Below are 288,358 nucleotides of genomic sequence, written 5' to 3'. Positions count from 1 at the left end.
GATCGTAATACGGCAAAGTATGGTTGTGTCAAAATATCAAATAATACTTCCGACAAAGTGGATACTTTCAAATATGTAGGTTCAGTATTACCATACCAAAATCATACCTACGAAGAAATTAATTGTCGACTAAAATAAGGAAATTCGTGTTATTATTCAGTTCAAAATACTTTGTCGTCCCGAATTCTTTCGAGAAATTTAAAGCTTAAAACATAAAACGATAATCGTACCTGTTGTTCTGTATTGTTGCGAAACATAGCCGCTTACGCTGAGGGAAGAACACAGACTGAAAGTATTTGAGAATAAAATTCTGAGACTAATATTTGGACCGAAGAGGAACGGGAATGGGGAATGGTGGAAACTTTATAACGAAGAAGTAAGTAATTTATATGGCTTACCAAACATCGTTAGGGTCAACAAGTGTAGGAGGCTCAGTTGGGCAAGTCATGTAGCCAGAATGGAAGACAGTAGGAACGCTTTCAAAGTTTTAACTGGAAATCCTATCGAAAAACGTCCATTAATAAGACCCAGGTGCAAATGGGAGGACAATATTAAGATGAATCTCGCAGAAATAGGAATACAGAGTAGAAATTCGGTTGAAATGGGTAAGGACAGAAGTCAATGGAGAGCTTTTGTGAACGCGGCAAATCTTCGGATTCCATAGGCCGTAGAGAGATAATACATTTAATTAAGCATAACTGTGCAGCAAACATGATTCAGTGGTTAGCTTTTACGCTTCTATCAGGAAGTCCGGGATACAACCCCGCATCCGACCATTTTGACAGAAGTTTATCTTAATTCCATCTGTGAATGTAGAGATAGTGCATATACTGTGAGTCCTGGCCGACTTCGTTTCTTACCGTTTTTAAATCGTTCTTATTACTAATTACCAGCAGTGTCGGATTTGCGAAGGGGGTTAAGGTGGATATGTCTTTCGGATTGAAGCCTGTACCCCGAAATTACGGAATTTCTAAAACAAATAAAATATTAGTTATACCTTTGCTCATAAACTTCAAGCTCCCCTCAAATAAAAATTAGGAAATTTTAGAAAAAAAAAAAAAAAAAAAAACTAAACAATAAGAAAAATACCCTCCCAAAATACTTTTCTAAATCCGCCACTAAAAATGGTCTTCAGGGTTGTATCCGAAAGATTATTGCTGAATATACAAACGAAACGAAATATTAGTTATGCCTGTACTCATAAACTTCAAACTCCTCCCAAATAAAAATTAGAGAGTTTTAGAAAAAAAAAGACATTAATCAGAGAACCCCCCCCCCCCCAAAATACTTTCCTAAATCTGCTACTGATTATTTCTATAAAATGGTATTCAAGGTTGTATTCGGAAGATTATTGCTAAATCATTGCACAACTACAGTATAACAGAAATGTGGGAGTACACTCTGACGGATATATTGACAAACGTTCGCTCTAATGGATATATTGAAAAACATAAGCTTAATTATGTGCTAGAAGAGTACTCTGCTCTAAGAAATGAAACACGGATGACTAGAGATGAAATGATCTAGAGAAGAAAAAAATGTCGAAAACTCAGAAGTTTAAATAAAGTTAAATAGCCTCTAAAGTTGCCCTCAAATACTACGTACTTTATGTTTAATTCATAAAACATGTGCTCCATCCATCATGATAGTGAATTCCAGAGCGAAATATGGCATTTAGGTCATGATATCTTATTTAACTATACTGTAAGTATACTGTATACTGTAAGAAAGCTATTTAGATAGAAAAATCGTGAAAATGAAAAAAGCCAAAATTTCCAAAATTACCGTTTTTTCCCCAAAAAAGCCGGCTTTTTATGTGCAAGAAACCATTGATTCAAAAAAGCCGGCGTTTTTGCATCTCTATCGAGAGGACAACAATACGATGTTGTAACATGGAAGAATGTAATGAAAACATGATTGATTTTTGGTACTAAGGAATAAATGTATGATGCAGTTTATTACAGTATTAGCTGAAATACTCGTCCTATCCATGGGGATATAAGTTTTATCCAATATATAATATATGAAGGTAAAGAAATGAGTTAAATACCGAACAGCAATGCCTGTCAGTTGTCGGACAAGTTGCCATGTTCCTTCTGGGCTCAAATGTCATCTCTGGACTGTCATCAGTCAGCTTAGCGATCCCGAAAACTATGGATTCGACACTAATATACGGCGTCCTGGGCATAATCTCCTTTTATGCATACATTTTGACCTCTCGTAATCCCTCCCCCGCCCGCGAGCTGAAATTCGAGAAAAGGGCTTCCTAGGGGATAAGATCTGGTGAAAATATGTATACAAAATGTCGTGGCTCTACGTGAAAAACTGATGATGGACAGACACACTTACACATCATTTTATTATTATTAAGTTTATAGTTTATCTATTGGGCAACTAAATTTTTCTCCAGCGACATTTAGCCACGATTTAGCGCCATTTTTAGGTCCCGTGAAAGTTTCTATACTATTATTTTTGGAACCCCTGCTCAGCGACAGTAACTCAGCTAGAGCATTGGCTTCAAATTCGAATGGGTATGGATTTGAATTCGTCGGCAGGACTTTCTAACATTTTTTTCAGTTTTCTTTTTCTTGGTTCCACCGGCTAAGTACCCGAAATCTAGGATAATACTTTCACATGAGTTCATGCCAGACTTGTTTGTGCACTCCTGATACCCTTCTATTTTTGACGTGAACGAAATAAATACCGATTGATAAAAATCAGACAAGGATAATAACGTAAACTCAATCTAAATTTGGAAGTTTACGCATTACAGGTCATTCTCTTAAATTCTACTTCCGTGTTATATTTTTATCAGTTTACGATTCGTATTATAAAAAAAATACGACTGATTTAAGTAAAAAAAAAAAATAAATAAATAAATTAAAATAAAATAAAAAAGAATTTACAAAAGATAATTTTTTTCCAACTTCACGAAATACCAACTGAGTTAATTTTAGCTGGAGGCGAAAAATTGAGGAACAAGATATACCATATCATTCTCCTTATCTGGAACAAGAAAGAATTTCCACAAGAGTGGAAAGAATCAATAATTGTTACATTTTACAAGAAAGGCGACAAAACTAACTATAATAATATCGAGGTATTTCTCTTCCGTGAACATTCTATAAAATCTTTTCAAACATTCTCTTAGCAAGATTTGACCTCATACGCAGATGAAATTATTGGAGATTATCAGTGCGGATTTAGACGAAATCGATCAACTATCGACCAAATATTTACCGTTCGACAATTACTCGAAAAAAAAGTGAGAATACAATACCTCGGTACATCAACTATTTATTGATTTTAAAAAGGCTCACAATTCGGTTAGAAGAGAAACATTGTACAATATTCTTAAAGGACTTGAAATACTGAAAAAAGTAGTTAGATTAATTAGCGTATGTTTGAATGAATCCCAAAATAAGGTCCGGGTAGGAAAATTTTTGTCCAGGAGCTTCCACGAGGAATGGAATTTTTGTCGAGAATGGTCTGAAACAAGGAGATGCGTTGTCGCCATTATTATTCAACTTTGTCCTGGAGTACGCTATAAGGAAAATAAAAGATAACCAGGGTCTAGAGCTGAATGTTTTTTACCAGGTATGGCGATGCTGATGATGTGAATTTAATAGACGATGATAGGAGAACAATAGAAAGAAATGCAGAGGTTTTATTAAACGCTTGCAGGGACATAGGTGTAGAACTAAATGCAGAGAAAACTAAATATATGGAAGTTCGTCGTTATCGTAGTACGTCAAATTATGGATGCGTTAAAATATCAAATAATATTTTTGATAAAGTAGATACTTTCAAATATATAGGATCAATACTAACAGACAAAAACCATATTCACGAAGAAATTAAATGTCGACTAAAAGCAAGAATTCGTGTTATTCAGTTCAAAATCTCTTGTTGTCGCGAATTCTGTCAAGAAATTTTTGAAGCTTAAAATATATAAAACTATAATCATGCCTGTTGTTCTGTATGGTTGCGAAACATGGTCGCTTACTATGAGGAAAGAATGTAGACTGAAAGTGTTTGAGAACAAGATCCTGAGACGAATATTTGGACCCAAGAGGAATGATAATGGGGAATGGCGGAAACTCAAAACGAGGAACTACTTAATTTATATCGTTTACCAAACATTGTTAGGGTCATCAAGTCTAGGAGGCTCAGGTGGGCAGGTCATGTAGCCGAATGGAAGAAAGTAGGTAATGCTTTCAATGTCTTAACTGGAAGACCAATCGGGAAACGACCATTAGAAAGACCTATGCGCAGATGGGAGGACAATATTAAGATGGATCTCGCAGAAATAGGAACACAAGGTAGAAACTGGATCCAGTTGGCTAAGGATAGAAGTCAGTGGAGAGCTTTTGTGAGTGCGGCATTGAACCTCCGGGTTCCATAGGTCATAGAATTAGTTTAGTTAGTTAGTTAGACATAGTGTAATAAATGGAAATCATTATAAACCCCCTTCCCACACTCACACTACACTTATCCATGTTTCCTAGAATCAAAAAGTACTATTAACAATAAATTACGGATAACCTATTTTGTATCTTTTTTTTTTTTTGTAGCCTGATTAAAAATACTAAATCTAATGTATTATACATATTAATCATATAGCAAAAGCCACTGACTATTTGGAATGCATGAGTGAATTATTATTATTATTATTAGTATTGTACACTTTTTGCATTACAGTCTTTTTGTTTTAACGTTTTTTTTTTTTTTTTTTTTTAATGTTACATGAATTTCCCTAAGTTTATTGAAAATTTACGTTGCACAATTGTCGCATACTTGAATTCTTCAAACCAAAACACACAGGTAGCACGCTCGAGATCAGTAAAGGCGGTCGTCTTTGCTGCAACTGCCGCTAGCTTGTTTGTAAACTAGTGAACTACGTGAGTCAAAACTTGATGTACTTTGCTACAAAATGACACCAAAACCATGTCTGTAAGATAAATGAATAAATCAGTATGAGCTTTCAAAATATTGTAAAGTCTTTTTTGATACACCCTGTATAACCAACACTAGGATTTTTTCTGAATATACGTGGATACTTTCTGATTTTTCTTTCCATATGATGTTTACTGATAAAAATTTTCACCGAGATTGATTGCTGAATAAGGAAGATGCAATTTATTTTCTATAAAAGAAAGAAAAACAAATTGCGTTTCCTTCGCCTGACCAACAAGAACTTCGAAATTCCAAAAATTTTAACAGATTGTAAAATATAAACTGCTTGAGGAAGAGCATACAAAATTATATGCTTATTTGAAAATTTATATGCATGAAAGGAACAAACATACTAAGTTTAATCAGAATCTCAGATCATGGGTGTCATAGTATGGTGAATTGACGTGAAATGACCCTATAATGTGGCCAGGTTCCATGTTACGCATGCTGACTTACTGAAAATCGTTCCAATTTTTTATTAATTGGTACGAGGACTTGAGTCTTCCTGTGTCCGGCGCAATCTGATTATCCACGCTACTTTTAAAATCATAAGGCGTAAAGTACCACCATAGTAGTAAAAACCAAGGGTCGTCATCTCAAAAGCCACCTTGAAATCCGGAGTCCACATCTTATAGTTTCCGTACTGAAAAGAGATTCTAAAATAGGAAACAACACACGGTGAACATAGTTTTACGTTACACAAGAAATAAAAATTGAAATGTATAATATTTGAAGAAAGAAGAAGAAAAAAAGTTAATTAACCATTGTTGACAAACAATGTTTACATTATTTTGTCCAATATTTGTATACTATTTTGTCATTTAAATATATAATACTATACACGTAACCAATGAAAGTTCTATAACTATTTGTGGAGGTCTGTGTTCAAGTGGACCTCACACGTGAGTTGAATGCCAGTGGAGATAAGGCGAAGGTCAGTTGTTGGTGTTCGTATATCCAATATACTACCTGGTTGTGGTAGTTCAGTTACACCGTGAAATTGAGTAAGGACAGAGTGAACATGCAATCTCCACAGAGTGTCATAAGGGCGTGTATGCTGTAGGAGTTCCAACTGGAGTCAAACGCCGCTGCAGCGGGGCGGAAGGCCTTTGGTAAGGGTATCGTGACTACGCGGACAGTGCAGCTATGGTTTAACAAGTTTAAATACGGTGACGAAGCATTCGAAGACGTAACTTGTGCGGGAAGACCAACACATGCACAAAATTAAGATCTTCAGGCAGCAATTCAGGCGAACAGTGGCTAGACATGTGAGGGACTAGGACTACAATTCAGTATGAGTGGACAAACCATTCGGCAGCACCTCCATCAATTGTGGAAACATTAAAAGTTTGGTCGACGGTTCCCACATGATTTGACTCCAGGCCAGAAGACAACGCAAGCAGACACCTGTGATTCTTTACTTGAGTTGATTTTAGTTTAGCGTCCCGTTCAGCAGCGAGGCTATATGAGACGTGGACCTACTGATTAACGTGGAATCCGAACCACATGAGCTCCCGCCGGGAATCGAACCCGGGTCTCCCACGCCAAAGGCGCGTACGCTAACCGCTTAGCCACAGAGGAGCTCTGTGATTCTTTACTGTCTCGTCAGAAGAAGGAGGCATTTCTGGACAGGATGTTGACATGTGATGAGAAGTGAGTCCTGTACGAAGCTCCACAGCGCTATCATCATCGATTAGCATCCCATGAACCGGTTCCAAAACAGCCGAAACCAGCACTGCGCCAGAAGAAGGTCCTCCTGAGTGTTTGGTGAACTGCCCGCGGCATCATGTATCGGGAACTGCTACCAGCTGGTCAAAGCATCAATGTAACTGTGTACTGTCAGCAGTTGAACCGTGTTCAAGAAAAACTCAAAACTCTGGAGCCATCACTTCTGAATCACAAAAGGGTCCTCCTATTATAGGACAACGCTAAACTTCACGTGGCTAAGATGACCCGGGACGCCATTCTACGCTTTGGATGGGAAACACAAAATGTTATTGCATCCGCCATAATCCCCGCACATTGCACTGTCCGAATATTACCTGTTCCATTCCTTGGACAATCACCTAAGAGGACGCCAGTTCAGATTCCTAGTATAAGTGCAAAATGCACTTGATGATACCTTCTTCGCTTCACGGCCCACCAAGTTCTACCATGATGCAATCCGTGGCCTTCCAAAACGTTGGCAGAAGGTCGTCGATATTGATGGGGATTATTTTTGATCTTCCAAGTACGTCTTAGGTGACATATCAATGTTCGAAGGTGGTGGGTGAAAAAGCGACAGAACTTTGTTGGTTACCTTTTAGCAAATATAGCCCATTCTTCTTTCGGGGAGAATACATTTTATTTTGTACATAAAGTACTAATAGGGGCTGAGTTTGGATTTAAAGGGCATCGGAAATGTCACTGATCGTCTCATTGACCCCATAAACTATATAATCGACACTAATATCGGTAGTTTTCGATCAATTTTATATATCTCACCCCTACTCCAAGTTGTGGGGCTGAATTTGGGTTTGAACGGCATCGGAAGTATTACTATTCATCTCAGCGAATCCGAAAACTGTGGATTCGGCACAAATATCAGTCATTTTCGATCCTTTTTATACATATCTCCCCCTCCCGAAGTTGCGGGGCTGAATATGGATTTACATAGCATCGGAAGTGTCACTGTTCATCTTAGCGACCCTAAAAACTATTGATTTGATACTAATATCGGTAATTTTCGATCGTTTTTAAATATCTCCCCTTTCCCTGTCTCAACGAAACGATAGAAACCATCACAGACCCGAACTTAATCTATGTTGAAAATTTGATCGAGATCGGTCGGGTGATTCAAGAGTTAAAAGGTTACAACCATAGTCACTTTCAGTTTATATATTTGATAAAGTTTTATTTTATTTGTTTTCTGTTACTAGTACGCTATTACGTTTGCTTACATTAAGTAAGATGTAAAGTAACGTTAATTGTCATGTTCTTTTATGTATTAAGAACTTAACGTTTGCTACTTCTATTCTAACAAATTTGTATTTTTTGTAAAGCACAAATCGAAGAAATAAAATGGCCAAAAGGAAGAGAAATAAAGAGGAGAACAGAACCAGTGAACCAGGGAGACAGACGAAGAAGCGGAGGACGCTGATCTCAAGCAGTTCTAATGATAAACAGGAAAAAGCTTCGTCTTCTATGCAAGACGATGTGTTACAGGTAGCTAAGAAACGTATAAATGTAATATTTATAGTTCTCATAGGAATACAATGGTTTAATAAGCGAATAATGTAATAAATTCAATGGAATTTTATAGAGATGTTCTCGGAATATCAGCCAGGTGAAATCCGGCGATAGAGCCGACGTTTCAAGAATTGACATCGTTCTCGTCTTCAGGCCGATCATACTGAGACCAGTTCGTGTGTACTATATATAGGAGAGATAAGGGGATGGGGGGTTAAGAATCGGTCTCTCTGATTGGATGGTCTATAGCTTGACGCTGATTGGTCGTATTCATATATGCTTTCTTTATGACTGGTGTCCATGTCTGGCTGAGTTGAAATCCTGTATACCTGTTGATATTGTTGGGTTCTTGTCGTATGGCATGAGATTCTTTAATTATCCTATCCCAGTCGTTTGAGCTCTTTAAAATAATTGTAGTGTCTGAAAATAAAATTCTATGTCCTTCCATTATACTGTGTTCCGCCAGGGCGGATTTCTCCGGATAAAACAGCTTGATGTATCTCTCGCGCTCCTTTCATCGATGTTCTATTGTTCGTCCTGTTTGTCCTATGTAAGTTTTTCCGTATTCGCAGGGAATGCAGTATACTCCTGGTATTTTAAAACCCAAATCGTCTTTAACTGGACGGAATAGGTTAGGTTAGACGATCTGTGTATGATTTAGATGATGTGTCTCTTCATGATTCTTGCAATTTTTCCAGATAGTTTCCCAGTGTAGGGCGGGACTGCATTGTTGACTGGATCTTCAGATTCTGTGGGGCGGGGGGGGCAAAAAGTGGACAAATATATATTTTCACTATAAGGCATGGAAAGGAGTTTTAGCAAACTAAAGACCATTAAAAAAATACCTTAGAAACTTTACAGGACAACAATGACCCACCAATCTTAGGATCACATCCATAGAGCATAAGTTAGCTTCAAAGCTATCTTTTGAGGACATTGAAGAAAACCTTTGCAGCCAAAAAAGGTCACAAAGTTTAATTTTAGTTCCAGCTTTTTGTGTTTTCATTTAACTTACATCGATTTAAGAGATTTGCAAAATGTCCGAGTATAATACTCGAGACAACAGCTTGACTGTTTGTCATAATTAAATATTCTATTCTAAAGCAACACATCTTTGATTCATTCTACACATATACATAGGCCTACACATCCCGATATAATTCAAAAAATCTGCACTTATTTTGATAAGATTGTACGAATAGGTCAAACATGCTACTCTCAGATTATTTGGCAATCAAATACTAATTAGTTTGGTGTTTTATCTTGTACAAAAAATTAAATTATGTACTGTACTTTTTAAATCAAGCTTCACCACTTGAAGAAAAAATGGAATAGGAGAATTACTGTGTGATGCCAATATCAAGTGTAGTTGGGGAGCGTTTTGGTTTGGTTGGTCAAGGAGGGGGGCGCTAAGGCTAAGGCCCCAGGCGACAACTAGCCTCATTGTGTCGCTGGGTGCAATGCGAAGTAAATATCGTGGATGTTATAAGACTTCAAGTTAGCAGAGACACGAGCTTTTTATGTTGAAACACAATGTCCTTCCTCTTTGTCCTACTGCAGTTTTTCTGCTAACCAGTAAGAATTCGAATTGTTCGTTTGATAGTATAGGGATAGCTCATACGTAGGAATGACTGAAATCTGTTCACATTAAAGTTTGGTTTCACTGTTTTAAGTGGTTTGGGAGCCTAGCCCAATTTTAAAAAACTTACAACGATAATATGCATATGTTACTATGGACAATGGTCCGTAACGTATGACATCACTTTCTTTTATGGCCAGATCTGTATATTTATATTATTTAGTTTGGGCCAGACATAAATATCTGTGCTTTATACAGTCGTTTAAAAAGAATATATTTTGTAAAAATTAAGAAGGTAAGTGATATAAAGTACGCATGTAATTTTGTACAGTTAACTAGTGAATTACATTAAAGTGATTCTTTAGTACATCAAAAACGAACTTAGGGTATATATATAATGAAGTGTGAATGGAAGTGAAAGTTATATCCTCAGTCAAAATTTATTTTCTTTTTGGCGCGTTTCAGTAGCATACTGCAGGCGAATTTTATCCGTGCAATTCTTCGTCAGTTTGTTTTCCTAAGAACATTTATTTATGTTATGATTTACGCTAAACATCAGTTAATATTCGGTAATAGGGAACTTTGAAAAACTTCGAAGTTTCTGATAGATAAGCAACTGGTATTAACTGCATATTCGCTCTTGTTCGTACAATAATGTCAAGTCAGAAGGAAAAAAGTGTAATACAATAAGATTTCAGGAGGAAAAGAATGGAGATTCAGAGATATCTTCTACATTTGTTTCATATATCTGCTTTTCCGTTAAGAACTTGAGTCTACAAGCGTCTGTAGAGTTCACAGTAATCACCATCTTGACTCCAAATGGCGAAATGGGGTCAACAGTGGTGAATCAGTTCTTGCCAAGTGTACCGATTGTTCAATTTATTTTTTATCCTTTCATTCTGTTTTATAGAATTCTCTTTCAAATTTCATATGTGACTTGTAACGGTCAGTGTCTCATCTATTATATGTTGTTCCTTCAGATGGTATAAGTTTTCTTACTTCCTTATATAAGATTCACAGTCAGAACAGGTGATCTTCTAAGTTATGAAACATTCAAGTATTGTAGAAAACTTTTCTAACCACTTAAATAATTCTTTGCAGAGTATTTCAAAACAGCACTGACAACGTTTGGGAGGTGATTCCTGAGACCAAAATAAGACAAAAAAGTATAGACCAACCTGGGTGCACAAATACTTCCTTTTGGAGTTATAGGCTGCCGGAAACGTGAAAAAATGAACTTTAAAGGTTCATAGCTTCGAAACTATGGGACCTACCGTAGTCCAGTCAAGACTTCACGTAGGAACTAATATGTGCGCTATCCAAAAGTACGTTTCAAGATTCTTAGGTACTCACGCAACAATGTTTATAGAGGAAGTTTGCTTAAAGTAATCTCCAACCACCTCTATAAAAAGTGTTGCGGAAGTACCACAGGATTCTGAAACTTGTATTTTTGGATAGCGCACATATTAGTTACTACCGTCAAATGGGGTGAATAGAAACACATTTTTGGCTATATGAGAATATAAGTCTGGTAATGTTAAAGATTTCGCGTATCAGATTATTCCAAAACAAAGGTCTTAATATGCTAATGAATTTCAGTAAACGTCATATTAATTTATCAACTCCACTTTTCTTCACCTTGATTTTTCTTAATGTTTCTATTCACCCCTACCCATGGGGTGAATAGAAACAATTACTTTATTTTCATTGTTGTTTCTTTTATACTATTGGAAAGGTAAAAAAGAAACAGCGTATTTGTTGAAACGAACTATTTATTTGATACCTGCAAGATATTAGTTCAATAGGACCAGTATTACATAAGTTACAAACTTATAAAACAATACAATGCACAATATAGGTATAAACGACCATATAGTTTTGATGATATTTGAATAAGATTTAAACCACTCAAATCATCAGGGAAACTTATCATGAGTTGAGTTGATTTTGAGGTTTACGTCCCGTTCAGCAGCGAGGCCATATGAGACGTGGACCTACTGATTAACGTAGAATCAGAACTATATGAGCTCCCGCCGGGAATCGAACCCGGGTCTCCCACGCCAAAGGCGCGTACGCTAACCGCTTAGCCACGAAGGGGCCCGAAAGTTATCATATACATAAAGCGTGCTGACGAACTCCTAATAAAATCCAACAGTTTCGTTCTGAAAATTTCATTGTTTATGTGCTCTCTTATAAAACACTCCCACATATGCATCATGTTCCCATTTTCGCACTTGGGTGCTGAAGTCTCATCGAGTTTTAGCTTCTCATTTTACCACAGCAAAATCACCAGCTTTAGAAAACCATCATCTAGTTCGTGATTCGTCTGGAATGTTGTCTTCTGGAGTGTTGTCTTTCTCCTCTTCCGACAATACAAATGTAGGTTGAGTTTCGTTGTGATTTGATGAAAATGTATCATTTTCAGAAAACAAACCAAAACTCTTACCAGAAACATCTATTCGTACTCTCTTCTTCCCTTATTTAATTTTTTCATCTTCTCTCATGCTCCTGAGAAGATCCATAAGGGAACGGTTTACAGTCTGAGATGACTTTTGCTATTCTGTTTCTTCTCGTTCATTGTCTTTTTTTGGCAACATCCTCAGTATTTGGTCTCGACAAAGGGGAAAAATTCGACACTTTTCAAATCCAGCCCTGATATTTTCCTCCTTCAGTTTCACACTTTTTTTTCAGAAGACTTGGAAATTTGTTCTTATAGATGGTTGATACATTCCTATCAGGTCCTTTTTTCTGCTCCTCAAGAATTTTCCACTCCTTGAGGAATTTCAAGAATTTCCCAAGAAGTGTTTCTATTCACCCCACTAATTAAAAATCATAACAATAACCCAGTAAAGTTAAATTTTGATTAAAAATAATTTACAAAAGGAAAACTTTTACTATGAACGTCAGTAAATGAAACAACAAACTACAAAATAGGCATATGTTCAAATGCAACAAATATGAAAATGTCATACTTACCAAGAAAGTTTAAGGAGCGCTAAAATACCGTGTAAGATTTCAGTAACACATTAATGCTACTGCCGTCTACCTCAGTGTTCCCAACTCAGTAAAACATTTTGTCTCTACTCTGGACACTTTAGCCGTATAAGACTATGTTAAGATATTTCAGTTTTCTTGATTAATTTATCGTCCAGATAAATCCAAAACTAATCTGGGAGTTTTGTTTCTATTCACCCCCATGTTTCTATTCACCCCATTTGACGGTAAGTGAAGTCTTGACCCAACTACGGTAGGTCCCATAGTTTAGGAGCTGTGGACCTTTAAATTTCATGTTTTAGGCAGCCTATAACTCCGAAAGGAAGCATTTGTGCACCCAGGTTGGTTTATGCTTTTTGTCTTATTTTGGTCTCAGGAACCACCTCCTAAACGTTGTCAGTGTTGTTTTGAAACACCCTGCTTGTTTTCTGTAGATAGATAACAAACGGTTGGTTTAAGCATCTGCAGTAGCTTGTTGGTAATTGGAACGGTGATAGGCTTGCCGATCCATTTGCCTTCTTTGTTTTTTTCTGAAAATTATATTATTATTAATGAAGAAGTGATCTGATGTGGTCAGTTCTTGTAACCTGTATCCGTTCATTTTACCTATGGATAATAAAATGCTATTTCTTATTCCTATTTCTTGTTGTTGTACTCTACGAAAGAAATTCCTCCAAGTTAGGGCGGCCTCAATAATCCTTCTGGCGCTCCCCAGTGCGTCGTGGGGTCACTAAGGAAAAGGTGGGGCAGGTCTGTTATGGAAACTTTTTGTTCCAGTGCTTTCTACTGTGTATACTAGCAATGAATAACTAACACGTCATGAACCTAAGATCAGACTGCCCTCTACAGACGCATATTCTATGGTGCGAGTTTCATTCGACTGATATTATCTGTTCTTAAATGCGTTTTTATCAATGGATTAAACTTTGTCATTTGTGTACAGCCTTTCTCCTGTTAAGCAAAAATAACCATTTAACTAACTAAACTAACTAACTCTATGGCCTATGGAACCCGGAGTTTCAATGCCGCGTTCACAAAAGCCCTCCACTGACTTCTATCCTTAGCTAACTGCATCCAGTTTCTACTTTGTATTCCAATCTCTGCGAGATCCATCTTAATATTGTCCTCCCATCTGCGCCTAGGTCTTCCTAATGGTCGTTTTCCGATTGGTCTTCCAGTCAAGACTTTGAAAGCGTTTCTACTTTCTTCCATTCTAGCTACATCACCCGCCCACCTAAGCCTCCTAGACTTGACGACCCTAACAATGTTGGGTAAACCATATAAATTATTTAGTTCCTCGTTATGGAAGTTTCCGCCATTCCCCATTCCCGTTCCTCTTGGGTCCGAATATTCTTCTCAGGATGTTGTTCTCAAATACTTTCAGTCTATGTTCTTCTCTCAGAGTAAGTGACCATGTTTCGCAGCCATACAGAACAACAGGCATGATTATCGTTTTGTATATTTTAAGCTTCAAATTCCTCGACAGAATTCGCGACGACAAGAGATTTTGAAAAATAACCATCACATGCTATAAATGCTAATTCTGATTATTCATATTGAATACTTTATAAGAAAATCTATCTTTTGAACTCATTCACACTTTTCTTAAGAGATGTTAATTGAATGCCATATTTAAAGGGATGTCAGGTCATGTCTTGAAGCACAACACCGTAGAACTATTGTAAAGTCTCAACTTAAAGAACAACAGAATAACTTAGAATAAACAGATTGTTCAATGAAAATCAATGCAATTGATGTACTCTCCCAAAATCATCATAATTTTTTCTAGTCGCAAAATTAAGTCTTACTTTAGACAGAAAACTTTTCCATAAGAAGAAAAGAGATGGTCAACGGTGTGTTTTAGTCTTCTTTTTTATTTCTAACAATTGGACAAACACTTAAAAGAATTATAATTTTGTTATTCCATGTAGCAACTAAAATTATTTTAGTTGTCAAGTTAGGTATTAAAAGATGTAGGTCTACGTTTGTAAATTATTGTCAATTTCTCCGTAAATGATCTTACACTGAATGAGTGAGTATCTTAATAAATTGTTAATAATGTTATTATCATGGGCGGCGATTAGGGGGGGCAAAGGGGGGCAGTTGCCCCCCCCACTTTTTTAAGTAACCCATCAATGTATATAGTTTCACTTAGAAATGTAAATTTTTTGTACGTTTACTGGTTCATAGAAAAAATGGGGCCATATATTTGCCGTTCCGTCAGTAGGTATTGATTGTCTTCCCGTGGAGTAAAGAAAACTACAGGAATTGCGTTTTAATTGCCACAGAAAATAACCCCAAAATTAACCTATTGGAGCACAACAATTTCAGCATACTTTCACTTCTTACAAGGGCTCAATATATTAGTCATCCGCTTTGAAACGAATTCAGAGAGCATTTCGCAAAAGAAAAAAGTCTTTCACAAGTTATTTTTTAATTGCACAAAAATTGACAGCTCCTAAAATGTCTTTTCTTTCTAAAGTAAGGGGGAAAAAGCGTAATAGGAAACAACTACTACCTTTTCCATTGTTTTGTAGTGTAATGTATGAATGAAGTGGTGTGTTAGAGGTGTAAGAGTGTATATACAATAAAATTTAGTAAATTCAACATAATTCTAGGTTTTAGTGTTATTTTGTATAACTGGAGTATGGAGTGATTCTGAGTATTGTGTTTTGATGTGCTCCAAGAAAGTTAAAACTGCACCCAATGGCGAAGAACATGTTTCGGGAAGTTCCAAAAGCAAATATTTCTTTAAATGTCGTAGCATATACTTGTAGTATTTACTGTCTTTCATTTTCTAAGAGTAATAGCATATGTGGAATTAAAAATTAAGTTGTACATTAATCCCTGTTTCAATATTACTTTTGCAAAACAAACATCATTATTAGAGGCACGAGTTGTTCGCATTGCGCGACAAAATGAAATGCGTCAGAATTAAGTAATTTTCAGTTGCTTGGCGTTTTGTGATACGCTATGTGTATTTTCATTGTTTTCTGTTGCGCGATAAAACGCGAAATTTCTAACAATTCGCGATATAATGCGAAATTTTAAACATACGTTTTCATTAATTTGGAAACGCCACTTTTCCGCTGTCGGAACGATAGAACGTGGCATGAACGGTGCATTTTGGGTAATTCGGATAGAGAACATGTTGCAGGGCCTCTTTGGTGGAAAAACTAAAGCACACTTACGTTTGTTACGAAGTGAAAAGGGGCTAGTGTTGTATGTGACTTTTAAAAAATGTGCATAAAGATCATCCTTGAAGCTTTCTTCGCAAAGAGAAGACTCCCAAACTACAGAAATATTTGATGCTTTGGGAAAGCTATTTGATCCTTCTGTAATTGCATGTGGTAGTGAACCAAACGTTGTTGCGTTAAGGAAGTTTTTTTAAAGCTTGGCCTTCATTTAAAAAAAATGAAAGCATCTGTTTATGAAGTATTGAAGTTTTCCATTTGGAGTTTTACAAAGTACCCTATGAACTCTTGACAAGTGATTCGTCTGAAAAGTACAGTGTAATGAATATTTTGCATGGACGAAAGTTCCGAAGTGATGATTGAAGTTTGTTGTAAACGCACTTACATATGTACGTGTGGCTTCCAACAGGCAATGTCAATTGTGAGAGTTTTCTTTCCCCAAGTATGGACTGGTGATAAGTGGCAAACGTACAACAATGAAGGAAAATGTGGAAATGTGTAACATGCTTATGTTTAATGCTTAAATGTAATTTGTCCTTATGTGTTTCATAAAACAGCAAAACTTTCCTACTCATAGTAAGTTTAGTTACTTATTTCCTTTCATTTGATTTTAAAAAAATATAATTTTCTATAAGTGAAATTTACAATGTCAAGTGCAATATTCAGTGTATTTTGTTTTTAGGTTATTAATGGTTTATTTCTGTAGTAATCTATGAATAGAAGGAACAATTATAAAAATGTCGGGGAATATCTTTTTCACAAGAGCTAAAAAATGCAGAAGTTATTTGGAAAATGCGACAAAACGCGAAATATGAAAAACGAAACGCGAAATTTTCAAATTCTTAGTGCGAAAAACTAGTACCCCTAATCATTATTTATTACTATGATTAATATTATCCTTTCCATTTATTTGTTTTGCAAATTTGTTATTCAATAATCTGATCACACAATTTTCCAGACAGAATTTTAAGATGTTCATGAGCAAGGAATCAAATCTCTTCTTACACTTTCGTTGTTTAAGAGTACAAAAAGATACTACCTACTGGCGTTGCTCTTGTCAATTTACTTAATAAAATATGAAATATTATATACGGTATTTTAACTGAAAAAGATAGTATCCTATTAGTTATACAACCTTTCGTCAAACAAAATATTAGAAACAAGCAGGAAAACTAACATTTATATGCAAATATTCAGATCATGTCTTGCCCCCCCACTTTTAACGTCCAACCGCCGCCACTGGTTATTATACTCATCACTCGAGGCTTCAACAATCGAAGTAGTAGCCGCAAATATCGTGAAACACACAAACAAAGAAAATACGCATCTCGCACATAACAAAGGCATCAACAGAAATGACATGTTCAGGAAGGCACTTGACCCAAATGTTTACATGATTGTCTTTCGCATCGTGACTGCCTATCCTGCGGGTGGTCAGTGTGTATACCAGTTCTCCAAGTGACACAAGCTTGCAGTGGTGTATTAGCTAATGGGACTTGGAAGCCAACACGCGGATAATTGATTGTATCAAAAAACAAGTGCTTCGGATTGTACACTCCTCTTGGCGGAGGGGCCGCGGTGGCTCACTGGTAGAGCGTTCACCTCTGGTGCATGGGGTTCCGGGTTCGATCCCAGCCCCCGCCAAGTGAATTTTGTGGTGGACAAATACCGTGTGCGTGGGTTTCCTCGGGGTTCTCCCATTTCCTCCCACTTTCTTCATTCCACCATTTCATTCATCTCATTATCACCGTCTCCTTTAGCCTAGCCGGCATAACCGTGGGGCGTAAAACTCAATAATTTCATTTCATTTTTCCTTTTGGCGGAGAGAGGGGAAGGTCTGCTACACCCAAGACTAAGAAGAGAAACAAGAATCAGTTTACACTTTAGTTCAAAAGATTTCAAAATTTTGCAAAAAGAAGATTATTGTTTCCATAATTTTAAATTGTAAGGACTGCTTACAGAGCTTATATGAACGCCTCGCCTCTGGTAAGACCTTAGTTTATGGTGACGGCTCGTTTCAAATCATTGGAATTGATACACAGTTGATATTATACTTTTCTGGCCAGAGTGTATACTTATTTATTAAAATTAATATTTTAAATATACTCTGGTAAGAAAAATATGAATTATTTATGTACTAGCTCCAGAGTTGAGATCGATAAAGATAAGATGAAATTGTAGTTCAGTTATATTGCTTTGTTATTTTCATTACTTTCTCACCATGTTTGTGTGGGATGTTGTAACGAATTTGATCATAAAATACCGTACACTGTTAATGATAGAAGGTTATCGCAATATCAGTAGCCGTTGCTTAATCAATGTGCTTATGATTTTCACAGGTGGCAAGCTCTATATTTGGAACGTCCTCAAACAAAACTGAGCTACGACTCCCGAAAACTCTGAGAAACGATATTGACCAAGAGATTTGGACATGGTATTGTGCATGCAAGAAACAAGGAAGAAAAATATCGAAAAACTTGATTCAAGCAAGAGCAAAGTGGATGTTTCAGAAAGCAGGAATTAAGGATTTTAAGGTATCTGTGTGTTCATTAGTATAGCGTTTGTTTTTCTTCACTCTTTTCAGTGTAGGATAAACATATATTCTCTCAAATTTGACCATATCAGCTGAAGAAGACCTTATATACTGTCACGTACGTTATATTATTAAGATGAATGTTACGTTGTGTCTTTCAATACATGTGTAGGTGTCGTATGAGAAATAGTAATAATAACAATAACGCAATAAGCGATAGTATTTGCTAAGGAAATCTAAAATACCCAATTTTCTTTGGAATTAGTCGTGAAAGAATATTTCAAACTCTTGCTTTCCAAAAGATGTACATGTACGCAAGGAATTGTTAGGAATTACCCAAATATGTACTCCTAATTATTTGTTTTCGGAACTTATATTACTATCATTTAATCATAATGTTTAGTGTTAATGTTTTTAGAAAATGAAATAATAATAATAATAAAAAAATGATATTTCTTTATTATAAGCGAACAACGCAAATTATATCAAGAATACTGATTATTGAGTGACAAGTGGAACGTAGTCGTCAAAAATCCATAAAATTTCTTAAAAATTATAGTTAGTAGTTAGCGAAATATCACATAATTTGTAACCAATCCATGGTTTCATGCCTTTTTTAGAGTGTATAATGCATTTTAACCAGCATTTATTTCCTTCGCATCATTTCTCATTTTCTATGAGAAACGCAAAAGCTAATATATATATATTTCTTTTTGGTAACGAACAATGTACTTTCTTATTGAAGAGACCAGCCATATGCTTTTCCAAACTATTCATCGCCAAACACCTTTTGACAAAAGCGCGTGAGAACAAGACTGTTGTGTGGATCTCAAAGCGTAACTGAGCAGAAAGCCAAACAAACGATAACATTTACAATTTCTAATTTATTTTCTGTATATCGTTAACTTAAAACATTTATCAGCTTCTTTCAATTTCCATTGAAGTTAGCTGGAAATATTTATAGGAGACTATGAAGCGTGACAAATCCTTGTTGATTTTTTTTTTTTTCAAGGAGGTAAAGTCGCTTAGTGATGTTCAGTGTTACTCGAATTGAGCACATCAGCCTAAGAGCAACGATTATACTTCGTATATGGATTTACATACGTCAGCTAGTAACATCATAAGAGCCTACCTTACTAAAGTAATACAAAATTTACGATTTTTCATTTGGTTGTTTTTCATAAGTGAAAGGAGACAATGAAATGCTACTTACCACAGTCATAGATAATGTTATTCCATATAGAAAATATGAACCTAAAGAATTTTCAGTGTTGCCATCAATAGAAATTACAGTGTTGCCAGAATAACAACTTCCCAAAATCTAAGTTAAGGCAGCAACTAGAGGAACGAACTCAACTGCATTTGGTTAAGTATCATATTTTTTTGGTATCCTGTGAACTTCTTTTTAAATAACATTATCTATGATTGTGGTAAGTTGTATTTCATTACCTCCTTTCACTTATGAATAAACAAGCAAAAGAAAAATAGTAAATGTTGTATTATTTTTAGTAAGGCAGGCCCTTAAGGAGGCTACTACCAACACCGGGATTCTCCAATTTTACTGATAATGCCCAAATCCAATACTGAGAAATTTTGTATTTCTCAGGAACAGTGCATCAGTGCACTTATAATAGTTTTTGTAGTGGCAAGAGAAATTATCGCGATAAGTAATCCCGAGGATCGAACCTGGTATCCACTCAACACCCATGAACAGACAGCTCCGCCAAAATTCAACCTTATAACAAGCAAGAACTATCCATACATAAATGTTGTTTCCCTGCGAGTTACGATGTTATTGAAACAAAACGAAGTTTTGTTCCAATCACACCGAAACAACTACAACAACTACTATATCAAAGATTATATTAAGATGGACATTGATGAAACTGACTGACGAACTACGCACAAATTATGAAATTTAAGGATACGTATGAAGAAAATGCACACTGATCCGATTTTCTGTATTTCCTCTTAAATGTTGTCTTTTTCTTACAATTTCATACTTACGATCAATTAGGTACAAATTAGGATAAAAATTACAGTAACAACTTATAATTGTTCAATTTTGTTTCACCGCAATACAAGTACAGTTAATGAGCAGGCCATTGCTAGCACAATGAATGTCAGTTCTCCCGCTCTTACTGCTCACATCACTCAGCTCCGCCCATAGATTTCGTACGCAAGCAAAAGTTCGTCTGCTATAGCACGTCTCATTGGCTGTGACGTTCTCATGACGTAGCAGCAGTTTAGATGAGAACGTGTTACAAAGGTGGTTCTCACGGTAAAGCTTGAGAAAGAACAATGAGTCATTGTAACAGAAAAGGAAGATAAATGAAAATTGATAACTAAAATGCACTTATAAGCTTCACTGCTATAACAGAGCTGCAGAAAATAAAAATGAATGCTTCCAGATTTTGTTGGAAATAAAAATCATTATAAATGGCTCCCAACAGGTTGAATGACAAAGTTCAGTCTTGATTCGTTTTCATTCAGAACCCTGGATCACTAAAATGCATGAAAAAAAAAAAAAAAAAAAAAACTATACACTATAAACACACCATTAAAATTTCACTCAATCACCTTGAACATTCGAGGGTTAACAGAATAGTCACTGCTAAAGATTAACTGAAATATTAATACACACGCATCAACAACACACACATATATATATGGTTATAGTCTATATGTATATAAAAATATCACTATATATATATTCAAAATTTGTAAAACTTTCGTAATAAATGTTTACTCAGTCATAACACTGTTCGTTCAATCCTGCATCACTTCCGAAGTCGAGTCACTAATGTTCCAAATAATGAGTCCTCGAACTTCATCCATCCGTAAGTTTCAGTATCTTCTGCTCCCATTCTCTTCCCATACGAATGGAGCTAGGATTCCCTCGGTGGATGGTCGGTTTTGCCCTCTTCCCTTACTGACAAAACGCTTCCAACGGTGGATGTTCTTGATGTTCTCGGTGAAGTATAAGTAACAAATGGAGGCAAAATGACTTATCTCCATTTCCTTATATTCTGGATATGTGGCTTCCAGAATAGGATAGTTTAACAAAAATATGCGTGGCCTGCTTCATACGTATAGTAGTGATAACTTAATATTGAATTGTTAGTTTCAAAGATATACATAATAATATTGTCCTTGTGGAAATTCTTCTGCATAATAAGTATAATTATATGCGAAATTATACAACGATGAGGAAAATTAAAGTTCTTTCTTATAGAAACAAATAAAATGTTCTTCTATAACTTTCTTTGAGTTCTTCGTTTAAAAATAGATATATAGATGTATATGTGATTATAGGGTAAAATAACTCGAGGATTTGTATGAAAGGATAAGCTTAAGGATGGTTAACAAAGCATGAAATTGTTTTACATCTTACACAAATACAAGAAATCAGACCAATGTAACATCATCATCAACAAACTCCCTTTTCATGGTAACAAATATGCGTAGTTCTGAATGAAAATATATGAAGAATATTGGAATATATAAGATATTAGATTGCTGATTTTAAGCATATTACGAAGACATGAGTATACATAATAACAATATAACGATGGTTTGCAAATAAAGGATATACACTATGAATAAAATTGACAGAAGAATGGGAAAGTATCGATATGAAACCGAATGATGGGATGACATATCGAAGCGTCCAAATATCCTACGGTCCGCCAAGCCGTATCCACATAGAAGTGTGGTTTGGAAGATAAACTAACCTCCCCATATATATATATATATATATATATCAACTTGAAAAACCTCCCTGAAGAAATCAACGACCACGTAAGACACATTAGTTGTGAAGAAAGAAAACAAAATAATGAATACGAAATCCCCTCAGACGATGTAGTATCGAAGACAAAAAAAACAAATGCACACAGTATACCGTGGCAGGAAGACGTGGTCGGAACAAGTATATAATGCTCTAATGGTTCCTTTTTTTTCAAGGAAAGAATACCTTAAATAATTATGGTTTTGGAAATGACTAGCAGTCAGCAGTCCTACACATACCAACTCCAACAAGGACTACCTCTTTCACTCGCTGGACCAAAAGCCAGCCCCTTTCCTTCCTTCCTCCAAAAACCATACATTTTAATAGTAAAATTTCTCTAAAAGTGTAAACAACTTCTCTTCACTAATATATCCATTACGCAAATACCATATTATGCTATCATCTACAAAACTAGAGTTAACCTTCACTTCACTATAGTCAGCGTCACAAAGCTGATTTTCTGCTTCTTCTTCTTCCATGGCTTCAGAGCTACCCTTAGCCTCCCTTTCAGCTCGTTCGATAATGTCACTGAAACGTTGTTCATCAACATACTTTTTTAGCAATTCTAGCCACTTCTTGCGAGTTGCTGGGGTAGGTCTCCAGAGTTTCATTCGTGATACATTTTGGAATCCAAGGTATTTCCCATTCGATGGATCAATTACTTCGAAAACATTATCACTTATCTTTCTCCAGCAAACATAAGGCCCACGAAATACATTACACAACTTCGCTATTCGTTTATCCAACAGACTACTTAAATTGTATTGGCGAAGAAAAATAAGATCACCTTCAACTAACACTCTTCTTGTACCTTGATTTGCATTTAATTTAGCATTATGCTTTTCAATGATCTTCTTTCGTCTTAAATTGGACATAATCAGTTTACCATTCCAATCGATACCTTCTTGTTCGTCTACTTCTTCGTTCTTCGGCGTAATACCAAAATGAGATAACGTAAATTCTTCGGGTTTAACATTCAAATGTAATTCTGCTGGAGCAACTCCTAAACTAGCACTAATGGTGTAGTTTAATAACAAACAAGCTTGAACTACATACTCTGGCCACAATGAATGAGATTCACGACACAACACGCGTAAGATACGTTCTAGATCTCTATGGAAACGTTCAATAACATTGCTGGAAGCATGGTAAGGTGTAGTGTAATGGATTTTAACATTATATGATTCCATTGCTTGCACAAACTGTTTTCCAACAAACTGTGGTCCATTATCAACTAGGATATTTAAACATAATCCCATATGCATAAAGTATAACTCAGTAATGCATCGAGCCACTGTAGCACTAGTTGCTTTCCGTAAAGGATAAGCCACTAAGTATCGAGAATACACATCGCATACCGTAAGAAGATACGTTTCGCCATGTTTACCACGAGGTAATGGTCCTATGAGATCCACTGAAATCAGATATCTCACGTTCTTAGCTGGTACACTTTGCATTAAACACTGCACAGGTTGGTTGTTTGCTTTTGTACGCATACACACTTCACAGTCGTTAATGTACGATTTGATATCACTTCTCATGTTCTTCCAATAAAACATTCTAGATATGATGTTAAACACCTTTAGAAATCCGAAATGGCCATAATGATCATGAAAACCAATTAAAATGTGGTTTACCAAACTCGGTGGAACACATAACTTTAGTTTGTCCGGAAAATGAAAATCTCGAACCATCAACAGTCCATTCTCTAACGTATAGTTATTCTTCCAATTTCTTGAACTACTTCGAACTGACAAATTTTCCACATCACTTTCACCACGTAAATGTTTAATTATGGGTCGATAAACATCACACTCCCATTGTAATTTTGCGACAACAGCGGGATCTAAATCATACACTTCAGACTGTATTGCTTGTATAGGGTTAGCGTTCACTATAACTTCCTCTTCTGTTGGAAACATTCGTGATAAACAATCACTCAATACATTAGATTTTCCACTGATATATATTACTTCATAGTCATATTGTTGTAATTCTAGGGCCCAACGCATTAAACGTGCATTCCAATTACGCATACGTTTCAAATGCGTCAAACCTTTGTGATCACTATGAATGTAAACTTTCGCTCCTTTGAACCAAACGTGAAACTTCCGCATACCCCATACTAAACATAAACACTCAAGTTCTACTGTAGCATAATTCTTCTCACACTTGGTTAAGGTTCGGCTAGCATATTCTAAAACGCACTTTTCACCGTTCATATACTGATAAACTATAAAAGCAAGCCCACGGGCTGAAGCATCGCATTCTACGTAAAATGGTTGATCAAATTGAGGATGGTGTAACATTACTTCCTTCATAATTTCCTGTTTTAACAATTCAAATGCACTCTGATGGATTTGTTCCCATTTCCACCTTTTTTCTTTCTTTAAAAGTTCGTAAAGAGGCTGAGCAATTATTGCGTGGTTTTTAATAGTGCGAGAATGCCACTGTACCGCACCTAAAAATGAACGAAGCATTTTTAAATTCCTTGGCACTGGTAGGTTAGCAATAGCCTCTACGGATTTTGGATCTCGCCGAATACCCTTGGATGACACATAATAACCTAAGTAATTAATTTCATTAACGCCAAAAATACACTTAGTCAGATTAAGCGTCATATTCGCATCATTTAACAATGCTAACACTCGATCGAGTATAGGCAAAAATTCAGGAACTGTTTCTGCACCAATTGCCACATCATCCACATATCGAATTAAACGTTCCTGCAAGTCGAACGGAAACACCTTATTTAGACATAATTGTAGAACGGATGATCCATTTTTCACCCCGAAAACCATTCTTGTATACTCATACAAGGTTCCCTCGAATAAAAACGCTAGATATTGCATTGAATTTTCTGTGATTCCACACTGGTTATACGATGAGGTAAAATCGAGAGTTCCTAGCACTGTTTTACTGTTAAATTTAGCGAACAAATCAGGCAACTTCTCTGAACGCAACGCTGGATTTTTCACATGAACATTTAAAGCACGACAGTCGACCACAATTCGCAACTGTCCAGATTTCTTCAGAACTACATGAATAGGTAGCAGATGACATGACGAACTGGGCCTAATGATACCCCACTTTAGTAATTTGCGTATTTCTTGCCGCACACCTTCCTTGTATTTTTGAGGTATATCATATGGTTTAGCAATGATTGGTTCACTGGTATCAACTTCCAAATGATACTGAAAATAACGACACTTTCCTGGAAAATGCGCAAATACTTTACGATGTTTCATTAATAACTCGTACAATTGAGCTTTTTCACTATCGTTGAACAACGTAGCACGAGCGACAGCATCTTTGATTTCTTCTTCTGTAAAATACAAATCTGAAGGGAATTCTTCACAATTCACCGTTAACTCATCACCTTCATAATTGCGTGAGTCACAACTACTTCTGAAAACCTTTACTGTTTTCTCATAAAATTCACTAAGATCCTTTATATCGGACATAATAGGCACGAAGTTACATTTTACTTCCTGTGCGTTCACAGTAACATCACTTTCACTATTTCGTTGTATAAAAGGGACCACACTATATGCACCGTCATATTCAACTCGTAGTTTATTATTGCGAAAATCTATAATACTATTCAACCTTTCTAGAAGATTAGCACCTAAAATAACATCTTCATGAAGCTCATTCAAAACCAGAAATTCTACCAACACTTCTACATTGTTAATCTGTACCGGTAATATTGCCTTCCCTTTAACAGCACGTTTTCGTTTTCCTAAAAAGTCGCACAACACAATGTTTTCACCCTTTTGCAGCCGTACATTAGAAATACACTGGGTAACATCTCGAAAAACATCATTACGAACTAAGCATAAATCACATCCCGTATCTACTAAACAAATTTTCGGCTTTTCATTCAACAAAATTTTAACACGCATAGTGTTTTGACCTAATTCACACGTAATGATTTCTTCATTGTCTTCTAATATCATTATGTCATCTTCACTTTTAATGTTTTCACTATTACACAAATCCGGGAAAACAACACGGTTCGAAAAACAAATAACTTCCTCTCCCCTTGACGTAAAGAGAGAGGGCCCTTCTAGTTTAAAGGCACAGTTCGTTGTTGTGAGGGACCTCGTTGTACAAACGATTGTTGCATATTCGAAAACACTGGTCGGCTATTCATATCAATAGTTGAGACGTTATTTACACTCTGTCCACGCTTGGCATTGGCATTCGGAAAATTACTCTCACCATTCTGATTAACCGGTTGTCCACTATTGAAATTTTCAGATCTATCTGTATTACTATGGTCACTATTATCTTGATCTTGGTATTGACGCTGATTATTATTATTTGGGCCTTGGTTGAAATTTCGATTACCGTTATTATACCTGCGTAAATTTCCACTACGTTTCCTTTTGTAAAATCGTTTCCCATTATTATTATTATTGTTCCAAAACTGAGCTTCCACCGGTTTATTTTCCCAATTGCCGTCATTTGCGCCTTGCACTACCTTCGTATGATTCACATTTACGTTGGCACCACTAATTTGCCTTGGTTTACGAGAGTTATCGTAAATTCCTGTTAAGTTTGATAATCCCTCGATCGATTGAACACTGGCGATAAATTGATGGATATTATTGGGAATACCTCCCATCATGGCAAGTTGGTATCTTTTAGGCAACAAACTAACAATATGTGATAATGTTATGGTTGGATCCTCGAACTCTTCCAACGATTGTATTTGATGGTAACGTTCATTTACAAACTCAACAACACTAGAATATTTCTTGGGATCAAACGGAATAGATCTTAAATTACGTAAGCGCGTTGCTTTAATGATAGGAGATTCAAATGCTTGGCAAAATGCTATTACGAACTGCTGAAATGACGTAAACCCCTTTCCATTTAATGCAAACCACTTTTTCGCACTTCCCTTTAATATCATTGGTAATACCTTTAAATAATCACTCTGGGGAATATCCGCGAATTCCATTTGCTTATTAAAATCTTCAAGAAACTGGCTTGCACTTTCAGTCATTAAATTACCGGAAAAGGTAGTGAGTTGATTTATATCTGATAGCTTCAATTTCCCCTTATAACTACGTTCATCACTGTAACTGTTAACTCTGGGACGCTTATGCGGAGTACTTACCCTTGTATTATCCTTGCACCCTGAATTAATTTCATCACTGTCGGACGCACTACTGCAAAATTCGTCACTAGATATCTTTTCCCTTTTTACGTTAACTAGAACATCGTTATTACCGTTTCTATTGTAATTACCACTCACCGCCATGTCACTGAAATGCGTTTGCCTTTCTTCCCTTTTAAGCGATTGAACTTCCCTTGCTAAACTATCATAACGCTCACTATTTTGCGCACACAATTTTAAACACTGTTGCGTACGTTCACTTTGTAAACAATCATTTCTTTGCAACTCCTGCAACGTACTATCGTAGGTGTTCACAACTTGCACTAACTTATTCTCATTTGCACTCGACACTTCCCTTATTTGTTCCACTTCACGTCTTACATTATTAATCATGCGTTCGGCACAGGTAGCTGATAACCTTGTACTTTGGAAACTTTCAGTTAATTTATCAATGTTTTGCTGTATATCACTATTCATACGCATGCACCTTAAATCGCTTGCATTGGTTTTCTCAATCAATTCCGCGCGCACTGTTATAATAGAACTATCCAAGAGTGAAACTTCACTTTCTAATTTCGTTGTAACTTCATCGCGCACCTTATTAATTTCTGCTTTTACACTAGCTATTTCTCGCGTCACCAATTCCTTACAATCCATTATATTGTTACGACATTCATTCTTTTGTGCTTGAACTTCACTGCGCAAATCACTTAAATCGTTGCAAATGGCATCTACTCTTGAACTAAATTGACTCAGCTGTTCATTCACTTTTGCTGATTCATTTTTAACATCTGCACGCACCTCGTTCACCTTTTCACTCAAAGTATTCTCCACTATGGCAACACTATTCTTCACTTCTGCCAATGACTGCACTAATTCATTCGAAAATGACTGCTTCATTTCGGATAATTCCTTTCTTGTGTTTTCATTAGATTGCACTATTTCTTGTTTCAACTCGCGTTGTATTGATAATAGTAATGTTCTAATATCTCCGTCATCACTAGCCATGTTTCACAGATATGAAAACACACACACGTATACAACTCTATATCACCTTCACAGAGGAAAAAAAAAATCACAAGGCTCTAAACAAAAAAAAATGCACAAAAAAAAATATTTCATAAAATGAAAGAATCAGTACGTCAAGGCATATATATAAGAAAAATTCAATAACTACGAAACATGCTCTAATTGAGATGGGCCTAAGTATTTTATAGGTACATAGGAAAACTTGGACACCACAAAGTATACTTGTGCCTGTACAATATATAGAAATTCAAAAGATTTGAAGAAGTTGAAATTCTCGAAATAAAGGTCTTGGTTCTATCTCACTCATCCCGCACCATTTTATAATAGTTTTTGTAGTGGCAAGAGAAATTATCGCGATAAGTAATCCCGAGGATCGAACCTGGTATCCACTCAACACCCATGAACAGACAGCTCCGCCAAAATTCAACCTTATAACAAGCAAGAACTATCCATACATAAATGTTGTTTCCCTGCGAGTTACGATGTTATTGAAACAAAACGAAGTTTTGTTCCAATCACACCGAAACAACTACAACAACTACTATATCAAAGATTATATTAAGATGGACATTGATGAAACTGACTGACGAACTACGCACAAATTATGAAATTTAAGGATACGTATGAAGAAAATGCACACTGATCCGATTTTCTGTATTTCCTCTTAAATGTTGTCTTTTTCTTACAATTTCATACTTACGATCAATTAGGTACAAATTAGGATAAAAATTACAGTAACAACTTATAATTGTTCAATTTTGTTTCACCGCAATACAAGTACAGTTAATGAGCAGGCCATTGCTAGCACAATGAATGTCAGTTCTCCCGCTCTTACTGCTCACATCACTCAGCTCCGCCCATAGATTTCGTACGCAAGCAAAAGTTCGTCTGCTATAGCACGTCTCATTGGCTGTGACGTTCTCATGACGTAGCAGCAGTTTAGATGAGAACGTGTTACAAAGGTGGTTCTCACGGTAAAGCTTGAGAAAGAACAATGAGTCATTGTAACAGAAAAGGAAGATAAATGAAAATTGATAACTAAAATGCACTTATAAGCTTCACTGCTATAACAGAGCTGCAGAAAATAAAAATGAATGCTTCCAGATTTTGTTGGAAATAAAAATCATTATACACTCCAGTATATGAGCCTTGCTGGGACGCTCTTCAGATATTGAATATAACACAGTGGTCCTCGACGTTTTATAGTTCAAACAGATAATAGAGTGAAAACGTACTAAAACGGGAGTTAATGGTTTTCCATTATGGAAGGAAGTTGAATGGTTTCCTGCGTTGTTCGCCGGCTGAGACATTGCTGTCGAGCTGTTAAGACAATTGTGGCAGTCCAGCAACTTGTAGGTTAGTATAATCATCATGGCAAGGGGTTGAATTCCTCGCAGTTTTTGATAATCACCAATTCTCTCTACGCCAGTAACCCCCTAAGTTATGCTACTTTCCACTTGTGAAGAAGTGTTGCGATCGTTCATAATATCGCACGTAATGCGTGCAAGTATTCATGTGTTATATTTTCATATATCGTTTTCTGGAAATATATAATACATATTCAGTATTTAGGGCTGCGGTGGCTCAATGGTAGATCGTTCCCCTCTGGTGCATGGGGTCCTTGATTCGATCCCAGCTCGCGCCAAGTGAGCTTCGTGGTGGGAAAACACAGTGAGCGTAGGTTTTCTCGAGGTTCTTTCGTTTCCTCCCACTTTCTTTATTCCACCATTTCATTCACTTCTCATCATCACCGCCTCCTTTAGCCTAGCCGACATAACCATAGGACGTAAAACTTAAAGATTTCATTTTAACATTATTTCAGTAAAATCTTCTTTGGTATGTAAGTTATAACATCGTCAACAGTTTAGACCCGAAGCTCGTAAAAGAACAACTATCCATTTTTCTAATTTCTTTTTATTTTTTATGTGTGCACTACTTTGACGAAAGTCGTATAAATGAGGGAAAGAAGAATTAAAATCCAGTTTTACTTAAACGACATTTTAAGTTTAACGTATTTATTGACTTTTTTATTTTTTAAATTTGTTTTATTTTAGTAAATATTTTTAACTTACTGAAGTTTGAAATACAAATTTGAATCAGCAATGATTTCAGTCGCTCTATGATTACTTTAGTCACATTCCTGAACCGTGAACAATCTTCTTCACACAACTCTAGAAACTGTCCTTTATATATATATATATATATATATATATATATATATATATATATATATATATATATATATACTATAATTACTTTCTGATCTCATTATATACCTATTCTCTTTCGATGTGGTCATACAATGTCTTTGTTAAAAGTAGATAGCAAATTGTAAACAACCCTATGGACATGATTTTCCTTTTACGAAAATGAAACCTGGCCATCCAAGTAGAGAAATCCTGTATTCTGATTCATAAATGAAGTTAAATCAAACGAAGTCTTATTCAGCTAATTTAAATCTTTCTTCAAACCAAGCATCATAATTTCCTACGAATATGATATCTAAAAGAAAAGTGTGTGCTTTGGGTTTTTTTTTATTAATAAGAAGTTTGTACATAATGATAGGATTAGTTTAGAAGTGAAATAAATGGAGGATTTCAATTTCCTTCAGATATTGTATTCGTATAATTAAAAGGAGCCGCAGTGGCTCAGTGGTAGAGCGTTCACCTCTGGTGCATGGGGTCCTTGGTTCGATCCCAGCTCGCGCCAAGTGAACTTTATGGTGCACAAACACCATACGCGTTGGTTATCTCCGGATTCTCTCGTTTCCTCCCACTTTATTCATTCCACCATTTCATTCACTTCTCATCATCACCGTCTCCTTTAGCCTAGCCAGCATAATCGTGGGACGTAAAACTCACGCAATTAACGTTTTTATTGGCTCACTACTGACGTACGTAATTATGAACTGAATAATTTTATGAATGAATACGTTAGGTATAGTTAAATACATTGGTAAATTCGTCTAAACTCAGGAATACGTCTAAATATTTAATAATGCCAAAATTTGCAATGGAAACTCATATATTCGTTAGCGACATATTGATTTACATAATCCCACACTGCTGAATCAGTTTCCATTATGTAATGAATTTTAGGTACAATAAAGCTTACCTCGGACATTTTGAAAACAAAATACATAGACCATACTGTGGTGAATAGTTAGTAACAAACAAAAATCTTGAAATACTAATGTTTATGTTACACATACTATTAGTTCGAAATAACAGGCGTGACTTACTTCAGATTTTTCTATCTAGAAGATCACTTGACCATTTGTCCTCTTGAAACTAATAATCCATTATATATGTTGAATTTGCTTGGATCGTTTTTGTTTATATGTCTGTTTGAGTTTAACATTCCACAGTCATGCTCTAAGGCTAAGGGAGACCGTGATGATAATGGTGGAATGAGGAAAATGGGAGGAAATGGGACCGAGAAAACCCACTCAAACGGTGTTTGTCCACTACAAAACTCACTTGGCACGGACTGGGATCAAATCAGGGACCCTACGCACCAGAGGTGAATATTCTACCAGTGAGATAGTCCTTTTTTTAATCCATTTAAATATGTAAGCAAACTGCTTTCTCTTTAATGGAACTGTAAGAAACAACCCGAGCTTCGTAGAACCCTTTAAATATTCCTCTGTTTGTGTTGATACTAATATGCTACTTAAGAAACCAGTGCCTTTTTATAACCTTTTTCGTTAATATTGTTTTCCAAGTGGTTGTTACTAATGGTGTCTCATCTTTTGTCCAAATTTTCTTTGTCTAGATTTAAATATTTTTTTAAATCCTTATGAAATACAATTAATATACATTTCTTTCGATATAAAATTTAGTTTGGTAAAGTGATTGGGTTCCTTAATTAGATATTTTGAAGCATTAAAATGTTTTGACCATTTTTATGTAGTTTGGTGTTTTTCCTTAACTTCCCTTGAGTGTTCTTTGACTCTACAAATTCCAAAAAATCTGCTTTGAATGTCTTTGTCGAATCAAGAAGATCGAAAAAAATGTTATAAGGTTGCAAGAATTATTTCTTACGTCGACTAATACTATCAGCTGTTTATCAAGTTGATTGTAGTTCTAGTCAATCTTACATTGATATGACCAAAATGAACGTAGTTATTAGAATAAAAGAACGTCCAAGAGAAATTACGGAAGACGACCCAACCACATCAAGGCTATTAGGGTCAGTCTTAATGCTTCAAAACAATAATTGAGGAAATCAAAGTATTTCACCAAACAAAGTCTTATATCGAAAGAAGTGTATTTGAATCGTATTTCGTGAAGGTAAAAAATCCAATTTTAAATCTAGACAAAGGGATAGGATATTTGAGCAGGAGATACTATTGTTGATAGCCACCTGAAAGAATAAAATAGAGTCAACAGAATTAACAAAAAAGATTACCTAAATTCTGATTTCTTAATTAGCGCATTGGTATCAATAAGAGCAGATGAATTCTTAATGATTTCTATGAAGTTTGGTCTTGTTTCTTACAGCTTTATTAACCCTTTCGAGACCTAATGGCCGAAGTGATACGTGCGGGGTTGTCACTTACTTAATCCTCCACTGTGTGAACGCTAATTAAGATATCGGAATGTTTTTCTCTATCGGAGTGTTTCCAGACATAGAAAATTTTAATTCCCTATTTTAGAGGGAAAATTCGTAAAATATCCCATTTTTCCTTCTTGGCTACATTGGAACAAACGTACCAGTATCTGAAAGCTTCTTCTTTGCCCTACACAACGCACCGTAGAAAGGTTCTCTTTGATAAATTAGGGGAAGTACAATTGAGGTTTACAGTAGACCTTGTTCTCTAAGTGGAAAGATATTTTTTTTAGGTAGAGTGAGATATTTTTTTTTAATTACATGCTTAGTTTATTATATATGGTCATGATACTTATACGATATATTAGTGGGGCTCCAAAGTTTATTTTAAGATAATTTACATCTGTCTGGTAACAGAGTTTCCAGCCACGGAAAATTTTAATTCCCGATTTTAGGTGAAAAATTCGGTAAATTTCATACTTTTCCCTCTATAATTTCCCTCTTGTTGGCTACATTAGAACAAACGTAGCAGTATCTGAAAGCCTCATCTTTGGCTTACATAATGCTTCATAGAAAATTCCAATAGAGTAATTAGGGAAGCTGCAGCACTTTGCATAATAGTTGATTTTTTGCTTCTGAAGCGGAAAAAATGTCAAAATTTTGTGTGTACGATGAGAGAATTTTGTCCTCTCTTTATATAGCAGCTAACGACTTCACATTTTCACTGTAAGTTCTCGACAAAATCAAAGAATTTTTTGAGGTGGCTTGGATCCATGTGGCGACAGTGGTGACAGCTCCAGCGATCTTAAAATTCGGTTAGGAATTTTTTGGTGAATTTTCACCCCTATGTTTCCTCCATAATTTCCGTCCCGTTGGCAACACTGCAATCAAACTTACCCCATAAAATTGCCACATCCTGCTTCTAAAAAAGAAAGTCATAACCATATCAATCAGGTAATTAGTCTCTGAGTTATAATTCATTAACTGAAAATCGACGAAAACGCCAAAAATGACTAGGTCCCGAAGAGGTTAAGGTGAATGCAGTGCCTGCTAAATTTAAATGGATAAAACTGACTTGCAACATATGCAATGAATCATCGCTCTAACACTGCAAATGGCTCAAGTGATCTTCGGTGATATAAATATTTAAAATAAGACATACATGTTATTTGGAACTATCAGTAAAAGTGGTACATTAGTTGTGTAACAGAAAAATTATTGCAGCTGAAGTTATTTTGTTTAACAACTATTAATCATAGCATGATCTATTTTTTTTTGGTGTGTGTGTTCAGAATGTTAGAGATAAGTTTGGTCATACCTAGAATGATTTTTTTTCATTATATAATTGAAACCATGAGTCATAATTCAATAAGCAGTTTATGTAAATAAATAAGCCATTGACGAAGAGCGGAGTTCCCATCGAAAATTTGGCATTACTAGATACTAGCAGAATACCCGCTCTTCGCACAGGGAGAATATGTTTCATTTTGGACATAAAGGGTTCAATTTGGATTTAAACGGAATCGGCAGTGTCACTGTTCATCTCAGTGACTCCGAAAATTTTGGATTCGATCTAATGTCGGTCATTTTCGATCATTTTTAAGTATCTCCTTAAGTTGCATCATCAAAGTGAAATGATAAAAACCATTCCAGGCCCGAACCTTATTTTATGTTGAAAATTTAATCGGGATGAGTCGGGTGATTCAAGAAAGTCCAAAACATAGTGACTTTCATTTTTATGTATATAAATTAGACGCAATTCTGAGTTTAATTTATCAGTTGTTATCGTGCGGCAGTTTAGTTCCTTCTGATGTTAGATATATTACTTTTTTTTTCGCTTATTTTCCAGAGATATTTGGGAACAGTAATTATTTTTCAAGGTAAAGTTGGTTCAGAAGTGAGGAGTCGAATCAGTTTTCAACTTGGTAATTGTCTTTATTAGTGTTTTTAAATACATCGTAGTTGATTGTAAATATATGAGTAATTGCCAGATCATTATGATATATAGCAGCATATTTCGTTGTAGTCATTGAAAATGCTAGTTGCTTTTGAGTATTCTCAGCTTACTGCATATATAATGGATATGTTAATGTGCTGTATTTTGCTTGGAGAATATTCTGGGTTATTCCGTTTTTTCATATATGTGTAGCTATATATAATAGAAATTACAGTGAATAGTTATGACGTTTGTAAAATAAATTTTCGTTTGGAGATGTCTTTGTTTATTTGTTTTGTTTTAATAACGCTGAACGAGACTGTAGTCATTATGGAGACAATTAGCAGTGAGAAAGATATCTTGAATATGAGATGGCATATTTTACATTATAATTTAATAGTAACTTCGAAACATCAGCTCCACAGTAAAGAAAGGGCAATGTCCTAGTGATGTCATTTGTAATTCTTTCTTCTACATTGTGCCAACACCGAAAAATCATATCACTGGACGGATAGGATCTATACTTCGATCATTTACTGGTCGGGCGATTTGTCTCCTATAGTTGCCACTAAATAGATAGTAGGGGCTTGTTAATATAGATATCAAAGACACAGGAAACTAGATGTGTTACTGGTAATTCAATTGATAGACCATTAACTTAGAAAGCGGAAGATGGGATTCGAGTCTCCGGTATTCCAGCGTTTTTTTTTTTTTTTTTTTTTTTTTGAGATATCCGAGTATACTTGTATGTCTAATGGCAGTAGCGTATTTAGGATTTGTTTCGGGGAGGATATGAACAACACGGGGAGGCAGGGGGAGAGGAGAACAATTGGCCACCTGAGTTTGAGAGTTAAATATATATTTTAATTTATGCATAAATTGAAGTTTTAATGTCAAGAATTGCAGACTGGTGAATCTTATGTGATATGATACACACAAAAATTTAGCAGTGAATATAATCTTTTATTCTATTCATAGAAGAAAAAGGAAACATCATCTTGGCCTAGCTAGTTTCTCGAGCTACTGCCCCCCTCTCTTCTTGATTTTCTTTAATTCAACCTTTCTTTATAACTAAACGATGTGAATATTCTTTTGCTATAATAACTGAAGTCCCGTTATGTTGATATCTTGCAAGTTGGTGTGGAACACCAGTTTTGCTTATCAGCTCCTCTTAGTTTTGGTGTTACTGACGACAACCGACTAATCACAATTAACAACGGTGGAAAGTATGATAGGAGAAACGAGAGAAAGTAATAACTAAAAAAAAGAAACAAGAGAATGGACGAAAGAAAAAAGAACGCAGTTTTTACATGGAATTTAACAAAGAGCATAAGAAAACGAAAAGTCAATGAAATTCTTAGAAATGGTAAGAAAGATTATTATTGTACGCGGAATGACAAAAACTAACACATTTATTTCGGGGGGTTGAGGGGTTGAGCCTGATACCCCCTAAATACGCCACTGTCTAATGGTATAAAACTTATGTAGCTTATTATGTATCCAATTTATGTGTAAAGCAGAGAGAATAGAAACCATGATACATGATTCTTCACAAGAAAATACTAAACACGCTATATAAAAAAAAAAATAAGTACCTTTTTCTGTTGTCCTAATTGTAATCAGGGGGCCGCGGTGGCTCAGTGGTAGAGCGTTCACCTCTGGTGCTTGGGGTCCCGGGTTCGATCCCAGCTCCCGCCAAGTGAACTTTGTGGTGGACAAACCGTGTGCGTGGGTTTTCTCGGGGTTCTCCCGTTTCCTCCCACTTTCTTCATTCCGCCATTTTTCATTCATTACTCATAATCACCGCCTCCTTTAGCCTAACCGGAATAACCGTGGGACGTAAAACTCAAAGATTTCATTTCATTTCTAATTGTAATCAGACTAAAAGCTTTTCAAGGCAAGATTTATGTTCCACCTAATACGACTTACTTTCTCTGGGAAATAAATTAACATGTGCCAAAATTGTTACTGAAACAGTACCTAATATATAAAGGTCTTTCTAACGGAAAACTAGTTCCCGCCCAACAATACTGTAATTGGATGGAACATTCCATTGTTTCTGACCAATTTTTACCTTTGAGTTCCGAAACCTGATACCCATTATAAGAGTATTTCCTTATTTGACCAAGCTTTCGAACACAACATTGTTAAATTTTTTCATGCTGCTCCCGAATAATTATTTCTTTATCCTTTGTGAACGTGAAATAAACGCAAGGATAGGAATGGCGAAAGAAGTCTTCTGAAGGAAGAAAATACTGTTTTGTGGGACCTTGGATAAAGAGTTGAGAAAATGACTCATAAAGTGCTTCGTGTGGAGTATTGTGCTGTATGGGTCAGAAACATGGACATTACGCAAAAAATGATGAGAAACGACTGGAAGCCTTCGAAATGTGGATGTGGAGAAGAATGGAGAGAATTGGTTGGGTCGAGAGGAAGACGAATGACAGGGTGTTAGAAATGATGGGGGAGAAAAGAACACTTTTAGATATTGTTAAAAAGAGGAAGATAAACTGAGTGGGACATTGGGTAAGGAGAAACTGTATCATGAGGGACGTGCTAGAGGGGTATAGTGGCAGGAAAAAGAGTGAGGGGCGAAGGAGAGTACTATTAATGGACGATATAAAATCAGAAAGATCATACGTAAAGACGAAGAGGTTGGTGGAAGACCGAGGAACATGAAAGCTTCTCAGTCGCGGGAAAAGACCAGCCAATAATGGCAGAATACTTATGATGATGATATATTTTGTGAGTTCCCTCATTTCTAAGTTAGCATACGGGCCTTTGGTATGGGAGACTCGGCTTCGTTTCCCGGCGGGAACTCATGTGGTTCGGATTCCATATTACGTTGTAGGTTCACGTCTCATGTAGCCTTGCTGCTGAAATGGACGTTAAACTCAAAATCAAATCAACCGTGCTCGTGGGTTTTCTCGGGGTTCTCCCGTTTCCTCCCACTTTCTTCATTTTACCATTTCACTCATTTCTCATTATCACCGTCTCCTTTAGCCTAACCGGCATAACCATGGGACGTTAAACTTAAAGATTTCATTTTCAAAATCAAATCAAATCAATCTTTATCATTTGATATGCAGTTGGGAAACAGTGATAGAAGCCATCATTGTCAAAACGATTTCTTTTACTAAAGAGAAATCAAAGGAGGACAGGAATCTTCAGAAATCAATGTTCAAAGGAGAGAGAAGGAAACTTCCTTAATTGAAACATTAGGAAGCCCCGAAATCCAAATACTGATTCAAAATTTTGTTTTCGAAAGCATTTGAAAACATAGATCTGGCAAATAAATATATTTTTCAAGGTTGTTAAAGTTTTTCGTTGTAGGAACTGCGAAACTAAATTATTAAATAACCTAATTGTTGATACTGTATTATTATTATTATTATTATTATTATTATTATTATTATTATTATTATTATTATTATTATTATTATTATTATTATTATTATTATTATTATTAATAATAATAATAATAATAATAAACATAGGCCAAGTGGAATGAATACTTCAGGGTAGTAATTGTTACAGAAGTTAAGTATCTTGAATGCTGCTGCATTTTTCTTTTTATTTGTTCATCATTCGTGTATTTAATTTTATCTTAAGCGTTTCTCATTTAAGTCTGTTATGAAAGTTAGTAGCTCTTTTGTTTTTAATGTACAATTGAAGAAACCTCTCTTGCCCTTATCTATGTGTGGAACACGGTCCCAATTTATCTTTCTGCTTCAGGTGTTTCGGGTATCTTTCTTACATTCCTTGCATCTGGTTTGATTTATACGTCTTCTTTCCTTGAACGTTTCCAAGTGTATACAGCTTTTTTCATCTCTTTTTTCGAATATATTAAATGATTACGTGTTTGTTTTCTTGATTTCAATCAGTGGCGTAGCAGCTGCCCCCGCAACCCCCGCAGTGCGGGGGGCCCCGAGGGACAGGGGCCCCCCGGAGTCTTGCGATGAATAAAGATTTAAAGAAGTAGAACTTCAACCTTACTTCTGTCGGCTTTACAACTAGGGCTCCTTCTCTATACTTTGCGGGGGGCCCCGCAAAAGTGTGCTACGCCACTGATTTCAATAATTGGGAATACTTTCATCTGGGCTCCAACACGAGGAATATGGTTAATTTATAGTGCAAGTGAAAGTCTGTAACTGTTTAGTTGTGCTTCTTTCCTGAAAAGGAGGCCGCGATGGCATAGTGGTAGAGCGTTCATCTCTGGTGCATGAGGTCCTTCGTTCGATCCCAGTTCGCACCAAGTGAGCTTTGTGGTGGACAAACACCGTGTGCATGGGTTTTCTTCGGGTTCTCCCGTTTCCTCCCATTTTCTTCATTCCACCATTTCATTAATTTCTCATCATCACCATATCCTTTAGCCTAACCGGCATAACCGTGGGACGTAAAACTTAAAGATTTCAAGATTTCTTTAAATGCTGCGGTTGGTTGGTTGCGTCTGTTTCAGCACCGAGGCTATATGAAGTATGGAATCCAAACCACCCAAAATGCGTTCAAATTTCGAGACTTTCTACCGGAAGTTGAACCCGGGTCCGTGTGCACCAAAGGCGCACAGGGTAGCTGTACACCAGAGAGAAGACCTTAGAAGTTGCGAGATGAACTGATTAAGTAGAGTTTTCTTTAGCAGAAAAAGAACATTGTCTTTAGTTTAGAGAAATCTATACTCAAATAGTTATATTCCTTTCAAAGTTGCCAATATCTTAATACCGTGATATATTATCAAGTTTATGTCTTGTCATAATTCGTAGTTGCCCATTTTAACTTGTCCTATCTCTCCCGAGTCTACACATCAAACAAATATACGTAAAAATGATTATCTGTATATTAAAATGTTATGTTTAATAAAAGTTTATATGTTTGTGGCCAATCCTTTCGACAGTAAATTCTCGGGAACCAGAGGCTCTAGAAAGATGCAGTTTTCACTGATCGATTGCAAATTTTGTGTAGATTGTTCAGTTCTAATTGAATATTTTTTTTTAAAAAAACGTGGCTGTTATTTCTTTATTTCATTTTTTAGGAGTACACTGGAAGTATTGAAATTTTAAAAAAAGTAAAGCATCATATCCTATGAGCTGTACATTCTAACACAACTTTGTTGTGTACAGGGTTGTATATATCTGAGGCGTTTGTTTCATGGGTAAATGATAATGAAAAACGAAGGATAACCATTTCTACAGTCTAAAATGAATCTTTATTGTCTGGAGTGTTTTGCCCAATGAACATCATATATAACTGAATTATAATTAGTTGTGTGTGTAATGTATTTGAGTAGTACATATTGCATGCTAGAAGAAAGAAAATACTAAGCATGCATGAAATGGAAATTTCAACCTGAAGTAGTCTCAAATCTTGCAAACGGTACGAGATATTGAAGAAATAATCGAAAATCTCCCCTTTATAGTACCCCTTGCCGATTTTTATCGAGACGTCTTTCACTTGTGTCTCTAAAGGGACCAGGAGCGTCATTTCAGATTTTGCTTGGGGAGGGGGCGGCAAAATTCCTCGATATAAGTAAAATTTCGCGTTTTTTCACTCATTTACTACTACTCTATTGATAACATCTATATAAATCTCAAACTCAGGGGGGGGCAAATGCCCCTCCCTGCCTCCCCTAAATGACGCCGCTGAAAGGGACATGTACAAATGTTGTGAAGAATGACAAGGAGATTCATGCTGATATTGAATGATGCGCTGTGTAGAGAGCGCAGGTTCAGCTAGTTATTATTTCTTGCTGGGTAATAGGACGCTTTATCTTCGTCTAGCTGTTTTAAACTCCTCGTTGTGATGTACTTTTGCAGTATGTGACGTGAGTACTTTAGGATTCTGAAACAGGTATTTTTGGATAGCACATATTAGTTCGTGAGTGAAGTCTTGACCCGACTACGGTAGATTCAATAGTTTTGGAGCTATAGACCTTTAAAGTTCATTGTTTCATGTTTTCGGTAGGCTATAACTCCTTTGTGCACCCAGGTTGGTCTATACTTTTTGTCTTATCTTGGTGTCAGGAATCACCTCCCAAACGTTATCGGTGTTGTTTTGAAACACCCTGTATATAAAAAAAAAAAAACATACTATGGAGATATAAGTTTTAGAATAAGTTTTCATTCGACGGAAATAGAAGAATTTATTGTGTGACATATTTTCTGTAATTATTTATTTATGTAATAAATTGTATATCTTGTAGGCTAGTCATGGATGGTACAGAAGATGGATAAGTAGGTGGAGGAAGTTCGGTCCAGCAGTGGGTATAATGGAAACGGGTCCACTAACTAAACGGGAAGTTACAATATTAAACCAGAAACTGGAAATTCAAAGCGAGGTAAGAAGTTTCTCAGTAAATTAGTTTTCCATGAAATTGGTATTCAATATTTAAACTGGAAAAAGTAATGAGTCTGGCGAATGATGTGCCGTTTGTGTCCCAAATCTCACAAGTAAACGTTACGTTTGGGTGAATTGAGTTGCTGCCCGAGACACATGTGTTAGAATAGTGCAAAATACGCTCAATATGTCAGGAAAGTTTTAGGTGCACAAGCTCAAAGGTTTTAGGAGATACAGCCACTAGAAGGTGTGACGACATCAAATGTTTCTATTCGGACATCATGTGGAAAAGCATTCCAAGTTATAGGAAGAGTCCTCCTGTTACTTGATTCGTGGTCTGCAAACAAAGACGACAGTCTTTCGTCAGTGTGTGTGGCAGATGGCTTTGAATTGATCAAACGTCTCATACCTGGTGGAGGTACTGGCATAATTCAGCCTCTGGATGTTCATTGTTCCGTCCATACAAAGCCTGTGTTCGTTTCATCACTGATGCAGCAATAACAGGGAGTGACGTGAATATTTGGCATCGTGACAGGTTCATACAACTTCAGTCGTTCTCAATTCACTAGTTCAGTGCTCCTCGTTCTTCTAACATTATTCGATTCGCTTTCCGATTCGCTTAATACTTGAATGAGGAGCCTGGAAGTTGGCTCGCTCCTTACGATTAGTGCTTTGACAGAATTGTGAACTACATATGTTTGAAGTGCGATTCGATTGCGTTTGTCTGGTGTGCTCACTGTGAGCAGAGTATTTGTGCGAGGCATGCACTCTTTTCTGAACTGCATATTGATTGTACTAATTGGCAACTTATGTGTGCAATAACAAAATCACTTCGGATTTCTAAAACAAACAACTTTCTCTTGCTGGAAACACGAACATAATCTAATTTAAAGAAAATAATAGGTATAAAACTTCTGTCTTATGTATTGAAGTACGTATTACAACTAAAGCATATACCTCGATGCGATCTTCTAGTGGCTGTATCTCCTAAACGCTTTGAGCTTTGCACCTAAAATTTCCCTGACATATTGAGACATTTAGTATTACTCTGTCACATGTGTCTCGGGCAGCAGCTCGATTCACCCAAACGTAACATTTACTCGTCACGGTGTGTAAGTCGCAGTGTGTCAGATCGAGCGTCATTTAACAGCTGACAGTTGAAGCTAATAGATGAGCGAAAAGTGTTGGAATTCTTAGAATCAGATATAAGGTGTTGCGTCGTGAAAATGAGTGAACTTTCCGCATAACTGTGCTACATTTTACAATTTCATTTCGATACAGACACAAATACTGCGGAGGCCCGTCAAGAAAGTTATGCTGTATGCAGACAAGATATATTATTAAAAACAACAGCCAAAATTGGTTAAGTCGCAATCATTGTGGAAATTTCGATACTCAAGACGCTCCTCTCAGTGGGCAACCAACCACAGCAAAAGTGGATGAGATTCTGGTACAAAGTCGAGGAAGACCAGGATGTAAGCAGTTATTATATCCGCAAACAAACACCAACCAGTGTTTGACTATTTGGGGAAGGCTGGATACAAAAGGAAGCTCGATATTTGGTTACCACATGATTTGACTCAGACACTTAGTCGATCGAATTTTCAGGGTCGCGGTGGCTGAGTGGTAGAGCGTTCATCTCTGGTGCATGGGGTCCCTGGGTCGATCCCAGCTCGCGCCAAATGAACTTTGTGGTGCACAAACACCGTGTGCGTAGGTTTTCTCGGGGTTCTCGCGATTCCTCTCACTTTCTTCATTTCACTCATTTCTCATCATCACCGTCTCATTTAGCCTAGCCGGCTTAAACGTGGAACGTAAAACTGAAAAATTTCATTTCATTTCATTTTTTCGATCGAATTGTCTATCTGTGAATGTCTACTGGAACGTGACAAACTGGAGCCAGTTCTGAAGCAGTTGATCACGAATGCTAAAAAGTGGGTAAACTACGACAACAATGTGTGAAAGAGATCGTGGTCAAGCAAGGAGAAATTTTACAATCTGTGTCAAAGCCCACATTGACATGCAGGAAGGCTATGTTGTGAGTTTGGTGGGGTTGGAAGTGCATCGTACATCATGTGCTGCCCTTTGGTAGAGTGATAGCCCCCTACCTGTACTGTGGACAATTGTGCACCTACGTCCATAACTGGTCAACGGAAAAAGAATGTTGTATATAATGCTGACAACGCCACGCCGCATACGTCTCTAACAACCCCTCAGAAATTAAGAAAACTTGGCTGGGAGGCTTTAATGCATCCACAATGAAATGCGGACCTGTCATCATCAGATTATCATTTGTTTCGGCTTCTGTGCAACTTTCGGAATGGTGTTAAGTTAGTTTCAAAAGAGGTCTGTGAAAACCACTTGTTACAAGTTTTTGACCTGAAACACAAGTTCTCACCTCTGGTGCGTGGGGTCCCTGGATCGATCCCAGCTCGCGCAAAGTGGTAGACAAACACCGTGTTCATGAGTTTTCTCGGAGTTCTCCCGTTTCCTCCTACTTTATTCATTCCACCACTGCATTCCTTTCCCATCATCGCCGTCTCCTTTAGCCTAACCGGCATAATCGTGGGATGTAAAACGGAGATTTTTAGCACAGAAGTTGTAACGATGGGATTACGGTGTTGTCGGAAAAATAGCAGAAGGTTATCGAACAAAATGGTGTAGATGTGGTTCCATAATATCTTTTTTAAGTAACAATAAATGTATTCTAAGTTTTGATCTGCAAAGATTCAGTACTAGATCTAAGACAACCTAAAGTTACTAATTGGTGTAGATACGTGATCAGTATACATTATAGGTGTCCAACAATGTATTGAACTGTTAACATAATAATTTAATGTGGAGTAGATAAAGTCATTTACATATGCAACATCGATATACTAAAATGTCGTCACCATCTTTTCGAATATAGTATGAATGTAGCCATATCACGATTCTACAGGATTTTCTCGCAATTTTGGTTTTTACTAAAAACTTTTTTCTTTCTTTCTTTTATATTCGGTACAAAAATAAATCATTGTTTCTGGGTTGAAATTATTTATTATAAAATTTCATTGCTTCTCTAAATTGAATTTATCTAATTTAATAAAAAATTGGCTGCTTACCAATGAATCCTCTCTTGCGAAGCCTAATGTCCTCTTTACGTTTCGGAACGACAAGCTATTTCCGTCTTTGAGTGGCAAGGTAACAATGATAAAAAGGGATAGGAGATAAAAGATGTAAAACAAGGGATACATACCATTATATAAATGTAACGTAAAGAATGGATCCTGAAATGTCACGAGCAGAGCAAAGCGCAAAAAGAGTGAACTGAATTGAAGAAAGCGCGGTATCTATGTTACGTCACTATTGCCAGATTCAAAAATATACATCAAACGTAGGTAAGCAGTTTCTATCAATGTTGCCAATATCCAGATTTAAAGCTAGTTTATATTTATGAGCAAAGAATAGTCCCAAGAAAAGGGCACGTCGGGATTGTTGCTTCATTCAAAACAACATACACATAATATAAAACAAGTCAATGCAATAGGTTCAGCAACAAGAAAGAAACAACGGGAGATTAAAGAATTATTCTTTATTCATAAATACAAATACACATACATACATTTATTTTGTGTAGGGTAACCTGTTTTGAGTTTTATAACTGCTAGGGCGTATTTTTTAGGGTAGGACTTATTATTGGATTAAGACTTATATTACGAGCACTCTGAAAAAGTATATTACGAGGTCTTATATCCTGGTTAGCATTCTTGCAAATGCGAAAACAACAAAACAATCTTATTTCATCAAATAATTTATATATGTAGTCTTACAGTTCAATTTTAAAGTGTTTATTGACCGAGGATTTTCAGTCGAAATGTCGAACAAATTACATTTACTTATATATTTTTTTTCTTTCATTCTTTTAGCTTAGGACGGAGTCTGCAGCAGAGAATGAACCTATACAAGAATCAGTGGATTTGAATAAAGAAAACCCAAGGAACGTTTCAGATATAGAAAGTAATGTTAAGCCTAATTGCGAGAGAAGCGAAAAAAATATAGAATCAAGTGCATTAGATAAGTTACAGATCTTGCATGACGTGGCAGCTAAGCATTTGGGAACAGAAATCCCTGAGCAACCGAAAGAACAGGAAAAAATGAAATCTCTGATTGATTCTGTGATGAGTGAACCCAGTGAGAATTCCTCACAATCAAGCGACTGTGATAGACAACAAGTGAAAAGTGATAGTGACGTAGTGGATAGTGATCGTGTTTTGTCGGCGAATGATGAAGACTTGACCAATAATTCGACTTCTGCTACTGCAGTACCTGAAAGTTTAACTGAAAAAGAAACGTCTGTTGATGAAGTTCAACACGTGCTAATTACAAATACATATTACCCTTCATTACTTATTGAAGACCCACCATCTCCTTCTAATATTCCTTTAGAACAAACAGACGTAATTTTACAACCCATTCATTTGAATGATTCTACACAAATAATGGAAACGGATAAACTTATACTGGGAATGGACCCTTTGCCAGACGAAACAAAAGACTCGGAGCTACTGCCTTCAAGTCAATACGTAAATTCTGTGTTGCAAGACTTAAATTTAGGAATTGGAAGGGATACTACTTTAGCCGTGACTCTCCCCACTCAGGATAATTTTGAAAAGGAAGACTGTGTTAGTGGCAAAGTAGTGGTACCAATTAATAAGGTGATAGAATCGATTGTATTTCTGGAGCACCCAAATAATTTGCTTGAATCAACTGCAGTGTCCGATGAAACATCACAAAATGGTGCTAACACTAGCGAGAGTTTTCAGTTAACTTCTCAACTGAATACGTTATCACCTGAATATGTACAGATCTTTCAGACGATAACAAGTTTGAACAAAACCAATGAAAATACAGAGGTAAGTTCATTCTGTATCTTTCTCATTTCCCCCTCTCCCTCTGTTAGTAGTCACAGCTTAAGACAGGTAATAGGTGCCGAGTGCAGCTGACTGATATATTCCCAACTTAGTATTGTACAGATCTCGTTGTCTTATTTATCGATTTCTGTCACTGTATTTCATACTTTCTGGTACTATGCCATTCTTCTCAATAAGAAAGGAATCAAAATTAAAGTCTGTCATGAGAACTCTGGACAAAAGTTGAAATAACATGTTTGACATCTTCACCTTCGTCACCAACCATCAAAAAGGTTCACTAGAACTGTTGGTAAACACAGTTTAAGTTTTAAGTTAATACGTTACAAAAAATAGAGCTTACTTGCATATTAATTTCCACTTATCCTATTCCAACTAAATTCCTCCCCCCCCCCCTTTTTTTTTTTTTAAATTGTATCTTAACCAGTGAAACGAACAAAAATTCCATGATTCATTATGGTTCCATACATGTGTAATAACTAGGAAGAATGTTTTAAAATTTATTTAAGGTAGGCGTAATTTATACTAAGGAGAATTGGGTTTCAAGTTTAGAGTTGTCGAGAAATCTGGAGACTTATAAGAAATCCAGGGAAAAAAAAGATAAAGGAGGCAGAGAAATTGATCACAAGTAAGGACTAATGATGGGAAATTTTGAAGGAAGGGTATTCATTCACTCAGACCACATGGTTTGTATCACAACTCCCATTGTGCTTCGACAATCCAGTGTCCATATTCACAACACTTCTGACTGTTGTAGTATATATTATATTGATAACTGGGGGAAACAACCGAATTTTAACACACCAGTCCTTCCATAGGCGCGCGAATTCAATGCACAACGAGTGAAAAAAAAAAAAAATTACGTGTTTTACTGTTTATTACTAAGACAGGTTCGGTTTTAATCCAACGCTCAGTAGTAGAGGGCACTTACTATCTCTGGTTCGATCTCCGGCGAAGTATGTATGTGGTGGACAACATCGTGTCCGTGGGTTTTCTCGGTATACTTCCGTTTCCTCCCACTTTATCATTCCACCAATTATTCCATAATCACTCATTTGCTTCAATCATTGTCTCCCTTACTCTACAGGGCACAATCGTGGGACGTTAAACTGAAAGGTTTCATTTTTTCATTTCATTTCGATTTTAACCTATAGTGTACAGCGGAAGCAGTAATTAGTGTTTAAAATTGAAGAATGAGAACGTTACAGATAAATCCCCAAATTACAGGACAATTCTGCATCCGGAAGAATATTGTAGGTCGCTGAGACACACGGTCAGATAATTAAGGACAATGCCGAATAATATCGACGTACAGTATATGAACCCTATCTTAAGTACACTAATTCGAATGTTCCGAGTTCAGCAGTGGATGCGATCTTGCAGTTTAGGAATTTATGTCGGTTTTCCTTATTTTCTGTTTTGACATGGGCCTTGTTATGGCGAAGGATTATCACTTGAAATTACAGTAGCCCTGCGTAGCTAACGCTCTCGTCTTTGGTGTGAGCGGTCCCGCGTTCGATTCCCGGTGGGGGTACTTGGTTGAAAAAGTGTAAAAAGTTTGTTCAGGTCAGCCGTCCTGAATGAGGTTTTCCTCATTCACACCAGGCAGGTGCAAGGCTAACTTATAGGTCCCAATCCGCTTCTTTCCTTTCCGTGGATAGTGTGCTCGGCGAAGGTCGTCCCTTATACGTGACGAGCTAAATGACCATAGATGCCGAAAGCCCAGAAATCTAAATCCTAAATCTCGCGTGAAATTAGCAAGTCTAATGTTCCTTAGGTAACTTCTTATGTTAATTAGCACTTTTAGTTTGCCTTGTATTATTAAGATACGATTAAAATATATCTTTATTAGAAAAAATTCCTTATGTATAACCAAGGAATATTTTTGTGGGACTACGGAGCTCCGTAAAAATCAAAGCATAAAATCATGAGGAGAAAAGCATTGTAATGTGTATTATGTATAAAATTCTTAACTTTAGTAAATAAAGGGTAACGTAAGTCTGGAGAAAGAGAGCTTAGTTTACGTCTGAGGTACAGTATTCAGATTTCACGTACACCGTGTGCGTGGGTTTTCTCGGGGTTCTCCCGTTTCCTCCCACTTTCTTCATTCCACCATTTCATTCATTACTCATCATCACCGTCTCCTTTAGCCTACCCGGCATAACCGTGGGACGTAAAACTGAAAGATTTCATTTTCAGATTTCACGTAAAGTCATTTTAGGCTTATATGAAACAATCAAGCTATGCATAGTGATTAAAAGTTCAGTTTTATATATATCTATCTCAAAGAGCCGAATCGATAAAATGTTCGTCTAAATAGTATTTTTAAAATCTCCCATCCTTACAGTAATGCTCGATCTTATTTTTCTAGAAACTACAGCCGACTGTGCATCGTACAGAGAACGCTGGTGTTTGTGGTGAGTCTTTATCTAAAAAGAAGCAGAAGCAATCGTTTTCTAGCTCTAGTGCTCTACATAGGCGGAAAGGAGAGCGATATTTACCGCAATTCAAAGAGAAGGTGATCTCGTATGCAGCTAGTCACACGTTTAAGGAAACGTCTAAAAAATTCAGCGTTCATCACGCGACAGTTTCAGAATGGATACGAGAGAAAGAGAGGCAAGACATAGCAGAACAAGTGGAGACTGGTCGTCAAATGGAAAGTAAGTTTCCAGAGATGGCTGATCAAACTTTTCTGTTGTGGGTTCAGAAGTGCCGATTGAGTGGCCAAACTCTGACTTCAAATAATGTGAGGGACAAAGCAACTGAAATAATCACCAAGTTTGGAAAAGACAACGTCGAGAAGAGTAGTAAATGGTTTCTCGCTTGGTGGCAAAGGTATGGAATTTTGGGTTCTCTCTCTCTCTCTCTCTCTGTGTGTGTGTGTGTGTGTGTGTTTTCTTTTGAAATATACAGGGTGTCTCAAAAGTCCCCTAACAGGGTAACTCTTTTACTATCAGAGTTACAACAAAATGTAAGAGGGGAAACATTTATGATATTCTCCAAATATGATGTTTTTATTCTAAAGTGATTTTTTACGAGCCGTTTGAGCTGTACACTCCCTATGCGCCCAATGTTAAATGAAAATGCAACGTTGCCATTTACCTGGACCCACAACGTAAGTGAATGAAGTTATTGTCTTTTACACTAACATGTCGATTGCCAACCCCATTTGAAGCAGTAACTTCATTCTCTTACGTTTCATTCATTTATGTTTTGGGTCCAGGTAAATGGCAACGTTGCATTTTCATTTAACATTGGGTACATAAAGAGTGTACAGCCCAAACCGCTCGTCCGATTTAAAAAATTCCTTTACTTTAGATTGAAGACATCATATTTGGAAACGGTTTTCTTCTTGCATTTTGTTGTAACTCTGATAGTAACAGAGTTACCCTATGTCAGGGTACTTTTGAGACACTCTGTATATATATATATATATATATATATATATATATATATATATATATACAGGGTGGTAGGTAAGTCCACCGAAAAACTTTCGGACGTGATTCCTTATTTAAAAAAAGTTCTAATAAACAGGAGTCGAGAAACGTCTCCTTTCAGAGTTATGAACCGCCGAAAATTCGAAAAATGACATTTCGAAACGCTCTGCTTTAGAAACTATAGGACCTATTCCAAGCGGTTTAACACTTTCACTGCGTTACGAGTCACCGGTGGCTCGTGCGATACTTCTGTGAATTTGAAATAGCATGTCGTCATATGTGGAGAGTAGCTCAAAGTAAGATCTGTGCACGAGTCACTGCTGACTCGTGACGTACCGACGGACAAACTTTCAACGAGATACACGGTGACTCGTATAGCACTGAGATAAAAAAAAAAAAAAAGAGTTTTATACTGCCGCAGTGAACGTGTTAAGAAATTACACAGGAACTAGTATGCGCTCTATTTAAATATCCATGTTTTACCATGCTCCGTTATCGGCGAAACGAACTGTAAAAAGGAAGTTGAGGTATGAGGATAGGGTTCATAACTCTGAAAGGAGACGTTTCTCGACCCAAGTTTATTGGAACTTTCTCTTTTATTTCATACTACCTAAATATACCCATTCTTCGCATGCGGTCTGTATTTGGAAGTCAACACCTATGGGAGTTTCACCATTAATTTCAGGGACCGCGAAAACTGTGGATTTGACACTAATATTGGTCATATTGGGCTATTTTTACATGTATCGGTATCCCCCCCCTCCCCGCTGACCCCCGGTTCGCATACAATGGTAGCTGAATTTACAAGTCATCGCTAATGGAAGTGTCACCATTGATCTCAGCGACCGCGAAAACTATGAATTTGACACTAATATCGGTCATTTTGGATTACTTTTACATCTCGGTATTCTATCTATCTCTCTCTCCTCCTCCCCTCCCCCCGGTGACTCCGGTCTGCAGCCGAATAGGATGAATTTGGAAGTTAATGCGATCGGAGTTTCACCATTGATCTTAGCGACCGCGAAAACTATGAATTCGACATTAATATCGGCCATTTTCTACTACTTTTACATGTCCCGGTAAACGCCCACCTGAGACCCCCTTGTTCGAATTTTGAAGAAAACGCTTCACCTTGGTCTGGGGCCTGGACCAAGGTATCCGTGACCAAAATTTGGTAACTCTCGATCAATTTGTCTGGTCCCCAGGCCGGTCCCGGTAAACGCCCTCCTGAGACCCCGCTGGTTCGAAATTTTAAAAAATCGCTTCGTCTTGATCTGGGGCCTGGACCAAGATACTCGTGATCAAGTTTTGGTAACTCTCGGTCCACTCATCTGGTCCCCAGGCTGCACAGAGACAAATAGACAAACACACAAACAAACTCTTTATTTTATTTATATTAGGTAGGTAAGGAATCACCTCCCAAAGTTTTTCGTTGGAGTCACCTTCCATCTTGTATATATAATTCCACATCATATCCATTAAAATTTTTGATTTACTACTAAGGTTAGTTAATAAAGAATGAGAATGAATATATTATTCACCAAAGACTTCAGCTAGATTAGATTAGATTTTAAGTTTAGCGTCCCTTTCAGCAGCGAAGCTATATGAGATGCGAACCTACAGCTTAACCTTTGATCCGATTCACATGAGTTTCCACCGAGAATCGAACCCGCGCTTCCCACGTCAAAGGTGCGTGCACTAGCCGTTTAGCCACGAAAAAGTTCTTCCAAAGACTTTAGTCATAACCTAAGTTGATATGGATCCTTTTGAAGTAATATTTACCGAATTAAGTGTACTGAGATAAGATTAATTTACTCTTAATATTTTTTCTCAACCGGACGTACTATTTAAAGTGAGATCCAAGGCAAGTATCTCCATCAGATGTTTTCTTTGCATATTTGTTGACGTTTAGCGTCCTTTTTCAGTGGCGAGACTAGATGAGGCGTGAATCTACAGTTTAAGGTGGAATCCGAATCACCGTAATGCGTTCAAAATTTAGTGGTCTTTCAGCATAAATCGACTCGGGACCATGTGCTCCAGAAGTTCATGAGGTAGCCAATACACCAGCAGGGAAGGCGTGTCCTTGCCTGAAATCGAATCCGGAACCACAGGCACAGATAGCTTGTGCGTTAGCCACTCAGGCGAGTAAGAGATGGAGACACGAACGAAATCATTCCCAAGTCCCGTTGTTTTCGACAGATACGATGAGCTAGGCTTTCTAATACTGTTAGTAATTATTACCGCTGTACTTACTGCTTGTAGACTAGCCTATCGTCAAACAATGAAATAGGTTTCCTTTGTCGAAATAACATTTCTGACTTCGTAGGGAAACGGTACTGGCCTCTTTGCCTTCTGGATCGTCCTTTATTGATTGGAGTCTAACATCTCATTTTATCACCGATACTACAGTATATGAAATTATAAAATCTCGCAAATAAAACTCAGAGTTAAATGGTGGTCATTTCGTAAACAGCGCCCCACATGAAAAGAAAAAGAAAAAATCACAAAAGTTGTTTTCTTCTTTATTCTTTCAATGATGTATCAAATTACGTACCTTACTATTTAAAAATCTTCGGGTGGCCTCTGGCCTTATAATAGAAGGTTCTCTGGGGCAGGAAGAGCGATTCTTCTGAGATTTACCTATGTTATTCTTCTTCGTTTCATCCTTTTATCTTCAGCTACTAGTAATTTATAAATATTGGACGCTTTATATGACTTTGAGAAGTTACAATTGAAAGCAGCCATCGCCAAGAACGGTATCATTCTTCACGAGCACTTGAACATGGGATCTCTCTGTGACTAAGCGGGATCCGAAATACTAATCGGATGTGCATTCGAGGCTTATTACCTCCACTGCCAATGGAAGACAAAACCACGTGCGTTAGCCACTTACCCACGAATGAGCACAGCAGGTGGTAATGCTGCAGCCAACTTGCATGATTAGTATGAGGTGTACTGTGTCACCATATTCCAAACTTTTTCCACACACGTCCACTTGCGCTTAGTCACAGAGAGATCCCATATTCAAGTGCTCGTGAAGAATGATGAAGACTTTGGAATAGAAGATGTGTAATATGTCTTTAAGGTAGTCAATAGAAACTCGTCGATCTTTACAGATAATGGTGACGGCTGTGTTCATCCCTATCGCGTTCACAACTTCAGTTGCAGCGCTCGGTCCGCTAATATTGATAGTCCATATAGTGCTTCCTTAAATTCGTTGAACCAGTGAAATGCTTTTAGTTGTGGTGGAATATCGACTTCATAAGTGTGCTGCAACAACTTTTATTTTTGAGGGGGATTTTTCTAAAGGAACATAAACTTTTAGTGCATTGATATCTTTGTGTTTAGAAGCACCGCGACTTAGGAATGATACTAGATGAATTGTCTACTTTTGCTAGGAGCTTCCGCTAAGTGTTAGGCTGATTTATATTCAGATCTATCGTAAATCAGATCCTTTTCTTAAATAATAATGATTAAACCATAACAAGTAATAAATTCATTGTTATTCTTTGTTGATTACTAGTAATATATTACCAGAACAAATCCTCAGCCCACTAAAATTCCGAAGCATTTCAAGCAAGTTTTTGGCAACTTATTAAGTCCCCATATCTCATGATCTGTTAAGAGTTCCGCCGGCAATAGTTTCACCACATGGAGGAGCTATATAAACTTGTAGGAAGTTACGGCCGAGAGGTTTGGAAATTGTCCAAAAGTGACTGAAAAGTCGTTCCGTTCCCAATCTTTCAGTGACTACTCAACCGGAATCTTACGTGAGCTTCTGTAAGTAACCTGAAAAATAAATACATCTGATTATTTTTAGTAAGTACCACGCAGACATACAATTGTTGTGCTGTTACATACAATCAAATTAAGACTGTAGAAGTCTAGTGGGAAAATATTGTAGGATCATATATTGGACTTTTTTGTTTTTTATTCTACGATACTTTTAATTTTTGTAGGGGTCGCGGTGGTTCAATGGTAGAGCATTCACCTTTGGTGGTTGGGGTCCCGGGTTCGATCCCAGCCCCCGCCAAGTGAACTTTGTGGTGGACAAACACCGTGTGCGTGGTTTTCTCGGGGTTCTCCCGTTTCCTCCTACTTTCTTCATTCCACCATTTCATTCATTCTCATCATCACCGTCTCCTTTAGCCTAACTGGCATAACCGTGGGACGTAAAACTCAAAGATTTCATTTCATTTCATTTTAATTTTTGTATTCATTAACCATTTTTTTCTTGTGCGAAAATTACATAGATTATATACCGATTGTTTCAGATAAAACATCTAGTGTTTATAAATTACAAATTGTTGGATATAATAGAATGAAACAAAAGTGAGACTAAAATGTCAGAGGGTTCATCACATAAAGCACTTTGTTTGCCCCCATAGAACCCCCTGTCGGGACGCTGGGATGTTATCCTAAAATTTTGAATACATAGTGTAAAAGGAAACAACTTTTGTAGGAAAAAGTTTTTAATTTGGACACCGTTCTTGACGATGGCTGCTTTCAGTTGTAACTTCTCAAAGTCATATGAAGCGTCCAATATTTATAAATTACTAGTAGCTGAAGATAAAAGGATGAAACGAAGAAGAATAACATAGGTAAATCTCAGAAGAATCGCTCTTCCTGCCCCAGAGAACCTTCTATTATAAGGCCGGAGGCCACCCGAAGATTTTTAAATAGTAAGGTACGTAATTTGATACATCACTGAAAGAATAAAGAAGAAAACAACTTTTGTGATTTTTTTCTTTTTCTTTCCGTGTGGGGCGCTGTTTACGAAATGACCACCATTTAACTCTGAGTTTTATTTGCGAGATTTCACAATGGAATTGTGGCATTTTGTGCTCTACAAGAAAAAAAAATCCTAAAAAAGTTTATTGCTTTTTAATGAATCTTTTCAACAATAAAAAAATACATACCTTCAGTGGCGTATTTTAGGAGGGTTATCGGGCTGAAGCTCCCCCGAAATCAATTTGTTATTTGCACAACTTTATTAAAATTTGTCGACACACAAAAGGAAAAATGTAACTGCTTATTCGCTTGTTGTGCATACCTCCACTCCCCGAAACAAAATCCTAAATACGGCTTCATAACTTAGGCCTACTAATTGAATTTTCAGATGACCGCCAGGGTACCATGATAACGGGCCCTATGGAATACCGAGCACTTCATTTGATGCGTCCTTCTACATTGTCTTATTTCATTTTTGTTTAATCCCTTTTTATCCAACTGTTTGTGATAGGCAGTGATCGTTTTATCTGAAACACCCGGTAGAAAGACAGAGAGGAACATCCGATAGCAGAGTAAGTGTTTTGTATACTAACTAACTCTATAGCCTATGGAACCTGGAAATTCAATGTCGCGTTCACAAAAGCTCTCCATTGACTTCTATCCTTAGCCAACTGCATCCAGTTTCTACTTTGTATTCCTATTTCTACATATATAGATATAACCCTATATATAAACTAACTAACTCTATAGCCTATGGAACCTGGAAGTTCAATGTCGCATTCACAAAAGCTCTCCATTGACTTCTATCCTTAGCCAACTAGATTCAGTTTCTACTTTGTATTCCTATTTCTATTTCTATATATATAGATATAACCCTATATATAAACTAACTAACTCAATGGCCTATGGAACCTGGAAGTTCAATGTCGCATTCACAAAAGCTCTCCATTGACTTCTATCCTTAGCCAACTGGATCTAGTTTCTACTTTGTATTCCTATTTCTACATATATAGATATAACCCTATATATAAACTAACTAACTCTATAGCCTATGGAACCTGGAAGTTCAATGTCGCATTCACAAAAGCTCTCCATTGACTTCTATCCTTAGCCAACTGGATCTAGTTTCTACTTTGTATTCCTATTTCTACATATATAGATATAGCCCTATATATAAACTAACTAACTCTATAGCCTATGGAACCTGGAAGTTCAATGTCGCATTCACAAAAGCTCTCCATTGACTTCTATCCTTAGCCAACTGGATCTAGTTTCTACTTTGTATTCCTATTTCTACATATATAGATATAACCCTATATATAAACTAACTAACTCTATAGCCTATGGAACCTGGAAGTTCAATGTCGCATTCACAAAAGCTCTCCATTGACTTCTATCCTTACCCAACTGGGTCCAGTTTCTACTTTGTATTCCTATTTCTACATATATAGATATAGCCCTATATATAAACTAACTAACTCTATAGCCTATGGAACCTGGAAGTTCAATGTCGCATTCACAAAAGCTCTCCATTGACTTCTATCCTTAGCCAACTGGATCTAGTTTCTACTTTGTATTCCTATTTCTACATATATAGATATAGCCCTATATATAAACTAACTAACTCTATAGCCTATGGAACCTGGAAGTTCAATGTCGCATTCACAAAAGCTCTCCATTGACTTCTATCCTTAGCCAACTGGATCTAGTTTCTACTTTGTATTCCTATTTCTACATATATAGATATAGCCCTATATATAAACTAACTAACTCTATAGCCTATGGAACCTGGAAGTTCAATGTCGCATTCACAAAAGCTCTCCATTGACTTCTATCCTTAGCCAACTGGATCTAGTTTCTACTTTGTATTCCTATTTCTACATATATAGATATAGCCCTATATATAAACTAACTAACTCTATAGCCTATGGAACCTGGAAGTTCAATGTCGCATTCACAAAAGCTCTCCATTGACTTCTATCCTTACCCAACTGGATCTAGTTTCTACTTTGTATTCCTATTTCTACATATATAGATATAGCCCTATATATAAACTAACTAACTCTATAGCCTATGGAACCTGGAAGTTCAATGTCGCATTCACAAAAGCTCTCCATTGACTTCTATCCTTACCCAACTGGATCCAGTTTCTACTTTGTATTCCTATCTCTGCGAGATCCATCTTAATATTGTCCTCCCATCTGCGCCTAGGTCTTCCTAATGGCCGTTTTCCGAATGGATTTCCAGTTAAAACTTTGAAAGGGTTTCTATTTTCTTCCATTCTGGCTACATAACCTGCTCAGCTGAATCTCCTAGATTTGATGACCCTAACAAAGTTAGATAAACGGTATAAATTATGTAGTTCCTCGTTATGAAGTCTCCGCCATTCCCCATTCCCGTTTCTCTTGGGTCCGAATATTCGTCTCAGGATCTTGTCCTCAAATACTTTCAATCTACGTTCTTCCCTCAGAGTAGTCGCATGTTTCGCAACCGTGGGGGCGCGGTGGCTCAGTGGTAGATCGTTCACCTCCGGTGCTTGGGATCCCTGGTTCGATTCCAGCTTGCGCCGTGTGGACTTTGTGGTGGACAAACATCCTTCCTCCCACTTTCTTCATTCCACCATTTCATTCATTTCTTATAATCACAGTCTCCTTTAGCCTAACCGGCATAACCGTGGGACGTAAAACCTAAAGATTTCATTTTTTTTTTTTCATGTTTCGCAACTATACAGAACAACAGGTATAATTATCGTTTTATATATTAAGCTTCAAATTTCGATAGGATTCGCGACGATAAAAGATTTTGAACTGAATAATAACACGAATTCCCTGCTTTTAGTCGACATTTAATTTCTTCGTGAATATGGTTTTGGTCTGTTAATATTGATCCTAGATATTTGAAAGTGTCCACTTTATCGAGAGTATTATTTGACATTTTAACGCATCCATAAATGTTTTGTATAAGGCTGAAAAATTAAATATTTTCATTATTTTTAATTTTTGAAGTAGATTCCATTATTCCGTAGCATGTTCTGAACATCAAATGAAACACATTAATTCCCCCCCGTATTTGATTTTAATAAATGCACATTTGGTTTCTCAATTAGACTGAAGTTCACGCTTTTTATATACGCTTAATTTTGAAAAAGAGATGATACAACTTCAAGAAAAGAAACTTCTGAATGCTAAACTGCTATGTAGCACTCTATTTACTTTCGTTTTTATCTTTGTAGATTTGAAGAGAAGGTGTATGTAGAGGGAATGGAAGACCGAGACAATCCAAAAGAACTTCATATCCATTATCCTCCAGCGTTCAAGTTAGAAGTGGTGGAGTTTGCCCAGCTCTATAGTCAAAATGCTGCCTCTCGTCTATTTAATGTATCCAGGAAACGTATTTTCGAGTGGTTAAAAATCAGAGATAAAATAAAGGAACAGGTAATGAAAGGAAGCACTAAATTAAAAAGCGCTGGTCGCAGTGTGACTAATGTGGACGTAGACAACATGATATTTGAGTGGTATAGTGATCTAAAGAGGAAAGGTCGGAAGCCGAAAGGGGAAGAAGTCAGGTTGAAAGGATTGGAATTATATAAAGCTCATGGACATGACAGCATTAAGTGTTCGTATGGTTGGTTTAAACGGTGGTGTCAACGCTTTGGTATTCAGTTAAGATATGAAAAAGACGACGAAATAATTGAGTGGGTTCTAACTCAGTTTGACCACAATAGGACTGTCACTCATCATGAGCTTCAAATGCATGGCCTTAGTGTAATCACACAGGAGGACCCAGATTTTAAAGCTTCTCCTGGTTGGGGGATACGGTTCTGTAAACGATACCCGAAACTTTTGCAGCACCCTGTACCTCTTGATGTAAAGTTACCTGAAACTCTAGTGCAACAAGTCAGCAAGTTTCGGACTCTAGTTCAAGAATTAATTAAAGAAAAAGGTTTTGACTTAGGCTCAGTGGGAAATATGGATGAATTGCCTTTGAATTTTTCTGCACAGATAGCAGGTAATATCAGTTAAGAATTATTCCACAAACTATTTACTTATTTTGTTTTCAAAAGAGCAAACAAAACCAAAAACAAAATTGTTATACAGATCTTAACGTTCTCTTCTTGAGAAAGGTAATTTTATTATTTCTTTATTGTTTGTCAGATATGTAAATAACTAATTGATGATATTTAGAACATTTTCAGCTAGAAGCATGACAAAATACCCTACCATCCTGATTCATAACCTCACATTCTTAGATGTTACATTCTTGAAATCTGAATTTTATTTTGCAGTTACTTTTATTTATTTATTTATTTTTTTAATGAAGAAGTCAACTGTCATTTCTGCGTCTGTCTGTCTTTCTACTATAACTCGTAAAATTTATCCGATTTTAATGGATTTCTCTTGTGTCATCCTTCAACATTAGGAAATAAGTATATTTTGGGTTGAAATTCATGAAGAACAGGAGGATAAAATCAATCCCATGTTTCAACTTTGAACGTATATGTAATGCAATAACAAAACAATTTTCCCGTATAACTTAAGTGAAAGTGGTCCCGCGTAGCGTAGTCGCTAACGCTTTCGTCTTCAGTGCGAGCGGTCCCGGATTTGATTCCTGATGGGGGTACGCGGTCGAAAAGATGTAATATACTTTTACAGGCCAGCTGTCGCGAATGAGGTTTTCCTGGTCAAATGCCGAAGTGGTGCCAAAATATACGTCCCAGGCCGCTTCCTTCCTTCCCTTTTCCCAGAGAGACTTCATCCTTGATATGACCATAGATGCCGAAAGCCCAGAACTCTAAATCCTAAACTTCAGTGAAAGTTTTTCGTTTTGACGCAATATAATGCATATTTTCTTCAGTGCCTGCCAATCATTCCCACTGTTTTGGATTGAAATCAACCAAGGATAAGCGGGAAATCCGGTTCCTGTTGTAAAAATATCATCCATGCTAACTTTCGTTTTAAATACAGTCAAGTCTCGTTCCCTGCACTTTAAGAATAATATGTTCTTCCATAAAATTCATAAAGAAATTTTCGATTTTTATGGACATAGTTGTTTTGTTTGAGATTAGAGATTACTGCTACTGCATGTCGGAGAAAAGAGGATGAATGTATTGTTATGTTATGAATAACAACTAAAATCTACCGAATCTTCTTAACGACGACGACATCATCATCATCATCATCATCAATAATAATAATAATAATAATAATAATAATAATAATAATAATAATAATAATAATAATAATAATAATAATAATAATAATAATAATAATAAGTATTATTATTATTATTATTATTATTATTATTATTATTATTATTATTATTATTATTATTATTATTATTATTATTACTACCACAACTCTTTTTCTTCTTCTTCCTACTCGCGTGACTGTGCACGATGCCTAAATTAATTTATTAGCTCTTGTTTTCGAGATACTGGCAATATGGAGCTAAGTCCAGTAAGCCCTCTTGTCCGACAGTGTTGAGTTCTTTCACCACAGCTCTTGGGATGTTCGAAATTGAGTCAAAATGTTTGCCTTTCAACGTGGAAGGGTGATTTATCACCAGTTATGATTTTCTTAAACTATTCTGGATCATTATTGGCCACATGGACCCACTTCTAACACGGCGATACTCGATCTTATTTTTGCTCTGCTGTCAGACTGTGGGGTAGAAATCTAGAACAAATCTTCCTCTTCAGTAGATCTTGTTGCGCGATCTTCCGAACAGTATTCTTGCCAATGTGCAAGTCCTCCGCAATCATCCCGAGGGACTGACAACAATTTTGAGCCAGCTTTTCCAGCACTTTTTCAACATTTTTGTTAGTTTGAACGGCTACCTGACGGCCAGGTCTAAGATCGTCCGTGATCACGTACCGGCCCTCACGAAAATGACGATGCCAGACAAAAATGTTCGCTCGAGAAAGAGCATATTGTTGTAAGCTGTTTGAATCATGTCCACGGTCTCCGTGGCTGTTTTACCAAGTGTTACACAAAACTTGATAGCTACTCTTTGCTCCACTTTACTATCCATGACGAACAAAGAAAACACAGTTCACTGCAATCACTGTTACCCACAAAATTTGGAACATAAATTCGTGAATTCTTCACAGAATGCACAACACACTTGGTACTAAAAACTACATATAATAACCGTTTGGTGGCTTATTTAATGATCGATCCAGTATTACTTTGTTGTTGACAAATTTCCTCCGCTGCAACTTTTTCAGTTAGTCCTTTTTTCCGTAAAAGTCGTAGCACAGCTCGAATTGTAATTTGCTCCTCGCTCATGTTGCCCCTTTTGACTTTACGGAACACTTGCTACACACGCAGTTCTTGCCTTCACTTGATCCCACGAACCTGTCCTCTGTGCCTGATAACAGTTTGCCTTGGTGGCGCCACCAATCCCCCCAAAGTTTTACCTCATGTAGGTCAGTGTGCTGATGGTGCAGGACTTCTGGGACAATTTACTTCCTTGGAAATTGTATTGAAGACAAAATCATTTTCTTCTTTCAATCCGACCCAAGAGAATAGTTACAATCTAAGGTGGGTCTGTTTGTTAGTCTGATTTTACGAGCTGGGTCCACAGTGGTTCAGTGAAGGAGAGTTTATTACTTGTGCGTGGAGTCTCTGGTTCGATCCCAGACTAGGCGAGTTTATGGTGGAAATTGTGTTTATATGTTTTTTGTTTTCACCATTCTTATTAATATTAATTAACTTTCATTAATTATTATCCACCTCCTTCAGCACGAATTGCCATAATCGTAGAATGATATACTGTAGATATTAACATATTGAGTATAAACATTTCATTTTCTTTACTACCTTCGTGTAGGTTAATATAAATATTTTGTCGACAATGAAATTCATGTTTGAAAGCTCCGAATAAAACATAATTCAAATCATTTTGAAAATACCGGAGATCTTATGAACCAGGGTTGGCTGGTTTAAACCAGCTGGTTAAAAAAAAAATAAATAAAAATAATAAAAAAACTGGTTTAAACCAAAAAAAAGAACAAAAAATGCTTTAAACCGTATGAACTTCATGGTGACGTCTCTACATGTCAGACATCAGCATTATGTTTATCTACTTTTCACCTTTTAATCAAGGGGTCCCGTATTCAATTCTCGGTCGAACCACAACCCATCTTTCAAATGTAAACCAAGTAACGATTCGAGGTGTCCCTCTAAGCGAAAGTCTTCTCCGTGATAACCTTGGTATTTCATAAGGATGTTAAGCCTAAACATACGAAACGAAACCAAATTATATATTTCTACTTGCCTGAATGCCTGTTGTTTTATAAAGAAGCCAAGGTTGCTTAAATATATTGATAGAAATTGACAAGATTTATCAACTGCCTACGTAGCTTCTAACATCAGCTTGGATTCGACTTTGTTTTAAAATTATTAAATGATATCTACATACCAAATTTGTAATTTAATACCTCAGTTTTAGCGTAATGATGATACGTTGACCTTAAAATTTTACATACAAATACATTTAAAGTAATAACAGGATTTTCCCAATGGCTAAGGCGGGAGTTTCCCGATTTATATGTAATTCTATATAATGTTTTTACTTGTGTAACTGTTTATCTTTTTGTCCTTCTGAAATGACTCTTGACAATTATATGGAGCCGCGGTGGCTCAGGGGTAGAGCGTTCACCTCTGGTGCTTGGGGTCCCGGGTTCGATCCTAGCCCCCGCCAAGTGAACTTTGTGGTGGACAAACATCGTGTACGTGGGTTTCCTCGGGGTTCTCCCGTTTCCTCCCACTTTCTTCATTCCACCATTTCATTCATTATTCATAATCACCGTCTCCTTTATCCTAACCGGCATAATCGTGGGACGCAAAACTTAAAGATATTTTTTGACAATTATATTAACAACTAGGCCTATGTAAAAATCAGTACAACGTATTTTTATCAGGAGTCCTTCGTTGAGTGAGTTGGCAATCGCATTTGTGACCAATTGTCGAAATGGCCGGTTTCATGTCGAAATGGACAATTTCTCTTGGATGTAAGCCGAGAAGCGGTTTGGATTCCGCTTTAAGCTTGTGTGACCCTTTCCAGCATAACCTTGTTGTTGCATAATAACACCAAGGTGAAACAAACTAATTTCTGTCCATATCTAATATAAATACACAGAGTAAACTATTTAAACAAAAAAACCTGGTTTTTTGGTTTTTTCAATAAAAACCATGGTTTTGCCAACCCTGTTATGAACTTAATTTCGGTAAATTCTCATATGACCGAAGTGCCACGAAATAAACAGCATATTAGATACAACTTATACGTGCATGTTTCCAGTGTACTAAGTCTAACGAAATGGCATATGATCAGATGGCATTTTGGCTTACTTCTCATATTCATATTCCTCATGAAACTATAATTAATTACGAAAATATGTGACAATGCTGTTAAACATTTCCTTTAATGTTTAAGTAAATGACTTGTACAGGGTGGCCACAAAGTCCCGTTACCTCTAAAAATAAGTAACATAAACTACTAAACGTACGTAAATAACTACACGGAAAGAACTGAATGACATGAACAATAACGCTTTTGAGAAGTTCTATTGAGATAGAAAACATTAAGTATCCAAAGGATTAGTCTGTCGACCGTCATTCTCATAACAAAGGATAATACGCCACCAGGTTCTATGCGATATTTTGCGGGGCATTGAAGGTGTAACTCGAGTGAAAGCTTCTTTCCCAGCTTCTGTCAGTTCGTCATTTGTATTGTAACAGTTTTATGCTACGAAGCCCTTTATGAACCCCCATAGCGCATTATCACAGGTGGTGAGATCTGGGCTTCGTGGTGGCCAGGCACGTGGTGCGAGCAGATCCGAACTATCACGACCAATCCAATGCCCAGGAAAGCCTTCGGTAAGATATTCGCGTAGGCGAGGACGTAATGGGCAGGTGCCCTATTATTCTGAAATCATGTCTCTCTGATTTCGTGCTCCTTCAAGAGAGGAACAAGCCAGTTCTGCAACATGTCCAGATATCGTTGGTGATTCACAACACCATCGAAAAAGAACGGCCCAAACACGCGTCTGGTGCCCATGCTTGCCCATATCATCACATGCGGGGGATTCAGTTCCAACTCTTCATAAAAGTGTGGACTGTCCATAGACCAAAAGACCACATTGCGTGCGTACAGAAATGTGCATTCTCCTGTAAATTGCACACTCATCCATAGAGATCACTTTGCCGCATTTTGGTATTGTGTAGAACGTCTGAAAAAGTGCTGCGATAATACGTTCTTTAATACTGTAATTGGAACAATGGAAAACTTTACATTAGCAGTTATAAAGGGGTAACGGTAAATCTTACATTAGCATTTATCAAGGAGTAATGGGACTTTGTGGCCACCTTGTATCTGACAACCATCATATTTGTATGTTCGTGAGAGTGTGTGTTTATAGAAAAGTTATTTGTACCGAAAGCGTTATTAACACTTTAAGACGATGTAACAAATTGTAATAAACGTTTCTATTAATTATGTTTAATGTTAGCCCACTTTTCTTATGCTATCACTTTCATTAATAATAATAAAATCTTGGTCTCCTGAGTCTATAGTAAGTGTGAAAGCTGATGTCTTTGCAATGTTTATTTCGCATCGCTAGTTGTTTAACTTCTTGGTATGTATATCTTCCTTTAGTGATATTCACAAATGTTTCACTCCTTGGTAACTGAATTGTTATTATTTTGTATTTTCTTAGCAGTTATACTTATTTGTAGGTTCAAATTCCGACTCGAAACGTCATCTGCTGCTTCGAAGATCAGGAATGGAGAACTGCCATGCCACTATCGTTCTGGCTTGTTTAGCGAATGGAGGACTTTTACCACCTGTAATCATCTTCAAGGTAATTTTCTCTAATGCTACAGTATGTAATTTTGTTTTGAGAACTGCCATGCCACTATCGTTCTGGCTTGTTTAGCGAATGGAGGACTGTTGCCACCTGTAATCATCTTCAAGGTAATTTTCTCTAATGCTACAGTATGTAATTTTGTTTTGAGAACTGCCATGCCACTATCGTTCTGGCTTGTTTAGCGAATGGAGGACTGTTGCCACCTGTAATCATCTTCAAGGTAATTTTCTCTAATGCTACAGTATGTAATTTTGTTTTGAGAACTGTCATGCCACTATCGTTCTGGCTTGTTTAGCGAATGGAGGACTGTTGCCACCTGTAATCATCTTCAAGGTAATTTTCTCTAATGCTACAGTATGTAATTTTGTTTTGAGAACTGCCATGCCACTATCGTTCTGGCTTGTTTAGCGAATGGAGGACTGTTGCCACCTGTAATCATCTTCAAGGTAATTTTCTCTAATGCTACAGTATGTAATTTTGTTTTGAGAACTGTCATGCCACTATCGTTCTGGCTTGTTTAGCGAATGGAGGACTGTTGCCACCTGTAATCATCTTCAAGGTAATTTTCTCTAATGCTACAGTATGTAATTTTGTTTTGAGAACTGCCATGCCACTATCGTTCTGGCTTGTTTAGCGAATGGAGGACTGTTGCCACCTGTAATCATCTTCAAGGTAATTTTCTCTAATGCTACAGTATGTAATTTTGTTTTGAGAACTGTCATGCCACTATCGTTCTGGCTTGTTTAGCGAATGGAGGACTGTTGCCACCTGTAATCATCTTCAAGGTAATTTTCTCTAATGCTACAGTATGTAATTTTGTTTTGAGAACTGTCATGCCACTATCGTTCTGGCTTGTTTAGCGAATGGAGGACTGTTGCCACCTGTAATCATCTTCAAGGTAATTTTCTCTAATGCTACAGTATGTAATTTTGTTTTGAGAACTGTCATGCCACTATCGTTCTGGCTTGTTTAGCGAATGGAGGACTGTTGCCACCTGTAATCATCTTCAAGGTAATTTTCTCTAATGCTACAGTATGTAATTTTGTTTTGAGAACTGTCATGCCACTATCGTTCTGGCTTGTTTAGCGAATGGAGGACTGTTGCCACCTGTAATCATCTTCAAGGTAATTTTCTCTAATGCTACAGTATGTAATTTTGTTTTGAGAACTGTCATGCCACTATCGTTCTGGCTTGTTTAGCGAATGGAGGACTGTTGCCACCTGTAATCATCTTCAAGGTAATTTTCTCTAATGCTACAGTATGTAATTTTGTTTTGAGAACTGTCATGCCACTATCGTTCTGGCTTGTTTAGCGAATGGAGGACTGTTGCCACCTGTAATCATCTTCAAGGTAATTTTCTCTAATGCTACAGTATGTAATTTTGTTTTGAGAACTGTCATGCCACTATCGTTCTGGCTTGTTTAGCGAATGGAGGACTGTTGCCACCTGTAATCATCTTCAAGGTAATTTTCTCTAATGCTACAGTATGTAATTTTGTTTTGAGAACTGTCATGCCACTATCGTTCTGGCTTGTTTAGCGAATGGAGGACTGTTGCCACCTGTAATCATCTTCAAGGTAATTTTCTCTAATGCTACAGTATGTAATTTTGTTTTGAGAACTGTCATGCCACTATCGTTCTGGCTTGTTTAGCGAATGGAGGACTGTTGCCACCTGTAATCATCTTCAAGGTAATTTTCTCTAATGCTACAGTATGTAATTTTGTTTTGAGAACTGTCATGCCACTATCGTTCTGGCTTGTTTAGCGAATGGAGGACTGTTGCCACCTGTAATCATCTTCAAGGTAATTTTCTCTAATGCTACAGTATGTAATTTTGTTTTGAGAACTGTCATGCCACTATCGTTCTGGCTTGTTTAGCGAATGGAGGACTGTTGCCACCTGTAATCATCTTCAAGGTAATTTTCTCTAATGCTACAGTATGTAATTTTGTTTTGAGAACTGTCATGCCACTATCGTTCTGGCTTGTTTAGCGAATGGAGGACTGTTGCCACCTGTAATCATCTTCAAGGTAATTTTCTCTAATGCTACAGTATGTAATTTTGTTTTGAGAACTGTCATGCCACTATCGTTCTGGCTTGTTTAGCGAATGGAGGACTGTTGCCACCTGTAATCATCTTCAAGGTAATTTTCTCTAATGCTACAGTATGTAATTTTGTTTTGAGAACTGTCATGCCACTATCGTTCTGGCTTGTTTAGCGAATGGAGGACTGTTGCCACCTGTAATCATCTTCAAGGTAATTTTCTCTAATGCTACAGTATGTAATTTTGTTTTGAGAACTGTCATGCCACTATCGTTCTGGCTTGTTTAGCGAATGGAGGACTGTTGCCACCTGTAATCATCTTCAAGGTAATTTTCTCTAATGCTACAGTATGTAATTTTGTTTTGAGAACTGTCATGCCACTATCGTTCTGGCTTGTTTAGCGAATGGAGGACTGTTGCCACCTGTAATCATCTTCAAGGTAATTTTCTCTAATGCTACAGTATGTAATTTTGTTTTGAGAACTGTCATGCCACTATCGTTCTGGCTTGTTTAGCGAATGGAGGACTGTTGCCACCTGTAATCATCTTCAAGGTAATTTTCTCTAATGCTACAGTATGTAATTTTGTTTTGAGAACTGCCATGCCACTATCGTTCTGGCTTGTTTAGCGAATGGAGGACTGTTGCCACCTGTAATCATCTTCAAGGTAATTTTCTCTAATGCTACAGTATGTAATTTTGTTTTGAGAACTGTCATGCCACTATCGTTCTGGCTTGTTTAGCGAATGGAGGACTGTTGCCACCTGTAATCATCTTCAAGGTAATTTTCTCTAATGCTACAGTATGTAATTTTGTTTTGAGAACTGTCATGCCACTATCGTTCTGGCTTGTTTAGCGAATGGAGGACTGTTGCCACCTGTAATCATCTTCAAGGTAATTTTCTCTAATGCTACAGTATGTAATTTTGTTTTGAGAACTGTCATGCCACTATCGTTCTGGCTTGTTTAGCGAATGGAGGACTGTTGCCACCTGTAATCATCTTCAAGGTAATTTTCTCTAATGCTACAGTATGTAATTTTGTTTTGAGAACTGTCATGCCACTATCGTTCTGGCTTGTTTAGCGAATGGAGGACTGTTGCCACCTGTAATCATCTTCAAGGTAATTTTCTCTAATGCTACAGTATGTAATTTTGTTTTGAGAACTGTCATGCCACTATCGTTCTGGCTTGTTTAGCGAATGGAGGACTGTTGCCACCTGTAATCATCTTCAAGGTAATTTTCTCTAATGCTACAGTATGTAATTTTGTTTTGAGAACTGCCATGCCACTATCGTTCTGGCTTGTTTAGCGAATGGAGGACTGTTGCCACCTGTAATCATCTTCAAGGTAATTTTCTCTAATGCTACAGTATGTAATTTTGTTTTGAGAACTGTCATGCCACTATCGTTCTGGCTTGTTTAGCGAATGGAGGACTGTTGCCACCTGTAATCATCTTCAAGGTAATTTTCTCTAATGCTACAGTAATTTCGTTTTACGAATTCAGGATCAGGTGTGTTTTAAACTTTGATATAATAATAATAATAATAATAATAATAATAATAATAATAATAATAATTTTATTGCATAATTGGAAATTACAGACTAATAGTCCATTTACAATTCCAAATAAAGTACATAAACAAAAAAGCAATCATACATACAACAATATTAAATGAAAAAATAAAGATTACATATAATAGCAGCAGACAAACATATCACATAAAACACATCTAAAAATTACAATAAATAATTATAATAAAAAAACAAAGCTAAAGCATGCACAGACAGTGATAAAATTGTCATTATGATAAGTGATAAGTCGTAAACTTTCTTTGGGTAGAAGGAAAATCAGGTATAAAAAATCAATGACATGCAAATAGTTGTTTGCATTTAACAGACATTTATATATAGCCGCATCACTAAACTTCGGATTATACTTGAAAATTTTAAAGTTTCTTCTAGCCATGTTAGGAACACCAAGGCTAACGGCCTCAATCAGTGGTAACTTACCAAATAAAATATTATGAAGCAGTTTAATGTCAAATAAAGTTCTTCTTTGAGGTAATTTTAATAGGCCAAGATGATACCTAATTTCATCATGAGTTTTTCCTGATAGAAATTTAAATTTCCATTTTAGCCATGAAAGAAACAAGTCTTGTACTACTTCTATATCCCTTTGAAAATACTGGGTTCCTTTGTTCCAAATACTGGTGCAGTATTCAAGTTGACTTCTAACATTTGCATAATAAAATTAAACAAGTTTTTAAAGAGGAGAAGTCTCTAGAGATCCATTTTGTGATTCCCAGATTCCTTCTTGCTCTGGAAACTATATTTTCCAAATGTTTATTGAATAACAATTTGGTATCAAGTGTAATACCTAGATCTTCTATAGAAACAAGCTTTTTAACCAAGACATTTTCGAGCACATAGTTATAATAAACAGGATTTGTTTTTTAGGTAAAAGATACCAAGCATGTTTTGTTGAAATTCAAAAGTAAAGCGTTAGTCTTTGACTAATTAATAATGATATTAATATTGCCAACCTGGGTTGCTCTTGATAAAAATTTAGTAAAACTTGAATATGTAGAGCACTCTTAGCTCCCCAGATTGATCTAATTTGCATGAAGCAATTCTATATTTACTTGCATTTATATGAGAGGTAATTTTGGGGATACTCCACCACTGGTTGCATTGATTGAGGGCCAACCAGAGCCCTATTAAAATGATAACAACAATGTCTACTTAAACATGTGTATTTTAACAGAACTAGTAATCATTTATGTGTGAAGTGTTGTTTGTGTAATGAAGACTTAAGAAAGTGTAGCTTAATGTGTGAACCATGTATAACGAATTGGATTAGCACAGAATTTGGTTGTGACACATACCTGTTGTTGATGATTAGTCGAACCAAGCACTGAATGATCGTATACCAGTAACAGCAGTCGGTTGTATTTCAACGTTGAACTTCTTAGACTGTTCTCTTAGTATTTAAAGTTAATAATGTTTTAACTTTGACGAATTGTAGAACTTTAAATGCTACTTCTCTAATATTGATCCTCTGACAGTGATCCTCTGATAATGATACCATTGAATAAAATAACAAGGTTTTTATACAACTCAAACTGCTGACGATCCAGTAATACGGTTTCAGCACTCGGGCCGATTTTCATTCACGTGCGTCCCAGATCTAAAAAGATCTTATTCAACCAAATTCTCATAACCTCAATTCAATCATGATGACACGAAACAATGTCACTTTCTTGATGTCCTCATTGTCCGAAGAAAAGTGTGGATGTTAACAAATTTATTACATAACATTACAAGCTCTTGTTGATAGACTAGAATTCATACAATTTGAAGTATACACATACTGTATTCTTTGCACATATCTCTTTAGAGATAAACAAGAGTAAATCAGGTCTCCTGAAACTCAAGACCATACTACAATTAAACTAAACAAATTAAACCAATAATTAATAATTATCTACGGTCTTGACAATATTATCTTGTAATTTAGTACAATCACTAGCATCATTTATAGCACTAGCATAAATCTTCAAGTGCTATAAATTTTCAAGGGCATACATGAGAAATTGACAATTGATATTTTCTTTAAGGTCATTGACAAACAAAAGAAACAAAAGTGGACCTAAATTAGATTCCTACGGAACACCAGAAAAAAATGTGTATATCAGAAATATGGCCTTTATATTTTACAACAAATCTTATATAAGTTAAGTACGAGATAAATCATCTAATAAAGATTGATGATAGGTCATATGAATTAAGTTTCTTGATTAATATATCATGAGGAAGTTTGTCGAAGACCTTAGAAAAATCAAAATATATTACATCTACTTGTCCTTGAGTTTTTACAGGAGGAATACTATCATACATAAAGTATGTTAGATTGGACAAAGTAGATCTATTTTTCATAAAGCTATGCTGTTGATGCATAATTTCTGAGAAACATGATTATAGAGATAATTGTACACAAGCTTATCAAAAAATTTAGGTAATATTCCCATAATAGAAATTGGTCTATAATCCGTATAATCTTTCCCAATAACCTTAGGGATAGGAGAAACAAGAACAATTTTCCAGCTCTCAGGATAAGTAGAGGTTTGTATACTCCAATTAAATAATGGCGCAAGAATAGGGGCTATAATATACACAATTCCTTTAATTATAAAAGTTGGTATACATCAATTCCACAAGAGGATTTGACTTTCAGTCCTTTAATAACATTAATAACCTGATCAACTGTAAAACTAGGAAAAAATTTACTATTTCCAGAATTACATAATAATTCAGTTTCATCATAAGACGAACGTCTTTGATATATAGATTCAAATAGTTTAGCCCATGCATTGACAAGTTTATTAGAGTCATCTACATATTTATTATCAATCATAATACCTGAGGAAAAGTTAGAGCGATTATCATACTTACTCACAAAACCCCAGAATTTTTGAAGGTTTTTCGTTAAAGAATATTCAATGTCCGAAATATACATGTTCCTATCCATACGAAGTTTGAATTTAACTTGCCTTCTATAATTTGCAAAAATAATATAATCATCATCAGATTTATTTTTTTTAATATTTTTTGTACGCTTTTTGTTTCGCCTTAATTAAAAAAGATAAGATCTTTAGAATACCATAAAGGAAAACTCCTACTTTTGGGTAGTATAAACTTAGGAATATTATTATTCATACTGGTTTTAATTACATTCTCCACAGCATCAACAGCAAGGTTAATATTCTCAGCTAACAAGATATTAGTACAGTCTGCCTCCGCTAATTCCTGGTATAAGGCTAAATAATCACCTTTATGAAAAGAATATCTTGGCGAATAACTAATATCCAAACAACATATCTTATTACATATAGTAACCTGGATAGGATAATGATATGAATCAGGAATAACAATAGGCAGAACATCTTTAGTTGCAACAACATTAAAATTTGATTCATTAGAGGCAACATTTAAATTATAATCATCCAGGAATGAAAATAATATTCTGGCCTTGCATTTGGCATAATAGTGTATGCCAGGAAGGAAATCCCTATTAGCCCAGTCAAGCTTTGGGATATTATAATCACCAATTATGAGAATATCATAATTCAGTGGATTAATCTTAATCAAAATGTTATTAAACAAATTCTCATAAAGAGTAGGAGACAAATTGGGATGAAAATAAACACATAGTAATAATAAGTTCTTGCCAGTTCTATTAACAATTTCAAGTAAAATATATTCTTCAATGATCTCAAACTCAGTTCTTCGAATAACTTTGATATTTCTATTAACAGCACATAACACTTCTCCTCCTCTTTCACAGACATTAGGTTCATATATTATGTCGGCTCTAAAATAATTATAAACATCCGGAAAATAATCCTCATTGTTATATAAATCACTTAACCACGTCTCAGTAATAACAATTATATCATAAGTACAATCTGCTACAGAAAAAAAAAAAATATATTCATGTCTGGTCCTAAGACCACGTACATTCTGGTACCTAAGTTTATATTTATTCTTGGATTGTTTCTCCATTTGAACCAGAAGTGTTTTGACCATTACAATCGTTAAATACGTTTAATTTACCGTAAAAGGGGCCAATAAGGTTACCTCTAGGCCAAATTTCTGGAACATTAATATTATAATCACAACTGTTGACTTCTATATGAAAACATGCATACGAATCATATTTAGTAGACTTAAAGTTATTCAAATGTTCTTCTACTATGTCTTCAACATCAGCAACGGAGGCAGTTGGACTAAATCTAGAGACAAATAGAGCTTTTTTCTTCATACTAGACACCAAGTCAGTTTTATTGTTGTTACACCCAATATTCAATTTACGCACAATCTTTTTTACATCTCTTCCCAAATTTTGATTGACAACTATAGTTTTTTTATCATTAAATTTTATTTTTATTACTTGATACAACTTCTGTCCATAATCCCTCACTTACTTCTTCAATATCTTTATTATTATCTAAATCTAGTTCATGTGAACCATTATCAACCTTTGACTGAGATACATGATTAATCTTATCATAAGACACATTTAAATCTTTCTCTAATACCAATCCTGAATTCTTTACATCAGCTATGTTAAACTGCTTGTCACTAAAGAGAGCTCTAAGTTCCTTATTCTCTTCTCTTAGACTGGCTATTTCAGATTTCAAGGCTTTGATTTCATTAAGGAAAATATGCTTCATATTAACAAAGGACAATTCAATTTGTTTTTGAATAGCTACCAAGGATATCGTTTCATCTTTTTGAGGTTTATTTTGGTTATCAAGTTGAGGTACCACTGAATTTTGGCTATCAATAGTCTGAGTACTATTGTCTTGATTATTGAGACTATATCTATTTAAGTTCAAAGTTTCCTGATTTTCATATTTTTTACATTTAAAATTCATATATAGTTTTTCTTCGCCTAAATTCTGCAAACATTCCAAATGAGATTTGCCAGAACAAACATTGCATTTAACAGCTCTTTGCCTTCCATAAATTGGGGCATTATAAATAGGACAATTACCTGATGCCGGCATGCTTTAATAAAACCAAAGTAATTAAAATACAAGCAACAAACTAAGGGAAAGAAAACACAAAAACACTTCCTTTCCACATCCTCTCCACTCTAGTTCAAGTAGAGAAGGAAAAACAACAAAAATAAAAAGAAAAAGGAATCGCTGCTCGACACTGCCAGAGGATCATTACAATAATGAAGTCCACACGACCCTTCCTAAACCACCAGAGCCTGGACAAGATGGAAAGTGTCCTTGATTAGCCACCACGAACCCTTCAGCTCAGCAACACACAATCACTGTTATAATAACAGCAACCGGTTGACTAACGCTCGCAGTGTTACTAGCCCCACCATCTAAGAGGAAGGGAAAGCTGCTCACAGATGTAAGGAGCCAGATAGAAATATTGAAAAAATTCAAAGATAGTGTGAGCTGCCCGGGGCCAAAGGCCGAGAAGCGATAAGATTATATAATAATAATAATAATAAAGAAGCAAAAACACAGTCAGTGAACCAAACTTAGAAGCTTCCGACTTTCAAATTTGGTTCCTGATCTTTTAGTGATCTCTATTCCTTGGAGAATGGGCTACTTGTCCACCAAGTTTCGTTCAGATCCAGCCAGTAATTATTGAGAAATAAAGTACTATATGCACTGAGACACACACATACATGGACAGGTTGTGTAAAATGTATTGACCCCCGTCTCCGTTAGCCTTACTGGCAAAACCGTGGGACGTAAAACTCAAAGATTTCATTTCATTTCATGTATTGACCCTTTGCAGATCAAAAATGACAATACATTTATTGTGATTTCAAACTAAGATTATAAAACCACTATGCATCATTCTGCTCGAAGCCCTGCTATTTTTCCAGCAAATTCCATAATCTGTTTGCCATAGAATTTCCGTTGTTTCTGGTCAAAAATCTTTGATATGGTTCTTACAGCTTCCTTTTGAAACTAACTTAACACCATCCGAAGACTTTTGCAGAGACCGAAAGAAATGATAGTTGAACGGTGCCAGTTCTAGGCTATGCCGTGGATGCATTAATATCTCTCAGTCAAGTTCTCACAATTTTTGACGGGTCGTTAAAGCTGTTCGCGGACTGAAGTTATCATCGTGGTATACGACATCCATCCTGTTGATCAGTTCCGGCTGTTTCTTTTGAATTGCTAGATGCACTTGCGCTACTTGTCAAAAGTACAGATCTGAGTCTATTGTTCTACCCTGCGGCAGCAGCTCGTATGCACAATGTCCTTCCAATCCTATGTTCCTAGACGCCAATGTAAGCTTTCCCGCAATTTGGAGCTTCTCCTAGCTTCGACCACGAGGTTATCTACTTTTCATTACTCGTGCTCAAACACTTCAAAAATGGTTCGAGTTCGTTATGTTTCAGTAGAGATTCACAGATAGAAATACAATCAAATAAGTGTTTTCGAGTTAGATTATGACTGCTGCTTTTTTTCCCAAATGATTTAACGTCGTTTGGTGGTGGATGTTGAGATCATTGGCAGTGTTATAACTGCTTACGTGCTGGTCTTGCCCGATTTTTGGCAGGATCTTATCCACGTTTTCTGTGATTGGTCAGATACTCCGAGGAGCATTTTTGACATCGAAATTTCTAAAATGAAAGTGACTGAACCATCTTTTCACTGTTGCCTTTTGATAACATATCTTGTCCATGAAGAGCACAAAGTTGTTTATGGGTCTCAGCATTTGTGCCTTTATAGAAATAAAATTTTAAAGTGTAGCGCAGTTTTGCGGATAGTTCACTCATTTTCTTTTGCGGATAGCTCACTCTTTTTTGTGGATAGTTCACTCGTCTTCGTTTGCGGATAGTTCATTCATCTTTTGCGGATGATTCACTCATCATCTTTTGCGGATAGTGCACTCGTCTTCATTTGCGGATAGTTTACTGATCTTCTTTTGCGGATGATTCACTCATCTTCTTTTGCTGATAATTCATTCATCTTCACGGCGCAATACCTTACTTCTGAGTATACGAATTCCACCATTCTTTGCAAATCTAAAGGTCAGGGAAACTCAGGAGTAAAGACTAGAAATCGGAAATTTTATAAAATATATTTTTTTGACTGATTGTAACATTTAACATTAATACCAAATTCAGCTTAGCCAACCATTAATGATCACAGTATAAGTGGAATGTACGTAGGAGCAATTGAGTATTATTTGTCTCTATAGAATAAAAGTTCTCTCATATAAATATTCACCTTTATTTATTCGTTATTTATATATCAATGTCATCCGACACCTGTCGTGAAATTCAAGGAATTTCCTGTGAAAGGTCAGGGAAAGTCAGGAAAATAGATTTCTCCAGATGAGTAGGAACCCTGTATTAGTTTCAATTGTCAGCTGTCAAGTGACGTTAGGCCTGACCCGCTGAAACCTGAGCAACATTTTTTCTTTTTTTAAATCGATTCATCGTCTTAAGAAAACGTACTATACCAACCCGTAACACACCGTTTAAAGTTTCTAGAACTTTCGGGATCAACTTACAACGGAAACGGTAATATACAGCGAAAAACAGCTTTTTGAAATCGATTCAGCGTGTCAAGGAAATATACCATTGCCACCCGTATTACTCTGCTAAAATTAGAAGTGACAGAAATGTACAAGTACCTCCGCTTTCAACGTTGATCGCTATAAAACAATAAAGGTAACAGATAGCGGCAACATGCTTTTTGGAAACTATTCAGCATCTCAAGAAAATATACCATTTCTACCCGTAACAGTCTTCTAAAGCCATAAATGATTGAAATTTATTAGTACTTCCGGTTTCAATATTGTATTACAAAGAGGAAATACAGTAAGAGATGTCGAGAATCGTTTGTTTGGAATCGATTCAGCGTTCCTAAGTTCCATCTTTTGTGTTAATCCTTGAATCAAACTGGCAATAGTAGAAATTATCCGTTTCCAGTTTCAAGTTTAATAACCATTGAACGAAAACTATAGTAACAGAAAATCAGTTTTCTTGAATCGATTCAATGTCTCAGAAGAGGATAGTTATTCTACTAATATCGAGAAAGTAAAATTTACTTGTATTTCCGATCTCAATGTTGACGCCTTAGAGAAAAAAAAAAAAAAAGTAATAGATAACGACAACTTTTTTTTTCTTTTTTTTAATTGATCCAGCCTGTTAAGAAATGATACCATCTCCAGCTTAACATTCTATTAAAATTGGAAGTGGTAGAAACGTACTAGTACTTTCAATTTCAATATTGATCTTCATGGAAGAAAATGATAGCTGATATTGAGAAGCGGTTTTGGAATCGATTGAGCGTTCTACGAAAAGATATTATTTCCACCTGTATTACTGTAGTAAACCCGGAAGTGGTAAAAATTTACTAGTACTTCCGGTTTCAACATTGATGGCCATACAGCAAAGCGGGTAATAGTGACAAAAGGTTTCTTGGAATCGATCCAGTGTCTCAAGAAAGATCCCATCTCTACACATAACATTTTACTAAAGCCGTAAGTGATAGAAATTGTACTGGTAGCTACGGGTCATGGGTTCGATTTCCAATGCTAGATAATTTAATATGTTACGGTGGTTCGGATTGTACCATGTTTCATATAGCGACAATGCTGGAATAGGACGCGTAACCTCAACAAATAAACGATAATTTCTCACGGTGCAAAGTCTTTCTGCATTAGCTGAAATCGTCCCAGATTAGTTTGAACAGAAACAAATGGAAAAGTCTTATAATCTGCTAATGCTGTGTTATGAAAGATTGACTACCATTTCTTCTAAACATGATACATCATAACCATTTCGCTTCGAAACTCCTACACCACGACCACTGTTACCATTCATAGTTTGATCATTCTACCTCAAGCAGTTGTAGAAGGCGGCTTAGGAAGTAGTGCAAAGACATGTAAAAGCCTTGTTACGTTCAGTTCAACAATTGTTACAAGATAAAGAGAGGTAAATATTTTCTTTGCGCTGCGTATTGTGTTTGTAATATTTTCGTCTTACTATTCCTGTTAATTGTTTAATTTACTGCTTTGATTCTGTTTCCGTGTCCGATGCTCTCCCTAATAAAGGTGCTAAAATCACCAAAGAATTTCTTCATTAAACGGAATTGTAGATTCTTCATTTTACATTGAATATGTTTTCTGGTCACATTCTTAGATATTTTGTTCCATTTAACTGCACACTTGACGTCTTTAAACTTTCTTTTCAATAAATTTTTGTTTCAGGGTCATGAAAAGGATCAAGTTCTATACGTACCAAAATCCAACTGCATGGTACTGTACCAGGAGGAGGCAAGAATGGATGTTTCATGTATGCGTAAATGGCTAGAACTTATTTGGTTCAAGTAAGTTTTCGTAACTTTTAATTGTCTATGCTTGTATTACCATTTATCGTATGTTTTATAATGATTTTGAATATTTCGTTGCGGATGAAGAAAAAAATAATTCCAAGAGAATACTTCCTTACCGGTAACAGCAAAATTTCTGATGTTATTTTTATGAATATAATGAAGGAAAATGAAATGAAATATTTTAAGTGTAATGTCCCACGATTATGCCCGTTAGGCCAAGGGAGACTATGATTAAACCAAGTGAATGATAACGGAAGAAGTAATGGAATGAGGAAATGGAAGAAAACGAGCCTACCCTGAGAAAATCGATGAGCACGATGTCCACCACGAGCGTACTTGGCTGAGGAATCGAACCAGGGACCCGACGCATCAGAGGTAAGCGCTATATCACTGACCCACCGTGCCACCGAATATAATGAGGGGTATGAAGACCAATAGTGTAATGTTTTAAAATAACAGAATATTTGGCGTGGTAGAAGGGATACAATAACTAAACATTATCATACACTAATTGAAGAACTTGACGTCGGAGACTCAGGTTCAATTCCCGGCGAAAGCTCTTATGCTTCGAATCCCACGTTAAACTTTAGGTCCACCTCTCATATAGTTTCGCTGCTGAACGGGACGTGAAACTCGGCAAATCAAATCTAATCAACTATTTTGAATTTGTTTTTGCTGGAACATGTTTTGTTTATTGCATTTAACTCAATGCGTGTTAGAAAATAAAGAATTGCCCGATATAATTGCAGGTATAAGATCTAGGATGTATCTTTCTGGACCACGAACTCCGCTCCTTTTAATATTCAACTTACATTATATTTCAATCATCTATGTGAGTACAATGGCACGTACATAGAATGCGATGTGAGTAGAAGCTACCATTTTAATTTCATTGAAAAACTATATTCCTTGTCCTTAAAAAAAATCTTGTCAGTTAATTCAGCACTTGAAATTAAATCCAATCACTTTCTTAAACTAAATTCCTTTCCATATGTTGCCCGAAATAATATTTCAATATCACTTATCCTACAAATCCACTTTAAACAAACTAATTAGTTTTTATGTTAGTTATTTCTTTGTGTGTTATAAGTCTTGTACGAATCTATATAACATTCAACTCTTACATCCACTCTACTTTATGACCTGTTCCTTGTAAATACCTCGGGATTTCATCACTTCTTGCATTTCATATATGTTCTCCACATACATATAAATTTTTCACGCGCTACCCTAACCAACTGTTTCTACGTTGGTCACAAGGAAGCGAGTGAGGTTAGATTTACATCGAAGTTATATCACCCGAGCGTGACGTAATGTCACGTGGTATTATCATGGGGGAAATGGTGAAATAAAACGAGCCCTGCAGGGCTTCTAACCCCCTTCGCTCGCTGACGCTTGCTCAGCTATGTTTCGTAACGTAAGTAAATCACTTTTTCTATCAATAAAAAGTTGTGTGCCCCCCTCTGTAACTCCCCACAAACACCAAGAACCCCTCACTTCGCGAGGGCCTTACTTCTTATTATCTTGTTGGTTTATAACGTTATTGTTTATAAGGGCTATCAGAAATCTCTTGGTAGATGGTGGAAAAAGCACAATTTATGCATTATATATTACGTGCAAGGGCAAATAAGTATTATTTTCATCTTATTTAAATAATAAAAGTGTTAGAAAAATTTTAAAAAAATTAAGAAAACGCAACGCCGGTGTGCACAGACTTTTTCAAATCCTTAGTTGAGAAGACGTGTTCTGAAATGATTAGTAAAAGCTTAATATATAAGTGATTTAAAAAAAAAAAATGTTTTTGAAGTGAATGATGCTATATTGATAATATTTAACGATTTTTAAACATTGGTTCGTTTGTAGAGTTGAATGTGCAGAAGTGTATAGATTCGTAGAAAAGTTGTGACACGGGGCGGGAACTCATGTAGTTCGGATTCCACGTTAATCATTAGGTCCCATCTCATATAGTCTCGCTGCTGAAAGGGATGTTAAACTCAAAATCAACCTAAGTTGTAACACGCAAAGAAATAACCGTTATAAAAACTACGTAGTTTGGTTAAAATGGATTTGTAGGGTAAGTGATATTGAAATAATCTTTCGACAGCATCTCACGGAAAGGAGTTTAGTTCAAGAAAGAAATTGGCTTGAGTTCAAAGTTGAGTTAATTGACAAGAATGTTTCTGTACGTAGATTTTTTTTTTTTTCGTAACACAAAACTACAATTAGATAAATTCGGTTTCAGTGTATCTATCGAAAGTTATGAAAAAGTCACGAAATTTAGCTTTTGGTCACGATTTTTATCCGTATAAATATAAGGAGAGACTGGAAAATTTTGTTCTATAAAACGTCAGAATTCACCGCCAAAAGTGTCTATGGTCGGATTTACACGCTACCAAATCGCAAGCAAAACACGCTTCTATCGCAAACATGAAAAATTCAATGAGGAACAAGAAAGACAAAACAAAATCAAAGTGGTAGCAAAATACCTTAAAGAGTTGAAGAAGAAGAAAAGGAGATTGTTATTACAACAGACCGAAGAGGAAGTTGAAGCACTTCAGAAGATCGAAAAAGTTCAAAAAGGATAAAACAATATTAGCAACTTAAAAGAGAGATAGAATCCATCAGCACAACTGCTTACAATCAGTGTGACATTTTTAAAGGATTGCTAAGGATTTATTAATATATGTACATGTTGCGTATTTTTAGATATATAATTTTAAGATTATTGTATTTGTGAGTGTGGCCCCGCGTAGCGTAGTCGCGAACGCTTTCGCCTTCGGTACAAGCGGTCCCGGGTTCGTTTCCCGGTGGGTCACTCGGTCGAAAAAGTGTGATAATAAGTCAGGCCAGCCATTTCGAACGAGGTTTTCCTGGCTTTTCCTCATTCACACCAAGCAAATGCTGGGGTGTTATCTAACTTATAGGTCCCAGGCTGCTTCCTTCCTTCTCGCAGAGGGATGTCATCCGTCGTAATGGCCACGGGCGTAATGGCCATGGATGCCGGAGGCCCATAAATCTAAATACTAAATCCTATTGGATTTGTGAGTGTTTTCTGCTGGTTAGTTACCGAACAAAAAAGACTATGTAAAGTGAATATACTGAAAGTGATGTGAGAAGACACCAAGTTTTTATCTCTCCAGGAAACAGCCTTTGGAAGTAGAGACAAAATAAAGATAAGCGCTAAAAAATATAGGTACTGTTATTAGTTTTTGAATGTTACGAAATGTTATGGTTTGGTAACGAGAAGGTTACGAAAGTCACGAAATTTCATTTTGGAATTTTAGTAGACACCCTTGGTTTGCTCGAACAGAATTGAAGAGTATTATTTATGTTTAAATGCATTTACATTATCTGAAACGTACACCAAAATCGCACTCCCCACTGGCTTAGTGACTAGCCCACGCGGCTTTGATGTACGCGGTCATGCATTCGATTCATGGGGGCGATAATGTACTGAAGGAAGAAAAAGAAACTTGCCCCTTCGTATCTTGTTTCGTTCTTTCTATTATTCATTCTGAATATAAGTAATAACCAATAGTACAAGCATGTTCCAAGCCGTAATAATCGGAGGCACCAGTGGAGCCCCGAGAGAAGGGGTCTAGGCCTGTTTGTGGCTCATATTACATATTACTTAAAACTAGAAATCAAATCACTGAACATATTGACTTCATCAAACAATGTGAAAACAAGAGGAAGTTCCATCTAAATATAACAGGATCCCAGAAACTGGTTCTGAACGCTGATTGGCTGGTCAGAACAGACTCAACCAATCATAACAAAAGTTCACAAAAATGGAACTAAACACCATAATTCCCTTTCCCTTCTCTGGTCCTGTAGAAACTAAGCTACAAATTAAACCTTTCCAATAATTTGCCTCATTGTTCGTCAATTTTAAGTCTTGCATTCCAATTCATAACAGAGCTCTGCTCTCTTCCAATAAATCTGGCCTTCTTCCACTTTCTTATCAATGTCTTTTGTTTCCGTCCTAACGCTTCAATCTAGCACCAATTAATATCATGCCCCGTGTCCCTCACATGCTTAAAAATGGCTTTTCTTTCTCTTTCTAATCCTTCTTGTATTGTTTAAACAGTTCTTTTAGTTTTTTTCCTGTTTCACCAATAAAACAACTGTTACATTCACCATATCTTATCTTGTAAACCTCTCCTTTTCCCATCAGCTCCTCTCGTCTTTCCTCCTTTTCTTCTTCCTTATGCGTAACACATCCAATAGTCTCTTACTCCATTTCCTGTATACTGAAAGGCTATTTTCTTTAGTACTTTTTTAGTACTTCCATGTTTTCCCCTTTACTTTAAATTCCCCAGCATAGCTTGTTTTCTTCCGCTCCATCTTCTTTCCTATCTTCCTTTTTTTTCGTACTGTTCTGGTCCTTCAAGCTCCTTCGTGGCTAAGCGGTTAGCGTACGCGCCTTTGGCGTGGGAGACCCGGGTTCGATTCCCGGCGGGAGCTTTAGTGGTTCGTATTCCACGTTAATCAGTAGGCTCCGTCTCATATAGCCTCGCTGCTGAAAGGAACACTAAACTCTAAATCAATTCAACTTCTTCTTAGTGTTCTGGTTGTTTCTTCTTAGATGGATACAGGCAGACAGAACAATATGGACACACTGCAGATATGCCATGCAACTATTGAAGACTTCACATAAAAAATGGTTTATTTATTTATTTATTAATAAATGTTTCAGGTACAGATCTAACAAGGAGAAAGCAGACTTTGGTAAATGAACTTCGGGGCCATTTTTTGCAAGGTAATAGTGCACATTTAAAGTGTTCATATTACAAACTGGAAGAGCGCAATGGCCTAATATAGCAGAGAAAAAGCGTCTTAAAGTTTTCGAATCGCCGCATATGTCGTAAGTTACGCTAATTTATCAAGTGACGGCGTGGCAGAATCAGTAACATCCGTGATTCACGAGCCAAGGGTCACGGATTCGATTCCCGTTGGAGTCTTTTTTTTTTTTTTTTGCTTCAACCAATAAAGTTGCCACTTGTAGCTACAAGTAAAATGTTAATTCACCATATGTTTATAATGAATTAAAACAATAGAAATATCCAAATCAGTTGTAAAATCTTTCAATGTTCCGTGTTAACTAGAAACGAAATGTAATCTATTTCGTAAATATATTAATATCACGAGTTGTATTATGGTTACCACAGTCGTTGTGTAAAAAATGTTCTTGACGCTTGAACGTACCCCCCCCCCTCTCTCTCTCTCTCTCTCTCTCTCTCTCTCTCTCTCTATATATATATATATATATATATATATATATATATATATATATATATATATATATGTATCAGGCCGGTAGCCAGCCCAAAAATGTAGGGGGACCCGATCCAACCATAGTATAGATCATCACCATATTATAGTTAATTTGCAAACCTACCGTGAAAATTTTAGGGGCCAGTAAAAATTTAGCCCCCCCCCCCCCCTAGATACGGCCCTGGTCTGTATCTCAGAGATATAGTAGACGGATAGGTAAATAGATACTTATAATTCTCTTGTGACATGTAGCGACCTACACAGCATACAAATGGTGTGACGAAATTATGTTGCACTTCGAATATCTTGGAAACGAATTATCCAAGATAGGTGGTTGTCAAAAGGTATTTCAAAGACCTTTATCCAGCAATGGATCGACAATTGTTAATAATGGTTGCCAGGTTTAAACACATACTTTGTTTGGCTTCTTTCTTGGTGATGTGAGTGTGTGTGTGTGTGTAGGTTATCTCGGTATGCCAAACGGTTCTGGGAACTCGAAATATTTTATCAACCGGTTCGCTCGAACTGGTGCGAACCGACTGAATAGCACCACTGCTTTTCTCCACTGTAGTGGTGTCCAATGTACATATTTCTTTGCGAAAGCAAGACGTTGTTTCTTCATGCGGTCGGTGAGAAGAGGCTTCTTAGCAGCAGTACTACACGGCAAATCCAGGTCTTTTTTGCAAACGGTGCTGAATTGTGCGAACACTAACGTTTTCTAATAGACTCGGGTGCATTTCTTTAAGTTCTGCCGCTGTCAGTCAAGGATTCTTCTATATTTCTCTCATTAGGAGAGTGTCTGTAGATTTCGCTCTTTTTCTTGGCCTCCCACTACCGAATTTGTTCTTTGGAATCAGAGTCAGAGCCATTCTTTTGGTGGTTGCCAGAACCTTCATTATGGTTGATTTTGCACGACCTGTACGTTTGCATATCGTCTTTATGGGGACGTTTTTCACTTCGCAATGCAATGATACTGGCTTTTTCCGCACTGCTAGAGTACTTTCCTGGCATATCACAAATGCCCAACACAAATACAGTACTGAATTATCAAACACAAAGTGTTCCACACGAAAACAAATCAATTTATAACACACACTATAGCAAAAGGTCACCCCTTCATGTGTCAACCGACAATACACAATGAAATGAACTCGCTTATAAGCAGTAATACACTATTGCGAAATACATTCATACAGATGTAATCTGTGTTCGAAACAAAACGTACTAAATATAAGATTACAAAGTTGTAGATCTCTTACTACGGCAGTTTTCGTATGAAGTTTTTTTGGTATATATGTAAAGGCCACATTTACAGAGACTTTAGTTTGTTTCTAAAATGATTTTCCAAGTCAAAAATATCAATATCTGAAGATAGTTTATTATACAATGATGCCAGTCTTAAGTATAAAGAACGTTGTATAATTGATAGTCTGGGTGTTACACATGTTAGTAACATATGATTGCGAGTAAGGCAAGCAGGTACACGAAAATAATTCAGAACAGAAACCAATAATTGGGAGTCAACTTTTCCATTGATAATTTTATGGAGAAGCAGCAAATTTGCCACCATGCGTCGAGTATGTGGAGTCTGTATATTAAGTTTGTTTAAAAGCTGCGTTTTATTAAGACTACGCACTGAAGGAACTCTTTGTTTGACAATGACAAGGAAAAAGTTAAGAACAGAATGAAAAAAAGGATAAGTTTGACAAATTGCCTGTTATAAAAATTGCCAGTTTAACAAGCTATCACTTTGTGTCAAAACGCCAAAGTTTATACCTTAAACAGCTTAGACAATCTTGCTGATAATGAAGTGATCACATTGATGGATTTTGTTGAGAACTACTCATTTGTTGTGCAAGATGCTGTCCAAGGATTCCATTAGAACAATAGTCATGCCACACTTCATCCCTGTCATCTATGTTGGTAGAAACGAACTTCAGAATTCACTCATATGTGATCAGTGACTGCCTCTCTCATCATACCACCACTGTTCGTGCTTTTCTAATGCAATTCATTGAAAATCTGAATAGAAATATAGGAACAATCAAGCATTTGTTACTTTAGTAATGGATCGGCTGGTCAGTATAAGAATTTCATGTTGAAGAGGAATATGGCATCACAGCTGAATGGAATTTCTTCGGAACAAGCCACGGAAAATCTCCTTGTCATGGCACTGGAGGAACAGCATAAAAGCTAACAGCTCGTGCTAGTTTAAGAGAGGTCGTTAGATCACCAAATATTGATTCCACATGATTTTTTTTCAAATTTTGCTATAATGTTCCAAGCACATTTTTTTTTTTTTCATTGCAGATTCAAGGTGATCAAGAAAAGAGATTTGCCAGTAGGCACACTGCTGGAAGAAGAGAAAATACCTAATTTAGGCACATTAGTTTCAATACAATCAGAGTAACCAGAGTATCCAATCATTGTGCAGCATTCATAATTAATACCCTTAAAGCAAATAACGAAATTCCTACCTTTCAATTGCAAGTTTGCAACCTGGGCAGTATGTTGCATATATCGCCCCCAGAAAGCAGAAAGGTGCTAAGCGCTACTTTCCTTGATTTCCAACTAAGTGCATATCCTGAATACCCATTTTATGCTTAATGTTGTGCTTAATGTTGTGCAGAAGACAGGTGGCAGGAGACAATATGAAAGGTCGGCAGTGAAAACTGAATTCTAGAAGAAAGGAAGAATCGGAATTAATTACTGTTTCATTCGTTTTTATTCGCGCTCCTGAGAAATTTGCATTTTTGGCACTTAGCACCTTTCTGCTTTCTGGGGGTGATATAAGAGGGGACATGTGTTTGAATTTTCAGGTGAACAAGATTCCTTTATCAACCTCATACACAACCATGTTTCTGCTAGTTCATGTGATGATGTTTACAAACAGGAGCATATGACAATGTTTGTACACAGAAGCTCGTGGTACATTACAATATATTTAGCCTTCAAAACATAAATTCGAATAGTATTTATAAATTGATTGGTAATTATTTGCATATATGGCTCGTTCAAAGTATAATATATGCATGGTTTAATATATGCATATGTATAGCGAGAGAGAATTTTGACGTGGGTACAATCGTTGTATTCTTCGGGTTTGCTATGACTTCTCTCTGCTTGTGAGAGTCATTTGTTGAAAATATCTAATATGTGATCCAAGTAAAATAATAATTTCGTGTAAGATTAATTTCTGGGAGAGAAATAATCTTTAAGTGTTTTCTGTTCTTCACTTTCTATAAAGCAGGATCTTTTCGTACTTCGAATAAGTTCCGTTCGCATTTTTATTTAATCAACTCAGTTATTGTGATATTAATAATTCAATTATCTAATTAAATTTATTATGTTTGTCTTCCAATATTTATTATTTCGAAATTATGGTTCAACATATATATGTGTATGCTGCAAGTGAATCGTTCAACCATATTTGAAATAATCAGGCTGCAGAATAGCCGGCCATCACAAGAAGATCATGATAAAGGAGATCTTTATTGTTATGTTTACAGGCATGTTCCGTCTCCAAGCCTTCTTATCATGGACTGTTTCGAACCTCACACGTCAGAGGAGGTGCTTAAGGATTTCAGTGACAAAGGAAGCTACGCTGCAATAATACCTGGTGGGTGCACAGCCAAACTTCAACCGTTGGAAATGAATATCAAGCGAGTTTTCCAGGTGAGACATCTTAATGTCATTCCTTTTTCAGTTTTAGAACTTGTTGGATGAAGTTTCTTAGTGTACATGAGCATCTTGCTTTCGCATGCAGTTTTACTGCTGGAAACAAATTGATGCTCATTCTCTGCCGTGCAAATTTTCTAAACCAGGCTTACGAATTCTTACTCAATATGGCGTCGTAGAGTGGAGTAAAGAGGGTGCTTTATGTATGTGTAGTCTCGGGTTCGATTCTGGATCAGCCTTCGATGCGAGCGGTCCCGGGTTCGATTCCCGGTGGGGGCACTCGGTCGAAAAAGTTTAAAGAGCTTTTTCAGGCCAGCCATCCTGAATGGGGTTTTCCAGGGTTTTCCTCATTCACACCAGGCAAACCGGGGTGGTACCTAACTTATAGGTCTCAGGCCGCTTTCTTCCTTCCCTTTCCCTTAATAGGTGCTCGCCGAGGGACATCATACTTCAAACATAACGGGCTAAATGGCCTTAGATGCTGAAATCTAAAATCGTAATCCAAAATCCTGATCGATTCTGGATACAAACACGATTAGTGGTTAAGATTTCACTGTAAACACTTGGTCCCGACTCATAGTCTCAGTGCTGGAAAAGGAACGTTCCAGGATAAAAAGATGATAACAACGTTTAAAGGTTCAAATTTTGGTTTCTTCTTGAACTTTTACCTATCTGGCCCTTGCTTAAGAAAGAAAAAAAAATCCTCTTAGGGAGAAAAGGTAAAAAATGGCAGTTATAAAACACTATTGAGTCCGATTATTCTTCAGATATTTATTACCTGTGGCGTAAATTCCCGAAATAAATGTGTTGGTTTTTCGCATTCCATGTACAACAATAATCCTTCTTACCATCTGTAAGAATTTCATTGACCTTCCATTTTCATATGCTCTTTGTTCAGATATAATACTGTATTTGTTACATTTCATTCCATGTAATAACTGCGTCCATTCTACTGTTTCGTTTTCTTAGTTGTTATTTCTTTCGTTTGGCGTTGTCAGTAACAATTAAACTAAGAGGAGCTGATAAGCGAAACTGGTGTTCCACACCAACTTGCACGGATATCAACATAACGGGACTTTAGTTATCAGGGCCGGCCTTAGGTGGTGCGGGGCCCGATTGGGAACATTTTGCGGGGCCCTAGGTTTACAACTAACTTGCAGCAAGATGTGTAGAACCAATATATATATATATATATATATATATATATATAGCGCTCTCCCTGCTGGTCTAGTGGTTATACCCATTCCATTTGCAAAATGTTCTGGTGAAAATGCTCACTCTGTTCATTGCTTATAGCGGGTTATATATATATATATATATATATATATATATATATATATATATATATATAGAGAGAGAGAGAGAGAGAGAGAGAGAGAGAGAGAGAGAGAGAGAAATAACTCAAATGGAAACACAGACACTGAATGAATTTTAAAATACATAAATTTCACTCTTGTTCCTGGCAATTTTTCAAGAAGGTTCTGTGCCAATATTTCGTATTTTTCTTTTCTTATAAGTAAACCTATCGATGTTGAAATCTAGTTTCTTGACCAATCTTGGCAGAGAAGTGTGGAATATCAAGAAACGAGCAACATTTAAAGTGCTTCCGTCCATAAAGACGGCCGCAGTGGCCAAAAATCTGATTGATCGGAATAAGCCCTCACGAAAGGCCTGAGATATCTTCAAGTTTGTTTCAAGTTTGAAAATTTCATTTTATTTGTAAAATGGGTAAAAGGGATGAAAAACAAAAACACATTAACCGGCACCGGGATGAACTAGACATCTATTTGAGGCCGCCATCTTGAAGTCGGTCATCTTGTATTTCGCTCGATTTTTTTAAATAGGAAGGGGCATGGACGCGCGAAGAAAATTGTCTAGGGGGGTTCATCCAGTGGCGGATCCAGGGGGCGATCGATCCCCCCAGAAGAGGAAACTTTCTTATTTTATATATATAAATAAAAGCCAATAAGAACCAATATAATAATATATAAATAAAGGTATAATCAGCTTGAAATCGTTATCGACTGCAGACCAAACGAAATAATGATGAGACTATAACAACCTTAAGGAATTAATGGAAGATAGATGACATATTTTCCATTTGATTATTTGGGTTAGAAGACAAACCTTCAAAAGCAGCCACCTATTCAGTACACACTAGTATACATTCCGTTTTCCTAACTTGATATATATATATATATATATATATATATATATATATATATATATATATATATATTTTTTTTTTTTTCAAAAAAGAACAAAAATATCCACGGTATTTTTTCGCAGGAGAGGGCAAAGTTCGTCCTCTGGTTTTGTATTTTTAATATAGCTATAATAAGAGAAAGGATACACTGAGAAAAATCTGTTATCCGGACAGCGGTATATTGTACAAATATACAGAATTCTCTTGCTTACTACCGAAATCAGTACCGAGCATACGTTATCCGTATGCTACATAGGCACTGCCCTTATATGTTACATCATGCCGTTGCAGGTTGTCGGACATCTAATAGTTTTCCGTATACCACATGCATATACTTATGTTCCATCCCTCAGCTATGTGTTATATACGTCCATTTGTATGTGAGATCCCGACCGCCTATATTGTTTCATACGGAAAGTACGTAATGATGGAACACTTATACGGAAAGTATTATAAAACACGCGTTTTCAGTTATACGTCTGTTGTACGTTAAGTCCAAAAACTACAGGAATTACGCATGAAACCTACCTTTTTAAGTACGCCACCTACATTTTTTTCTCAGTGTATGCAAAGAAGTTGCACTGAGGCTGATTTATTTGATACCACTTCAGTATTCACGGTAGTATCACATGACATACAGGGTTTGTCCGGAAAGTAATAGGACTGAGTCGATTTAAAAAAAAAAATATTGAGCCAATCGTTACAATTCTTAAAAAACTTTCAAAATAGGATCCTTCTGCGTCGATGCAGCGGTGCCAGCGCGATTTCCAAGCATTGAAGGCGTCACGGAAGTCATTTTCCGGAATAGCCTTGAGAGCCGCGGTGCAAGCTGTTTGGAGCCCCTCTGTCGTCTCAAAATGCTTGCCTTTCATCGGGCGTTTCAGACGAGGAAACAAAAAGATGTCCGGGGGGGGGCACATCTGGGCTGTAGGGCGGCTGTGGAAGCGTTGGGATGCCGGCCTTGGTCAGGTAGCTGTTCACAAGAAAGGCGGTGTGAGCCGGGGCGTTGTCGTGGTGCACCTTCCAGTCGGCTCCGATGTCTGGTCGGACCCGATTGACCCTTCGTTCGAGTCTCTTGAGCACTTCCACGTAAAACTTGGCGTTGGCGGTTTGTCCAGGAGGAACAAATTCATGGTGGACGATGCCTTTGATGTCAAAAAAGACAATGAGCATCGTTTTCACTTTGGATTTGCTCATTCTTCCCTTTTTTGGGCGAGGAGACGCCGGCGTGTGCCACTCGGAAGATTGCCTCTTTGTCTCGGGATCATACTCAAAGATCCATGATTCGTCACCTGTGATTACGTTATTCAAAAATTGGGGGTCATTTTCACACATGTTCAAATTTTCTTGGCACAATTCCACTCGCCGCAATTTCTGGTCGTCAGTGAGCACTTTTGGGACAATCTTCGCGCACACCTTGCGCATGTTCAAATGCTCCGTCACAATTTCATGAACCACAGTTTTTGGTAAATTTAACATCTGGGCAATTAAACGAATATTTAGTCGACGATCTGAGGTCAAAACTTCGCGCACACGAGTCACATTGTCGGTGTTTGTCAAAGTCGAAGGTCTTCCAGCACGGTCTTCATCGGCGACCTCTTCCCGGCCCTCCGAAAAGGCCTTGTGCCACCGAAACACACCACTTCTTGCTAAAGCATCATCTGGGTAAGCCTGGTTGTTCATATCAAACGTCTCTGTCGCAGATTTACCGAGTTTAACACAGAATTTAATCGCGTACCTCTGCTCTAACGAACGCTGCATTTTCGGCTTGCACCACGCACAGAAACACGTCGCGCGAAAAAGCCTGTCCTGACTCTCCGTGTGCTCGGAGACAACTGACCAGCCGCTCATTCGTTAACTAGGAACGCCCTCTACCGGATCCAGTCGGTGCGCGCACGCTCCGAAGTACAGTCATGACGGAATAAAATCAGTCCTATTACTTCCCGGACAAACCCTGTAATCAATAAGAACCTGTACTTGAACTTGTACTTAGTAGGATGTTCAAAATAAAACAGGGTATGCACCCAGAATAATGATATACATTTTCACACAAAGCCAAAGAAAATAATATTTTTACGCACAGGGGTATGTGTAAGGAAATTTGGAGAAGTGTTAGGGGTGTGCAGAATACTCCGTGGACATAATAACTATTTTTACAATGGAAGTTGTAAACGTAAAAAAATAAAGAAACTACTGCAGCATTAAATTCAGAAAATATCTACTTCTGCCCAGAAACTTAACACAAACTTTTCATTTACTTGTTAGGGAGAGGCAATACCCTCCCTTGTGGAGTCCATGGATGTACCTCTATTGCAATATGTTGTTGTGCCTACTTGACAATCGAGAGTACCAGAGCCATCTTAACGGTCCCATAACCATTTGGTTAGGGCCCCACAATGCATTAGGAGCAAAATTTAGTCGTAGGGACCACAACACACTTGTTTGCTCTGGGGCCTAATATGCAGTTAAAACGGCACTCAAGTGTAGATTAGACTGGAGACTGGACAGTAGAGTAGACGGTACTAGCGCGGGGCTCGATTAGGAATAGTCGGTCCAATCGGCTTAAGGCCGGCCCTGTTAGTTATTATAGCAAAGGAATATTAAATCATTTAGTTACAAAGAAAGGTAAATGTTTGAATTAAAGGAAATCAAGAAGGAGAAATAAGTAGCCCGGGAAATTAGGTGGGCCAAGAGAATGCTTTTTTTTTTTTTTTTTTTTTTTTTGAATAGAATAAAAGATTAGATTCACTACTAAATTTTTGTATCATATCGCATAAGATTCAAGAGTCGGGAATTCTTGCCATTAAAACTGCAATCATTATATTTCAGCTTCAACTTGTCTTAACATTTTCTTTCAGGTAAAAGCGTACACAGTTAGAACTGAATATTTCCTTTTTTTCTGAAATGAAATCATTCAAGTTGAAGTAAGGTTACAAATATTCAACCTGTGTTTGCAAGAGCGTCATTTCAGAGGGAGGGGGGATGCAAGATTCTCCAGGAACATACGAATTTTACGTTTTTTCCTAGTATTAGTAGACAATCGATTAAAATACATTTAATTCTCAAACTCAAGTGGGCAATTGCCCTCCTTGCTTCCCCGTGTTGTGCATAGCATCCCCCGAAACAAAATCCTAAATACGTCACTGGATATCACTATGTTTAAATTCACGAGGGTACGGTATATGTTCAAACATAATAGTAACTTTTTTTTTTAAGCTTAATCAATGCAATGAAAGGAAAATGTCTCAGAATCTAGTTTAAAACGTAATATCTAATTATGGATTAATTATTCTGCACAGTTTCAATTAACCGTGAAAGTAACTGTATTATATCTATTGTTCTCATTTTTGTGCCAATTCGAGGGAAATTGTATCACTTACATATCTATTTTGTGCAATAATGTTTACTTATTTATTCGTTTGTTTAGCTATATAAAATGAATAATGAACTTGAATTGTGATTTCAACAAATAAGTGAAGTATTCGACTGTTGAAAACAAATTTACCTTCATCGGGTTCATGCTATAGATAGACAGCTACTAAAAATTTCCCGTCACCCTCCGAGCAACCTGGAGTTTAAAGATTAGGATGGAAACTAACTTCGAGCTGAAGAGGGGGCCATTGTAGTTAAGTGACCCAATTCTGAATACTAAGAAATATAGTAATTTCTCTAACGTTAGATATTCCTCTCTACTAAGCAAATGGGAATAGGTGAAACAGATTTCGCTCCATGTTCTCTATGTATTATATACCTCTGTTTGGATATTCATTTCTGACATGTTTTTCTCAATAATGAGAAGCTTTTCTCTTCATATACCTGAGGAAAACTCCTTGGTGTATATTTGTTTGGATATGAACCTTTAGTATGGAGTTGATTTCTGTAAAAATGCCATTCACATTATTCCAAATTCTACATGATACTTGACGTGTTGCGGAGAGAGAAAAGGACGGTGGAGACTATATTCTTTCTTGTCTCTCATACGACCTGGAGTGCAAGAACAAGAGATAGCTCGGAGTTGATGACTGAGGGTGAATTTGGAGTTGGAGGGTCAGATTGCAACTGGAGGTTGCGAGTAAGGTAGGTCAAAGCAAAACACTCACCCGGCAAAACCTAACCGTTGAAGTAACAAAAATGGAAATCTTGTTTCCCACTTGCCGATCAGATGCTTTCTACAGAGCCATCAGCCACGTTGAAGCTTTCATCGGTATGATTTTGAAGCACAATCATTTTCTATACGTCAGTTCGCAGAACAAGTAACATGTGCATACAGAGTATCCATCCGTGGCAGTGACAATGATTGTATCAGTGTATTCCTAAAATTAAGCAAGCGTTTGAAGAATTTTAAAAAAAAATGTTCATTGTTTCTTTTGGAGACATAAAAACTTCTACCCTTCTCCTCTTTGTTCGTTTTTTTTTTTTTTTCATTATTCTCTACAAAGGAATTTTCTTATCCCTCAGCTGCTCAGTAACTGTCCAATGTATGTAATAAGGGATAGTTACTTACTTTCAACGAAAGTCATTATCGTAAGATTTTTATGAGTGGATTTGGATATGCCTTGAATAAAAATTCCCAGTTTTCGATATAAAAAATATTTGATTTATAAAATATGGAGAGAGATTATGTTTTCTGCAGAAATCATTAGCGTAAAATTTGTACGAATGAACATTTGAATGGAAAGCCGTTAGTTTTGAGATATGCAAATGAAGGGAAATCTGGAGCAAGTAGCATACATGGAGTAAAATTTTAACTCTTCAATGTTTGACATATGTACCTGAACGTTTGACATAATGTAAGTATTAGTAGTGACTCTTAAACAGTGGTTTTATTCTAATTTTTTAACAACCGGTTATATATATATATATGTAGATATAGATATAGATATAGATATAAAGAGAGAGAGCAAACAAACCATACAAGATAGACAAAAGCAATTTTTTTACTGAATACTACAAGGCATAGATAGAGACCTACACAACATCCTAATATAAGGTAATGTGACAAAATTAGGTAGCACTGCGAATATCTTGAAAACGAATTATCCAAGATAGATGGTTGTCAAAAAGTATTGAAAAGACCTTAATTATTGATAATGGTATTTATGAGTTTCAAATGCAAATAACTCCCACCACTACACTCATGTGATCCCAGTTCTTATTCTTAATCTCTGAGCATTTAAGAAATAGACGCTTGTGCTGTTTCGTAACTTTAAAATAGAGAGATTTGTTGCTAATTGAATCAATGATTATAGGATATTTCTTATTGTTTATTTTTGGTAGAAAGAAAATACTACTTCAAATGCATCTTGATTATTATTGAACAAGTTGCATAGAGAAGGTTACAAAATAATAAATATAGAAATTATAAATTTTAACAATTTACGCCTCCATGCACGAACTTCTTATGTATTGCTTCTTAGCAATTAATGAAGTACTTACACGAAAGTTTGATGGTATAGGCTGAGGTCCATTACTGACAAGGATCCAAGCTGAAGATCGACTCATGACACCCGTTCTGACTGATCAAATAACTCTCCCCTTGTTTACCATCTCTTTAGTTTATATATCCTGTTTTTGGCTTTTCACCTGTATCAGTTCCTTATTTTTTGTTTTTGTATTTTGACATTTTCACTTTCAGTTTTAAATTTCACTTCCTGGAAAGTGCGTTTACGGAACCTCAGCCTGTTTGTTTCTTTTATTTTTAATTTTTAAAAGTTTTAAATATACATTGATGAGTTGAGTTGAATTTACATTACAATACTTACAATACCTTGTTCTGACAGACCCTGTGTTAACCCTGTAGGTGTAACAATTTCTAAAAACAAAGTTAAACTAAAGTTTACTGCTCCTGGGTAAAATGTATTATTATATTTGGATATAACAAACTGTTCTGCGAACTTGAAATATTTTAACAACGGTTCTAGCGAACCGGCTGAATAGCACCACTGCTCTTGAGTATCTAATTTTAAATTTAAAAAATTAAAAACACATGCTTGTAGCATATTGAGCAGGACAATATTATATCTGGTACTGGCAACCCATCTATGCCATATGATGTGCATCAACCCAAGCCTAATTTCTGTAATCTTGGAAAGCAACTTTCGTATATCTCATATCTCGCAAAATGCAAAATAATATTATATTGGTATATAAAAGTGAAATATTTCTCGATTTAAAAGTTCTTGTAATCCGCTTAAGTGACTATTAAGAGGAATGTATATATTAGTTGAGTTTATATATTAATATATTAGTTGATCAGTGTAACTGGAAATATGTTTTGAATTCTTTCCTACTTCTTGATCCAGAATATATATCATTTTTTGTAGTTTTGAGTTTATTTTTGTTTTCTGAACTAGGATAATTATACGTGATTCTTTTTTCTTTATTTTAGAACACAGTAGAAGAACAGTGGGCCAAATATAACGCATCCCCGTTGTGGAGAGCTTTGGTAAATTTTGGTCATACGAAATTTTATAATCCTACGTTGGAAGATATACTTCATTGGGTTATGGAAGCTCATAATAAAGTACTCAAGAGAAAGGTAATTTTCTGAGAAAGGTCTTTTTACTGAAAATGTGTCATTACTAATATGGTAATTTTAGTGCCCCGGGTAAGATTAGTTATGATACGGGTAATCAATAAATGCAGTAGTTGGAAAGGTTAAGTTTACAAAGGAACGGATTAAAGTTAAGTGAAGGTAAAGAAAACAAACTGGTTACAGTTTGAAATTGTTGGAAGATCTTCTTCTTCTTCTTCTTCTTCTTCTTCTTCTACTACTACTACTACTACTACTACTACTACTATTATTATTATTATTATTATTATTATTATTATTATTATTATTATTATTATTATTATTATTATTATTATTATTATTATTATTAATAATAATAATAATAATAATAATAATAATAATAATAATAAATCAATATGGAATATGACCAACAGTATGAATAAAAAGCGTACTAATTTAGATGTTGGGGTTACTGTGGCTCTTAGAATGCCCACATATCTCCCACTATAGTCAACATCTTTAAATCCAGTTCAATCGGAGGTATCCTAATCTCCCAGATCTTCACAGCAGCTGCATCACATTTCTGAATTTCCCTTATGACAAAGTTCGTGGATAGGGAATAGGTTGTCATGGTTCTTTTCGTCAGGCTACTGTCTGCCAATTGAATGTGTCATCCAATCAATGGCGCTTTCGATTTCAGTCATTATATCCACTGTAGAGATTTCATTCTACACTGCTACGAGTACAGTTACCTTAATCTCCAAATCCTGATATATATATATATATATATATATATATATACTTTTAATTTTGTTCAGCAGGGAGGCTATATAGGACGTGAACCTACAGCTTAACGTGTGATCTGAGCCACATGAGCTTCCACCGGGAATCGAATTCCGGTCTCCTACGCCAGCATACTGTTAATAATACGACACATTTTTTTTTTTCTATTTTGATTCTGTGTTAAGGCTGTGCAGAATGCTTGTACTCTACAATCACGACACAAAATAACTTTTAGTGCTTTGACTGTAGTAGCTGTTTCGCTTAAGAAAAATCGCCTTAAGGGAACTTTTGAATTTTTTTTTTCTCGGGATAAGCACTGTGAGAAAAGTTTTGAGGGGATTCAGAAATGAAGCATTGTTCGTGTATACAGTAGACTTCCGAGTTTTGGCCTAATGTGGCGGAAGGGAAGGCCGGATATGGCGGAGTTCTATGAACTCATTTCTTTGCTCCATCGATACCAGAAGACAAAGTTTTCATATCAAAACTCACAGTTATAATACAGTACGTATTTTCTCACTTCTTATTTGGCTCTGTGCTGGTAGTTTATGAATGTTTATGTACTGCACTGCACGTTTCAAGAATTTATTAGAGAAAAAGTAAGTTAAATAATACATACAGTATATGTAAACTGTTCACATTTTAGCATAAATTCTGTAATGCCTAACTTAAATGCAGGAAACATAAGCATAAATCGTAGGCATAATTCTTAAGAAAATTGACTCAAACTGATTTTACAGTACACAGATATGAAAAGGTAGCCCTAAGATAAGAGTCAAAACTTACAGTTTTTAGTTTTTGAAAAAGTCCTTAATAGATGACTGCTTCTGCAATTTAGCTCTCTTCCGCGACGCAATGTCCCTCCACTTACGCAAAGAGATGATATCAGCTGGCGTCGCTTCCTCCTCCTGATTGATATACTGCAACGGTGCCTCAATCAACAAGGAGCAGAACGCTGCTCTTTTCCTTTCACAACTTGCATTTTGTACACGTAGGAAGATCGTTGCAGACATTTGCTTGCAATGCTTTGACAATGTTGCCAATGCAACGCCTTGTATTCCTAATTAAATCACGATAAAAGAAAAGTAGGCCGGATACTCGGGAGTCTACTGTATTTCAAAAACAGAAAACAAAAAGTGCTGTCAAATGGTCATCTTCAATGTACGGAAACATGAAAAAGGCAACAGTGTATCCTGTCCAATCTAGCAATATTTTGATATTAATAGTACCACTTTAAAATGTATTGATTACTATATATTGTATTTTCTAGGAAATAATTCGCTGGAGTTTTTTAGTAACAGGGTTGACAGTTGCCGAAGACCACAGTGAAGATAACTTAATCGAAGACATATCGTTTATGCCGCAAGTTGACGATGATACTACCTTCGAGAGAACTACGAATGAAAAGTCAGCACACGCTGAAACCGACAGTGAAACAGCTGTCAACGGAGCTATTTCGTTACAACCAACCACAAGTGAGGCAACTAAGAAATTTGTATACATTATAAGTTAATAAACTGCAGTGTACATTTCACTTTTTTTTATTTCTGTTGTCCCCTTTTCCTACTCCGAGGAACAATGGGGTAGTGGTAGAACACTTACCTGCGATGCGAAGGGTGTCTAGTTCGATCCCAGGCGCTGTAAATTTGTGGAGGAGAACTCGTGTTCGAGGGTTTTCCTCCTCGTTTTACAAGCTCTTTCATAATCAGCCATTTTGATTTCAGCCTAGACGGCATAACTGTGTATCATTTAAGTTCTCATTTTCCTAATTTTAAAACCAGCAAAGAGAGCTTCCCACTTCTGATGAAACGTAGCGACGTGAAGTAATAAAAATATGAAACCAATCACACTAAAGAAGGTAAACGATAGACGTTTCATAAGATAGAAGGGAGGAGGAGGAGGAAGAAAAGAAAGATCAGAAAAGTAGCTGTGAAGCATCCAGTTGGTTGTTATTTTAGGATGCAGAATTAATGAGACAATGGCACAATCAAGATTTTATTTCGGGAGAGGCCAACACTACCTAGTACAATACTGCATCATTTGATATGGACAAAATTTAAAGTTTGAATTCTCCCCGCTACAAAAAAATTAGTTACCCCCCTTATTAACATACTAAAAGACCTTAAAATAAAAATTCAAATTCATAAATTCCCTATTATTAACGGTTACAGTTTTTAAAACTTGTACTCTAATTATTATATTGTACATCTTTATTTTTGTATTGTACATCTTTATTACGCGCTCTTTATTAACATTTATTACTGTAAGAAATTATTTAGGGTTTTTACTAGGTTTTTCCTTTTATACACATTGATCTATTTTAGGTTTAGCAATGCATTACAAATTTTGCAATACTACTGAATAATATGTAAAAAAAAAAAAAAAAAAAAAAAAAAAACTACAATTTATAACGACAGATTTTGGGAACTTCTGCTCGCAAACGAATAACTTGTAATACAGCATTAAAATTTTCACAGTCTTATAACGATACCAATAAGACAAAGTGGGTACAACCAGTGACAAAAGTTCTTTCCGTTTCATGAGATCAGTTTCGTACATGACTTCAGAATGGAAAGACAATTTGAGTACAGTTTTCAGTAAATTAAAAAGAATAGAATTTTCTATACGTTCCAGCTATACCACCATCGTTCCCGAAGTAATTTTACCAAACAGAAAGAACTTTTGTCGCTGACTGCTTACCGCTTGCGGAGGCATGGATTATAGCACAAAACAAGTAGCAACTCAGAAAAATATTCAAAAAGTGTGAAGCATCTAAACATTGCCTTCATTTTCCCGTCATTTTACCAAAAAAGAAAAAAAAAAAAAAAACATGACGACCGCTCACTACACGTCTTCACTCGTTGGCCGACTCCCAGCGACTGACACTTTGTACGGGCGGGAAAAAATTACTACTACGCATGAACGTCCTCTCTACATTTACATCGACGAAAGTCTCCCGCGCTTCATTGGTTTACGCGGGAAAAAATAAGGTTCGATGCTTTTTGAAGACACCTCGTATACTTCTATAAATTTAATTAGTCCTGCTTGACTCCTTTTATGGGTAAATACATTGTCAAAAACAACACTTTATATTTGACAGGAATTTTGAATATGGTGGGAATTTTATATGTTGTGCTCAATGTCCACTAAGATGATGCTTTATTACAACATATGCCTATATGCATGAATACAGGGTCCCATTTCCTTTAATTGGACGTGAGTACCTTGAGACACTCTTTTTAAATGTTAGGATGGGTACTTTGGCCTACTCTTCAATTTTGGAATTTTCCAAATTTAAAAAAATGGTAATTGTTCTCTTGGATTCTGGTGTATATACTTTTAGTAAATTTGAATGATTTAACTTGTACCTCTTAATGGAATAAATTTTCTGTTATATGATGAGCATATACTCAAAGTTTTATCTTGATTGATTCAATAACAAAGGAATAAGAAAATACCAGGGGAAGTAAAAAATAAAGGGACTTTTGCAATTTCTCGCAATAAGGTTTAGTAACACTGCTAGTATTCAGCGCTGAATTAGTGTCGCCTACAACGCTTCTATACAGCGTGTTACTCTTATTCCCGCGTTGGTCATCGTTAAATATGGCAGCTCCATTGTCGATTTACGCCAAGGAGGAAACTATTCGTTGAATGCAAGCGCAGTATGGTGACAGCTGTTTATCGCGAAGCAAGATCTACGAAGGAGTAGAGCGTTTCAAACAGGGAAGAACTTTATGTGACGAGGATAGATAGGGCAGGCCATTGACGTCAACGACTGAGGACGATTTGAAAGCCGTTGAGGGTATGGTGATGGTAAAGAGACGAAATCGCTAATACTTTACATATCATTCATGGTTCAGTGTATTCCATCTTACACGACAGGTTAAATTTTCGGAAAGTGTGTGCAAGCAGGTCCCAAAAGAATTGCCAGCACAGCATAAGGCACAAAGGTTGGACATCTCTCGTAAACATTTAGTCCGTTATCGTCGCGAGGGAGATGGATTTTTACAGCAAATCGTTATTGTAGATGAAACTTGGATACATCATCACGAATCGGAAAGTAAGTGGTGCAAAATTGGTTACAGGTGCAACCGAAAAACCTTTTATCCGACGGACGAGAGTATACGGCGTATACCCACCTAAAATCTTTACAGTCCAGCGTATACTCACCTTAAATTTACGAAAGAATGAGTGTATATTGGGGTGCGTATACGCCAAGTAGTCTTGCGTATACCCACCAAAAATTCTAGCATTACAACACTGGATCCGGGTTCGATTACCAGTGGGAGCTCATGTGGTTTGGATCTCACGTTAAGCTGTAGGTTCACGTCTCATATAGTTTCGCTGCTGAGTGGAATTCTAAACTCAAAACCAAACCAAAGTGCGTGGTCTGTTACAAAAGTATCCGACCTCAATTTTTTTTTCGAAAACCTAATGGAGTTGAAGCAAGCACACTTGCGTGAGCCGACTTTCAATTTTCGTGCGCATGCATGAATTTTTTCCCGCCTGTCGATAGCGTTAGTTGCTGGCAAGCAGCATTTCAGTGAGTTAGTGTGTAGTGCTCTCGTCGCATTTTCAGGCGAAACAACTGGAGCAGCGCTACTGTATCAAATTTTGCCAAAAGCTGGGCGACAGCCAAGTGGAAACCATACGAAATATTCAGACGGCTTATAGGGACGATGCTATGGACGTCACACACATCAAGGAGTGGTACAACCGGTTTAAAGACGCCTGAGCATCGGTGGAGAGCGAGTCACGCTCCGGTCGCCCATCAACATGCTGAAATGACTAGGTCGTTGCCAAGATGAACGATATGGCGATGCGGGATCGTCGTGTGTATATCCGAGAAATAGTGAAAGAAATGGGCATAAGCACTTTTTCGGCACATTCCATTTTGAACCAAGATTTGGTAATGAAGAGAGTGGCGGCGAAATTCTTGCCGAAGCTGCTAACGGTGGAGCAAAAGCAACTTCGTGTTGAGGTCGCACAGGTCATGCTGGACTCCGCAACACCATCATTACTGGTGACGAGTCCTTTGTGTACGGGTACGACCAGGAAACAAAATCCCAGTCGTCACAGTGGAAGGATTACTCATCACCAAGAACAAAGAAGGCCCGCCAAGTATGCAGCAATGTCAAAGGGATGCTGACTGTTTTCTTTGACATCTGCGGTGTGGTACAACGCGAGTACGCACCACAGGGTCAAACAGTCACCATAGAGCACTACAGGGATGTCCTCAATTGTCTACGTGACATTACAACGCAAGAGACCAGACTTCTGGTCAACAGGTGTTTGGCGCCTCCATCACGACAATGCTCCAACATATTCCTCGCACTTCATCCAGACTTTTTTTTTTTTTGGCGAAACCAGATTCTTGTGCTTCGATATGCTCCTTACTCTCCTGATATGGCCCCCTACGACTTCTGACTGTTTCCCAAACTCAAGAGGCCATAGAAAAAAAGGAGATTTCAGACCAGACATGATATTATGGCAGCAACGACAGCCGAGCTCAACTCCATTCCGATAGAAGGCTTTTCCGCATGCTTCCAACAATGGCCGCACCACTGGGAGAAATGTGTGGAATCCCAAGGGACCTACTTTGAGAGTGAGTAGGTGTCCAACGCTCCAGGTAAGCCCTTTTTTCCGGCCAAAGTTCGGATACTTTTCTAACAGACCACGTACATAGTGTAGAGGCTAAGAGAATGATGTTTGAAATTTCACATCTAACACTAGACCAGCAATTACAGTGTGAGATAAACTAAAGTGAAAAAATTCTATACATTAGGTCTAAATTGTATGATTCTTAGCGTAGTAAAAATCACCGAGTACAAAATGCCCACACCATTATTATCAGTAGATTATATGTTCAAGATGCTATGGGACAATTATGTGATTGTTATATTTTCTTCTTCATATGAAAAATAAAATGCCGAAAGATTATTTTAGCAGATGTTTCAAATTTTCCCTTTCTTTCCCTCCCGTAGGTACTATTGACAAGCTTGTTACATCGCCTAAAAGCTTATGTAACTGCAAGTCAAACGAGATATTATTTGTATCTTTGCAACAGTTACAGCATGAGCTGGACCGGTTTTTTGTGTGACAAAAATATTTCCTTAAAATCCAAAGATTGCTAGCGCGATTAAAATCATAAAGTGCAAAATACGAGAAGAAGTGAAAAAGTAAAGGAACTTTTGAGAAAAGGTACATTTATTCTAATGAGAGAAAACTGAAACACACTGTTTTTCTACATAATTTCGCTGCAGAAGAATCTTTTACTTTCCAAGCAAAAATATTAACTTTTGCATATTCTGACAGATGCAAGAAGAGACAAATTCAGAAAGTCTCAAATATTCTGTGATTACTGCAGGCTTAAAATTTTCTGTTTGTTCTGCGTAATCATTCTCTGATGGGTTCAGTGGCTGTTTTCTGTCCAGCACAGTTATCTATATGTAAGACAGGCCTACCTACCTGAACACTTTCTAAAAGCTTTACCGAAATCGGCGTCGATAAAAGCGCCCCACCTCATTCACTTCTGTTCTAGGGTAAGCACGGCAATCAACAACATTGCGACTAACATTAATCCCAGTGAATTCACATCAGCTGTCACAAACCTGGGTTTAAACAACCATTTAAGACATTAGGACGAACTTATATATATAAACATCATAAAGTAGCCTATAACCTTGATAGCTAGGTTTCGACTCTGTAGTTTAAAATAAGAATGGGAAGCAGTGAGGTGGTGACAGGAAGCATATGGAAGAAAATATATTTTGGGGAACGATTTATTTGAACTCTGCCCGGCTAAACAGTGTTCCTTGCCGTTGTTGGCTGTAATACCGCAGAGCAGCGAACATAAATATAAAAGATAAAACAAAGGGAGTCTTGTGATATCCATAATGACAGAACGAGAAAAAGTGATATAAAATAAAAAGAAAAAGGTAAATTTAAAAAATAAAATAAAAATTTAATATTAAAGTGGATTTTGCAGCGTGGTGTATTGCCTAGCGCAGGCTAGTACCACGGTTGGCCGCTAGGGCAACTTCGATGCTAATTGTACTTTACTTCCTGCCACGTGTCGGTATCTGCCCACGCGCTCCTTGAAAGGTGCTAGATTGACCTTGTCTATCTGCCCATGCGCTCCTTCAAGGTGAGATAGAGGTCGTAAAGACAGTAGAAAGAAGCTAGATTGATCTTAACTGTCTGCCCACGTGTGGTGAAATATGATGATATAGAAGTTGTCGCGCGAGTATAAAAGAGGTGAGTCTGACCTTGCCTACATCCTGTCTCCAGTCGAAGGTCGTCGATCATCGGTTGAGGTACCGGTAGCAGCTTCTTGGGTAGAGCAGCCGTGCTACTACTTAAGACCTAGGTATCAGGGTGTCTATCGGTCACGAAAATCATGAAAAAGTCACGAAATCAGAAAACGGTCATGAAAGTCAAGAAAAAGTCACGAAATTTAGCTTTTGGGTCACGACTTTTTTTTTATCTGTACAAATATAAGTACAGATTGGAAAATTTTGTACTATAAAACGTCAAAATTCAACACCAAAAATGTCTATGATCGGCTTTAGACGCTACCAAATCGCAAGAAAAGCATGCTTCTATCGCATGCATGGAAACTTGACCTAATTCGCACCCAAATTTGCACTTGAAAATGTTACGAAATTTTATGGTTTGGTAAAGAAAAAGTCGCGAAATTTCATTTCGAAATTTTAGTAGACACTCTGGGTACGTTGATGGACTTAGAAAATATTTCTGAGTTCGTCGCCAACATGTTTTAACTTAAAGTATTTCAGAGAGCGATAACATGCCTAGCACGCTAAGAGTTGAGCAAGCATTAAGACCTCACTTGCTGGTCGAGTCTAAGTACTTCTTGAATTTTCCCTTCTTCACTTTTCTTTTAAAAACATTTTTACACAGTAGAGGAATTTTGCTAGTAACTTCGCTAACCTAGGAGCAGTCTATAGGCTAGAAACATATAACGTAAGATGACGCAGTCTCACTCGAACATTGAGCAATATTCTGACTAACCTAGTTACGTTTTATGTAGGTCTATTGCATTTCCTTTTTAATTCTTTTTTATAGTAAATTTCTTTTTATGGAATTATGTATTTATTGGACTCACCTAATAAAATAGATACAAGCTAAAATCTTTATATTTGTACTGGGCGATCCTGGTAATAATCATAAAACCAAGCCTCTGATTCGACTTCTATGGTTCTTCTCTTCCAGTAAGGTACCAGGTACTTTGATTTCAAACTAGCAGCCGAACAGAGCGCTCAGCTCGAGGTTAATCGCGGATTAGTATATAATCCGTCGGCTAGGAGGAAGAATACAAGGGAGAGAGAAGTTGTAATATAAATCACTCATATAAGTGAGAGTTCTTTGAAATCTTTCTTAAAATCAGAAAGTATAGGTTCTTTGTCCCATGCGTACATTGCGTAGGTGGTGAAGCCCCCAAACTATACTTTCACACCAACAACACTCAACCTCAACTACAAAATCGTAACAGTTTTTGGTGGAGACGCCGTGGGTACAATATTTTTGGTTTGTAGACCCTCATATTTACCTTGGCTTGTTTGGTTGTTACCGCACGAACATGTAGTTTATTTTCGTTTAAGTTAGTGCTAAAATTATAAGTTGTGAGTGGCAATCGATAGAAATAGATGGTGTTTTTTGCGCTTGTTTTTGTATAAAAAATAACGAAAGAAGTTTTCTTGCTAACAGTAAACGTACATAGCAGTATGTAATTCCGTGCTTAGTGGGGTACGTTCCGTGACAGTGTTCAGCCTACTAGCCTACTAGTGAGTTGATGTCTGAGTAAATTGAGATATTTTTGAGAAATATAAACTTCTATTCAGTTTTATGAATTAAATAAATCAAATATAATTGAATCCTTTCTTGCCTGTGTGAATCATGATATATGCTTGCTACCATTTATTGAATTATCAGCTACCATTAGCTACTGCTGTTTTCATTCGCTCATGTTCTTTACTTCCTCACCTTGTACCTTTCCTTGGGCGATGACCTATCCCAGTCCTGGACAGCAGGGCACTAGCCCGATGGCTGACCGCCGATAAAGGGGATTCGCTCTGGTTCATGGTATTATTTCAAGCTTAAAAAAAAAGTTTTCTTTTTTATTCCTGCAACACCTAAGGACATGAACGAATGATTACTCAAGCAGACAGCTACATTTTTGTTTCAATACGAAAATTAATGTGTTACATTAACACAAAGAAATGAATGGTATAGCATATTCATGAACACTTATGTACCTGTTCGAGATGTAACAAAAGTAAGAAAGAAAAGGATAAAAATAAAATAAAATAAAATAAAACAGAGAATTGAATTAAAAAGAACAGGAATATTAATATAATACGTAAATCCTACATTCCGTTTTTAGGAAATAAAAATATAAAGGAAGCAGGAAGTATGTCTATACTGCTAAACTAAATCTAGAATTAAATTCTTTAGTCCTTTATGATCAAAGGAAGTAACGCAAAGACCCACAACATTTTTTGTCTTCTTCCTTTCATTGCTAATATACAGATGGTGATCAGAAAAATGGAAACAACTGAACGAAATTGCAACATACCAGATTAATATGGTGTCTGGCTACCTTTCGCCTTCAGAACAGCCTTGATGCGACGTGGGATGGAGGCATAGAGGTCGTGAATGGTAGCAAGTGGAATTTTACACCATTCCTCGTGCAGGGCATCGGCCAGTTCTGTGAGAGAGGATGCAGGTGGAAATCGTCGCCGGAGTCATGTTTCCAAGACGAACCACAGATGTTCAATTATGTTGAGATCTGGGGTTGGGCTTGCCAAGGGAGGTGTTGAACTTCATCCCTATGTTCCTCAAACCACGCTGCAACAACGCCAGCTGTGTGAATGGGTGCGTTATCATCCTGGAAGATGGCGTCATTGTCCGGGAACAACATCCGGACCATACAATGCAAGTGATCTCCAAAAATTGCGACATAATCGTTGTCAGTGATTCGTCCGCTAAGTGTGACCACAGGACCCAATGAAAACCATGATCTGGCGGCCCACAGCATCATCAAGCCGCCGCCATGTTTCACAGTTGAGCGGAGACACTGCTGATCATAAGCTTCTTTGGGCGTTCTCCACACATAAACACGGCCCGTGGATGGGAATAGGGTGAAAGATGACTCATCCGACCATATCACACGTTTCCAGTCCTCAACGGCCCAAGTTGCATGGTCGCGGCACCATTTGCGGTTTGCGAAAGCGTTATGGTCCCTGATGAGCGGTTTGGCCCGTGCAACAGGACCCCTAAGTTCATGTCATGTAATTCGCGGCGGACTGTGATTGTCGAAACAGGGTGGGGGAGATGCTGATTGAGTTCCTCTGTCACTTGCTCCGCAGTGGCACGACGGTTCTGCGTGACAATGCGCTTTAATACCCGACGTGACCTGTCACTCATGATTTTCTTCCGCCAACTGTTCCGCTTCCCCCATGTGGTTTTCCCGTGTGTTGTGTAGGCCGTCATCACCTTTGACACTGTCCCACGCGACACACCTAACACAGTAGCCACTGCCGTCACACTCACTCCACATAACCGCGCACCAACAATTTGCCCTCTTTGAAAATCTTAGAGGTCTGCAATTTTACGCTACCTCCATCTGCTGCAGCCACTGGACACTGCTGTTCCACTGCGCCTGACGTAGTATGGAGACCAACCTAATACACCATCACCAGCGGTCCGGCGCTGCGGGCGCCACGACACCACTGCCAACCCATACATCTGACGTGTTGCCAACTACAGGTGTTTCCATTTTTCTGATCACCACCTGTAAGAAGTTGGTTAACAAGGGCATTGTCACGGACGAGTGCTCGCTGAACTTAACATTGTAAACAGCCATGAGTTTTTCACAGAAAAAAAAAAATGGCTGGACATAAGCAAACCACATTGTCCTAATTGACCAGCTCATGATGGAAGCATAATTGTATTATTGATAAATGGTTAAATGTCTTTTGCACAGGTTGCCACAAAATGAAATCGCCAGTATATAGTCCTTCTCAATATCCTCTCGATTTAATCCGGGGAACTAAATACTTCAGGGGATCTGAATGTTAGTGCAGATGAAACGATATACCTTGACTCTCCTAGTATTAAGATAGAGGAACCGCCAGCTTGTGGCTGCGTAATGATGCCATTGGCAACATGCAATCCGGCAGTGACTGAACTAATCACTGCGGCAGCGAACGCAGGAACATGTGAAAAACCGCAACCTTATCCTAGAACTTCATTTACTGAGATAAATGAATGAGAGACCACCGGGAGTTGATCCGAAGACTAGCGAACGAATTAAATTTAGCAGAAGAGTTAAAAAGAGCAGAATTAATTGTTGCAGGTCAAGTAGACCCTCGCGGAACTATTGAATTAGGATCTACTCTAAATGTCATTCGCAATACAGGATCGAACCTAGTTCCGAGGAGTGAAACAAATAGAATTTTTAGAAAATAAGTCAAACGAAACAGTCGAGTACTAATACTATAAAAGAATAAATTTCTTCACACGAATCTGAAGGCATAGAAGCAATTTTCCAATTAAATATGAACCATCCGAGATTCCTGACCAGTCTCTTCCTGGACAGTCTGGACTGGAACCCGTTTATGCTAATATTAGTAGTGCACCTGTAGACGCTAATATGAACGAAGAACCTATTTATGCGCATATTGACGTTGAAAATCAAAACGAGAGTAAAGTGAATGATTTGCTTTCCTTGAGTCAGAGTAGAGATGATGAAAGTGTAGACCAAATTAAAAAGTCGTTAGAGACAGGATTTTCACCATTGGTAGGGACCTTAATTCGACCTTAGGTTAAGCAAATGAGAAATAAGAAAATGCAAGTTATAGTATTGCGTCGTCCAGACGTGGGTGACGAGACAATAAGTCTTGTTTTTCAAAGCGATCCTTCAACTGTTATAGAGGGCCTGCGCCCTACAAAATTGGTGCTAGGAAAATTTGATGTAGACATACAAACGGAAGCCTTGACAAAAAGAGATGTTAGTGTGCAGACAGACTATAGGTTTCCTAAAATGATACGCATCGAAACGAACCCAGACCTTAAGGTCCTACGTTCCGCTGCTTCCCTATTATGTTTGACAAGAACATCCCGTTGGAACAAAAATTAAAGCATCTAGGGGAAATTGATAATTTACTTAGCTCCGTTAAGAGCGTAAGATGGTCAAATAGCGACATTAGTAATGAAGATTCAGACGATGACCAGTCTTTTCAAGACGAGTGGTTGGGCTACGAATTACAGCAATTAGAAAGAGAAAACTCTCTTTCCGAAGAGGAAACGGAAAATCTACCTTCAAGTATCTAATCTTGGCACAGATATTACCTCACAACGATGAGAAACCATTCTCTTTAGGGAGCCCTGACGGAGATATCTCCTATCATCATTGGGATCCAGCGATCGCCTCAACACCTCAACGAACGATGCAGTACCTTTTACCTAACGACAAGAAAGATATCGATGGCTTTTCCACTTCTGCGAAGAGCATTCCTTCCCAAGAGATTAGAGAAGATAGTACTGTAACACTACCCCTACTCACCCTGGTAGTAGTAGTAGTCAGATGGGCAGCGTAAATGAAGAAAAAGAAGAAAATAGTGATTCGTGGTCCGAAAGCCGATTGTTTGACAACGTACAAAGAATATTCGATTATGTCAAGTATGGTGAGTCGGTCGTTTGTTTAGGAGAAAATGAGGAAGAAAAATCTTCCGGACTCCCCCTCATCGCCAGAGTATAGCTAATAATAGAAGATCATAATACTACAGGTAGAAATTTAGCCTCTTTAGGGAATAATTTATCATCTACAAGTAATACTAGTTCTAAACGTAATGATAAGGAATCTCCAGCAACTAAATAAATAAAAAAAAAAAAAAAATAACGAGACAGAGGGACAGATTCCTTTCCAAATAGTGTTCATTTCTCCAGTTAGTAGAGTCGGCCGTCTCACTGAAATTGAAACTAATAAGGTTCAAAACTTTGCATCTAGTTCACACTACGGTACAGATTTATAAGTTAAACACTTAAGTGGTTTAGAAACTTCTTTAAGTTCAGATTACGTCGAGCCTTGGTCTTCTCTAAAACACCCCGTAGAAATGAAAAATGAAATCCCCTCACATACAGATAAAAGTTACAGTGATCAGAAATTGGTCATACCTTCTCCAGAAGTTAGTTCTAAAGAGAAGAATAATTTTAGTGTAAAATCCGAGAAAGAATTTAAAACTAGCCCAGCCAGGAGGCCGCCCTGTCCACCAAGCTTAGAAAAACCTGTTTCAAATTTACTGTTGTCAGGTCACATTCGTTCTCCACATGAGGGCGATGATAAAACTCTTAGTACCACGAAACATAATAAAAGAGAATTTCTTATCTATTCAAATGTTAAGATACCGCGTCTTTTAGCCGGTAGATATGTGTCCGTAGAAATTTTCTTACAATTCTACGAAAGGGTAGCTAACATATACAATTGGACTAACACACAAATGAAAAATTACCTGTCTGACTGCCTTACAGGCAGTAGCGTCTCCTGGCGTGGATGTTAGGGTGTTGGCAAGAAAAGAAAAATATATTAACCCTCACAACCATAGGCGATACTAGTGGGGGAACACCCCTCTTCCCAGGAGCAAAGATGGGCCCACCCACATTTTTTTACTGATCAAAAATATTGTGATAAAGTTATCTCAATTTACGCATAACTATTTTAGTGGCATTCGCATTCAGCATACGAGTATTTAATAGTGACTATACTTTGCCCACCCATCGATTTCCTGAATATAGTCTGTACCTGGAAGTTATCGCAATTTTCGAAAGTAAGAAACCATGATCGTCACTGCATAATGTCCTATTTACGTCAACCTATAAATAACAATTTAATCGTAACAATTTAGTCTGGAAATTATAAAAAGCAATCAAGGAGGATGTTATTACGTAAGGAATATATTTAATTATAATAATTATATTATAAGTAAATATGCCCTCAAAATATGAAACTGAAAATCAAAAAACAAGCAATTATTTACTTACAATTACGTGAATTTCAGCTCAAGTCGTCTTTCTTTGCGTAGAAACCTCTGGATTACTACTTTAGAAACAGTAATAGGGGCCCGAAACCGTAAGTCTTGAAGATGACTCACTAACGACAAAGTAAATGAAAATTAGGGAAATAAAAAGGCCGAATGGAAAACCGTTCTGTAGCTTAACGTCCAGACTTTTTTTTTTTTTTGCATTAACTGACACTTCCAACACAACTTGGATCGAGAAAAAAAATTATGTTTCTTTTTACCGTACTCGTTACACGTATTTTAGGAGTCGATTGCACCATTAACTTTTGAATTGAATGATATGTTTAGCAATAAAAAAGTGGATAGATCATACCCCCTCTCACCCCAAAAAATGTCCGTATTGCTATAAAATATCTGTACATCCACAAATAAATCTACAGACTTGGCAATGCCTGAGAAACAGACTCAAGACGTTGATTTCCTGCCCAACGCCTTGGATCACACAAGCACGAGGTGAGGAACATGAAGCGCATGCACAATAGGAGTCTTCTAAAGCAGTGAAAATTTAGCCAAAGCGTTCCCAACGACTTACTCGCAGTTGTCTCCTCAAAACATTACGGAAACCGCACAGCACTTCTCTGTTCTTTTGCACTTCAACAGTTGATTCTGTTTCGTTGAAAATAAAAAAATCCACTTCTGACGATCCGTTTAATTAAATTAAAATACTCTTTTCTTCGTTTTTCGTTGGGCGTTAACACACGACTTTCACACTCAGAGAAGACGTTACTGCTTACAGGTAATGCGTACGAGTGGACCCTAGTGGAGAAAAGATCTGAACCTGAAATGAGTTACCTTGTAATGAAGGATAAGCTAAAATCTCCTTCCCCGGATATTGCATATCGCGCTAACTTAGAATATAGTATAGCAAGTAGACAACAGAAACCAGGATAAAATAGTGTAGCATTCTTGTACACGTTAATGAAGGACCTTAGGCAGTACGTACGTGGACATCTAGATCGATTGGAATTGTTGAACAAACTCTGGGCGTCTGTTACCAGATGTACTAAATGTCGAGGATTGCTTACGAAAATACGAATCAGCCAAAAGATACGTAGTGGTGAAGATGTGCTATGGCCATTGGGTTTGGCAGTAATGTAAGGAAAATATGCGGCCCGATCGTGCTCTAATTTGTTCTTATTCTTTAGACTACATTTTCACAAAAAAGGACAGGAAATGCTATCAGAATACCCAAGAACACCCATGTTAATGACTACGGAATAGAGATGGGTCATGATCAGCTTAGTAATGATAGAATCAAGATAGGAGGCCGTTGGACGTCAGCTCTCATAGACAGTAGAGCTCAAATAACGTGCGTATCTAAAATAATACATAAAATAAATATATTTCTCATAAATTCCCTATTGCTGACAGATTGAATGGCTATGTAAAGATAAAAGGAATAGACTCTGCGCCATCGGATTACCTGCCTCAACTGATGTACAACAAATGTTACATTATATATTATCCGTAACTCGTGATATGCTGCAACACATTAAAGCCTCAAAATAGTTGGGGAAGCGAATATTCCAGAAGTTATGTAGCCCTATTGCGTACATGGAAACGAAAATGAAAATGAAATCTTTGAGTTTTACGTCCCACGGTTATGCCGGTTAGGCTAAAGGAGACGGTGATGATGAGTAATGAGTGAAATGAATAAAGTGGGAGGAAACGGGAGAACCCCGAGAAAACCCACGCACACTTCATGGAAACGAAAACACAATAATTATAACTATGCTAAATTACTATAGACTGCCAGTTGCTCATTCAGGGAATTTATGAAGTTAACTTTATCGCAATAATTTTATACAAACTAGATAATCAATAATAATAATAATAATAATAATAATAATAATAATAATAATAATAATAATAATAATAATAATAATAATAATAATAATAATAATTATTATTATTATTATTATTATTATTATTATTATTATTATTATTATTATTATTATTATATTTCAAGTACAATCAAATATCACGACATTAATTATTAGTTTTAATTACCTGAATTGAGCTGAAAATTAAATCTTGATCTCGAAAGATTAACTATTAAGTTTATGCGTCCTGTACCTTTTTAAAGTAATAAATGCTGGAATTGGTTTCATGGCTATTTCTGACTGAATACCTTCTTCAAAATAATATTAAAAATCATAGAAATTTTTTTGAGACATTCGAGTCGAGTCGAGATTTTTACGTGCAGTCTCGACTCGACTCGAATTTTACAAAGTGTATCTGGACTCGTGCGCATCTCTAAAAACGGGAAATTAAAATATATAAGAAGGGGGAACGAGTGTAAGAAAATTTAGTAAACTGGAGAAATAACATATTATTCTGTCCAAGAAAGAAGGGCTTAAGGTAAGAATTGTCTAAGACTGCAAATATGTCTTCAGTATTGGAGGGGACGGGTAAGACCGTTCCCACAATTTTTTATTCATTTATCTTTTTAAAGCAATGTTCAAAATATATATGAAGTTGAAAAACAATGCTACGAAGGATCAGGGCAGCAGAATTGTCTTCAGTATTGGGAGGCGGGTAGATTTGAGGCTTATTCTCGGGAGGTGAGATGATACTCATATTACGGTAGATGAATCTGATTTCTGAGGTGAACCTGTTGGAGGCCTATATTACACAGCCAGGGACATCAATTTCATCTCACCTTCTTTTGTGGAAGTCAGATACAGATCATCACATTTCTTCCCCCAAAATTCAAATCTGATTATTGGGGGGAAGAACAGTCCCTCACTTCCAATATTGGGGGACATCTCATCCTCATCCCCCCGGGGTTTGCGGCAGTGGCTGTAATATTTCAAAACCCGGAGCCGTTTAAGATGAATTGGTTTTGAACCAATCAAACACAGATCTAACAATTCCCTTATTTCAATTTACACTAATTGAACATCCTGTAATTGCCTGTGAGGTCAGAGTTAAAGCTGTTTAGTCTCGAATAGGTGTCGTGATTCCCTTCTCGAAAAGAGTATATTTCTAGTGCTTCGTCTTGTCGAAATTGTCTGCCTCGTCTTGTTTCGTGGACAACCCTTAACCCTAATCTTTTCTTATGCCTGCACTGCACTTAGGAGTAGTAATTCGCCTAAGTCCAGACTGAAATGAAGACAGACTATCGAACTGGATCTCCCGGGGCCCTGACTGGAAAAGCAGTTTAAGAGCCCCGCGGTAGGACTCATATACTAGTACATCCAGTATGCAAAATGTGTAATTGTGGGGTTGCCAAATTTCGTAAACGAAAAACCGGGAGACCAATCTCAGGCTATATATAAGGTTAGGGTTCGTACTTACTTGGTCAAAATAACTAAATTACCTGTATTTTCCCAGTTACTACTCACAATTTACCAGTTCATTCTATACACAGTTAACACAAATCAAGCCCCATATGGGTATATAAAGAGTGCGAAAAGGTATTGCGTGAAAAGCGAAGAATTCCTTATTCTGAATCCTGATTTGTTGTGTTTAATAGGTTCTAAATATTGAGTCATAATTACAACACACCCTAACATTTATGATTGAAGAGACACTTTTCTTTGTTGCGTCATCACCTGAGCCAGAAACACTACCCTAAAAGTATAATTTAGCATTTAGCAAGAAACAATACATTTAGGCTAATTCAGAACGATAAATAAAAACTAAATCTCTTGAATTACTTAAAAAGTTTAGCTGAAAACAAAATCCACTATCAAAATTAAATAAGCCTTTATGTGTTTAACTGCCACTTCTTGTGTTAGAGTAAGTTGTTACGGAATTTCAGCCTGAAAGTTGCTGAAAATTTTGTCAGATAAAGGAAAACATATATAAATCCTAAATTATTGAATACTTGCACAGCATCTTTAGAAATATTTATCCATATATGGGAAAATATGTTAAAGACAACTCAGCTCTCAGAAGAAATTGTGCCTAAGAAGACGGCAAACATTCAGCAACTGAGAGCAGTACCGCCATTGTTGATGAAAGTTCCAACAATGAAGTAGTTTCGCTCTGCCAATTCGACAGTTTAATGTAATAGGAACCTTTCTACAAAAAATTAGTTTTTCCTTGTTTTTCGTATTTGATTTTAGTTTTTGATAGGGTCTAATCCAAAATGCATTTTATTTTGTCAAACATTTTTTACAAGGAAATTTGACTTATAATCATTTCACAGAAAGAAACATTCGACCCAGGGGCTGCTAAATATGCCATTCGAACTGGCATTGGTCGCTGGAAGTGTGACGTCACGCGGAAGAGAGGAAATCGCGTCTTCTGCTTTTAGCATATACTTTTTGTATACTCCGAGCATATTCTAATTTAATTTGATTGTTGAAACTACATAAAGACAAAAACATTACTAATTCTAACACTACAAATACGCAGGGTAAATTGCTATATTATAATAAATTTATATTAATGTTATCATCCACTCATTGTTGTTGTTTTATGAATATTGATAGGAAATGTTAGTGATAATTCTAATTGCAGCCCTCAGAAGTCACAGAACCCGGAACGCATTGATTGTTTTCCTTGCACTGTGTTTCTTCATTGTTTGGACTTTTATTTTATTTTATTTTATTTTATTTTTTTAGGTTGAGATTGCTCAAATAAATGTTCTTGTTTTTACGTGTTTCTACTATATTTTGGGTTTAGTTCGCGGAAAATGTGCCCGAACAAAATTCGTAAGCGCGAGTGCCAGGAGGCTAATTACTGCAAGTCTCATTCAAGGATCTGAGCCAGAACCTAACTAAGCACAAGCCTGGATGAAGGGTGTGAGCCCAAGCAAAAATGAGTACAAGCCCTACTAACGCCAGTGAGTTCGAGTCCCACTGAGTGTTGAAGTCTGAGCCCAAGTAAGCGCTTGCCCGAAAGAGATCAGAGAGCACGAGCTCCAAGGAACATAGTTAGTGCAAGCCTCATTGAAAGATATGAGCCCGGGGCTAAATAAGCACGAGCTTCAACGAGAATAATGAGCACGAGCACACTAAAGGTAATGAACCCGAGCCCACATTAGTGAAAACCGCGCTGGTATCAGAGAGCTCGAGTTATATTGATGGTACTGAGATCGAGCCCAGCTGACGGAAGTGAACCAACACAAGTGAGCACGAGTCCAATCCAGATTAGTGTGCCCGAATCCAAGCAAGTGCGTGACCGAAGGAGACTAGAGAGCGCGAGTTCCAAGGAGCCTAGTGAGTTCGAACCTCATTAAAGAATGTGAGTTCTAGACCAAGAAAGCTCAAACCTCAACGAGAATAAATAGCGTGAGCCCCAATGAAAATATGGAAACCGAGCCCGCATTAATACTCACTTCTGTCAGTGAGTTTGAGCCCCATTGATGAGTGAGCTCGAGCCCAGTTGACGGAAGATAGCACGCGCGAGTGAGCAAGAGTCTAATTAAGGTTAGTGACCCCAAACCTAACTAATCGTGTGCTCGCTCGAAATAGATTAGGATGCGCGATCTCCAAGGAGTCTAGTGAGAGTGAGCCTCACTCGAAGATGTGAGACCGAGACCGAGTAAACGAGAGCCTCATTGAAGGATATGAGCCCGAGCTTGAGTAAGAGCGAGCCTTAACGAGAATAGTGAACGCTTTCCCCACTGAAAGTAATAAACTAATTGCAAGCCCCACTGACGTCATTGAGCACGAGGTCATTAATGGTAGTGACCCTTACTCTAGTTCAGATTAGTAAGCCCGAACTTTATTGAGTGTAGTGAGCCCAAACCCAATAAACGTGTACCCCAATGAAATGAAATGAAATCTTTAAGTTTTACGTCCCACAGTTATGCTGGTTAGACTAAAGGGGACGGTAATTATGAGAAATGAATGAAATGGTGGAATAAAGAAAGTGGGAATAATTGGGAGAACCCCGAGAAACCCACGAGCACGGTGTTTGTCCACCACAAAGTCCATACGGCGCGAGCTGGGATTGAACCAGGGACCGCAAGCACCGGAGGTGAACGCGCCTCCACCCCGAATGAAATTAGTGAGCACGAGCTCCCAGCAGTCTAGTGAGTGTGATCAGGGCCGGATTTAGGGGCTGCACCTGTGACACGTGCACCCCTTCGTTGTAAATATACACTATCTAAAATGAGAAGCTAGCAGTGAAAATAGCAACTCTTTCCGTAACTTTCTGCCATTATTTTTCGGTTTGGGGCTTAAGAGAAAGCAGAGCTTTGCAAAAGCAATACATTAAGTCGATTTTCTGAAGGTTGAAGGAAAAGGATTCACCAAATAAAAACAATATAACATTTGTCAAGTAGGACAAAAATCATGCGACCTTCCTTAAAATACTCCCCCCTCCCCCCGTTCTATCAGCATTGTCAAGGGTAAAGAATATTGTCACATGTCACTTTGAAGAGTTTCAGTGTGATTGGTTAGTTTGGTAATTATTGGTGCATCCCCGCTCAGAAAATCCTGGATCCCACGCTGAGTGTGATCCTTATTGTAGGATGAGTCCTAGCCCAAGTGAGCACGAGCCTCAACGGAAATAAGAATGCGAGCCCCATTGAAGGTAACGAACACGAATCCATAAACTTCATATGTAACCATTTTAAACGTTAAAGTGAATATTTAAATAAGAAAACACGCAATGAACACTACATGTTGGCATACGGAAAACCTAGTGTTGATGGAGCATTACTGGCGGAAAAGAGAGTAGCCAATCAGGTTTGTCTCGATTATGTTTTTGGCTTCACCGAGTTATGGGGAAAATGGGCAAATCCTCTCTTCTAACGTTTTTACTCGTCCTACAGGATCTGCATCCATGACTCTAGTTATTTAAATTTCTACAAGTTCTTCATATATGTTTGAAAAATAAATAATTTTCTCTTAACCTTTTAGTTCTGTTCGTTCTTAACAATTCCATGCCAATTCGATATATGCAGAGAAGAAATTGCATGAGGGCGGAACTTTTTTTTCTTACAGGTAGCTTATGAAGTTCGTGTTGTAAGTCTGCCTCATAAACTTTCGGTAAGAAATAAATAGAATAAATATTAGCATTGTTATATCGATTCTATCTGCGCGTTACACCGAGAAACTCACTGTCGTTGTACCAACAACATTTTAGGAAAGGGGTGCTATGTTATACATGGAGTCTTCCTTTCTCAATTCGGACATTGAGCAACAACAAAGTTATTTTTATTCATTTTTGTCTCAATAATTACCCTTTCTTTATAAATTTCACGCATCGACACCGCTCACTGTATTCCCTACAATATGTTTGTTTCGTGCTCTCTTCCACGTGACGTCACGTCGCGCAAGAATTCTGGGTAATTTTTTCTCTCGATAGCAGAAAATGTGCTACCTGTAATACTCTATATACATTGCATTCGACCTCTGATGTCAGAAATGTTCGTATCTAAAAGAGAGAGAGAGAGAGAGAGAGAGAGAGAGAGAGAGAGAGAGAGAAATAGATGTTCCTTTGACACTAAGTCGTCGAATTGAAGTATAAAATAACTAGTAGTTAAAGCCCGTCAAAAGGAAAAATACGTTCTTTGCTATTGATAGTAATATGCCTCCTCTTGAATATTTTTAAAAAATCCTTTTTTCTCCTCTCGAAGCTGAACAACCCACAGGGCGAAAGAATGGGTGTGATTTTCCAACTCCCTGTCGCTTTTTAAAAATTAAAATTAACTGGCTACACAAATCATCCGAAAACATTCCGTTTTTAAATAATTCATACTAGTTCTTGCAGGTCGATTTTTATTTCAATCTGAAGAATGAAAACCGGGACAAACAGGCGTCTCGAAACCCTTCTTCGGGATAGTTAATTACTTCATTGAAAAAGGGGACGTCTGGCAACCCTATGTAATTATCCTAGCCCTACTGATAACATTAATTCAATTACTGTAATTTAGAAAAGAGGACCTATTCTGCTTGCTCTATTGTATATTCAAGATATAGTGATCATCAGAATTGAACGAGACAGATGTGTCATGTTTTCTAAATGCTATTTCTGTGAAACATCGCAGTAACCAAGGATCTTATAAAATGGAGGATCTGCCCATACAACAAAATCGAGAAGCCATACGTCACTGCTTCGCCACACCTACACTGCCCACTCCATGCCACTAAGATCGCAATGTTTCGAGCCAACAATCATGGCGGAAACGATAGTAGCCAATCAGACGTTCCGGTTCAGATGATGCTCAGTTGTTTCTTGGCGTCATTGAGTTCATATGATGAAGATACGTATGGGCAGATCCTCTATTTTATAACATCCTTAGCAGTAACCTAAGGGAAGGAGCCCGTAAGGTTGTGACAGTAGCGTACGCAGGAATTTATTTCGGGGGTTCAAACTCAATATGAGGGTATTTTATATTAAAAGCCCTAAAATTGCCCCTAAAATTAGGCTAAATATACACGAAAGTCGAAATTTCGGGGGTCCAGACTCCCAGAACCCACCCCCTGCGTACGTCCCTGGGTAGTCCTTCAGGACATAGAAAGATCTACAGTTATCTTTCTTATGTCTGTGGGCATACTCAGTGACGTGCATCTGATGTTCACCCGAATTTCGTGGATCTTTTCGTTACTTACAAAAAAAAATAATAAAAATAAAATAAAATAAATAAAATAATAAAAAAAAATATATAAAAAAAGCTGGGGACCTGTCGGTGACTACGGCCCTGGATAGACAGAGACTGAAGACACATGGTGACCCATTCTCTAATCCTTGGAAAAAGAACGGAGTGTAGTACAATGCAAAAATTAGAAAAATCAATTACCGATTTACTGCAAACTAAATATACCGATTTATTGCAAACTAAAATGCAAGGTTTGACTGCAACCTTGCTGTTGTATTGGCTTAGCGCAAGCCGGTATGGAATGTGGCCATGATATAATCCTGAGGGGAAGTTATTGTATGAAATCGGGATAATCCCGTTTTTTGAGCGGTGAAAAACGTTTGCATTTGCATTTTAGACATTTGGATTTCTTGTGCAATGTGCAGTGATAACGCTTGACATTGAGTGACTTTTAATCTAGTCTGTGGGATTGGTTGCAGAGAGAAAGTAAGAAGCAGAAAGCTGAGCAAAGATAATTTATTTATCAGAGTTTGAAATCAAATCAAGAAAGTCGACCTTTAGCCTAATCGTTGGCGTTTGTGCATACATATGCTGAATTAATTGTGCAAAATAGCTCATGTTGGTAGACATTTATCTGGCACGGAGCTTATGGTTTTACTACAACCTATTTACGGTATGAATAGTTTTTGTAGGCACTAAGGTAAGTGAAATGTGAAGGTATACAGTTGTCTAGAAAATCGTGAACAGTTGTTCAAATTAAGAATATGAGTGCAACGAAATACTATCTTTTTTTAAAAGGAACATTTTTTGCGAATAGCTCAAGTTTAGGCACTCCATTCGAAATAGTTGTTGAAAAATTGTAATTCTTTCATTAATTTACTTTTTATTGTCTGCTGAAAGATTTGCACTGGGCGATATGAAAATACCTCACTTGGTATAGGTAAAATTCAAAGGGGCCACCAGAAATAATTGTTGAAAAATTACAATTCTTGATGCAGTTTTACTATACGGATCCACAGATTATATAAAATGTACGAAAAAATGTGGGGAAGTCTGCCCATTATATGTTGAGAACCGAGAACAGAACCCAACGAACCCTTTCGGGGCTTCTAACCCGTTCCTACTCATACTGCTACCCTTACTCCTATTCCTATTACTACTTATACTATGGATCCGTATAGTAATACTGCACGCAATTCTTTTTCGATTTGTATATAAGTGCAGTTTCTGGATGTACGGCATGAGAACTACAGTGTAAAAGAGCAAACCAACCACGAATGCTATCTAACCGAGTCAGAATAGGGCGAAGCTCGTGCGTCCGAAGGGAGCTGGCGGGTCAGCGATGGTGGATATACGCGTAAGCGAAGACAGTGAAAAAGAAATGGATTTTGGCAGATACGCGCGTTTCAGTAGCAATTGTCATGGCTTTGCACTAGTAACGTTCCGCATTAAACATAGAATACAGCTTCAAAACATAAGCATAAAGTACACTATGGAGAAATACACCGCCGGCGGAAAATGACATCTAACAGGTTCATCTTTCATATGCACTCACTCACTTTATCCACCGTAAAGCACTTGTAATTTACACTAGTAACCCTACACTTGTAAACCTGTGAAATACAGCTGTATTGTATAAAATTTTGTCGCCTGCACAAATATGTTCTTTATCAATGTATCTTTTCATACAAAGTATTCAATTTCGCCTTTAAATCATACAAAATATTGTGCGCCAAAACTTCACCAGAAGGAAAAATTATTTTTGTTTGCTTAATTCCTCGTGCAGTTTTACTATAGAAATCCATTGTATAAGTAGTAGTAGTAGGAACGGGTTACAAGCCCCGCAGGGGTAGTTGGGTTCTGTTCTCAAGATGAAATGGGCAAATTAAAAGACGCCCATATTTTTCTTTACAGTTTACAATCTGTTTATCCGTAAATATTAAAACTGCACCAATTTCCTTTTTATTGTCTCCGAAAGATTTGTGCTGGGCGACACAACAATACTTAGGATATATGAAATTTAAGGTCACCGTAAGTAGTTGTTCAAAAATTACAATTATTGGCATTACTCGAACAGACGGTTCTACCAAATTTTGACACATTTCTTACATTTTCAGGTTAGGTTAGACCGTATTTCGTTTAGCAGAGCATGCACTAAATCACGAACTCCATTACTACTTGCATATTGACTTCAGGAAACCTCAGTATAAGTACGGTGTGGACGTATGGCACACAACCTACAGTACATAAAACACGAACCCACTTGCGCTAGGTGGCCGCTAAAAAGCACGAGCGTGTCAGGGCAGGATAGGAGCAGGTTGCTTGAGTGATAGGGAGGGGTTGCGTCTGAAGGGAGCAGGCGCTTTAGCGACTTGGGTGTATACAAAAACGAGTATAGTGGAAGAGCACACTTACACGTACATTACTGTTAATATCACTCAAAATTCATTTCAATATTATGTATACTGACAGTAATTACATATATTCACACTCCCATTTCTTCATGAAAAATGTTTACATCGTATTTATCTATAAATTTTCTATTTGTTAGAACCGTCTCCTCGAATGAACCCTTAACTTGTGCTAGGTGGTCAATAAAGTCAGGAATGAATTCGAATTACTTGGGACCGGATTTTTTTTTCCAAAGAATTCAATTATTTCATAACTATAGCTTAATTTTGGTTTGGTTCGTTAGGTTAGGTACATTACGTTCTACTTATTTTCATGGTTTGTATAGATTAAAAATAGTTATCATGATATTTTCTTGTTTCACTACTTTTTATTCATTGCATACCTGTATTTCTATTCCATTTACTTCACATATTAAACGGCGTGACAAACATCTTGGCATTTGAATGCGGCGCTCCAAGTTCTCTTTAAATGTTGCTAGCAAATGAGAGGCCAGCGGTATTGCCACCTTTATTTTGCACACATCCACGTCTATCTCCTGTCACCTGATCGCGCTGTAGTTTGTCTGCTTACCCATAGCCACACCCCTTTACCACTTGGCAACGTCACGCCAGAACTTGCGTTTTATTCGTTTAGCTGAAATGTCAAAATGTTTGTCACAGGCCTTAGTTAGGCTTCACTACCAACAACTAATTTCTTCTATAAAATTTCTTTTATTATTATTATTATTATTATTATTATTATTATTATTATTATTATTATTATTATTATTATTATTATTATTATTATTGTTCCCCCGCAATAAGAATTAATCCAAAACCAGAAATATGGTAATTAATCGAGTGATAGCAGGGCGAAGCTGGTGAATGTGCGCGTGAGCAAAACTTGCGACAACACTTGGATTTTCGCAGTGATACTAGTCTTATAGCTCCAATTCTGCTGTCTGCAGGGATGTATTCCTTATAAGCATGCCTCTACGTGCAGAACGTTGATTTTACCTCTAAATTTTTCCAAATGTGGTGTGCCTAATTTTGACCAGCATCGCATTATTTTGTTTTGTGATATACTACAGGTTTTTTTCTTTTGGTGCATTTAGAATTTTATAACCTTGTGCATACCACGCCAGAAGTTGTTAATTGAATAAGACTTTTAAACGTTACGAGTTTATTTTATGCAAAAGACGTATTTACAATTTTAGTATTCCTGTTGTTAACGTACACGGAAGACCTGTGTTATATGTAAGTACAAAGACATGTTTATGGCAAAAGTTAGGTAAATAGGTATTGGCAGTGTTGTTAAGTTTGGTATGGAGTGGTGTATTTTTGAAGGCCTAAAAGATAAAACCATAATGTTACTCCAGTTTTTGAAGTATGACTATTTCGATGTATTTTCCAAGTGGCGTCGGTGTATCGTTGTAGAGAGATTGTGCACAATACAGTTGTCAAGAAATACACCAATCTGTGTTATGTAGTCATTAGAAGCTACTATTGTAACCTATACGCGTGAAGGTAAGCGAAGCGGGAGGACCTATGTCGAAGTGCATTTCTAATTAACAGGACGTTAGCGAAAATGGATAGACCCTTAAAGAGACCGTCAATGTCCTATTTTATGGATGCTTAGATTTGGTAACTAGCGGAAGAAATTTAGTGTGTTATTTTGCCAGAGAAGGAACTCGATAAAAATTACATGTTAGAGTTCATCTCTGACATACGTGGCTTGGTGGGTTTTGTTCCGCAGATGTAAGCTGTAACTACGCTACCCTGACAAGCTAACGTAACCCGCATTACCCTAAGGTGACTTAAAAGCGTGTAGGGTATAACTTGCAGGAAAGAAATGGTTATTTTTTTTCGTGAGATTTACGCTAACTAAACAAGTTTAATGTGGAATTCTGCAATGTGAAAGGCTGTATTGGAGCGAGACTTCTATGAAAGAAAGCTCAGAAAAAGGAAACAAAGAAAAATACTTCGGAAATAATAAATAAGATTATACCTCATCGAAGATAATCAAGAAAAGAAGAGAAAGGGAGATGTCTTTATTTCCCCAATCTTCTCTTCTTACTCCTGCTGCTCTTTTTCTCTTTCTTTTTTAAGGACAAAATAAGAGAAAGAAACAGAAAAGTCTGTCTGTTCCCTTCTGTTTAGAGGGAGAGACCAAGAAAATAAAACAGAAAAAGATAAAAACAAAGGAAAGAGAGCGACATCCTTCTTGTTTCCTATCTTTTTTTTTCTTTACATAGAGACATAGAAATCTTTGAGTTTTACGCCCCATGGCTATGTCGTCTAGGCTAAAGGAGACTGTAGTGATGAGAAATGAATGAATGAATGGTATGGTGGAATGAAGAAAGTGGGAGGAAACGGGAGAGCCACAAGGAAACCCACGCACGCGGTGTTTGTTTACCACAAAGTTCACTTGACGCGAGCTGGGATCGAACCGAGGACCCCATGCACCATAGGTGAACGCTCTACCGCAGCCCCGTAGAGACATAGAGAAAGAAAGAGAAAAGAAAAAGAGAAAGATTCTTTTCTTTCGTCTATTCTTTCTTTCTTTCTTTTTTTTTTTTTCAATTTCGGAAGAAATCTGTCAGTCACAAGTCCCGTTGAAAATTAAAGCGGGTTGTCTCTCAGAGCCGTGGTGCGACTGCTGTGCAAGTGATGAAGGAACTCACGCAGTCCATCATGAGTTACGTAATATAGACATTCGGTGTTGAGTTGCAGGGACGAAACTGCTGATACGAACTTCAGCACGGCCCAATGATATAGACGCGATCCTGCAACATGGACCGCTGATGACTGGAAACGTGTGATACGGTCGAATGACTCATCGGTTACCTTGTGACGAGCGCCCAAGAGAGGTATGATACGCACTGCCTGTGCACAACCATGAAACATGCAGCAGCTTTGTGATGCTGTTAATTTCAGTGGGTTCTGTGCCAAGCTTACCGGTCGCGTTACTTGTAATTATATTACTGTTTAGGTGGCCATGTTTGTACGAGAGACGTTCCGAAACTTCCATCATTTTTTTCACACGGAAACTTTATTGCTAAAACAAATACACCATGACAACATGAACCTTGCACTGTTATTGGACAAAGTCGCCCTCGACATTGAGACATCTGTCGTAGCGTGCAATGAGTTTAAAGAAACCACTCTGGTAAAACTCGGCGCTCTACGATGCAAGGCGTTATTACACAGCATGCTGCACCTCAGCATTGGTTTGGAAATGACGTTACAAGAGTGCAGCTTTCAGTGCACAGGACAAGTGAAAGTCCTAGGAGCAAGATCGGAGCCATAGGCAGGGTGATCCGATCTTTTCCATCCGAAGTGATAAATCTGATCTTATGTGAGCCTTGCTGTGTGTGGTTTAGTGTTGTCATCCAAGAGCACAACACCTTCACTCAAGAGGCCTGGTCTCTTTCGTCGAATAACGGACCTGAGTTTGGTGAGAGTGTTGCATTGATGGTCCCTTTATGGAAGAAATCACACCTTTCACGTCTTAAAACACTGTGGCCGTAACCTTTCGTGCGGAGGGTAACGCTTTGATTTTTTCCTCACTGATGAACTGGGATGCTTCCAAGTCATCGAGGCGGCCATGATTTCTAGGATGAAATGGTACACCCATGTCTCTCGCGGTACGTAACGTTTGGGCCCCGCCGTTTGGACACTGGACGTTTGGGCGCGATTTAAATTAAAAAGTCATTATATTAGGCGCTGAGTACTAAGTTCGAATCAAGATATCACAAGGTGTCTACTGTAGTGAAAGTCCTTGAATTATACTGGATTTTGTTTTACATACTAGAAATACTGGAATTTCAAAATTCTAATAACTGAATTAACAATTAAATTTTGTGAATTTAAGTTTCAACCAAAGTTAAGTATGCTTTTTATTTGATAACTTTTCCAGCCAAAGGTAAGTAGACCAGACTAGATATGATTGACTGCATTACGTGCATAGTGAGCCTATTCCATTAAAAAATTTAAAGCAGGACTTCTACTGTAGTTATGCAATAAATGTGAATGTCAAACACATTTCTAGTGGCTAAATGACCAATATACGTATACTTAACTATTATTTTTCACTTTGAAATCATTCTTTTTTTCCTTTCGCCACTTTCTTTATTGCAGATTAAATGCTTACAATGGGACGAAAAAAAAAAAGTGTGTTAAGTTTTGATTTTTATATTGGAATGTTAATTAAAAAAAGTGTTACCAGAAATACAGCATACTACAGTTCCTAAACTCAATGTCTTAGATACCCTGTATTAACAGCTTTCCCTCAACTCGATTAGGATTTTTAGATTTCTGGGCTCTCGGCATGTAAGGCCATTTAGCCCGTCACGTTTGAGGGGGCACACTATCCGGGAAAAGGAAAGGAAGAAAGGATTGGGGAAGGAAGGAAGCGGCCTGGACCTATAAATTAGGTACCACCCCGGCATTTGCCTGGTGTGAATGAGGAAAACCGGCCTGAAAGAGCGTGTTACACTTTTTCGGCCGAGTGCACCTACCGGGAATCGAACCCGGGACCGCTCGCACGGAAGGCGAGAGCGTTAGCGACTACGCTACGCGGGGCCACTTCTCCCAACTCGAGTGCGCGGAAATCTTTTATTGGTAGTTCTTTATTGGACTTAAGGAAGAGAAGAGTTTGGCAAACGTAATACGAAAGAAAGCAAATTTTAATATTCATAAGTATGTAATTATTAACTTTTTTAAAAAATACAAAAATTAAATCAATATGTTTTAATTAACATTAAGAATATTATTAACAGTTCGCCTGACTCCTTCATTTCCTAGCTTTCTTATATAATACAAAAATTAGATCAACATTAGATCAGAAGTACAAGAATCGTGAACAAGCGAAAAATCAATCCATGACGAGGTTAGGCAACAAATGCCACAAACGCATTAAACTATTTAATTTAGATGAATGAATAAGATAGAAAACAGATAAATGAGGTGAGATTAAAGATAGAAGTGTAGGAAATGTATATGTATATCTTCATTCGCGCTTAGTTTTCAGTGCCTAGCTTACTTTATATTTCGTAAATTGTGATTTTTTTTATGTACCTCACCAAACGGCAGCGCCGAAACGTTCGCGCCCAAACGTCCTGTCCCGTGTCTCTCGCCTGTGATAGTTCTGTACAGGTTTCCCCTCTCGCGCGTATCGCATCAAGTGATCGAGGCTGATTCCCATTCTTGTACTCTTGTGATCCAGGGTCAGCTTTCTCGACACCCATATTGCAGACATTTTTCAGTAACCCAACACATCATGGAGCGTGTGATGGCCTGAGCATGACTAATTCGTATGTAGACGCCACGTCTGACATCGTTATGCGCCTGTCCGCTAACACCATGTCTTGTACTCTAGCAATGTTGTTTTCATTCGTGGATGTGGAGGGATGCATACTTGGATCTTCTTTCTCCACACTCTGCCTTCCTTCACTGAACATACACCACCAGGGACCAACCATTTGACGAGACATGACCTTTTACATACACAGTCTGAAGGCGTTCATGGATGACGGACACACTAGTCCCACGTTCCCGTTCATACCAGATAATAGCATGTACTTCCATTAGCGACCACGTTGCCAGCACACGTCTGTCTGCCATCGTGATGTGTAGTGTACTCAAATAACATCGGGCATGCCGGTCTGCTACTATAGCTGCTAATTCTCTTTAGCATTTCGACAAATAGTTAATGGTGAATTTTCTTCTTTTGTTCTTCCAAACGCAACACCTGACGAACTCAAAGACAGCCAGACAGGATTGCTGTAGTTCCCGCTAGGAACACACATGTTGATGACACGAGGGCGACTTTGTCTAAAAATAGTGTAAGGTTTATGTTGTCATGGTGTATTTCTGTTTAGCAATAAAATTTCCGTGTGAAAAAATTATGAAACTTACTTTCGGAACCTCCAATAAAGGCACAGAATTTGTCAGTCTGAACACACATTTTACACACAACTGGGTACATCTGTATAAACAAGCGGAGTCAAAAAGCTTACGGATGACCCCTTATAAAGGTTCTTGATGCGTCAAAAGTAGAAAACGATTCGAGCAACCAGAGGAAATAGCACAGTGATCGATCTACAAGAATTGGGCTTCATATATATATATATATATATATATATATATATATATATATATATATATATATATAGGAGGGTAGGATGGTAAGAATCTGTTTGAACAAACTTCGGGAGCTGATTCCCGACACCCTAAACTAGCAAAGAAGTCCTCTGGAACTTTGGTCAGTGAGGGATAGTTTCGGCGACATAAGGGGCCGAAAACGTGGGAAAAAGAACTACTTCAGAGGACTGTAATTCAATAACAATGCATCGTAGAGAGTGCTGTTTAGAACATGACACTCGAAGTCATACTTGCTCGATTAAAGAACGCATGCTTCAAACCAGGGTTGGCTGGTTTAAACCAAAAAACGAAAAATCTTTATAAAAGTGTGTTCGTAAAATCTTGATGAACACACATTTGTGGGTCATCACGTTTCACTCCCGTATATTATTTGTATTATATTCAGATCTAAATTCCTCATTCATTACTCAAAGCGATTATACTACGAAACAAATGGACTAGTCAGTAAATCGGTCTTACTGTCTACTTCATTTGTTTTCTAAGCTTATATGAACCGTCTGTCCTCTCAGTGTGATCAAGTCAACACGGCGAAAGCACTTTTTCAATATTTGATAAGTGTATTTGTATATTTGGTATATATATATATATATATATATATATATATATATATATATATATATATATATATATATATAATGAATACTAAATGACAGTGTAAGGCACTCATCGTTTCTTAGTTTTCTTTGGATAATTCTATGTTCTTTGTTAAGTAGTCCACATTTTCCACACCGATAAAAGAAAAATGTCATGAGGAAACAGGGAATTGTTGTTCTAGTCTACACAGAATGTCCTCTGCCAACACCTTTTGTACGTCAGGATTAGTGGACCAGGAGAAATTCTTGTCGATCCGCGTCATAAAATTGACTGTCAGTACATTGCCTTCAGACTCTTCGAGAATCCCTGAAAAGAAAACAATTAGCTGATTACATGGTAAGATTTAATAACTGCTTACAGTCAAAAAGTTTTGGTCAAATAATAGTAGATGCGAGAAATTTTACTGTTTTTAAAAGTTAAAATAATAATAATAGTTTTTTTACCTGGGTACCACTCACGAGAGTAATAACTGCAATCCAGTTTCCAGTTTTTGGTGGATTGTCATCTGTTAAACCAACTTCACTAGAAACGTTTATATCTGAAAAAATTGTTGCCATTCATGGTGGAGAATAGTAGTTGCCCGAGATGGAACTGAATGCAGGTATCTCGTGCTGGTCATTTAAACCACGAAAGACAGCTGAAATTAATTACTTGTGGCATTGTGCTGCACCATGTTACTTGATGTACTTTTGCTGTTCCTACAAAACGTTTTGTTGTAAGAGGAAGCTGCTATTCGACAGATGAAATTTCTTCCTTTGAAACAGTGTATATCTTCACATCTCTGCAATGTTTTCTCATTTGGTCAATTAATGTTGCGTAGTTGTCTACATCATATCCTTGAGCAATAAGGCAGTCTGCAGTTGTTTTTAAGAGTAGCCCCGACTCCATCGGGAGCACTTTTTCCATGTCCAGTTTCGGAATAGTTCCATGTAATATTCTTGCATTTTATAATTGACGTTGACAAGTGAGTAGCAATCAAGTAGAACATGTTCTTATTCCTATATTGAGTTGAAGATCCGTCCGAGACAAAGTGCAATGTTGTAAGATTTGGAAAATGATTCTTCACTTCCATCAGAATTGGTCGCAGATAAGCAATTATGGCAGCTGGTTCATGATGGAGAGATTCAGATACTGATCCATGTAGTACATTACACCTGTATGCAACGTTATTTGTTGGCGCGAACCTCCAAAGTGAACAGGCTGTGCTTCTTCAGCATATTTACAGACAAAATTCTCTGAGAAGTCCACATGAATGATAACGTCTTTTGTGGTCAGCTTACATTTTAAATCTTTTATTGCTATGTACTGATGAGCAATATTCATTTGATGTTTTATTAACATGTGAATCAAGTCGTATAGAGATCCAGCTAACTCTTTCTGCGTGCGTGGGCCGCGGTGGCTCAGTGGTAGAGCGTTCACCTCTGGTGCTAGGGGTCCCGGGTTCGATCCCAGCCCCCGCCAAGTGAACTTTGTGATGGACAAACACCGTGTGCGTGGGTTTTCTCGGGGTTCTCCCGTTTCCTCTCACTTTCTTCATTCCACCATTTCATTCATTACTCATCATCACCGTCTCCTTTAGCCTAACCGGCATAACCGTGGGACGTAAAACTCAAAGATTTCATTTCATTTTTCTTTCTGCGTGCATTTAATCTCAGGGTCATTCCATATGAAATCACCAAATTTGAAACTAAAATGTGGCTCATATGTTCTAAATTTTCTTCAAATTTTCTATATGTGTTGTGGTATCCTAACATAGCACATCTGTCAAATTTTACAGCTCTACCTCAAAGGGGACTGCTCTAGGAGCCATTCGAAATTTGGGGGTTTTGTGCAAAAAGCACTTTTTGCACAAAACCCCCCAAATTTCCAATGACTGTTTCCAGTTTTCCCTGTTAAAAATGTTTATAATTCTCAAGACTGAGATAATTGATTAAATGAATTGTGCAAGAAATTTGATACTTCAAGTACCATTGGTGAAGGGACTCACATTCTTTCATTAGTTTCAAAATCATGGACGACTATGAAAACTGATGAAACATCTCAAACAACCGGGTATCTCGTTCGTAAAGCTCAGAAGATCAGTAAGGAGCATGTTATTTTAGCCAAACCTAGTTCTAAAAAAGGACATAATATTCCTGCAAACACCTTTAGTCACAGTGATAGTGCCCTGAGATGCTGGATTCAGTGTCAGTAAGCATATAAATTTCATCATCAAAGAGAAAACAGAAGAAAAAATAATGTCATTTTTTTTTAAATTATTTCTGAAAAAGGCCCACCTAACATCAACCTCAAATTTTCAAAATAAGTAGCACTGGTATTCTTGTTTAGCACATTAAAAAATTAGGAGGGTGTTTTTTGATATGTTGAAGGAAAAAAATTCAAGTCTCATATTATTTAATTTTCTAGTGATACGACTTACATGGCTAAGTATGTTCCTTTACAATAGTTGATGGCTTTTATGAAATAATAATAATAATAATAATAAAAAAAAGTAGAAACCTTTCCTTAAATGTAATTTATAAAGTTATTTGAAAACAATATGTGCCTATTACGCAGCCTATATAGTGCTGTGTGATTTAACAAAAGAAACACTGAACAATAGTGAGCTGTAGTTATATAACACACAAATACAGTAGGGCCTCGAAAATCCAAACTAATTGGGATCACAGGTAGTTCGTATTTTCAAATTGTTCGGATTTTCGAAAATGCCATTTAGGCTTAAATATACTGTACGGTATGCTCTTTTATCGATACAGTGGTTATACAGTACATGCAGTAATGACAATACCGTACGTAAGACTATTTATATTTAATGTTTCTGAAGAACGTGCTCGTACACTAAATTACACTGTTCTCGTAACTCACACTTAAAACTTAACCTTTATAGGCCTAAGGGAAAATAAAAATATGTATGACAAATAATTACATATGAATGAGCTTTTGTAAAAACATTGAGTTCACACAAAGAAAACTCAATTAGTGTACTGTCACTAGCTTCTAGGGACCGCGTTGGGATTTTTAACGTCCGGATTATCGACGTTACAGTAGGACGTCTCTAAGGTGATAGGTCAAAAAGCGACAGAACTTCCTTCGTTACTTTTATACATACTATATAAAACTACTGTATAAGTTCTAGTATCTCGAGTGCGGGAAGTCGGAATGTGAAAATTCCTTCAGATTATTGCTCATTTTGGTCTATTTTACAAAATATATAAAAATTAAATGGGGTCCTTTTTGCTTCCGTGGTGACTTTATGTTCGAATATCTGGAGTTCCGAAATTCGGAATGTCAAAATCCCTTCAGATTCGTGTTCCTCGAGGTCTACTTTTCAAAATATATAAAAATGAGGTGGGGTCAAGTTTGCTTCCATGGTCGCTTTATGTTCGAATATCTCGAGTTCCGACATTCGAAATGTCAAAATTCCTTCAGATTCGTGTTCCTCGTAGTCTAATTTACAAAATGTGTGAAAATCAGGCGGGGTCCAGTTTGCTTCCCTGAAGCCGAAAAGTACATTAGAAGTGAAAAAAAAAAAAAAAAAAAAAAAAAAGAAGAAGGTGCGAAGGATCCTAGGTCAGTATTGGTAACACACAAGTTCACATCAGTACTTACGGGTTAGAACCCCCCTCTTTTCTGATTTTAAAATATGGCAACCCTAATTTAGCTGTGACTTGTACAACCATCGAACTATCCGTTTCGTAAAGTGCTTCAGATATTACCATAATAGTCTTGGAGCAAATAAAAAAGGTAAAAACACATAAATCAATACAATTGTCTCGATTGATAGATGCTTTCACAATTGTTAAAAGGTGTAATTAAAAACAGCAAACATTGTTCCTGCTTTGAAAAGGACAAACACGGTTTCGGGTGGCTTTCGCTTTCGAAAAGAGCTTTTGCGGTTTCGATTTTGAAAACCGCATTTTCGGTTTTCGTAAAATCGGTTTTCTCAAAAACCGAAGACCGCAAATGTCACAAAAATTCGACAGCACTAGTTTGAAGTACTTCACCAAATACAAAGAGTCTTCTTCATATCTTTTAGTATGTTCTTGCCTCTCAAAAATTTTCTAATTTTACTTCGGAGAATATTTTCACGATTGTTCTTTTCTTTCAATAAACGATGAAAACGCTGTTTGTATTTTGAAGCGAATTTTGTCATTGTATGCAGTTCTTGTTGAAGCTTTCTTATTTTTCTGTACGCCTTCGAGCGATCTTTTCTCACTTTCTTGCGACCTATTTGCTTCTGACTGGTACAACAGTTTGTGGAACTTGTGTTAGGCGTAGCTGCTCCGAATTGGCTATGTTCTGAAACATGAGAAATCAATGACACATTGTGTGATAAAAGTGGATTTGCGGGTGGTGAATTATCTTCAACAAATTTGTCAGCATCTTGTGCGGATTTTTTTCCCTTTCGTAATGTTCTCCTGATGATTGTCGCCGCTTTTTTCTCTTTATTCTTTGCTCCCTTTCGGATAATGACGATATGCCTTTTACTTTTCCTTCCTCTTTCTCCACCTTTCTCGTTCTCTTTCACTGAAATCTTCATACTTAATAGGATCATTCTTGATTGCCAATCAGCGTTTGTTTTCTGCTTCTCTTTCTTTCTAGCTTTTCCTTTTCACGTAATCGTTTTCTCGGCATTTTAATCTGAAACGATATGAAACAAAAAGTTTTATAACAAATGTTTCTTCTCACACACTATTACAAAAGAAACATTTAGAAATATAAGACATTCATTGATATTGAAAGATTTTGAGTAACAGTTTTTTTTTTCGTTAACCACCTATGTACCAAATTGTACTTTCCGAATTAACTTGTTTCGGAATTTTTAATAAACTTCTATTGAGACTGTCATACGTGATAAATACTGCATTGAAAAAAGTTTCAAATTAGTTAAGGTGAAATAATCCAATATCAATCAATGAAGAGAGAGAGTTTTAAAAGCTTTTTGTTGGTGTGCATAATACTTACAGATTGAAACGACAATAGGTTAAAAACAGACACTATCCATCTTGACTGAAGTTCTACTTCTGGCTACCTGACGGCCGCGAAACAGTTCTTAAATAGGCTATAGCAGGGACAAGAGATGGTCTCTAAAGTTTCTTACCACACGCGGAGGGAAAATGCAGCCCCTACTTTGGTGGTTCTGTTACCAACCATGATCATTTTGTTTCACACCATTAATTAAACTGCCATTGTAGATGCATCGGAAAAGCTTTGACACGTGAGTAGTAGCAACGTCGCTGCGAGTTGTTGTCAGAGACCTTCTCGTATTGGCTCCTCTATAGGAAATACCAGCTAGCCTTTGAGTGTGAATGATACGTGATTAAGGAGTCGGCTCCTACGGCCGTTGTGCTGATCTGCGCCACCAGGTTTCACTACATCTCTACACAAGTAGTTTTTCAGTTGCTTTACTGTGCGAGAAAAACGGCATCAATTTTGAGTTTCCACCAGGAAACAAACTCATTACCACGCACGAAAAGCGAGCGTGCTAGACATTAGGCCATGAACGAGCTTTATTTCTGTCCATATGTTGAAAGAATAATTATCTAGGACAACATAAGCATAACAAACACTATAGGATTATCAACTCCATGAACTTGTCTCAACACCGTGGATTTCTTAGTTTTCAGATAGACACAGAGTTGAGCATCATGTAGTTGAGAAAATTGAATATAATTTAGCTTTACGGGGACACCTTTTAACGATTACATGTGAGTAATTGTGTACGAATTTCCTACGTTAAGACGTAGGTTTCTCAAGGAAAATTAGGTATATACTATACAAATAAATTCAATAATAAATACCATGGTGTTGAGTAACAATTAATATACGCACCTGCTTTCCACACAAACAAATATTTTTCCTATAGCTTCACACACTTCCACAACATTTTCTGTTTTTCAATCAAACATGCCTGCCTTGTCGTCTTGTGGATGTTGCAAATGTGGACAAACCTGCCATCTATTGAGAGCAATACAAATTTTTTCTCATGCCATGGATTTCAGATGAAATAGAAGTGACAGAAACGAAGTATAATCAGGCTTTAGAAAATAATCGTAATAAAGGTTTACTTTCCATAAAACCGAAAAATTTATTTTATTTATTTATTTAACAATCACCAGATACAGCTCAGAGACCAGTTTATGCTGGATATCCAACAACAACAATAACAATGGAAAGGATTTGGAAAGGTATCGGCCAGGGCCTGTTTAGTAGGTACCATCTCGGCATTTGCCTTGCTTGGTAGGACTGAGGAAAACCCTGGGAAAACCCCAGTCAGGATGGTTGGCAGCGGGAATCGAACCCACGACCTCCCGAATGCGAAGCCAACGCTCTACCACTTGAGCTAGTTCACTCGGTAAATTGAAGGGTTCTCTTCCATGTAATGTCCATTAGATTATGTTTGATTTACGACTTCAATTGTAATTTACTGATTGAAGGCAGTCAACTGTATTCTGTGATACCCCATGGTGTTGAGAAATCTGGGTAATAACTTTTTTACGTATGTTCCGTGTTCCGTGTAAGTATGTGAACGAAACTTATACACGGTATACCTACTATGTGACGGTTACTGTATATATATATATATATATATATATATATATATATATATATATAGTATTCTCTCTAATAGTAGTTTGAAGAAGTGCCCGTGACAGAAAATTTCCCTTTTTTGTGGAATCATCCATATATATATATATATGGGTGATTCCACGAAAAATGGAAATTTTCTGTCACGGGCATTTCAAACTACTACTAGAAAGAATCACCTCATTTTTATTTTGTTTGGTAGTAACCGTCACAAAGTAGGTATGCCATGTATAACAGTTTGCAAATATAACACGAAACATACGTAAAAAAATAATTATTACCCAATTTCTCAACACCGTGGGCTGTCACAGACTATAGTTGGCTGATTTTAATCAATAAATTACAACTGAAGTCGCAAATCAAACATCATTTAATGGTAATTAAATGGAAGAGAACACTTCAATGTTTCGGTTTTGTGGAAAGTAAACCTTTATAACGATTATTTTCGAAAGCTTGAATATGCTTCGTTTCTGTCACCTCTATTTCATCTCAACTCCATGGCAATAGAAAAAATCATCATTGCTCTCAACAGATAGCATGGTCGTCCACATTGGCAACACTCACAAGAAGACAAGGCAGACATGTTTGACTGAAGAACAGAAAAAGTTGTGTGCATGTGTTAAAAGCTATAGGAAAAATATTTTTGTGTGTGGAAAGCAGGTGCGTATATTAATTGTTGCTCAACACCATGGTATTTATTACTGAATGTATTTGTATCGTATATACCTTCTTTCCCTTGAGGAACCTACGCCTTAACGTAGAAAATTCGTACACAATTACTCACATGTACTGGTTAAAAAGTGGGCCGGTAAAGATAAATTATATTCGATTTTCTCAACTCCATGTCCATCTGAAAACTAAGGAATCCACGGTGTTGAGACAAGTTCACGGAGTTGATAATCCTATAGTGTTTGTTATGCTCATGCTCTTCCAAATATTTGTGCTTTCAATATATTGATAGAAATAAAGCTCGTTTATGGTCTAGTGACTAGTATGCTCGCCTTTCATGCGTGGTTCTGGGTTTGTTTCCCGGTGGAAGCTCAAAAATTAATGGTGTTTACTTCGCAGTGAGGCAATTGAAAAACTCATGTGAGTAGAGATGTACTGAAACCTGATCGCGCAGACCATAGCAACGGTCGTAGGAGCCGACACGCTGACCACGTGTCATTCACACTCAAAGGCCGGCTGGTGCGTCCTAGCCCATTTAAGGAGTATTTCGCGGAAGTTCAGATTTGGGGCTGCCAGGTAGCCGGAGGTAAAACTTCAGTCAAGTCAAGATGGATGGTGTCTGTTTTTAACCTATTGATGTCTCAATCTTATAATCAACTAATTGTTTTCTTTTCAGGGATTGTCGAAGAGTCTGAGGGCAATATACGGACAGTCAATTTTATGACGCGGATCGGGAGGAATTTCTCCTGGCCTACTAAACCTGACGTTTAAAAAGCGTTGACAGTTGTCATTCTGTGTAGACTAGAACAGCCCTTCCCTGTTTCCTCAAGACATTTCCTTCATTGGAGTGGAAAATGAGGGCTACTTAACAAAGAACATCGAATTATCCAAAGAAAACAGAAATGATGAGTGCCTTACACTGTCATTTAGTGTGCATTATACAGGGCGTTTCAAAACAATACCGACAACGTTTGGGAGGTGATCCCTAACACCAAGATAAGATAAAAAGTATAGACCAATCTGGGTGCACAAATGCTTCCTTTCGCAGTTATAGGCTGCCGAAAACATGAAAAAAAAAAAATGAACTTTAAAGGTCCATAGCATAAAACTATGGGACCTACTGTAGTCGGGTCAGACTTCACTTAGGAATTAGTATGTGCGCTATCCAAATATCCATGTTTCAGAATCTTGCGGTACTTCCACAACAACTTTTATAGAAGTAATTGGTGAGTACTTCAGATTATACGCCCGTAGCCAAACTCCCTCTTTTAAAAATGGCTTCGTGAGTACCTCAGGATTCTGAAACATATTTTTGGATAGTGCACGTATTAGTTCCTAAGTGAAGTCGTGACTCGACTACGGCAGGCAGGTCTCATAGTTTTGGAGCTATGGACCTTTAAAGTTCATTTTTTTCCCATGTTTTCGGCAGCCTATAACTCCGAAAGGAAGCATTTGTGCACCCAGTTGTCTATACTTTTCGTCTTATCTTGGTGTCAGGAATCAGCTCCCAAACGATGTGTGCATTGTTTTGAAAGACCTTATATATATATACCAAATATAGAAATACACTTACCAAATGTTGAAAAAATATTGCACTTTCGACGTGTTGACTTGATCACACAGAGAAGACAGACGGTTTACATAAGCTCAGAAAACAAATGAAGTAGACAATAGACAGGTTTAGTGACTACTTCGTCTGTTTCGTAAGCTTATGTGAAACGTCTGTCCTCTCCATATGATAGTCAACATATTGAAAGCGCAATAATTTTTCAATATTCGGTAAGTGTATGTGTATTTCTTTTTTTCTTATTTAAGTCACATATTCATATATATATGGGGTTGTGTGTGTTCGTTGGTGAGTCAAGTCCTTGTAGATATATATAAAGTAAACGAACTGTTACATAGAAAACTCAATTGCAAGTTATTCATTGTTTTAAAAATGTAATAATTAACATAAATGTTGTAAATTTCCTTTATAGTTTCAGAGATAACAGAACTGTTTATCAAATGAATGACACATTCTGCGTGTACAAATAAATAACCAAATGTTATTAAAAGGCGTGCATTATCATATTCTTCACATTGCCAACATTTAGACTATTTTGCTTGGACTACAAGGTTCTTTGAATAGAATTTATGTTGTTAATATGAGAGACCATATATAAATTCTGTGACTTTGTTCCCTGTTAAACTTCATTATTTTATTCTTTGAAATGTAACTGCTTATTTTTCTCTTATAGCCATATTATATCCAAAATGAGTGAATTCTGGAGAGATCCTTCAGATGCAAATGATGATGTTCCTGGTGATGATGATAGTGATAGTGAAGTTGAGGCGGCAGAAGATTTCGATTCCTGTGATGAAGGAAGCGATAATGAGTCGCATATCGATAAATATATGGTAGATGAATCTCTTTTCGAAGTGGATGATAGCATTGAAGGCTCTAGCTCTGGTAAGATTATTTCACCACGCTTGGAAGACGATAGGCTAATTTTTCTGTTTTATTGTTAGTCATAAGCAGTAATTCTGGGTTTGTATGTTATAGGCAGCTCTTCGTATTTTCACATCGCTTCTGCGCTCATGGAGAAATCATATGTCACAAGATGACAAAAGTTTATTTGTTCAGGTAATCTACTCTCTCAGTCTTTGTTAACTTCAAAACTCTTGTGTAAAACTTTTGTAATTGCTTATTTGATTCGGTAGCTTTCGTTAGTGTTTATAGTTAAGTATTTTCTCAGCTCTCACCAAGTGGGCTTTGTGGTAGACAACACCATGTGTGGATTTCCTCGGGCTCGTTTTTCTCCCAGTTGTGTCATTCCACCATTATCTTCTATCTCATCATCACAGACTCCCTTAGCCTCAATGCGTAGTCGTTTGACGTTAATACAAGAAAACAAAGTTAAGTATTTTCACTAATTACAAGTGGATCAATTTATGTATTTATGCAAACGAAAGACATTTGTAATAACGATATCGCATCAAGAATCATCTCGACTGATTACGGCAAAAAAAGCTTTGCATGAATTCCGCCAAACATCGGAGGCTGCAATGAATTTTTCGCTTATTGTACAATGTTATAAGGGAACGTAAGGGCACGCGAAAATGACACAAGAAAAGTGCAGATTGTTGTGTGGGGAAACCTAAAACATTTAAAATCCGTTTCAAGCAATGTTGCATTGTTGGTATGGTGAGGACCTAAAGAAACATCCTGCTGAACTAGGAACGTTGCGTTTTCATTTAATATAGGATGCCTTACCAGTGTAAAGCCCAAACGATTGGCAGGATTTCAGATCGAAAACCACATATTTCCAGTAATTTCTTCTCTATGTATGTAATATTTCCTATATTAATATATTTTTGCAGTTGATTTCGGATATTTTTTATATTTTAAACATAAATTCAATATAATGATACTTTTTTTTTTTTCTAATTTCTGAACAGTGTTTCTTCAACATGAAATGCTCATGGAAGCACACACCAAGGTACTTATGCTTTTAATAGCCATTACTTTTTGAAGTCTTATTATAGTAGAATAGTTATTAATATCCTACATTATACGCCTGTTCTAAAGAATACGCTCTTAGCTTTATAAACTTTAAAGTTAGTTGTTGATTCGAAACTACTGTGATAATCTATTTTGTTTTACTCTCTTTTTGCTCTTGATTGCTTTCAGCTTCAAGAAATAGGATTTAAAAAAAAAAAAAAAAAAAAATTACAAGCAGTCTAATGGAAATATTCTTTGTGAGTGATTTTGTTTTCAGTTTTCATTCAGGTAATATTTCTAGCGTACTATAGTGGAGCCAGCGAGAGAAGGTCCCTGACAGCTTACAGTGACGTTGCCACTACTTACCTGTCATGCCTTTTTTTCGATGCATCTATAGTGGCAATATAATTAATGGTGTAAGACAGAGTGACCGTTTTTGTAACGCTAGTATCAAAATAGGGGCTCCATTGTCCGTCCTAGTGTTGTGACAGCCTGGAAAAAAAAAAAAAAAAAAAAAAAAAAAAAAAAAAAAAAAAAAAAAAAAAAAAAAAAAAACGAAAATTTTGGGTAAAAACCAGTTTTTTACAGTTTTTTCCCGAGCGTGAAAAAAAAACGGAAAATTAGGGAAAAATTGAAATTTTCGAATATTTTACTACATTATACTTTTAAAATGAAAACTTTTATATTTACTAATTTATAGTTAAGATCATTGAGTACATATGTTTCTTCTATTCGAATGGGTAAATTTTGTGGCAACAAATACATGTGCACCACTCCTTTCAATTTATCACCGTGATAGAATGAAGTTATGGCTACAAAAGGTACTAAAATATAATCCTAGTTAGATTAGTTAATATAGACATTTAAATTATCTTAAGCAATCTTATGAAGTTCCCTCTTGATGGCAGGGAAGTGTTAAAATGACGGGGCCAGAATCATTTTAGTTAATACGGATATGTTAAAATCAAATATATATTTTATGGAGGTAAATATTTTCCTTGTGCTGTGTAAAATTTCCGGAAATTTTGAACCCATTAGAAAAAAATCTTTTATTCGGAAATACTGTCAAAAACCGGAAAATATAATTTAAAAACTATTTCTTCGCCTGATGCTAATCTTAATCAAGAGCGTAAATTTGAGCAGCGAGAAATATATTAAAGAATTTAACATTTGAAACTTCCGTCCGTTATTATTAAATACTGGCAGAATACTCTTCCTCGCACGGGAAGAGTACGTTTCATTTTGGACATAAAGAGCACCAAAACTGTCACCAATGAACTTAGGGACCTCAAAACTATGAATTCGAGTCTAGTATCGGTCATTTTCAATTACTTTAACATGTTACTCTCCTCCTTTAGCAGTACTAACGGGGGCTGAATTTGAATTTAAGCGGCATCGGAAGTGTCACTGTTCATCTCAGCGACCACGGAAACTATATATTCGAGTAATATCGGCCATTTTCAATCATTTTTACATATCTATCCCTTTTCCCTTCCCCAAGCTGCGGCGCTGAATTTGGATTTAAACAGCACCGGAAGTGTTACTATTCATCTCAACAACCCCGAAAACTATGGATTCGAACTAATATCGGTCATTTTCGATATATCTTCCCTTCCTTCCTCCAAGTTGCACCGTCAAAGTGAAATGATAAAAACCATCTCAGGTTCTAACCTTATCTATGTTGAAAATTTCACCTAGATCAGCCTGGTGGTTTAAGAGTTGTTAAATTATAGTCACATTCTTTTTTATTGAGCTGAGCGAAGCGAAGCTCTTATACTCGGGTTAGCCGTTTGGTTGTCCGCGAACTCCTCCTAGACCGTTTGGCCGATCTCAACCAAACTTAGCACGCTGATAGAGTATGTCGTGCTGAGTGACAACATAGGTCGAAATAAAAAATCCGATGTACCATCGAGGAATAATCACCGAAAAACGCTTCCTCCTAGACCGTTTGGTCGATCTCAACCAAACTTAGCACGCTGATAGAGTATGTCGTGCTGAGTGACAACATAGGTCGAAATCAAAAATCCGATGTACCATCGAGGAATAATCACCGAAAAACGCTTCCTGATTACGTAGTTTAAGGTCGCTCAGCTCATTTCATTGCAATCGGGTATATACATTGCATTCCTAGTATATGTAGATAATTTGTCGCACTAGAAAACAGGTATTTGTTTACATACAAAATTTTGTACTTAAAAGTTTCGTAAAATGAGAGAACATTAGCACCCAGGGGGTAACATTGGCATAGAGCAGGGTAAATTTGGCAACGCTGTTCTACAGCAAAATTTTCTCTCTTTTTAGCTCTTTTTTCTTTAATCTGGTTTTCAACAATTCATCATTGACCAACAATTTGAAAAAACATAGTATATCAGGGTGTCTACTGACCTGGAAAACCTTGAAAACCTGGAATTAGCCTGGAATTTACTTTTGGACCTGGAAAACCTGGAAATAGCCTGGAATTGGACGAGGAACCTAGAAAACGGCGGAAAAATAGCTTACTCACCGCTAAGTCCTACCATTACTTAGCATAAAATACCACAAGAGTACTTTAAAGGGGAGTGCTTGTAGTAAAATACTCTTGTGGTATTTTATCCCATAACTGTTCAACACTCACGAGCTACCAGGGATTTATTTGTAGCCAGGGAAGCCTGGGAATTTCCCCCCTTCTAAGTTTTGACTTCCTTGTCTCTTAGTTCAGTCTTCCCAGAAAAAAAAAACCTTTTATAGGCTATATAATCTGTTATATAGTACAATAATTCAACTTCACGTTTTAGTAGCAATCCTTTATAAAAAATCCCCCCTTCTACAAAATCCACAAATAAATCACTGCGAGCTACTACTATAATATTAGTTTATTTGAAGTAATGTTTTTGACGAAAATTTACTATTATACAGGGTGAATCTTAACTAAACCGATAAACTTGGGAGGTGATTCCCGAGCCCGAAACAAGAAAAAAAATTCCTCTAACTTTTCTCCACGGTACGTAGTTTTGGAGCTACAAAGTGTCGAAAGTGTGGAAAAATGAACTTCCGAGGCCTATATTTCCAAACCTACCCAACGTAGAGAGTGCAGCTTAATATCTCTTTAAGGAAGTCTTATCTGTTTTGAACATACGATTTCCTTTGTGAAATTTTAAGCAGGATTCTCTACTTTGGATAATTTTAGAAATATAGGCGTCGGAAGTTCATTTTTCCACACTTTTGGCACCTTTTAGCTCGGAAACTATGCGCCCTGGAGAAGAGTTAAAGAGGAGTTTTTTTTTCTTGTTTGGGTGCCGAGAATCATTTCCCGAAGTTTGTCGGTTTAATTAAGGTTCACCCCTTATAGTATTCTGTCATTAGGATATTTAAAGCTACTGTACATATTTCTCAACCGGCCTTCTGGTAGGGGATATTTTAATTAAACATTTTCTTGTGTAAAATGTTTTGAGAACGTACATTTCAGTCAGTTTTTTCTTTTCATCTTGTCACTTAAAGAAACTATTACTTGCCATATGCATTCTCTAATTATAACCAGTTTTTGTTAAGAACTATATAAAATTGCATTAACTTATACGTGTTACAATAAATGTCACTCTACTGAATAGACCTGGAAAAAAAAGGAAAAATAAACCTTGAAAACTTTGATGAAACCTGGAATTTGAAAATGAATATTTAGTAGACACCCTGTATATAGAAGCGGTTGCGAACAGCTCATCAAATGAAGACCAATGTCACGCTTGTTCATGTCTCTGGAGTAATTATTCAGGCCCAGATTCGGTTCACTATATGAACTGTGTAAATTGGTTGTGTGGTAATTGCAATGAGAACACTACAGACCATGGGCCCTCGAAGGGGGCAGGGTAGGGCCCGGGCTCCCCTGGTTCACGAAAATGTATACGTAATATAGAAACCACGTATATTAAATACCAGACGTAATATAGCAACCATGGAATGGGCCCTCCCTAGAAAATTTTCTTCGTGTCCCACTGCTACAGACTTTTATTATGAATGTCCAATGTGCAATACCGGTATCCCTAATTGAGCACTTCAAATTCTGTTGTAATAATTCAACACTCTATTTTTGTAATTTTCTTCACTCAATGTTTTAATCCAGGGATGTTTGTTTTCCTATACATAAATTATACAATTAGTGGTTTTAATAAATTTAAAATATAGTAAAATATTTTAAAAAATGTTTGTAGGTGCCAATGAAGCCTCTATTGAGTACATATTTTCTAAAAACAAGCCTTATAAATGACTTGTCAAAGTTACCCATATACGCGGTAAAATTGCCACCCAAAAAATATTTTTATGCGGGCACAAATTTGAATTTTGAAAAAAATGTTACAGATATTACAAGGGAAACGTTCAAATGCCATGTTGACCTTTTTTAAAAAAAAAAAATCTTCAATAGTTTCTAAAAAAATCTTGAAAAAACTTCAAAAAACTTGCCAATGTTCCCCTATTTTACGGCAGTAATTATGTTTTAGAGCATGAGTATTCGTGATATTACCTACTGCTCTGTCTTTGAAGAAGTAATTTGGTTAAAATTAACAAAATTTCCCCAGATCAAAGAGCACATTAAGAATTGTTTCATTCAAGAGCCCTATTTGTTGCAACAGAAACTCTCTATGATGGTAGATGTGTATGCAACTGTAAAAGTTCTGTAATTAATGCACAATCACGAATAAACGACTAAAAACCATATAAAGGATATAAGTACAGACTATTAATTTTCAAGAATAATAATAATTATATTTTTGAATGCTTTTTTTTTTTTTTTTTTTTTTTTAAATCGCAATATTGAAATTTCTGAACTTACATTTTTTTTCCCACGCGTTCGAAGAAAAACGGTTCCATTACTAGTAATAAAATTAACCTAATATAAAGACTTGTTATTTTCCCATTTTTTCCGGAAACTAAAAAAAAATGGTTTTTTACCAAGAGGTTCAAAATTTCCGGAAATTTTACAACACTAGTCCCTCCGCATGTGGTAAGAAACGTCAAAGACCATCTTTTGTTGGCCCTGCTATAACACCATCAAAGGTTATCCAAGCGATTGAGTTACACAACGCGCGAAATAGGCGATAATCTATAGGGGTCAAGTCAAGAGAAGAGGACTGCTGTGTTAAAATATCAAATCCAAAGTCCAGTAATTTTTGACGTGTGATGAAAGCAAGAAGTGGTCTGGAGTTGCTATTGTGGATAATGATACTTTGCCGATTAAAAAGTCTTGCCGCTTTTATCACAGTGCTGCTCGCAATTTGTCTGTGGAATGTAACATTACTGAATGATTTACTTAGCATTCAGGATCTTCCAGTAAAGTATTTCCTCGACACCGCTGAACATATTTAACAACACCGTCTTGGTATAACGTTTAGGTTCGGATGTCGATGGCGGCAGTTCAGTAACACGACACAGTCTTGCGGCACTTTACGTTTCGATACGTAACCCACTTCTCATCACACGTGACAATGCATGATACGAACTGGTCCTTTTGATATCGACAAAGAAGCTAGAGACATGCACATCTTGTTGAGCTCTACTTACCGAATCCAACAATCGAACTTGATAGTAAAACTCAGCGAGTCTTTCGATCATTGTCGTTTTTACCTGAAAGGTGTCCACGAATTCGGCTACGGTTGATATCGGGAAGTGTATTTCAGTTGGTCAAGAACCTTTACGAAAAATACTACTCAACGTCAAGCCCGTGGTTAATCTTCACCACGAAACCAATTGTTGTGAACCGCACTTACACGAATATTTTTTTCAGACTGCGAGCCCAGTACTATGTGTATTGAACCCAAAATTAACCGGTGTCAAATGTGTGCCTTATCTGTGTTCATTTTACCCACATGCTACTCTGTCCCCATATGAGCATCGTCCACACTTACTACCTGTTGCCGCTGTAGAATTCCCTCGATTACGTCGGCACAGTTTCTTGCACTAGGAATGTCATTTCTGAAGTCGGTGCTACAGCAAATGGTGACATGTCAGAAAGGCACTTATGCAGTGGACTCTTGTTAATTCGAACTTGGATAATTCGAAATATTCAATAATTCTAACAAAAGATTATTCCCCTTGAAATTTGTATTTCAATGCTAAAAATCGTGGATAAATCGAATTTTGAACCATCTATTTGGACATGGTGTCCATATTCTGGAAAGTCAGGGAAAATCAGGGATAGTCAGGGAAAGTCAGGGAAATCACAAGAAAAGCTTGCCAAGTCAGGGAAAGTCAGGGAAAATGCACAAGAAATTGTACGATCAATTACAAATATTACAATTAGAAAGATTTCTTGTATGTTTTGCAGTTGATTCCTGGAGGGACAAACACCATATGTTGATGGAAATGTACAAGTATTTTTGTATTCACCTTCTGATGCTTATCAGAAGGTACTTTCCCGCCTTCCTAGCGGCTCATTTTTTTCTTCCGTTTTTTTTTTGTTTGTTTTGTTTTGTTTGTTTGCTTTTTACTTGACAGTAGAGTATTTTGAATCTCTTGGTTTCATACATACTTTATTTTCATCTTTTTCTAACACCTGTACTATAGGAATACCAAGTCAATATTTCAGGCTCTTTGGTAGGCTAAGCGAAAAAAATTCAGTTGTTAATATCAGTTGAAATGTTTCGCACGACCTGAGCCCAATAATGAAACATACCAAAACTGAGGGCTTGTCTAGATACTTAATAGATTGTTTCGCATGGCCTGTACCCAATGATGAAAAGCAACAGGATGATTCAAAAGACTTGCACCATAAACTACATCCGTGAACATGTGATTGTGAGTCAATGATGCAGGCATAATGGGCTTGCTTATTCCGTGAGCGCTTGCTTCCCGTAAACAAACTTGGCCTAGCTGTCAGTCCAAAGTCCTTATCAGTTAACTATTCCTTTGAACACAGTGTTTTTTTATATAAACAGGGCTCCCACTTGTCCTGTTTTCCTATATTTTGGAAATTTGTGACAATTATTATAGGACAAATATATATGTCCTTTATTTCCTTTATTTTTCAAGTGCAGTCCCAATGATGATTTAAATTGCTACATATTAGCAATATGCTAATTGTGTCTTAGGATTTTTTTTGAGGGACTAGAATATGCATATGCCTTTATGAGCTATACATATTTGCTAATTTAATTGTATTTAAATTTTTCTTGTATAGATCATTAGTTTACAATGCCAAGAAAAACTCGATTTTGCGATCAGTGGCTAAGTGATCAGTCCATATTTATTTTATTATTATTTTTTTAAGGATACAGCAGGTCTACTAAGTTTAAAAAGTAAAAAGATACTCTTATTTTGTATTAATCTAAATCTTGTTTCCGGTTGCCCTTGGAGGTGAAGGGTGACCTTTTCTTACAATACATTTATATTTTTTTCTGTGCTTCAGAGCATAATATTCTATTGTATCTACCTATCTACATAATTTCTAAACCGCAAAAGTTGGACCGCTTTGTAGTTACTAACAGTGATATACTTACGAGATAACAGGTGCTGATAGTAAACTGTTACCCCAATTTGATTACCATCACTAATATATGTACGAGCTTTCGAGAACTAACTCACTGTTCTCATCATCAGGCTTAGATGGGAGAATAGGATGGGTGAGGGCAGCACGGACGATGATGTGAACAGTGAGTTAGTTCTTGAAAGCTCGTACATATATTAGTGATGGTAATCAAATTGTGGTAACAGTTTACTATCAGTACCTTTTGTCTGGTAAGTATATCATTGTACGTAATTTCTAATTTCACTTCCAAAAATATTTTAGATGCCTTTCTTTGCATTGCTTCAGAAATTAATATCACTTTCTCTTTTTGCAGGTTTAAGTGGGATGTCAACTCAATAATCTGACCTTATGAGTCATCATAATGGCTAATAAGTCAACTTCTTTTAATGATCAATGGCTTGATGAAAAGTTGTACCCGGAATTTTCATGTTGGATTGGACGTGTACATGGAAATAGTGGATGTGCGTTTTGCAAAGTATGTTCAAAATCATTCAAGCTTAGTAACATGGGACGAAGAGCAGTGTCCTCTCATGCTAAAGGACCTCAACATCTTAAGAACTTGAAAGCTAAACTCATGCAACCTGCTGTCAGTGTGTTTGTGCCTTCCAGTTCAACAGGTCAGTCATCAGGTACAAGTGATTGTAGCCAGGAATCTGATCAAACTGTGTGTAAGCATAAAGATGATCAGCCAGAATCAAGTGAAGGAAGTGGTGAAATCAATAGCAAAAATAAAGAGCGTGGTTTACATTCATACATACAGACCGAAGAAGTTATGAAGGCAGAAATAATATGGACTTTGGAGTTGGTTGCAAAGAAAATATCCTTGAATGCTTGCCAGAACATTAGCCAAACTTTCCAGTTGATGTTTCCTGACAGCTCTATTGCTTCCAAATTTACCCTTGGGAAGACAAAAGCCTCTTATCTAGTAAATCATGGCTTGGCTCCATATTTTAAAGATTGTGTTATGGATAGAGTTAAACAGGCTTCAGATTATGTCATATATTTCGACGAATCTCTGAATAAAGTAGTTCAGAGAGGCCAGATGGACCTAGTCGTAAGATTCTGGGATGTAAATCAACAAAAAGTTTCTACATCATATCTAAATAGTGTATTTTTGGGACGGGCAAGAGCCGATGATCTTTTGGAGAGATTCAGAGAGGGAATAGGTCTTTCATTAGACAATTTACTGCAGGTTTCCATGGATGGACCAAACGTAAATCTCCTCTTCAGGGAAAAACTAAAGAGTGAAATGTGCCAACGAAATCCCGATGGAAAAAGTTTGATAGACACTGGTGTTTGTGGACTACATGTTTTGCATGGTAGCATGAAAAATGGGCTAAAGGCATCACAGTGGCATTTAGACGAGACTCTTAGGGATATGTATTACCTTTTTAATAACAGCCCAGCTCGCCGGGCGGAATATACTACCATTACAGGATCCACCGATTTCCCAAAAAAGTTCTGTTCTATCAGATGGCTTGAGAATGTGGATTGCTTGGAAAGGGCTGTGAAAATTTATCACAATGTGAAGAAATTCATACAAGATTCTACACTACCTAGTTGTCGGCAACAATCTTCTTTAAAGGAACAGATGAAAGACCCTCTGTTGAAGAGTAAGTTGGCTGGTTATAGAGTTGTTTCAGCAGAATGTGAAACTTTTCTTCGAAGATTTCAGTCTCCAAAGCCACTAATGCCTTTCTTGCGCACAGCACTTTTGGACTTAATGCATAGTTTATTGGCTCGATGTGTGAAACCAGAAATATTGCAGCAAGCTGACTCTGCTCAAAAACTGATGTCTTTGGAACTTTCAAATGAGAACCTTCTTCCTTCAGCAATGATTGACATTGGTTTTGCTACGAGGAAAGTATTAAGAGAAACCGTATGTACAGACAAGGAAATAGCAGAATTCAAACTTGAGTTTCGCAAATTAATCATAGGTTTAGTTCAGAAGTTGCGTGAAAGAAGCCCGCTGAAGTACAGGTTTGTGCGTGGTGTCACTTGTTTTGCCCCAAGTATTATTTTGGAGCAGCCATCTCTAGCAAGAAAGAGAGCGCAGATTGTTCTTGAAGACCTTCACAGTGCAAACAGGATTTCGTCAGATGTGGCTGAACAGGCAAAGAAACAGTTCAGTGTATTGTGTGTTGAAGCACAAGGTTCCTTGAAATCATACTTTTGCGAGTTTACTGCAAGACACGACGATTCTGTAGGATTAGATGAGTTTTACTACAAGATGCTAAAGGATGATGTCAAGTTTGCTAGCCTTTTGAATGTAGTGAAAATTTGCTTGATAATGTCACATGGCAATTCACCGGTTGAAAGTGGTTTCTCCATCAACAAATCACTACTTGTAGAAAATCTTGTAGAACACTCTCTGGTGTCTCAAAGACTTGTGCATGATGCTATCAGCAGTGCTGGGGGTGTAGGTAATATATCCATCACCAGGAGCTTACTACAGTCTGTAAAATGTTCCAGACGAAGGTACCAAGATTATCTGGACAAACAGAAAAGTGTACAGCGCGAAGAAGAAAAGAAAGTTGTAGAAAAGAGAAGGATTAATCAAGAGCTAAAAGATTTAAATGACAAAAGACAAAAGTTGCAGAATAACTTGAAATCAGAAGAAAGTGCTCTTCAAGCAAGAATCGATGAGCTGGAAAAGAAGAAAGGCAGTTTGTAATATGGAACACTTATTAAAAATATAAACTCTTTTATTCCCCACTTTTATGGATAGTTGTGCAATCATAAGTGAGAAATTTTCATGTGAACACATTCTCCATATTGTACAGAAGACGCTTTATTATTATTATTATCATTATTATTTTTTATTTTAAACCATGATATTTTTCAGTTTTATGTCAACATGTGCTAATATAATACATTTTGTAAACATGTAAATGTACGTTAAAAAATTTTTCTGTATCTTTGTAATCTTGTGTGCATAATATGTAATAAAATGTAATAATACGACAGTAAATAAGGTGAGAGTTGGCTGGCTATGGGGATGGTGGAGGCCAGAAAAAGTCAGGGAAAAATTGGAAATGCAGTCAGGGAAAATCAGGGAAAGTCAGGGAAATTGAGATGGAATTTTCTGTGGACACCATGTTGGATAATTCAAAATAGTGGAGCAGAAGAATTTAATGTTGGATAGATTGCAAACAGTTTTCAGTCACGAAGGATGCAGTTTTAACTGTTTTTCAGTTCTTCAGAGGCAACCGTAGAGAAAAGTGACATAGAAATACAATCTATTTGATGATGATGATGAAGACGAAATCGGCGATGGAGTAAAGAAACAGCGTGTACCAGTCTCATCTGAATCTCCCGAAACGGTAGAAAACTTAAGATGTATTGAATGTTATTAATATCGTATTTCACGCAGTAAATAAATGGAAAATTTTATTGAACGTGTACAAACTATCAAATCAAAGGAAATTAAGATCACGATATATTTTAAACGGAAACAGATAATTAAGATTATTACTCGTGTATGTGGTTCTATATGTTAATTCGGTGTAAGAGTATTTTCCACGGTATGTGTTGCTTAATTTATGAGCGAGTTGTTCGTTTGTTTGCTTTATTTTACCACGCAAACAATAGGTTCCTTTAAAGGTAAAGTTTACTGCATATTAACTTGTTTCATGTAGCCACAGTAGCCATTTAATATTTTATATTTTTTAATAATTCGAACTTTTGTCTGCCCCTTGGAAATTGAATTAAAAAGACTCAGATCTCTGTCTGTCTCTCTCTCTCTCTCTCTCTCTCTCTCTCTCTCTCTCTCTCTCTCTATATATATATATATATATATATATATATATATATATATAATAAGAGTTTCTCTTCACTTACACACCACTGATGAAGTTTTTTTTCTATCAACATGAAATCTCCATTCAGCTTCCCACTTTCCATGTTCCTTTGCATAGCTGATAACTTGAAGTTTAAATGTCGTTTTATAACTAGTATGCACATTTCTCATCGTCACTCAGAAACCAAGTGATCAACTTTGAACTTCCTTACACTGTCGCTTAAATTAGTCACGTCACCAGACCTCCCAATACGCAAAACCTGTTCTACTGGTGATGAGTCACCCCTAGCTATGCGGGAGTTGAAGAAGGGGAGGGAGAGAGATGTAACTCAAAGTACTGTGTAATTGAACTTTCTCGTAAATATAGTAGTGTAGCCTATAATCAAGATTTATTTTTTTCTATAATCTAGTGTGAAAAGGTGAGGTGCAGTAAGGTAAAGTGAGATTTAAATAAATAGATTGATAATTTGTGTGTGTACTGAAGTGAGAGAAGACTAAACATTAACTGAGTATTTTTATTGGTTTAGACGAAAGCACTGAAGATAATAGTGAAGAATATTCAAGTTTTGAAGATGATAATGAGCATAGCGATGAACACATTAGCACAACACAGGACACTAATGGAAATTGCTGCCAGATAAGTGCTAAGGATACATCAGAAGAACAAGGGAATAAAGAAAAACAAGAGGTAAACACTTTTCATTTTTTTACTTCTTTTTTGAGTACCTATCATTATCTACGCTCCGAGGGTTCAAAATAAAGAACATTATTAGTGCATTATTGAAAACTAATAAATCTGTGGAAGATGGTTGCATATTTGCATGTGGCTAGCAGCAAATTACTCAAGAGAGAAACTGAATTTCCTCCGGCAATTTACATTTTATTGCTCAGCCTTGCAGGTTAATAAATGTTATCGGTTATGTTATTTATAAGGTTAATTTCAGTTAACCTGAAGTTCCATTAAACAGAGAAATAAGAAACATGGCTTACAATGTACAGTAGGACTCCCATCTCGTCCACCCTCGGCTGGTTCGCCACTCCGGTTGATCCGACCGTGCTCGAGACGAACTTACCCCGACTCGTCGGTGACTCATAAGGCCCATTGTAGTTTACTGCCGTTGCGGCATTGCTGTTACCGCACATTCGCGGTAGTGCTTTCTTGTATCGTGTCTTTCGTTGTGCGTGTTTTCTGTACTGTACATTGTATTATGCAGTTTTTAGTGCTTACTCTTCGTTGGTTTTTACTGTAGAGAACAATACAGTCATTTTTAAGTTCAGACATGGTTTATTTTACTGGAAAGCCGTATTTCTCTGTATTTTCTGATAATCCATTTTTTTTTTTTTTTGGGTTCCGACCATACACCCAGTCCCAAAGGTGACGGCTTAGAGGGGTACTTCTGTACTTCTATTTTTCTTTCCTTTAATTGAAATAATTAAATTGATTTAATTGAAATGCTCAGTCCACGCGGAGGTCTTCTGCAGCGGTTTATACTGGATCACCGAACTCTATCTTTACATCTCCAATTGTGTTTTTTAAGATTTTCTATGAAACAGATTTTACACAGAGTATTCTGTAAACGGAGAATGGCTGAAACTTCATAACGAAGAACTGCATAATTGATACGGTTTACCAAACATTGTTAGGGTCATCAAATCTAGGAGGCTCAGGTGGGCAGGTCATGTAGCCAGAATGGAAGAAAGTAGTAGAGCTTTCAAAGTTTTAACTGAAAGACCAATCGGAAAACGACCATTAGGAAGACCTAGGCGCAGGTGGGAGGACATATTAAGATAGATCTCGCAGAAATAGGAATACAAAGTAGAAAGTGGATCCAGTTGGCTAAGGATAGAAGTCAGTGGAGAGCTTTTGTGAGCGCGGCATTGAACCTCCGGGTTCTATAGGTCATAGAGTTAGTTTAGTTAGTTAGTATTCTGTAAACTTTATTTCAGTTATAATTATTACCTGTTAACTGTTACTGTAATTTTAACAGTCCACTTACTCTTATGTCATAAACCTAGTTGTTTCAGTTGATAGTTATTTATGGAATTCTACAACTTCTTTATTTAGTGCTACTGTGAAGTTGATTTTCACGAAAATTCATTTTGTGACTGTTGTAAACACTACAGTCCGCTGTGCATATATTATAAATATATACAACTCACGATGTTTGAACCTTAAACTACTATGATAGCTTTTATTACTATGTACAGGTTAGGTGTTCTTAAATAATCTTCTGAACAGATCAGGAGATGATTCAACCTGTACATAGCCATAAAAGCGATTAGTTCAAGAGTGATTAGGAATCAGAATAAACGCATAATTTGGTTGGATATTTTTGAGAAGTTCAACTTCCGATCCAGTAGTGAATACTTGTCTGTCGTAAGTTTTAAATTTTCTCTCTGCTACAAGCTCGATTTTGCTGAAGACATGTGGCATTCCGCAAACTATAAAACAACGAAGAACTGAAGTGACATATTCTGAAGGCTTTTCTTTACTTCAGATAGGCCCTCGAAACAAGTCTGCAGTAGATACGGAAGAGTGTAGTGCCTGTTTGTTTGACGTTGATCATAAATTGTTGAAAATGACAGACTTCTCATCAGTTTTGAAAAGAGAAATCTATTGAAATATTTACAAATATTTTTATACTCAACAACCATAAAGCAAGTACACAATGCAGGGCTCCAGATGTCCTATTTTCCTATTTTTTCCTACATTTTGGAATTTGGGTATATTTGTCCTATATATGCCCTATATTTTAATCATGTCCTTTATATTCTGTATTTTTCAGTTATTGAATTATACAAGCCAAGGGCACTTCTAGTGACAATTTAAATTGCTACATATTAGGAATATGCTAAATGTGTCTTAGCATTTTTTCTGAGGGACTAGTCACTAATTTGCTTTTTTCTATCCTCTCATATCCACTTTTTTTCTTTGTTTCCAATGTGCCTATTCTTCCCCGTGAAGCTTATCTGATGAACCTTACCATGCTCCAGTTTCTTATAGCACAAGCTGTATTAGCATTTTCATTCAGCACTCTGTGCAGCAATATTGGCTAGACATTGAGATGTGTTGGTATTCACCAACATATCCCAACGCCTTCCAATATTGCTGTACATAATAAATATGCAGGGAAAACTTGAGAATAAAAATGTGTCGTGGAAACGTCCTGAAGAAAGTCATGAAAAGCAGAACAATTGTGAAAATTCTGGAAATTATTTATAAACTGGAAATGTCCTGAAATTTATGTTGTATAACAGTTGTTAGAAGTGTATATATAATTTGCAGAACTATGATGAATGAAATATTGTTACATTATTTATTTCAGAGGGAAGTATGTTGATCAAATAATTCAATGTTTAATTAGATTCAGATATTTCATTATAGAGAAATAAGTTATCAATCTTCTTTTTTCATTAAGATTTTTGTATTACTCTAAATTTTGTTCGCAGTAGCCCATTAGGGTGAAGGGTGGCCTTTTCTTACAACACATTTATATGTTTTTCTGTGCTTTAGAGCATAAATTCTATTATGTAAACCAAACTGTCCTATTTTATAAACTACACTGTCCTATATTTTTTTCAATGTCCTGCAGGGAGGCCAGACAATGTTATCCATCTTAGATTATTCATTTTTTTTTTCGATCTTCCACATGTGTTCTAGTATATCAGATAGTAGCAGTCCGTAATTGGCCTAAAAAGTTGAAGAAAGGAGGAAGATACGCAGAGTAGAACAGCTTTTCAGAGCGTATTATGTAGGCTTGTTGTACGTAATGGAGTAATTGAAAAAAAAGATGCATTCTTTTAAATTTAAAAAATGGGATTTACCCATTTATCACCAGGCAGTTGTGCACAGACGCACATGAAGTGCACAAGAAAATGTTTCTTAAGTTGTTTGCGTAAGATTGTAATTGTACAGTTGCAATGTGATCAACATAGCGTAGAACTGTAGCCACGAAATAGAGAAAGGAACACGACTGACACATCTAGTTACTAGCAGAATGCAGATTTATGTTCATATGTCTCTAATTGGTCTGGGCAGTTGAAACAAGAAGGAATAGACTGGTAGAGCATGTATGATATTGGACGAAGCATGTCAGGAAGAAGCGGTGAAGTTGAAAAATTCATATATTTTTCGTTTAAAAGTGGAACTTCCCTTCTTTGTCCTCATGAAATAAGGCACACAAATGCGGAAGAAAGTGTCCATTAGAGAATTCTTATACGATTCTAATTGTACTGTTATCATTTGATTACCACAACGTGATGACTTGTAATCCCGCACTGCGAAATAATGCGGTGCGATTTTCTTTATTTTAAAAAAGAAGCTGCGTTTCCTCCCTTCAACAATGGAAGAAAAATTATATTGCACTTGAGAACATTAGATAAAACTACAGGCATATATTTAGAAGACATAATTATGAATTTATTATGAATAACCAACCAATGTAAAATATTTTTTGACGGGTGTTCTTGTAATCTTATTGTTATCACTATCTTTACTGTTATCACTTTTATGTTTTTGCTCTCGGCTAAATAATATAGCTACACATTTGTCATCATCATCATCATCATTATCATCATCATCATTATTATTATTATTATTATTATTATTATTATTATTATTATTATTATTATTATTATTATTATTATTATTATTATTATTATTAGCATTATCATCATCATCATCATCATCTTCATCTTCATCATCATCATCATCATCTTCATCATCATCTTCTTCTTCTTCTTTGCTCTTTTGGCGCGTGAACTTTATTGTTGCTGATATCACTCACGTGCCTCTGCGCGTAGACCCATTCTTCCTGTCATAGGTAGAGTGAAGTAGAATCATGAGCCTCCAGCAAGGGCGGCTCTGGTAATGAAATAAGGGTAACACAGCTCCTCAATAAAGTATGATTTTGTTTTCTCAAAAGACAATAAATAATAGTAAGATTTACACTATCTGAAGACTGTATACAATCGCTTCGCAAACTGACCGTTTGATCACTGACAGTCGCTTAACCTGAACACAGCAGTTGATCGAATGAATTAAAAGGTTAACTATTTAGCTCTTTGTTTACGAAATGCATTTCACGATAAAATGAATGGATTAAAGTATCTGTTTTACTATTCTGTGTATTCAGTATATACAAAAGTACACTAATAAATTCACTTTGAGTAAATGTAGCGCACAATTGGCAGTAAAACTCCGGTCTGTGTGCAGAAATAACAAATGACGGCCCAATTCGAAGATTGTTAAATGTTTGCACCAGAAAATTGGACGACGAAGTGATCGCGTCAGAAAGTAGTTGCAGACTGATGGCGGAGCATTCCGGTTCTACCCTTGTGTCTACACATTATACACTCCATTGAACGATTTGATTGACTCTTAAAATTAGAAGAAAAGACGATCTGTGAACTTCCGTCAGCTCCAATTCTCAGGACAACTACAGAAAGGAAATATGAATAGGTTCTTCATTTAGGCAAGACATAACTTTTCAAGTTCATGGAAACATGTAGCAGTAATGCGACATAACGGGTACACTGCTAATCGCGAAAGGGTTTAAACAATCTTTCCTTTGATGCGGAACTAAAGGCAATGATTTAGTTAGCAAGAAATATTCAATGAATTTCAAAACGATTAACAATTTATTCATAATATATGTAGAGATGCAAAAAAGCCGGCTTTTTTGGGGAAAAAACGAGAATTTTGGAAATTTTGGCTTTTTTCAATTTCATGATTTTTCTATCTAAATAGCTTTCTTATAGTATATTCTATAGTTAGATAAGGATTCCATGACCTAAATGTCATATTTCGCTCTAAAATTCACCATCAAGATGGATGGAGCACATGTTTTACGAATTAAAGCTAACATGAAGAATGTAGTATTTGAGGGCAATTTTAGAGGCTATTTAACTTTATTTTAACTTTTGAGTTATCGACATTTTTTTCTTCTCAGAATCATTTCAGTTTGTCGTCTGTGTTTCATTTCTAAGAGCTTAGTACTCTAGCTTCTAGCGCAAAAGTTATACTTACGTTTTTCTATATATCCGTCAAAGCGTACGTTTTTCAATATATCCGTCTAACCACATTTCTGTTATACTGTAGCTGTGCAACGATTTAGCAATAATTTTCCGGATACAACCTTGAATACTAATTTATACAAATAATCAGTAGCGGATTTAGAAACGTACTTTGGGACGGGTTTCTCTGATTGTTTCATTTTCTAAAATGTCCTAATTTTATTTGGGAGGAGCTTGAAGTTTATGAGTACAGGCATAACTAATACTGTATTTTGTTTCGTTTATATATTTAGAGATAATCTTCCGGATACAACCTTGAAGATCATTTTATACTGAGAATCAGTGGCGGATTTAGAAAAGTATTTTGGGCGGTTTTTTTTTTCTTACTAATGTTTAGTTTTTCTAAACATTCGTAATTTTTATTTGACGGCAGCTTAAAGTTTATGAGTAAAGGCATGCATGACTAATAGATATTTAGTTTGTTTTAGACATTAAGTAATTTTGTGAAACAGGCTTCAGTCCGAAAGACCGCCCCCAAACCTTCGCAAAACCGTCACTGCTGGTAATTAGTAATAATGACGATTTAAAAACAATAAGAAAGGAAGTCGGCCAACTCACAGTACACGCACTATTTCTACTTCATAGATGGAATGAAGAAAAGTTTTGTCAGAATGGTCGAATGCTGAGTTGAATCCCGGATTTCCCGATAGAAGCGCAAAAGCTCCACTCAGTCATGTTTGTTGTGCAGTTGTATTTATCTTAACTTAAATATATTCCGTAGTCTTTTTTTGTGTGTGTGTGTTGGTGAGGTGGGGAAAGTTCCATAATGATATGAAGGGTGTGAGACAAGAACATGGTAACTAACAAATTTTAAATTGCTGAGTTATGCAGCACCAGATAGACAGCAACGCATACCGCTTCGTTTAATCCCTCATGTATAGTCTTATGTGAAAAATCAGCTTTCCGACTTTCAAAATGGATTGTGCAGCAGAAAATTTCTAATTTCTTAAAATAGTAAAATTGTGAGTTACCATGTTCTTACCTCACACCCTTCATATGTTGAATCCCTCTTGTTAAAAATACTGAACTTGAAGACTGAGTAAACCGTGATGGTGCTTATATAAAACTGTAGAATTTCAAGAATATACAAAACCAAAACCTCTAAATGTGCTGCCTTTCAGTGTATCATATAAATCTAAGTATTTTTCTTATGTTTTATTTTAATTTTATTTTGTTCCAAAAAGAGGGTATGGAATATTTTGAAGTAATAATACTACATAGAATTTTGCTACTCATTTGAGTATTTTTTTAAAAGAAGTATTTACTTTTAGGGTTGGCTGGTTTACACCAGCTGTTTTTTTTCTTTTTTAAATAAACAACTGGTTTAAACCGAAAAAAAAAAAAAATAAAAAGAACGAAAAATGCGAATCGTGTGAACTTCATGGTGACGTTTCCATACATCAAACCATCTGCATTAGTTTTATTTCCTTTTCACCTTTTAATCAAGGTGTCCCATGTTCAATTCTCGGTCGAACCACAACCCTTCTTTAATGCGTAAAGAAAGTAGCGGTTCGGATATAACTTTAAGCGAAAGTCTTCTCCTTGATAACCTCGGTATTACGTAAGGATGTTAAGCCTGAACATACGAAACGAAACTAAATTGTATATTTCTGCATGCCTGAATGCCTGTTGTTTTATAAAGACGAAAGGGTTGCTTAAATATGCTGATATAAATTGACAAAATTTATCGATTGCCTACGTTGCTTCCAACATTAGCTTGGATTGTACTTTCAATGATATGTATGTACTAAATTTGTAATTTAATACCCAGTTTTAGCGTACTGATTATGATACGTTGACCTTTAAATTTTACATGCAAAGCAATAACAGGATTTTTTCGTTATTGTATTACATTTAGAGTAATGACGGGATTTTCCCGATAGCTAGGGCGGGAGTTTCTCAATTTAAGAAATTTACTGACTGGACTTTGTTAAGCTTATGTGACCTCTTCCAGCATAACCCCGTTGTTGCACAATAACACCAAGGCGAAACAAACTTATCTCTGTCAATATGTAATATAAATACATAAAGCAAAATATCTAAACCCAAAAAAACCTGGTTTAAACCAAAAAAGCCTAGTTTAAACTCCCCCAAAAAACGGGTTTTTGGCATTTTCAAAAACAACCATGGCTCTTGCCAACCCTGCTTACTTTTGTATGTAGGGGTTAAAAAAAATCTTATTATATACATTGGTTAATCCTTTGGAATTCATAATGTAATATGTTGAGTAAAACTGTTTGAAATATCTTTTCGAAATTCATGGTTTATTTTCGAGGTTTTATATTATTATCGGCATCAACCACTACTCAAATGAGTTCTTGTGCTGTAGAGAAGCGAAACAAAATCTGGTTCATCAATTTAAAGCAGAATTTTCAAAAAAGCCCAAAATTTCCCAAGCAAAAAAGCGAAGCAGAAAAACCGAGTTTTTTTTTTTTTCAAAAAAGCCGGTTTTTTCCGAGCCCTTGCATCTCTAAATATATGTAACAACTAATAATAGTGATAACCAAATATATTTAACACTTAACATAACAAACAACACTTGAAATTCAAGTTTCCCCTTTCAATTCTTGTTGATAGCGGTGTGAACAATTCCACATTTCAACGCCCATTAATTACTCCTATCCAGATAACAAATGAAATAACTTTCTAGTTTTAATACCAAAGATGTTTTTAGTTAATTTAACCGTTAATTTTAAAATAAACAGAACAATAGTTACGTGTGATCCGATGAACATATCCCTCGGCATCGAAGTATTAATCGGTCCAAAAATGGCGCAAATTAAAAGGTTAGAATTTAGAACATACTTACGGTCCCGTTGAATATGCCACATCAAACACACACTTACAAACGATTATTTATATAATTGATCACGTTTCAGGCTTTTGAATTCACACCACTTCACAGGCGGATCTTGGATTATTCTCAATCACTCACAATTACGAAATTACTTCCAATTCAACTTAACAAAACACTATTACAATTTCTTAAATCAAATGTGTATTCTTAGATCCGACTTGTATTACCTTTTCTTCTGTTCTGACGCTAATCGGAGGTTGACATTTTTACCACAGTTCATAGGTGGCGCTGTTAACTCTCGATAAACAAACGAAGCACGATGTTCATTGAACCTGACCTACTAACATAAATCATAGTTGCTAACTGTATGCGGAAATAACTAATCAGCTGTTCCAGTGTCCAGACTAAAGTTCTCTTTTTTTTCTTTCTTGGAGAAATTTTACAAAGAGGAATACAAGCTGCAAAGTAAAGTTGTAATGTTCCAAAGTAAAGTAAAATAATTTTACCTTCAAAGATAAAATTCAAAAATTTACAAAATTGTTCGTAAAAATTTCAGGTTCTAAAAAAATTTTTATAGTACATACATCTGGAAAACTTGCTGGTGCATTATTTTGCAGAACTAAAGTAATCTATAAACATCAAAATATCGAAATTAATAATTAAGAAAGTTTGAAATAAGGTAAGGTACACAATTTTCAAGAAGTATGTAAAGCATAGAAACAGACAGATTAGGGAAATAAATCGAGTAGCTCAATAAATGTACAGATTATTGTGTACCACAATGTAATGAAACAAAATATTTAATTGAATTGTAAAATGTGTATAAAACAGGCAATGTATGAAGTGGAGGCAGTTTGAATATTCTTTAGGATTCATAATCCAATGGAAAATTTAGACTTCCTTGACTTCTACAATGCAAATGACCGGCTATGACTTCTAGAACTAGGAAGACTCAGAAAGAATGTGCAAGAATGTTGACATGACGGAAAAATCATATAAATACTACCGGATTCTCTTCCGGGTATGAGAACTTCTATTTTGACGTCGAAACTCTGCGAGTCAAATTATTCATAATTAGTTTTGTCACTCCGTCATTCTGTCCATCAGAGGTTCTGCTCGTTATCGTTACCAAAAGTAAGTGATTATGCATTGTCTTCTCTAGTCTTTAAGTCATACCAGTCCACATCATGCTCTGTAGTTATTCAGTCATTCAAGATCAGTTCATTAAATTCTTATTCTAAATTATTTCTGTTATCGAATTTTATCTTTGGAATTCTACTCCCATGTTTCTAATTAATTTTGAGCTACGCTATCTACGCCCCCAAGACTTGCATTAATTTAAATTACTTCTTGGAGGAACTAGGTGGATGTTAAGGCCATTCAGTAGTTTTCATGTGTGAGAATTGTTTGGGGTTCGCGACCCAGACAAGAGGTCTCCGTTCGACATGCCTCCAAAAGTTTCTAACTGCCTTTTACGTCACAAAACCGGTCACGTTTAAGGTAGATTGCAAACCTATTTTAAGGTTTTAGCAAGATTGTTTAATTGTGGATTGCATAATTGTGAGAATATTTCACTCGCTCACTACAGAAGACTGTGAGATAATATGCCCATGAAGTATACTCGCAGTAAGCGAGAATAGCCTAGATCATGTTTTAAGATATGGTGGACAACGCGATACGTTTACAAAGATATCGTGTGGTCTGATGAGTCCACATTGAAACTCACATACATGGTAAAACGACACATTGTGTCTACTGGTTCGCTGTAAATCGAGAAATCTACATGTACAAAGCAGTGGATGTGTAATGTGTGTTGTCTTATCATGGTTTGATTGGGCAACTTTCCTTTAACGGCACAATTACCAGTGAGAAGTATCTGCAGATGCTAGAGACATAAATTTTGCCTGCCGTCAGAAACCTCTATGGGGACGAGAGGTCTCAACAAGATGGTGCCCGACCCCACTACCATCGTTTCAGTCAGTTTTATCAATGAAAATTTTCCCGAACGATGGATAGATCGAAAAGGGTTTGTTGAGTATCCCCACGTTCCCCCAGACCCCTCTCCTCCATACTTATGGAGGACTGTTAAGAATGTTGTTTATGGACAAAAGCTTCAAAGGTCGCATGACCTACAAGCAGCCATCGCACGTTCCTGTGCAGTTATCGAATTTGACAGTGCAGTCGGTAGTTTATAGAGTAGCTCGGTGGCATTGCAAGTGTATTGATGCTAACGGTCAACACTTTGAACACATGAACTAATATGTTTTTCACCACACATTGCAATGTAATGACAGAACAAACAACTGCCAGAGATGAGACGTTTCCGTCAGTCTATTTGAGAGTTACAATTAAACAGTGTATACATTTTCTTGAGCCACTATTGAGTTAGAATTAAATTAAAAAAACTTACGGAATTACAACCAAGAAATTGTTAATAAGAATCGTAAATACTAATAATCACGCCCATCTTCAAAGGAAGTTAGTTATTTCGAATTTGCTTTGTCAAAAATTCTATACAAAATTATCAACTTTGTGTACATTGAGATGGACTTTCCTTTCACTACTTTAACACGCACCTGATATCAATGAGTATGCGTGTTGTTATCTAGATTATGAAGCTTTAATTATAAGTGTATCATGAAAACGAAAGGTTATAGTTTGTTTACATAGAATTGTTTATCTTAATTCGTGGCTATTATTATTATTATTGTATACATATAAATGTTTGTGAGCAGTATTTTTGATCCGAAGCTTGTTCTTTCGTTCCGTTTGAACCGTTAGCAGGTTTCCTCTTTTAGCTTCAGGATGGATTATCGAGTCAAAAATAGTTCAAAAGACCCCCTTCCCCTCGAAAAGGAAACGCCAGTAGTGTTGTCTATCGTGAATTCTACCAACTCCTTTAACAACGCAGAGAAAATATATTAACAGCAACTTAGAATCGTGCAAATTACTCATTATTTTGATCAGCTTTCAACAAGTTGTATTGAGGAACTTTTTTTCATAGTTTTGATTTAAAAAAATCATAGACCGAGATATACAATGTGTTTCAAAAAGAATAGCCTGATTTTGGACGGTAATAATTACGGAGCATTAGACGTGCCGGTAAGGAAATGAGTGTTGTTTAAGTGGCGCATGGCCTAGAGTTTCAGAAAATTGCCGTTAGATGGCAGTCAATATGTGTTCTCAGTTTGCAGTCAGTCAGAAGCGGGGTTGGAAAAAATACAAAACATGTGTTTAAAACATGAAAAAGGTGTTCAAAATGTTTTAAACATTTTGAACAGTTTAAAACATGATTTTAAACACATTTGAAAACCGTGTAATAACGTATTTATTAAGCTTTTTTTTTTTTTTTTTTTTTTTTTTTGCTCTTGCAACATTTTAGTATAGATTAGTAATTCTCTACTTATTTCACATCACGACCCCCCTTTAATTACATCGTCTTGCTAGTGACTTTCGTAAGTACTTTCTTGGTTGTAATAAGCTTTTTAGGTAGATTTTAAAATCTACCTACTATAGAGATTTCACACAATCTATCAACATACATGGTGAAACAAAAGTCCTCACCACCCTTGGGCGTTGAGAACGGGTTGGGGGAGAATGATGAAACTTGAAAGTGGTTTGACACATCAGATGCTGTTATCAAGCATCATGGCGGATATCTTTGCTTGGTATTCAAAATTTCAAATGAAAAGAAAATTATGTTACATGTTTTAAGGCTAAAATTTTACCAGAAATACGGCTGTGCGGTTATTTTATCCCTAAAGCAAATCATTTCAGAATTACTGCTTCTGAAAGTTTTCTAGTTATGCCTGTAGGGGTTAAGCTCGCGTTTCGTGGAGGCGAGATTTTTGAAGCAAAATTTGATTACTATTTCGAACCTGATGCTAATAAAACTATTTTAAAATAATAAATTTTCGAAAAGTAATGTTTGAAGCACACTTCATGTTGTGCTAACTTTAGAATATTTTCTGCAAGCCTATGTAATTGGTTGTTTTTTTGAGTCAATAATTTAGTGAAGAAAGGTAATATTTGGGACGTTCAGAGCACAATAGATCCAAATCCATTTTCAATAAAGTTCAGTTTTGCTTAGCAAATGAATTCTATTTCAAAACGTAATATCTTCACAGTCAAGAATCCAAAACAAATATAACTAAAACCACGCGAAAGGCCGTATGATAGTTTCATATGGCAACCGTTAGACAGGGACGTTAGCGAAACAGGAGGGCAACCGCTCCCATCTCCACCCTGAATTTTAGATTTTGGGGGCGGTAAGTCACTTTTAGAAATCTTTTGATCAGTAAAGTCCAACAGAACAAGCTTAACATCCTTACACCGAATAAATACGGAGAACATACAGATGATTAAAACTGGAAGGTTGCGTAGGTCCAATTTCCAGAATTTTAAGCAGGCCCGAAACTCGAAAGTAGAGCCACCTTTGGAATCCTTGGGCCAAAAAAATATACAAGACAGCAATATAGGCCTGTAGATCCTTACGGCCAATGGAAATGGATTATAATTGATCAAAATCCGTATTTATTCGGTGTAAGGACTTCAAATTTTTTGTTGAACTTTGCTTAGCAAAAGGTTTCTAAATCTGCATTACTGCCCCCAAAATCTGAAATTTAGGGTAGGGGGCGGATGACCTCTAAATAGCAGCAGTCATATAAAATTCTAGATTGTATCTTATGTAGTTTTTCTTTCTTTCATCTCGGATTCCTGGTTGTGAAAATATGACGTTTTCTGTCGGTGTATTTATTTAACGTAATTATGCATCATTGATTGGCATTCTGAGCTTGACTTGCTAATCATTCCCACGCTGCAGCGTACACAATATCATGTTAATATCTTAAATTTATGAGCAAGGAGGGGGAAATTAGTCCTCCTCCCCCATTCCATTAACGCCCTTGTCTAGCGGCTATCCTATGAAACTATAGTCCACACCCTTTCATGTGGCTTTTGTTCATTTATTTCGTACTCTTGGCTACAAAGATACTGCGTTTGCTGAGCAAGAGTGAACCTTTCTGAAAATGGACTTGTATCCCTTGTACTCTAAACTCTCCATATCTAAAAATATTTTATAAAAACTGAGTTGGAGCCGAATTTAACCTGCAACCTAAGTTTGTTCGAAACGCATAAAATTAGTTTTAGTTTGATTGATTAGTCTTGCATCAGTAGTAAGGCTATATGAGACAGGCTTTTGTTTAAAGTGAGATCCGAACCACTAATTTTTAAATTTTACATCGGATCACATTCAAAATCTAGACAGCAAATTCCGACGTCTCGTGCCTCTATTCTCAAAATTTAATGTTGAAAGACCGAAAATTTCGCCCTCTAGCGTGGACATACATACAGATAGACGAATAAATTGGGATCAAATTGTCCCAGACACTGACGTTCGGCACTGATGTTACAATAAGTATCACGCTTTAATTGTTAGTTATGCAAGCGACTGCCATACCGTGCGCTTTCTCGCCTGGTTCCTTCATACAAGCTATGCCAAGGCATAAAGTTTTTAAGAAAATTTAGAACTGAAGTTGGGAATAGGGACGGAATAAATTATAATAAAGAACATATTGTTGATACAAAATTAATCTTTACCTAAAGTTCTTAGTTGCATCTCAACCACATCACTAGCGTGAGAATCATCAGACGCAACTTTTGGATCAACACTTCTACCATTTGTTTAGGTTTCCAGTTTTGTCACAGTCATTTCTTTCTTTCACTTTTTGCAGCGAGCTCGTATGGTCGTTTTCTTATCTGATGGAGTTTGAGTTACTTTAGTAAATTTGCTCCAAATGATGTCCTTTTTTCTTCCCGTAAAATTCATATTAAACGATTCCAAGTTGTACGGAGACTGACAACCAACAGATGCTGTATCAACGAATACCTACGATATTTTAATTTCAGAACAGCAATTTAGCAAATAACATTGTTTGTTTTCTGAATACAACACAAAAATTTGTTTCCATGATAATTATTTCATTTATTTTTTAATATCAGTTCTACAAGTAGTCCAACCTTCGACTATGACACTTTCTCGCAAGTTAACTGAGAAGCATTTAAACAATACAATATACGTTAAAAATAAGGGCGAAAAAGAGATAAAATAAATTGTAGGTCACTATATTGACCTGCTGTAGCCACGAGAAATCAAAACATTCACATGGGAAGAAAATAGTCGTCTGAATGGGGAGCACTTTTTGACTATTTTCTTCCTCTGATATATATATATATATTTTACAAAAATAAAATGAAAATAAACATGTGTGTTGAAAACAAAATGTTTAAAACGTATACAAAATTTGTTTTAAACAAAAGTATCCTGATTAGAAGATGACGTCCGCTTAACAGAAGGCGTTTTGTGTGCTGCAGTTTGCGAAGACTGAGTCATGATTGCGGTCCATCGAGGTTTTCGTTGGCGTTTTGGCATTGATCCGCCTGCACCCAAAACATTCGTCGTTGGTATCGCCAATTTGAAGAGACAGGATGCTTGTGCAAAGGGAAGCGTCCAGGTCGGCCTCGAAATTCCGATGAAGTGGTGGAAACAATTCGGCAAACGTTCGGCAGATGTTCGTGCTTCTACTGGTGGACACATAGAGCATTTGTAATAGCATAGTTAAAACTTGAAGATTTTGTGAGCATTTTCCGATTTATTCCATTTTTGTAGTATGTTCTTATCAATACATATGGAATTTTAAAATCAGGTCATTCTTTTTTAAACACCCTCTATATATGATGAAAAGTGTCTATGGATCTTATTAAATACTCCAAAATAACTGTACTCAGACTTGCCCCTTAACGTTTAAACATCATGAGTTGTATATTCAAATAGTATCTCTTGAGTGGAATGTAGTGTTTACAACGGTCACAAAAAGTGAATTTAAGTGAAAATCAACTTTACACTATCACCAAATAAGGGACAATTTGTGAAATTCCATTAATAACCGTCAGTTGAAACAACTAGTTCTTTCACAGAAGACTAGTAAAGTGCTGAATTTATTTGAAGTTTAACGTTCCTTTCAGCAGCTAGGCTATAAGAGACGGGACCTATTGATTAACGTGGAATCCGAACCACATGAGCTCTCGCCAAGAATCGATCCCGGGTCTCCCAGGCCAAAGGCGCGTACGCTAACCGCTTAGGCACGAAGGAACTCACTAAGTAGAGTGATAGAGCACTTACTTCTCGTGCGTGGGGTCGGCCAAGTAAGTTTGTGGTGAACAACATGGTATCCCTGGGTTTTCTCGAAGTGCTTCCGTTTTCTCCACCAATTCTTCCATCATCATTCACTTGCTTTAATCATCACCTCCCTTAGGGTAAAGGGACGTGAAACTGAAAGATTTAATTTCATTTCAATGGTAAGTAGACTTACAATTCCAGTCACAGTTAATAGGTAATAATTAGAAGAAATTAAGTTTACGGAATACTATGTGTAAAATTCGTTATTTCATTGGTATATCAGAAACCATAACTGAAAATGTTAAAGAGAAAGGTCTGGCGACGAAACAAAAACCATTGCTGAAGATGATCCCGGCGTGGATTGAAAAAAAAAATCATTTTAAAGGAAAGAAAGTTTTCATAATAATCTTTATGACGTGAGGACACACAAAGATGACGTGAGGGGGAAGAACAAACGTGTTAAGGAGACTAATCATGAAATAAAACGGAATTATTAGAGAGAAAAGAAAATGATAATAAAGAAGTGGAAAGAAGCAGATTGGTTAAAGAAGGTAGGAAGAGCTAAGCATATGAACTTGACAAGGGGCTTACCTATTAAGGAATTATTTCAGAGAATTTTGGATACTATAGGCAGGAAGATTAAATTGACAAAGGCCCTTATAAGGACCAAAAATGGTGGCACGTGATTGGTTGGAAAATGGACACGGGGCCTACGAGATTGGCTGAAGGCTTCAGCCAATAGAATTTATACTTTTTCATAAGAATGACAATACATATGTTTGTATCTTCATTTATGTTCTATAGTTTCTGTATAGTGTCTGATGAAGGATGTGTTAGATATCCGAAACTGTAACACATTATAGTTTAAAATACAATGTGTGTTAAAGCTTTGGTCACTATTTCTTTTCTACTAAATATTTATTACCAACATTTCTTTATTTAGCAAACAATTTAACTAATCTGTTAATCTTATAATTAATATGAATTCCCGTGGTTAAATATAACTAGCACAATAACTGATTGAATGGAGCACTTTCTATTTGATAAACTTAACACATTTAACTTGGTGGTTTTCAAACGATGTGCTGCAACACACTGGTGTATCGGTCATTTTCATCGGGTGTGTCACCAAAGTTTAGAATTTAAAAATCAGGAAGCATCTAACAATAGTCAAAACCAGTTTTTGAGACAGACTGTATGAGCGGTAGGAAGAATGCTCATTATTACATATCACTACTGTACAGAAAGTTATTGTCTTACAATGTTATGATTTATATTATTATTAATAAAAAAGCAAATAACTGTGTCACGATTTTATGGGCATTGCGTAAAGTGTACCGTGAGTCAAAAATGGTTGGGAACCACTCCTTAACTCACCAACTTCGACTTTTCAATAGCTAGTTACAATTTAGGGAGATAATGACCTATTTATTTAAATTTCGCTTTAGCACATATCATTTCTCTTCTTTACCACATCACTTTGATCCATTAGAAGTACTTGTTTAAGAAACATAATGCTCCACACTTTTCCTCATTGCTACCGTTCTGACACAGATACAAGCTTCTATAGACATGATGTATGAATATTCACTGAAGTCAAGTCTGTGAGAGGGTGTTTGCTCCTATTGGCATAGAGACGATAAATCTCCTTAGTATAGCATCCAGCAATCCTTACAAACAAGCGAAACACGAAGTACGGCGTATTGTAGTGCCGTCTATTGTAAAATGAAAACCCACGGAATCCTGACCATCATTTGATTGTGTTTTACGGCCATTTTTGAGTTTCCGAACATTTTAACAATAAATATGTTTGCTGTAGTGTTAATAATGAATTTACCAGTTAATAATAATAATACCAATAACAGTAATGATAATTAATAACAACTAAAAATGTATATAATATGTATATATGTATGAGGGGGAGTCCGAAAATAAGTTTCCTCTTGCGTGGGAACGCCTTGCCCATTCACGATACAATCCTGATATCGCACCCAGTGACTTCCATCTGTTTTCGGCTTTGAAGAAGACTCTCGGCGACAGGCGCTTTGGAAGCAGTGCTCAAGTCACAGAAGCTGTACGACGCTTCTTTCGTATGAAGAGCCCTCAATTTCTCCTGGAAAGGTTTTTGAAGGTTATAGACCGGTATGATAAATATCTCAATGTACGTGGTACTTATGTGGAAAAATAAAGGTACATCTGATATTCAATGTCACATGCTATTTTTGGTCTTGCATCCCCACCTCTCTCAACAGTCGCCTGCGGAAACTTATTTTCGGACTCCCCCTCGTATATACGAGGGGGGACCCAAAAGATATCGGATTGAAAGAGTGCTGCCGTTCCTAGGCGTAGTAGAGATTTCTCCTGCTAGGTGGGTCTAATAGAGACCTTCCCAGATCAGTTGGCCAAGCGGCATCTGCGTAGGAGGTTAACGTTTGATCGTATTATTGTTTTTCTCAACTGTTCTCGTTTGCCGCCTGCGAAATCGTTATGGCAGATTCCAAGGAACAAGGAGTGTGTTTGCTTCCTCAGGGTGTCTACTGACCTGGAAAACCTTGAAAACCTGGAATTAGCCTGGAATTTACTTTTGGATCTGGAAAACCTGGAAATAGCCTGGAATTGGACGAAGAACCTGGAAATTTTAAAATTGCTTTTAAAATATTGTTTTTGGGATTGGTATGGAATAAGTATATTTTTGTAAAATGCAAGAAAGTTATATACTACAGCATAAGTTAAGAGCCAGTAATAACTTATTCAGTGGAGATGTAGTTGAGAAAGACAGACAGACGTGAGCAGAGTGCAGGCGGTGAATGTTTTTGAAAAGTATGTTGAGGGTACAAGAAGAGACTAAATAAGATTTTAGTTGTTTGGCATGGTTGTTGTGAATAACAATGACTATAAAAAGAGATAAATTAGTCCCCGATGATGAGAGTAAGGTAATTGAAAAAGTTAAATTTCATGATCTATTAAGTTTGTGTCTTACACTGAGGGAATACTGGCATACAAGCTAGAAGCTTTCTCTGTAGTTGCTGCTTATTTGCATAGCATGAATCAAGCTTATTTGCTGCTTTGTGAAGACATTGGTTTACATGTTTCTGTAGCAAGAGTAGTAGACAGGTCTGGAACAACATTCCGCTTATACTCCTGTGCCGAAGCTTTTTAACGGGAGTCCAAGCCCGCGGATGTCGCAGTGAACGCCATTCCCGGTAGCAGAAAGGTCTATCACCGGAAAAAAGTAAAATTGCCCACATCTTAACGGAATCACTTTTTGTATTTAGGTTAACATTTTACTAGTCTTGCAATAAATCCTGTTACACACTAACAATTAACGTTTTATTTTTCAGCCATTAAAATGGCGAAAAATAAAACTAAATTCCAGGACTCGTGAAAGGTCAGTGGAAATGGGTTATTAGGTCCAACGATCCATTTAAAGCAGGTTGTAAACTCTGCAGAACTGATTTTGACAGTAAGACTATTCATTTCAAATATGGGAGCTGGATCATTGAAATCTCATGAAAAAGGAAAGAAACATCAAATAGCTGTTAAAGCTCTTAATACACAATGTTCGATTGTAAAGTTCTCAAGCAATGTTAACAAGGAGCCTTCCTGTACAAAAAATTCTACAGCGTCTTCCAGTTCAGTGACTGGCACATCATCTATTCCAGTTGTTCAGGAGAAAAATGAAAGCCCAGCAAAAACTAGTGGTGTAATAAAGAGTTATCTTATCAAAGATCAAGTGACGAAAGCAGAAATAATCTGGACATTACACAAAGTTACGTCATGCATCGGCCAGAAGCCAAGCGAGTGCAACGGATTTGTTTCCTGAGTGTGAAGTCGCTAAAAATATGCAGTTATACAAGACAAACTAGGTTATGTCATCAGTTTTGGATTGGGTCCATATTTCCAACAAACGTTACTTCGTGAACTGCAAAATTGTGAATTTTTTGCAGTATCGTTCGACGAAAGCCTAAACACTATCTCACAGAAAAATCAAATGGACTTAGTAGTTCGTTTCTGGCACAGTGACGAAAATAAAGTTTTAACACGTTATTTAACATCAGTATTCCTCGGACATGCTACTGCCCAGAATTTGTTAAGTGCATTTATAAATACTTTCAAGGACAAGGGTCTCGATTTTTGTAAGTTACTTCAGGTTTCTCTTAATGGTCCCAACTTAATTTGAAATTTCTGAGTGATTTGAAGGCCTATCTGAGTGAAGAAAATGGTGAAGGTCTACAGCTTTTGGAGACAGGAACATGCTCTTTACATATTGTTAATGGGGCTTTTAAAATTGCGCATACCAAAGCTGGTTGGAATGTGACAAGAGTTTTTGAGAGTTTTTGGTTGGAATGTGACAAGATTATTTATTCAAGGACTTCCCTTCAAGAAGAACAGATTTCATGGCAGCATCTGAAACAGCAGTTTTCCCTCTTAAATTTTGTTCTATTAGGTGGGTGGAGAATTCTAAAGTTATCAACCGTGCCATAACTATGATTCCTGCCTTAAAAGTTTATGTTGATGCAGTGAAAACAAAACCTCCTGAAACATCAAACTTCTCTAAAGTAAAAGCCCACATCTCTGATGTACTGTTGCCTGCTAGATTAGGGTTCGTTCAGTCCATCTGTAGAACTAGAAGAATTCCTCACTAAGTACCAGACAGACAGCCCATTACTACCGTTTCTATGAAATGACCTAAACACGTTAATTCGTAGTTTGTTAAGCCGCTTTGTGAAAGATGATGTCTTAAAAGTAGCTAAAACTTCAAGAAAACTGACCTCAATAGATGTTTTTGATAAGGACATCTTAAAAAAACTTAATCTAGTTGATGTTGGTTTTTCTGCGGTTACATCGCTTAAAGGAGTGAATGCTGATATGGTGAATTTGGAATATTTAAGATTTTGTTCAGACCAAGATATAGCACGAAAACTGTCAAATTTTAGTTACAAAAATGACAGATTAGACGTTTTTCTCCATTAACTTTTAAGTAAATAAGGTGTCTCCAATGCGTTTAAAACATTCATGCATAAGATATGTGTACTTTTCCATAGCAACGCAGCAGTGGAAAGGAGTTTCTCCATTAACAAAGAGTGCATTGTTGAAAATCTCCAAGAGGAGTGCTTGATTGTCCAGAGAAGTGTGTTGGTTGCTGTGCGTGTTGCTGGTGACATACGTAATATGAATATCACAAAGAGCATGGTTCAGTATATGAGGAATGCATCAAGCAGAAGAAATGAATATCTGTAAAACCGCGGTGAAAAAGAAGACAGAGCAGCTCGAGAAAAGAAAGATATTAGGAAGAAAATAAAAGAGTTGGAATTAACGAAGAAAATAATACTAACTGACGCCGAAGCAGAAGTAGATACGTTGGAAAAGCAGGCAAAAAAGTTAAAAGGGGGGATTTTGAACTCGGGAAAAAGTAAAAAGAGATGTTGAACTCCAGAAGTTAAATGTCAAAAAATGTTCACTGTGAAAGTTGTTTCCTATATTTGTTTATATAATGTGCGTCGTTCCATAACATTTTCAGATTTTTAAACTTTCATGTTACAGTACATTTTTAAATAAAATATAACTGATGACCAATCCCCATCCAAGAAGAATGTGCAGTAACGTTTAACAATATGAACTACTTTGCGTTAAGAATTTGTATTATATATGATCATGTTCTTTTTACTTCTAAACTAATACTAGTTTGACAAAAATGGCGGGAAAATAGCTTACTCACCGCTAAGTTTTACCAGTACTTAGCATAAAATACCACAAGAGTACTTTAAAGGGGAGCGCTTATAGTAAAATACACTTGTGGTATTTTATCCCATAACTTAGCGGTGAGTAAGCTATTTTGCCGCCATTTTTGTCATTGTTCATCAACACTCACGTGCTACTACTATAATATTAGTTTATTTGAAGTAATGTTTTCGACGGAAATTTACTATTATACAGGGTGAACCTTAACTAAATCGATAAACTTCGGGAGGTGATTCTCGAGCCCGAAACAAGAAGAAAATTCCTCTAACTTTTCTCCACGGTACATAGTTTTGGAGCTACAAGGTGCCGAAAGTGTGGAAAAATGAACTTCCGAGTCCTACATTTACAAACCTATCCAACGTAGAGAGTGCAGCTTAATATCTCTTTAAGGAAGTCTTATCTGTTCTGAACATATGATTTCCTTTGTGAGATCTTAAGCAGCACTCTCTACTTTGGATAATTTTAGAAATATATGCGTCGGAAGTTCATTTTTCCACACTTTCGGCGCCTTTTAGCTCGGAAACTACGCGTCTTGGAGAAGAGTTCTTGTTTGGGTGCCGAGAATCATTTCCTGAAGTTTGTCGGTTTAATTAAGGTTCACCACTGTACGGTATTGCTACATTAGGATATTTAAAGCTACTGCACATTTTTCTCAACTGGCCTTCTGATAGGGGCTATTTGTAAAATGTTTTGTCTTGTGTAAAATGTTTTGAGAACCTAGATTTCAGACAGTTTTTTCTTTTCATCTTGTCACTTAAAGAAACTATCACTTGCCATATGCATTCCCTAATTATTACCAGTTTTTGTTAAGAACTATATAAAATTGCATTAACTTATACGTGTTACAATAAATGTCACTGTACTGAATAGACCTGGAAAAAAAAAAAAGAAAAATAAAGCTTGAAAACCTTGATAAAACCTGGAATTTGAAAATGAACATTTGTAGACACCCTGTTCCTACTTGGAAAATCGGAAACGAAAACGTACCAAATGCTTCAACAGGCTTTCAAGAAGTATACTATGAACCGTACACAATTTTTTGAGTCGTTTGGGCGTTTTAAGTATGGTCAGATGAGTGTTGAAGATCGTGCTTGTACTTGGTGCTCTTTATCATTTCGAAACGACGAAAATATCGAACAAATCTGCCCCAAAATCAGCAAGGATCGTCGTTTCATGATCGATGATATTTCAAAACAGACAGGAGTGAGTTGGAGCTCGTGCCAGCGGGAGGTTTTGCAAATGAGACATGTTGCCGCTAAGTTTGTTTCTCGCCTGCTCACACAGGATCAAATGATTCATCTGAATTTGAGCCAGGAGTTGAAAAATCAGATTGAAAGTGATCCAAACTGTTTGACCAACATGATGACATTTTCCGAGAATTAAACAAAATCTAAAAGGAAAATGTTTAAATGGTGTAGAGGCTGTAAAAAGAACTTCGCAGAGCGCATTGGACGATATAAAAGTTCCAGAGTTCCAGAGGTGCTTCAAACAGTGGGAAAGAAGATGGGAGAAATGAATCGCATTTAATGGAGAGTACCTTGAAGGAGACTGAAAGAATTTTGTAAAAAATCGAATAAATTATTTTTTTTAGAACGAAAGTCTGGTTTCTTTTGGGCTCTTCCTCGTATATATATAATGAAAACAATGAGGAGGAAAAGCAGGCTTGTAACTAAGATGTTATAAAATACATCTTACAATTGTGTAGGGTATATGTATTCCAGCATCGTGCAAGATATAGTTTTTCTTACAATGTGACGTGGCAAAGATATTTATCCTTTCTTTTGTAGATTTCACTGTGCGTTTGCCATGTAAATAAAATGAACGCATAATTTTCCGAAGAATGTATTCAAGATTTTTTAAAAATTTCAACATCCATTATTATTATTATTTTGTTTCGAATGTTTCTACTTTGAAATGTTCTATTTATAAAACTATAGATACTGCAAACAAATATTATTCTGTTGTAGATATTTTTCAGGCTAACTTTGCTGAAGTTCGTTCAGAACTTATGGAATTACTAAAAGACCTATAATGTTTATTTATTTAATTTAATGAGGTGCATTTGAAAGGTTTTCCTTAAATGTTACTAGTTTGTATTTTAGTCATGTATCTTTTAGTTTCTTATTATCTTTTCTTTTCTTCTAAGTTTAAGCTTTTTTCTTTTCTGATACTGCACTTTTTCCCTTTTATTTTAGTTACGAGTCTTTATTTACATGTCATATGTAATCTTTTTACTTTTTTTGTATGTTCGTTTTATTATTATTATTATTATTATTATTATTATTATTATTATTATTATTATTATTATTATTATTATTATTATTTTACGATATCGATTGCATGTATACCTTGTGTTGCTGGTGTATTTTGCCTCCTGTTAAATATAATCTACGACTGTTGTATATGTAGGGTTACGTGTATTATGTCCCTGCTGTTTGGGCGCACTAGTGGCTATGTGTGCTGTCTAATAAATTATTATTATTATTATTATTATTATTATTATTATTATTATTATTATTATTATTATTATTATTATTATTATTATTGTTATGTACGAAGCACAGTTTGAAATCGTATTTCCCTCTTTTGCGTATTTCTATTTCATAGTTACAGCATTTGTAAGAGATTTTGTCAAGAGAGTATATGTTGTTTGTCCACCCTTGTCCACCCTTGTTTGTCCCTTTTAGTGTTAAGAGATTTTGTCGTGAAAATGGGACCAAACAATTCCGAATATCACGAAGCAAAGAGGTATGAAACAGAAGGCTTGTCATGTAGATACTAGCTATAATCCTGTAAGAACACTTAACAGTGCGGACGAAACTCTATACCAATTGGTAGAATCAAATGAACTTGTTGTTAGCGCCCGAACTATGATATTTGATCCGAATGTTTCTAATTCTAATTGCTGGCACATGCAGTTTGACATATACACCCAAACTATCTCCCTTATAAGGGGCTGCGGTGACTCAGTGGTAGAGCGTTCACGTCCGGTGCATGGGATCCTTGGTTCGATTCCAGCCCGCGCCAGGTAAACTTTATGGTGGCCAAACACCATGTACTTGGATTTTCTTGGGGTTCTCCCGTTTCCTCTTACTTTCTTCATTCCACCATTTCATTAATTTTTCATCATTGCCGTCTCCTTTAGCCTAGCCGGCATAATCGTGGGACGTAAAACAAAGACTTCATTTCATTTCTTCCTTCCAAATATATATTTAGTCTAGGAGGTATTTTTTCCCAAACTTTTCCTTGAACGTAGCGTTGGGAAGGAGGAGTTGTATTTGAGAACAGTAGGCTGCAATGTTCGGAAAGTAAGAGAATAAAGAGAATTGTTTATTATTATTATTATTATTATTATTATTATTAATCATTTTTCTTCCTATTACTTATATGTTCAGTTTGTGTGTGTGTGTGTGTGTGTGTGTGATGTGTGATTTCGTGTAAAGTTGTTAGGTTTTTTATTGTAAAGACATCGCTAGACTCTTAGCGTACAAATTGGTGAAGATTCTTTTAGGTTCTAATACCTATTTTCAGGTACTAAAGTAGTGTCTTCATTATTTCATTAAAAACGTACAATAAAGCTTTATACTTCTTTTTTTTTTCAGGCATAGAGGCATTGTAGAACATGTTAGTATTGTTTCACACCTTTTTGCGCCGAGACATACGGGGTGATGACGTCATAACTTTTTTAAAAAAATATTTTTTCGTTAGGCCTATTTTTATTTTTTTGGCGGGCTTACTTTTGCACCTAGAAGATTGAAATTTTGCACAAACATTCAGTCCACCGAGCAGTATTTATCAGATTTTTTTAAGATCTCTGGGTTAACACAGGGGTGTCCAGAGGGGCAAAAAGGTAAAGAAAAGGGTTATTATTATTATTTTTTTTTTTACCAAAAAATCCTTTTTGCGCGATTTTCACGCACCAGATACATGATGGAGACATGTGAATAGTACCGTTTGAAAGGCTATTCTATTCTGAAGAAAATGAGGTACCAAACATGACCTTAGGATTAAATAGGGATGTCCCAGGAATTTTTAAAATCTGAAATCAGGTTTTTCTTTTGCAGTAATCTGGGTCATTGTGGGGATCATTTGTAAATATTTTCCCCGCCCTTACTATTCGAGATTAGAAGCTTGAAATTTTGTACACACATTTCTTAGTATTTTTCAGTTGATTTTCGGAATCTCTACGTTAACACAGGAGGGGGAGGGGGTCCAGAGGGGCTCAAAATTAAAAAAAAAAATCAGGAATATACCGATTTCTCTCGAAATTTCCCGCCTCAGAGACATGATAGGGAAATGTGAATGGTACCGTTTAGAAGGGTGCTCTGTTGTTATAAAAAAAAAAAAAAAAAAAGTATGAACCATGATCTTAAGATAAATAGGGATGATGCTGTAGCGGCTTGACTGAAAATCTATAATTAATCTGAAAAAAGGCCAGAACCTAAAAGAGTTAAAGAAGTCAGTTTTAAAAGTGGACCACATTTTACATGTTGTATGTCTTATGAATGTCTACTTCTGTTTCTTAACCGATATTTCGAATTTCTTCAACGAGTTTGTTGACAGGAAAGGAATCATTTTACATGAGTAGTGAGTTTACAATTGAAAAAAACTTTTCGTAGAACAAAAATGTGCAAAGAATCAGGAGCTATGTATAAAAATATCCAACATGTAGGGTAGAAGTAACTAAGTAATACAATATTGCCAGTTAAGCTTATGGTAACCAAATATAATATGAAAGTTGCTAAATGCCGTTGATATAGTAAATACTGTTGTTTATTCTTGTTTTGCTGTGAATTGTAAATATAAAACGTTTGTTATTGCCTATATTTTTTCCATTTGAAATTCTCAGTGATTTCGTGTGAAATTGTTTGAAGTTCGCTTTTATCAATATTGAGAATTGGGTCTTTGTACACATATAGGGTGGTTTTAAAGTGTTTGTTCGCAACTCTGATTATGTAAGACCTTGACTCTGGAAAACAAGTAAGTTTCCAATAATAATCAAGTAAGGCATACAATATGTACAGATTATTACTAATGTGTTGTAACACAAATTCTAGATAGTTCACGTCTAGTTAGTTTGTAAATAACGTTCTGCACGATGCATACTTTTAAAATTTTAATGAAGTTTGGATTTTTAAGGAGATATGAATGAAATGCTTATCGAAATTACTCTCTTTCAGAATGCAGATGAACAACAAACCACAAAAGGTTGTTCGTCGAAGAGGCCATCTATTTTGACTTGGTTGGAATTGAAGTATTTATACAGTAAATGCGTAGAACCGCATTTCTTGGATATAACAAATGAATTTTCAGATAGTGAGATATTTCTAGTCGATGGAGATTCCTTGTTGCTGGATGCATTCAATGATAAGAACTATAATCGTAATTTTGGTGGTCAGTTGCTGCATGTAATTTATCTCTGTGAAAGGAAGTTGCAGCTGTTTGTCAGGAAAGGTGGTGTATTTCATTTGATTTTCTTCAGAACTTGGGAGAACCTCTGGAGAAATGAACCGTCTGTAATGCTTGCCAGAGTGGCTATTATGCTTCATTTCAAGTACAACACATCGTTTGAAGTGTATGCTTTTGACGGAATGTGGGACAGTGAATTTTTGTTTCATATTAATCATTTCAAACCCACATTCATGCTGATGAAGGTCGAGAGTGAATATCGTCATGCAGATGTTGGTTGTTTGCTTCTTGAGAGTTTGCTCTGTGCGTTGATAACGTGTCATTTAAACTGCGTTGATATAGATGGTTTACATCCAGGTGTATCTGATCTAAAAGGTCATCACATGTCCAGTGAACGTAATTTGTTTTTGATGAAGTATATTGAAAAAATTCGAAGTATTTTCTGTAATTTAGCCAGCCAGCATAAATCTCTCTTTGATGAGCGTAGAAGTAATTGCAGTCACAAGGATAGAATTCTTGAATTACATCGGTTACTTAAAGTAAATGGAATGAGGAAAACAGTAACAGTGTTAAGTTCAGTCTTATATCTTGATAACTATGGTGAAGAAAACTTGGATTTGGTGCGAGTGTTCATTGCTTGTTCAAGCTTAATTGAAACTTTCCCTTTAAAATATCGTGGAGTAAAGCTCATTCAGGCAGAGTTACCGGCAACTCTTGATCAGTTTATAATTCAAATACAAGCTTGTATGACTGATGTTCTGTTGTGCCTTCACGAAGCCGAGTTGTTCCGTGAAGATGAAATGAATGCAATTGGTGACATGTGGCATGGATTATTTTTTATTTATTTTCTTTCTGTTTTAGAACTCAGGTTTTTTGACAAACAAAACATCCTGGAAGAAGAGAACAAAATTACGTATGAAAATCTTACGGAAGAACTTGCCAGGTTACGTGGCAAGGAAATACAAAAATATCCTGTTTTATCACGTAAAATTCTATGTGGTACTGAACGTCCTTTTAATCTTAGTACAACTAAGAAAATTTTGGTTAAAACCAAGGAAAATAAAGCACCTAAATCATTCAGAAAATTTCTTGAACGTACTTTGAAATCACTTCCGGAAGAATCTCTCACGGAAGAAGTTGATGACGCGTTTCCTGCGTTGAATCAAGTGAAGAATGAAGTGGAATCCAGTGAGAACGTAGACATTGTGCCTGATGCGTGGGACGCAGATGAACCAGAGCGAAACTTCCGAGAAAAGGCTGGCATAGAAGATGATTTTCTTCTGCCTAGTAGTAGTTGTCTGTACACAGAATTTGGTGGAGACTTCCTCAACTCGGGTTACTTGGTGAGTTTAAAACATACGGATGCCAAACTTTTAGAATACGTTACTCGTGACACAGATTTTCTTGAACGTTACCACTGGCATTCAAAACGGTTACTAAGTGATGAATTGGTAAGGATCAAAGACATATCTATCAGCGTGAGTGGCTGCACTAATGAATGGCAAAGACGGTGCATTCAGAAGCAACGTTCAAAGTTCTCCAGATTCATGTTTAAATATGGTGTGAACCTAGGTGCGAAGCCAATGCAACAAGAGTCACTAATGGCACGTGATGAGAAATCGAAAATGAAAGAGAAACAAAAGCAGAGCAAAAAAGCGTTGGAAATAATTCGAATGAATGAACAGAAAAAGAAAGAAGCCCTGGAAAAGAAGGAAGTGGAAAAGATCAATAATTTGGAGAAAAATGTAGAACATTTGATGAAATCAAATGAAATGAAAGGAGCACTTTTACAAGTAGATAACATTTTGAAGACCCTTGAAACAAAAGATTGTATTAGAAAGGCTCTTTTGAAAAAGGCTTTTGTATGCTATTCCTTGTGGCACGAGGAATGCGAAATCCATCCGAGAATTTCAGAAAGGGATACAACTGCAGCAGAGAAGCTTTTCCTCGTCTTAAAAGATTTGTTAAAAGATCATAATTCAGCTCTCACCTCTCAAGACAAAGCGGTTATTGCGAATTATCTATGTGAATTGGGTTTTACTGATATGGCGAAATTATTAAACCCGAAATGTAAGAGTACTAATCAAAGTATTTGTTCTTTGCACTTGTCTCCAATTCGTTTCCAGTTGAAGTATTTGTCGTATGCATTGGATCGAGATGTAAGAGTAGATCCTGATCCACGAGTGAAGGAATTCATACCAGATACGTGGCAAAGAGAGCTATTCGATGTCATTGACAAACGTCAGTCCGCCCTGATAGTTGCTCCTACGTCTTCGGGGAAGACCTACGCCTCTTACTATTGTATGGAGAAAGTGCTAAGAGAAAGTGATGATGGAGTGGTAGTGTATGTATCACCAACGAAAGCTCTAGTAAATCAAGTGGCTGCAACAGTTTGTGGACGTTTTAGTAACAAAAAAATGCCTCCCGGGATGTATGTGCATGGTGTATTTACAAGGGACTTCAGAAGAAACACACTAAATAGTCAAATACTTGTAACAGTTCCAGAATGTCTAGAAATTCTTTTACTGTCGCCTCACAGATACGATTGGGTGAAGAAATTACGCTATATCATATTTGATGAAGTTCATTGTTTGGGTGGTCAGACTGAGGGTTCTGTATGGGAACGCACAATGATGTTGATTCGATGTCCTTTTCTAGCATTGTCGGCAACAATTCGTAATCCAGAGGATCTACATTGTTGGTTACAAGAAGCTGAATTATTCAAAAAGCAGAGAGACGCGTTAGATAATTGTAGCAGACCAAGTTCTTCATACGTGGTAAAACTAGTAATACATAAAGACAGGCACGCCGATTTGAGTAAGTTCGTGTACTCTGTATATAAAGATAGGGATAGTGAAGGAACTTCAAAAAATCGGATGTTTAAATCTTTGCATCCGTATTCTTTGCTAAATAATACTGTTATCCAGCAACATGCAGGAATACCTAAGCATGTAACGTTGTCATCTAATGAGGTTCTTCAGTTATATGACGCAATGAATTCTGTATGGCCGGATAACCATGAAATCCAAAGCTTGAATCCAGATATATATTTTTCAAATTCGTCAGAAGTTGTTTTTCTTTCACGCTCAGATGTTAAGAAATATGAAAATCATCTGAAACCAATAGTTTTGACGTGGATCAAAAATCATGAAGATAAGTTCCAAGAACTTCTAAGTGTCCTTAGGGGTGAGACTGATGTTAAACCAGAGCCTCAGGACGAGCCATGTGATATTCATTTTATTAACAAAGAGATTTTATTTCTTGTTGAGAAACTGCGAAGAGAAAATATGCTACCAGCATTAATTTTTTCTTACAATCGTTATCTTTGTGAAATATTGACAGATGTTGTTACTGACTTCTACGTTGAGAAGGAATCTAATATTCGAGACATGCAAGAGAATAAAAGGAAGCAAAACAAAGTAAAAGAAGAAGAAAAGAAATTGAAGAAACAAGAAAACGAGGAAAAAACATTCAAGAACGAGAAACTAAAATATAAACGTCCTCCATTAGAAAGGATTAAACTTATGGATGATGATATGATCAGTTCTTGTACTTTGAGAGCGGTTGGAGCTGTTGACAAAGACGATTTAAAGTTCATAGAGCAAAGACTCACAGTGGTTAGAAGCAGAGAAGTGAATGGTCGAAAGAAGTTCGAAGTAGTATTAGACGACGATACCAAAGCATTTATTGCTGCTCTGAAAAGAGGTGTTTCGTACCATCATGGTGGCTTGCCTGCTAAGAAAAGGGGAAGTGTAGAGATGCTTTTCAGAATGAAGTTTCTGGGTGTTGTATTTGCTACAGGTACACTAGCCTTAGGCATCCACATGCCTTGTAAAACAGTTGTTATTGCAGGAGACAGCCCGTTTCTTAACTCTCTCGAGTACCACCAGATGTCAGGAAGAGCTGGAAGAAGAGGCTTCGATTTAGCTGGCAATGTTATCTTCTTTGGGGTTCCGAAGAGAAAAATGCAAAGACTTGTGACTGCTCGTCTCCCTATGCTCGTAGGGAACTTTCCGATCACCGTGTCTCAAGTATTAAGAGTGATGCTTCTGGCAAGTAAAGCGTCGTCCAAAGGCAAACGATCACAAGAAGCTCAGCAGGATGCGGTTTCCAGGTAAGAAAAACTTAAATTTAGGGCTGAATTTTTGTAACAATTTTTCACAGTGATGTGGATAGGCCAAATTTTTGAAGTCTGATCCAGTCCGACTAAAAAGCTGGGAATCAGAATTTTATTTGATCTTGCTTTGGGCTGAATTGACGTATTTGAATATTTAATACCTTAGAAGTTATAATAATAATAATAATAATAATAATAATAATAATAATAATAATAATAATAATAATAATAATAATAATAATAATGTCACTAGAATGACCAACTAACCATAACTTTTCCTCAATAGAATAATTCTTAGTTATTGCAAGAGAATGCATAAGTTCAGTTTGACCTAATATTATTTTCTCAAACGTGGTTTCCCATGGATCAGTCTTATTCACGTGTCATTGTGATTTTTTGAATTAGTCTGAAGGACTAAGAATATAGTCCATCTTGACTCTAATCTCTCTATTAAAACCAGAGGCGGTATAAGCTTACCACTTCCGGTTTAAATAATGAGAAAATATTACACCTTACCAAGTTCCTTCATGTGGTGTACACACGACACGGCTACTTGTTATGCATTAGGTGTGGAACAGAGTGACTCAGTGCACTGGAAGAAAATAAAAACTAATGTTTGATAGTTGCGACTCTCAGTGACTCAATCTTTTTTTCTTCCAAAAGTGTGAGTGGATTAATGTTATTACTTAATTACATTGTCTGCCAAAATACTATTTTCAACTATAGAATTTGTATTAGCCCTTTGGAAAGAATTTGTTGGGTTTGAATAGATTTTGGTTTTTCGTGGTAAGCGTATTGTGCTAGTTACAGGAGTTTTGTATAAAAGAGTGGAAGAGTTACAATAGTCATCTAAAGATATCAAAAAAGTGTATTATTGAGTTCACACCTATATCGAGAACAGTGTGATCTAAAATCAGTTACTTCCAAGTCTTGAGACTTTTCTCCTTTCATTTTGATATAATAATTGTCATTTTCTGCTATTGTTTCATAATTTCCAATCGTCATGCAAATTGATATAGAAAGAACTTACAGTTCTGTTTAGTATTTTTTCTTGCAAAGATGTTTATAGGAGCATACATAGGAGCTCAAATGTACATAGGAGCAAGCTGTAGTAACGTCTTTCGTGCATTGCTAATAAACCTTGCTAATATTTTTTTTCCAGAACGCTCACGATGTTAAACCATTGTCTTCTATACAAAACCTATCCCGAATTGAAGCCACAAATACAGCATTTTTTCTGTTTTTCGACTCAGTTACTTATGATCCAGGTATGTTTTTTTTCTGCGTAACTTTTTTCTTAATTTTTGTGTAAGTGAACATTATAAAATTTTGTTCAAATCGGAATATTGACTATTTGTTAATCACAATTCACCACATTAAAGGTTTTAATGATTTAAAGAAATAAGATCTTTACTTGCATCCTTGTGATAGTATGCTTTGATACATTGTCTTAAAACAATATTTTTCGGACACAAATAATGTAATAATATGCACCTTTGTTCACCGCAGTGTTTCTTGTTATTAGAGTATCAACAGAGGTATACCTTTTTTTCTATTTTTTCTTTAAACATGGCTGCACACGTATGCATCAAAACAAGAAGAAAAATGCAAGTAGTAGGAAAATAATTATGGGCGCAACAAGGCAGAAGGTATCAGATATCTTTAAAGAAACCCTAAAGAAAGAGTCTGTGGGTGACGTTTCGATCGCTGGAAGAGGTACAGCAGACTACGGTTTACCTGGTTAAGGAATCTGGAAAGGGCATGGATGATTTGTTGTCACATTGGAATGCATACTTAGACCGCAATGGTTCGTGTGTTGAGTGTTAGTGTGATACTGTGTGTTAAACATGATACATTTTCAGATATTAATCTCTGCACGTTTTTCAATGAATCGGAAATTCACCTTACTTTTTGATGCAGCTTAGTAACATCATACCCAAAACTGCTGTTAATTTTGTAAACTGATCGAGTAGAATATCTGAAGCTCTTAATACATAAGCAGTGTTCTTGAAAGAGAGAACGAAATGCAAGAGAAATTTTATACTAAAAACAAAATGGTATTGTGTCTGTTTCTTTGTTTATGGTATATTGCCTTGCCTGCCATCAGTTAGCCAGAGAGGCAAATAGTCATCAGCGTGACGTATGCGTAGTTAAGGTGGTAAGTGGAATGATGACTATGAGCACTAGGAGAAATTCATGCAACCTTGGGAATGATACATGCTTCTTGGGACGAGGCAGAGACATGGTCCCACACTTGGCGCATGCAGAGACATGCACGAACACGGTTCAACGTGAATGTACGCACATATTCAGGGCTGGTATTTCAGTCTAGAATGATGCCAGGGTGTCTATCGGTCACGAAAGTCATGAAAAAGTCACGAAATCAGAAAACGGTCATGAAAGTCAAGAAAAAGTCACAAAATTTAGCTTTTGGGTCACGATTTTTTTTATGTGTACAAATATAGTACAGATTGGAAAATTTTGTTCTATAAAACGTCAAAATTTACCACCAAAAATGTGTATGGCCGGCTTTAGACGCTACCAAATCACAAAATGCACGCTTCTGTCGCATGCATGAAAATTCGGCCTAATCCGCACCCAAATTTACTCTTAAGAGTGTTTCGAAATTTTATGGTTTGGTAAAGAAATGTCACGAAATTTAATTTTGGAATTTTATTAGACACCTTGGATGCGTTTCTCCGGATCGGAAAATCCTCGACAGATGACGAAATAAACAAGTGCCTGAAGATTGCCCCAAGGGTACAATTTGACTTATTTCCTCCATATTGGGCGCCCTGGCATCTAGTAAGCATATTCTCGAATGGTCAGCTCTGAAATGGTGAGCAATCGAGCAATCGTGTGTATATTGATGTAAATGTTTTGTGTTTCCTGTCCGTAGACGAATCACCTACTGACGTTTGGAACCACCATAGTGTGTTACCCGATAGAATATAACTATGACATATTCATAGATCATAATAATGCGTTATTCGTTGCAAATAAACACTAATAATGTGAAATCTTTTTTGCAGAGGCTGTTGGATGACTATGGCAATCCTCAGTGTTTTGCAGGCATTGTTACTCATTTGCATTACCATGAACCAGGAAATCTTGTGTTTGTGTATCTGTTGAAAACTGGAATTTTTCATAGAATTTGCAGAAAGGAAGGAGAAAATTTCAAGAAGGGAGCGATTCCGTTATTAGTTTGTCTGTTATCCTATTTATTTACTCATACAGAACTTCATCCAACAAGAACCAAGATAAGGGGTGGATCATCACACGTTGTTCTGCCCTCACTGCCGACACTGTTGGAAAAGGTAAGTTCTATACACTTAAAGGAGTTACAGTAACTGTCAGAAGTCAAAAAGTAAAGGGACTGAGAAAAAGTACATTTATTCTAATGATAGAAAACTGAAACATACATTATTTTTCTACGTAATCTCTTTGCACCGCAACGCATTTTCCCAACTTTCACTTTTTTTTAATTCCGTTGGGAAAAAAAAGTTCTTGGGTTAGACCTGTAACCAATTTTGCACCGCGTCAATGACTTCTGCATCGGTTGCAAATCTTGTTCCCCCGAGCGCTACCTTCAGTGGAATACGCTGAACCATGACTGATATGTAAAATATTGGCGATTTCGTCCACTGTGATTCGTCTGTTTACCATGCCTTCAGCGACTTTCAAATTGTCTTCAGTTGTTGATGTCGACGGTCTGCCGTATCTTTCCTCGTCACATAAAGAAGTTCTTCCCTGTTTGAAACGCTCTACCCATTCGTAGATCTTGCTTCGCGATAAACAGCTGTCACCATACTGCGCTTGCATTCAACAAATAATTTCCTCCTTGGTGCAGATCGCCAATGGAGCTGCCATGTTTAACGGTCTGCTACACTCCAACGACTAACGCGGGAATAAGAGTAACACGTTGCGTAGAAGTGTTGGATAAACAGCTGTCACCATACTGCGCTTGCATTCGACCAATAATTTCCTCCTTGGTGCAGATCGCAAATGGAGCTGCCATGTTTAACGGTCTGCTACACTCCAACGACTAACGCGGGAATAAGAGTAACACGTTGCGTAGAAGTGTTGGATAAACAGCTGTCACCATACTGCGCTTGCATTCAACAAATAATTTCCTCCTTGGTGCAGATCGCCAATGGAGCTGCCATGTTTAACGGTCTGCTACACTCCAACGACTAACGCGGGAATAAGAGTAACACGTTGCGTAGAAGTGTTGGATAAACAGCTGTCACCATACTGCGCTTGCATTCGACCAATAATTTCCTCCTTGGTGCAGATCGCCAATGGAGCTGGCATGTTTAACGGTCTGCTACACTCCAACGACTAACGCGGGAATAAGAGTAACACGTTGCGTAGAAGTGTTGGATAAACAGCTGTCACCATACTGCGCTTGCATTCAACAAATAATTTCCTCCTTGGTGCAGATCGCCAATGGAGCTGCCATGTTTAACGGTCTGCTACACTCCAACGACTAACGCGGGAATAAGAGTAACACGTTGCGTAGAAGTGTTGGATAAACAGCTGTCACCATACTGCGCTTGCATTCGACCAATAATTTCCTCCTTGGTGCAGATCGCAAATGGAGCTGCCATGTTTAACGGTCTGCTACACTCCAACGACTAACGCGGGAATAAGAGTAACACGTTGCGTAGAAGTGTTGGATAAACAGCTGTCACCATACTGCGCTTGCATTCAACAAATAATTTCCTCCTTGGTGCAGATCGCCAATGGAGCTGCCATGTTTAACGGTCTGCTACACTCCAACGACTAACGCGGGAATAAGAGTAACACGTTGCGTAGAAGTGTTGGATAAACAGCTGTCACCATACTGCGCTTGCATTCAACGAATAATTTCCTCCTTGGTGCAGATCGCCAATGGAGCTGCCATGTTTAACGGTCTGCTACACTCCAACGACTAACGCGGGAATAAGAGTAACACGTTGCGTAGAAGTGTTGGATAAACAGCTGTCACCACACTGTGCTTGCATTCGACCAATAATTTCCTCCTTGGTGCAGATCGCCAATGGAGCTGCCATGTTTAACGGTCTGCTACACTCCAACGACTAACGCGGGAATAAGAGTAATACGTTGCGTAGAAGTGTTGGATAAACAGCTGTCACCATACTGCGCTTGCATTCGACCAATAATTTCCTCCTTGGTGCAGATCGCAAATGGAGCTGCCATGTTCAACGGTCTGCTACACTCCAACGACTAACGCGGGAATAAGAGTAACACGTTGCGTAGAAGTGTTGGATAAACAGCTGTCACCATACTGCGCTTGCATTCGACCAATAATTTCCTCCTTGGTGCAGATCGCAAATGGAGCTGCCATGTTTAACGGTCTGCTACACTCCAACGACTAACGCGGGAATAAGAGTAACACGTTGCGTAGAAGTGTTGGATAAACAGCTGTCACCATACTGCGCTTGCATTCGACCAATAATTTCCTCCTTGGTGCAGATCGCAAATGGAGCTGCCATGTTTAACGGTCTGCTACACTCCAACGACTAACGCGGGAATAAGAGTAACACGTTGCGTAGAAGTGTTGGATAAACAGCTGTCACCATACTGCGCTTGCATTCAACAAATAATTTCCTCCTTGGTGCAGATCGCCAATAGAGCTGCCATGTTTAACGGTCTGCTACACTCCAACGACTAACGCGGGAATAAGAGTAACACGTTGCGTAGAAGTGTTGGATAAACAGCTGTCACCATACTGCGCTTGCATTCGACCAATAATTTCCTCCTTGGTGCAGATCGCAAATGGAGCTGCCATGTTTAACGGTCTGCTACACTCCAACGACTAACGCGGGAATAAGAGTAACACGTTGCGTAGAAGTGTTGGATAAACAGCTGTCACCATACTGCGCTTGCATTCAACAAATAATTTCCTCCTTGGTGCAGATCGCAAATGGAGCTGCCATGTTTAACGGTCTGCTACACTCCAACGACTAACGCGGGAATAAGAGTAACACGTTGCGTAGAAGTGTTGGATAAACAGCTGTCACCATACTGCGCTTGCATTCAACGAATAATTTCCTCCTTGGTGCAGATCGCCAATGGAACTGCCATGTTTAAGGGTCTTCTACACTCCAACGACTAACGCGGGAATAAGAGTAACACGTTGCGTAGAAGTGTTGGATAAACAGCTGTCACCATACTGCGCTTGCATTCGACCAATAATTTCCTCCTTGGTGCAGATCGCAAATGGAGCTGCCATGTTTAAGGGTCTTCTACACTCCAACGACTAACGCGGGAATAAGAGTAACACGTTGCGTAGAAGTGTTGGATAAACAGCTGTCACCATACTGCGCTTGCATTCGACCAATAATTTCCTCCTTGGTGCAGATCGCAAATGGAGCTGCCATGTTTAACGGTCTTCTACACTCCAACGACTAACGCGGGAATAAGAGTAACACGTTGCGTAGAAGTGTTGGATAAACAGCTGTCACCATACTGCGCTTGCATTCGACCAATAATTTCCTCCTTGGTGCAGATCGCAAATGGAGCTGCCATGTTTAACGGTCTGCTACACTCCAACGACTAACGCGGGAATAAGAGTAACACGTTGCGTAGAAGTGTTGGATAAACAGCTGTCACCATACTGCGCTTGCATTCAACAAATAATTTCCTCCTTGGTGCAGATCGCCAATGGAGCTGCCATGTTTAACGGTCTGCTACACTCCAACGACTAACGCGGGAATAAGAGTAACACGTTGCGTAGAAGTGTTGGATAAACAGCTGTCACCATACTGCGCTTGCATTCAACAAATAATTTCCTCCTTGGTGCAGATCGCCAATGGAGCTGCCATGTTTAACGGTCTGCTACACTCCAACGACTAACGCGGGAATAAGAGTAACACGTTGCGTAGAAGTGTTGGATAAACAGCTGTCACCATACTGCGCTTGCATTCAACAAATAATTTCCTCCTTGGTGCAGATCGCCAATGGAGCTGCCATGTTTAACGGTCTGCTACACTCCAACGACTAACGCGGGAATAAGAGTAACACGTTGCGTAGAAGTGTTGGATAAACAGCTGTCACCATACTGCGCTTGCATTCGACCAATAATTTCCTCCTTGGTGCAGATCGCAAATGGAGCTGCCATGTTTAACGGTCTGCTACACTCCAACGACTAACGCGGGAATAAGAGTAACACGTTGCGTAGAAGTGTTGGATAAACAGCTGTCACCATACTGCGCTTGCATTCGACCAATAATTTCCTCCTTGGTGCAGATCGCAAATGGAGCTGCCATGTTTAACGGTCTGCTACACTCCAACGACTAACGCGGGAATAAGAGTAACACGTTGCGTAGAAGTGTTGGATAAACAGCTGTCACCATACTGCGCTTGCATTCGACCAATAATTTCCTCCTTGGTGCAGATCGCAAATGGAGCGGCCATGTTTAACGGTCTGCTACACTCCAACGACTAACGCGGGAATAAGAGTAACACGTTGCGTAGAAGTGTTGGATAAACAGCTGTCACCATACTGCGCTTGCATTCAACGAATAATTTCCTCCTTGGTGCAGATCGCCAATGGAACTGCCATGTTTAAGGGTCTTCTACACTCCAACGACTAACGCGGGAATAAGAGTAACACGTTGCGTAGAAGTGTTGGATAAACAGCTGTCTCCATACTGCGCTTGCATTCAACGAATAATTTCCTCCTTGGTGCAGATCGCCAATGGAACTGCCATGTTTAAGGGTCTTCTACACTCCAACGACTAACGCGGGAATAAGAGTAACACGTTGCGTAGAAGTGTTGAATAAACAGCTGTCTCCATACTGCGCTTGCATTCAACGAATAATTTCCTCCTTGGTGCAGATCGCCAATGGAATTGCCATGTTTAAGGGTCTTCTACACTCCAACGACTAACGCGGGAATAAGAGTAACACGTTGCGTAGAAGTGTTGAATAAACAGCTGTCTCCATACTGCGCTTGCATTCAACGAATAATTTCCTCCTTGGTGCAGATCGCCAATGGAATTGCCATGTTTAAGGGTCTTCTACACTCCAAGGACTAACGCGGGAATAAGAGTAACACGTTGCGTAGAAGTGTTGGATAAACAGCTGTCTCCATACTGCGCTTGCATTCAACGAATAATTTCCTCCTTGGTGCAGATCGCCAATGGAACTGCCATGTTTAAGGGTCTTCTACACTCCAACGACTAACGCGGGAATAAGAGTAACACGTTGCGTAGAAGTGTTGGATAAACAGCTGTCACCATACTGCGCTTGCATTCGACCAATAATTTCCTCCTTGGTGCAGATCGCAAATGGAGCTGCCATGTTTAACGGTCTTCTACACTCCAACGACTAACGCGGGAATAAGAGTAACACGTTGCGTAGAAGTGTTGGATAAACAGCTGTCACCATACTGCGCTTGCATTCGACCAATAATTTCCTCCTTGGTGCAGATCGCAAATGGAGCTGCCATGTTTAACGGTCTGCTACACTCCAACGACTAACGCGGGAATAAGAGTAACACGTTGCGTAGAAGTGTTGGATAAACAGCTGTCACCATACTGCGCTTGCATTCAACAAATAATTTCCTCCTTGGTGCAGATCGCCAATGGAGCTGCCATGTTTAACGGTCTGCTACACTCCAACGACTAACGCGGGAATAAGAGTAACACGTTGCGTAGAAGTGTTGGATAAACAGCTGTCACCATACTGCGCTTGCATTCAACAAATAATTTCCTCCTTGGTGCAGATCGCCAATGGAGCTGCCATGTTTAACGGTCTGCTACACTCCAACGACTAACGCGGGAATAAGAGTAACACGTTGCGTAGAAGTGTTGGATAAACAGCTGTCACCACACTGTGCTTGCATTCGACCAATAATTTGCTCCTTGGTGCAGATCGCCAATGGAGCTGCCATGTTTAACGGTCTGCTACACTCCAACGACTAACGCGGGAATAAGAGTAACACGTTGCGTAGAAGTGTTGGATAAACAGCTGTCACCATACTGCGCTTGCATTCGACCAATAATTTCCTCCTTGGTGCAGATCGCAAATGGAGCTGCCATGTTTAACGGTCTGCTACACTCCAACGACTAACGCGGGAATAAGAGTAACACGTTGCGTAGAAGTGTTGGATAAACAGCTGTCACCACACTGTGCTTGCATTCGACCAATAATTTGCTCCTTGGTGCAGATCGCCAATGGAGCTGCCATGTTTAACGGTCTGCTACACTCCAACGACTAACGCGGGAATAAGAGTAACACGTTGCGTAGAAGTGTTGGATAAACAGCTGTCACCACACTGTGCTTGCATTCGACCAATAATTTGCTCCTTGGTGCAGATCGCCAATGGAGCTGCCATGTTTAACGGTCTGCTACGCTCCAACGACTAACGCGGGAATAAGAGTAACACGTTGCATAGAAGTGTTGGATAAACAGCTGTCACCACACTGTGCTTGCATTCGACCAATAATTTGCTCCTTGGTGCAGATCGCCAATGGAGCTGCCATGTTTAACGGTCTGCTACACTCCAACGACTAACGCGGGAATAAGAGTAACACGTTGCGTAGAAGTGTTGGATAAACAGCTGTCACCACACTGTGCTTGCATTCGACCAATAATTTCCTCCTTGGTGCAGATCGCCAATGGAGCTGCCATGTTTAACGGTCTGCTACACTCCAACGACTAACGCGGGAATAAGAGTAACACGTTGCGTAGAAGTGTTGGATAAACAGCTGTCACCACACTGTGCTTGCATTCGACCAATAATTTGCTCCTTGGTGCAGATCGCCAATGGAGCTGCCATGTTTAACGGTCTGCTACGCTCCAACGACTAACGCGGGAATAAGAGTAACACGTTGCATAGAAGTGTTGGATAAACAGCTGTCACCACACTGTGCTTGCATTCGACCAATAATTTGCTCCTTGGTGCAGATCGCAAATGGAGCTGCCATGTTTAACGGTCTGCTACGCTCCAACGACTAACGCGGGAATAAGAGTAACACGTTGCATAGAAGTGTTGGATAAACAGCTGTCACCACACTGTGCTTGCATTCGACCAATAATTTGCTCCTTGGTGCAGATCGCCAATGGAGCTGCCATGTTTAACGGTCTGCTACGCTCCAACGACTAACGCGGGAATAAGAGTAACACGTTGCATAGAAGTGTTGGATAAACAGCTGTCACCACACTGTGCTTGCATTCGACCAATAATTTGCTCCTTGGTGCAGATCGCAAATGGAGCTGCCATGTTTAACGGTCTGCTACGCTCCAACGACTAACGCGGGAATAAGAGTAACACGTTGCATAGAAGTGTTGGATAAACAGCTGTCACCACACTGTGCTTGCATTCGACCAATAATTTCCTCCTTGGTGCAGATCGCCAATGGAGCTGCCATGTTTAACGGTCTGCTACACTCCAACGACTAACGCGGGAATAAGAGTAACACGTTGCGTAGAAGTGTTGGATAAACAGCTGTCACCACACTGTGCTTGCATTCGACCAATAATTTGCTCCTTGGTGCAGATCGCCAATGGAGCTGCCATGTTTAACGGTCTGCTACGCTCCAACGACTAACGCGGGAATAAGAGTAACACGTTGCATAGAAGTGTTGCAGACGACACAAATTCAGCGCTGAATACTAGCAGTGTTACCAAACCTGGTGCGAGAATTGCGTCTGTTTACTTTTTGACCGCCCCTCGTATTTTTTTCCCTTCCTCAGTGATAGGTTGTATACAAAAACAGCAGTGAAAGCAAATTTAAGTAAAGGTGTTAAGTTGTGCAATTATGGGGCAAAAAACAATGCCAGTAGTTTTATAGAATATTAACGTATGCCAACATATTGTACCGGAATCCGGACGTTGACATATACAATTTTATCCACACATAACTCAATGTATTAATAACCATATTAGTATGGGGGCAATTTGAAGAGTTTTCTCATAATTAACTTAACCATTAAATTTTAGGTAGAGCAAATAATTAGTTAAGATTGATGAATTAGATTGTAGAAATAAAAGTAGAGATATCAGATCAGAATATTACCCAAATCTGGTGCTGAGGCCTTACGTTAAAATTTATAATAGCTGTCATATGAATTTTGAAGTTCAAACCCTGCTCCCGCCAAGTGGACTTTGTGGTGGACAAACACCGTGTGCGTGGGTTTTCTCGGGGTTCTCCCGTTTCCTCCCACTTTCTTCATTCTACTATTTCATTCATTACTCATTATCACCGTCTCCTTTAGCCTAACCGGCATAACCGTGGGACGTAAAACTCAAAAATTTCATTTCATTTTTTCATTTCATGAATTTTGAAGATAGGATAAGAATTAAACGAATTTTGAGACAAGGTCGAATAATAAAGTGATATCAATTAGCAACCAGCATTGTACTCACCCAGACTTTGACGAGTGAAGATTTTAGAGATGTCGATCCTTCTAGTCAGACGGTCACTTCAGAACTCTTCTTGAGTTCCCTACTCTTTTAGTCCACCTACCTTTTCTTCCTAGTTTTGGTAGCGTCATTTCTTCCGCTTACCATTACATTTTTAGACTTACTTCATAACGTGAAGTGGGAAGTGTTATTATTTCCTTGATACATTGCTACGTAACATATTTTTATATTTCCTATTTAGAAGAATGTTTTAACTAGACGTAGTTTTAAATTATTATGAGACTTCCTTGATTTCTTTGCATGTGTGAATGACCTACAGCACCAGACTGGGGATTGAATTTTATTTGCATTTAATATAACAAGGTTTACAAAATATTGAAGCCAAAACCAATAAAATATTAATCACCCTTCACCAAAATGCTTTAGTCATATTACATTCCTCCCCGCTTGGATATTCGGCATTTCCAATGTCGATATAAATATTTAAAAATCAAAGTAACACCAAAACCCTAAAAAATTGAATATATGTATATGACGTTTTGTTAAAATAAAAATCAGTTTGTGACAAGTTGAAATGAATGAGTTATAAAACACTGTTTAGTCCATGATAATCATATCAAGCATAGAAAAGAAGTCGTTATGATTACGTTTGCATATTGCAAGGTCAGTAATACAGTCACAAGAATATGCATGCGTCCTTGCAATGTCACATGTAAAAAAAAAATCTCCACACAGCAAAACAGAATATAGGTCAGTTTTACATAGTTTGTGTTGTGTGATGGAGTGAATTGTATTTGTTTTTAAGATTTGTTCGCTGATATATTGGTAAGTAATTATTTATATCATTATATAAAACAAAAATTCACTCGTTTTTTTTTATATACACTGATTGTATGTTATGTGAATTTTTCACTGATGTTCGCAACTGCACTACACTAAATAATTGTGAATATATGTATATATGTATATAAGTAACATGAAGATAATCATAATTATATCCATCACCATAACTATTCGTGAATTCACTCTCATTTTTCTTTTTACTAAAAATTAAATATGCACTAAAATCACCACACTATTTTACATAATTATATATATATATATATATATATATATATATATATATAGCATTTTCACTATTGATACCACATTATTTCACACATAATCACTTAGCACTGTTCACTTACACATATAGACTTGGGGGGAGGGGAAATCACACTAGGGGGGGTTCAGACGAGTATTTCCTGGTTCATCCTATTTCCAGTGGATATGGCAGGAATCCAAATGTGTCCTCTTCCGTTGTACTTGTTGAAATTTTTAGTGTCCATGGAAAACATATTGATGGAATTTAGTAGTTAATATCGTCTTGATGTAAAGAATGATTATTTATTAGCATATGGTATGTCGACATAGCCGTCTTGAAATATATTCTTTAAAGTCAATGGTTGGCGATTTGTAATTTCAAAACTGTGGGAATGTCTTAGAGTACATGCATGCTGGTTTGATTGACACGACACAAATTCGACTTAAGAAGAAATATTTGAAGTATAGTTGGAATAAGTAACTATGTAATTTAAACCATGAACGCGCAGAGAAATATTATCTGAAGAGAATTTAGGAATGTTTTGATTTTGTTTATTTTCGTAGTAGATATCATCATATATAGGGTCTAGTTAAGGTAAAGATGGGATTTGAATAGAACAATTTTCTGCTGTGGCTGTTGATTTACATTTTCTGAAGATTTTCTGCATTGAAAGTAAATAAAAATGGCTAACATAAGGAGAATTAAGATAGAAATGACAGTGAATATAATTATATAGAATATGGCGAAGTTCATGTTGATTATTTGCCTATAAAGGAAAACAAGAAAATAGTATATAATTTTAGTATGGGAGTTTAATGAATAGATTTATAATTACATAAGACACAATATATATTTGTTTCATATGCGCATACACACTTCCAAAAATTCGCTTTGCGAATACCTTTTTGTGTACCACTTTTTTTGTCCAGTTTGATGTCTTCGTCTCGCTTTGCAAGAAATTGATATTCAAAACTGGAATTTTTCTTTAAAAAAAATAATAGTCTGTCTTTGGATTTGCTTTGCAAATCATGTTATGACTATTATTTGATTACTTCAGTAATATATAATCTAGGTTTCTATCATCATGTTGCAATAATATTTTTCGTATAAGAAAACCTTTCATACACTATTCGTTTGCACGTGCTTAAAATCGTTTAAAGTTTCTTCATTATGTAAATGTAATTTCGTATTTATATTCGATAACTTCCTATTAATTTTAAATAATTTTATAGATAAAAATATGATAATGAGAGTGTAAAGATGGAGTGTAGGCATTTACAGTTATATTTTCTATTTGCTGCGCTAAAGATTCCAACTTATTCGAAAGAGTATCCATATGAGGAGAAAACGGGGGATAAGTGATGTTAGGCATTAACATTTTGTGAGTTAAATTTAAAGTGCGTCGTGAATCAAGAATTTGATCGGCTATTGTTATGGATTCAAAATCTTCGTACACGAAAAATGAAGCATTTTCATGATTGACGTTGACACTGCTATAGGCTGGTTTTCCGTGTATCCTTTTAATTAGGTGACCATTTACATTTGTGGAGAGAATTATTCCCAAAGGAGTATGCTTGAAAATAAACTTAGCATTTGTTTCTCTGGTTTGCATTTCACAAAATTCTGTAGAATTATGAAACAGTAAGTTTGATAAACATTTCGCTTTAGGTAAGATCGACATTTGATTAGTGTAGCAAAGAAACAAGAAAGAAATCCAACGACACTGATCTTTTTCTATTAAGTGAAGAGAATCTTGGTATAAGTAAACATGTTCTGGAAGCTTGAAGGAGACAATACGATTTTGTGATAAATAACCCAAATTGGTTACTTGGTATAAAGGATTTATGTTTTGTGGAAGAATTAATGGAATGTCTAATAAAACAGATAGCGTATGAATGTTGGGATTATACTCTAAAAGAAGCGTTTTCGTAATAGCATAAAATAAACCTAAGTCTCTTTGAAACACACTATACTTGAGTAAAGAATGATTAGCAGTAAGTTCTTTGGCATGAATAGAATTTAGAATTCGAAAAGTTAATTTATTTGATAGCACATCTCTAAAAGTACGTAAGGTTTCATCTTTTGAAGCTTCGTAAGCTTGTTTAGCCAATAACCAAGCATCAGAGGACAGATGGTTACAATATTGTTCAAACATGTCTTTCTTTAATTCATGAAGAGCCGATTGTATTACCAAAATAGTGTCATGTTGTATAGACATTTGATTCTTAAAATCTGCCTTCAATTTTGAAATTTCAGTAGTGAGAATTTGATCGTGATTTTTAAGATTGTTAACTACGTGCTTTAACTTTTGTGTTTCGTAATAATTGTATGATGAAAAGCCAAGACTTAAAAGTCCAGATAAAGCTGAGAAGAATAAGGAACGTTTCTTCTTAGATTCACATGCTAACGTGTTGTTTTGTTCCGAAAACATGAAATGACATGGAATGAGATTCGCTAATTGGTCGTAAAATGTCGTGTCGTTTTGAATCCAAGATTTCGCAAATAAATGTGAATTAGAACAATGGTTAATTCGTATTGTTTCAAATTTCAAATCAAAATGTATCCTTAAAGGAACGAAAATTTGGTCACTATGTTGAATCGAAAGTCCAATTTTATGAATAGCAACGCCGAACTTCTGTAAGGTTAACTGAGAATGTTCAATTAAATCGTGCACACTTGAGTATGTATCAACACTAGCGAAAACAATAATTGAAGCTATGATCAATTTCCTAATGATTTCGTTCATGTTGCCTGAAATAAAAGGAGAAAAACGAAATAATAGGTTGTGTACTTTACTAATGAAAAAAAAAAAAAAATCTAAAATGCAATATGTATATATATATATATCAGTTTCAGCTAATGACTCTAACGAAAATGTTTATTCTGGGGAGGGGGGGGATGGGATTCCGATCGAAATGACGTCCTATTCTACCCCAAAGATAGATGAAAGAGACAACACAATGTTACAAGAGTACTAAATCGTATTCAATGTTCGAAAAATGAAGGTTTGAACTACATTTCTGCAGCTCGATTTTGCAGCTTTTAGCTTAAGGTTTGGTTGAGTTTTAGGAGAGCGCCTTATACTCGCTCACCCACAAAGAACACTATTTAGTACAAATAGACCACACCAACATATAACCTAACTTAAACCATATTTACAGAGGGGAAAAAGGGGATGAAATAAAAATATTCTAATTTACTCTTTTCTTTCATGAATTTCACTAATTACGTTATTTAAGTTATTTTGATAATTTAGACTCCTTCTTGCACAATTATGCTGTGTTTCACTGGTTGCATATTTCCAAGGATGACGTTTGTCTCTTCTTGTCCTTTGTTAGCATTTCCATTTGCTGTTGAAGATTGCAGCGGCTTTAATCGACGTACTTCTATCTCATCTTGGACATCATCTCCTTTTGCATTTTTAAAAGAAACAAGATATTTGTTTGAGCTGGGCAAACGTGATAGTATCACACCTTGCTTGTCATAACGGAAATCAAATGCAGCTGGTATTCCTTTATGTCTTGTCACGTTTTGAATGAGCACCTCTTGTCCTGGGTGAAATTGTGTTTGCGTATGAAGGTTTTCGTATTTCTCCAATTGCTTGAGATAACTTTTATACATATTCTGATAGGCATCATCTCTCGCGAGACGCATCGTTTCCATCCGTTCGATATTTTCTTCCTCTTGAATTGGAGTATTAAATTGGAGATCAAAAACAATCTTTGCTTCAAACCCATGGAGCAAGTATTAACTCGAATATTTAGTAGTTTGATTCTTCAAATTATTTAATCCAAACACAATTTGCGGTAACATGATGTCCCAATTATTTCCAGTTGATTTGATGTAGTGACGTAAAGCTCTTTGAATTGTGTCACTTGTTTTCTCAGCCAAATTGAGAGAATAGTGTGAATTAACTGGAATGAATTTCAATTCTATTCCCAATAATTTCGCTAACTCTGACATGATCTTAGATTTATGAGATGGAAGACGGACTAGTATTAAAGATGATGGTGCCCCGTACTTTAAGATGAGTTTATTATAAATAGCAGTCGCAATAGTGTCTCCCGTTAAATCCGGTATGCTTTCAGCTATGACATATCTTGTACACGCATCACACATAATTAAAATATACTTGTGACGATATGTAGATGATGTTGGAAAGGGGCCGCATTGGTCAATTGAGACTACTGAAAATGGGGCCGCCTTTGGAAATATTTGAGGTTTAATAGTAGCTACTTGGTTTCCTCTTTTATTTACTTGACAAGAAACGCATTGTCTAATTTTCTGACGAAAGTAATTACCTATGTGTGGAAAATACACCATTTGTAGCGCCAATTGATATGTACGATTCTGGCCAGCGTGCGCCGCAGCTGACGGATAAGCGTGCAATATGTTAAAAATTTCATCTCTCATTTTAAATGGAACACACAATAAATGCTTCTTAATATTTTCAAATCTATGTGCACGGTATAACTTTCCATCAATTAATTGAAATGCTCTAGCTTGCCGTTCGAGCCTGTAGTCTTCTCCTTGCTTATTTTCCTGTAAGCATCTGTATATGGGTCCAAAATAAGGGTCCGTCTTCTGCATTTTTCCAATGTTTTCGGGTGCTTGGAAATTTACTAAACATCTCTCTTCGTCCAAATCTTCTAATAACAGGTCTCCCGGTTGTGGGGGAACAACCGAAATGCGACTCATCGAGTCGAGTTCTCACTGCGGACATGAACAGGGGTAAAATCATACTCCGACAAAATTAAACTCCAACGAAGTAGTTTGGGCGGTAGACTAGCTGCTGTCTTGAGGTAGACTAATGTTCGGTTGTCTATTTTCAAATAAAAATGCCTTCCTATTAAATAATATTTAAATGCCTTTACTGCGGCTAATACGGCTAGCAATTCCTGTTCTATTGTTGAAAGTTTCTGCTCTGCTGGTGTCAAAAGCCTCGAATAATAACCAGTGGGAGTCCAATCTTGTAATTTTTCGTCCGTACACTGCGTACACATTGCAGAAATTCCGATTTTGGATGCATCTGTCCATAAACACAAAGGTTTGTCTGGCCGATAAGGAGCTAGTATCGGTGCTTCCAAAAGTTTCTTCTTTAATGTCTCAAATGCCTGTTGGTGAGTAGAGTCCCAACTAAATTTCACGCCCTTTTTTAATAACTTTTGTAAATTTTGTACTACTTCCGCGTAATTAGGTAAAAATTTCCTTACAAAATTGCACAAACCGAGAAACGATCTAACGTTCTTCGTCGATTTTGGGACAGGATAAGTTTCGATTGCTTTTAACAGCCGATCTGAGATTTGGTAGCCATATCGCGACACTTTGTGTCCGAGCGCTAAAATTTCTTGAAATAAAAATTGAGATTTTTCTACTGAAATTCTAAGTCCTGATTTTCTAAGACGTTTAAAGAGATCTCTTAAAATCTCAATAATTTGTTCCTGTGAGTTGGCAAAAATGTATAAATCGTCTACATAACAGGCTATGTTTTCTGGATGGAGGTTAGCCAATACCATAGACATGAATCTATTGTACACAGCACCACTATTTACAAATCCTTGGGGAGTAACACAATACTGAAATGTCCCAAGTGACGGTAGAGAAAAGGCAAAATATGGACGAGAATCTGGTGTTAATTCTATATTAAAGTATGCCGAAGATACGTCCAAATTTGCATACCAAACATGTCCAGCCATGGAAGAAATTATATCATGTATAGGTGGTAAAGCCAAGGAATGATGAACCACTTTTGAATTCAACAGTCGCATATCAGCTATTTTTCTCAGCTTTCCCGATGGTTTTCTCAAAAATAACACTGGCGAATTAAAAGGAGAATTAGACCTTTCCACAACACGTTGCTGAATTAAAGTATTCATGTATTCACGTACTTCTGATTGCAAGGCTTTCGGAATTTGATATTGTTTACGAGAGGTAGGTATCTCTGACTTTAGTTGCACCCTGTATTGATATCCTCTCGCACGGCCTAATTTATTTGGATTCCAGGTAAAAATATCGACAAATTCCCAACATAGATCTATTACTTTTTATTTATATTCCGGACTAGCTTTTTCTCCTATTTTCAATTTTGAAGCATCAAATAACCTTTGACCTTCTTCCAAAAATTCGTGATTTATGTAATCGTCATCTTCTAATGCGGTAATAACATCTGTTGGTTGAATATATACGTCTTCTGCCTTGCCAACTACAAGATTAGTATTCAATACTACCTTATGTGCTAATGGATTTATTATTTCAATAACTGGAGACTTACCTGACACAAGAGCTCTCGGAATTAAAATTCCTAACCTTTCCGGTAATTCTTGATTCGGTTCAAGAACAATTTCTTTATGTGACCTAGATTGTTTTAATATAAGTGGAACGATAACCTTAGATCTCGCTGGTAGCATAGATTTCTTCTTTACAACAAATTTAGGTGCAAGAGCTTCCTCAATCAAAAAGAATACGAAATTCGACACATTATGCTCCTTATTTACATCAATTTCTGCATTCTTGGGTGGTAACCCAAACCTAGTTAACGTTAAAAGATTCTTTCCTAGACACAAGTTAGCTTGGTGAAATATTAAGAAATCATTTCCTATTAACACTTTCGGTTTAAAATGCTCCAAGACACGAAACTTGTGGTGAAAAGTCCTTCCATTAATGCAAAAACGAACAATTGCCATATATTTTATAATTACGGGGTTCTGAGATACACCCGACACTTTAGTCTGTGTTTCAATAAGTGTTACATTTCTGGGCAACAATGATTTTTCTATGATGCTGATAGTAGAAGCAGAATCAGCAATAGCATTAACTGTCTTAGAATTTACGTCTATAGGAAACTTAGCTATTTCGTTTTCTATATTTAAATGGACTTGAATGAATTCCTTTTTCGATTTTCTAGCATTTTTACGCCATTCGTTATATGTGACTAGATTATCTTTCTGTTGACGGTTTTGATTATTAGGCTGTACTTTGTTATTCTCCGAACATGCACCGCCGTCATGCACGGATGAACTCAGTTTAAACCTTGCGTCTGAAATGCATTTGCATTTGAACCCTGCATATTTTGATAAGTAGGAACTACATATTGGGGAAAGCTTTGTTGTACTGGTACCATTTGTGGAATGCACAGATTTCCCTGTGACATACAATTTGGGTCATTAACTACTGGTAATTGCCAAGTTTGATACATCTGGGGTACAAATGGCCGTTGTGGGTAGTAATTATTTCGACCTCTACTTTTAAAATTATTTTTACCCCTAAAAGCTTTGCCTCTATATGAACCTGTTCCAACACTATTTTGTGACTGATAATTATTTTGTCTATAATTTCTCGAATTTCCTCTGAAATTTCCACGAAAATTTCCTCTATGGAAACCTCTGTTGTTCTGATTAAAATTTTGTTTCGCAGAATTATTTCCCTGTGTTATCTGGACATTAGTTTCCTCACATTGTTTTTGTGTATCCTCAAAATTTTCCATTTTCAACGTTAATTGTTCTAGTTGTTTCTGAACATTCTCCATTGCCTGCGATATTTTGTCATGTTCTTTGTTATTCCGTTCCGATCCACTAGTTTCAAATTTATTATCGTCCTGTTTAGTCACTTTCGCAATCTGCGAACTAGATCTTATATTAGTACGCGATCTCCTATTTTGACGCAAAACTATATTATCTTCATCTTCATCTGACTCGGATAATTCGGCCTCACTTGATTCTGATGATGTTTCAGAGTCCGACGACATATATTTACGCAACTCCTTTTTCATTGATGAATTTAGTCTAGCATGAAGCTCGTGTTTCTTCCTATTTTTCACCCTATACCTATTCGTTTCGAGATTATTCAAGGCTTGAATAAACTCATCCAACGAATTAAATTGCTGCACACCTACTCTTTCTAAAAAGTATGGCCTCAAACCGTTTGTCAAAATAGAAATAATCTGAGCTTCCGTTAAAGTAGGTGCTCCTTTATCTATTAGTCCTAACACATCGTATATGTAACTCTGTACCGACTCGTGTTTCTTTTGAACTCTGTTTTGAATTTTGGCAAATATATCTACATTCTCTTTCGGTTTTAAAACACTTTTTTACTTCTTCCTTAAATGTGTCATATAACTTAGAATTTAACTGCTTTCTATTTATAAAAACACGTAATCTTTCTTTATCTTTTCCTGAAAAACACGTAATTACTAAATCTTTAGCCTCATCCGGGGATAATTTGTTTAGCTTTATAGTATCGTCAAATGCAGAAAAGAATTGCTGAATAGTCATTTCTTTCGGATCATATTTAGGAAAAGGAAAAGCATTGCTATACACATTTACAATAGGTCGTGAATTTTGGTTGGGTGTTCCTGACTGCGAATTAGATTGAGAAACATTACGGGAGGGAGATAGAGGGGTCGCCATGTCTGATCTTAATTTCACCCTACGTCTGCTCATAAGTTTTATAACAATAATATTTAATTCTTGAACGTGATTTCTGTACTGAACTTACTTCGTTTTTCAAGATAACCTTCGCACACGCTATTGTCCACATAAGCATTTCCTGTTTCAATGCACTGCAATACGATATCCTAAGAATGCCTGACATATGAAAAACAACTCAAACATGAACGCAAAACGTATCTATATGTATATGTAATATTTCTTTAATGTAAGTTACCACAGAATTCTCTATAGGAAATGGTATGCACATATTCAAACATATATATCAGCACCATCCTGGATAATAACAAATCTGATATCCCATGTAATTTTTCTCTGCATGATTTAATTCCTTACTCATATATGTGTGGCTTCGGGATCGATATCTATATTTTAAACGGAAAATTGTTCTATAACGTGTTTCTAACACGGGCGCTAGCCACAAAATTCGGCGCTTATTCCACCATAACGTATGCCAACATATTGTACCGAAATCCGGACGTTGACATATACAATTTTATCCACACATAACTCAATGTATTAATAACCATATTAGTATGGGGGCAATTTGAAGAGTTTTCTCATAATAAACTTAACCATTAAATTTTAGGTAGAGCAAATAATTAGTTAAGATTGATGAATTAGATTGTAGAAATAAAAGTAGAGATATCAGATCAGAATATTACCCAAACCTGGTGCTGAGGCCTTACGTTAAAATTTATAATAGCTGTCATATGAATTTTGAAGATAGGATAAGAATTAAACGAATTTTGAGACAAGGTCGAATAATAAAGTGTGATACCAGCATTGTACTCACCCAGACTTTGACGAGTGAAGATTTTAGAGATGTCGATCCTTCTAGTCAGACGGTCACTTCAGAACTCTTCTTGAGTTCCCTACTCTTTTAGTCCACCTACCTTTTCTTCCTAGTTTTGGTAGCGTCATTTCTTCCGCTTACCATTACATTTTTAGACTTACTTCATAACGTGAAGTGGGAAGTGTTATTATTTCCTTGATACATTGCTACGTAACATATTTTTATATTTCCTATTTAGAAGAATGTTTTAACTAGACATAGTTTTAAATTATTATGAGACTTCCTTGATTTCTTTGCATGTGTGAATGACCTACAGCACCAGACTGGGGATTGAATTTTATTTGCATTTAATATAACAAGGTTTACAAAATATTGAAGCCAAAACCAATAAAATATTAATCACCCTTCACCAAAATGCTTTAGTCATATTACAATATTGTGATGCGTGTGAAAATAAAATGAGAAGCAGGGAAACATTTATAAGTAAATCAAATCTGAAAACTCTTCAGGTCCCCAATCATGCTTTGGAAACAAAAAGACGGTAATGCACCAACAAAAGTCAACTGTGATTGTGATATCGAAAGTGTAGAAGTATGTTTAAAACGTCTAACAGAACATATACAGGAACTGAAATCTGAGTTGAATGCACTAAAAAATTAAAACAGAGAACTTACTACAAAATTGCTGCAAATCGCAAACGTCAGCCTAGTACAAGGAGAAGCGCAAGGAAAAAAAAAGTAAAACCAATCCACAATATATACAAGAATTGTATAGTGATGCTGTGAAAAATAACAGTAAAACAACAGGGGCGGGATAAAACTAGAAATTGGACAACTGTAAAGAAAAAAAGACGACATAAATCGTGCAAGAAAGCAGCAAGCATTAGCTAGAGGTATTGAGGTGACAAATAGGGTTCAGATACTGAGTACTACACTGAGTTAACATCAGGACAAAATATTATGATGCGCGAGTCAAAAAATGTCATAAACCGTATTCCAGTGCAAAATCAGTTAAAACCTGTTTCAACGGTAAAGCAAGTTGAAGACTGTGATTCAAAAGTGAAGACCCCAAATATTCATGTGCAAGGGAATATTCTACTACTCGGAGATAGTCATGGAAGAGTTATTGCTGAAAGAATGAAACATGTAGTGCAAATATGTTAATTGTAGGGATTGTGAAACCAGGCGCAGGACTTAGTGGAATACAGTAACGAATGATAGAGTTATGACAAAAAACGATACTGTCATCGTGATAGGTGACGCAAATGACGTTGCAAAAAATGACTCTCGCAGTGTAGTTGAAGTATTAAGAAAAACCTTACCCAACCTAACGCATACAAATGTAAGCACTATACCGCACAGACATGACCTTATTGGAGCATCAATTATGAATAAAAAAGTACAGAAGTCTAACAAAGAAATAATAGAAGAGTGTAAACGTTTCAAAAATGTTAAAGTGTTAGATATTAGCAACAGTCCACGGGAGTATCATACCAGACATGGGTTACATTTCAACAGGATAGGTAAAGCAATCTTGCCAGAAAAAACTGTAATCTAGTCAAACAGCAGCCTAAGAGGGATCCTACCACTAGCATGGCAAGTCTCAGTAGAAAATAAGAAAGGTTTAACTCCTGTAGTACTTGACAGTAGAAATATCACAAACAAGAGCCTTGATATTCAGTTCAACGAAAATGCACACTCTATTGGTGTAGGGTTAGATTTTGTGGATAGAATTAGTTAGTACAGAGGTCAAATGGTTTAAATCAGAAAGCAGATGATAGTAGCAAGGTGACAGCAAATTATGATGACGTTATAGGGTCAGGCCAAAGTGAATTATGAAGAGATGTTATTGCACCCACGCATAGAAAACAATCGAGTAGACGATGTAAAACTACAGAAAATGGTCAAAAGGTAGAACGACGGAAGAGAACGCGAAAAGTGTTGTTATCCACTGATTTTTTTTTTTTAATGGTAGCAGATACCGACGCTACTAAATGTTCAAACACTCATGAAACGCTAACAAATTCAAAACCAGCAAGGAAGAAACAAAATACTTCACATGTATCGATAGGTGGCATTAATATTTTTCATCAAAATATTCAAGGTCTCAATAAGGTAAAAACTAACATGCTAGAAGTACTACTGTCCATTGAATTAGATAATATACATGTAATCTGTATAACGGAACATAGGCTAAAATTAGATGAAATAGAATATTATAAAATCCATAGCTATACATTAGTAGAGCGGTACTGTAGAACGGGTACCCAAAGAAGGGGAGTTGCGATCTACATCAAAATGGATTAGATACAAATATATGTAAAAATTTTACTTACCTCAACACCGAAAAAGACTTTCGAGTCCTGTATAATGGAGTTACCAAAACAAAAACTATTTTTATCATTTGTATTTACAGAACCCCAAATAGCAATATTAAGGTACTAGCACACAATTTAGATGGGATACTGAAAAAATTAACTACTCCAGGTAATAAAGTAGTAGTAATAGGTGACTTGAATATTAATTTTTTGCCAAGCGAAATCCATAATAGTGTACGGGTCTTATTGATTCATACAACTTAACGCAAGTAGTTAAGGAACCCACCAGAATAACACGGACAACAAAGAGCCCAATAGACCAAATGCTCCTAAACAAAGATGTTAGAATATTCCGTGAAAGTTTTCAATACCGGATTTTCCGACAATGAAGCTCAAATTTTTACTATTCTAAATGTAACCATTAGCAATACTAACAGATATCGAAAACTGTCACTAAAAGAATTTTAGTGAAGACAATGTGATTTACTAACTATCTCTTAAGCGGTGAAACATGGGAGGATATCTACAAGCAAACTACAGTAGATAAAGCCTGGGAATATTTTCTTAATATATATAGTAATTACTTTAATGTAGCATTCCCGACTACCACTCATAAAATTAACCTTATGACGCCAACCTTTCAGAGATTACGTTAATGTTAACCTGGGGTCCATGCGGACCCCAACCAATAACGCTGTTAGTAGGCACTTTCTTATTAGGTTTTATTTTTATTGTTAAATACAGTAGATTAGTTTTATTTACTATAACATAATAAAATTAAACACAGTATATAATATATATATAATATTTTTTTGTCATTAGCATTGGTAAACCTGAGTTATAGATTTTCTGAAATATTACAACTTACTTTTTTTTCTTGTTGTAGGAAATAATGAAATACAACGAACAAGTGAGGTTTGTGTTCAACAATTACTTCCGTTGTGTTGCTGAATACTGCGAGGAAACCATGGGAGAAGATAACGTTCTTCCTTTGTCTCAAGTGGCGTTTCCTTCCACCAGAAATTACACAACCACTGGTGAGTATGCATACTTTGAGTGAGAGTAAAGATCAGATATAGTCTATCAAGATCTCTCTCTCTCTCTCTCTCTCTCTCTCTCTATATATATATATATATATATATATATATATATATATATATATAAAGAGAGAGAGGTAGGTAGTTCTGTTGAACCCATATAAATAAATGTTGAACTTATAGTGCCACCAAGCGCTGGCTCCTTTTCCCTGAGGCCGCTAGTATCGCTTGTTTACATTTTACAAGACTGTGCTTTTACAGAGTTGGCAACGGCATTACGGAACTAAACGTGCTAGAGACAAAAGCAGAAAGTAATCGAGAGGGAGAGGCAGTATCGATAGCAGATAATACATGTTAGTGCTTGGTATCTTACTTTTCCTAACGATCGGCATACGAACAAGAAAGAATGATTATTTCAGAAATAATAATAAAAAAAAACTTACGCTTTCTCAAAAAAAACTTATGCTTTCTCCTAATATTAAACAAGATGCCATGATCATTCGAAAATTATTTATTATTATTATTATTATTATTATTATTATTATTATTATTGATAGTTATGATGTGTTGTGTCTGTGTCGTCGCAAGCGGTGAGCGATGGGTTCGCCCTTTCAGAGGCCTAACAAAGACCAATGAGCCTAAGTACAATTTGACACTGACTTTTATAAAGACCCATCGATTCAATAATTAATAATGTAAATACAAACAATTATGGATTCGGATTTGTTTACGTAAAGCATTACATAATGGTGGCTTGAAACAAACTTATCATCTATTCTTGTAATATTATTCCACTAAAATAGGCGACAGGCAGTGAGCTTACTTTAACATTGCAATAATGAAAACAAACAAATCTTTCATTTTTTAGCACTAATAACATCGTTGAGATGGATTGATTTCGAGAATTTATTATTGTTATTAGCAATTAAAAAAAAAGAACGGAGGCATTACAAACTTTTCTTGCCTAGAGATCCGCGAACATTTCTCTCGTTGTAAGAATTTACTACACCGCTAGCTGTATATTCCATAATGAATTGGAATTAATTTCTTTATAATTGGCAGCGTTCGAAAAATGCTTTTGTCCAACGCAAGTATAATGTTATATTGCAGTGTATCATTTTTGTAAACCTCTCAGATTTTTACTATGATTTTCAACATTGAAGCTAATGAGAGTGCCGACTGAATTTGTTTTACTTTGTGGCTCTTTGCCGAAAACAAAGGAGATACCTACGGTAGGTAAGACATGAAGCAGAGGTTAAAAGGAGGTAAGGTCAATGCATGCACCACAGATTTAGATGAACCAGAAACACCTAACTATTCCTTGTCATACTTTTCGTGGAAACGTTCGAAATTCCAGTACGATCAATCAGTTCACCCAACTGTCATACTAGAGACAGAGCGTGAAACTACACAATAAGTGATAAACGCAACGAGTCGTGTGGTCTTAGTGAACTCTGCGTAGATATCGTATTCACATTAGTGTCCGTAATCGGTATCGAGTTGTAAGTAATGAACACGACGGCAGCTTAGCAAACGAATTGATTGTAGTGAAAATTAAGTACTTCAAAGTCGAGGATCGTTAATGTGTTTCATTACACTATAGTGTTTATCTGTGTGCTTCAGATTTGCAGTATTACTTAAGAAGAAAAAGAGCTCTGTTATGGCAGAATGTACTACTACTACTACTACTACTACTACTACTACTACTACTACTACTACTACTACTACTACTACTACTACTACTACTACTACTACTACTACTACTACTACTACTACTACTACTACTACTACTACTACTACTACTACTACTACTACTACTACTACTACTACTACTACTACTACTACTACTACTACTACTACTACTACTACTACTACTACTACTACTACTACTACTACTACTACTACTACTACTACTACTACTACTACTACTACTACTACTACTACTACTACTACTACTACTACTACTACTACTACTACTACTACTACTACTACTACTACTACTACTACTACTACTACTACTACTACTACTACTACTACTACTAATAATAATAATAATAATAATAATAATAAAAGTAGAGAAAAAGTAATGAGAATTTTTAGAAAGTTCAATTTTTGATATCCCAATGACCCTCTAAGCTGAAACCTGGTTTTATATCTGTGTATATGGAGCTTTTAATAATTGCTTCTGGATTTGTAATGCTATCAACAAATGGACAAATGAAATTAAATCGTCCATGAAATAAGACATTGAAGTCAACTATGTTCATATAAGTTATTTTTTCCATTTTTAAAGATAACGTTTTAAACCGAACACAGCTTTCCTGTTCCCATTTCAATATAAAGCAAGAGAATATGACAAAACTAATATATACTGGGCGAATACTATGAAATCACTGTGAAAAAATAGAAAGACGAGAAAGTGAATGTTGCTGAGGTTCCACGTGTTTGCTAGTAATCTCGTTTCCGAAAAGTAGGCTCTGGTCTTCCACATCGTAAGCCCACTAACACGCTTTCTTCACAAATGAAATAAAATGTTGAAATTCATGTGGTGTCCTTGTCATCAATTCTACGGCTAGTCTCAAGTAGTATTGTTTTAGTCCATGCTAGATAGTGTCCATGTGAAGGTAACAGCCCTCTAAAGGATAACGTGGAGTTTTCGAGGGACACTTATAACAGAGCTTTAACAATATGTGAGATAGAAAGAGAATTCTTCTACCATACAAAGGAAGTCAGTGATAGGCACGGTGCACAGCAACTTTGCACTGGAGTGACGTAATGCTCTTCGCGATTTGGCTGCCATCTGACCCGTGATTTGAGAGGCAGGAAAGTCAACTTATCAGCGTTGCCAACTGAAATATAAAATGTGAGGTATTATTGATAATTCGCACGTTGCACCTTTCCATTTTTGTTTATCTAGAGCATTATTAGTAGACGTTGCACTAGTGTATCCACACTACACTGGACCAGAGTACGATAATAACACTCTCGTAACAACAAACACCTTATTTTCAATGTACCAGTACACTACACGAAACCCACCCAAAGAACAAACCTCGGCAAGCATCGGAAATATCTTATTTCGAGGGGTGAGTGAGCCATGTCTCTTGTTTTAAGCGAATGGAATGCTACGATTGCCAAAATATAAGATGTGTGCTGTTGACCAACATGTGTGGGAGGATTTTTTTTTTTTGATAACCCAAAGGTCAAAAATAAGAAGGGTGAAAGGATGTTTTCAACTCAGTATTACTTAGTGTTGTGTATAAAAATGGTTTGTGTGTGTGTGTGTGTTTTGTAAAACTATTGTAAAATATCGTGTTTATCTATTCTTTTGTGTGTTAACATCTGGAATTATGTGGAGATATTTGTATGAGGTTTTTTTTTTTTTAATTTTTTTTTACGCCCCCACGTTCAGATGTATGATACATTCAGTTATTCTTTAATTTTAATAATTGATTTCAAATTCTCTTGTAATTTGGTTAATTAATGCTATAACTACGGAAAATAAAAGATCTTAAAAAATTCGGGAGCGGTACTACGATCAGAAGTCAAAGTGGAGAAATGGTATATAATGTCAAAGCTTACTTTGAGAAAGAAAAAGCAAACGATGGCCCATTATTATCAATTGAACTAATTGCAAAAGTAGTGGAGAGGATGTGATGCTTTGCAAATACACAGACATTCAGTAATAAACAAACTAGTTAAAAATAAATAAATAAACGACTAGGATTTACTACTGAGAAGTTTGAATAATCGCGGTTGGCAGCGCATCTTGCACATGCGTAGTATCAACTATTTCCTCTCGTTTTTATCTCATTCGCTCGGAAAGTAATGATTTCAAAGTGCAAAGTTAGCTTGCGCCATGTCTAAACTGTTTTCTGTTACAAAAATAGATTCTTTCGACAATAAATTATAATCATAGATGCGTCGCTTTTAACTGTTCTATGCAATATATATATAATATACAATTCAATATTTAGTATTTCTTTTATTTTGAATATATTATTATATAACAGGGGTCCGTGTTTTTCTTTAAAAAACAAATGTCTGTCCATATTATGGAAAAATGATCGTTATACCTGTAATATGTAATATTTTTGCTGTTCTCGCGCTTTAATCTTTTTCCCACTAATCAGAAAACAGTGTTTAAAAAAAAGTTCGGAAGCTAGGCTAAACTATTGGTCCACGTCTTGTATAGATACAGTGATGAAGCAGAGGTCAAGACAATAATAATAAAGAAAATATTCTTGGAGCGTGATTCATCATTTCACTTTGCGAGATTTTTGTAAATGGTGTTATATTTGGGAGTGGTAAGGGGAGATAGGAGACGTTATTTCAGGTGAGAGTGAGTTCGTATGTTGCGAGTTGAGAAATATTTTAGCTTGTGAAGTCACTGAGTAGCGATGGATGACAGTCTGTATTATTTTATCATGTTCGGCAAGACCTTGATTTCATTTATTTATTTTCATTTTAATGTGCGAATGATGAAACGTTACAATATGTATGGGCATACGAATAAAGAAGCAAAGTAACTGTAGTTTGTGATTTTTGGAACACATACAAGTTACTTTATTTCAAGCATGAACGGTTCCTGTCGTTGATAGACAGGAGAGAAGGACGGGTTAATACAAGGGAGACTCGAAATGAATCTCTTCAGCCACCGAGGTCTAAAAATAATCAAATAACTAGATTTTTAAACTGTCAAAATTAATTGTTTGATACTTTTAAAAGTTGTGATGTATTTTTTAAAAAAAATTTAATGGCCACTTATTTATATGAAGATTAAAGATTAATGATATATTACCCATTTTCTTCGATAACCTTATTACCATCTTTCAGTGAACTTCATAATTTCTTGTTTGTGGAAGAACCAGTCTTAGTCTTTATCAGCGAAAGTTAAACAAGGTGCTGATTTACAGTCCCATCTCAATTGAATGTTATACCACGCAACGAGTTTTAAAGCGTGTGAAACAAATAAGGATCTGATGGTACAAGGTCAGGCAAGTATGGTGGGTATGTCAACACATCCCATCCGGGCTCCAATGATTTTTGCTAAGTGATCAAACTTACATGTGGTTTCGCGTTGTGAGGGAACACCTCCACGCTAGGGCTGTTCCAATAATCGATCGATAACAATTCGATAAAATTTCAAAATCGTTTCATCGATAAAGAATTTTATCAAACTTTCGAGACTCGAATTGTTCAAGATACTCGAAGTATACGAGACATTCGAAGTGTTAGAAACATTTGACGAGTTTGAGACACTCGAACTGTTTGAAAGCAGCAAATACTAAAATATCGTAGTATGGCCGCAGTTTATCGAGTCGTTTGAATATTTTGAAAAGTTTGGGATTATTTAAGTGTTTGAAAGAAACAATACAATCGAGGTTATGATAGGTTGTACCTACATAATATATACTACATATATGCAGGGTGTACATTTTAAAATTTGCCTCCTTTGAAATGAAGTGAAAAAAGAGTGTTCCAACACCAGAAATTTTGTTAATATTCGAAGTTTCAAATCTACCCGAAATTTCTGTAATAATCAAATTATTAATATTAACCGAAATTTTGATAACACTAGAATTTTAAATACCCGAAACTTCGATAATTTTTAAAGTTTTGATAATACCCGAAACTTCGATAATATTCGAACTTTCGTTAATACACGAAAGTTCGATAATACTCGAACTTTTGATAATAGCCGAAACTTCGATAATACTCGAAATTTCGATAATTTCAAATACTCGAACGGTTTCGAGTAACGATGACAACTCGATAAATTTTCACTCCCGAAATTCGATAGGTCCTCAGCCTTATCGAACACCCGTACTCTACGCTTCACAAACTGTTAACATTTTTCGGTGATGAATTTGTTCAAACCGTCCAATTGTCGACAATATACATCCAAATTAATTGTTTAGTTCCTATGTAGGAGCTCTAGAAATATGACATCTGTAAAATCCCACGACACTGAAAGCATAACTTTTCTTTGGTGAATCTTTCATTTCAATGGCGTTTAAAGCGAATCATCATCACGTCGGGACCAAGAGTATTTGCGAATCACATTAGAACAATTCACTTTCATCACGAGTTATCAGTTGCTTTAAAAGAAGATATTTTACGTCATGCTCAGTGATCAAATCACAGATACTTATATACACTATCTAATTAATTTCTTTGAATTCAGGACGGACCCAAACCAGTGTTTCTTTCAGGAAAAATGTTCAGATTAAGCACACATTCGGAGCGGCACATATTAATTTCACACGGTAGTATTCTATTTGCTATTATATTATAGATGTATTATTTTGTCTCTTCTGGGAGGCACTCTCAAAGCTCGGAGGGGGAGGGGGAAGTGCCCTTCAAGAAAAAACATGTCTGGAAGAATCACTGACCCAGACATCGAGCTTGCTTACTTGTTTCAGCTTCTTGAGGTGGTCTTGAACGCTTGAGTGATTGATGTTGAGAGTTTCTGGAATCTTTCGTGTCGTGTAACGTAAGTTGGATACGATCAGTGCCTTTGTTTTGTTATCATCAACTCGGTGGACATCCCTGACCGAAAACCATTGTCCAGATCAAAATCACCAGTACTGACTTTCGGTAACCATTGTTGGCACTTACGTACTTGAACAGTCGGTAACCATCGTTGGCCCTTATGTTCTTGAACAACATTGTCACAACTTTACGCAACTTTTCATGAGTTTGACGCATATTCTTCATTTAGAGAAGTGAAACAAAAAATTTGGCGAAAATACACAGTTTGGTTTTCCATCTTGAAGTTGTAAAATCTGCAATACTGAATCAAATCGTTTTTGTTAAATATTAAAGAGTGAAGCTTTAAATTCCATAGCAACAATATAGATGAGAATGATTCTAATGCTTCCAAAAGTAAACTAGCGCCATCTGTTGCAGAATGCGCCACCACTTTTCCAACAATTCAATAGCTACTTGTATTAAGTGGTTATGGAGCAGGAGTACGTTCGTTTCTCATGGAAAGTATCCATACCCTTTTCTATGCCTACGCATAGGATTTGATAAGGCCCTGCTATGGATCTTGTCGAACTTATACATTTAGTTATTTCTTTTACCTGAAATATAATATATTGAATACTGAATGTAAGCTGTTTAGGAGAAATTGAAATTGTGTATGGTCCTGATGTTAGGGTTACAAAGAGACTTAGCTGCAGAAACAACCTATAACTGCATAGGTATCCCGTACTTGGTCATTGCCGTTTATTTAATGGCTGTCTGTCTATACAGAGGCACTTCATATACATTAAAACTTCGTTGTCTAATAGTTTGGTTTCTCCAAAGCCTTATTCTAGTTGGACATAAAATAATGAACGAGTTCGCTATTTTCCAATCACAATATTGACTCACTCAGCCTCAAACCTTCTTAGGATCTCTCCACGAGAAGCAGCTGTGTAGAAAGCTTGTGCCGATATCGTGATAATCCAGATAACATTGAGCGTCTTTCGATATGTAACACTGGGGAATTTTTTTGTTTTTTCGGCAATACGGTTGAGAATACTGGAACAAGATTCCTTTTTAGTATTTTGATAGCTTTTTGTCAGTTATGTTGCCCTTACATTCCACAAGATCAAATTATTTTGTACATCAAATAGTCACATAATCTGATATCCTCGTGGCGCAGATCAACTGCGTAGTTGCTAAGATAACTAATTCGTGTTTTTGAGAGTGAAACAAAAACAAGGAATCTTGACGTAGCAAGGGGAAGTACTAATACTAAATATTGATATTAAATTCTGTGAGAAAGATTAAATATAATTGTTTTACAAACCACTGCGAGTTTTCATGGCGTTTCCTCACAAATATGCATTTAATTGCCCTTCCCATTGTAAGTGTCAGAGTGTCACACGTCAATCCCGTTTGAGAATAGTTACGCTCATTGCCGTTTAGAAATAAGGGGGAACAGAAAGTATATACTATTAAGTTGTTGGTATTAGGTTAAGTTAAGTTGCGGCTCAGAGTGTCATCGTAAAATTCAATAGCTTCTCTTATTATCTTAATCTAAATGTATGGTTAGTGAAATGCGACTGTATAAATCGTTTACCACAATTTTATTCTTGATTACTTTAAATATTTTACACTTAAAGGTATTTAGCTTAATAGAAGTTATATATAAAGGTAACCAAGAAAGTTTTGTCGCTTTTCGTGGAGGTCTTTGTTGAATTGGCCCGAATGAAAATGGAAATAAGGTGAAGGTCAGTTATTGGTGTGCGTATATCCAACATAGTACCTGGTTGTGGCAGTTCAGTTGCACCGTGAACTTGCGTAAGGATAGAGTGAACATGGGACCTCCACAGAGCATCATAAGGGCGTGTATACTGTGCGAGTTCAAACTGGAGTCAAACGCCGCTGCAGCAGGGCGGAAGATATGCCTGGCTTTTGTTGAGAATGTCGTGACTACGCAGACAATCACCTTAGAGGACGCCAGTTCAAATCAACTAAGGTGATTGTTAGTAGAGGTGCAAACTGCACTTGATACCTTGCTCGCTTCACGGTCCACCAAATTCTACTGCGATGGAATCCATAGCCTTCCAGAACGTTGGCAGAAGGTCGTCGATGCTGACTGGGATTATTGTTTGATCTTTCAGGTACGTCTTAGGTGACATATCGATGTTCGAAGGTGGTGGGTAAAAAAGCGATAGAACTTTCTTGGTTATCTTTATATATTTACATTTTATTTTTCATTCCTTACGAATACCCATTTCCATGAAGAGAAAAGAACGAAGATTGAAGCACCAATTTTTCTCTCTGCTGTTTATGTTCCGAATACATCCCGCTTCATACCAGAGTTACTGGCTAAGCATTTCTTATGTGTGTATGTTTTTAGTTAACATATCCATAACTCTCTGTTGACTAAATTATGGTGAAATACAAAGGAAATTTGAAAAGTTCTCGAAATGACGTAAAAAGCCTTAATTTAACTCTTGGAAATTAGAGTATAGTTTTGAACATAATCTTCCTTGACACTAATGTAATTGATCTAGCGATTTTCATGCCAACACGGAGCCTGCAAACTATTCGTTTACTAATTCTTTAAGATCTTCATCTCAAGAAAGTCTTAAGCCCATCAAGGTGTTTTCCAACTTCGGGATGAGGTGTAAGACTGATGGAACGAAATGTTAATGAGGTGGATAAGACCATAGATCCCAACTCTGATTTTGCACATTGCAACGATGAGGAGGATATTGTCGTGAGACAAGATGAGTTTCTTGTTTGATAAATCTGTCCTTTTGTCTTGTTTTTCGTGTTACTGGTTCAAAAGCATTCGGAAGTGATGTTTTCGCCAGATGGAAGATAGTTGACGGGGAGGATACCTTTACTAATTTAAAATAATAAAAATAATTGAAGCCATTATATTTTTCCCAAACTTCGCACACAAAGCCTTCATAGGAGATGGGTAATCAAGACATTTGCATTGTTTTGATTTGCCATTTTGTTTCTGGAGTGTAATGTATCCATCTTTCATAGATAGTTCGTTTTCGGTCAAGTATCAGGAGTCGCTGCAACCATCTTACAAATACTTCCTTCATGTACAATTCTTTGATCCAAATGGGAAGTTCGTGTTCATTTGAAATGCTCAACCCTTCTGGAGACTTACTCACCCTTAATCGACTATTCTGGGATACCATATTGTGCACTTTTCAATAGTGTATATTATAGCAGCATAGTTAAGTTATCCACTTCGTGGGCCATCTTCCAGGATTTCAGAGTTATGTTTAAATTCACAACTCAATATATATATTAGGGATGGGCAGAACCGGTTTTTATAAAAACTGAAACCCGAGAAACCGACATTTCGGTTTTCTCCAAAACCGGTTCGATTTTTTCACCGAAGCCGGTTCGGTATTTTCCCCGAAACCAGTTTCGGTTTTCTCCAAAAACTAGTTCGGTTTTTCCACCGAAACCGGTTTCGGTTTTCTTCAAAACCGGTTCGGTTTTCACAAAAACTGGTTTCAGTGAAAACTTTTGGAAAATACTTAAAACTATTTCTGTGGAAACAGAATCGTTTTCCGGAGAACAACGAAACACTATTCTGTGGTCAGAAATAGAATAAATTTTGGAAAAACCGGAACCGGTTTTGAAGAAAACTGAAACCGTTTTTTGGAGAAAACCGAAAAACCTGTTTTTGTGCCCACCACTAATACATACAGTGTGTCTCAAAAGTCCTCTCACATGGGGTAACTCTGTTGTTATCAGAATTCCAACAAAATGTAAGATGGGAAACCGTCTGCAAATAAGATGTTTTCAATCTAAAGTGAAGATTTTTTTTTTAATTGGATAAGCCGTTTGGACTGTACACTCTTTATGCGCCCAATGTTAAATGAAATTGCAACATTGCCATTTACATGGACCCACAACATAAAGTGAATGGGGGCATGTTTGAAATGGGGCTGGCCATCGACATGTTAGCATAAAGAACAGTAATTTCATTTACTTATGTTGTGGGTTCATGTAAATGGCAACGTTGCACTTTTGTTTAACATTGGGCGCATAAAGAGTATACAGCTGAAACATCTCATCAGATTTTAAAAAAATGCTTCACTTTAGATTGAAAACCTTAAATTTGGAGACTGTTTCCCCTCTTACATTTTGTTGTAGCTCTGATAATAACAGTTACCCTATGTCAGGGGACTTTTGGGGACTTTTGAGACACCCTGTATATATGGGATGAACTGAAAGATGTACGCAAAAACTCCGGGAGGTGATTCGTGACATCAAAAGAAGACAAAGAATTCTCTTGCATGTTGTCGGATTCCGCGTGGTGTAAGAATGACAAGGGCGCCAACTTGGAATCGAAAATCGAATCTTTACAATTGCAACGGAACAGAAAGATGTACACATACTTTGGGATTCGATTCGTAACATCAGAAGAAGACAAAAAAAAAAGTCCTCTTGCATATTGACGGATTCCGCATCGTGTACGAGTGAGAGAGCTGCCACTTGGAATGGAAACTCCAATTGTGACAATACATCGTTTCGATTCCAAGTTGGCACCGTTGTCATTTGTACACGACGTGGAATTCGACAACATGCAAGAGAACTTTTTGTCTTCTTTTGATGTTATAAATCACAACCCGGAGTTTGTGCACATCTTTCAGGTTCACTCTCTCTCTCTCTCTCTCTCTCTCTCTCTCTCTCTCTATATATATATATATATATATATATATATATATGCAGGGTGTTTCAAAACAACACCGACAACGTTTGGGAGGTAATTTCTGACGCCAAGATAAGACAAAAAGTATAAACCAACCTGGGTGCACAAATGCTTCCTTTCGAAGTTACAGGCTGCCGAAAACATGAACTTTAAAGGTTCATAGCTCCAATACTACGGGACATACCATAGTGGGGTCAGGACTTCACTTAGGAAACAGTACGTGTCGTATCCAAGTTTCAGAATCCTGCAATTCTTCTACAACAATTTTTATAGAGGTAGTTGGTGAGTACTTTAGATTATGTGCTCATAGCCAAACTCCCTTTATAAAAAATAGTTACGTGAGTGGCTTAGGATTCTGAAACATGGATATTTGGATAAGGTACATACTAGTTTCTAACAAAAGTCTTTACCCGACTACGATAGGTCCCAAAGTTTTGGAGCTCTGAACCTTCAAAGTTCATTTTTTTAATGTTTTCCGCAGCCCATAACTCCGAAAGGAAGCAGGTTGGTGGATACTTTTTGTCTTATTTTGGTGTTAGGAATCACCTCCCAAACGTTGTCGGTGTTGTTTTGAAACACCCTATATATATATATAACGGAACCGACTCTCCTAGAGAATTTTAAATACCATATATAATTTATATTTCTGTTACCTTTATAACCTTCTTCACCAACTATGTAGGGTAAATTAGTGATACGAGGTATCCCTGGTTCGTTCGCAGCCAATTTTCTCCCACATTCTTATTCCACTAGTTCTTTACGTAATCATTCACCGTCATTAATTATCCGTCTCCTTCAACCTAAAAGCTATAGTGGTGGGATGTTAAACTTTTCATTTTCATTTTTTGAAATATGTCATACCTATATTCTGTAATTACTGACAAAGGATTAACGAACTTTCAACAAAAAACTTGCGATGACATTATGTTTGAAAAGTATAACTGGTGTGATTGTAGAGTTGATACTGTAAATATATATTTTTCTTGTAGTAGGTACTTTCCTTGGATTTCGTTTTGTTTTAATTTAATTATTTCTTTTTCAAGGCAGAACAATGGAAGCCTATTTAGTGGAAAAACATACACCAAACAAAATCTGTTCTGCGTTTGCAGCTTTTTCTGGTCACGGAGATGATAGATTGTATGATCATGATACCCTGATCTCTAACATAAGACATCAGGTAAGTGAAATAAATAAAACTAGCGTACTAGTGACCAATCAGAATTTTCACTTGTGCGATGTAATATTTTAACATGTTATTTAAATTCTTCAAGTGCACAGTACAAAACAAATGAAAGAAATATCATCAATAGTCATGCACCCATCCCTTCCTATCCTTTGGTTACAGGTTATACACAGTGGCGGATCCCCCAGAAGAGGAAACTTTCTTATTTTATATATATAAATAAAACCCATCCCAGAGTTTGAACCTCTTAAAAGTAGCTCTAAGTAGCAGTATGACAACCCCCGCTCCTCCCCCCCCCTCGCCCAGAAGTCGGTCCTGGATCCGCCCCTGGTTGTACACTACCTGGATGTTTTTTTCAGTAGTGTGGATTACTTTGATCAAATAATTCAGCTTTATTCCCATTAAGAGCGCAGATGCTTGTTCCGTGGATTGTTGTACTTTTGGACCTTAAACAGTGCCTTTCATCACGCCGGGATCGCACCGTAAATGACTTGTGGAAAATCTGAAGCAACAGTCGATACCCCTGCTAAGCTTGAACAAAGTCTGGTGCAGTGGAAACTGGAATGTTGTTCAGTTAAACATAACCGAGGACCATCACATCAAGTATGAGCGATGCTGACAGGGTGAAATGAGTTAACGTGAGCAACAAATTTAATTTGTTCCAATGCAGACTGATAATCTGTGTATTTTTATGTAGCTTACTATGTTGCCATCACGTTAGAGCAACAAATTAAAGACAAAATCCGGAACTCGACATAAATTAATTTGAACAGTGGTGTTTTCATTAACAAAAAAAAAAAAAAAGAGCGAGTATTAAATACAGGACAAGAACTGCAGATAATCAAAAACGGAATATTCTATGCCAATTGTTCTTTATAAGGAAACCAGAACTACAATAACAGATATAAAGGTAAGGGTCCGGTGACCCAGTAATAACACTGGTGCGGACGACATTCCCAAAGAGAAAAGTGATAAACAATTAAACAAACAAACAGACACAAGAAGTCACTTTTCTTACGAATACATGCCCTATATTATATATATAATACAGCTTCCATCACTAAAAACTGGTTCATAGATTTTATTAACAAGTCTTATGGTACATGAAGTACTTCTTGAGTGTGTGTATATTAGGGATGGCCAGATCCGGATATTTTTGGATCCGGATATCCGGACACAGGATCCGGATCCGAGATTTCGGATCTTGGATCCGGATCCGAATTTTCGGATCTTGGATCCGGATTCGAAACTCCGTGTCAGAAAATTCGAGTGTTCCGAATCAGCAAAATTTTCGAAATTATTGACAAAGTGATTTTCATTCCTGTGCTTAAAATAAGATTTTAAGACACTTTTGGTATCTGATCGTGTGACAGCCTTGCGTTCTCTTCATTCTGTTGATATTTGGTTTTCGTGCCTTAATATGTCACAATTACTCCAAATTTGATTGAGTAAAACTGTCTAGTTAGGTGAGAGCAATCTCATTGTTAGATTAGATTCTAGTGGAAATACTTGACCGAAAAGGTAGTAAATCTTTTTTAAAGCTGTCGTCCTGATGGAAATTTGTCCTTTGTTTTCTGTAACACTAGTCAAATGCTTGGATGAAACCTTAGTCTCAAGCCCAAGCTTCTTCATTAGACTCTGGCTGCTTACTTTTCTAATTCTTTCTGAGTTATTGTGGTCACTGAATGAGGCCATTTCCTAGTCGTGATGGGCTAGGCCATTGCTAATAGAACAGCCCATAAAATATAGATCAAATCAAATTAAGGAGCAACTTCCTTTTCTTGCTCTTGATGAGCTTTTTTTTTTTTTTTCTTTCTTTAAAAGTACGTTTCTCTGTGACCGTACCACTCCAGTTAGAATTAAGAATTGTAGTAGAGATGAAGTTCTAAATGGCAATTAATGTATCAAAATCAATGTATTAATGTACTGTATGTGTATACAAAATACCATATGGAGCCTCGAGCAGTAACACGTATCTTTGTAATTAGTAATCCACTACTATTAACTCTGCATAGGTTGTATAAGGAGCTATATCATTCATGTAAACACATAGGCGGATGCAGGGGGAGGGCGAAAAGTCGTTCGCCCCTACCTAGCGCCACCATTAACAGTGTACTTTAGTAGTAATTTGTGGCAATTTCAGATCATCTAAGTAATTTTTCACTGCTAGCATCCCCAACTGCCCCCTAAGAATCCATCCGCCCCCTCCAAGAGTCCGTTCTGGATTCGCCCCTGCGCAAACATAATTTTATACAACTCATTCAAGAGTACATTTTGGTAGCTTTTTAAAATTTTTATCTTAAAGGATTGTCATTTCTCGTGGCTACTTATGCAATTTTGTCCACAGGCATACATGCAATTTCCAGTCGTTACGCAAATACATTTATATACTTAATAGACCTCGGCTAGTTTGGGGCTTCGCCACTAGACCCCCGTTACTAGGGCCTCGCACCACAAAAGCCTCTAATCATAATCAATTTAAAAAGAAATGTCTGGGGATTTGCTCTTAGACCCTCTGATATCTCATTTGATCGGCCTATGACCTCGTACCTCGTAAACCTACAACCATACCGAATCTCAGTTCAAATATCAAATTGTATGTAATAACATTCCGGTATCCCGAGACATACCGAATTTCAGTGCGAGTACATGGGGGCTTTCTCCCCAGCCCACACATTTGCTCGGTCTACGGCCTCGCACATCATACGCCTGCAAACATAACGAATTTTTAAGGGGCCGCGGTGGCTCAGTGGTAGAGCGTTCACCTCCGGTGCTTGGGGTCCCTGTTTCGATCCCAGCTTGCACAGTGTGGACTTTGTCGTGGACAAACACCGTGCTCGTGGGTTTTCTCGGGGTTTTCCCGTTTCCTCCTACTTTCTTCATTTCATTTATTTCTCATAATCACCGTCTCCTTTAGCCTAACCTGCATAAACGTGGGATGTAAAACACAAGCATTTCATTTCATAAGATAACGAATTTTTGTTCAAATAACAAGTTTCATTTCTCTAACATTCCAGGATTCCGAGATATAAAAGTCTTTTCTCCCCGCCCCTTTACTTCCCCTCTAAGACATACATCAAAAAACGCTTAAGTACATACCTAATTATTTCAAATGTAAAGTCCAAATACCAAATTCTATGCTCCTAACCTTCAGAGGTTCCCAGATATCGACATGTTATTATAATAATTACAATCCCCACCCTCTTTCCTTTCCATCTCTTTTCTTTTCCTTTTTACTAAAACGTCAAAAAACACTGAAACACATGTCAAATTATTTTCAATGAGAAGTGCAAATACCAAATTTCAAGTCTCTAACCTTAAAGGATATAACATATTAATACAATAACTGTAATCCCCACTTAATTATCTTCTCGCCTTTTTTCTTCCCTTCTGGGCCACATATAAAAAAAACGTTGAAATACGTATCTAATTATTTTAAGTGAGAAGTCCAAATACCAAATTCCATGTTTCTAACCCTTTAAGTTTCCGAGATATAGGCATATTATTATACTAATTGCAATAATTGCAATTACCACCCGCTCTTTTACTTTCTATATCTTCCCTACCCCTTCTAATTTAAATATCAAAAAGCACTTAAACAAGTATCAAATTATTTTCAATGAGAAACCCAAATACCAAATTTGAAGTATCTAACGTCAAGAATCATCAATATTTTCCACCCCATTTTCCCCCTTCCTCGTCGAATTTCCCAAAGTCCTTCCTTAGTGGTATCCTACGTCACAAACCCTATAAACTGTCCAAATTTCAAGTTTGTAGCTTAAGCGATTTGGTCTGTACGGTGATCTGTCACTCACTCACTCAGTCACTCAGGACTTTGCCCTTTTTATATAGAGATATTTAAGATTTTATGGGAAAGCCATGGATTTTGTCCTAAGGCCGCCAGTGTCTTAGAAATGTAATAGCTTTGCTATAAACTTTAAGCAATCAACTGACTGATCTGCGTCTATATGTATTATGTAAAATACCGCTTATGATATTTATTTTGCTCGTAATAAATAAATAAAAAAAAAATAGAAATGATGACGAAAATTCAAAGACATCCTTGATTTTAGCGTAATGCTGCAGGAGTTCAGATCATTGAATTAATCATAAGAGCAATTGTATAAGATAGACTACATTAAATTCCAATGTGGCACAAAGAAAATATGCAGCATTACTATGCAGTTTTTCAACGTTATAACTCATTCTGAAAATATTATCATAGGTCTCACAAACAATCGAATTTTAATCCTAACTCGATTAATATATAAAAAAGGCAGATCTATACAACTACTGACTTCAGATGAAAATGGCATACTTGTAGTACGTTTAAAGATATACTAAAGACTAAATGATGGGGTGTGCGGAACAATGGTCTAACCCCGAAAAATGTGAAAATGAGATTTTGATGTAATCTTTTGTCATTTAAATTGAATTGTCTTCCCACTGAGTTAGATAAAATTCACCTAGTAAATTTTATACATATGGATATTTTAGTTCTGGGTCTCAATCTAAGGCCTAAAATATTCAAAACAGGAGTACGAATCTGAACTTCGAAATTTCGGGTGTGGATCCAGGAACCGGATATCCGGATCCGGATCCAAGATCCGAAACTTCGGATCCGGATCCAAGATGCGAAATTCAGGATCCGGATCCAAGATCCGAAATTTCGGATCCGGATTCAGGAACCGGATATCCGGATCCGGATCCAAGATCCGAAATTTCGGATCCGGACCAGAGATCCGGATCTTATAGGATCCGGATATCCGAGATCCGGATCCGTCTGGCCATCCCTAGTGTATATATTGGGTAAATGTTTTAAGTTAAAAAAAAAAGTATCGACGTATATTACATTATCTTCAGTTTGCTCAATGATTCTACATCTTTATCATCATCATCATCATCATCATCATCATAGGTATTCCGCCATTATTTGCAAATAACTTGCTGCAACTGAGAAGCTTTCATGCTCCGCGGTCTTCCGATAACCTCTTCTTCTTTACGTACGATTTCTCTATTTTGATATCGTCCATTAATTGTAGTCTCCTTCGTCCCCTCCCTCTCCTTCCTGCCACCATACCCTCTAGCATGTCTCTCATGATAACAGTTATTCTTATTCAATGTCCCAACTAGTTTCTTTTCCTCTTCTTAATAATATCTAAAATTGTTCTTTTCTTCTCCACCATTTCTAACACCCTTTCATTCGTTTTCCGCTCGACCCAACTAATTATTTCCATTCTTCTTCACACCAACGTTTCGAAGGCTTCAGTCGTTTTTCATCATTTTTGCGTAATGTCCATGTTTCTGACCCATACAGTACAACACTCCACACGAAGCATTTTATGACTCTTTTTCTCAACTCTTTATTCAAGGTTCCACAAAATAGTGTTTCCCCCCCCCTCCTCAAAGCTTGTTTCACCATTTCTGTCCTTGCTTTTATTTGACGTTCAGATTTCATATCATTACTAATAATACTACCCAGGTGTCGAAACTAGTCACCTATTCTATTATCTCCCCTCCTACTTGTATATTTGACACCGACCGCTCGTTCCATCACCATGGCTGTTGATCTTTCTAACATTTATTTTCATCCCATATTCTTCACAGCTTTTCCTCAAGTTCTCTAACGTCTTACTGATTTTCGTTTCAGATTTCTCAAAGGTTCCATATCATCTGGAAACCGCATACATCTAATCACTCTACCTCCTAGTGAAATGTCATCTTTATTTTGCAGGCTCTTTTTTCATTATTTCTTCTAGATAGATATTAAATAATGTAGGCGAGAGATGACATCCTTGTGGAACCCCCCCCTCTGTCCTTTCTCCCCCTATTCTAACACTTACTTGTTGGTTCATAAAATTAATTGAATGTTATTTCAAGATTGTCAGTTGACTGTTTGTTATTTGTAATCTTATATAGAAGTACTTATCAAGAACTTTTCATTACCCATAAATGTGGAAGAGAAATAAATCTTACTATTGAATTACAAATGTATCCTATTACTTTTATTCAGTAAGATGGACGGGCAAAAAGTTTCATAGATTATAGGTTTTTTTTTTTTTTTTTTTTTTTTTTAACGTAGCGGGAAGTTCTTAATATATACTGAGAAAGAGGTGAAGACTGCCTCAACACAGTTCACATGTTTTATGTTTTCAATGTGTTTATATATAAAAATTGTTATTTACTGTTTCTTAAAATATAATGTGTACAATAGTATCTTTCAGTCAATAATGTATACCTTGTTTCTCTTCTTGAAGGTTTTTACTGATGTGAAAGTAGTCCCTATGTTAGATTTGGATGTCACACTGAATGCATATGTGTGGGACTTCATTCGCCACGGTTCAAAGGAGTGTATAAAGAATGAAAATGGCTTGAAATCAGGAGAAGATTATAAATTACTTTACGATTTTCTTCTTGTGCTCAAATGCTTAAAAACTTGCCTTCAGGAACTTGCACCACCCACCGATCCTGTATTAGAAGCCTTTATTATATTGGAGGCTATTTACAGACATAGATTTAATGAAGCGTTCGGTATTGATGAGTATAAACAGGTATAGATATAGGGGACAACAACAGGATTTGATTTTTTTTTTTTTAAAGTTTTCTGGAGAGTAGATAAAATAATTCTTATCCCAAAAGGAGAAAGTAACTACAATAGAGATTTTAACTCTACACCTAATCCACATTTTCCCCCATAGGTATAGGACGTAAATTATAACACTGAATTCTATTTAAGATTGCTCATATTAACGAGTGCCGAAACGTTTTTAGAGTTACAAAATTTTGTAATGTGGATTTTATTTACACGTAGTTTTATAGTCCTCTTTATATGAAATAATAGGGAACTAATGATTTTATATCAACGTGGTTTGTATTTCTACATATATATATATATATATATATATATATATATATATATATATATATATATATATATATAATATAAAGGACCGAAAGTAAAGTCTACAACGCAAATCAAAAGTCTTAGGAAGTTTTAATTTTTTTACAAATTTTTTAGGGTAGTTGTTGTTCGTGTATTGAAATATAACAAGTTGAAATAAGTGGTTTTATAATGGATTATATCAAAATGAACATCATTGTTACCAAAATAGAATTTGAAATGAGCTATTACCAATATGTTGTAATGACCCGTTAATCCCTTTTTGGAAGGGACTATGTAAATCCTTTTGTAGAAATTCACATATTCATCTACATGATATAGAATACACATAGTAAATGAGTTATGAATGAATATGCAGCGAACCTATTACATTTTTTAACGTATATAAGAGCGCACACAGTCTAATGCCGTAATTCAGAACAATACGAAGACAATAGTTCCTTAACTATATTCTGTCAGTTTTTCTACATTCTATTATCTTAATTTTAAATCAGGAGTGATACGTGCATTAACATATGTACAAAGCGTGTCCAAATAAAATCTGCTCGGATAATACTGCATACTCCACTGAGCATCAAGGGAAGTCTGACAACACATGACTGTCTCCCATGTGCCGCCTGGGTGTGAAGGATATGAACTTCCCGAAACATTCGTGCCCAGTTCTTTACACTTGTTTTTGATCAACACTTCTCGCCTTAAATTACACTAATTCTCTTGTGAATTTCACTGGGTGGACGTCCCTTAGCTGACAAGAATTGAATCACAAGCCTTTGATCAATGCGGGATGGATTTGCAATCAGCGCCATTCTTTTGTGTGCCATCACAGTCAAACAACTAGTGTGGTATGCATGCACGTCGATTATTATTGTGTCAACCGTCCAACATATATTTTTCTCGATGCTCAGTAGAGTGCGCAATATTGCCCGGTCACGTTTCATTTGGACACGCTTTACAGTATGTTGGGGCAATTTATATACTATAAAATAAAAAGAATTTACAAAGAGGAAACGAAACAAATGGTGACTTTTCTCGATCTCTTATGGATAAAACCATAAACAGAACGAAACAAATAATAATAGTAATAATTTTTAAAAAGAGGAAAAGGTAATAGGGGACTGTGACACGAAACAAAACGAGCTTACTACGTTAACTACAAAAGTATTTCAAGTAGAGGGGGGAAAAGGTCACACACATGGCTCTAAAAGAATAGCTTTTAATAAATTATAATTCAAAATAAAATTAAACAACAAAATGGGTAAGGATACACCTCAGTAAGAAAATAAATGTGGAATGGAAAGCAATCAGGAAATTTACAATTGATGTATACAGGGTGTTTCAAAGCAACACCGACAACGTTTGGAAGGTAATTCCTGACACCAAGATAAGACAAAAAGCGTAGAGCAGCCTGGGTGCACAGATGCTTCCTATCGGAGTTACAGCCTGCCGAAAAAATAAAAAAAATAAATTTAAAGGTCCATAGCTCCAAAACTGTGGGACCTACCGTAGTCGGGTCAAGACTTCACGTAGAAACTAATATGTGCGCTATCCAAAAATACATGTTTCAAAATCCCCTAAGGTACTCACGCAACAATTTTTATAGAGATAGTTGGTAAGCATTTCAAGTTATATGCCCGTATCTAAACTTCCTGTATAAAAATCGTTGCTTGAGTACCTGTTGATTCTGAAACATGTATTTTTGGATAGAGCAGATTTTGGTTTCTAAGTGAAGTCTTGATCCGATTACGGTAGATCCCATTGTTTTGGAGTTATGGACCTTTCAAGTTCATTTTTTCATATTTTTGGTAGCCTATAACTCCGAAAGGAAGCATTTGTGCACCCAGGTTCTCTTTACTTTTTGTCTTATCTTGGTGTCAGGAATCACTCCCTAACGTTGTCAGTGTTGTTTTGAAATACCCTGTATAATTAAAAGAAATCCATTAGTGAAATGAAGGAAATAGAGGAAAGTGTATTTCGGGTTTCGATTAATATGATAATATAAATGTGTTTCTATCTCTTTGTATGGGAAGCAGAAAAATTAGGCTGAAGAGTTTAGGGAATACGCGAAATATTCGACAAGTATTAGCGCCTCGCTCTCAAAGCCGAAAGAGATTTCTGTTGAATCGCTTAACCATGAATCCAGATTATATCACTTGTAACTTGGTCTCTAATTGCACAATCACTTTTATGTGTGTTATTAATAGGGGGAGGGGGCTTTTATCCCGTCGTCTGTGATCATGGATTTTATTTTCCTGGTTATACTTCATATGTAGCGTTTTTATTTGCCATATTTGTCGATATTTGATATTTTTTTTTTTTTCGAACAGTGGTTTTCTCTGAGTTTTCTTCCTCAGTTGAAATACTTTTGTACTTCAGTTGAAATTGATCTCACAATTCGATCTTATCAGAATAGGTCATCTGTCACGGTACGTTATACAGCAGGATTTTGAATTCAAGCACACTGTAGGTGGTATTTATATACGTATTAATAATATAAAGGTATGTAAGGATCATTTCGCAGTTTTTAGCTTGCAGTTTCGTTAGAGTTGTGTTAAATAACTTTCGGTTTTTATCTGTAAGTTATTCGATCTCAAATTTATCAATAATAAATCAAAGGAATGGCTTGTGTTGTCTTTATTGCTGTATAACTTTCTCCTTATTTATTCTTGTTTATTATGTCTTGTTTCTTCATTTGTAAAGGGCTTTTTAAACATAAATTTTTTTTATTATTTTAATTTATTTTATTACGCATATTCTTGTACATACTCAAATAGCCTTTTTTCTGTAATATGTAGTTATTTATTAATACTAATATTTAAACTAATTAAGTACAAGGTAGTATATTTGAAAAGAATATTAGAAACAAATGTAAAGAAACAGACCTGGTGCACGTAGTGTATAAATACTTGCAGTTCAGATTTTGGGTTATATACATAATATCTAATAAATACTTACACACACACACGGAAGTATGGAAGATCCAACAGCATATCTTTGTAGGTATATAGCATATTTGCTATTTTAATTGCTCATTTTATGCATAAATAGAAATAAAGAACTTATAATAGATCAATGTGATAAGAAAATGCAGGTAAGTCTAAGAATAAACTTTTGCATCTAATCACCAGCTGTCAGGGGTAAAAGTGAGGGGGAACGTGGGGGACGTTGTCCCCTCACTTCCAGATAATATCTGTGACGTCTCCCCGCTTTCTAAAAAATTACAATGGACAAAGATAAACAGGGCGGACGGCTTGACGTCATGGGTCCCCCTACCTTTTCAGATCCACTTTTACCCCTATCAGTGTTAAATTTTCCCACGATCGTTGCAAGAATGTGGACTTTAAAAGAGAAATGGGTGGCTAGCTTTGTGAACAAAACTGTTTCAATAATCAGAACTATTACAAATATTTTTTGTAGCTAGTGTGAGTGCTCTTGGTAGCTATCAGTGTATCAGTTCGCCTTGATGTGGTATTTATGGATTTTCAAATGGGGGAGTTTTCACCGTAATCGTTTCTTTTGCTGCTTCTATTTTCACCTTCCGTGGAGTGGTCAGACTTTTTCAGTTGTATCCATTGAATGAAGCACTTTGGTGAGAGCAACAAAGAGATATTGTTTTCATGGAAGAAGGCTTATATTAATCGGAATATACAGTATGGCGTAGAATGAGAAAGGTTCCTCAATTGGAAACCTTGCACTTAGTCGAGGCAGAAAACGTCATCTCTTCCGGACACGGACAAACGAAGGAGCCACCTGGGATGGATAATGAATTAGACTATTTGATAGACCTCATAATGGTGCTTAACATATCCATAAAGAAAGCTTCAATTAATCTGTAACATACCCATGTGCAGCAAAAGCTTTTCTAGGAGATTTTTGGTCATCATTTGGCAAACAAAAATGTTCATCTAATTAAATGTTAAAGCATTTCCCACAGTGCAAACGCAGTAAATATTATTAAATTACATTAATTGGTAATGGCTAACAAGGTATATTGGTTAATGAGAAAAACTAAATAATAACATACAAGAGTAATAAAAGTCCAAAGACTTTTTGGTACGAATCAATGATCGACACTCACAGCATCAGTCTTTCAATGCTCCTTTTCAGTTTGGATGATATATTGTCGTTTTGAGGACGGTATCAGCTTTGGCAAACGTATTGAATAGTGCAAATTAACGAGGTGATCTCAATTGATTAAAGTTAATGATTACATTCATATTTCGTTGTCACGCTTGTAAATTTAGAAATCTGTTATTGGCAGCTTTAAAGAATGGAGTTGATGTCATACAGACTACTTTCGAGTAGAAAATCAGGACATGAGTGATGTTACCAATGTTTTCAGCTATTGATAGTGATTTCGGTAATAGTTGTTGCTAATACAATTTCGGTTTTTGATGCTTGCGGTGATTGCTTGAGTCTTTTTGTTGCTTATGTATTGATACTATTAACAATATAAATTGGATACGAAGTTGGGATTTTGGGTAACATGTAACAACTTGACACTGTAATATCTGCAAGACGGCTTGCTGGAAAGCAAGAAATCCGTCTGTCCGTGAAGAACCGTAGAGAACGCATGAGTCGGAAACGGTACTATCAGTTAGAATGTCAAAACAACATAGCTATCAGACAGTTTGGAATTCAGGTTACCTCTTAAGAGTTAAACACAAGTAATGAAGTTTTTTAGTTTTACTCATTATCGTGTCATGTTTCAATGAAGTTTGGTTGTACTTTGTCTCATTGGTGTAACCGTATTTTCTTGTAAGACATACATTCCTTATACTCTGTAACTTGGCCATGTGTCTATATGGAATGTGGCCTCATTAAGGCAACTTTATTCCCATGTTGTTAATGTTAGATTTACCTCTGCATGTTGAATACGTATTCGATCTTGATTTCTTAGAAACTCCTTCAGAACATCTTTTACTCTTCTATGTTTCGAGATGAAAAAAGCCAAGGAAGAAAAGATGATTTTTTTTTTCATTCAAACTAATTTCCCTCAAGTTACATGCGGCATTGGTACTGTTTATTAGTTTGTGTCTGTTGCCGAGTGTATGCACAGATTACATTTTTGTTTCGTCATTGTTTGAATCTTTCCGTCTGTATAGTTTGCAGAATGTTTAGTCACGTTATCTTTGCGCGGAGTTTGCAGATACATCTGACGATCGATTTACAGTGATAAAAAGAAATATAAGCAAGATAACATTTTGTTTTCCCATTGCTTGCTAGTTAGCGGCTTGAACGAACGTAACTGTTTATAACACACAAGAGAGCCATTTCTGGTGTTTTGCTGCGTAGAAGTGTGAGACTTTTTTTTTTTGTTTCCTGAGATTGACGAAGTGGAAAGAAAGAGAGAAAAAGAATGTGCTGTAGAATTTTATAGATAATAATTATAATTTAAAATTACATTTAAATCAGTGTGCGAGTGCAAACTGATATCTCTTAAGTTTAATGCTTTTCAGTGGAGGCTGTGGTTTCCAACGTAGGCAGGTTTCACTGTAGTATCATAGTATGAAGGCAAAAAGCGTCGAGGAAGCTTTTGGAATGCATTATTCTCTTCGAATATGTTAATCATCTTAATGAGGTTTATCCAATTGTCTACTCGTCATCCACACTGTTTGGGTTCGGGTTAGCACTTCTTTCTACAGATCATGCTGCATTGTATCTCCAACTATGTATTTCGTTACAAATGACAAGCCAAGTCATGACATTGGTGAATTGTTCCACTATCTGCACAGTACTAACTACGTGATACTTCCCATCAGTTCACTTCCCCAAGGTTTTAACGGAAAATAATTTATTTTTAGTAGTCTAATTTTTGTTTTTGTGAGCACCACGGTTGTCGTTTTCAACCATAACAGCAGTGCGTATAGGCCTAGACGTGGGTGTGTTTGGCCTTTTGATGTATGTTTGCCTCTTGTGTTGCACTTGCAGACGCCTTGACGTGGCAAGGGCCTGGGTGTAAAAATTAGTTTTCACCTTCACCTATTTCCTATGAGGAATTAATCTTAGCCATAAGTTTTCATCTTGATTCGCTTCATAGACTGTTGAGGGCCATCTAGCATTCGACAAATCTTGTAATTCGAATAAATTGAGTTTGAATCAGTAATTTTATTTATTCGAAATGTGAAATCGCATCTTTTACCCATAATTTACGTCATGACTTACTGTTTTCTATTTCCATAAGGCCAGCCATTACTTAAACAAAGAGCATATTCAAGTGAAAAATATACCGATGAAACTGCTGTGTGCTGTGCCTTAGAGCTAGATTTTCAGTTTAAGTTTATGTGATTAGGATCGTATGTCTTGTATAATCTTAGAGCTGGAAGAGACTTTGAAGTTGAAGCCAACCCATGTCAGTACTGGAAGTAGTGCGTATTCAACAATTAGTACTCACCATCAATGGGACATCACAACTAATATATTTATCTATACCAGATTGGCTCCTTACATTATTCAATGCATTATAGCCGTAGAGAAATGATAGGGGAACACTTTACCTGGAATGTTCGTAGTTTTTAGCACAATATGATATTTTGTTGTCTATATTACCATCCATTTCGAATCAATGAAGAAACAAGGTGCTTTGTTAATAATAATAATAATAATAATAAATTTCGATGTCTGCTGCCATAAAATTTTGTAATTATAAAATGGCGGCATTGGCATCGAAATATCATTGCATGCTCAAAACTAATTTATATAGTAACATTTTGTATATGGAAGTTGTAAATTATATACTGTGATCATGGTAACGGTTCTGTGATACTATTTGCCATTATAAGTGCTCATATGTACAAAATGTTGTATATCTGTAGTGTGTTTCCATCTAGAGGCGAATTCCGCTGAATGTGTTCAATTGAAATGTGTTTAATAAATGAAGTTTATGGTATGTTTTTAATAGTATTCGAAACATTTGTTGATAAGCACATTTAAATTGTTAATTTTATTTGTTTCATATCTGATGAAATCACAGAATTATATGCGCTGGCTAATCGTATTTAATTTACGAGTGTTTTTGTACAGTGGCTGCCGTACATTATAAAGAGGTCCGCCTCATTTTTGTACAATTTTTAAAATATTGAATAAAATTATAATAAGAGTAAAATTTCTATGCATAATTATTTCGTACTTAGTAAAGTAGTTTTGTGTTGTCGATGTGTTTACTGTTATGAAAGTATAGATCTTCAAACCCATTATGACCCTGTCAGGTGATAAAATGAACTGAATAAGAGCATCTCGAAGACAAAACCTACGTTACTGAGTAGTATTTTCTATTAACGTAATTGTAAAATCTGGAAGAGACATTTTCATATTGTTTCAGTTTATACCTTGAAAGATTGAAAAGAAAGACTTGTGTGATGGACAGGCTCAAAATGCAACATTTTCCTACTCCTCTCCCACCCCCCTCTATATGTAAATGCGTCTCTTTTCCCTCCGCAGTTTGTATTTTCTGTAGGCCTAAAGACTCTCACTAACCACCAGCAGAATTAGAAAAAAAAAATACTATCTCATTCAGATTATACGTTTGCTCTTTATCTTCGTTCAGGGAGTCTTCTATGTTTTTGGCGCAAGACCGAGCCACTCCTTTTGTCTGTACTTGCCAGGGATAACTTCAAACTTGAACCTTGAATCTGGGGATAACCTATATATTTCCTGAAAGCGTTTGTAGAGCAAGTTTTGGAAATATGTAGAACAATTTGAACTATATGTCCTATATATCAAAGTACTCCGCATGACTAGCAGATTAAGAATGTAAAACACACTACCCAATTATATCCTATATTAGTGAACCTCACTATCACGCTGCATAGTGGTTGTGAGACAGTGTGAGTTACATGGTCCTCACACCTTAAAAACAAAGATCAAGTCCTGGCAGCATGATCTAGCCAGGACCGTGACGTGTGTTACATGACTTGCACATAGCCAAACTCCGACAAACAACATCCAGCGGGAACCATCTCTTTCATTAGCCGGTCCTGGTCGTAGCTACAGGGCTTAAACCCTACAGGGTGACCAATCGGGTTTATATAGCTAGAAAGAAATTGCTGTTCAGAGTTCAAATTACCACCACTACTAGTTTTCCGTAATTAGTACAGAAGCGAAGATATATAGTTATTTTCATGAAAGTATGAAGGAGAAAAATACATATTTAACCCTACTCAGAAGGTATATTGGCACGTGTCGAATTCACTTGTTTGCTGTGCGACGTTATGCCTTCAGGCAAACTACTGGTCATCGACTAGATAAGAGTGTTAAGGGCGAAAATGGAGAAAGAAAAAAGAAGATATGCTTATTTCATGGGAAGAACAAAATAAAATAAGTCTTGAAAATGTCAGAAACTGCCAGTCGTTAATATTAATGATGTGTATTCCATTGTTAACGAAAATTTATATTGTTGGATAAAAATTAACTCCCAAATGTAAAGCGTTGATTCTATGTTTAATATTGTTCTCTTTACTTTTATTCTTCATCAGACTTCCGAAGTTTTTATTTAAAATGTAAATTAAAGACCGTGCATCATAGTTCACGACGTTAACGACTCGGTTGACATTTCATTTCTTCTTATAGTAGAAAGTTAGAAGAGGAAAATATTGACTTAAGAGGGAGAAGAAGAGAAAAAAACTAGAATGACCTTTCAAAGAAATAATCTATCTCGGATGGGTGGCAGATAAGAGAAAAGGATACAGAGAAAGGATTTCGAATAGGGTATGGTAAAAGCAGAAGAAAAGTAGAGAAGGTAGGAGAAGAAAAGAAAGATAAAAGAAAAGTACGGGATAATCGCCGAAATACAGTTGAGAGCCTGGTAATGTATTACACATATACTGTATTCCCACTAACCTTCACGAAAAGAAAAGGAAAAAAACATTGAACCTGTTGCAGTTAGACATGCCTAGATCCAAGTAAATACACAAGTTGGATTTACTCGAACCCAGCCCAGAAGATGAGAAAGATTAGTTTAGTTTAGTTACTGTAATTATCGTTTTAAATCATATTTTAATCTATACATTATATTTGCACTTCTCATTCAACAGTTAAACCACTATTGGAGATTATGAAGAATGAAGAAAAAAAATGTACACTCGAAGGTCTCAGGATTCTCTTAGTGGTTTCATTCACTTCTCGCTTATTTAGAAGAGCCACCATTAATCAGTTCAGTAGGTTCAAACATATATTAACAATTACCAAATTCTTACGAGTATATACATGGCGAATAATTATCAATTCTTAGTACTACAGGGATTGGACAAAAGAAATTTAATACGTTTGCAAAACTGTGAAAATCATATCTAGTATGCTGTGGGGCCTCCTTTTGCGTCCTTTTGGTGCTTACAGCTTGGTACTGCTATTACAACTTTCCTTTAACATATTCAATCTTCACGATAACCATAAAAAATGACATTTCTTCCGTATGTGCTTACATAGTACACTGAGTGCTCACTGAATTCCGACCACCCCTGCACACAAGAAAGTGTGGCCAGCAGCCGAACGGACTAGGGGACCACCCTAACTGGTAGTATGGCAGAGAAAGAACACACTCGAAGTCACATGTTGGCACACAGCACACTGTTATAATGAGAGCTAAGCAGGATTTATCCGCATTTTAATAGGGCATGATTGTGGGTACCTGAGAAATAGATGCGTCAATAACCCAGACATTAATAGTTGTCAGATGCGCCCGTTCCTGTGTAGTGTAGGTGTACAAGGAGTGGGAAGAAAATAGGGTAACGGTCTCCAAGAGACGGAACTACCAACGCGTACGGAAGTTAAAAGCACACACATGGGGCGAGCGTCGCTTCAAACAGCCTGTGACAACCAAATGAACCATCAGGGTTTGCGAATTACGTGACCAATACGATGGTGGCTGCACAACACTCATATCCCACGCATCTATACGGCGTACACTGACACGCATGCAGTTCCACAGCGACTACACTTGTCACCCATTCCTTACCACTCGTCACTGCAGACTTCGTTGCGCTCGGGCATAGGAACATGCTAATTGGACCATGCATAATTAGAAGAGGGTGTGTTGGCCCGATAAATCACGGTTTGTGCTACTCCTCTCGGACGGGCGTGTCCATGTGTGGCGCCAACAGCACGAAGCTATGGATCCTTCGTGTATGTACGTACTGTACAGGCAGGTTGGGGTGGCTGTATGGTTTGGGAATGCTTCTATTGGCATGGACTGGGATAGTTGGTGTGCATTGAGCCCAGCGAGACATCTGTTATGTACTGCATCGATTAGAGAATCACGTACCCCTATAATACAACACTTCTACCTACACGAAGACGGCATTTTCCATGACTTCAATGCATGGTGTAACCAAGCCAGAACTGCACTTGCTTGGGTTAAGGAACAGATCACGGAGCTGCAGCGTATGAATTGGTCCCCTAAGTCACCGGATCTTAATCCTATAGAACACTTATGGGATGTTACGGAACGAGCTCTTCGCACCATGACTCTGCACTAACATCTCTGGGCTCATTGTGGGATGCCATCAGGAATATATAGTGTCAGATACCCGTGGAAACATATAAGCAACTACCGGAATTATACCACGCAGTGTTCAGACCGTCCTCTGAGCAAAAGTGGATCAACAAAATATTAGGTAGGTGGTCGTATTTCAGTGAACACTTAATGTAGTTGCTACAGTTTTGAATAACATTTCCGCAAGTAGAAGGAGTATAATAAATAAAAAATCCATCAATCACTACAACTAGTTTTATTTTCTGCTTTGGTTAATTGTAATATAACCATAATATATGTGGTTGGACATAGTCCACTCCATCCTGGCTGCGATTGTAATCCAACAAGCCATATAAGGTTAAGAGGAAACATATACAGTGGAGTCTCGTTAATTCGAACTTGGATAACTCGAACAGAAGTCCATTCCCCTTGAAAATGTTGAAGTAACCAAACTGTTAATTAAAGTTAACATCTGTTGTTTTTGGTTGAGTTACTGTTCAGTAGGGTAACGTACTCTAGTAACCTACCCGGAAGAATAGATTATGATGTAGGTTCAAAAAAAACAGAAGAAGCGGATATATTGAGTAGTGTGCTTTTCAATTAACGTTGTTTAAGTTTGTTTCTTTTATTTCTGAGTGTACGTATTTAAACAATAAAATCCATATAATAAGTGATAAAAGACTAGTTAAATTTATCAGGTTATGGGCCCAGCCACGTGTTAAAAAGCGCATGTGGTAGCAGTTTTGTTTGTACGTACAAAGAGCAACTCAGAAGCGTAATACTTCAGTAGTTTATTAAGAACTAGAAGTTAAACGAAGTCTGAAAAGCACACGTTAGATTAGTAAGTGCATAGAGGTATCTGTTTGGTGGCTAACATAGCAAAGGCTGCAAACAGTACGCAAGATGGACTTAACTAGAAACATCAAACCCCTGTCTGGTGTAGAAGACTGGCCCATGTGGAAGAGAAAAATTCGAGATCTTCTAGACTACCACGAAGGAACGCTGGATGCCATTGATGGAAAGTTAGTGAAACCAGAACCTCTCGGAGAAAGTGCCTTAGAGTCTGAGATAAAGAAGTACAAGGAACAATGTGAGTTATACCGTAAAGCAAATAGTTACGCGAAAACAGTTATTACAAGCACGATTACTGATTCGGTGTATCAGAAAATCATGGACAAGGAAACGGCCCATGATGCGTGGGAAGCATTAAAGCAACAGTTTGAAGCAACTTCAAAGGACCAGTTATTCAAGATCTGCACAGACTTTTTTGCGTTCCATTGGACTCACGGTGAAGATGTGTCTACACATGTAGCGAAATTGAAAAGTTTGTGGAATGAATTGAACAGTGGACTTAAGTTGAAAGGTGAACATACGTTACCGGAACTTTTATTGGTATGTAAAACTTTGCATATACTACCCGGTACATTTGAAACATTTCAGTCCAGTTGGATGCTTCTCACTAAAGATGTTCAAAAAACATTTGATGAATTAACAGTGCAGTTGTGTATGTTCGAGAGAAATTTTACAAAGAATTTAGACAGTGCAAAGGGAACTCAACAGGCGCTATTATTTAAATCAAATGAACAGAGTGGTAAGAAAGAACCAAGAAAACCGAAGAAAAGTGATGTGTGTAATTTTTGTAAACAAAAAGGCCATTGGGTAAAATCATGCAAAAAGTGGATCGCAAATGGAAGACCGGCCAAAAACAAGAGTATGACTGGAAGTGAAGTGCAAGGAAGTTCTAGTGAAGTGAATACAGCACTAATGTCAGTGTATGAAGAGGCCTACGTAACTCAAACGGATTCAACATCGTGGTGGGTAGACAACGGCGCTACTAGGCATGTTACAAATAGTCCCTGTTTCTTTACCGACTTTGAAATGTTTGATACCGGTAATCAGTGTAGTATTAAGGCAGCAGGTAAGGAAACATTGATGGCAGTGGGAAAAGGGTCTATTCAAGTTTTGTCAACTGTAAATGGGAAGAGTAAGGAAATAACATTAAAAGATGTGTGGTACGTTCCCAATATACGAACAAACTTGTTCTCAGTGTTAGCTGCTCAGGACAGAAATACCAAAAGCGAATTTAGGTCATCCGCTACAGAGTGCTCTCTTGTAATTAATAATGAAATGGTGATTCAAGGCTTTCGTGAAGTTAGAGGTACATTATACAAAGCATGTATTAAACCAGTTAAACCAACAAGTGATACAAACATTGCTGTCGCAGACAGTTCATTGCTTCAGCTCTATCATGAAAGGTGGGGTCATCAGGACAAACGTCATATCAAAGTAATGATGAAAGATAGGTTAGGTATTACTGTTCAGTCAGGTAAAGAACTCTGTGAGCCTTGTATTTACGGTAAAGCTCATCGGTTGCCGTTTGGTAATAGAAAGCCAGCATCAAAACCTGGTGAGTTAATTTCAGCCGATGTTTGTGGACCATTTGATGAATCATTTCAAAAGAAACGGTACTTAGTGTTGTTTAAGGATAGCTACACGAAGTTTCGTTATGGTTATGTTGTTAAGCAGAAGTCGGAGGTAAAGAATGTTTTGAAAGACATGTTAGCACATGTAAAAACACTAGGGCACACTGTTCAGGAATTACTGAGTGATAATGGTGGTGAATTTGACAACGAAGAAGTTCGAGCAATTCTTAGAGCAAGTGGAATTGTTCAAAGATTGACAGCCCCTTATACGCCTGAACAAAATGGTGAAAGCGAAAGGGAAATGCGTACAGTAGTGGAAATGGGCAGAACATTTAAGTATTCAAACCCAGAAGCAAATTTTCCTGCAGCAATTTGGGCGGAATTAGTTAGTACAGCTATTCATGTCCTGAATCGAACCGGGAAATCTTCGGTAGAAGGTGTAAGTCCTTATGAAGTATGGATGGGTAAAAAGCCAAGAATAAAGCACTTACGCATTGTAGGTTCAGTATGTTATGCCCATGTTCCAAAGGAAAAGCGAAGGAAAATGGACAGAAAAGCAATCAAAGGGTATCTCGTCGGATTCAATGGTGATGAAAGTTATAGAATTTGGGTCAAGGAAGAAAACAGACTGATTATATCCAGAGATGTAACATTTCAAGAGAAACCAAGTGGATGTGAAGAATACGTGCAAGTCCCGCTTCTAGATGAAAAGTCTGAGAAAACAAGTCATCACAACAACCAGGGAAAGAATTCCGAAGGATCAAAGGAAGAGGGAGAGAATCAGGAGTATAATACAGAGCGCAATGAAGACTTCCAGGATGAAGAAGAGACAGATGCAGAACAAGAAGGAGAATTTGTTAATGGCCCACGCCTTAGAGACCGTTCCAAGCTAAAACGACCAGAACGCTTTGATGATTTTGTCATGCAAGCAGAAGATTTTGTCAGTGAAATAAATACGCCAGAAACATATGAGGAAGCAGTAAGTAGCAAACAGAGTGCAGAATGGAAAAAGGCAATGCAAAGTGAAATCGCTTCGTTAAAAGAGAACGAGACGTGGAAATTAACTGAATTGCCTGAAAATACTAAGGCTATCCCTTGTAAGTGGGTGTATCGGATAAAAACAAATTCGGACGGTACTATTGAAAAATACAAGGCAAGGCTAGTAGCAAAAGGTTTTAACCAACGTCAGGGTGTTGATTACAATCAAACCTTTAGTCCGGTTGCAAGGTTAGCTACAATACGAACATTGTTAAGTGTTGCTGCAAGCGAAAACATGTTTTTGACACAGTTCGATGTGTCGACTGCTTTTCTTTACGGAAAACTTGAGGAAGAAGTGTACATGCAACAGCCGAAAGGTTATAATGATGGTAGCAATCGTGTGTGCAAGCTCAAGCGGAGCCTATACGGACTGAAACAAGCTCCAAGGTCTTGGAATAAAAGATTCGGTGGGTTTTTGTTAAGTCTAGGGTTTGTAGTGAGTGAAGCAGATCCGTGCTTATATATTAGAAACAGTAATGGTAAGAAGCTTATAGTTGCACTCTATGTTGATGATGGACTTGTCGTGGCAACAGACAAGAGCGATTCAGATAGTTTTATTGAGAAACTAAAATCTGAATTCAAAGTTTCTGTGAAATCAGCATCTTACTTCCTTGGACTTGAAATAGAACGCTGGAGTGATGGTTCTATCAAAGTATGTCAGCAGGCGTTTGCAAGGAAAATCCTTAAAAGATTTAGGTTCGAAGAGTGTAAAGCAGTCTCAACACCAATGCTCAAGACATCTGATTTGCCAAAACAAGAGGCACAAGATGTTCAAGAAAATAAATTTCCTTATCGACAAGCAGTAGGAGCTCTGATGTACCTAATGGTTGGTACAAGACCAGATTTGGCGTTCAGTGTGGGAGTGCTGTCGAGATCATTAGAAAATCCATCTCAAGATGATGTTTTGAAAGTGAAAAGGGTTTTCCGTTATTTGGCTGGAACCATTACGCTCGGTATTCTTTACTCTCCAAATGCGAACAAAGGAGTTTTGGAATGCTTCAGCGACGCAGATTTTGGTGGATGCAGCAAAACGGGAAGGTCAACTTCAGGTGTGGTGGTGACTCATGCAGGAGGTGCCATTTCATGGCTTAGTCAGAGGCAAGGAGTGGTTGCTACTTCCACCACAGAGGCAGAAATTATAGCGGCTAGTGAAGCAGCTAAGGAGGCTATTTGGTTAAGCAGGCTCATTCGAGGAATTACTAAATTACAACATATTCCAATTGTTCAGGTGGACAATAGTGCAGCTGTAAAATTGGCAGAAAACCCGGAATTCCATCGAAGAACGAAGCATATAGATGTTAAGAACTTTTTCATTAGAGAAAAGGTTGTTGAAGGGAAACTAGCAGTACAGCAAATTGGTACACAGGAACAGGTAGCGGACATTATGACGAAACCACTAACAAAGATTCGGTTGCAAATTTTGATTAGTAAAATGGGATTAGTATAAAAAAAAAAAAAAAAAAAACTGCTAGATTTCTTCTGTCTGAATGTCTTTATATATATGTGTGTGTCTTTAATTAAAACTCTTAATTAACATGGGAGAGTGTTGAAGTAACCAAACTGTTAATTAAAGTTAACATCTGTTGTTTTTGGTTGAGTTACTGTTCAGTAGGGTAACGTACTCTAGTAACCTACCCGGAAGAATAGATTATGATGTAGGTTCAAAAAAAACAGAAGAAGCGGATATATTGAGTAGTGTGCTTTTCAATTAACGTTGTTTAAGTTTGTTTCTTTTATTTCTGAGTGTACGTATTTAAACAATAAAAGGATATAGTATACGAGAGTGCCTCATCATTTATCGAGGACTCACGAAGTGCAGTCTTTTAAGGATTATTCATTGAGGATATAGGAACCTGAAAATGAGGTAAAAATGCGACTTTCATTTAATTACTGAGTAATATAAAATAAAATGTACGTCGGTTTGCGTTGCGTTTCGTTGTGTTTTATGGTATGCGAAGAATAATAATGTGCCCTTGTACGTAGTGTATGAGTATATGTGGGGGATTTGAAACACATATCGCATGTCACGTGCACGTGGATGCTTCTTACTACTTCTAAATGTAATAAAATCATTTTTATACGTAGTGCAACAGTAGGAAGTATCCACGCGCACAGATCATGAGGCACTGTTGTATACTATTACCCAATAAAATCCATATAATAAGTGATAAAAGACTAGTTAAATTTATCAGAAAATTGTATTGAAAACAATAGTAAAAAATCGTGGATAAATCGAACTTTTAACCTATGTTTTGGATAATTCGAAGTAAATACAGTTGAACATTTTTAATGTTGGACAGATGTAAACAGAGAAATACAGTTTTAACGTGTTTTCAGCTATCCAGATGCAGCCATAGGGAAGACTAATACAAAGGATAAATAGAAAATCTATGTAATGATAAAGATGAAGGTGAGTTGGGGAAGAAGTAAAGATAGAGAACGTGTGCCAATCTCATCTTGTTTCAGAATTGGTTGAAAATTTAAGATGAATTATTGATAAAGTCAACCAAATGTTATTAATATCGTATTCCACGCAATACATGAAATTCAAGATTTATTGTTCGTACAAAAACTCTACGCAATACATAAAATTAAAGATTTATAGACCGTACAAAAACAATCAAATTTAATCAAATGAGGTTTACGACTTTTTAAAAGTGAGAACAGAATATTCAAATTGTTACAGGTGTTTAATTGTTTGGGCTGTTCAATGTATGTTGTACGTAAATATATTTTCCACTATACACGTAGTTTGAATTATGTGTAGTCAATGTCGTTTATTAGTTTGCGGTATTCGATCACGCAAATAATAAGCTGCTTTAAAGGTAAAGTCTACACAATATGAATATGTTTCTGATGCACAGTACTTTGGTTTGTTTGTTGTTATGTAAGTGAAAATGAATGTTGTTGGATAATTCGAATTTTGGATAATTCGAAGTTTTTTCGTGTCCCCTTGGACTTCGAATTAAAAAGAATCCACTGTATTGTGAAGATTGGTCCGTAAGAGATCTTACTTGTTGAAATTCACTTAAATCTTCAATGATCATTGAAGAAAGACCTTTTTCATTGGATATAAGTACTCTCGGATAGTTGAGGTGATAATAAAAGACTCAATTCGTTAACAATTTGAGGAAGGGTCGTATCTCGAAATTCACTTTTTCACACATAAAGAAATATAATTCCATAGAGGAGGAAAAAATTAAATATGTGATAACTAATCAATAATTCCACATAAATATTATCTGGAACGGGTGACGAGTTATTATTGTACATATTCAACTGCTTTCCTGTCCACGTAATTATTATTTCTTTCTTTATGTCTGAAAAAGTGAGATTTTGAGATAAGACCCTTCGTCAAACTGTTGACAAATTGGAATCTCTTAACTGTTATCTGAGTTTCGACACAAAGAATCCCTCCCATAGTACGAAAAGTACCTTTGCTATCAAGACTTCACACATTTACGACATTATCAAAACATGGAGAAATCCATCTGGATGAATAACTGCGAAGCCAGCGTTAATTATCGATGTTAAGTAGATTGCGCCTTCATGATAAGATGCTCGCACTCCCATTGATGAACAATATTTTTGAAGTGTTTTGAACCTTACAATCGATGTAGGTTTAGAGCAAGGCTTGTCTATATTATATGGGTGACAGAAAAGATTTAGGTCTTACCGCGAAACTTGTGGTGTAAAAATATAAGCTTTCTGGAATAAGACTTTTGACCCCCTGAATAATTGTATTAAAATTTGCACTTTCTTAATATTCTTTCTCAGTAATTTTTCATGCACATCGCTTTTTCCTTGTACACTAGCTTCAAGATTAAAGTGTACACCATTTTTACTACAGTGTTACGTTAACTTCATTTCCACAAATTACACAAATGAAATCAAAATTATTCTTTGTTTATATAAGATATGTGTCTCAGGTAGCCTGGAACAATATGAAATTGCTACACTCTTGTCAATGTAATAAATTATACTGAGTTAAGTTTTATAAAATCAAAATGATATGGAAATTCAAGTTTAAAATTAGGAACATTACTTTCTACTTCCTGTTATTAATTACTGTAAGTAATATTGAACAAAAGAAATAGTAATATTGCCAGCTCGAAAATGTATAATCACAAAATATTGGGTAATCACAAAACGTTATAAAGAGTTATAATTTTAAATTGAAGTTTAGTTTTTGAAATGAAACACATTCGGGCTTTTGTCGAGGCATAACATATTTTATACATTAAAAAAAAATGATTGTGGATAATCATGTAGCGATTAAACATTTCAATGCTTGCCTGGCACTTGAAAACTGCTATTTTGGAGTTAAACCTAACGTAAACTTGTCTGTATTTTTTTAAACATTAAAATCTAAATTGATCGTGAGTAAGTAAATAAAATGTTATGTTCTAGTTAAAGATAACAAATCAGAATACTAAAGACATATTAATGTATACCTACATTTCAAATTACAAACCAAAAATCTTACAAAAAAAAAAAAAAAAAAGAACCTACTAGATACTCATTAAGTACTTCTAACTTCCACTGCACAAAATCACTTAGTACATACAAACTTCATTAATCTCCCACTGAAACTGGCGTATGAAGGTAGGCAGTGTCAAAGCTGGATTTACGGCGTGAATCTAACCGGCCCGGCAGGATGACTTTCCGCACCTGCAGTCATTTGGTAAGAACTCTCTGGATATCTGTCCCATTCCTATAAATAGAGGTCTGCGCGGATACGGATATCCGCATCAAAATGGGTATTTGCGGATATATATCTCTTTTCTGTGCGGATAGCGGATAAAGTTGCGGATAATGTTTCCTACATTTTTTCTACCTAAAAAAATGCTGTGAATTTTCTTACAATGGTAGAAAGAGCACTAGAAACGTTCGTTTTGAATTAAAAGTTTTAAAACCAGTTGAAAAATACTAAAATCAAAATACAAGTGTGTTTGAAGCTTGTGACTCAGTGACAGCAAAATGACAAAAAATGTCACGAGAGATTTGTCCTTTTATTGCTGTTTTCAATATTTTTAGCAGCCGTTTTGTAGGTGAATGACATCTCTGACCCAAACAGAAAGAAACGACAGGCCCCATCGCTACTCCTCAAGTACCGCTCTTTGCTGTAAAAAAGAAAAATAATTGACGCCAAAGCCCCTCTGATAAAGCTGAAAATTTTCAGACCATTCGCCTTGAAGAGGAAGAAATGTCTTCAAATAAAGTTTTTCTAGCCTGAGAGATCAGGAACCAAAACCCCAATTTAAAACACCGCATCCCCTTCCATAAACTGAAAACTGGCCAGCAGAATTATCTTTGCCTTTTGTGACAAACTGGAGAAGCGCGTAGGTCACCGAAATAGTGAACAAATCACATCATGCGCTCATCTTTCTCTCTCCCTCTCTCTTAAAAATAAGAAAAAACTTCACTGTTTCCTTTGAAGTACAGCAGATACTGAATGCATCGGACCTCAATGAACATTCCGAGGGATTGGAGTTTTATAACAGCAATTGTTTCTCTCTCTCTCTCTTTCTTCTTATGTGTATAGGTATATGTATGTATGTTTTGGCCTCTGGTAAAGGAAGAAAGAACAACCAATGCGTTTTTTCTCCTACCCTAAATGTGTCCAACAATGAGTGGGGGCTGCAAAGAAAAGCAGTAAATTCTAAACTTCCTCTATTGCCTCTTCCCGAAATTAAAGGCATAGACTTCCTATTTGTATTCAAAGTTATTTTCACTTCTAGTTTCAGTAATAGCGTGGTCATGAAAGCTTGAGTTCATTTTGAGCTTAACGCCCCGTTCAGCAGCGAGGCTATATGAGACGTAGACCTACTGGTTAACGTGGAATCCGAACCATATGAGCTCCCGCCGGGTATTGAACCCGGGTCTCCCACGCCAAAGGTGCGTACGCTAACCGCTTAGCCACGAAGGAGCTTGGTCGTGAAAGCATGCATTGTATTGCGTTGTTAGTTTCGTCGCTTATTTTTTAAATTTAGTGCAATTACTGGTGCTAGTGTCAGTTCGGGATATGTGGATGTGTTTGCGGTCCTGTGATTAGTTTTTATTTTTTAGTAACAATTATTTCTATTTCGCCTTTGTGTTTTGAACAAATGCCCCTTTTTTAATGAGTAATGATGAAGTTTTAAAACTTAGTGACGTGCTCTAAAATTAGTCGATTGAGGGGATATTACCTACGTGGCATTATTTTTTTCCGATATCTGCATTTGAAGATCTTGGGTAAGTACATAAATCGTTCATTAATTTCTAATTTGTATCTGCACGGTTTATATTGCATTTTATTTGTCATGGTTGGTATTTGATCACGAGGATACTGATATAGGCTAATATATTGTTTCGTTTGATGCAGAAAACTACGTGTATTATAGAATATGTAAGTTGTATATATTTGCTACATCATTATCTGCAGATGCGGATGCGGATAGAGATTGCGGATGCGGGTGCGGATGCGCATAGAGATGCTGCGGATGCGGTACGGATGCGGATGCGATGTTTTGTATCCGCGCAGACCTCTACCTATAAACCTATTAGTACGTATATCATTTTAAAGCTAATAAAACAAGCTAAAAGTTTTATTTGAAACATTTTGTTGCAGTGTTATCAGATTTTTAGTAATAATAACAAAAATGTTGAACATTATATTGGAAAACCACTTTTTCAGCAATTTATTTCAATAGCGCCGTATATTGTAATGATTTTGGTAGAATCAATATTGGACCGAGATTTATCTCCTTCACCAATTTATTGTAAAAATTTGCTAAATACAAATCGTCTTTGATTACAAAGAGTAAAATAGTGTCTATCTCGTTATATCCAGATGAGAGGAAATAGGCGTTTGCACGGTGCCCCTTCTCTCAAGGCAGTCTCCAAGGCACCTGCCGGTTTTGGTGAGTCTTGAAGGATAGCCCCCTCAGCTCAAGTCTGCTTCGCGAGGCTTGGTTGTAGTAAGGACCCCTAGTCCAGTGCAACCTCAGGGCGGTGTAGGTGATTTGATTAGTGATGGGATTTTTACCGGTAAATATTTTTTGGGTATTTACCTTGGGTAAATACCCAGGTATTTACCCAAATTGGGTAAATATACGGGTTTTTTCCTTTTCAACCCTATATGTGAGACAGGCATTCTTTCGCAGTACGTAAAAGTAATTAAAAAGTAACAATGGATCCAGTAGAAACTAGAACAAATGTCAAAAGTCAGTAAATTTATTATTTTCCTTAATACAAATAATTTACGTGGTCGTTCCTGTTTTGATAATAGTAACATAAAACAAGTATGTTTCTCTAGAGAACTTACTTTTAAAAACTGTTGACTCTGAAAAAGACCACAGTTATTTTTTCTACAAATAAAGAAACTAAAATAGAACATGGAACGCAAATAAGTGTCTTTCTTTTAATTTACATTCTACAAGTGACTATGGGCGACAAGTTATTAAAATTGACATGATTTGAAATATATATTTTCAGTTACATTATGCATGCTTTAATAACTACAAATAAAACACAGTAGGAGCATGAGTATGAGTGGGGACTTTCACATTTACACTACACTTGTTAGCTACACATCAAAATGTAATAAAAATTGAGCTATCGTAATCCAGAATAAAGTAATTGTATTTTCGTGTTTTGCATGAAATTAGCATTCTTGTAAACAAGATAGATAAAATGCCATTGGAAAATGGGCTTCTCATGACGATTACGTCAGTTTCTTTGATTAGTTTCTGACCGGATGGCATGAGATTCATACGCCTAATTCAAATGATTTCATGCTTTAATTTAGAATTCGGCAAAATGCCGTTAGTTCACTCTGGTTTCTAACATCTCATTTGGCAGCATCATCCACGGCACTTCTATCATAAAGCTAATAAAAGGACAAATGAATTACAGAACAGTCACGAATTAGCAGCGTTCTCGAAATATTCTAGCTATAGGGGCAACACGTTATCTCGTTATGAGGTGACATTTCTACGAAGATAACGTATCAGCTTCATCGGATATATGGAATAAATATATGGCATCATCACAGCTGATGGCTCCGCCTATCTCACATACAGAAAAAGTGTCATGTCATTGTCTTCTTCAAGGGTTTTCCTTTCTTTAGTACCATGTTCACTTCAAGTGTTATTTTAGAACCCACTACGTCTTCTTATTACGTAATTTTGCAGTTTGTAATAAATACCCATTTTTTGGGTAGGTAAATAAAATTTCGGTATTTACCGGGTATTTACCCATTTTTTATTTACCTACCCAGTGGGTAAATACCCAAGTCCCATCCCTAGATTTGATCAGTTGGACGACTGATGCTGGGTCCCTCGGTGATCCGCCTTTTATCTGTCCTCTTCGGGTCCTTCCGTGAGGCCCGTCTTCTTTCGGCGTTCCTCGGTGTCTTTAGTGTCAGTTTCTTGTCTGCTAGGTTGTTTACAATCAATAGCACGTGTTGTGTCGACATGTGCTCTTGTCCTGATGTGGGGATCCTTACACCCCCCACACTGGAAAAAATAATCTTGAAGATTATTTTGGAGAAAAACACATAATTGTTATTAGTGAAAGGTAACTGCACCACAACACTGACACACTTGAGATACTGTTTAGACACTAGAAAACACAATGAACACCATAAAATACTGGAAAAATCACTATAAGAACACTTGTTGCGAAATATACATATAATGGTAATAACATTTTTAGTTCTGTCCCAGCCAAGCAGGATCAAGGCAGTCTATAATTTTCCTCAAAGTGGGCAGAAGTGTCATCACTGTGATGAATAACTACATGCCAGTTTATGAATAGTGGGTGTCTGTGTGTATGTCATATCCGGTATTGGTAGTCTATAGGGTTAAGTCTCACTTTAGAAGTAGTAGACGCTGACAAGTTAAGCTTTGTTTTGTAACGGGACGTATGAATGATGAAGCACAAATGAATTATTATTAGAACGAATGAAAGGAGAATAATGGGTTTTGGAATTTGGAAACTTTTCTTTTAAAAAAGAAAAATAGAGAATGTGAATTTTTGGTCACTCTGTATAATGTCAAGAGTCTGATTTTATGAATATTCTGTATAAGGAGAAAAAATGACGTATTAAGCATGCATGTATTTCGTATTGAAGAAGCGATGCTAGAAATGAGAAGGCATTGTATTTCGACCTTGCAAGAATTATTGACTTTTGAGACTAAAAAAGAAAGAGAAAAAAATGTTTGCATTTTGCTAGAAGAACGGAAATACTAATGTAGCGAAGGTAAATAATAGAATGAGACGGAAATAAAGAAATGGACATTTATGCCAGTGCATAGTTTTTTTCGTTTCTTCTGTGGTTGGTTCCTCTCTGTTTCCGGTGAGTATGTGGAATTTTGCTAAATTCTTCTTCGTGGATTTGTGCCTCTTTCTTAATGTTGTGTTCCCTCAGTTTGGTCCTCGTAAAATGGTTTTAAACGGTCCACCGCAATTTCTTGAATTCTGTCCTTGAATTTAGATGGTAATTCGACTCGATATAAATTTGAATTAAGTTTTTCCATAGATTCCAGATTCCATCTCCATAGAAGATTCTTGCCGGGCCTTCATAGTGAACGGTAAAATGTTCAGGTAAACCAATTTTTCTTGTGGAATAATATACCAAAATAAGGCCCCCTGTATTATAAGTTATCTGTCTATGGTGCTTATCGTAAAACTGCTTTTGCTTGTTATACGCCTGTTCAGGTTACTTCGTACTTTCTTCCTGATGGTCGCTAGTTTATCTCTGTCAATTTGTATATGTTGTCTTGATTCGAGCGTACATTCTGTCGGGATCCTAGGTTCGTAACCAAACAATAAGAAGCTTGCAGAATATTTGGTGCCTCTTGTACGTAAGTGTTGATGCCAAAAATAACATGCAGTAACCATCTTTCCCAGTCCGTATGGTGTTCTTGTACGAAAAACTTAAGACAATTCTGTATGATTTTATTCGTCTGTTCTACTAGTCCTATGGAAGCATTATTATATGCAAGTGAGTACTTATATACGAAATCGTACTTCTGTGCTAAATTTTGTAAACGAGTCGCTACATATATTGGATGTCGGTCCCAATACAGCGTTGTAAATGCTCCAAATTTGAGGATATCATGTTCCAAAAATTTCTCTGTTTTCCGCGTTTATGGCGTCTACTGTTTTTGCGATCACATATCGTGTAGCTAGTTCCGTGTACATATTTCTTCCTTCTCTACTTGGAAAAGGCCCTAGTTCCTCATGTATCCATGTTCTGCTATCTCTTCCACCGGGTGATGTAGTAGTTCGGCCTGGTTCTTTTGTGGTGGTTTCTTTAAACGTTGGCAATCCTCGCACGTGCGTATTTTGTGAGCAAGATATTTTTTTAGATACGGCATATAAAATTTCTTGATGGCGGTTTTGTACGATTTTGAAAACCCAAAATGCGGGTTGATCGCCTGGCGGTGGAAGGTTGTGAACCACAAATTGGCTAACGACTTCGGTATACATAGAAGATACAGTAAGCCATAATCAGGGTGGTTTTGTTTTCTATATAATATGTCGTTTTTAAGACAAAAATCTTGCTGATCTGACCGTGGAGATCTTGTCCGGTTCCTTTCCCTCTAAAACAGAAATGATGTCCTTGTAATTGTCATCTTTACGCTGTTCTCTTGCGGTGTTTGGTAAGAGCTCGTTATCTCCTGCTTCTATAATATTAACTTGAAGACTACTTGATTGAAAGGCATGGTAGTCTTCACTCTTTTCTTCTTTTTCCTCTTCTTTCTTAATATCTTGGGTTCGTTCGAGCCTACTGATTATGTCTGCTGGATGCTTGCACCCAGGCAGATACTGTATATCAAAATCATAGTAAGCTAAGAATAGCTTATATCTTGCATATTTTCCGACTTTGTCAGGCTGTGTTTTCATCGTCGCTATACACTTTGCGTCTACGTAAAGATTAAATTTTATATTTAGTAAAAAGTAGCGATATTTCCGCGGTGTGTATACGAGAGCGTACAACTCTTTTCACCATATGCTAGCTTTCTCTTCACTTTTCGTTAGGCTCCTAGAACAATAGGCAACCAACTTCTCAGTGTCAGTTTTTGGGTTATGGCAAGCGAGTACTCCTCCTATCTGAGTTTGACTACTATCGTTATAGACGCGGATTTCCAGCGAGTCGTCAAAATGAGCAAGCGATGGGGCATTTAATATGTCTTCTTTTAATTGTTCAAAGAGAACGTGATGCTTCTCCGTCCATTTAAATTTAGATTTAGAGGTCACTAATTGCTGGAAAGGCTCAATTTTTATCGTAAAGTCTTTGATTTGCGCGCTAAGGTATGAATATAGTCCGATAAAGCTCTTGGCGATCTGCTTAGTAGTCGGTCTCTTAAAATTTCGTATCTTCTGGCTATCTTTGGAGATATTTTAATGGATTCCCCATTAACAAGGCGTCCTAATACATTAAATTCCTGGTAGCCTATGTGTGTCGTCTTGGGTGATGTCCAAAAATCACGTTTCCTAAGCTTCTGAAATAATAATTCTAAATCCTGCAGGTGGTGTGGAAAATTATATGAACTGGTGACAAGGTCATCTGCAAAATTTGTAATTCTATCAGGTAGTCCTTCCAAAATCATCCTTGTGGCCACACTGAGACTTTGGGATCTTGTTTTATGCCCTATTGTGCATCTAAAAAATTCGTATGATTTTCTGGTATGATTGAGCTCGAAAGGCATGTATTTACGGCTCTTAGGGTGCAAGAAAATTTGGAAGTATGAATTCGGAAGATCGACAGTTATGAAGGTTTTCCCCTTTATAGAGTTCAGTACGTCCACTGTTGATTGAAATGACACTGATAAGTACTTGGTATAACTGTTACATTTCTGTAGATTGAGAACTATCCGAAATTCTTGTGTGTTAGGCTTTTTGAGCACCAGAAGTGGAGAAGAAAATTCGTTATTGTCTGTAGGCCTGATCTCTTTTGCCTTGATAAGGTCTTGAATCTGTTTATCTACCTGGTTTCTGGTGTGTAATGGAATGGGTGGGGAACGGGCGTGGAACACGGCAGACTAGCAAATCCTAATTTTATGAACGTATGCCCTAAAATGTCCGATGTCGTCAGGAGTATACGTAAAAACGTCTCTATATTTAAATAATAAGTCATAAACTGCTTGTTTTTGCTTTCTGTCCAGGTCGGGCTTAACGTCAGAAGCTATTTATTAAAAAATGTTTTTGTGTATTTTAGGCGTTCTTCCGTTTCCTCTTTTGTCTTAAACTGATATGCTTTTTCCAAAAAATTTGGTTCTTCTAAGACATTGAAAGATTTCGTGCTCCTCAAGAACCGCCACTGGTGTATTCCTTTTTAAAGTGACGCTATTGCTACTGGGATTTGAAATTAAAATTGTCATTTTTCTTGCTTCTATCTTTTGATCGAGGGCATTTAACCTATGTTTCTCACGTATTCCAGGAAGCAATGATACATACAGGAATTCTTTGTCAGCTATTTTTTCTTTTCTGCCACTTGTATGAATGTATGAGAACGTGGAGGTGAAGTTATTTGCTTAGCCACGTATAAACAGTTGTGGTCTGTGTGCGGTACTATCTGAGTCGTAAAAGCTGACAGCGTATTTTTTTTACTCTCAAGTGGTAGCTATGATTTCCTTGGACGTTTAAAGAAGGTATTCTTGTTTAAATCGATGGTGGAATGCGAACGTTGTGGCATTGTCTTGTCAATTACTCTAAAGTAATGAGTAAATGTTGTTTGACCTATTTTAAATTTTATTAATGCTATTTGGTTCAAACGAATATTATTTCCTGAAATTCTTTTTACTGTTGTCTGAAATGGTATTAGACTTTTCCCAGGGGATACGGCGTCGGCTGGCCAGTGGGACACCGTACTCCCTGTATCAATTATCGCATTCTGAGGGCCTGATTTAGTTTTAATTGTTAAATGCGACCTGTTATTTTCGTCCTCTAATGCAATGTTTTCCCGTCTTTCTGCCAATTGTCCTGATTGTTATTACAGGAATTTCGTAATTTTTGCCGGTTTCTCTTTGGTCTCTCTGTTGCGAGTGATGATGACTGTCGGCCCCCTTGTCAAGGGGCTTCCTTATGCGTTTTTTGACGCTTGTAGCAAACGGATGCACCATGCCCCCGCTTCCGGCATATGGCGCACACCAAAATTTGATCATCCGTCGGTGTAGCCTGCTGATTGTTCCGAGCTTGTCCCTGTTTGTTATTGTTATTCATCCTTCTGTTTCCCTGATTTCTATGCTTCGGTTGGTTTCTGTAATTCGTCTAGGCTATCACCAGCGACAATTCTGCCATTTTATTGGCCAAAGTAAAGAGCTCATTTTGTGGAGGATTTTGCTCTTCTTTTCTTAGGTCATTGGCTTCTTCTAAAGTATTTAATTTAGCCTGTAGAGCCTCTACCGTTGCAAACCTTTCTAATGCTATCTTATTAAGGAAATACCTCTGCAATCCCAAGGATAAATGATGAATCTGTTGTTCTTCGGTCGCTTCTGGTATTAACTTCCTTATTGTTCGAAGCTTACGTAAAAAGAATGAGTCTATGGACTCATCCATTTCCTGTTGAACCTCGAACAATTCCTGTTCTGCTTTATACGATGGGATCTTTGGCCTATATAATGCTACTAACTTAGATTTTAAACAGTCATAGGACATCCTATCAAATTGATTTTGGTTTTTAAGCTGTAATGGGTCTTGTAAATATATTGGTAGAATTTCCTTCTTCTCGGCCGGTGACCATGACTGCATGGTTGCCATATGGTGGAATTGCATAAAAAATCTGGGTCTTCATGCACGTGTCCCGCGTACTTCGTCAAATGTGGCATGTTAAAGTATATATTAGATGCACCCTCTGTCATATTTTTGTTATTCTCTCCTGATCTGTATGTTAGTTTAACTGATCTAGTTTCCGGCATAAATCGAACTTAAGGAAAGTAAGAGAAAAAAGGGAGGGAGGGGGTTTATATAAATTTTAGTCGAATTTTGATAGCAAAACTTAGATAAATTTTGATACTGACCTTGTGCCTGTTAAAAAGTTAAGAAAAAGAGCGTTCCGTACAAACTCCGGTGCCTATCACCATGTAATGATTTTGGTAGAGTCAATAATGGACCGAGATTTATTCCCTTCACCAATTTATTATAAAAATTTGCTAAATACAAAACGTCTTTCATTACAAAGAGTAAAATATTGTCTACCTCGTTATATCCAGATGAGAGAAAATAGGTGTTTCCACGGTGCTCCTTGTCTCAAGGCAGTCTCCAAGGCAGTCTCCAAGGCACTTGCCGGTTCTGGTGAGTCTTGGAGGATAGCTCTCAGCTCAAGTCTGCTTCGCGAGGCTTGGTTGTAGTAAGGACCCCTAGTCCAGTGTGACCTCGGGTAAGGATATGTGTACCCTAGTCCAGTGCGTCCTCAGGGTGGTGTAAGTGATTTGATCAGTTGGACGACTGATGCTGGGTCCCTCGATGATCCGCCTTTTATCTGTCCTCTTGGGGTCCTTCCGTGAGGTCCGTCTTCTTTCGGCGTTCCTCGGTGTCTTTCGTGTCGGCTTCTTGTCTGTTAGGTTGTTTACAATCAATAGCACGTGTTGTGTCGACATGTGCTCTTGTCCTGATGTGGGGATCCTTACAATATACTTACTTTAGCTAAAATACATAAGGACATAATTTAAAGAACGTAATGTGAGAAAGCTAACTTCAAAAAATCATATTGATACGATGTGGCATAATCGAGTTATTGACATTTCAATGCAGGTAAGCAAATTTGCATATTTAGGGCCGTGGGGGGAAAGCAAGAGCGGGAGGGTTGGGGACTTTTGAGGAAATACTCCCCTTATGATGAAGTAATAACTGGCAAAGCTTCAGTTTGTTACTAATTAGTCCCGACAAAAGCCTATTTTTTTGCCTTTATTGACTGGAGTAAGAGCAATTTCTGTTCCTGTAGGCACCTTTGCTGCTATGAGAGCCTTTGTTGAGCTATAGTAACACCATCCATATTGTAAAGGATCAAGAGTAGAACCAGTTGGTTCCATTGCAGATTTCCTTATTGCACATTGAAGGTGTGCTCGTTTCACATGTTCTGCAAAGGCTTCAGTTGTTGGTGGCTATGTTTTAAGAGGTGGAGCAAGTGCTGCTTTATGCTTACCGATAACAGCACTCCAAAAGTGAAACTTTACGTCTGTCATTGTATGAAAAGATTCTTTTATAGCATGATCCTATAAACCGTGTTGCCTCACTGATAATAGAATCCATATTAACATCTAGAAATCCTAAAAGGAGTAACTCTTTGCCTTCTTGAAACTTCTTGCCTATTTTACCTTTACCAATTCCGTAAATATTTTCTACACTATCACATCCTGAGAGAGCGTGAACTGCTATCAGTTGGTCAACTATGTCCTTGTGTGTCATAACTGTTGCTCCTATGTCTATTACCATCATGTTTGGTCTTGTCGAGTCCATAAGATTTCCTTTCAAACTATAAAGATTTAAAAGTAAAGTAGTAAAAGATCACAAGTATAATCACAAATCACTTTTGTTTTCGTAGTTGCAATCTAATACCCTCTTCACAACACTCTGAACAATTAGTACCTGGTCGTACCATAAATACTGACACAACATTGGAAGTGAATTATTACGAAAGTGTTAAAGATACTGTAATATCCTTAATGTATAGGTTATAGGTATAATGAACACATAGCACCAATTACTCGTAAAATTGGTCGCCTCTGGCCTTCACACAGTCCTTAATTCTCTGCGCCCACTCATCTATAAAATTTACGCGCTGTCTCTATAGGGAAACCCGCTACTGCCATCATCAGGGAAAGTTTCAGACTGTCAATATTGGTATGCTCCTTCTTACAGACCATGTCCTCAGGCACTGATCACAAATTGTAGTCCAACGGGTTGATGTCAGGGCTAATAGCAGGCCAATCATCTGGAGCAATGAAGGCCGGGACATTTCTCCTCAGCCACTCCTGGGTGGAGTGTTCATTGCGGGCTGGTGCGGAATCCTGTTAGAAGGTCCAATATTGGTTCCTAAACAAAATGTCACTCAAAGGCTTCACAACAGAGTTCAAAACATTATTTTCATATACTGTGGCTAATGTGTTGATCCCTTTTTCACAAAAAATGCAGCTTGGTGGTGCCATCATAAGCCACTCTCCACCAAACCTTGACTGAGGTCGGATGATGACTCCTATGGATCTTTAGGGTTTTCTCCCGAGATTCCTGGGAAGATCAAGCATTGTCGATTGTCATTTTGTAGATTGAAAACTTCCTCAATGTTGAATATCTTTTCATCTATGAAAAGAATTCTCCTGTGTCCATTGTTTGCGTAACGCTGCAATAGGCATTTTGCTTTTCATCGCCCTCTGCTCTTTCTGACGTACATTGAGGAAGTAACCTGTACTTTGCCGGTAAGCCTTCAAGTCACTTCTTAACACACGAGACATTGACATTTTGGAAATGTTCAGCTCACGAGAAAGCACTTCAGGCAGGATTTCTCTGAACACGGGCCGCCATTGGTTGCACTTTTTGGTTCTTAGGCTGCGTGGGCGGCCTTGCCTTGGGCAATCATCAACTGTCCCAGACTCCGTGAATCGCTTGATAGTCCAATACACGAAAGATTTACCAATATTCAACTTTTTAAGTGTTGTGAATATCCCGGAGCTGATTAACACAGTTTATGAAGAGCTATTTCTGCCACACGATTTTTGTAATCGACCCACTCCATAGCTACACTTTCACGAACACACTTTCTCTGACAGTTCAACTCACAATGACCCATTCCACTCTCTTGTACAGGCGGATTGACTGTGACCTTAAAAACTGGATGTACACCCTGCCTCAAAACTTGTGTCAGTATTTATAATATGACTAGGTACATCAGCTTATTTATGTTCTGTTCGGAGGTAAATTCGTTCCATTACAACTTTGTTCTTAATTTCAAGAGGCAGTGCATGTTGACCAAATACGGTGAGTGTTTGCAAGTTCTTCTCAGAGAATGGCCACTGTGCTACATATTTGCATAATATGTCTATGAGTTGAACTTTATTTTCGTACACTTGCAAAACAACATGTTGTGGTGGGAGTTTTGCCATCAAATTGAGGCGATACTCTCTGGACACTTTCTCTGACGATCTTTTGGAACTGTCATACTTTAATGCTGCTTTTGACATATCAATCAAATATGAGACAAACTCTTGAGTGCCTAAGATGCTTCTCCAGATACGTATTCAGAAAATTTAACAACATAATCTCTAATTGGTTCATTTGCTGGCCATGCAACTTGCCTCAATATAGCACAACCATCAAGGAATACTTCGTCCACTGCAGTGTAAAATCTTTGTGAATGTTCTACAACCAAAATGGTTTTCATCTTTGACTTGCTAATACTTCTCATCTTTCCATTTTCTTTAAATAAAGCGATTGGAACAGATGAAAGTTCGTGCTGATATAATCTTATGATATCGTAGTCTCGATTTATCAATATGCCGAGTACTCGGGTGTATACAAGATTAGAATCGACCATATGCTCACTTGAAACTTCATAATTTTTCTTCAACTTACCACAGTGACTACTCTTTTTTCTATCTTATTGTGGAAACCTTAGCACTCTAGCACTGAGCTATAATGTCCCAGAATAGAAATTCATTTCCATACATATTTTGTGAAATCAAAGCAAGGAGGACAGTTTGTTTTTATTGTAAGCTAGTTACGTTTGGCAACATCACACGGAAACAAATGAATGGTGAATTGAATTCTAACCCGTTCCTACTACTATTACTACTACTACTACTACTACTACTACTACTTTTACTACGAATCTGTATAGTACAAGGGCAAACTTATTTTAATGAAAGAAGTTTAATGAAAATTTTAAAAAATAATCCTTAAATCACTTTTTGAATATTATTTTTAAGCTTTTTAACGAAAGAAGTGTTATAAACTTTTTTAAAAATAACTCTCCTTAGGCAGGGTTTGAACCCACGCCAAAATCAATCTACCTTACTAGCATGTTGCGCTTGCTCACTCAGCTACGAGAGCCGACAGCATTTGGCGTTTACTTTGTGCTTTATTTACGTCATGACTCGTGATGTCACCAACAGGATCACGATATAGACGTCATTATTTTTCCTACATTGCAGAGTCCCCCGAGATTTTATCATTGTCTACTCGGACTGAAATTGTCATTTGGAACAAACACTTTAATATGAAGCCAAAAATTTCTTTAAAATAGACGAAAACTTCGAAAGTTTTCAGAATTTTAATATTTTTGCCTTTTCTCATAAGGGGGTCATAGCCTCTATACCGAAGAGCTCCCCGAGATTTGATCATTGACCATTCGGACTGAAATTTTCATTTGGAACCAAAACTTTAGTATGAAGTAAAAAAAAATAAACTTTTACATCAATTTGAACTGACTGGGTTCCGGTTAACCACACTATTATGTTTAGTTTAGTTAAGTGGTAATTTGTGACAGCTTCACATTATCAAAAGAATCCTACACTTCACCGCCCCCCAGGAATCTGTGCTGGATCAGCCACTAGAATCAATAGACACTTTTCCTATTCTTTTTGTCACCCTTGGTTGTGTAGGAGCTCCCTCGAACAAATAAAGAAGCGGTAATATTACAATCAAGGGGCGCTATGTATTAGGTATCTCTTTAGTTACCTACCTCAAACCGCACAGGGCCATCTTCGGTAGAATAAAACATGCTATGTGATATTCCAATCATGAAGGGGAGAGGATGTTATAAATATATTTCTTATTCATTTTGTCTGCCCTGCTTATCAGAAATAACGTTGTCCCTGTTTGTCAGTAACGTTGTCCTTGTCTGTTGGGAGGGTACTGAAATGAGAGGGGCAAAAAATCGTCGTGCCGCCTCCCACATGGTTGCTCAAATTATTACTAAAGATAGCATTATAAACTAAGACGTCTAAGGTTACTACATTAGGTAAGGATGGTATAATGAGGATTATTATTATTATTATTATTATTATTATTATTATTATTATTATTATTATTATTATTATTATTATTATTATTATTATTATTATACAAATGTCTTTGGAGCACCGAAATTGTGTAAGACGAACCATGGTATGTAGAGGTTTAAGATGGGTGGTCATAGGGGAGTACGGATTTTTCTCCATCTGACTCTATAAGGTAAAGATTATGTGCTGAAGGTAAGAAGCATCATCATTCAACAATAGGTTGCTTTTAGGTAGAATATCAGCTACTTCAGTTCTCCTCCTTCGGGCTACTTACCTCATGTGGTAAATTCAAAACAATTTCAATTTAAAACAAATACACTGTAAAACTTTTCCGTAATTAAACATCTAGGGAAAATTCAACATTTAATAGGGATATTTGTTATCAAAATGTCCAAACAAGTAGATAGAAGACTATTTAATGATAAACATTGTGAAACTTTATAAAATTCTCCAAATTAGAATTAACGTTTACTGGAAAACATTCGTCATGCACCTGCGAGCATATTGTGAGCAGTGAGCACAGGGAAAATAATTACGAAACTGTTTGCAAACAAAAATTAGGAACACTAATGCAAGTGCGACAACGACATTTTTTCTTTTTTGGTATCGTCATGAGTTTTACACATATGTTACAATTTGATTCTTTCCCACATAAGAAAATAAATAAAATAACCATAGTAATAAAAGTGGAAATTGCACTTTTATGGGGTTCGAACCAGCTACCTGCGGTTTACAGGCTTGTTGCTTTAACTAACTGAGCTATTTGTTTTCTTACGTCAAGTAAACCTGTTCTACGGTAAAAAATGATTTTTCATTACGATCGTGCTGCCAATTCATCCTTTTCCATAGGTAATTTCAACTATTTGCTCTATCTATAGCCTACGTTAATACTTGGCATAGATTCATATATTTGAAGTTTGCAGATAATGCACATAATAAGACATATTAGAAATGTATCGTTAAAAGTTTCGTTTGTAGATTTAATTCACATTTCTCTCAATGACATAGATGTCGTTGCTTCGTGTTGAACTGCCGAATTCCCTCGCGTTCTTGAAAATTTCCCACATTAGCAGAGTTGGTAATTCCCGTAATTTCGGTCGATTTAATGTTTTTTGCTTCTAATTTATTTATTTTAAGCTAATATCTAACCAAATATTAAAAACGGATTTGTTATTAAGGTTTCCTGCTGGGGAAAAGTTCCGAAATTTAGAACATATAAAGAAAACGGGGATATTTTCAAAAAACTTAAAAATAAAGAGACGCGTCATTTATCTTGCTTATAGTAGTACATAGGGATATAAATAAACTATATTTTATTATAGTTTGGTTTGCGCATGCGTATCGTTCTGCATATAAGTTAACAAAGGAACCTCAGTTTATATGAAAAGTCGAAGTCTGCGACTTTTTGAGCATTTCCGGTTCGAATTTTAAAATTCTGTTTTCACGGCTAGTAAGATCTAGTTACCCGCTTTCCGAACAAAGATGCGTCGCTTCTGTGTGCAACCGTTGCGTCGGAAAAAATTCGAGAAATCGTCAAATTTTGAAAAATGCCATTTTGGGATGCCATTTTCTGGAAAACACCATAATTTAAAATTCTGAAATTTTGTCAGATGGTTCAACTTTACATGAATAATAAACACACCAAATAGTATTCTCGACCAATGCTTCATGAATTAACTACAGCCTTTTGAAGTTAGCGAAGTTTCGTTAACTTTGATGTCACAGTTGGCAATACTGAAAACAATGAACGTGCCACAATTTAATGATGCTTGTGGTTCACATTCATTAAATAAAGAATAAAAAGTTTTCCTGGCTGTTTTTTATTATTTTGATCAAAATGGGTCTCTGAAAAAGTAATATGAGCCTCCAACTCCTCCGTCTTCTTAAATCGATCTAATCTGAGATGGAAATTACGATTACGAAACACACACATTTTAAGTTTACTTGAAAAGGCCATCCAATAGATCCTGATGATCTACAAACAGCCTGAACTATTACGTTAGTAATGAACTGGAATGCTCCAAACAAAATCCCAATAAGTGCGATTCATTACAGTGATAGAAAATGTACAAAAAGTTTAAAAAATCGAAAGGTTTTCTTACGCGTTTGTTGTGTGACTAAATTTATTTGTTCTCAGAAAAAAAATATAGTCTCAGCAGAAGTAAGCCTCTTGGATAGGTAACTGTCCTAGGTGTTTACGAGCTGGCTACCTTGCCTTCTGACTGTTCTGTGGAAGGTGCTGCCATCTACGAGCTTTCGTGGTTGTACAGCAAACCTCCCCTCTTGATTTATAATGCATAGGTAAGACAAGTTAGGACCACGTTTTCTTTTTGTAGTCAATTATCATTTAATAAGCATGTTATTTCTAAATATTCTTTATTATTTGGTGCTGCGAAATAACCTAAAAGTGAATAGTGCATTGAATTTGTGAAATGAAAGTTCTAAGAAAGTCAAGTTTTGTTAAAAGCGAAATTGAAAATGAAAATCTGTTCTGAATACCTGTTTGACCTACCAGTAACCAATTCGAATAGGAAATATAGATGTTAAGAAAAGTGGACTTTTGGTATGTATTTTTTTCTTTATTACTTATGGTATGCAGACTAAAAAGAACAATTAATTTTGGGTATAAATTATTAATTTGGATAACATGCTATTCAGATACTTGTTATACAACTTGTTATTTAATTGAAATTGCGTATAGTCATTTTTGTTTGACATTGAACCTGAAATCATATGTGTTATTAATATTTTTCGTGAGAAGTTGTTTTCAAGTTTATTTTCTATTTTTGAATTATAATAAAATTTGTTATATTCGTTTAGTTGAAAATCTCATCTTTGCTTTTACATTTAAACCTGAGAATACACCAAAGAACGTACTATCCGAGCGGTTCCGTATTAATTTACTTAAGATACCGCAACACGTTCTATCAAAGAAATTTACGGACTGTTTAAACAGAACAATCCCAGCATAAGAATGGTTCAGTCGAAATTTTATAGTATTCGACCAAAGTGGCCCCATCAGGGTGCCGCGGTCGGCAAGAGGGATTGCCGCCGTCGACGGGGGCAGGCCGCCGGCACCCGTCCGCGGCGGCACGACGATCTACTTGTTCAAAATTGCCGACCTTTTGCCGAGGCGGCAAGCGGTCGAAAATCGTAAAAAAAATGCCCTTTGCCGACTGTTGCCGTCAGAGTCGGCAAAACAGTCGAAAAGACCTCTTTCCGACCCTCTGCCGACTCATTATGCCGGCCTCTTTTCGACGGCGGCGCCGGCGCATTTACTGCACCTTTACGGCTGTTTGCCGACTACTCGGCAAGGCAACTTTCCGACGGCGGTGCCGGCGCATTTAATGCTCATTTCCGGCTGTTTGCCGACTGCTGGAAAGGACCTCTTTTCGACGTCGGCTTCCCGATTCTCCCACAGGCAGCATCCGACTTCTTGCCGCCGTCGAAAAGTGGCCCTTTGCCGACTGGAAATCAACGCTTCAGGAAGGCAAAATTTTCATCTTGGCAATAAGTCTTCTTTCATGCTATGATTTCTCGACAAGGAGCACCCTTGCAAGTTCTTGAAGTATAATACTTGCATTTTTTGTGTGTCCCAGTATAAAATTTGTTCCTTTTTGCTTTTTTGTAGCACTCTCACCCCCCCCCCAAAAAAAAAGAAATTGAGTGGGACATGGAAGTATTATATACTTTCAGAACTAGCAATTATGCCCTTCATGAGAAATCATAACACGGAGGCAAACTTAGGCAAAGCTACTGTAAAAAGTGGTGAAAATTTTGCCTTCCTGAAGGGTTGATATCCAGTAGGCAAAGGGCTACTTTCCGACTGCGGCAAGAGGTCGGATGCCGCCTGTGGGAGAATTGAGAAGCTGACATCGAAAAGAGGTCTTTTCGAGCAGTCGGCAAACAACCGGAAAGGCGCATAAAATGCGCCGGCGCCGCCGGTGGAAAGTTGCCTTTCCGACCAGTCGACAGACAGCAGAAAAGATGCGTAGCACTGCAATGAAAATCATGGCGGATTCCCACCAGTAATGTTGCACTCGGTACATACGCAGTACATTTCTACAATTCTCAGTACGATTTAAGTGCTATATAGAGGGAAGGTATCTGGGAATGACTTACAAATGGTTTACGTACAATTTTTCCTGGATTGTGTAACTGTTTTTTTGTCAACCTTATCCCGAACTAATTGATAAAAATGTTCAAAGTTAATTTCTTGTCGTGCACGATGATTTAAAGTTATTCCTCTGATTTTAAAAACATAATCTACTTTCACCGTTTGAACTTTTTTCATTCTATAGGCATAATTTTTTGGCCCTAAGCCTATAAATGCATCAATTTCCCAGCCATCAGGAACTTCATTAGTTAGTTCCCCCATATAGGAACCCAAAGAAAGTGGAGGCTTTTCATTACGTTTCTGTACAAACATAATACTATCAGTGTCACAGTACAATACACGATCAGGATGTACAGCTGTTAATAACTCATAAAGTTTTAGACGCGCCCACGAAGTGATGAATGCTGCAACGACAACATTGGAAAATTTCCATGGTTTGTTTTTGTTTTCTATGTTTTTATATGATACAATGAGATGTTGCTCTCCAATAGGTAATACAGTTTGTATCTCATATTGTGGTGCCCATAGATAACTTAAAAATTTTTCTGGAGTATCTACACTTACAGATTGAGATCTGTTCGCTGTCCCCATTTTCCGTATAAGGAATTGATGAATATTTTGCAAATATATCTTAGACCAGGATTTAATTCAATGTTATTTTCCGTTAAGTCACTGCATTCATGAATATAATAGTCTGCAATATATTTTTCTTGGTCTTGTTTAGTTTTGCACCAGCTAGGAAACCCTGAAGACTCTTGTTTCATTTTTAAGAAGGAATTGACATAATCTTTAAACAGATTATCTTCTGATCCGGATAATTTGAATTCCCAAATTTCGATAATTTGTAGAATTTTGTATCCGAGATCTAAAGCTACATGAAGTTCAGGAGTACAGTATGTACCAATAAGGACACGCTCGGTATCATTATGAATGCAATTGTTATTACTTTGTTCCATACAGGTACGACATAACCCAAACAAAAGGCGTTCATTACATGTATATGGTAAAATTGGAAAATATACAGGGTGTCCGAGAAGTCCCCTGATTACAGAAATTGATAACTCAGGCTAGAAATAAGATAGAAATATGAAACTGGTGTTGAATTGTTTACAAACTATAAAAGTTTTGGTCACATCAGTACACTTCCACATGAGCACCCTTGGTAGCACGTAGCACATCTAGGCGATATTCAATTTCCATCCACACATTAGCCAACATCACTGGAGGGATCGATGCAACGACTGTGGTTATTCGTTGCTGCAGGGTTTCAAGATCTGGTACACGTATTCGGTAGACCTCATCCTTGACATAACCCCATAAAAAGAAGTCTAATGGGATTATGTCAGGAGAGCGTGGAGGCCAAGCTGTTGGTCCATCACGACCAATCCATCGCCCAGGAAATGTCCTATCGAGATAGGCACGGACGTCCAAACCCCAATGAGGTGGTGCACCGTCTTGCTGAAAAACGACATCGGGGCGATACTGAAGCAGCTGAGGAACAGCATACAGCTGCAACATATCCAGGTACACTGCAGATGTGATGGTATCCTCAGCGAAGAAGAATGGCCCGATAATTCGATCGTGCAGTAACGCGCACCAAACATTCACCTGTGGACTGCCTCTGGTGAACTCCCTGACCTCCCTGGGGGGTTCTGAACCCCAAATGCGTACATTATGGCGATTCACTACTCCACTGACAAAGAATGTCGCTTCGTCGGAAAAGGCAATTCGTCTGAGATAACCATTATCGTCCTCAATACGTGATAGCATTTCGACCGCAAAGTCATATCGACGTGTACCGTCGTCGGGCAACAAGGCCTGAACGAGTTGCACTTTGTAAGCACGAAACAATAAACGTTTGTGTAAAATGTCATGGATAGAGCTTTTTGGCATCTGTAATTCACGTGAGGCCCTGCGCACCGATTTCTTAGGACTTCTCAGAAAAGGTTGCCGCACAGCCTCCACCATGTCTGCTGAGGTTCTTGGTCGACCAGACCTCGGAAGGTCAGCAACCGACCCTGTGTTCTTGAACTTCTCATACCAGGCTTTAATGCTCTTGACATCAGGTGGAGTCCTCCCAAATGTTGTCTGGAACTGTCTCTGCACCGTGGTTGGTGATCGTGTCTCATGGTAACACCGGACACACTGTGCCTTCTCCTGGTTGGTTGGCATGGCTTCTTGGGCTTCTTACTTACGTCCTACAAACCTAAAACAAACAAAATTGAGACTTGGTAAAACAGAACAGAACAAACCTAACACAGACAAAAACTTTTATAGTTTGTAAACAATTCAACACCAGTTTCATATTTCTATCTTATTTCTATCCTGAGTTATCAATTTCTGTAATCAGGGAAGGACTTCTCGGAAACCCTGTAAGTCTTTTGGAGGTAAGATACTACATTTAACTAATCCATGAATACTTTGCACTTCTGGAAAGTCAGGCCTCTTGTATATTTTTGGTTTACCTATAGACAATGGCTTACGTGCCATCACACAAGGATATAATGAAGTTACATCATAATATGCCACAAACTCTTCGCTGGCATATTCGTACAATATTCGGTACGTCCACCATCAAAACTATCTTTAGGTACCAGATGATCGATAAGATCATGACACTGTCTGATTAAACTGTTGTAATTTTTTGTCATTTTTTACCATGTGGTCCCATTCACATTCCCACATTTTAATGACATTAAGATTTAATTTTTTAAGAAATGCTATTTTTGTGATGGTGTTTTCATACCGATCTTGTAGTGATGTACCTTGCTTAAAGGTGGAATCTAGGGACAATTGTCGTAGTGTAGGATAACAGTTTAAACACCCGTGATAGTAACACCCATGAAATTCGTAAACTGTATTTGTTTTACTTTCAAATCCATCAACCTTATACCTCCCAAATCGTTTTTCCAAGCCATTTCCAGAATGAAGAATTTTATTACCAGTAGTACGTTCTAAGTATCGCAGCCAATACATTGCCTTTAGACTTTGACGATCACGACTGGTCAAACCCATAGGGTGGAATAATTGGAATAATTTCTTTGGGTGATTTGAGTCGGCCGTCGTTAGTAACACCAAAACTAAGAAAAGCTGATAAGCGAAACTGATGTTCCACACCAACTTGCACGGATACCAACATAAGGTGGCTTCAGTTATTATAGCAAAGGAATATTTACATTGTTTAATTATAAAGAAAGCTAAATGTTTGAATTAAAGAAAATCAAGAGGGGAAATACATAGTCCGGGAACTTAGAAACGTCAAGAAGATACTTCCTTTTCTTCTATGAATAGAATAAAAGGTTAGATTGTTAAATTTTTCTGTGTATTATATCACATGAGATTCACCAATCTACAATTCTTGCCATTAAAACTGCAATCAGTATATTTCAGCTTCAACCTGTCTCAACATTGCACGGATAAAAGTGAATATTTCCATTTTTCTCTAAATTGAAATCAGTTAAGTTGAAATGAGATTACAATTATTCAACGTGTGTTTCTAGGAGCGTCAAATCCGATTTGGCTGGGAGGTAAGATTCTCCGCTGACATACGAGTTTCACGTTTTTTCCTAGTACAGAATTAGTAGACAATTGATTAAAATATTAATTCACAAACTCAGGTGGGCAATTGCCCCCTTCTTCCCCGTATTGTGCATAGCCCTCCCCGAAACAAAACTAAATACGCCACTGGTACAGTGACTTATCCGAAACGCTGAAAAGTAACATCTCCTGAACAGTGAACAGATTGAGGTGTGTTTGAGTCTCTCAGGTTTAGTTCTATGTTTCGTTGGAAGCTATTTTACTGTGAAAAATGAATAGGTATAAGACAGTTTTTAACAAATATCTGTTCTACATTTTTTTGTATAATACAACTCTTAAACTAGAGGGTTAACTACTCTGAATAAATATTCATAATAATTGCAGTTATGCATATTTGTAACTTAAATTTAACGTGGTGTTCTAGTCACTGGCGCAAATCCCGGGGGGCCGAGGTGGACATGTCCCCTCCAATCTTCGACCTGGGGGACTGTCCCCCCAATAATCTGACGAAAATTTTTTTTGGGATAAGTGTGATGATTTGTGCCCGACTGCCACAAAGGAATGTGAGATGAAATTGTTTTCTCTTGGCTTTTCCATTTTCTTAAAAGAAAGAATCGTTTTCTGTAGTATTTCAAACTGAACTTCGTGCAGTAGTGCGTTTAGTAGTCACATCAATATGTATTAATTCCACTTTCGCTACTTGGGCACAAATTGCAATAAATGGCAGAGGAGGATATGTCCCCCTCCTCATGCTGGAAAGATGTTTTAGCTGTAGGTCCGGGCAAAAATTCCGGGGGAATGGGGGGACATATCCCCCAACATTGTAACTGGAGGCTCTCCCAATAATCTGATTTGAAAAGTGCTTTTTGAAGATAAGTGTGATGATATGTGTCCCACTGCCACAAAGGAATGTGAGATGAAAATGGTTTCTCTTGGCTGTGTTCGACTGTGCGTGACGTAACCTGATGTGAAATCTTATCTCTCCTCTCCCCTAGGACCTAGCACACGAAGAGTATATAGACTACCCAATGTCAGTAGAACCCATCTTTTCAGTAAATGCGCATTTCATCTATTTGTAGTATCAACCTAGGCATTTACTCATGCTTTGTAAGCTAACTAACTCTATGGACTATGGAAACCGGAGGTTCAATGCCGCGTTCACAAAAGCTCTCCACTGACTTCTATCCTTAGCCAACTGGATACTTTGTATTCCTATTATCTGTACTGAACAAAGTATACTGTATACTTTGTATTCTGCATTGTATTCCAATCTCTGCGAGATCCATCTTAATAATGTCCTCCCATCTGAACCTAGGTCTTCCTAATGGTAATTTTTCGATTGGTCTTTCAGTGAAGACTTTGAAAGCGTTTCTACCTTCTTCCATTCTAGCTACATGAAATGGCCACCTAAGCCTCCTAGACTTGATGACCCTAACATGTTTGGTAATCCGTATAAATTATGTAGTTCCTCGTTGCGAAGTTTCCGCCATTCCCCATTCCCGTTCCTCTTGGGTCCGAATATTCGTCTCAGCATCTTGTTCTCAAATACTTTCAGTCTATGTTCTTCCCTCAGAGTAAGCGACCATGTTTTGCAACCATACAGAACAACAGGCATGATTATCATTTTATATATTTTAAGCTTCAAATATATAAATTCAAATTCCTCGACAGAATCCACAACAACAAGAGATTTTGAACCCAATAATAACACAAATTCCCTGTTTTTAGTCGACATTTAATTTCTTCGTGAATATGATTTTCGTCTGTTAATATTGATCCTAGATATGTGAAAGTATCCACTTTATCAAAAGTATTATTTAATATTTTAACGCCTCCACAATTTGCTGTATTACGCTCCCGACGCACTTCGATGTATTTAGTTTCCTCTCCAATTACTTCGAAACCCATGTCCCTGCAAGCGTTTAATAAGACCTCTGCATTTCTTTCTATTGCTCCTATCATCCCCTATTAAATTTACATCATCAGCGTACGCCATAACCTAGTGAACACCGTTCAACTCTAGGCCCTGGTTGCTATCTTTGATTTTCCTTATAGCGTATTCCAGGACAAAGTTGAACAAAAATGGCGACAACGCATCTCCATGTTTCAGGCCATTCTCGACGTGAAAGCTCGTGGATAAAAAATTTCCTACCCGCACTTTACTTTGGGATTCATTTAAACATGCTTTAATTAATCTAATTAGCTTTTCGGTATTCCAAATTCTGTAAGAACATTGTACAATGTTTCTCTCCTAACCGAGTCATTAGCGTTTCTAAAATCAATAAGTAGTTGATGTACCGGGATATTGTACTCCCATTTGTTTTCGAGTATTTGGCGAATGGTGAATATTTGGTCGATAGTTGATCGACTTCGCCCAAATCCGCACTAATAATCCCCAATAATTTCATTTACGTATGAGGTCAATCTTGCTAATAGAATGTTTGAAAGGATTTTGTAGGATGTTGGCAGAAGAGAGATGCCTCGATAACTATTACAGTCAGTTTTGTCGCCTACTTGTGGATTGGAACAATGATTGATTCTTTCCACTCTTGTGGCAATTCTTCCTTGTTCCAGATAAGGAGGATGAGTTTGTGTATCTTGTTCCACAATATTTCGCCTCCAGCTAAAATTAACTCATTCAGAATTTCGTCTACACCCGGAAATTTGTGTTTCTTTAATTTCTTTATAGCGATTTCTACTTATATTCGGTTGGGTTCTGGAATATACGGTTCTGCCGTGTGTATCTCCCTTTCTCCACGCACATTAATTTTTCATTGTGTGTTAAGCAAATCGTCAAAGAAATCTTTCCATCTATTTAAGATGCTGTCTGTATGAGAACTGTTCCGTCTGTTTTCTTTCATATAAGCATGAGATTGATAGCCTTTCTTAATTTTGCTTATCCATTTATGCATGTTCCGAATGTTTTTATTTTTATTATTATCCACAAGTTCCTTAATTTTAGCTTTCAAAAAATTGCATTTCTTTTTTCTAAAAGTTTAGGAAGTTTCCTGCCTGATGTCTACGAAATTTTGTGTAGTTATTTCATTCAGATTTTGTAGCCAACGTAATTTTGCCTGTTTTCTCTTCTCTGCTAGTTTAATGCATTCCTGGTCGAACCATGGATTGTTCCTACGTATTTCCACGTGTCCCAATTTTTCTTTTGAGACAGGATGCTTCGTAAGGAATGAAAAGAAGTCAATTGCTGGAATATTTTTCTCCATAATCGTAAGGTTACATCTGTTAACTAAAGAGTATATGACATGCGTCAGATTTCTGTAACGATCCCTGTAATGCTATTGAGATTATCGTCATTTTGCTCAAATAAGAGTATTGTTGCGTTACACATAATTGATATTCTTTCTTCGTAGTTTTGGGGAAGCCATTATTTATATTATTATAAAACAATTTTAACGTGGACCTTTGTGAATGCGTAATTAGAAATTTACCAATTACAGAAGTTGTTTAGTCTGTATTTGGCCAATTTCGACTTACCTAAAAATTTAGAAGAATCCATGGCGCAAGGCCCGTAAGTGCTAGATGTGTTTCCCTTGGTTCCTCAAATAGCCCGACAGCGTAATTTCCACTCTAATAGGCTTCTCTGAAGAACTGGGAGGGGAATCTTGTCCCATTCCCTTTGCACAGCTTTCCAAAGTCCTTCCACAGATGTCACACGCCGTTTTCCCAAAGCCCGCTTCAGCAGTCCAAATCCACAATAGCCCATAGGACTTGCATCTGCAGATTTAACAGGTACCTCATTGAAAGGTATCACCTGTATACCACTTGCCTCCTCAATATCCCTGTAGAATGCGAGGAACGATCGTGAGGTATGTGATGAAGCCTTGTCCACCTGAATACGCCTTGGCTTCATTTCCGTACATTGTTGGAATCTCATGCTCGTAGATCGGCCGCATGATCTGCTCCTGAAAATACTGCGAATTTATTTTACAGTTCTTCGTCACCCTACGAATCTTCTGTTTACCTCGGTAACAGTAGCCAGTAACGACCATGAACTTTTTTTGGAAGGATTCTTTACAGACACGGACCCACCTTGTGTAGTTCTTGGCGCCTTTCTCTCGGTACATGGTGGCTGTCGGTTTGCCGCAGTCGGAAAGGTAAATCCATGCTTCATCGAGCGTTACGACGTACATCCACCTTAGTTTTTCCAGATGCCGTTCGTACAGCTTCCGGGCGTTACACTTTCGTTCCTTTTGGTGGGCATCTGTGAGAAGATGGCCGCGAGGTTTCATGACTTTTTCCAGCTTGAGTTGATGGTGTATCGTACGGCTCACAGTCCCCGATAAATTAAATATATTTTAATTTATGCATAAATTGAAATGATAATGGCAAGAATTGCAGACCGATAAATCCTATATGATATGATACAAAAATTTACAAGTGAATCTAACCCTTTATTCTATTCATACAAGAAAAAGAAAGCATCCTCTTGGCCTACCTAATTTCCCGGGCTAATTATTCCCCCATTTTGTTTCTCTTTAAATCAAACATTTCCTTCTTTTAAAAATAACTAAATGATATAATTTTTCCTTTGTTACAATAACTAAAGTCCCGTCATGTTGATATCCCTCAAATTGGTGTGGAACACCAGTTTCGCTTATCAACTCCTCTTAGTTTAGGTGTTACTGATGACGGCCGACTTGAATCACAACTGACAATGGTCGATAAAGTATGATAGGCGAAACGAAAGATAGTAACATCAAGAAAAAGAAACAGAAAAGTAGAAATGACGAAACAAAGAACAAAAGGACGCAGTTCTTACATGGAATGAAATTTAACAAATACAGTATTATTTCTGAACAAAGACTATAAGAAAATTGAAAGTAAATGACATTCTTAGAAATAGTAAGAAGGATTATTGTACGTGGAATGCGAAAAACTAACAAATTTACTTCGGGGGGAGCTTGAGCCCGGTAGCCCCCTAAATACGTCACTGAAGACAATTCTGCTCCCCTGATCCTCCACAGCATTGTTTTCAACTTCATAAATATTTTGAACATCGCTTACACACACACACACACACACACACACACACACACACACACACACACACACACACATATATATATATATATATATATATATATATATATATATATATACTCATGCTCAAAAATTAAGGATAATTGCAGATTGTGGTACTACACACACAACGTGGCACTACACAAAACTGGCGCTAATAGCATAAGCACATAGTGAACACAACATACGAACAAACCAAACATATCGGTATCACGGTATTGGTGATATCCACGGTATCCACGGTATCCATGGTATTGGTGATAAGTTGAGAAACACATGTGCTACACAACGCCACTGTTTCCTGCACATGAACCCCGACATCAATGTGGGATATGATCACCATGCACACGTACACAGGCCGCACAACGGGTTGGCAGTGGGTCCAGCAGCTGCTGGAGTATAGCCTCCCATTCTTGCACCAGTGCCTGTCGGAGTTCCTGAAGTGTCCTAGGGGTTTGAGGACGTGCAGCGATACGTCGATCGAGAGCATCCCAGACACGCTCGATGGGGTTTAGGTCTGGAGAACAGGCAGGCACTCCATTCGCCTGATATCTTTTGTTTCACGGTACTCCTCCACGATGGCAGCTTGGTGGGGCCGTGCGTTATCATCCATCAGGAGGAAGGTGGGACGCACTGCACCCCTGAAAAGGCGAACATACTGATGCAAAATGACGTCCCGATACATCTGACCTGTTACAGTTCCTCTGTCAAAGATATGCAGGGATGTACGTGAACCAATCATAATCCCACCCCACACCATCAAACCACTATCTCCATACAGGTCCTTTTCAAGGACATTATGGGGTTCGTATCTGGTTCCTGGTTCACGCCAGATGATAACCCGGCGAGAATCACTGTTCAGACTATACCTGGACTCGTCCGTGAACATAACCTGGGACCACTGTTCCATTGACCATGTACTGTGTTCTTGACCCCAGGCTTCACGGGCTCTCCTGTGAACAGGGGTCAGTGGAATGCACCTTGCAGGTCTCCGGGCGAATAAACTATGTCTGTTCAGTCGTCTGTAGACTGTGTCGGGAGACAACTGTTCCAGTGCCTGTGGCAAGGTCCCGAGCAAGGCTACCTGCTGTACTCCGTGGCCGTCTGCTGGCACTGATGGCGAGATATTGGTCTTCTTGTAGTGTTGTACACTGTGGACGTCCCGTACTGTAGCGCCTGGACACGTTTCCTGTCTGCTGGAATCGTTGCCATAATCTTGAGATCACACTTTGTATTACACGGTGGGCCCGTGCTACGACCTGCTGTGTATGACCAGCCTCCAGTCGCCCTATTATTCTACCCCTCATAACGTCATCAATATGTGTTCTTTGAGCCATTTTCAACACACAGTCACCATTAGGACGTCTGACAACATCTGCACACTTACACGCTGCACCGTACTCTGACATGCACAAATACACCTCTGCGTATTTGGACTGCTGCCAGCGCCACCGTGCGACGACCGCACCGCATGGTCATACCCCGAGGTGATTTCCAACCGAAAACCGCCCACCAGAGCGTTGTTTCATCATGTATCCGCATTATCCTTAATTTATGAGCACGAGTATATATATATATATATATATATATATATATATATATATATATATATATATATATATATATATATATATAGGGTGTTTCAGATAAAACGTCCAGTGCTTATAAATCCGAAATGGCTGAGAATAAAAATATGAAACACAAACTGAGATAGGAAAATGTTATAGGGCGCATCACATGGTGTTGTTGTGGTGACCCACAGGGCCCTCCTTCAAGGGGGCCCAGGGGCCAACTTCAAATTTTTAAATAGAAACATGTATTGAATCAAACCTCATCCAATAGTACTTGAAAAACGAAACAACTTTTGTAGGAAACAATTTTCGATTTGGGCCACCGTTTTTAAATGGCCGCAAAAAGTGGGTCCTATATCAGATAAAACGTCCAGTGCTTATAAATCCGAAATGGCTGAGAATAAAAAGATGAAACAAAAACTGAGATAGGAAAATGTCATAGGGCGCATCACATGGTGTTGTCGTGGTGACCCACAGGGCCCTCCTTCAAGGGGGCCCAGGGGCCAACTTCAAATTTTCAAATGGGAACACGTATTGAATCATACCTCATTCAATAGTACTTGAAAAACGAAACAACTTTTGTAGGAAGCAATTTTCGATCTGGGCCACCGTTTTCAAAATGGCCGCAAACAGTGTCCTGTATCAGATAAAACTTCCAGTGCTTATAGGCCTAAATCAGAAACGGCTGAGAATAGAGAGATGAAACAAAAACTGAGATAGAAACGATGATAAAGCATATCAAGTGATGTTGTTGTGGTGACCCTCAGGAAACTCCATGAAGGAGGCCCAGGTGTCAACTTCAAACTGATACAGGACTTTTTGCGGCCATTTTGAAAACGGTGCCCCAAATCGAAAATTGTTTCTTACAAAAGTTGTTTCGTATTTCAAGGACTATTGAATGAGGTATGATTCAATACATGTTTCCGTTTGAAAATTTGAAGTTGGCCCCTGAGCCCCCTTGAAGGAGGGTCCTGTGGGTCACCACAACAACACTATGTGATGCGCCCTATAACATTTTCCTATCTCAGTTTTTGTTTCATATTTTTATTCTCAGCCATTTCGGAATTATAAGCACTGGACATTTTATCTGAAACACCCTATATATATCGATGGTTAAGCGCCAAAAAGGCGTAACTGTCGAATTTTCATATTTTGAGTTTATGCTATGAGGACATGTATAATGGATTGAATTTTCTTGTGCCAAGACGCGTTAATGAAAATCTCTATCCTTGGAACGTTATTCGAAAATTATATAAAGGTATAACTGAGTTACTAGCATTTGGTTCTGTGCCAGAGAGGCACATATCACTTAAGCCTCTAAACTAATAAAATTGCAGTTACGCCTTTTTGGCGCTCAACCATCGATATATATATATATAATATGGGAACGGTCTTACCCGTCCCCCCCAATGTTGAAGACAAATTTGCGTTGATGGTTGTATGGGATATAACATTTTTGGACTACCCTAGGTTATGTGCATTTCCACCGTCGCTGATGTGCCTGCCCCATACGGAAGCACATCAAGCTGCGCCCTCGCGCTTACTCTGTTACCAATATTCGTGTTTTCAGTGGCTACCTAACACTGGTTGGTTCGTATTTTTCGCACTGTCGTTCTAACATTGTTTTCTTTTTATAGTAATCTTTACTTTCAATTTTCAATACATATATGTTTGCTCCTTATTTACATAAGAGTTGTACTTCTGCACTTCTGTAGCACGGAGTTGGTTGTTCAAAGGGAGAGTATATTTTCGGGAAGAAGTAACAGGTTACAATTACAAAAAATACCTAAAATATAAAAACTTACTCTTTCCTTTATCGTAGCACTATTTTATTCTAGATTCCTCGCTCAACTAAATGAGGGTTTGAACTTGCGAAGGATCAATAACACTAAAACTTTATTTTATAACCATAGCCGCCCGCTGCAAGGGGTAGTTGCTTTCCCCATGGATTTTCAAAATACATATCAAAATATGTTAAATTTTCTTATTCACACACAACAGTTAGTGAAGTTAGCAGTGAGTGTAAATAATTGTTTTTTACATTAAATATTATATGGTTCTAGGTATTTGTATTCGCGACTTTGCTTGTATGTCGGTCCTTTTGCCCCCTTACCCCTGTAAAGAATCCTGTGGGAGCTACTATGTCTAAATTTCCCTTCAAAATTCCTCATATACTACATATACATCTATATAGCAACTATAAAGATGAATATATTTATGATTACACCAACCAAAACGATTAAATTAATCGAGAGCCGTAATTAGTAGACACTACTTTACTTGGTTAGTTCATCACATAGACGACAGTGACAACTAGCATATCTGAAGATATTTCATACTGTGACTAGAAAAATTTACTTGGAAATATCCCATAGGCCTACTGTAGGTAACTTAATATTATATAAGAATTTCGATACTCGAAAAGAAAGATCAATTGAGACGTGCTAATTTATCCTGAATAACCGAGTCTTGCAACCAAGGAAGTGGAGTTAAAATAGCTAATTGTCTATAACAGCCCAAGTACCCGGCAATAATTAAGTGCAATGAGCAATTACAAGGAAGAGACGGCTATTGTTACCGCAAAACTACAATTGTTATTCCTCTTGCTTAATGTAACCAAGTAAGTTGGTTAACACCTATTGCCCATTTTCTTGGTAAGTAAAGTCCAGAAGGTATAATGTCGTTGGCTTCCCGCACTTGGACCTGCTCGTCACAGGGAGTGTGGTAAGACATCACTTAAGACCAGCCAATATTCACCGCGCTCAGCGAGCCATGAGTAACCAAGCTGGCAACTCCCCGTAAACGACACTACATCTTTTCGCGGGAAGCCAATGACGTTATACCTTCCGTACTATAGTAATCCAGGAAAAGGCAAAGTGTAGTTTCACTGAGTACTGCTCTGTTACTATTCAGCTACACGATTTCTAGCGTAGTTTTAACCGAAATTCGACTACTAGCAGCTAAGTTTTCATTTAATTCTTACTCTGCACACGATAAAAAAAGTTCATATGGACCCGTGGTCAAACGTCTATATTTTCGGAGCTACAGGCTGCCGAATGCGTGGGAAAAGGAAATTTAGAGGTCCATAGTTCCACTACTATGGGACCGATCCCAGTCGGGTAAACACATTACTTAAGAACTAGTACGTGCGCTAACAAATATCCATATTTCAGAATCTTGCGGCAGTTACACATTAATTTTTATAGAGCCAGTTGAGGAGTACTCAGAAAATTTGAAGTACTCATAAACTGTCTATAAAAATTGATACGCAAGTAGCCTACCGCAGAATTCTGAAACATGTGTAGTTACGATAAGGCACGTACTAGTTCTTAAGTGATGTCTTCCTTGACTGCGAGCGGTCCCACAGTGAAGCTATGAATCTTTAAAGTTTATTTTCTGATGGCTTCGACAGTCTATGGCTTAGAAAGTATGGACTTTTGACCAAGGTCCATATGAATTATTTCTTTGCTCTGATGTGACAAATCACCTCAGTAAGTTTGTTCCTTTAAGTTTTTTACACCCTGTATACACTAATATTAAGAAGACATGCGAAAAAGGAATAATCTTACCACTTCAGAAAAATGCATGTCATCTTGAATAAATTCCTTAAATGCTTCAATGCCATCAATGGCTCTCATAAGCAATTATACTGGAATATCTGCAATGAGAGTTCTTTGAAACTATGCCTTCTTCTGTTTATCGCAATGACTCATCAAATTTAGGATCTGTAGATCTGGCTGTTTTATCGTAACAAAGAGCTTAGTATGTGCTTGTCAAATGCTGAAATTAGAACAAACGAAATCCCGTTCAATTAAATATGTACAAAAAAAGCTGATGAATGAATGAAAATTTACAGAGTAAATCACGCTTACTCAAATTTCACAGGAATACAGTTCCATTTAATTATTATTCAAGTAAAGTGATAGGTGGTTGCGTGAGTGTCAACCAACAATAACACTAATTATCTAGAGTTATTTGCATTTTTACAACACTTACTTCAGTATATCCAGTTTGTTATTACATTCACCTCTCTTCCTAATCTCATTATATTTACTTCACTTCACACTAATAAAGTACGACACAATTAATAAGGAATAATTCAAGTTTATATTGAATTTTAAGTGCTATTTTGTAATTTAAATAATTGGTTATATAACGCATAACATTTTCACTTACGTGATTCTACATTTATTTCTTTTCAAAATTGACCAAAAGTATCTTTTCTTTCGCTTGTCTTTGATTTGAATTCCCTTGCAATGGTGTTTAAATCTAAGTCTGGTCGCTACACATATGCAACAACAGCAGATGAGCCAATCTTTCCTGCGTCATGGACGTCCTCAAATATGGTTTTAGACGACGCAAATAGCTAAATGATCTTTCGCAAATGCTCAAAAAGCTGGCATAGTGAGAACGAAAGTCCCTAGACGAACAACTTGGTCGAGAAGGCTGCGAACAGTTGGGGCTTCGGCACTAATAGTTTTAACATTCTGATGGTTGTCAGCGACTCAGTCGTCATCAAAGTAGGTGGAAGCAGCCTGAGCTGAGCTCATAATCTATCCAGGTTAAAATCCGACGCGTGAACTCCCAATTCGGCTTCAAATAATCTCTTCAGAGAGGCCCACCCCATGTTACCAAAAATGGTTGGCCCAATATTGATTTTTAGTTGACATCACCAATTATCAACCGTTGAAACGATGGTTGGGCATGTCCGCTTTGCGTTTGTTGGGCCAACTCACCATTTCTCAACGTTGGTGCCACAAAGAAAACAACAGTTTTTCAACAATCTCCCAACCGTTGATGTCGCGTCAACCATTTGTTCAACCATGTTTCACCCGTTAATGTTTATGTCAACGTTGGGCCAACAAAAGATCAACCGTTACCGCAACCGTTTGACAACGGTTAGCATTTTACAACGTTGGCCCAACAAAAAGTCAACCGTAATTACAACCATTATTCAACTTTATACACATATCAACTATATATCGACGTTGGGCCAACGACAATAGAAACAATAACACAACCGTTAATGCACTTCAACCATATATCGACATTGGGCCAACGACAGGACACATGACAACTCAACCGTTAATGAATGTCAACCATTTATCAACTATAGATCGACGTTGGGCCAACGACAATACAAATGATGACACAACCATTATTCAACTTCCAACCAGTTATCAACGTTGGTCCCACGTTGGGCCAACGATAGGTAACAACGATATTTCAACCAACATGGACTGGATGGCGGGGATGGTAGCTTCCTTTGTCGCAGCAGGAGAATAACGGTATTGTACCTTGTACAGAACCAGACAATACTGACGCAGCCAATGGTGTACGGGTAGCAAGCCTGCTTGCCAAGTGGCATTCGGCTAGATCGAGCGTAACTACGAACCCTTCTCCGGCAGGGCTTTCTCTGGGTTTCCTCAGTCCCACCTGGGGAATACCCGGATGCTGAGATGTGCAAATCCAGAGCCGCGCTACCTTCCCACATTCTTGTCCCTCCTATATCGGCCTAAGCATTGATATCTAAAGGTTATAAATGAAGTTCAATTTCACTAGAAAAGAAAAGTTGAACTTTATTTATAACCTTTAGATATCAATGCTTAGGCCGATATGGGAGGGAGAAGAATGTGGGAAGGTAGCGCGGCTCTGGATTTGCACAACTCAGCATCCGGGTATTCCCCAGGTGGGAGTGAGGAAACCCAGAGAAAGCCCTGCCGGAGAAGGGTTCGTGGTTACGCTCGACCTAGCCGAATGCCTCTTGGCAAGCAGGCTTGCTACCCGTACACCACTGGCTGCGTCACTATTGTCTGGTCCTGCACAAGATACAATGCCGTCATTCTCCTGTTGCGACCAAGGGAGCTACCATCCTCGGCAGTTTGTAAAAAAAAAAAAAAAAAAAAAAAAAAAAAAAGTCATATTTCACACATGACTGGTGAAAGGACTTCAAGGACCAGAAGAAAATCAAAGAGGTATATTTGAGCGGACAGTTTTTATTCAAAAATTTGAAGGAAAAAAAAAAACATACACATACACACAATGTAATTTATACATGATGTCAAATTATCGTACAATTAGTATTTATAACATGTTAAACAAACCTTTAAAAGCTATAGTTATGCTTTGAAGGCCATTACGCTTATTCGGATAACCAATGAAAACATTTGTTTCTTTCATTGATAACCATTTACATTTTCGTTTTAGTGATAACTATATACATTTTGCTTATTACTCAGATGTCCTAAAACTATAATGTTTTACGATAATTGTATAGGAAATAACTTTACTACAAATAACAGTGTGATATTTTGTATGTCATTTTACAATATTTGAAAAGATTATACGGATGGTCTCATTTTTATTTTTTAAATTCTCAAATGCGAGAAAGGTTTCCTGATAAGTATTGAAACAACGTGAAAACAATTCGTGCAAACAAGGAATAAAAAGAGTCTTATTTGAAAAATAATCTTATATTACACTCATAGAAACTACCTGTATAGATACATGAAACGTTCCACAATTATGCAAGAGGGCACAGAACTCTGCTATGGCATACCAAGAAAATATTAAATACTTTTCATTTCTTATTAAATACTGATACGATTTAGACAAGAATGATACATCACAAAACTGAAAAAAAAAAAAAAAAAAAAAAACCGCATTGAAGGCATTAATACTAGGCCAAAAATTTCCGAAATCTGGCTTTCAAAAAAATCCGTACTTAGATGAAACAAGCAGTCTGCGTTTCGAGATTCTGATTTTTGTTTTAAGCCGCGTGGTGCTCTTGAGCTCACTGTCACAGCCAGGAAGGGGGGGGGGGGGGAAGAAGCCATGTTGTAGAGGGATATTATGGCGCGGGCCATATAGCCAATGGCATCATTGCATGCACCTTCGGCTTCTGCTACGCAAGGCCATTCACATGAAACAAGTTACCTAACAATGTATTTCGGGCCGCCCGACGCATCCGTGTATCCCATCGGTGATATATCCAACATACGGAAAGTAGAAGCAGATGCGATCGAAATACAAAATAGAAAATTTCCGCGTTTTGCTTAAATCAGCGACAGAGCTTTTGACAGTGTCGGGCAGCCACTTGTTTCATTCGGGTTGCCTTGAGTAGCAGAAGACGGAAGGCGACAACAATGATGTAATTGGCCAGGTGACGCGCCCCAATATTTCCTGTTCAGTAAAATGGCTTGTCCCTATCCGACTGCGGCGGTTTAAGCTAAAGAGCAACAAGCCCACAACACGCGGATTCAAGTTGGACCAAAACTTTGAGCAGTATTTACGAACTGAAAGCTTTTTTTTTTTTTAATATAATTTCTTATGTCTATTTATTCAATTGGTCGCGTGGGGAATTGCCATACTTTACAAAAGCTGGTTTTCCATTGCCTTAACACACACACACCAAAAAAACTGGAGGTTGGTTAAACACATTCACTCAACGTGTTGACTCTTGACCTTGGGAGAAAAAAAAACTGGATTATTTTCTAAACATCCGTTTTTTTTTTTTTTTTTTTTTTAAATTAAGATTTTCCGACATTCGAAATTTTCTATTTTATTTTCCGGAATCTAGAAAGTAAAATTTCCGAAATTTCCCATCCCTAATTAATACTGTAGTACAGGCTTGGATCAAAATATGTCTCCTGTATGCTTGATACGAAAGTGTCCCAAAATTCACGCAAAAAGTACTTGTTACATTTTGACTTGAACTGAAAATGAGCCTTATCGCCGATTACACTTTGAGGGCTTCGTTAATCAACAAAATCGTTGCATTCGTAGTTCAGAAAATCGAATTAACGCCTTGGAATGCCAACAAGCGTAGAACTACAAGGAAAATGAACGCTATATGAACGAAAGTCAGCCAGATTCATTTAAAAAGGTCATGGAAAATTTCAACAGTGTGAGTATGTGGAAGCTATTTACCCGATGTGTTGTTCCATGCATAACCGTATACTGTATAGTTTATGAATGAATAAATAAATAAATACAATCAAGTTTTAAGTATAAATATGTATTTTATGTCAAAATTAATTCTTGCGTGAAGTTTGGGACACTCATTATTAGCGTCCTTTCTAAAAGAATTCAGTGGTCTTCTCTGCTCACAATTTTTTGTCTCTTGGAATACCGTTAAAACCAGATTCTGAAAAACAGACAGCAGCTGTATAGCTCCAAAACCAAACGTGTCTCATCGAAGTGAAAAGCCTTAGTCATAATTTCACAACGAAAACAAAAGCTTTTTTTTTTTTTTTTTTTTTTTAACATACAGAAAGAGGCATTTTGCAACGTCATTAATTTTGGTGCTAAGCCTAAAGTTCAGATCAGCGCTTGTTATACAAGGACTGTAAATATTTACATTACTAGCAACACTTGTACCTGAGTGAAAGTTCACAAAATTAGTAGAACATCCTGCAACCTGTTTCCCAGATGAACGCAATGCCTCAAGAATGGTCCATTCCTCCTTCTCGATTAGTCTCCTCTTGTGTCTCTTGGAAATTAGATGACGTACGCCTTCGTTCCCTTCCTCCATTTCTATCTCTTCCCCAGCGGAACCAGTTCTGAATCCTTTCTTTTATTTCCTGGTCTGTTGCTTTCCTGGCTACTCCATTAAGACGCACAGCCCCTGAAATGAAAATAATTTGTGAAGTCAACAGAACAATACTAGATATACTACAAATAGAGCCAATAGATTACATCAATTCTTTATTATCCGTACTTCAGTAACGGTTTTAAAACACTTGAAATATGAGCACGCAAACTTACTACAATGTTCTATGTAACAGACTGGCGTGACTGAAAACAAAACCATTGTCTTAATGATAGTTGATTTTAAAAAAATACGATTCTACACAATGAAATAAAATCTGAGCATTCACCACACAGAAATAGTAATTTTAACAGCCTCACATCATAATATTTGGTTGTAATTAAGTAAAGAAGAGAGGTCAAAAACAAAAATGGGTAAAAATCATGAAGGAAATTTCAAACACTTTAAGTCAGAACATTGTATAAGCTATGCACGAATACCAGAGATAAGTCACAGTCTACGTAAACAACTGCAAGAATCACTGCTATGCTTTCTTCTCAGATATTGGCAAACTGAAGGAAATTCGTGTCAAAAAAAAAAAAAAAAAAAGTTAACTACGTTCAACGTTGATAACAGTTAATTTTTATTCCCAAACTCTGTATCAAGTTTTAATTCTTTACAACATAAAAATTGATGATAGGTCATCGAGTTTTCTTTCTTTCTTTTAAGTGGTGGGTTTTAAGAGGGCTCTCGACGCCGAAATTAAATTGCACGCATGATTTTACAAATGATAGCGTAGTTAAAACTTCTCTGAATATTTTCCGTTGTTTGAAAGTTAGGAAATAAACTTTTTAACGCGAAAAAACAACTCATTCCTCGCTTTTTACATAACCAAAACATTCAGAGGAGTTGTAACTACGCTATCATTTGGAAAATCACATTGTTAAAAGAACAACAACTTGCAATTTTTCTCCTCTTTATAAGTTTATGAAATATTTAGGGAAACGTTTAAAATTTGCGGCAATTTAATTTCGGCGTCCAAAACGCTATTAACCTTTTTTTTAAAATTTGTTAAGTCGTATATATCATCTGCCCGCTTCTTCTTGAAAACACATTTCCTTTTACACCAGGTTTGCTTACACACAATCTTCTGTACAGTGAATATCGCATAGGGCTACGTGAATATCCCCAAACCGAATCTTCCATCTCCAAATACAATACAACTGTCAGTTCTCATTTCACAACATTGCTCTCTTCCGCATTGAAGAAAATTATTGAAAATGTACAGAACTCCCAGCAGTGAAGGCCGGTCTCGCTACTCTTGTTCCTTCTGGCGGCCCAGGCTAGAAGAGGGTGATGAAATGCGAAAATGAGCTTCATTGATTTTGCAGATATGCCCTTTTAACATGAAATAATTCAAATATATTTCATCAACCTCTGCTCCTTACATAGTAGTATCATTGAATTTCCTTCAGTGAAATGAAAGGCGTCAACACAAGTCGACTAGTGCCACTGCATCAAATTTACGAGAAGTATCGAGATAAGGTAATATCCTACCTATTATTATTCTTGAAATGGTCAACTTCTCCAGGGATCTCTTTTTACATTTCCCAGTCCAATTGTACAAGACCGCTACTTCGTCAGTAAAAACTCTTCTTAATATGTTTCTCACGACGTGGCCAAGATTTCTCCCACCAAAAGTGCCAAGGTACGTTTCCTGAAACACAATTATGAAAATAAGAAAAGAAATGAAACACTTCCTTCACGTTGTAAGTCAAGCAATTACAATATACCACTAGTGGGTCTACAGACCAATGGCCTCACGTCAATTGCAATAGCTATTTAACATCTAAGGGTGGATTTCTATAACATTACTTACGCACTGACTAGGATGAGGATTGTTTAAAAGTGCAATTTTTGTTGCAAAGACATCATTTAAGGAATGAGACGGTTCAGCCGTCGCTTGAAAGCCCAAGTAATCTAGTTACTGTTTGGAGGTGTTTAGTCGATAACTAAGATGCAATTTTTCAGAATGAACTGTTTAGTAATCAAATAACTTCGTATTTTTGAAAAGATAAAACATTATTCACGGAGAATAACTGTTCACAGATGAATAAAGGATTATTTCGATCCCATTCTTGCGTACCGATACAATCATGATGATGTACGGCTCATGCATTGAATTTGAAAGCACACAGCACACGAATCAGTTGATCTCCCATGTTTAGGGTAGTTCGACACACGGGATTGCCCATTGGCAACTGCTCTAAAGCTCTAATACTTTGTGGGAACTACTTATGAACAGGGAGTGCTCAAAGAACATCTCACACACACATCGCCGTTGTACTTAAGGTCGAAGTTGTAACGTAAGAGACGACGGTGTGGTTCATGTTGAATATTTTGAACCATGAATACGTGTCCGTGATAGAGTTTCGAATATGAAGGAAAAAGCCTCCTCTAGGCATTCCATCCGGTTAAATATTACCGGGGTTTGTTCTTCGTTAAGTGGACCATTGATTTTTTTTTTTTTTTTTTTTTTTTTTTTTTTTTTAAGTTTCTAACCAAACTTACCGAGCAACATCTTTATTATCTCAACGTATAATTGTTTAGAAGCAGGGCTGCCACAAATAAACTACAATAGTGTGATCTACTTTGTGGGTACGAGTTTACACAATTTGGTACTTCAGTGTTTTCAAAGAAAAATGTTAAAAATTAAAATGTATTGCCTTGAACGAACTTTGAAAGTTGACGTGTTTTTAAGACGCGTAAACAATAAATAATGGGGTTCGGTAAACTTAATTCAACAATTCATGAACGTAGCACAACGAAAGGTTAAAGTCCTAGACACGTTTACACATTAAATTCATCTCTAGGTATTATTTTTAATTTGCCAAATTCTCCGTCATTCTAATGGGATTTTATTTTAATAAAAGAAATTTGAGGCCCTATCCCCTTGGTTTCAAATCTTTTAGGTATCCTTCCACCCAGCCCCCGATTTACTTTAACTTATTCTTAAATTCACTCTACTAATTAATTAAATGAAGTCCTCTTCAGTATTTCAAACGTACTGAATTGGCCTCTCTTCATTGAAGGGTGGGGGCTCCTTTCGCCGGTAGGATCCCTTGAAGAATCCACATTCGATTTTCATTCTTTCTTTTTAATCAACTTTGGGTTAACACGGGACAAGGAAGGGTGTAAGATAAAAATGACGGGCAGTTTAGTTGCAGGTCTGTTTCTGCCTACTGCACTGTTACCTTACATGAGTACGTCTTATTATGACTTCTTCCCTTCATCCACAATTGCCTAAAATCCAAAAATAAATTTTGACTCTGGATTCTGTGAGCCCCCCTCCCAAGGGAAAACTAGAAATATCTTCCTACATAAACAATTTACGATATTCCGGAATGAATAAAGTATCTAAAATTGGCAAGATGTTCATTAAAGTAAACAGCTTGAATGATATTTAATTTGTCTCCTTAATTCAATTTTTAAATATTGATGTACGGAAACAAAATTAGCGTAAAAATGCAAATATACTATTATTTAGAACACAAGCTTACCAGCGTCGTTGCATTGTCACGTACTTGAAGCCATTCTTCCAAGTTTAACACGTCAACTACTGATGTACATGGAATTGCGCAGTTTTCCGGTAAGTTCACTTTTGCAGGCGATGTAGAATTTGCCGTTTTTAATTGGTCCTTCAGTAAACAAACATCATTGCTTAAATCTATTAGCATATTTTTCATTTCTGCAAGGTGTCTTGCAACTACTGCAAAACCTAGAATGAAAACAAAATGGGAGAAAATTAATACTCAAATTTTTGTAATAATTACTCTCAAATATTATGTTCTTGTTGTGTTCAAACATGACGTGTATGAATTTTTGGATGAAAGAAAATACTTGTTAGAAAAGATAGGCGGTGGGAAGGGACAGTAGGCCGAAGCGCCAGAATACCATAAACACACCATTTGCTGTTTAAATTGGGAATAAGTGACCTAAGTATATCTAGGGTTGTTGTATTTTAAAATAAAAAGAAAAAGAGATAGTAAATAAATAAAATAAACCTTGAGTACAAAAGAAATAAGTAATTTTTAATTTACTCTCACTCACATCTTGGTAAATACTTGATTTTTACTGAAACCCTTGACATTAAGTTACGTCCAAAATCATGTGAATATGTTGGCCCTACGTCCAACCCCAGAAAATGTTTTCTTAAACAAAGGTACTGAGAAGTTAATAACATATATTTTAACATTGTAAATATTTAATGTAAAATAACATATAGTACAGTATTCATATATGTTAAAATTGTACTACGTTACTTTGTACTACACGACTATTCTCTAAAAGTCGAAAGTAGAAGAAAAAAATATAGCTACGGGAAGTTTTATTTCTCCAGATATTTAAGTGATTTTTATTATCCTCCAGTGTTTATATACTTATCAAGTGTGTCTCTTTGTTTTAATTACACTATTACATTCTTGTAATACCTACCAACTAGGTCAGCCTATATTCAGATCAAGCTGAAAAAACACGAAAATGCCTACCTAATGTAGATACGTGTTAATTTGCCTGAACTGGCATGTACCACAACTACTTTTAACAATTAAAACTTTAGAAGGGATTTTTCGAACAGAGCTATGCCTTTCATCAGGCATGAAGCAAAAGAAACTCAGGGAAAACTAAATTAAGATTAAAGGAAACGGACTATTTACATGGAGTCACCAGCGTGTCATTGTGCCAGCCAATATAATTGAGTTTGTACCCAGACTTCCAGAAGAGCAAATGCATCCTTATTCTGCACATTCTTTAATATTAGACAACAAACCATAGTGGGCGGTTTCAGGGTTTCAGAATTACAAAATATCTTCTAAAGCCTTTGTAATTCTTAAACCTCATATCATTCACTCATAGTTGGTTGTCTGATGTTAGATCATGTGCAGAATGAGATGGATATGCTCTTTTGGAGGCGTGGGCACATAATTGCAATTTCATTGCCATGAATAATGGGAATGCTTTGTAATTCAGCTTCTGTTCAGGCAAAATAAAATGGTGGAGAAACGTGAGAACAAATCTGTCACTTCATGAACTGTTACTTCATTAAAGTTCTGAGGGTGGTTGGAATCCAAAGTTATTCATTCGGTCCTGCGTTGCATAGCTGCGATGGTTAAAACGAACGTATAACTCGAAATTTTAATATTATGTAAACAACATGAAAAAAATAAAATTTTGGCAAAAATGCAATATTAAAATCAATCAAAGTAACTTACTGCACGAGCATTCTGAAACTGTGGACGACTGTGGATAGGTCGAGTTCGAAATTATTCTTGATGTTCCGCCTTCTAACAGCTGATTGTCAGGTGATGTATTTCCATCTGAACTTGGTCGACCTTCTGTAACTTCTGCTGAGAAAAAAAAATAAATAAAAAAAATAAACTCAAATGAAAACTTTCGCAGATTATTCAAAATATTAAGATCATATTCACCGTCATACATTAAAAAATACGCTTTTTGGAACAGGGCCGCAAAGAACAGGTAGATTCTTTTAACATTTCAAACGATCTCTACTTTCAAAGCAGTTTGTTGAATTATGCCGATTTTCACATTCAACTCAGATATCGTAAATATCTAATTTTTTGTACGAACTCTGGTCCCAATCAGTTCCTACAAGTACACGTGGCAGCCATTTTTTTAAAGAATTATTCTAAGTTTCACACTCAACCAACATATTGTACTGCAACTATCAATTTTTGGGCAAAATTTGGTTCCGAAACGTTCGTAATTGCGGCACTCATGTTTTTTTTAGACAATTAAATGCCAACTATTTTGGACTTTTTTTGATGGATCATTGTGATTATCTTGGTTAACTCACATATTACAAACACCCCAGCCAAATTTGGTTCTGTCTGGGTAATAATCGTGGAAATTAGTATTTTTTTTTTTTTTTTGTTTGAATGCCCGCCATTTTAAAATTTGCCATCCGATCATTCTGGCTAATGAACTTATCCGGATTAAAAGTGTTGGACACAAAGTATGAGTATACTAATTATATTATCTAAAATATTTTACAAACCGACTTTTGAGCCAAGTTTGGTTTTAACCCGTTTCAAAATTGTGGCAGCTATGTCGTTCACAAGCAAAGTTTTTGTGTCCGGATGTGATCAAAGAAACTGTCTAGAAATTTTCCGGAATTTCAGACATGAAAGTATCTGCAATAGGTATATTCCTGAAGAAATCTGCCTATTGGCATACAATGAATAATGTTTACAATTTCAGCAGCTTTAAATTTCAGTTCCACTCTGCTTTTCTATAGTTGTATCTACGTTAACGCAGCTTGAAATGACACGAAGATTCGTTTCGTCAATGTATGCATATAGGGAAACAAACTCAATTTTAACAATAATACAGGGTGTCTACTAAAATTCCAAAATGAAATTCCATGACCTTTCAGACCAAATCACAATTTCCTAACATTCTCAAGAGCAAATTTGGGTACAAATTAGGCTGAATTTTCATCCATGCGATAGAAAGGTACTTTACTAGCAATTTGGTAGCATCTAAAGCCGACCATAGACATTTTCGGTGATGAATTTTGACGTTTTATAAAACAAAATTTTCCAATCTGTACTTACATTTGCAGTTTTAAAAAAATCGTGACCCAAAAACTAAAGTTCGTGACTTTCGTGACCGATAGACACCCTGTAATAAAGTGTGGACTCTGCACGGAACGACTCTGAGTGAACTTGTATACCACTTTGGAATATTATTCACTAAAAGCAAACATATATGACGAAAGCAATTTTATTTATTCCCAAAAATACCTTACTTGACAAGATGCAATTTGTAACAAGACCTTCCTCAGACGCACTGACTTGTCACGTAAGGGTGTGCGTTTTTTAAATAGCATTGCTTTGGTCTTTTTTTTTTTGTGCCAATACTCTGTATGGTGCAGATATTTATTTTAAAGAGTGAAAACTATGTGACAGGACCGGGGATAAACCCTGGTACATTTTAGATACCCTTACAATGCACTTCCAACTGCACAAATCAGTCATGCTGCACAGGTAAAAAAGGAAAGACTTATCGTCAAAATTGAATATTTGATCACAAACGGCAGGAAACTGCACCCTGTCTGCAACTGTGCTCAAATTTAACTAGTATGAAGGTTATTTTAACATTAGACCTCGCGATAAATCTGTAAAAATGTTATTCGGATTCATTTTTCGAGTATTCCTTTGCACCCTCCACCCCCACCCCCTCCCCTTCTTTGATTTAGCCTCCCTCCCGTCCACACAGATAGCCTGGAATCTCCAAAGTGTGTGTGCACATTTCTAAGGTTGTTCTAACAGAAGACAGTGCATTAAATTTGTGTTTAATAAAAAAAATTATTGTTTTTCATACATTTTTGTCCTTTCAGACCAGGGTTTTACCCTGCTGTCCGATTTACCTCCCCAACGAGCCTGACCTGTACTTTGAACAATAAACAATCTGTAAAAATTTCATTCGAATCAGTTTATGCATTCGGCAGAACACACAAACAACACAATGGCCGGCACTAATTAAGAGAATATAAAGAATACACACCTGCATCACATGAAGCTGGTTCTGATGGTAATGAACGAGGCGGTGAAGGTAAACTTAGTGATGAAT

General features: G+C 36.9%; 3 protein-coding genes across 7 annotated transcripts in view; 2 read left to right on the top strand and 1 right to left on the bottom strand.

Moving 5' to 3' along the window:
* LOC145673551 (uncharacterized) overlaps window positions 1-97,112 on the top strand; it is a 104,176-nt gene extending 7,064 nt beyond the window's left edge. The window contains exons 2-12 of the mRNA XM_081743370.1: window positions 7,998-8,160; window positions 18,291-18,485; window positions 41,115-41,249; window positions 45,157-46,143; window positions 48,530-48,993; window positions 57,562-58,337; window positions 64,070-64,194; window positions 77,002-77,120; window positions 85,913-86,078; window positions 94,676-94,825; window positions 96,849-97,112. Coding sequence (XP_081599496.1) covers window positions 8,017-8,160; window positions 18,291-18,485; window positions 41,115-41,249; window positions 45,157-46,143; window positions 48,530-48,993; window positions 57,562-58,337; window positions 64,070-64,194; window positions 77,002-77,120; window positions 85,913-86,078; window positions 94,676-94,825; window positions 96,849-97,091 — 3,504 coding nt within the window. The 5' untranslated portion in view covers window positions 7,998-8,016 and the 3' untranslated portion in view covers window positions 97,092-97,112. The remainder of the gene's footprint in view (window positions 1-7,997; window positions 8,161-18,290; window positions 18,486-41,114; window positions 41,250-45,156; window positions 46,144-48,529; window positions 48,994-57,561; window positions 58,338-64,069; window positions 64,195-77,001; window positions 77,121-85,912; window positions 86,079-94,675; window positions 94,826-96,848) is intronic.
* A 21,428-nt stretch (window positions 97,113-118,540) lies between these two features.
* LOC145673550 (putative ATP-dependent RNA helicase DDX60) lies at window positions 118,541-232,108 on the top strand. Of its 2 annotated transcripts, XM_081743368.1 has the most exons (10): window positions 118,541-118,880; window positions 136,827-137,038; window positions 149,892-150,052; window positions 172,943-172,963; window positions 176,336-180,678; window positions 181,844-181,949; window positions 183,714-183,998; window positions 205,585-205,735; window positions 217,967-218,100; window positions 224,364-232,108. In XM_081743368.1, the coding sequence occupies exons 2-10, from the start codon at window positions 136,843-136,845 to the stop codon at window positions 224,661-224,663; spliced, it is 5,697 nt and encodes a 1,898-aa protein (XP_081599494.1). In that variant the 5' UTR covers window positions 118,541-118,880; window positions 136,827-136,842; the 3' UTR covers window positions 224,664-232,108. The 2 variants fall into 2 exon arrangements, with proteins under 2 accessions (XP_081599494.1, XP_081599495.1); XM_081743369.1 differs by lacking the exon at window positions 172,943-172,963 and having other exon boundaries at window positions 118,542-118,880.
* Window positions 232,109-278,164: 46,056 nt separating this feature from the next.
* LOC145673548 (uncharacterized) overlaps window positions 278,165-288,358 on the bottom strand; it is an 18,221-nt gene continuing 8,027 nt past the window's right edge. Inside the window, exons 3-7 of one of the 4 annotated variants that reach the window (XM_081743366.1) lie at window positions 288,293-288,358; window positions 285,979-286,113; window positions 284,293-284,486; window positions 282,266-282,425; window positions 278,165-280,804 (exon numbers count right to left, since the gene is read on the bottom strand). The exon at window positions 288,293-288,358 is cut by the window's right edge and continues 186 nt beyond it. In XM_081743366.1, the coding sequence (XP_081599492.1) occupies window positions 280,623-280,804; window positions 282,266-282,425; window positions 284,293-284,486; window positions 285,979-286,113; window positions 288,293-288,358 (737 nt within the window). In that variant the 3' untranslated portion in view covers window positions 278,165-280,622. Of the gene's footprint in view, window positions 280,805-282,265; window positions 282,426-284,268; window positions 284,487-285,978; window positions 286,114-288,292 lie in introns of all 4 variants that reach the window. The other 3 variants (XM_081743364.1, XM_081743365.1, XM_081743367.1) reach the window with 3 other exon arrangements.

Source organism: Thermobia domestica, chromosome 16 (genome assembly GCF_964235325.1).
Source record: "Thermobia domestica chromosome 16, izTheDome1.hap1.1, whole genome shotgun sequence".
Lineage (NCBI taxonomy): Eukaryota > Metazoa > Arthropoda > Insecta > Zygentoma > Lepismatidae > Thermobia > Thermobia domestica.
This window is presented reverse-complemented; position numbering and strand designations above follow the sequence as displayed.

Excerpts from the sequence above, each read along its gene's own strand:
- LOC145673550 (XM_081743368.1), top strand. The coding sequence starts at position 136,843 with ATGAGTGAATTCTGGAGAGATCCTTCAGATGCAAATGATGATGTTCCT. Across the intron at positions 150,053-172,942 it reads GGAATAAAGAAAAACAAGAG|ATTTCACTGTGCGTTTGCCA; the intron begins GTAAACACTTTT and ends TTTCTTTTGTAG. Across the intron at positions 218,101-224,363 it reads TCTCTAACATAAGACATCAG|GTTTTTACTGATGTGAAAGT; the intron begins GTAAGTGAAATA and ends CTCTTCTTGAAG.